At 39.1% G+C, this 288358-nt stretch overlaps 3 protein-coding genes, 1 long non-coding RNA gene and 1 pseudogene across 8 annotated transcripts; 3 read left to right on the top strand and 2 right to left on the bottom strand.

The window, feature by feature from the left end:
• Positions 1 to 15650: 15650 nt before the first annotated feature.
• MRPL42 (mitochondrial ribosomal protein L42) lies at positions 15651 to 49423 on the bottom strand. 4 transcript variants are annotated; one of them, XM_049626093.1, is made up of 6 exons: positions 49332 to 49414; positions 46128 to 46286; positions 41143 to 41206; positions 39399 to 39483; positions 33049 to 33212; positions 15651 to 16154 (listed from the first exon to the last, which is right to left on the bottom strand). In XM_049626093.1, the coding sequence occupies exons 2-6, from the start codon at positions 46195 to 46197 to the stop codon at positions 16109 to 16111; spliced, it is 429 nt and encodes a 142-aa protein (XP_049482050.1). In that variant the 5' UTR covers positions 46198 to 46286; positions 49332 to 49414; the 3' UTR covers positions 15651 to 16108. The 4 variants fall into 4 exon arrangements, with proteins under 4 accessions (XP_049482050.1, XP_049482049.1, XP_049482047.1 ...); XM_049626092.1 differs by lacking the exons at positions 15651 to 16154; positions 49332 to 49414 and adding exons at positions 29909 to 30172; positions 48928 to 49017; XM_049626090.1 differs by lacking the exon at positions 15651 to 16154 and adding an exon at positions 29910 to 30172 and having other exon boundaries at positions 49332 to 49423.
• LOC125919420 (peptidyl-prolyl cis-trans isomerase A-like) lies at positions 18364 to 20267 on the top strand (annotated as a pseudogene).
• A 17691-nt stretch (positions 49424 to 67114) lies between the features above and the next one.
• UBE2N (ubiquitin conjugating enzyme E2 N) lies at positions 67115 to 102374 on the top strand. The gene is made up of 4 exons (XM_049626088.1): positions 67115 to 67473; positions 100910 to 101156; positions 101350 to 101490; positions 102177 to 102374. Exons 1-4 carry the CDS (start codon positions 67444 to 67446, stop codon positions 102215 to 102217), a joined length of 459 nt encoding a protein of 152 aa, XP_049482045.1. The 5' UTR covers positions 67115 to 67443; the 3' UTR covers positions 102218 to 102374.
• Positions 102375 to 110049: 7675 nt separating this feature from the next.
• On the bottom strand, positions 110050 to 127251 carry NUDT4 (nudix hydrolase 4). 2 transcript variants are annotated; one of them, XM_049626086.1, is made up of 5 exons: positions 127016 to 127251; positions 116961 to 117071; positions 115676 to 115720; positions 113220 to 113307; positions 110050 to 112928 (listed from the first exon to the last, which is right to left on the bottom strand). In XM_049626086.1, exons 1-5 carry the CDS (start codon positions 127112 to 127114, stop codon positions 112726 to 112728), a joined length of 546 nt encoding a protein of 181 aa, XP_049482043.1. In that variant the 5' UTR covers positions 127115 to 127251; the 3' UTR covers positions 110050 to 112725. The 2 variants fall into 2 exon arrangements, with proteins under 2 accessions (XP_049482043.1, XP_049482044.1); XM_049626087.1 differs by having other exon boundaries at positions 113220 to 113304; positions 127016 to 127250.
• A 352-nt stretch (positions 127252 to 127603) lies between these two features.
• On the top strand, positions 127604 to 234786 carry LOC125919419 (uncharacterized). The gene is made up of 6 exons (XR_007456773.1): positions 127604 to 127951; positions 129662 to 129764; positions 142530 to 142672; positions 150588 to 150811; positions 231335 to 231423; positions 233608 to 234786. It is a non-coding gene; the product is annotated as an uncharacterized LOC125919419 (long non-coding RNA).
• The last annotated feature ends 53572 nt before the right edge of the window (positions 234787 to 288358 follow it).

Raw genomic sequence — 288358 nt, 5'->3', positions numbered from 1 at the left:
AAAGTATACTTTATTTCTATACCTATTGTCCAAGCAAGAAACTCTTGAATTATTCTTAATGACCTTCAGCTGGAGACAGCCAGGAACCCATCTCTAGTTGAATGAGGTGAGTTTATGGCTCATTTGCAGTAAAGAATGCACAGCATAGGGAACCATAGAACTCAGTATAAGAGCATCAAAAAAACCCATTATAGGATTTGCTATTTGAGTAATTTGAGAAAGAGTCTAAGGAAGCAGTGGTCCATTCTAGATTGGATGCTGTCAGAAAGGGGAAATTTTATGATAGTGATCTCAACACGTCTTCTGTACAGGAAGGAGAGCCCAGAGCAAGGACAATGCTATAATTGGTAAAAAGTACCAACACTCATTTCAGTCAAAAGAAGCGGGTGTTTGGAATTTTGTAGATGGCACAGTGACTGCTTTTGTCTACACTTAGACAAAAGCATGGAGTGGACCTGTTTTGTCTCATGTTATTATGGCCTCAAAATAATCTCATCGAATAGTATTCTGTGAAGTTCTTACGCCCGACAGGAAATAACATGGCTTACCTGTAAATGCCAGGCCAGCTTCTAAATGTCAGGAGCTGCCATTTCCCCTTCCTCACTCATTACTCTCTGTCATTTCCATATAAATTAGTTATCAAGTCCTATTAATTTTTATTACTCACATATCTCTGGGTTCTGTTCCCTTCTCTACATCTTCTTTGTTTCTTCTCTAACTAAGGCCATTGTCATTTGTCATCTGAGTTTCTATATCAGTCACTGAACAGTTCGTCCAACATTTCATCTCCCTCCTGTTCCAGTTCATCTGCTACCCTCCACCCTTTACCCACAATGATGTTTCTAAATATAGCACCCCTGCTTAAAATCTGCTGTTACGTTACCAGCCATGTTGCTAATATTTAAATGGAAAAATTAAAAATCAGTGAGGTTAGAAATGAAAATTAACTTTTTTCTTTCCTCCCTAAAAGGAATCAAAAAAGGCAGACCAGTGTATTTACACAAGGAATCAGCTGAATATGGAGACTATTTTGAAGTTCTGATTCCCTCTTAAGAAATTATGACTCATTGTGAATCAACAGAGTGACAGGACTGCTAAAAAAACTTACTGCATTATTGGCACCATTAGCAGAAGTATATTTATTGTCCAGAACAAGAAATTTATGATCCATTTAGTTCTGGGTAATACATCTTAAGAAAGACATTATTAAAAGAGTATGTCCAGAAAAGGGCAATCAGGACAAGGAGGTTCTGGAAACTGTCATATGGATAATCAGAAAAAGTGAGGCTTAAAGAAAACTAAAGAGGGATATGACAAGTGTTTTTGAATACCCAAAGATCTGTCATACATTAAAAGAGAGTAAATTTATGTTGTATAGTTCCAGGGGCAGGATCAAGTCTTAGGATTACAAATCATAGGAAGGTTGATTTCTACTCAGTCTAAGAAAACATTTTCTAATAATCAGAACAGTCCAATAATGAATTAGCTTCCTAGAAAGGTAATGAGCTCCTAGTTACTAGAAGGGTTCAAGCCAAAGCTGAATAATTGTCTGGAAAATATACTATAAAATAGGAGTTGTCAAATCTTCTGCTGAAGGGACAGTTCCTTAATCTCTTGTGGTCTAACACTTTTATAAATTACAATAAAATGAAATAAGTAGAAGTGAAAAAAATTAAAAGTCCAAGCTTTATTTTTTTTATTATCTGATTCAATGAACATTACATTTCAGCAACTAGAATTAGAACAAAGATAAAAGGGAAAAAGAGTGATTAATAAAAACTTGCTCATTGTTCCACTCTTACCACTGTTATTCAACATAGTGTTGGAAGTCCTAGCCTCAGCAATCAGACAACAAAAAGAAATAAAAGGCATCCAAACCAGCAAGGAGGAAGTCAAACTTTCACTCTTTACAGACGACATTATACTCTATGTGGAAAACCCAAAAGACTCCACCAAAAAACTGCTAGAACTGATACATGAATTCAGCAAAGTCTCAGGTTATAAAATCAATGTACAGAAATTGGTTGTATTTCTATACACCAATAATGAAGCAGCAGAAAGAGAAATCAAGGAATCGATCCCATTTACAATTGCACCAAAACCATAAAATACCTAAGAATAAACTTGACCAAAGAGGTGAAAAATCTATATGCTGAAAACTATAGAAAGCTTATGAGAGAAACTGAAGAAGACACACGTTAAAAAAGGAAAAATATTCCATGGTCATGGTTTGGAAAAAGAACTATGTTAAAATGTCGATACAGGGGCGCCTGGGTGGCGCAGTCGGTTAAGCGTCCGACTTCAGCCAGGTCACGATCTCGCGGTCCGTGAGTTCGAGCCCCGCGTCAGGCTCTGGGCTGATGGCTCGGAGCCTGGAGCCTGCTTCCGATTCTGTGTCTCCCTCTCTCTCTGCCCCTCCCCCGTTCATGCTCTGTCTCTCTCTGTCCCAAAAATAAATTAAAAACGTTGAAAAAAAAAATTAAAAAAAAAAAAATGTCGATACTACCCAAAGCAATCTACATATTCAATGCAATCTGTATCAAAATAACACCAGCATTCTTCACAGAACTAGAACAAACAATCCTAAAATTTGTATGGAACCAAGAAAGATCCCAAATAGCCAAAGCAATCCTGAAAAAGAAAACCAAAGCTGGAGGCATCACAATGCCAGGCTTCAAGCTGTACTACAAAGCTGTAATCATCAAGATGGTATGGTACTGGCACAAAAACAGACACTCAGATCAATGGAAGAGAATAGAGAACCCGGAAATGGACCCACAAACGTATGGCCAACTAATCTTTGACAAAGTAGGAAAGAATATCCAACGGAATAAAGACAGTCTCTTCAGTAGATGGTGCTGAGAAAACTGGACAGCAACATGCAGAAGAATGAACCTGGACCACTTTCTTACACCATACACAAAACTAAACTCAAAATGGATGAAAGACCTAAACATAAGACAGGAAGCCATCAAAATCGTAGAGGAGAAAACAGGTAACAACCTTTTTGACCTCAGCCACAGCAACTACTTACTTAACATGGCTCCAGAGGCGAGGGAAATAAAAGCATCAAGATAAAAATCTGCACAGCAAAGGAAACAATCAGCAAAACCAAAAGGCAACCAAGGGAATAGGAGAAGATGACATATCAGATAAAGGGTTAGTATCCAAAAATCTATAAAGAACTTATCAAACAACATCCAAAAAGCAAATAATCCACTGAAGAAATGGGCAAAATATATGAATACACACTTTTCCAAAGAAGACATTCAGATGGTAACAGACCCATGAAAAGATGCTCAACATCACCCATCATCAGGGAAATACAAATCAAAACCACAATGAGATACCACCTCACACCTGTCAGAATGGCTAAAATTAATGACTCAGGAAACAATAGATGTTGGTGAGGATACAGAGAAAGAGGAACCCTTTTGCACTGCTGGTGAGAATGCAAACTGCATTCCAGCCTCTCTGGAAAACAGTACGGAGGTTCCTCAAAAAATTAAAGATAAAAGTACCCAATTGCACTACTAGGTATTTATCCAAAGAATACAGGAGTGCTGATTCGAAGGGGCACATGTACCCTAATGTTTACAGCAACACTATTGACAATAGCAAAAGTATAGAAAGAGCCCAAATATTCATCAACTGACAAATGGATAAAGAAGATGTGGTATTTACACACAATGGAATATTATTTGATGATCAAAAAGAAAAAATCTTGCCATTTGCAGCAACGTGGATAGAACTAGAATGTATTATCTAAGCAAAATAAGTCAGTCAGAGAAAGGCATCATATGATTTCACTCATGTGGAATTTAAGAAACAAAACAGATGAACATAGGAGAAGAGAAGGAAAAGTAAAATAAAAACAGAGAGGGAAGCAAACCATTAGACACTTTTAATACAGAGAACTGAGGGTTGCTTATGGGGTGTTTGGTGGAGGGATGGGCTAAATGGGTGATGGGTATTAAGGAAGGCACTTGTTGGGATAAGCACTGGGTGTTATATGTAAGTAATCAATCACTAAATTCTATTCCTGAAATCATTATTACAATATATGTTAACCAACTTGGATTTAAATTTTAAATAAATAAATAAATAAATAAAAAGTGGTTCTCTATGAAGCAATCTTCCCCAACTAATCTCTTCTCCAGTGACTGTTTCTTTTCCTGAACCTGAATGATGGTATAAAATTTATCAATTTATTACTTAATGTCTTATATTGGTCTCCAATTGTTAGGCAGACAATACTGCCTTATTGTTTAGTTCTGCCCCCACCCAACCCTTAGCCACCTAGTGTGTGCGGAAGAGAGTGTTAAAATATATGAATTAAACTGATAAGGAAATTATTAGTTGTTGAGTGTATCAGTGAGTGATCATTCAAGTAGAGATGGTTTATAAGTAAAGGTTATTAATTTCTTTTAAACACTGGAAAAGAAAACTCTAATCAATTTCTTTTTAAAAATTTTTATTATAAATTTTTTTAATGTTTATTTTTGAGAGAGAGAGACAGAGTGCGAGTGGGAGAGGGGCAGAGAGAGAGAGAAGAGGAGACACAGAATCTGAAGCAGGTTCCAGGCTCTGAGCTGCCAACACAGAACCCAGTGTGGGACTTGAACCCATGAACCGTGAGATCACGACCTAAGCTGAAATCAGACGCTTAACCTGAGCCGAAGTCAGATGCTTAACCGACTGAGCCACCCTGGCCCCCTAATCAATTTCTGACTGAAGGCCAACCATGCCATGTACACTCATCTCTGTCCCATGGACGTAACGATTTAAACCTTAAAACAAATCAGTAATGGAATGGAATGGAATGGCCACACTATTTGGTGTTTCTCCCTTCAAAAAGTAGAGTCTATTTCCCCACTTCCTGAACTGGGATGGACTTGTGGAAGTCATGTACCAGTTTGGAGACTAGGCCTTAAGAGACCTTGTAGTTTTCACTCTATACCCTTGAAACCCTGAAGCCATGTGAACAGGCCAGGTCTGACTCACTGGATAGTGAGAAACACAAAGTTCCCCTTATGGCTTCAGCCAACAGCCACTCTATCACTGGACATATGGGTGACACCAGCTAAGACCAGCCAGCCTCATCAACCCAATTAATGGGTCGCATTAACAACCTCAGATGCATGGACAAACCCCGTCAGGATCAGGTGAGCCCAACCTAGACAAGATTTAGCCAGAACCGTAAACTATAGGGTTTTTTTTTTTAATTTCTTTAAAAAAAATTTTTTTAATGTTTACTTATTTGAGAGAGCGTGCTTGTGTGAGTGGAGGAAGGGCAGAGAGAGAGGAAGACAGAATCGGAAGCAGGCTCTACATTATCAGTGCAAAGCCCGACCTGAGCCGAAGTTGGACACTCAACCAACCAAGCTACCTAGGCGCGCCGGGTTGTTGTTTTAAGCTAATAAGTATTTGGGGAGATTTGTAACCTAACAATAGATAACTGATACTCAGGGATTCATCCAAAGTTCTCTTAATAGACCCTCAAGTAGTTTTAAACACTTATTAACAAGTTATTAAATCCTAAAAACAAAACAAACAAAACAAAAACACCTTAAAGTGAAGATTAAAGCTGACATGGGAGGGGGCACCTGGGTGGCTCAGTCAGTTGGGCGTCCGACTTCGGCTCAGGTCATGATCTTGTGGGCGCGATTTCGAGCCCTGCGTCAGGCTCTGTGCTGACCGCTCAGAGCCTGGAGCCTGTTTCGGATTCTGTGTCTCCCTCTCTCTAACCCTCCCCCCGTTCAATGCTCTGTTTCTCTCTGTCTGAAAAATAAATAAACATTAAAAAAAAAAAACTTAAAAAAAAAATAAAGCTGACATGTTAGGAATAATTTATTTCCTCACAGAAATATTAATCAGAAAATAAGGTAAAGTGTCTCTGAATGGATAACTAGAAAGAGTAAGAAAATGGTCGAATGTTTTAATTGTAAATACATGATTTCAGGGGCACATCCAGTGGAATGCTAGAGCTGGTTCATAGCAACCTGATATCCAATCATTAAATTTTCAGAAATTTTGTGAGCCAGTTGTTAAACTTTTGGTAGATTAAATCAGCCATGATGAGAATATGTGCACCATGGAAATTGGCAAACATCACCAGGCAGAGCCAGAGTTCACAGTATATGAATGAACACATCTGCTGTTGCAGACAAATTTCATCAGTATGTGTGTGCGTAAATACACATATAAAAATATCCTTAATATTTAAAGAAGACATTGGTTCGTTCTGCCATGCTGTGATCTTGGGCAAGTCAATTAGTCTTACTGAATCTCAGTTCCCCTATCTATAAAATCAAAGTATGTGCCTCAAAATCATCTTTAAGGTGATTTTCGGGTCTACTATTTCTATCTTCTATGATCCTACTGATGGTAGTTATACCTGGGTGGCAATGATGAAAAAGACCAACAGGATTAATTAAAATTGGCACACTGACCATGTTACCAACCACAATTTTTGCTCTAATTCAAGATAAATTAAAGAGGGCAATACACTAGTAATTCAATGTGCTTTGGACTATGGAGAAGGAAGAGGTGAATTCTGACTAGAGGGGATTAGGAAAGGTCTGGGCAAGATATTTTGTCAATCAGGAATAAGGTCTCATCTTTGAATATACAGTGGCTTGAACTCTACAAGGGCTTAATAAAATGTGCTGAAGTAATTATATACCTGGAGAGAAAATTGGAAAGAAAATACAATCTTGTTGAATTAAAGACTGACTCAGTATTCTACTTGTAATTTCCATATGTAATTGTGGAACTCTGCCTCAGCTTCTCCATCTAAAAATGTTTATAAGCAACATTATAAGAATTCAGGCAATCATAACTGTGAAGCATGTCAGGAATCCTACAGGAAGATGCTATATAAATATGAAGATGATGTGACTAAATCAAAGTAGATGCCTTTGTGCCAAACTAGAAAGCACATTACATACATATTCTACCTGGGCATTTCTTCCCAGCGTGTTAAAATATCTTTTCTTTCAGAAGGTTAAACAGCATATTAAAAACTAGTAGGGGGCTAATGGCCAAACTGTAATTGGGACAGTATTTGCAAATTATTTTGCTAAGAATATTAGCAAGTCATTTTGAACTTCTGAGAAAAAAAATCTAAGAAATCATTCCCTTTCCCTGTAAGCAATGAAGACATTTATTTATGCCTTCAGCAAATAAAGTAATTTGCTAACCTCTTGGGCTTATGTGCTGATACTTCAGCTGATTCCTTTCTGGAAATCATAAATACACAACTGAAAAATATTCCGTAAGTAAGGGTTTGCATACATTGCTAGAGCTTTCCAAAATGGAGGTACATGCTGTCTTGTTTTCTTCTGTTCTTAAAAATGCTTGGAATCTAACTAAGGTTGCTTTCTTAGAATATGTGGAAACCAAACTTCCTATCTTGCATTATCAACAGCACTCCAGTACTAATGTTATTATGTACTTAGCTGCAGGCAAGTAAGAACTAGGGCATTATGTGCTAGAGCCTTTAATGAACTGAAAAACAACAGATTCTATCCCCAGGAAAACACACAGATATATATTCTCAAAATTCTACACATAGATATCACCTATCCCCAAATCCTATTTGTAAAATTCTTAGGTTAAAGTGCTCTGCACTACAGCAAATCTTTTACAACATCATGTTTGTGGTTATATGAATGTACCAGGCCATATTAGGCACTAAGGACACAGTGGTAAACAAAGCCAGTCAGGGACCTTGCAAGTTACACAGCTGAGTTTAGTAGGAAAGATGGATATTTATCAAATAATCACACACACACACACACACACACACACACACACACAAATGCTTAATTAAAAACTTTGATCAAGTGCTACAGAGTAAGAATTACATCCAACTTCCTTCAGATACCATGTAAGCAAGAAGAGAATGGAGGGAAATATTTAAAGCATTGAGAGCAGAAAAACCCACCAACCTAGAATTCTGTACCCTGTAATACTATCCTTCAAAAGTGAAGGAGAAATAAAGACTTTGTCAAACAAACAAAAATGTAAAGAATCTGTTGCCAATAGACCTGTCTTGTAAAAACTATTAAAAGAAGTCCTTTAGAGAGAAGGAAAACAAGACAGGTCAGAAACTCAGATCTACATAAAGAGCAGTGGTGAAGGATAAGTGAAGACAAAACCCAAACTTTTTCTTACTCTTCACTGATCTAACATAACAGTTTGTTTAAAAAAAAAACAACAGTATATCTGATTATATGTATATACGCTTATGCATGAGAAATGAATGACCACAATGATACAAGAGACAGGAGGGAGGAATTAGAATTATCTCATTTTTATAAAATACTTGCACTGCCCATGAAGCAGTATAGTGTTGCCTGAAAGTGGACTCGGCTTATTTGCAAATGTATATATGCAACCACTCTAGGGCAACCACTAAAAAGGATTTTTAAAAAAGAAGTATATTACAACAGGGCCTGGCAAGTAGGAAGGCCTTAAGGGAAAAAAGGTGTAACAGATGTGCTAAGAAAGGAGAGAAAACAGAGTCACATAAATCAAAACCATAAAAGGCAGAAAAAGTAAAAAACAAAAATAGAATAGAAACAAAGAACAAGGGCAACAAATAGGAAACAGTAGCAAATATAGTAGAAAATAATCCAACTATATCAACAATCACTTTGAATGTCAATGGTCTACAGGCACCAATTAAAAGACAGAGATTGCCAGATTAGATAAAAAAACAAGACCTAACTCTATGTTGTCTGCAAGAAACCCACTTAAAACATAAAAACACATACAGATTTAAAATAAAGGAAGAAAGATATACTATAGTAACACTATTCAAAAAAAAAGGAGCAGCTATATTAATTTCAGACATAGCACACTTCAGAGCAAAGAATGCTATCAGGGAAAAGAAGGACATTACATAATGATAAAATGATCAATTCTCCAAGAAGACATACCAACTGTTAACGCATATGCACCTAACAACAGAATGCCAAAATATGTGAGGCAAAAACTGATGAGACTGCAAAGAGAAATAGATGAATCCATTATTATAATTGTAGACTTTAACCCCCTCTATCAGAAATGGACAGATCCGGCAGGCAGGAAATCAGTAAAGACATACCTGAACTCAACAACACCATCAATCAAATAGATAAAATGGACATCTATAGACTACTTCAACCAACAATAGCAGAATACATATTCTTCTCAAGTTCACATGAAACATTCACTAATATAGACCACAATCTGGGTCATATAACACAACTTAACAAATTTAAAATAGAAATCATACAATGTCTATAGCCAAAGTATGGAAAGAGCCCAAATGTCCATTGAGGGATGAATGGATAAAGAAGATGTTTATATTTACAATGGAGTATTACTCAGCAATCAAAAAGAATTAAACCCTGCCATTTGCAACAAACGGATAGAACTAGAGGGTATTATGCTAAGTGAAATAAGTCAGTAAAAGAAAAATATCATATGACTTCACTCATACGTGGAATTTAAGATACAAAACAGATGAACATAAGGGAAGGGAAGCAAAAATAATATAAAAACGGAGGGGGACAAAACATAAGAGACTCTTAAATATGGAGAACAAACTGAGGGCTGCTGGAGGGGCTGTGGGTGGGGGGATGGGCTAAATGGGCAAAGGCATTAAGGAGGACACTTGGTGCAATGAGCACTGGGTGTTATACATAGGAGATGAATCACTGGAATCTAAAAACATTATTGCACTATATGCTAACTAACTTGAGTATAAATTAAAAATTAATTAATTAACTAAAAAAAACAGAAATCATGCAATGTGTGCTCTCAGATTACAGTGGGATTAAACTTGAAATCATTAATGGGAAGCCAGCTGGACAATCCCAAAATACTTGAAGATTAAACAATACACTGCTACATAACACGTGGGTCAAAAAAGAAATATCAAGAGAAATTAAACAGTACTTTGCACTAAATGAAAATGAAACACAGCTTACCAAATTTGTGGGATGCAGTGTAAGCCACAAATGCTTAAAGGGAAATTTTAGCATTGAATATACATGTTAGAAAAAAAAAAGAAATATCTAAAACCAACCATCTAAGCTCCCACCTTAGGAAACTAGAAAAAGAAGAGCAAATTAAATCTAAAGTACGCAGAAGAAAGGAAATAATAAGAATTAGAGTGGAAATCAATAAAATTGAAAACAGGAAATCAATAGAAAAATTGATAAGATCAAAAGCTCATTCTTTATAAAGATAAAAAAAATTAATAAGCCACTAACCAGGCTAAGAAAAAAAGAAAAGGCACAAATTGCTAATATCAGAAATGAAACAAGGGACATTATTACAATTCCCACGGACAACTAACTCTATACCCTCAGATAACTTAGATAAAGTGCGCCAATTCTTTGAAAGACACAACCTGGCAAAATTCACACAAGAAACATACTACTTGAATAAGCCTGTATCTATTAAAGAAATTGCATCAATAATAACCTTCCAGAATATAAAGCACCAGGCCCAGATGGATTCACTATGAATTCTACCAAACATTTAAGAGAGAAATAATACCTATTCTCTACAATCTTTTTCAGAGAATAGAGCAGAGGGAATACTTCCTAACTCATTCTATGAGGCCAACATTACCCTGAGACCAAAACCAGACAAAGACATTACTAGAAAACCACTAGCTAGTATCTAAAATGAATATAGATGCAAAAATCCTCAACAAAATACTAGCAAATCAAATCTAAAAAAAAAAAAGGTGCAAAAGAGAATTATGCACCATGATCAAATGGAACTTATGCCAGGTGTATAAGGCTAGTTCAACTTTAAAAAATCAATTAATGCAATACACTAGTATTGAAAAAGAACCAAGTGAGAGGACTGACACTGTCTGATTTCAAGACTTACTACAAAGCTACAGTCAAGGGAGTGCAGTACTAGTGAATGAGCAGACAAAATATTTCAACAGAACAGAACGGGAGAGCCTTAAAACAGAACCACATAAATACAGTCGACTGATTGTTGACAAAGGAGTAAATGCAATACAATGAAGCAAAGAGTCTTTTCAACAAATGGAGCTGGAACAACTACAAATGCAAAAAATAATAATAATAATAATAATCTAGACAATGACTTTACATCCTTCATAAAAATTTACTTAAAATGGATCATACACACACACACACACACACACACACACACACACACACACACACACACACAAAGGGTCACAGACTTAAAGGTAAAATGCAAAACTATCAAACTCTTAGAAAATAACATGGGAGGAAGTTTAGATGATCTTGGGTTTGATGATAACTTTTCAGATACAACATCAAAGGCATGATCCATGAAAGAAAAAATTAATCAGCTAGAGTTCATGAAAATTAAAAATTTCTGCTCTGTGAAACGACAGTGTGAAGAGAATGAAAAGGCGAGCCACAGATTGGGAGAAAATATATGTAAGAGGCCTACCTGATAATAGATTAATATACAAAATATAAAAAGAACTCTTAAAACTCAACAATAACCCAATTAACCTGATTAAACAAATAACCCGATTAAAACAAATAACCTGACTAAAAAATGGGCCAAAGACCTTAACAGACACTTCAATAAAGAAGATACGCAGATGGCAAATAAGTATATGAAAAGATGCTCCACAGTCATGCATCAAAGAAATGCAAATTAAAACAATCAGATACAACTACACACCTCTAATATTAGAGTGGTCAAAATCCAAAAACACTCACATCACCAAATGCTGGTGAGGATGTGCAGCAACAGAAACTTATTCACTGTTGGTCTGAATGCAGAATGGTCCAGCCACTTTAGAAACAAGCGTGGCAGTTTCCTACAAAACTAAATTTACTCTTACCTTACAATCCAATAATCATGCTCCTTGGTATTTACTCAAAGGAGATGCAAACTTATGTCCACACTTGTGCACAGATGTTTATAGCAGCTTTATTTATCATTCCCAAATTTGGGAGTGACCAACATACCTTTCAGTAGGTGAGTGGATAAAGCATAGTATGTCCAGACAATGGACTGTTTTTCAGCGCTAAAAAGAGATTAGCTACCAAGCTATGAAAAGACATACTACTAAATGAAAGAAGCCAACCTGAAAATGCAACATTCTGTATGATTCTAACATATAACATTATGGAAAATGCAAAACTGTGGAGACAAGAAAGATCAGTGATTACCAGGGGTTAGGAAGGAAAAGAGGATAAATAGGCAGACACTAATTTTAGGGCAATAAAACTATGCTGTAGATAATATAATGGTAGAAATATGCCATTCTACATTTGTCAAAATCCACAGAAGGTACAATACCAAGAGTAAACCCTAATGTAAACTATGAACTCTGGGTGATGATGTGTCAATGTAGGTACATCAATTGTAACAAATGCATCATCCGGGTGGGTGATGGTGATAACAAGGGAAGCTATGCATGTGTGGGGACATGGAAAATACCTGTACCTCCCTTTCAATTTTGCTGTGAACCTAAAACTGTTCTAAAAAATGAAGTCTTTTTAAAAAAGGAAAAATATCCACTAGAATGTTAATAACAGCATTATTTATGTTTTATTTTATATTTGAGAGAGAGAGAGAGAATGCAAGCAGAGAAGGGGCAGAGAGAAAGAAACAGAATATGAAGCAGGCTCCAGGCTCTGAGCTGTCAGCACAGAGCCCAACGTGGGGCTCAAACTCATAAGCAGTGAGATCATAACCTGAGCCAAAGTCAGATGCTTAATCAACTGAGTCAACCAGGCACTCCAACAGCATTATTTATAATAGGGAACAAAGAGAAACAATGATTATGTCTAAAAGCAGTGAGGAAGTTAATTATGACATCCAGATTATAGAATAATATGCATTCATTAAATGAGAGTATTTAATGATATGGCAAAAAAATTCTATTAAATGAAAAAAGCAAGTTATAAAACAGCATGCATAATTAATACTGTTTTTACTCTTTGAAATATATTTATGCAGTGAAATAAGTGGGAAGAAGGGAAGCAAAACTTGAAGTGTTATCTTTACAAGGGACAATTATGGGTAATTTCTATTTTCTATTTATTTTTTAATTAAAAAATAATAATGCATTATGTTTATGGTTTATAAACATTATAAGGGTGCCTGGGTGGCTCAGTCAGTTAAGTGTCCAACTTCGGCTCAGGTCATGATCTCACAGTTCATAAATTCAAGCCCCGTGACAGGCTCTGTGCTGACAGCTGAGAGCCTGGGGCCTGCTTTGGATTCTGTGTCTCCCTCTCTCTCTGCCCTTCCCCCACTCATTCTCTCTCTCTCAAAAATGAACATTAAACATTTTTAAAAAGTTATAAACATCATTATAAAAATTAAGTGGCTCAGTAGATACTAGTTAAGTAGATACTATCATCCTTAAGAAGGGACCATTTTTTGCTGTTGGCCTAGCAAAAAGTATAATGCCTCTTCAAATGTATTAGGGGTTTGGTAAATCCTTGACGACTAGATCAACAGAATGAATAATGGCCTCAGAATATCTCAACACATAATTTCACTACTCCCATTTATTCTACTAGACATTCTTACCTAAAGAACATCCAAATAGTCTCTGGTAATTAAGCACATTGTTACTGCCTTTGGGTAAGCAGTGTTTGAATTGAACTCTAAGAGTGCCCTCTGGTGGCTCACTGACAATGCTTTTATATCAGCTTGAGGTGTCTTAATCCACCTCATCAATGGAAACATGGGAACCGGAAAATTTTTCACGACTGAATGAATTCCCTTTAATGGACCATCCCACCTTATGCAGTTTTTAAATTTCTAGAAAAAAGGAGACAAGTAAGTGGACCTTTGCTAAAATGTTTGTGATGGTGGATAAGTTACTACCCCTGGGGTAGAGAATGGAAGGAGCAGAGAGGAAGGAGGTGATGGTGGTGATGGAATATGTACTTACTTAGCAAACTAAATAACAGCAATCCATGAAAGCCAAAATTCTAGCATCTACAGTATTAACCTGTAGTTCCAGTACAATAAAATCAAAGTTAATTCTCCAAAGCATTGACATGTGGATGTGTGGTTTGGGCATCTTACAATCAAACAATCTCTATTTAGTACATCTTTGTACTTAGAAAAAAAGTTTTTAATTAATTTAATTGTTCTTTATTCTTCCTACTTTTATAATGTGGCATATTTCAATCTTTGTAAAAATTTGGATATAAATCAACCAGAAAAAAATCTAATCATTTTCAAAAATATGTCACTGAACATGGCTGGTAAATATTTAAAATTTCTGATTAGTAAGTTCTATCAACATGTTTTTCTTTGCTCTTTCCCCCACATTAATATATTAATGATAAAAGGAAGCCACTTAAAAACATTTCCTTTTGGTAACAGAGGGTGGCCATTATTACTTCCTTAATCCTTTCCTATTTATTATTCCTTACATTTTTACTGAATACTTGAAACTTCAGAGAGAGTTCCTCTATTAAAAGAACTAGATTAAAGAATAGACTTTTTATTTTATTTTTTAAAAGTTTTTATTTATTTTGAGAGAGAGAGAGCATGTGTGCACATGTCAGGGAGGGGCAGAGAGAGAGGGAGACAGAAAATCTCAAGCAGCTTCATGCTGTCAGTGCAGAGCCTGATGTGGGGTTCAAACTCATAAACTGAGATTTGGGATTATGACTTGAGCCAAAATGCAGAGTCAGACACTTAACCGACCAAGCCACCCAGGCATCCCAAAACAACAGACTTTAAATAAGTTTTCATTTCAATGAATTTCATTTCAATTTTACTTCAATGAAATCATTTTCCACATCAGATTTTAAAATATCACAAATATTTTACAAGTTTCAATAAAGCACCTTTCCACCTTCTTAAAAGATTCCTCACGTCCTAAACAGAAATCACAGGGGCAGCAATGCCATTAAGGAGCACATATAAGGTGGTAGTGACAACCAACAGCAAAATAATCAATTAACATTCTCATCACACTAGTGATATTAACATTTTAACCACAGAGTTGCATGTGTTCTGAAGCTAGCATAATTTCTAAAACAGCCAGAAAAAAAAAAAAATTAAAACAAATTCTATAATATCCTTTCTAGGAAAGTACATTCTTAGGTAAAAGAAAATAACCCTTTGTCACTGTAATGCACAGTAGAAAGGCTCTGGAACCAGACCATTTGGATCCTGGCTCTCCCACTCCACTTGCTAGGTAAGTGGAGTTCAAAGTCACTTGGCCTTACCTATAAAGTAGGAATGATGATCTTTCTTCAAAGGATTATTGTGAGAATTTAATAATAATGTATATATATGTAAAGGACCTAGCAAGCAGTAGAAACTAATTAAAATGTAACTACAGTTAACCCCTGAACAAATGGGTTAGGGGTACCAATCCCCATTGCAGTCAAAAATGCATGTCTAACTTTTGACTCCCCAAAACTTTAATTACTAATAGCCTATGATGACTGGTAGCCTCACCGATTAACATAATTGATTAACATGTATTTTGCATGTTATATGTATTTTATATTTTTATATTGTTACAATAATGCTGGGGAAAAGAAAATGTTACTAAGAAAATCTTAAGAGAAAATACATTTACAGTACTGTACTATATTTATCAAAAAAAATTCTGTGTATAAGCAGACCACTTCAAACTCAAGTGGTTCAAGGGTCAACTAGAATTTATTTCCTAGAAGCCACAAGAAAGAAAACATCATAACATTTATTTTCTGGGTGGACCCCATGAGTTTCTTTCCAAAGGCAATTAAAAAATCTCCCTGTGAAGGAGAACCATGCACATTTTTATGAATCATATTTATACTACTAACAATATTTGGCTGATAATGTAAAAATACTTAATCACAACTAGATACATAAAAATAAATGGTATACCTTAATATCTCAAAGGCAAGATAAGATGAAGTAGGTTTCTGCATATAAGAATGTCAAATCCACAATTACGTAAGATATATAAAGAAATTGACATTCTAAGACATTCTAAGACATAAAAAGACATTTTATTATTGTTTTGCTACATAACAGTGAATACACTCAATTGCATTTTCTCAAATGGCAAATAAGACACAAGATAACATCTCTTTGATTCCTGAAAACCTCAATATCATCTGTCTTTTGGAGGATCCAGTTTCCTACGACGTCTATGATACCTTGAAAAGAAGAAAATATTTAAGATATTATTTTAGTAAATGTTAACTGTTCCTGATAAAAATATAAAATTTCTATGATTAATTTGCTGTTCATTAGCACTCAATGAAATCAACAAAACCTAATACATATATACACATATACGCTGTTAGATATAGTTTATACATACTTAGCTAGATAAATATTTCTTAATAGGAAGCCACATTTCCCCACTGTGGGAATTGTTTTCTACTAATTAAGCATTTTGGAAAGGATTTTGCAGCTGTTGAGGTTAATTTCAATATGGTAACCTGGGTAATTAATCCTTAATTAAAAACGAATAATTGTCTTTATCGTAAAGAAACAGCACATCATGAACGTGCTGAGCATGCTCTATTAAAGTTTTATTCAAAAGGCAATGTCTTTCCCTACATGGAGCCCTCTTAAGCTACAAAATTATATTTTAATATACAATAGGATACAATCAGTAATATGTTTACAGAAAAATGTACAAGGTCACAAAAAAATGAAAGAAATGCAAATTCAAAGTGAGGAATCTTTTACTTGTTTTTGCAATCACAAATATTTTAAAAAATCATAATTCCCAACCCAAGCACAGGTGTGATGAAATAAGCACCATCAGACATGATTGGTTAAAGTATTAATTGGTAAAATACTCAGGAAAAGCAGTGTGGCAATATATGTATCAAAAAACTTTTTAAAATAGTCTTTACTTTTGATCTAGTAATTCCTCTTCTGGAAATCTATTCTAAAACACATAGAAAAATAGTTAAAATATTAACTATTTTAATACTAAACTATATTAAATATTTAAATATTAAATATTAATCAGGGAGGGGGAGATACAGGATGCACATTTACATATACAGTAGGATTAAGACCATATAAAAATAGGCAAACTAACAAAACTTATTAAAAGAGAAATATGAAATGCATGGTTACCAGTGATTGAGTCATTTTACCATGAAGAATTTTCCTTTTTGCTTCTTTGCATTTCCTTATTTTCTGTCTTAAGAGAATTTCTGCATAGAGTACATGTGTTTATGGTGATGAGTTCTCTTCAAAAATTCCCTTTAGGCCAGATTTTGGCAAGTTGGCCTGAGTTATTTACTTTTTTGCTAATGTGGAAACCCAATGTAAGGATTTCTATACCATAAATAGTAAGCCATGTATCTTGCGCTCTTTAGCTGTGATTAAGATATCAAAAGCATTCTTTTTGCTTATCTTATGGTTTCATATGGGCAAGTTTCCTATACGTTGTTTTTTTTATACTGATTTTTTGAAAATTGACAAAACACAGAAATTAAGTTGATAAAATGAAGTACATCTATCTACAATAACACAGAACATTAAGTTAGAGAATAATATACATATAGTGTAATATACATGTATTTTCTACATGTACTTATACTGGCACAGAAAAAAACTCACCATTTTCTTAAGGTCTCCAGTTATATGCCAGATAATCAAGGTTTTACTAGTGCCACCCTGAAAGGTGGGGTCTCTCAAAGCAACTAGTCACCAGAATAGGGGTTTGGGAAGTCACAATTTCTTAGGATGCATGAATTTCAATTTCTGCTACAATCACTAGCCAGAAGCAAGCACCTTGATTATAGGGTGCCCTTATAACTTACCATTCGGACCTGGACTCTTGAGAGAATTAAAAACCCACCCTATTAATAATTAACAAAACAATGAAACCAAGACTCTTCCTGGAAAACCAAGACATATTGTTACCCTTCTTCAACTACACAATGATTCAGTGACATCTGAAATACTTGTCCACAGTTCTTAATCGAGAGCAGAACTTTATCTCCTGGTTCAAACCACAGCTGGATGTTCAAATCTGTTTCCTACTGATGGTAGTAACTAATTTTTGTGGGCTCCATGGAAAAATATTAAAATAGTTATTTAAATAAAGTAGTACTGCTATTCATACATTTATAGGATTGCCCTATATTTTGAGAAATTTCAAATTATTTTCAAATCCTTACTTTCCCTCCAGCCTTTCAATCCTTCCATCCTTCTTTCTTTCAACATAACTTGACATCTAGTAGTGCTGTTAGCTTACTATCTGCTTTTTTAAGAGGTATTATGAGAATGAGTATCATTTATTCATTCATTTATTTTTAAATATGTGGACATCTACTATCTACACTACTTCTAGGTGCTCAGAATTCTGTAGTACACAAAACAAGACAAAATCTCCACCCTCATAAAGCTGACATTCCAGTGCAGGAGACAGGAAAACAAGTAAGTTAGCCAGGGAAGGTTTCAGAAAGAAAAAACCCAAAGTGAGAAAGCTAGCTTTGCTGATACCAGCAAGAGAATTCTACAGAGACTGAACAGCAAGTATAAGGGCTTTGAAGGAAAGGCATGTTCAAGGAACAGCAAAAAGGCCACGTGGCTGGAACAGAGTGAACAAGGAAGAGAACAAAAGAAAATGAGAATGGAGGTGTAATGGAGGATCAGATCACACACGTTCTTATACGTAATAGTTAAGGTCTTTAGCTTTTTTTCTGGGTAAGATGGGAAACTGTTGGAAGGTTTTCAACAGAAAAATTGTAAGAACTAAGTGAAATTTTAACAGGGTTACTCTGGCAATGTGCTAACAACAGACAGTAGGGAAGCAAAGCAGAAGCAGGGAGACTAGTTAAGAAGTGACTTCAAAAAACCAGGCAAAGGGTGGTCACATGGAGCAGGATGGTGGCAGAAGGAATGGTGATAAATGGTCAAATGTGGACACATTTTGGGAGACAGAGCTAACAGGATTTGCTGAGAGACCATACGCTGGGTGTGAGACAAAGAGAAGAATCAAGAATGGCACCAAGGTTTCTGGCCCAAGCAATGAGAAGAATGGAGCTAGCATTAACTGAGATAGGGAAGGCTGCAGGAGAAGCTGGTTTGTGGCGGACCATTAGAAGCTCAGTTAGAGACATATTAAGTTAGGGTTGCCTGTTAGACATGTGGATATACAGTTGGAGCTGGATATACAGTTCTGGAGATCAAGGAACAGGGCTTGGCCAGAGATTAAATGGGGAGCTATCAGGGATGCCTAGGTCACTCAGTCAGTTAAGGTCAGACTCTTGATTTCAGCTCAGGTCATGAGTCTCGGGTCTGAGTTTGTGACATTGAGCCCTTCATCAGGCTCTGCACTGACAGCATGGAGCCTGCTTGGGATTCTCTCTCTCCCTCTCTCTGCCCCTCCCCCACACAGGTGCTGGTGCTCTCTCTAGCTCTCTCTCAAAATAAATAAATAAAGTTAAAAAAAAAAAAAAGAATTGGGGCTTTGCAGATGCCACCACCCTGGAGCCACCCATGCTGCCCAGCCATGGTCAACCCCAGCATGTTCAACATCTCCATGGATGGTGAGCCCTTGGGCTCCATCTCCTTCAAGCTGTTTGCAGACAAAGTTCCAAAAATGGCAGAGAACTTCCATGCTCTAAGTATTGGGGAGAAAGGACTTGGTTATAAAGGTTCCTGCTTTCACAGGATTATTCCGGGATTTATGTGCCAGGGTGGTGACTTCACATGTCATGATGGCACTGGCAGCAGGTCCATCTATGGGGAGAAATTTGATGATGAGTTTCATCCTGAAGCACACAGGTCCTGGCATCTTGTCCATGGCAAATGCTGGACCCAACACAAACGGTTCCGAGTTTTTCACGTGCACTGCTAAGACTGAGTGGTTGGATGGCAAGCACGTGGTGTCTGGCAAGTTGAAGGAGGGCATGAATATTGTGGAAGCCATGAGGCATTTTGGGTCCAGAAATGGCAAGACCAGCAAGAAGATCACCACTGCTGACTGTGGACAAATCTAAAAAATTTGACTTGTGTTTTACCTTAACTACTAGACCATTCCTTCTGTAGCTTGGGAAAGCACCCCTCCACCTCCATCTGTCAAAATCTCCTATAATGTTTGTGTTCTTGCAGCAGTTTCACGGGTTCCGTGTTTTCCTTACTCCCCTCCAAGTCTAGCTGGATTCAGAGTGAAGATTATGATAATGAAATAAAAGTTAAACAACAACAACAACAAAAAAGAGAGTTGGGAGCCATCAGCATACAGAAGATATTTAAAGCCATGAGACTGGATAAAATCACTATCTTGGAAAATGGGACAGAAAAGAAGAGAGAACCAAGGACTGATCTTTGGGCACTCCAAAATTTATTGATAAAGGATATGAAAAGGAATCAGTAGGAGAAACTAGGCTAGTATATGAACTTTAGATATATATATAAATAGTTTCAATGAAGCTATTAAGGTTGAATTAATGAGAAAAATAACAGATAACCCAAATACAACTATTAGGGACTCTGTAACACTGCTAAAATGATGTGTTTTGGAAACAGTTATAACAGAAAGAATGTTCCATCACTTCTGATGTTTTTCATGCCAACTGAGGAAGACTGAAAGGGAAAACATCCTGTACACAAATGCTATATATACATAAGGGCACAGATGATATACTTGCTTCCTGAGTACTAGCAACCCTAAAGGCCAACAGGAGATACTGTAGGGGCTGCTGTGCAGGGCAAAGCCACTCAGAATCAGGTCCTCAACAACTATTTACGAAGGAGATATCTAATGCAAACTGCTGTTGAGAATACGGAAAAAAAATGGATTTGCATAATGGGTATCCTTCAAAGAACATGTTCAAAGCCCCATGACGTCAGGTGAATATGATGTAATAGCTAAGCTAGTTTAATTTGTTTTCATACCTGTAATATTATCAAACAGGAAGTAGCAGGAACCACATGGTTATCTATTAAAATCAACCTCGGCACAAATGAATATAAAAATAGTCATTCAGGCAAAGGCAAAACATAAGGAACTAAAAGTTCGATTTAACTGCACACCCAGTGTCCTGGGTTTCCTCATTATCTACCTCCCACACTAAAAATTTAAATAGTTCTGGCACCCAATCTCAGCATTAAGCTCAAACCTAGGAAGAATCTTTGAATTGCCTTCCCAAAGTAAGTAGGATCACCAGGATTAGGAAAAGGCAAAAAGCAATTCACAAATTTCACAGTAACAATATTAACTTTAGATTTCCAGATTTGAGATAATCTAATCACCAATGTTTTTGGCCACTGGGCTATTTCGGCATCGAATGCATACAGTCACACTACCTACACTTCCAACCCACCCACTTTGGGGGAGGCCATTAATTAAATGTATGTAGGTTCAGGAGTGAATGAAGTGAGGCAACACCCTGGGATCATAAAGCCACTGCTGACCTTGATTAAGAATTTGATAATAAGAAACAACTTACTCTACCTGTGACCCTATCAAATAAAATGAAAATTGAATAAACTCACATAACTTGATAGCTAAACTCTGGGAATAAAACTTCTAAGAATCACTGAGAAATTTACCAGTGGACCTTCCCCAAAACTATCATAAATAAAGTACCATTCAAAAAAAAACTGAACACCTTCAAGAAGCTGTGGACATAATTAGTAAGATATATTTCATCAGACAGCAACTGAGTACCCACACACTGTATTAAGAATTCTGTATTAGAGATCATGTGGAAAACTACAAAAGATGTATTCCTGATGAAGAGAAAATAGTCTAGAGCAGGAGATGTAGACAAAAAATTACTCATAAATACAAATATAACATTAACATATATCCAGCCATCTATGGTTATATACAGTTGTGCTAACAGGGAAACTATTAGCTGTGTGTGTGTGTGTGTGTGTGTGTGTATAACTATGTGCTATAGTCAAAATGACTATAATCAAGTTAAATTTCATGGAAAAAGTAAGCTAAGAGCAAATGGCAGAAAAATGAAAGTACCAAAAATCAAAGGAAACAGCATTTAAGATGGCTTGACTGAAATGAAAAGTCAGATTGGACAAAAAAGTAAAACCCAAAAGTAAAATTCTACTTCTAAGAAACCCACTTGAAATATAAAGACACAGAGGGGCGCCTGGGTGGCTCAGTCGGTTAAGCGTCCGACTTCGCTCAGGTCACGATCTCGCGGTCCACGAGTTCGAGCCCCGCGTCAGGCTCTGGGCTGATGGCTCAGAGCCTGGAGCCTGCTTCTGATTCTGTGTTCCCCTCTCTCTCTGCCCCTCCCCCGTTCATGCTGTGTCTCTCTCTGTCTCAAAAATAAATAAACGTTAAAAAAATAATAATAATAAAATAAAATAAAGACACAGATAGGTTAAAAGTAAAAGAAAAGAGGGGTGCCTGGGTGGCTCAGTCGGTTGAGCGTCCGACTTCAGCTCAGGTCACGATCTCGCGGTCCGTGAGTTTGAGCCCCGCATCAGGCTCTGGGCTGATGGCTCGGAGCCTGGAGCCTGCTTCCGATTCTGTGTCTCCCTCTCTCTCTGCCCCTCCCCCGTTCATGCTCTGTCTCTCTCTGTCTCAAAAATAAATAAACGTTAAAAAAAATTTTTTTTTTAAATAAAAATTTAAAAAAATTAAAAAAAAAAAAAAAGTAAAAGAAAAGAGGGGCACCTGGGTGGCTCAGTCAGTTAAGCATCCAACTCTTGGTTTTGGCTCAGGTCATAATCTCATGGTTCATAAGCTAGAGCCTCACATTGGACTCTGCTGACAGTGCAAAGCCTGCTTGAGATTCTCTCTCTCCCTCTCTCTCTGTCTCTCCTGCACTCACTCTCTCTCTCTCTCTCTCTCTCAAAATAAATAAATAAACTTAAAAAAAAAGTAAAGGAACATAAACAGATCATGTAAATGATAATCAAAATAAGTCTGGATAGGCTATATTAATACTAGACAAATTATCCTTCAGAATAAGAAATATTACCAGCAATAAATAAGAAGACTTCAGGGGTGCCTGGTTGGCTCAGTCAGTTAAGTGTCCGACTCTTGCTTTTAGCTCAGGTCATGATCTCACTGTTCATGGGTTCAAGCCCCACATAAGACTCAGCACTAATAGTACAGAGCCTGCTTGGGATTCTCTGTCTCCCTCTCTCTCTGCCCCTCCTCTGCTCTCCCTCTCTCTCTCTCAAAAATAAGTAAACATTACAAAAAAAAAAAAGACTTCATAAAGATAAAGGTGTCAATTCATCAAGAAGCTACAATAACAAATGTATATACAATTAATAACACAATTTCAAAATCTATGAAGACAAATAGAATCAGGAGAAGAAATAGAAGAATCCACAAATATAGCTGTAGATTTCCATATCATTCTAATAATAACTGATTAAATAGAAAATTAGTAAGGGTATAGAAAACTTGAACCACACTCCCAGCCAAGTAGACCTAACTGATATTTTTAGAATACTACCAGCGGCAATGGCAGAATATACACCTACTTTTCAAATGTATGTGAAACATTCACCAAGACAGACTATAATCTGGGCCATAAAACAAATCTTAATCAATTTAAAGACTGAAATCATATAAAGTATGTTTTGTGATCACAACAGAATTAAACTAGAAACCACTAACAGAAAAGTAACCCATGGTTCAAAGAAGAAATCATAAGAGAAATTAGAAAACATTTTGAACTAAATGAAAGTGAAAACATATCAAAATTTGTGGGATGCAGCTAACGCAGTGCTTAACAGGAAATTTATAGCATTAAAAGATTAAATTAAAAAAGAAGACAGGTGGGGCGCCTGGGTGGCTCAGTTGGTTAAGCGTCCAACTTCAGCTCAGGTCATGATCTCACGAGTCTGTGAGTTTGAGCCCCGCGTCAGGATCTGTGCGGACAGCTCAGAGCCTGGAGCCTGCTTTGGATTCTGTGTCTCCCTGTCTCTCTGCCCCTCCCCCATTCATGCTCTGTCTCTCTCTGTCTCAAAAATAAATAAACATTAAAAAAAATTATAAAAAAGACAGGTTTCTAAACAACAAGCCTTTAGAAACTAGAAAAGGAATTAATTACATCCAGGGTAAGCAGAAGGAAGGAAATAACAAGGGTCAAAAATAGAAAACAGAAAGACAACAGAATCAATTAAACCAAAAGCTGACTCTCAAAAACCTCAACAAAATAACAATACCAGGAATGAGAGAAGTGACATCACCACACTAGTGTAGCAGTGTGTATAATAAAGGAATATTATAAACTATGTGCAAATAAATTCAATAATTTAGGTGAAATGGGCAAATCCCTTGAAAGATACAAACTACCAAAGCTTACTCAAAAAGAGAGAAATTAAACAGCCCTATCTATCAAGCACAGTAATTGAATGCAGTGAGAAATCTTTTCACAAAGAAAATCCCATATCTAGATGATTTCACTAGTAAATTCTAACATTAAGAAATAATACCTATTCTGGGAATGCAAGCTGGTGCAGCCACTCTGGAAAACAGCATGTAGGTTCCTCAAAAAGCTAAAAATAGAACTACCCTATGACCCAGCAATTGCACTACTTGGTTATTTATCCATGGGATATAGGTGTGCTGTTTTGAAGGGACACATACACCCCAATGTTTATAGCAGCACTATCAATAGCCAAAGCATGGAAAGAGCCCAAATGTCCATTGATGGATGAATGAAGAAGATGTGGTGTATGTATACACGCGCGCGCGCGCGCACACACACACATACACACACACACACAATGGACTATTACTCAGCAATCAAAAAGAATGAAATCTTGCCATTTGCAACTATGTGGATGGCACTGAAGGGTATTATGCTAAGTGAAATTAGTCAGACAAAAATCGTATGACTTCACTCATATGAGGACTTTAAGAGACAAAACAGATGAACATAAGGGAAGGGAAACAAAAATAATATAAAAACAGGGAGGGGGACAAAACAGAAGAGACTCATAAATATGGAGAACAAACTGAGGGTTACTGGAGGGGATGTGGGAGGGGGGGATGGGCTGAATGGGTAAGGGGCATCAAGGAATCTACTCCTGAAATCATTGTTGCGCTATATGCTAATTTGGATGTAAATTTTAAAAAATAAAAAATAAAACAAGTTAAAAAAAAAGAAAAGAAATAATACCTATTCTAAGGTATTCTTCCCAAAAACTGAAGAGGAGGGAATACTACCAAACCCACTCTGTTGCAGGCATTACTCTGAAACCAAAACCCGACAAAGATATTATAAATCTATAGGCCAGTAACCCTAATAAACAAAGATGTAAAAAATCCACAACAAAATTTTAGCAAATCAAATCCAAACAATACATTAAAAAAAAAACAATGTATCATGGGGCGCCTAAGTGGCTCAGTCGATTAAGCGTCCAACTTCGGCTCAGGTCATGATCTCGCCGTTTGTGAGTTCGAGCCCAGCATTGAGCTCTGTGCTGACAGCGCAGAGCCTGAGCCTGCTTTGAGTTCTGGGTCTCCCTCTCTCTCTCTCTGCCTTTCCCCTGCTAATGCTCTGTGTCTGTCTGTCTTTCTCTCAAAAATAAACAAACAATATGGGGCGCCTGGGTGGCGCAGTCGGTTAAGCGTCCGACTTCAGCCAGGTCACGATCTCACGGTCCGTGAGTTCGAGCCCCGCGTCAGGCTCTGGGCTGATGGCTCGGAGCCTGGAGCCTGTTTCCGATTCTGTGTCTCCCTCTCTCTCTGCCCCTCCCCCGTTCATGCTCTGTCTCTCTCTGTCTCAAAAAAAAATAAAAATAAATAAAAATAAATAAAAAAAATAAACAAACAATAAATAGATAGATAGATAAAGTAACCATAACCAAGTGAAGTTTAGCCCAGGAATGAAAGATTGGTGCAACATTTAAAGTCATTCAATATAATTCATTATATGACTAAAAAAGAAAAACCAAATGATCATCTTAATAAGTACAGAAAACAGCATCTAACAAAATTCAACACCCATTCGCGATAGAATCTCTCTATATGAGGAAAAGAAGGATTTTTCTCAACCCGATAAAGGGCATCTATAAAGACCCATACTGAACATCACACTTAATGTTTAAAGGCTCAATGTTTTCCCTCACTAAAACTGGAAAAAAGGCAATGATGTCCATTCTCAACACTTCTATCGCAACATTGTATATAAGATCCTAAGCAGCACACTAAGGCAAGAAAAAGAAATAAAAAGCATAAAGATTGTAAAAGGAAAAGTAAAATTGTCTTTATTCAATGATACATGATCATCTAAATAGAAAATCCTAAGGAATATATTTAAAAAGCTACTAGAACTTCTCAAGATCACAAGAGACAACATCAGTAAACAAAAATCAACCACACTTCTACAACAAAACTGTATTACAAACAAAAAACCTTGGAAATTGAAATTAAAAACCCAATACTATTTATAATGGTATTAAAACTATGAAATATTTGAAATAAATTTAACAAAAATGTAGAATATTCATACACTGCAAATTATATAAAACACTATTAAGTGAAAAAATTGTAAAGACCTAAATAAATGGAGAAATACACTATTTTAACGGATAAAGAGATTCGATACCATTATGACAAGAATTCTCCTGAAATTGATCTAGAGACAGGATACAATCTCCTTCAAATCCCAGCAGGCTTTTTATCAAAACTGATAAGCTGATTCTAAAATTTATATGGAAATCTAAGAGACCTAAGATTGCTGAGACAACTTTAAAAAAAAGAACAAAATTAGAGGACTTTACCTGATTTCAAGACTTCCTTAAAGCTATTTAGCCAAAACAGAGTGGTATTGAAAAGACAAACAACAGACCAAAATAAGAGATGCCAAGACCCACATATATTGTCAACTGAGTTGCAACAAAGTTGCTAGGGCAATTCAGTGGTGAAAGACAGTATATTCAACTAATGGTGTTGGAGCAACACACACACACACACACACACACACACACGCCAAAAATATGAACCTCAAGTTATACCTCACACCATATATAAAAATTAACTGTAAATGGATAATACATCTAAATATTAGAGCTAATTATAAAACTTCTAGAAGAAAACACAGGAGAAAGTATTAGTGATCTTGGGTCAAGCAAAGATTTTTTAAATAGTATGTAAAAAGCCTGAATTAAATGGAAAAATTTGTAAACTGGATTTCATCACAATTTTAAAAACTTGATCTTCAAAAAACACTATTAAAGAAATAAAAAAGCAATCCACAGACAAAAATATTTGCAAGACATCTCACAAAGGACTTTGATCCACAAGTTTTATACCATAGTAAGACAATTAATCTGCTTTTTAAAAATAGCCAAAAGCTGTTTATAGATATTTCACCAAAAACAAACAAATAAACCCCCACCCCCCAAACAAACAAAAAAAAACCCTGCCAAATGTATATATGGCCCATAAACACATGAAAAGATGCTAAAAATCATTAGCAGTTAGGGAAACATAAATTTAAAACACAGTGAAATGTTACTACTTATCCAACAGAATGATTAAAGTTAAAAAGACTAGTAATACCAAGTGTTGGGGAGGATGTGGAACACTAGAACTGTCAGTGGGAATGAAAGATGGTTCAGCTACTTTGACAGTGTCTTATGAATTTAAACATGTCCTTATCCTATGACCAACTAATCCTAACCCTAGGTATTTACCCAAGAGAAATGAAAATATGTCAATACAATGACTTGTACTTGAACATTTATGCAGCTTTATTCAAAGCAGCCCCAATGGAAAGAATCCAAAATGTCCATTAACTGGTGAATAGATCAAAAAATTGTGGTTTATCCATACGAGAATGTTATTCAAAAATAAAAAGGGATAAACTATTGGTAACATAACAACAAAGATAAATCTCACAAGCATTATAATAAGTGAAAAAAGCCAGACTTTACAAAAGGCTCCAGACTGTATAATTCCATTTACATGAAATTCTAGAAAGGGCAAACATGAAATTCTACAAATTCAGGAAATTTTAAAAAGTGATAGGAAGGAGATCAGTGACTGCCAGGGTGGAGATTAAAGTGAAGACACTGACTGCAAAAGAGCATGAGAACTTTTTGGGGGTGATGTAACAGTCTTTATTATGCTCGTGGTAGTAATCATACAACTGTACATAAATTTGTCAAAACTCATCACAGTGTATACTTAAAACCAGTGAATTTTTCTGTATGTAAATTATACCTCAAAAGAGTTTATCTAAGATAAAGTGCTTTAAAAAGAGTTAAGAGGAAAACTATGAGTAGGAGACAATATTAATAGTTGTCATTACCATATTATCACTAAGCATATATTATATGCCAGGTGTTTAACTTATATGATCATATTTTATCTCAAAACCACCATGCAGTATTTACCCAAAGAATATAAAAAACACTAACTTGCAAAGATATATGTACCCCTATGTTTACTGTGACATTACTTACATATCCAAGTTATAGAAGCAACCCAAATATCTACGTATATACAGACGAGTAAAGATGTAGTATATATATTTTCTTTTTTTTTTTTTTTTGTAGTATATATATTTTCAATGGACTATTACTCAACCATAGCAACAACATGGATGGATCTACAGGATATACACTGCTAAGTGAAATAAATCAGAGAAAGAAATACCATATAATTTCACTCATTATGTGGAATTTAAGAAACAAAACCAACGTACAAAGAAAAAAGAGACGAACCAAAAAACAGACTCTTAAACAGAGAACTGATGGTTACCAGAGGGGAGGTGGAGTGCGGGGCAGGAGGGGGATGGCGGAACAGATGAAATAAAGGGGATTAAAAGTGTATTTATCATGATGAGCACTGAGTAATGTACAGAATTGTTGAATCACTATATTGTACACCTGAAACTAATATAACAATGCATTAATTATACTGGAATTAAATTAATTAACTTTTAAAAACCACCAGGCAAATTAGGCACTATTTCTATTTTCTTTAATAAATAACAAGATTAAATAAAGAGCTAGTAACTAGCAGAGGGAAGATGATTTGAGTAAGCCCAGGCCCCTTTAAAACAAAGCCATACACTCAGAAAAGAGTTTTACTTTACTAGAGTTTAAAAAGCACAATATTGAGTATGAGATAGGTCTATTCATATAAGAAGGGTTTAACAGTGCTTACCTATGGGACACAGGACATGAGTAAGTATAAAGAAAATTTCTACCTTATACTTTAAAATAATGCATTGTTTAAAAATACTTTAAACAAACATTTTATATCTGTTAATACACTTATTTAAAAAGATATTATATATCCCCAATTATTAAATTCATAACGGGTCCTAGTCTTTTGATTGCCATAACCTAAAAATTGTGAAATATTTAGTAAAATATCCTTCTATACATGCCTAATGTTTAAGAAGAGCTCAATGACATCTAGAAATCAACACTTGAAAAATGGCTTATGTTAATCCAAAATAAATATTTAGACAACAAATAAATACTTGTTGAATGATTAGTGATCACACCTCAGCTTATTTAAAATTCTGAAAGATGATGCATCACACAAGGACAATGCCTACAAGTAAAAATTTTCTTTATACACATAAGCTAGTATCTGAAGTTTTTCTGCTAAACTATTAGGAGAGGGGCACCTGGGTGGCTCAATTGGTTAAGTGTCTAATGTCAGCTCAGGTCATGATCTCACAGCTTGTGGGTTCGAGCTCCATGTCGGGCTCTGTGCTGACAGCTTGGAGCCTGGAGCCTGCTTTGGATTCTGTGTCTCCCTCTCTCTCTGCCCCTCCCCTACTCATGCTCTGTCTCTCTCAAGAATAAACATTAAAAAAAACAAAACAAAACTAAACTATCAGGAGAGATATTGGGATAATCAACTGCATCTAATTGAAGTCTGCTTACAACTGCAGAACCTAGTAATCCTGATGGGACATGACATACCAGGAGATCAAATTAATTAGCAGTCAAAAGCTAATTAGCAGTAATGATTAAAAAAGTAAATAAGATGAAATATAGGTGGGATACTAGACATAAAAGTATGAGTATAACATGCATGGTTTTAAGAGTCTGTACTGGTCTTCTTACCTTCAATTTTGTCCCCTTTAAGTCCCCTTTACAAGATTTTCATAACTACAGTAATTTGGTTATAAACAAAAGATGCCAAAAGATTACAGCAGTATGGAACATGCCGGGAGAAAACAGGTAGTGAAAGCCATTACAGAAGAATTTCAAGATAGGGCCTGAACTAAAATATCTGGATAATGAGACAAAATAAAAGAGAAACATGAGCGACATTATGAATCATGGAAAGAAATCTTAGAATACAGTAATGGCATACATATGGGGCTAAGAAATGGTTTGCTAATTTGTTTCCACATACCCTAAATTACAATTACAAAGACACGAAAAAACCCAGAGAGAGTGTATAAACAAAGTAGGTACTAAATAAGAAAAGAAAAACCAAAGAAGAGGATAAAAAACAGAAGTAGGTTGGGATGCCTGGGTGGCTGAGTTGGTTAAGTGTCTAACTCTTGATTTTAGCTCCGGTCATGCTATCACGGTTGTAGGATGGAGTCCCACATGGGCTTGGGATTCTCTTTCCCCCCTCCCTCGTGCCGTCTCTCTCTCTCTCAAAATAAATAAACTTTAATTTTTTTTTAAATTTATTTTATTTATTTTTGAGAGAGAGAAAGAGACAGAGCATGAGCCAGAGAGGGGCAGAGAGAGAAAGAGACAGAATCCAAAGCAGGCCCCAGGCTCTGAGCTGTCACCATACAGCCCAATGCAGGGCTCGAACTCACAAACCGTGAGACCATGACCTGGGCTGAAGTCAGACGCTTAACTGACTGAGCCACCCAGGCACCCCAAAACTTCAACAAAAAGAAAGAAAGAAAGAAAGAAAGAAAGAAAGAAAGAAAGAAAGAGAGAGAAAGAGAGAGAGAGAAAGAAGAGAAAGAAAGAAAGAAAGAAAGAGAAAGAGAGAGAGAGAAAGAAGAGAAAGAAAGAAAGAAAGAAAGAAAGAAAGAAAGAACGAACAGAAGCAGGAATTAAAAGACAGCATGGTGGCCAAAATATTGCAAATTTCTTCTTGAGAAATTGATACAGAAAGATCACTTTTATTATAGAATGATTATTAAAAGAGGAGCTCTTTTAAGACAGAAAAAGAAGAGCTGTGTTTTTGTTATAATGAATTTAAAACTTTGGACAAGATACTTAATTTGAAATTTCTAAGGACAAATACTGGGAATAAGATCAAGGAAATAAAAGAATGTATAATGGAGCAAGTTGCATGTCATCTGTATAATGAATATAATTAAAGCTCTTGCAATGATTTTCAGCAAGACATGGAGTATGAGACAAAGCCTCAAGGAATCTCTATTTTAACTAAGAAAATGGGAGGATCTTCTAAAGAGAAACTAAAAAAGTAAACCAAGCCCCAGATCCATACATTCATTTGCTTTCAGACTTGCTCCCTACCAAATGGATCGATCCACTGACCCTTCAGACTCAGTATGACCAACAATGGGTTCATCTTCCTCACTGTCAAACCTGTTTCCCCATGTGTATGAATGGCACCACCATCCACCCAAACACCTGTCTGTAACTTGAGAGGCCACCTGTCTCTTCCCATGCCTAATCAGTGACCTAGTGCTGCTAATTAAAATTCTTTTATTTTCCTCCTTCCTCCTTTTATTTCCTCCTTTTATTATAGTTCTTTCTTTTATGTTCCCCCTTTCTATTCCCATTGCTGGTCCTTTCATTTAGGCCTTCAACAAATTTCACCTAGACTATTATAATAGTTTCCAAACAGGCCCCCCTGACTCCAAACTTTCCATAGATCACCTTATCCCAATACAGAACCCACTTAATGAATTTTTTTTTAATGCTTATTTATTTTTGAGAGACAGAGCGCGAGGAGGGGAAGGGCAGAGAGAGAGGCAGACACAGAATCCAAAGCAGGCTCCAGGCTCCACGCTGGCAGCACACAGCCTGACACAGGGCTCTAACTCACAGACTGTGAGATCATGACCTGAGCCGAAGTCGAATGCTTCACTGACTGACACACAGGCGTCACCCCCTGCCTTGATTTTTTAATGCATAAACCTTTCTTCTTAAAATATGGCAATGAAAATAAAACCTAAACTCCTCAGCACAATACAAAATCCTTTATAAGACCCTTCCTACATTCCCTCATATTCTGGGTCCCCTCCATGCTGAACTACTTGCAATTTCCCCAGCATACTCTATGACATCCTGTTCTCTCTGCCTACAGAACCTTTTCAGAATTCCTCATGGCTAACTCCTAACCACTCTTCAAGGCTCAATCACTCGATTTTGTTAACCCTCTCTCCTTGACTATAAATAACTCGCAAACAAGGATTGTGTTTGTGATCTCCCAGCACTTACTTAGTAGAGCAGGTAGATGAATGTATATTCATTAATATACTTAATGAATATGAATATATATTATATATTCATTAATATACTTAGTTACTGGGTGATGGGTGACTGGTGACTGAGTAAGAACAAAATTTGCTCAAACATAAACGATTAAAAACAGTCACCTCTCAGTTTTGATAGGGAGTAAGACAGATATAAAAGAAAGAAGAATCAAAAGAAGAAAAAAAAACTAAAGCCAGAGTCAATTAGGAGGTTAAAAAAAAAATCTATGTAATAAAATATGAGTACTAGCAAACAGAGGGACAACTAGTTTCTAAAGGAACTGAGAACCATATACACTGCCCAATCATTTGCTGTACCCCAATTTTTTTAACGGTAACTCGTAATCTGTTAAATAAATGGATAAAGGCCCAAGGACAAAATTAATTATTTGGCAGGAGGATGAATAAAAACAACACAGCAAATGACTGTATCACAGAATAGAAAAAGTTTCAAGAATTCTTACAAAATTCACTGAAAGTTTGGTTAAATCCCCCCACTCAAATAAAAGAAAAAAGAAGTATTATTTCATTTATATGTATGTACATCTAAAACTACAATTTACTAGGTGATCATACTGGGTGTTAATTTCACCACACAGAATATAACCTCAGAAGTTCGTTAATGCAAGAAAAGTTATGTATTCTTTTAGCTGTCGAGTGGGAGTTAAGAAAAGAAAATAGAACTCACTGTCCACGAGGATACCAACGGTGCTTAGTAGTAAAGAACATTTTGCTAAGTTGTTCTATCATAGGTCCTTGCTCCAAGGGTTCCTTTTTTTCTTCTAATCTGGTTTTCAGCACTTGATCATGTGTTTCTTCATTATTACACACAGGATCTGGCCGTGGGATAGGCTACAAAACAATAAGTAACGAACAACATCAAAAGGTAGGAATGTTAGCCAGCAGTACATTGAGTTCACAATACAACAATACCCATATTCAGGAATCTATTACAGTACCTCAAGGTAGATAAGTTTTCAGAACAGAATTTTGCTTTAGTTGCATTATCCACTAAAGAATCAGAAATACTTTTCCTCTCCTATCAAGTTTTGGGTTTCTTTTCCAGTAATAAATTTCTTTATTTAATGTTATTTTCCCCCAGTAATAAAGTACTTATTATTTTAATTTCTATTCCTAAAACTATAAATTGTACCCATTATTTTTTAACTTAAAAGTTTACAGTCTCGGGCACCTGGGTGGCTTAGTCGGTTAAGCATCTGGCTTCAGCTCAGGTCATGATGTCACTGTATGTGAGTTTGAGCCCCACGTTGAGATCTGTGCTGACATCTCAGAGCCTGCTTCAGTTTCTATGTGTCTCTCACTCTGCCCCTCCCCTACTCATGCTCTGTCTCTCTCAAATATAAATAAACATTAAAAAAAAAGTTTATAGTCTCTAACCTTGCTTATCATTAAAGTGAAATACAATGAAAAACATTTAATAAAATTTTTTTAATGTTCATTTATTTTTGATAGAGATAGAGAGACAGAGTGCGAGCAGGGGAGGGTCAGAGAGAGAGGGAGACACAGAATCTGAAGCAGGCTCCAGGCTCTGAGCTATCGGCACAGAGCCTGACACAGGGCTCAAACTCATAAACTGCGAGATCATGACCTGAGCTGAAGTTGTACACTTAACTGACTGAGCCACCCAGGTGCCCCACGGTGAAAAACATTTCATTGAAATGGTATTTCTTATATCCAAAGGAAATTTTTAAAATTTCAATGTTTTCATTTACGTGACTGAAATGTCATCAAATGATGCTTTATGGTAACTTGAGAAATTTTTTGCCCAAAGACATCAATTACTAAAATCTCATCTCCTCTACAACACATTATGAGTGATATGACATATTCCCATCAGTAACACTAGCTCATTAAAGCCTTAAAGAATCACTGTCTTGGGGGCACCTGGATGACTCAGTCAGTTAAGTGTCCAACTCTTGACTTCAGCTCACATCATGATCTCACGGTCGTGAGATTGAGCCCTGAATCGCATCAGGCTCTGTGCTAGGTGTGCAGCCTGCTTGCGATTCTCTGTCCCTCTCCCTCTGCGCTCCCCAACCTGTAAGTGTACTCTCTCTCTCTCAAAAAAAAAAAAAGTCACTGTTTTGGAAAGTGAAGTCATGTATATTTTAAATATTAAATGACACTGTATGTAACAGAGGTGGGAACATTGCCTTGCTTTACAGATACCATATATATTACAATACAATGAAAATCTGAATTTACAACCAGAAAGGAAACAATTCAAACGTAAGAGTCCTCACATTCATACACTATTAATGTCAACTACAACATTCTACCATTGTATTAAATGTTACAGCATATACTTATATTTATTTGGTATATGCACATGACAAAATAAGACTTCTTTAAAAAGCAGTATGTATGGGCATGAAGGTGATACAATTGACTTAGTACTACAGAAATGCAAAGTAACAAAGATATCAGTGAGAAGTAGAATAGGAGCCAAAGTCAGAACTTTGTCAGAGTGCAGAATATATTCTACAAGGTATAACAAATATTATGAGTAAAGGAAAGTAGGTAAGAACATACAATAGGGATAAGCTTTAAAAATGGATCTTGAGAAACCAGATTATGAAAGGTCTTCAAATTAGATTTACCAGTAACAATTTGAGGTAAGCAGAAATAAGGAACCACTTACATAGTGTAGGAGAAAATTAGGAAGTAGAACAATAAAAGAAGTTAAGGACTTGAGCTTTGGTCTCTAATTCTGCCACTTACTAGCTCCTGACCTTGAACAAGTTACTTAAGGTCTTAATTTCTATTTATGTAAAACCAGAGAAATAATACCTACCCAATAAGGGCTTAATGAGGATTAAATGAAATAATCATATATAGTATGCTTAGCTGTCCCTCGTCCTCTTTTTTTTTTTTTTTTAATGTTTATTTATTTTTGAGAGTGAAAGAGAGAGAGAGCACACACATGAGCAGGGGAGGGGCAGAGAGAGAGGGGGACAGTGGATCCTAAGTGGGCTCTGCACTAACAGCAGAGAGCCCAAGGCAGGGCTCAAACTCATGAACCATGAGATCATGACCTGAGCCGAAGTCAGACGCTCAACCAACTGAGCCACGCAGACGGCCCTGTCCCTTGTACTCTTAAGAGTTCAATAATGGTAGGTAGCTACTAAGATTTAAGGCCTCAAACAGAAAACTTTAAATTTATAATTTAAAGAAAAAGCTCTCCTTAGACATTTAAAGTAATTTTAAAAGATCATCACTTGTATGTAAAGTAAAATATTAGCATCTTTGCAAGCTACTATCAGACCCTCAGGGATCTAGCAAACACAGGATTAGAGCCTATAATAATTTTCTTTTAGGTTACTATACTTGATGCTAAAGATTAAATGTTTTTAGTATTATCAAAAGTTAAGTTGTTTTCAAGTGTTAATGAATGTTCACGGTCTTTCTTCCTATTCCCAAGCAGGCTCAATTCTAACATATCACAAATTCTCTCTGCTCTGTATGATTAAAAACACTTCTTTACCAGGCACATAGATAAAAGACATTGGAATTAATGGATTCTTCGAGTCTACACCAAGAGCCTCTGGCTGACTCAGAATTGATTTTTAGGTAGTATCTGATCTCCTTAACCAAAGAAAGGATATGTGAATGTTTCAGTAAAAAAGAAAAACTAAAATAAAACTGAATGTCAACTTTGAAAACTATTCAGAACTATCATCCCGAATTTCCCTTGTTTCTCTTAAGGATTTTCAAAATTTGACTTTTGAAATTTGCCACTAAATCAGCCACTAAAAAGAACCGTCTAGTACTTACATTTTACTTTATTTTTCCAAGTCTTTATTTTTTTACCCCTGGAATTATATCTTTATTTTCCTAAACTTTAGAAATTTAGAAATCAATCCTAAATTCTAGAAAAACGTTTTAAGAATATTAGTACTTTTAATAAAGTATATACTCAGCAAAAGAAGAAAAAAGGATCTTTTTACTTAGATCTGTGGAAAACAATCAACATGTTTTGGATTCAAATAGATTACCAGAACACCAAAGATGCAAATCAACCTAACTTTCTTAAAGCCAGTCTCAGTAGGCATATCTACACATGACTAGGATCTTTGCATGCAGTATGCTTTCCAGGGCCTAAAGAACCAAAGGGCCTGCTGGAGTTGCAGCCCTACCTCCTTGAGAAAAGAAAAAAAATCAATACTAAAGTTGAAGTCATGTTTGAAGATATTTATTTACTATCATGTACTACCTGCATAAGATTTGTAAATCTAGATTCAAAAAGAACACACTGTATTCTAACAGTAACACGTTTTCAAGAATGTTTTCTTACTATGCAGCCCAATCTATAATTTATCACTTGAGAAACAAAAAAATTCCATGTTTCCCTTTATGAATGTCTCTTAGCCTTAAAACAGGAAACCCATAAGCATGAAGAGGGAGAAACAAATGTATTCATTTAATCAACAAATATTATACACCTACCAAATACAAGTGCTATTCCAGATGCTAAGGGTATAGCAGAGAACAAAACACACAGAGCCCTACCCTCATGGAGCTTACATTTTGGTGGTGGGAGACAGACAAACAAGAAAATATCTAGTGTGCCAAAAATGATAAAAGCTATTGAGAAAAGACAATAGGAGTCCAGGGGCAGGGGTACTACTTTAAATGCAAAAGTTACTCACTAGTTAACAAATAAGGAAAGGGAATAAACTATGAGGTTTCTGGCAGGGAAGCATTCCAGGTAGAGGAAGCAGGAACTACAATGGCCCAGAGGTAGGAGCCTAATATACTTGAATAACAGCAGGGGAGCAGTGTGGTTAGCAGTGAAGTGATTACATGTAAACTGATAGGAGTGATCTTCTAGATGAGAGAGGAATATTGAGGATGCAGGAGGGGAAACAACTGCTACCACACAGAGACTGCAACAGAAAAAAAGGAGGCGGGAGCTGGACATGTATGCAAGGAGTGACTGCAAGGATGGACCACAGAATCTACACCAGATAAGAGAAGTGAGGTTGTGTGAGGTGTGTGGCAGCTGTGATAAAGGGGTTCAATCAACGGATGTAGGTCTCAATGAGGGGATGAAGAATTCTTGGAGCTGGGAGCTGGGGGAATTCTTGAAATCTAAATTGGCAAGAAGGAGGAGGAGGCATTTGTGACTAGAACATCTCTAGAGTGCAGCCATGGGAGTGGGGCTGATGATGTTGGGAAAAAGACAAGACAGAGGCCAGGATATTAGATTATCTATATAGACACCGAAATAACAAAGAATTAGAACAGAAACAGTATTGGAGGGTGTCACAGTATATCTAAAATCTTCAAGGAAGAGTGAAGGGATGGGGGGAGGAGAAGTGAACTGAAAGACAGGAGATAACAGCAACAAAAAAAGGGAGTAGATGCTACAGTTTAATGACACAAACTACAAAGCTAGAAATTGTTAGAAAGGAGGGAAAATGGTCTGGATATGACAACAAGGAGCTACAGGGACTTCTACTTCCCCTGGAGGTCCAGTAGTAAAAGGGAATAGGGAAGAAAACATCAATCACTGGGGAAAAAAAAAAAAAAAAAACGGTTGGCAAAGCAATGACCCCAGGTACAGCCAGGTCTCTGGTAGAGCCAGAGGTGAAGGCAAAATTCTGGATGAAGTTAACATCATGAGAGATTTTAATGATGCTGTTAAGTTCTAAAAGTACAGTGCAAAGTTTTGAGAGTTAGGAAAGAAAGGAAAAGTGTCAGATTCAGGGATGTAAAAAGCTATATATGGATGAGAGTCTGAGGTTGAGAAATGACTTTGCAGTCATGGTCTTGGTAGAACTGCTAAAACAGAGATAAAGCACATAACCAGAAATATAATTCAAAATAACAATGAGGGCGGGCACAAAATAGCATGTGCTGGAGCGTTTACAAGATAAAAGTCAGTGACTTACACCTATTTTCTACACATTGCCCCAAGAAATGAAACAAAAGAGGTACTGGATTATCGCCTATGATACCTGGCTAGAATACAAAGCAGTATAAAGCAGGCAGACAAAATGGTGATGTTAAAAAGGGAATAAAAACTAGCAAAATAACAATCTATTTTGTCAAATCAACCAGTATTCTAGCCCTAATGATGATTTTTAAAAATAGGTACAACTAGATGCATCACATCATGATTTGAATTATCTAGTTATTTTCTCCTCAAAAAGTAAACCAAACATTATCAAATATGGTAAAAGAAGGCTGAGACATAGGAGAAAGCATTTCAAATAAAGATAAATTAACAAAAAGACTTGCGTCAAGCTAAAATAAATTGTATTGAGGGGCGCCAGGGTGGCTCAGTCAGTTAAACGTCCGACTTTAGCTCAAGTCATGACCTTGCTCTTGGGAAGTTGGAGCCTCGCATCTGGCTCTGTGCTAACAGCTCAGAGCCTGGAACTTGCTCCAAATTCTGTCTCTCTCTTTCTCTGCCCCTCCCCTGCTCACGCTCGATCTCTCTCTCTCAAAAAAATAAACACTAAAAACAATTTTTTTAAATAAATTGTATTGAAAACAAAAAACCTCCTCTACCTAGTGTGTGGCTTTTGAAGAAATATGGAAAAAAAACTAGTCCTTGAAATACATGTCCATGTTGTCCCATTAGAAAAAGCTAACTGGAAAAAAAAAAAAGGAAATTCACCAAACATTAAAAGGATTATCAGATCCTATTCAATATAAAAGGTATAAAACTTTTGCATTCTAAAATATAGTGCTTCATGACTTATGACAATACAAAGTAGTATGGGACAATGTATTTTGTAAATTTACACTATACAAAAATCTACCAGATTTTAGACCAGAAGATTGATGCCATGATTGCATTTAAATGGTTCACTTTGTGTATAGAAAAAAGCTTTTAAAGAAAGAAGATGGAAAAGAAATGAGAAAAATTGAAATGGTAAAATTAAAAAAACAAAAAGATCTACACCATATAAAGGAAATCAAACAGTTCTATTCTCTTTGGATACTGTAAGGAAGTGTGAATACTTCTAACAGCAAATTAAAAATTACAAGACATTTTCTCATACATACTTTTGTATGTTCATATGGAATGTCCACAGAAGGGTGGTAGCATACTATTGTCCTGCCATCAGATGTCAAAGCAAGCTCTACTTTGCTAAAAAAAAAAAAATGTTTTAGAAAGAGTTATACTGTATTCAAGGCAGAATGATTTTCTTAAAGATAAAAGTAATTAATCCTAAACCCCTGAAGAATGATGCTATGGCACCTGGTACCCAAATCATAGAGGACAACTTGACCATCCCACGAAATATGTCAGCTTAACTACCACAACAAACCCTTAATGCGTTACCCACTATCGTATCAAAATTATTCTTCAGATTATTTATTTGTAGACTATCCAAATCTTTGGAAGAGATTTTCATGTTTACTCATCACTATTATTAGAACTTTTTTCCCCTTATCTAAAAACTACCTTCAAAAAGCTGTAAGAAGTACATTACTTGGTTGAATTATTAAAGATCAACAAAGTAAATAATCTTCCAGGCAAAGGATCACCTGAATTTCCAATCATAAAGTCTATAGCTGAGCACTTTTTCTGGATTAGCATTTCTCTAAGTGCCTTTGGTGGAACAGTGCAACTCTAAGTAGCCTCCCATAAAGAGTTCTGAGGTCAAATAAATTTCATAATTACTGAATAGTATCACTTTCCTCCATTAATATTCCTAGAAAAACACATTTTGGGCAATACTCCTCCAAATATTTTTTCCAGGAGTGCTGTGGCTGGATCTCATTCAGGTACCAACTGACCACGCTGGTTTGTCAAAGACCACAGCAACTACTATTATACTTAGATCCATATACATTCTAAAGAGAACAACTTTCAGCTTTCATTAATCTTATATGTTTTCTACACATGTATAAATATAAGTTTCTAGGACTTCAATACCAAGCAGATTTGAACCAGAGTGGCAATTAGACACTACAACGTCTTTTAGCTAACACAGTATAGGGTATCAAGTTGTTTCACCACGATTTTAAGATGGAATAACGTAACACAGCTATAACGAACATTGCATCTACCCAATGATTTTTGATGAAGAATGGAGTTTTACATAATACAAAACACCTGTAAGACTGAATCTTTTCAGGTTCAGAAAGTATAACCTATTACCTACTCTAATCTCATCACTATCTTAGTACTTACTAAATATACACTTAAAACTAAAACTAGCGTCAAGAGGGCAGAAAATACATTTTTACCAAAATCTGCAATAAAAACATAGCTTAAGAAGATATGTTGCGGTTTCTGTACATCAGACTCTCCTACAGAGAAAAAAAGCCAACATCTTATTCACGTTATTCCTAGTTCTTAACATAGTGACAAGAATTAAATAAATACCAAATAAATTGTGACTGCATTAAATTATTTGTAATTTAGGATTATTCTTCATCAAACAAAAGATAAATAATTGCTTAAGCTAACAGCTATGAACCCCAAGAGAAAAAAACTATAAAAACTAATTAACTTTTCTATAAAGCTAAGGAAGGCTTTGGGATAAAAGACAGCATTTCTAACAACATGTCTTACAACAAATTAAGTATTCACTGAAACACAATGATAATGATTTCTATTTAAAATATTTATGAGCCCAGATACTGGGTAAATAAGACCACTGAAATAATTTTTAAATACAAAATTAAAGAAAGAATAATCAGAAAAGAAAGCAGAAAATACCAAAAGGAGAAATAAAATTAAATCATTTCAGATACAACAAACAGACTGTTATTTTTTCAATTGAATTTAAATACATACCAATTATAGTCATCTGGAAGAGGCGAATACGTAGATTTATGACAAACACAATATAAAGCTCCGTCTGCAAAAAAATGGATTTAGTTAATTTCAGCATACGTTCTCACATAAATGTAAAGCTAGTTTCACTCATTCAGCCAACACTTACTGCACTGACAGGAAACAGGGCTGTGCTAGAGACCAGGGATTCAGCAACAAGATCTAGTCCCTGCTTTCAAAAAGGGTACAAGTCTGGTGAGAGATAATTCCAATATAAACAAACAATTCCAATATAAACGATAAGCCTGTTAGAATGGGTAAGCACCACGAGAGGGGCACCCGGACAGGTTACAGAATAGGACTGTGCAGGTTTAAGAATGCCCTTCCAGTAGAGATGATGTCTACAGTGCTCTAAAGGATGGAGGAATAAGCAGGAGTTGGTAGGGGTTGAGTACAATGATCTTTGCAGAGAGTTATAAGTACTAAGGACAGAGGTAAGAAAGAACATGAAGTATTTAGGTAGTCTAAAAAACGTCTGTAAAAAAAATAAATAAATAAAAGCTTTTGTGAGACCAAGTGCACAGTTCACAAAGGGGGAGTGTTAGCGATGAAATATAAAATAAATTGTTCAAAATTAACTTTTCTTAATCAAAATGCTCACATTTCATAGAATATTTTCCCTTTTTTAGAAAACCTACAAATTCAAAAGCCATAACTACTTTAAGTTTGTTAAGTATGTTCAGAGAAATGATGTTTTTAAATATAAAGAAAAAATGTAAATGTAGCTCAGTAAACTTAAAAACAGTTCTGAACACAGTAGTCCTCCCTCCCGCCACCTCCACCTTATCCGTGTTTTTGCCTTCTGCAGCTTCAGTTACCCAAGGTCAACCTCGGTCCAGAAGCAGATGATCCTCCTTCTGACATAGTGTCAGGTCAACAGTAGCCTAAAGCTACAGGACAATGCTAATGTCATCCACCTTGCTTCATCTTAGCACATACACATTTTATCTCACATCCTCACAAAAAGAAAGGTGAGTACAATACAATAAGCTATTTTGAGAGATCACATTCACATAATTTTTATTACAGTATATTATTAAAATTATTCTATTATTAATTATGGTTGTTAACCTCTCTTACTGTGCCTAACTAGGAAGTTTAACTTTATCACAGGCACGTATGTATAGGCAAAAACGTAGTGTTCAGTACTATCCACAGTGTCAAGCAACCCTGGGACACTTGGAATGTATCTTTCGGGGATAAGGGTGAACTACTGTGTATCTTGGTTAAAGCCAAGATCAACTTCTTTCAACCCCGCCTCTGGATCTTCAGTATGGAGTGAAATCCCCACTTTGTTCAAATACCACTCATCCTTCAAAGTCAAATGATACTCTTTCATGAAATCTTTTTTCCTCTCCCTGCCCCACAACCCCCAACACAGAGAAAAGAGTGGTCTATTTTGCATGTCCCACAACCTACGTTTCATATGACATTATTATAACTTCTGTGAGGTCCTTCTTGTTTTTTTCTGCGTCAGTTATTTATATGTACAAAAGATGTGTAAAAAAGGTGTATTTTCCATCTTTGTATACTTCTTTCCCCGAAGACTGCATATACTTATAGATCTAAATATAAATTCTTACTCCAAAGCATAAAAAGTACCTTAGCAAAACTCTCTTTTATCATAAAAGACTGCTCAGCAAAATGTCAATGCCAAAATTCTATTGATGTAAAATAATAAAATACAAAGAATTAGAAATTTAACCTCACCTCTCAAAAGATATGATTTTCAATTATCTGTGCTAATATAGAGAAGCATTCAAAAAGACAAATCAGAGGACAACATAAAAACCACTTACACTATTTTCTTCTCTGACACTGTTGGGGGTCTTCCTAATCATATATGAATTAATTTTAAAAGAAGTCTGTATTCTCTGAATATAAACGAGCTAGGTGATATATACGTTCAGTGAAACAAATAGGGTTGGGTGGCAGAGGCAGGACAGACAGACTTAAGTGTTTTTAAAACAGGCAGGAAGGGACGAGGCGCCTGGGTGGCTCAGTCAGTTAAGCATCCGACTTCGGCTCAGGTCATGATCTCTCGGCTTGGGAGTTCGAGCCCCGCATTCAAGCCGGGCGTTGGAGCCCTGCGTTTGAGCCCCGCATCGGGCTCTGTGCTGACAGCCCGGAGCCCGGAACCTGCTTCCGATTCTGTCTCCTTCTCTGCCCCTCCCCTGCTCACACTCTCTCTCTCTCAAGAATAAACATTAAAAAATTAAAAAAAAAAAAAATAGGCAAAGGGGAAACTCAAGACAATGGTATTTCAGGTGAACAAGAAACTCTTGTTAAATTTCTACCCTACACTTGTGCAGACATTTGTTTGTGCCCTCATGACATACATTGCCTTCTACCTCATATTCCAGGTATTTCTTATTTTCATAGATGTCTATTTCACCTACAAGCATTAATAAGTTCCTTAAGGCCAGGAACCAAATTTTGATCATTACTCTGTCCCCTATAGAGACTACTAATAAAAAAGTGATCCCCAAACTGCCTCTCAATGTTAACTTCTTAATTAGTACATAATTTAAAAAACTAATTTGACACTTTGTCAAGAGAAAAACTCTAGATATGGTAAATATCAGAGGTTTTTAACATGTAACTAGAATTAATGCCAAAGTTAACATCAATCAACTCAATGCACTAAAAAGAATTTCAGAGAGTCAGCTCTCCATAACTTATAAGCTATTCTTGTTATGTATACATACGTTCAATTGCTTTCTGCTAAGATCTATAAGAACTAATAGTCTTGCCTAACTTTCAAATACTCAATATTTTAAGTTAGTACAGGAAAGAAGGTACAGGAGAAAGTGTATCAGGCTAAACAAGATGGGAAGACCTAAGTTTTGATTACGGCTCTCATCTATCAGATATACAAACTTGATTAGGTTTCAGAGAGGTCAGAGAACTCAACTTCCTTCACCTTTATTAAATACCTACCATTATTCAAAGTTGTAAAATTCAAAGTTGTAAAGATCAAATGACTTAGTACACTTAACAAAACTAAAATATTATACATTCCCATTTTGACTACATATTTTTAAAGGTTTTAAAAGTTCCTTCTGGCATATGGGGAGGCCTTTTTATTTCTATTCACTGAACTTTCTCTCTTAATCATGGTTTTGCTTTGCCTCTAATCTTAATGTTCTTCCTTTTCATATAAAATATCAATAATAGTAATACTTTACCTTCAATAATAGTAATAATAGAACTTGTGCAGAATAAGAGGCTTCAGAATGCAAGAAGTGAGGTATTCACTAAATACTAGGATGACTGAGTGAAATGGATTCATTTACTGGGGTAATGCAAATTAATTCTTAGTTAACTACACATTTTGACAACTCCAATCCATTCAAATCAGTTCAACCACTTATCATCTACCATGTATGAGAGGTACCGAGGAAACCAAAATAAATTAGATACTACAAATTTATAATCCAGTGGATAAAGTATATATGGAAAATTTTCACTTATCGAGGAGCATATTAACTGGTTTTCACACTAACCTCAGTGAGGGCTCTCTTTCAGCACATAGACCAGGGAAAAATGGATTAGGTCTGATTTCCCATCAGCCTTCAGGCTGGGTTCTAGTCAAGGCAAAGGGGAGGGTAAACAGCAGAGGTCTCTCCCAATTCTCAACAACTAAAATGCTCCTAAGTAATCAAGAGCAAACTATAGTTTTGTTTTGTTCTCATTCTGATTTTAGTTTATATCTAAAGTCTCTTAGCAATCTCCTCCTTCATTTACTTGGTTAATTATACTTTTACTCAGTTTTTACCCTAGTCTTCAACTCTTTCCCCCTAACTCAATAAACCACTGTTCAATTACAAATTGCAATCAATAGGAAACATGAAGGAAGAGATTAAGGTCAACCAGAGATGTGTAAAAAAAATTTGGCTAGCATAGCTAAAGATGAAAATGCAAACCTATTATAACACTATAACTATGTTTGTTCTAGAAATGGAAGAAGAGAGTTCACAGACAGAAGGAAGGGAGAGCGAAAGCAAGACCAGTTGGGAAATAAGATTTTAATAGTCTACTTATTTATATGGGTCAATATTTTGACTATCAAACATGTATTAATAGGCTCTGAAGAAAATATTAGACTACCCACATGTCTTTAGGAAAAAAAGGTACAAATTATATATTATATAAATTATAAAATTGTAAAAGTAAGCTCCATGCCCAACATGAGGCCTGAACTCATGACCTCAAGACTGAGAGTCACAAGTTCTACCCAATGAGTCAGAAAGGTGCCCCTATAAATTATAAATATTTTATGTATTATAATACATAAAACATTTTATATTATACATAAATATATTTTTTAAATGGCTTAGTACATAGAAAACACAAACTGAAATCCAAAATATTAGCAATGATTTTTATAAGATGGAATTGTAAATTTGCCCTTTATTTGTTAATTTTAAGAACTAGTAAAAAAGTAATGTGTGAAAACATAGTAAACGTAAGTGATTCAGACCAGAGAAAGTTCCTCTTTGTCAATCCCTCACTTGCCCTCAACTAAATCCCAGTAGTGGTCTACACAGATAATCTCTTTGGTCCACATCTTTTACTCTGTATTTATACATACACATACACACATATATGGTAGATCTTCTTTAAAATGCACAAATGGGATCATACAATAGATACCGTTCTGTGACCTACTTTTATCCCCTGCTATTTAGAGATCTTTTCATGTTGGTAACAGCTGTATGATATTCATAGTAAAGATATGCCATAATTTATCCATCCCCTTTTGATAGACATTTAGACTTTCTCCCCTTTTCCATTATTGCAAACATTCCTGCTATTAAGTGCATATACAATAAACATTTTTTTATTAATAACTAGACACTAAATTTTCTACAGTGAACAAGGATTTCTATAATATTTGAAAAATTTTAAAACTCTTTTTAAACATTAAAAAAAAAAAATCTCACTTTGAATCGGAAATAAATGTTTCCAGATAGTTCTGTTTGATATCACCCGTTTTACTGCTGCTAATACCATGGTGACTCAAGATGCTTATCCGGTGGTGTGAAAGATGACCTGGAGAAACTGCTTTTAAAATCTGCTTCCAGGCATACCTATTTTCATCCCTGCATAAGAGATAAAGAAAAATTAGTGCTACCTATGGTAAATTAAAGTGGTACAATATATTGAACACTATAAGAACAAGATAGGAACCACTACCTAGAACTACAGTCACAAGAGAAACTTTTAAACAACTTTAAATTTCCCTGTGATATAGGACAAAGATCAACACCAAAATATAAGACCTAAAGCCTTAGAACTATGTCCATTACTATTTTTCTTAAATGCAAACTTCTTGGAACTTACTATAGTTCTTTCCATTTAGTGAGCATTCAGCAAATGCATAACTCCTCTTAGAAACAGTCACTCACTGGCACAAAAACAGACACTCAGATCAATGGAACAGAATACAGAACCCAGAAATGGACCCAGAAACGTATGATCAACTAATCTTTGACAAAGCAGGAAAGAATATCCAATGGAATAAAGACAGTCTCTTCAGTAAATGGTGCTGGGAAAACTGGACGGTGACATGCAGAAAAATGAACCTGGACCACTTTCTTACACCATACACAAAAATAAACTCAAAATGGATGAGAGACCTCAATGTAAGACAGGAAGCCATCAAAATCCTCGAGGAGAAAGCAGGCAAAACCCTCTTTGACCTCGGCCGCAGCAACTTCTTACTCAACACATCTCTGGAGGCAAGGGAAACCAAAGCAAAAATGAACTATTGGGACCTCATCAAAATAAAAAGCTTCTGCACAGTGAAGGAAACAATCAACAAAACTAAAAGGCAACAGATGGAATGGGAAAAGATATATGCAAATGACGTATCAGATAAAGGGTTAGTATACAAAATCTATAGAGAACTTACCAAACTCAACACCCAAAAAACTAATAATCCAGTGAAGAAATGGGCAAAAGACATGAATAGACTCTTCTCCAAAGAAGACATCCAGATGGCCAACCGACACATGAAAAAATGCTCAACATCACTCATCATCAGGGAAATACAAATCAAAACCACAAGGAGATACCTCACACCTGTCAGAATGACTAAAATTAATCACTCAGGAAACAACAGATGTTGGTGAGGATGCGGAGAAAGAGGATCTCTTTTGCACTGCTGGTGGGGATGCAAACTGGTGCAGCCACTCTGGAAAACAGTACAGAGCTTCCTCAAAAAATTAAAAATAGAACTACACTATGACCCAGCAACTGCACTACTAGGTATTTATCCAAGGAATACAGGTGTGCTGTTTTGAAGGGGCACATGCACCCCCATGTTTATAGCAGCACTATCAACAATAGCCAAAGTATGGAAAGAGCCCAAATGTCCATCGATGGATGAATGGATAAAGAAGATGTGGTATATATATACAATGGAGTATTACTCGGCAGTCACAAAGAATGAAATCTTGCCATTTGCAACTACGTGGATGGAACTGGAGGGTATTATGCTAAGTGAAATTAGTCAGAGAAAGACAAAAATCATTATGACTTCACTCATATGAGGACTTGAAGAGACAAAACAGATGTACATAAGGGAAGGGAAGCAAAAATAATATAAAAACAGGGAGGGGGACAAGACATAAGAAACTCTTAAATATGGAGAACAAACAGAGGGTTACTGGAAGGGTTGTGCTCCCATCCCACCCAGGGGATGGGCTCAATGGGTAAGGGACATTAAGGAATCTACTCCTGAAGTCATTGGCGTACCATGTGCTAACTTGGATGTAAATTATAAAAAATAATAATAATAATAGAAAGTTTTGTCTCAAAAAAAAAAAGAAAAGAAAAGAAACAGTCACTCACACATGCTACACAGAGCGTCCTCCCTCATATTATTGTGTCTGTGTACAGCCTCTCAGGTGCCATACGCAAGATCTTACTACATCATTTGAAGTAGGATTGTTACTGATTAAATTTAAACAAGTCCTATCCTTGGCCTAGTAAATACTGATTTAGGGGAACACATATAAACTCTCTGAAGTCCCAAGTAAAATTTCACCCTCTTATACATGTACAAGGTTTTTAACTTAACAATGTGCTTTCACTGCCATTTTATTCTATTAATCACGACAGGTATCTTTATTTCCATTCATGAGGAAACTAAAGTACACAATTTAAATGATTTGCTTACAAGAACTTTATTATCAGTCACTTAGAAACTGGGAAACTTTGGACCCTTTGTTTCTTCGATGATAAAATGGGGAAAACCACCACAACCTCCATGGCTTTTGTAAGTAAATGACTTCTAACCATTGCTACATCCCTTGTTTTTAAATGGCCTCGATAACTGTTGGTTCCCTTCCCCCAACAGTGATAAAATGGAATGGGGACATAGGCCGCACAGTTTTATACGCTGGACTAACCTATGCAGGGCGATGCCTTGCACGGTTAGTACATGTGTCTACTTTCCCTGAGTTCATACACTGTGGTTTTTGCAGTTCACGTTTCTCTATACAATATATGTTCTATCACAAGTCTGTGAAGTAGGCATCTCCATTTTATACGCTGAGAACCGAGGCTCAGGGAGGTCAAACGATTTACTTGTCCACTTCTACCCCTGCTTTATAGGTGGCACGGATGGAAAGCAATGCCATGTTTTCTGACCACAAACCAAGGAACAAAATATCTGGAGGAACATCAGGTCCCCTCAATCCGGGACAAGCACCCCCAGCGGGAAGCCAGATTACTCACTCCAGGGCGAGAAATTCAGGTAGTCAATTCCTTGGCCCATACTTCAACCCCGAAACAAAAGCTGCGGAGAGCCTCGGAGGACGCGCGGTCTGAGAAACAGGCTACCAGGAGCACCGGGACTAGGACCCAGGGACAGATCCAAATGACTTGGACTGGAGGGGTCCCCGAGTGACCCACCCAGGCACGAGGAAAGCCCCACAAGCGCACGGCCATTATGCCAACCCTTCTGCAGGATGGACCGCGACTGGTGATACCAGCTTTATCCTACCGAGAACGACAGGTCGGGGACCTCAACATCTCCCCATAAAGCTTCTGAGCCTGTCTAGCTTCTAGGAACTCCCTGACCACAGGAGGAGAAGGCAGCAGTTACCTGACAGACGCTCACCGCGAGCCCGCCATCTTACCTCAATCCGGGTCTTAGGAGACACCGCTTCACGCACCTCCCTGGCCCGCGGGGCAGTATGGGAAATGTAGTCTCCGAGGGCCGAACGCGTTTCCACCGAACGGGCTCCCGGGCTTAGTTTTAGACGTTTGGCTAAACTTCAGCGGCGTTACGCCTCCAAAAAACAAAATTAGTGCCTTACGCACACATCCTTAGAAATAAACAAGCGCTACCTTTTTTTAAAGTTCATACAAATTAATAGATGAGCTCAAGATCGCTCCTAGGTGGATGAGTTAAGGTTTCCTGGAGAAGAGGTATTTCAGAGAAGCTCTGACGGCTGGTGGCTTGGATCTGGCGTTTGAAATGGGGAAGTGGGGAGGCCCTTCCACCCGAAACCCCAGCACTGTGTTCTGAGAATTGTGCTGAGTATTCATTACGGAAGAAGAAAATGTGCAGAATCCTGGACCTTGCCTTATATTTAGTGCAGAGAGAAGCCCCTGGGCCTTTGCACTTTATGCTCTCACTGCCACAGTAAGGCTTTTCTCTCACCACTTCTCATGACCACTGCCTTACTTTATACAGGTCCAGTTCACATGTCATCTCGGAGAGGACCTCATCATTAAAAGAGCCTCATCTACCCTTATCCCATTGCCCTCCTTTATTTTTCTTTATAACATTTATCATTATTTAACATTCTATTATCATTTTTTCCTTGTTTGTCTCTTATGCTAGAATGCAAGCTCCATGAAGGCAGGAACAAGTATCTATCGTGTTCTACACTGTATATAAACCCAACATCTAGAACTGCTCTCGGCCCCATTGTAGGTCTCCAACATTTGTTGAATAAATGAAACAAATAACACTGTGGGTATCCAAAACAGTAGATGACTGACTAATTCCTTTCCCAAATGATTTGCAAAATTTCGTATTTATGTACATTTTTCTGAAAAGAGTTCATAACTTCTATCATGTATTCAAGGGGGGCAATAAACTCAAAAAGGTAAGGGCCATAGTCCTGAGTGATTAATATTGAAAATAAGTGAATGTAAGTTCACAGTAAAGAAAAATAAATGTGAGCTGCTTTGGTATCTCCGTATTTTTCACAGAATGCCAAGCTCATTCTGCTACTAATCTTTGTTCCTGTAGAGCCCACACTGAGAACACGACTCTGTCCTTTCTAATCTCGCCCATCCTTCAAAGCTGCCCTGTAATGTGTTTCTGGACTCTGCTGTAGGAAGAGACAGAAAGGAGAACAGATTTGAATGAACAATCAACTGAACTTGTTAAACATTTGCTAAGCAAAGCAGAAGAGGGATGGATCAAAGGTGACCCCAGAGGACACATCTTGATGACAGTGAGTTGAGTGGGGACCACTGACTAACAAGAAGACTCACTTATTGGGGCCAGGAAAAATTGACAGCTGAGACCAGAAAAAGACACCAACCACGTGCATGGGAAAGAGAGTAGAGACAGTTCTAGAAGGGAACAACTTAAAACTCTAAAGGGTATAGAAATAGCTTGCATGCGCTGGAGTATGGTGTGGAGGAGAGTGGCGGGAGATGAGGTGAATAAGAGCCAAATCATGTTGGGCTTTGTAGGTGTTGGTAGTGATAACATGGGATTGGGATGGAGACCATATGCGCAGATGTTATTCTAAATGCAGTAGGGGGTCACTGAAGGGTTCTAATGCAAAAGAAGAGACATGATACAATATATGTTTAAAATTTTTTTTTATATTTACCTATTTTTGAGAGAGAGACAGAGCATGAGGGGGAGAGGGGCAGAGAGAGAGAGGGAGACACAGAATCCAAAGCAGGCTGCAGGCTCTAAGCTGTCAGCACAGAGCCCAATGTGGGGCTTGAACTCAAGAACCATGAGATCATGGCCTGAGCTGAAGTCAGACGCCTAACTGACTGAGCCACCCAGGTGCCCCTACAATATAAGTTTTTAAAAGATTACTCTGGCTGTGCTTGTGAGGAGCAATGGCGTGATGGAGGGTGGCAAAGATGAGATGGAGAGAAGGGCAAAGAGTCCAGATACATACTGGAAGTAGAAATGATGACCGAACCTGTTGATGGATTGATTAATGTGGGAATTGAGGGAGAGGAAAGACACCTCAGGAGATTCTTTGACCACTAGCCTGAAGGTGGTGTGGTTCGTGAGGTAGGGGAGACTCGAAGAGGAGCAGGTTTTGGAGTCTGATGAGGGTAGAAGTGAATAATTCCATTTGGGACTTGTTGGATTTGAGATATCTCTGAGATAGAAATAGAGATATAATAGAGACGTAAAATGAGGCAGGTGGTTGGACAGATGTGTCCGAAGAATAGAGGTTAGGCTACATGCAGATTTGAAGCCACGGGAATGTTGAGTGCATACAGGGAGAGAGTGTAGAAAAAAAAGAAAAAGGCCCTGGAACCTGGCCCAGGGAATTCCAACATTTAGAGGTCATGTGGAGGAGGACAGACAGCAAGGGCCTCTCAGAAGTGGCAAGGAGAGAGGCAGTATGAAAACCAAGAGACCGTGGTATGTGAGTAGTGAAGCAAGGCATGTCATGAAGTGTTTTCATTAACTTTAGAGTTTGGTGCCAGCAAATTTAAAACTATAATTCCCCAAAATACAAACTTGAAACACCAGCGAATAACTTACATCGGCCTACATAAAAGCAGTTTAAATTCATGCTAGTAAAATGATGAAACAGACAACATTGGACAACTTTGGAGTTGGCTACAAATGGCTTCAGCTGAAAGGGGATTGCCTTAATTTTCCTCTAACTTCATAAAATAAAGTCACTTTTTATATAAATCAGAGATCAAAGACTCCAAAGCAATCTAACTGCCAAACTATTAGGGACAATCTTTCTAAAACCTTTTATTTATTTTATTATATAAAATTGGCTACAGTTTTGAGCACTAAGTATGTGACAGACCTTATTCTTCAAGCACTTTACATATTTTTTTTCTTCTCTTCCTTCTGATAGTCCTAGGAGATGGGTATAATTATTATGACTGTTGTTGTTCAAAGGAAGTTGCAGAAACACAGAGAGTGAAATAACTTGTTCAAAGTCATGCAAGGTACAAATGGCAGAACTGTGATTTAAGCCGAGAACTACTGATACAGCACCCATGAGCTTGACCACTGTGTGAACTTGTGAAGTACTCATTTCCAAATAGAAAATGTACATTAAAAAAAATACTAATACAGAGGCACCTGGGTGCCTTAGTTGGTTAAATTTCCAACTTCAGCTCAGGGTATGATCTCCTGGTTTGTGGGTTTGAGCCCTGCTTCGGGCTCTGTGCTGACAGCTCAGAGCCTGGAGCCTGCTTCAGATTCTATGTCCCGCCCCCCTCTCTCTGGCCCTCCCCCACTTGCACTCTGTCTCTCTCTCAAAAATAAATAAATATTTTTTAAAAATGCTAATACAGACTTAAAAAACAAAACCCAAGAGATAATCACTGCTAACACCCTGGTGTATAATCTGTCACTTTTAATCGCTTCTTATATCTATGTTATAATAGCTAACATTTATTGGACACATTATGTGTACTGTTTTCAAATCCTATGTCTATAAATGGCAGAGCTGAGATATGAACCAGATAGCCTGGTTCTCCTTCAATCTCCCTCTCTTTTACACAAACACATTATGTTTAGGTTTTCTTTTATTCCTATTAATATCCATGTATAAATCCACATATACTTGCACATTTAGATTGTCTTTTTATAAAACCGTAGATATGTGCATAATAAACAAATAACTTAATGTATCATGAACATCTTTCCTATGAATCGCCTAAATAGTGTTTTTTTATTTTTTATTTTGTTTTATTTTTTATTTTATTTGTTTATTTTTTTAATTTATTTTATTTCTTTTCTTTTATTTTAGTGTTTATTTTTCATTTTATTTTATTTTAATTTTTTATTTTAATGTTTTATTTTGCTTATTTTTTATTTTAGTGTTTTATTTTATTTATTTTTATTTTTATTTTTATTTATTTTATTTTTAAACTTTTTTATTCTATTTATTTATTTTATTATTTATTTTATTTTTATTTTTTAATTTTATTTTAGTATTTCATTTTATTTATTTATTTTTGTTTATTTATTTTATTTCTTTTTATTTTTACTTTATTTCTAGTTTTTTATCTTATTCTTATTTTATTTTGTTTTTTATTATTTTATTTATTTTATTTTATTTTATTTTATCTTTTATTTTAGAGAGAGAGAAAGGAGAGAGCACTTATGTGTGTGCAAGAGATAGGGGAGGGGCAGAGGGAGAGAGAGAATCTCAAACAGATTCCATGCTCAGCAGGGTCCTGGAATCAGGACCTGAACCAAAATCGAGGGCCAGACACTCAGCCAATTGAGCCACCCAGGTGCCCAAAAATAGTGTCAATTTTATTAAAAAAAAAATTTTTTTTAATGTTTATTTATTTTTGAGAGAGACAAAGACAGAATGCGAGTGGGTTAGGGGCAGAGAGAGAGGGAGACACAGAAACTGAAACAGGCTCCAGCCTCTGAGCTGTCAACACAGAGCCCAATGGAGGGCTTGAACTCTCGAGTGAGATCATGACCTGAGCCGAAGTCAGCCGCTCAACTGACTGAGCCACCCAGGCGCCCCAAATAGTGTCAATTTTAAACTGCAAGCCTCCATCATTAGGACTTATTTACATTATTAAAAATCCTTGCAATATAGTTTTAATTTTAAAATGATTTCATTATTTAAAAAAAAATAATAATAAAATAAAATAAAATTATTTCATTATTAGGTGATTTCATGCAACTCCTAAATTTTAAATTTATTCTACTTCACTCATTCATTCAACACATATGTCCCAAGTGCCTATTAATGTACCAGACACCAAAGCAACAGTTTCTGTCTTCATGAAGTATACATCAAGTGGGGGTGACAAATATTAAATGTATAATTGTGTAATTATTCATTTTATTACTATTGTGCTGAGTGTCTCAGAGGAAAAGAATGCCATGGAGTATATAAGTGGTCTATGAGGTTGGGAAAGACACCCCTACAGATATGAATGTAAGTAGAAATCTGAAGGAAGGGTAGAGGCGAGGAAGATGAAGAGGGCAAAAAGAACAGCTTGTGTGAAAGTCCTAAAATAGGAAGCAGTATGGGTCTCTCAAGAACCAAAAATAAGCTCCATATGACTAGAATATAGAGTGCAACAAAAACAATGAAGCTGGTGACAAAGGCAGATCTGTTTTATATTTCTCAGAAATACTTCACACTCAACAGGTAACACTTAAAAGGAGTTTTCTAGATTTACAGACTACATCTGTTTGAACTGTACTTAACCAAAACATAAGACCCTGTTTTCCTAGTAAGCATTTGGTGTTCCTCTGAAGAAGTATTTGCTTTGCCTTCTTGATGATTCATTTAGTTTTTATTTTGTTTGTTTGTTTGTTTCTTTATTTTGATGTTTATTTAGTTTTTGAGAGAGAGTGCATGCAAGTGAGGGAGGGGCAGAGAGAGAGGAAAGAGAGAGAGAATCCCGGTGCAGAGCCCCACCCCATGAACTGTGAGATTATGACCTGAGCTGAAACCAAGAGTTGAACGCTCAACCAACTGAGCCACCCGAGTGCCCCTATTTTTTTTTTTAATCATTCATTTTTTTAAGAGAGAGAGAAAAAGGGAGAGAGAACGAGTCCATATCTAGCACAGAGCCAAACTCAGGGCTTAATCTCACAACTGGGAGACGATGACCTGAGCTGAAATCAAGAGCTGAATGCTTAACTGAGCCACCCACGAACCCCCGCTTTGCCTTCTTGAGAAAAAGTGTATACCTTTAATCACACTGATAAATGATCCCACCAGAAACTTTGAGAAATTTATAACAGAAATTGCTAGAGATTTTCTCCAATAGATATTTCTCCCTTTCTTCCATATTAATTGAACCCATAATCTTTGACTGGGTATATGCCTCCTCAGAATTCATTTATTTTTAATTTATTTTTTAGTGTTTATTTATTTTTGAGAGACAGCGAGAACCAGAGCATGTGCAGGGGAGGGACAGAAAGAGAGGGAGACTCAGAATCCAAAGCAGGCTCCAGACTCCAGGCTCTGAGCTGTCAGCATAGAGCCCAACATGTGGCTGAGCTCATGACCTGAGCCAAAGTTGGACGCTTAACCAACTGAGCCACCCAGGTGCCCCTGCCTACTCATAATTTAAAACTCCACATTTCCCAGCATATCTCGCAAACATAGGTATGGTTGTGTGACTAAAATCTGGCCAATGAGGTGTAAGCAGATGGGTCTTGTAGCAGCTTGGAGTCTCTTCCTTAAAGACATCTGATAGGTTCTCTCTGCCCCTTACTCCATCCTTTCTCCTGCAGTGTGGATGTTATGGTCACTATCTTAAAAGACTAAGAGAAGGGCCTTGACTTTGGAATGATGGAGCAGTCAGCTGGAAGGAGTCTGGGATTTTGATAATTTTGTGGACCAGATTTCCCAGTTCTTGTGCTTCCTACTTACAGGTTTTTATAAAAGAGGGAAGTAAACTTTTATCTCGTTTAAGCCAGTGTTACTTTAAGCCATTTTTACTATTAGTGGAACCAAATCCTCACTGAAATGACATAATGAAATAAATCATAGATGATTCGAGAAAAATATATACAAAAATTTGTACTGATTAAACAGTAAGGGCCTTCATGATACTAATACACACATCATAATACATAATACTAAATACAATATAGACCATGAGTTATAAACTGCTTTTCCTTCAAAAGCTCTTTTGCGAATGCTCCAAGTGATTTTTACATTCATGTCTTCTCTACCTATAAGATCTTGGGCTTCCTGCATATAGGCTCAACTTACTTCTCATCTGTGTATCTCATATGTATAGTTTAATGTTAAGGAAACAGTAGAGTGTGGAGATTAATAAGTGGATTCTGAGAATCTCTCTGCCTAAATTTGAATCTTGATTTTCTTATTTCCTAATTCTGTTATTTGGGAAAATTTATTTTCTTAATATTTTTGAGTCTTAGTTTATTTTCTATAACAGGGGGATAATAATGATCTACTTTATAGAATTGTTGAGCAGATTAAATAAAAGAAGGTAAGTAAAATGCTTAGCAAAGTACCTGGCATGTAATAAGCCCTCAATCAATGTGAGTAACATTTATACTTTGCAGGTGTTTAGTAAATATTTGTGAATACCTTGCCCAAGAAGATTACTTATTTCTTAGGCATTAAGATACAATCGTTCCCTTTTGACTGTCAGGAATAATCTGATGAATGTAATTAAAAACGAAAAAATATTTGGGTCTAAAATAAACAATAATAATTTCTAGCTTAAAAAAAATTTTTTTGATGTTTCTTTATTTTTGAGAGAGAGAGAGAGAGAGAGAGAGTGGAGGAAGGGCAGAGAGAGAGGGAGACACAGAATCCGAAGCAGGCTCCAGGCTCTGAGCTGTCAGCACAGAGCCCAACACGGGGTTCAAACTCATGAGCTGTGAGATCATGACCTGAGCTGAAGTCAGACGCTTAACCAACTGAGCCACCAAGGTGCCCCAATAATTTCTATCTTTAAGTTGGTATATCACTTGAGATCAGAGCAGAAAACAGATGACATAGTCAAAGTATGTCATTCCGGAAGGGTTTATTTACAGAAAGATTCTTTACAGAGGTGTGAGTGGAATCACAAGAAGTGATAGTAATAGTGTAACCCAGGTTTCGTAACACTGGCTATTCCTTCCATCCCAGAAGGGAGAGATTCCTATAGTTGGCTACCTTGAGAAGAGCAGTAATGTTCTGTCAAAGGGCATAGCCAGCCTAAGGTGATCTTGCCAGGACTAACCTAGGTTAATAATTACTCTCACCTGCCCATCCTTCTCCAAACCAAAGGGCAATGAACCCCCTCCATGCAGGGTAGTACATTCAGATCAACTTCCTTGGCAGAGAGCAGGGTGGACAAGGTAAAGGGTGCATCTAGAGGAGCACAAGGAAGATAACTGGCACCCTATCAGAAAGAGTGTCATCAGCATGCGTTTAGTGTTGTAAATGGAAAGCCAGAGATTGGTGCAGAATCCAATTGGATTTCACTTAAACGTAAGCATGTGACTCTCCCATATGGATAGAATGTGAAAGGAATTCTGAATAGTTTCAAGCAATGGGAGCTTTATTGAATGTATTGGTAAATCAAATAGTGAAACAACCTAGGTAAGAGATTAGGGACTCAAATCACACTAAGATTTAAGTATATGGATAACCTGAATTCAAGTGACGCGGGCAGTGAGACAACCCTATTGGTGGGCATGGACTTGGAATTTCTATTGACATAGCAACCATAAAATAGGACTCTGCTTCTCCCTCCAGGTCACTCAGAAGATGATCCTGGAAGACTGCCCTTCCAAACTTCACCCTCACAACCAATCTAGAAGGCACCCCAAATTGTTGGTATAGATAATCCCAGATTACCTGGAGGTCCCTTAATTGTTTCCTTGGATGTAAGTGACTTCAGTTCTTCAAAGATTTAGAACTAGGGGCGCCTGGGTGGCTCAGTCGGTTAAGCATCTGACTCTTGATTTCTCTCATGGTTGTGAGATCGAGCCCCGCATCAGCCTCTGTGTTGGGTGTGGAGGCTGCTTAAGGTTCTCTCTCTTCCTCTGCCCCCTCCTTGGCTCACACTTGTGCTCTCATGCTCTCTCTCTCTCTTTCTGTCTCTCTCTCTCTCTCAAAAAAAAAAAAAGATTTAGAATTAATTGTAGAAATGACTAAGTAAATCAAACCCATCTAACTTCTAGTTAGATTTGAAAATATAACATTTACAAACATGTGTATACCATGTTTATATTTAAATATTTAGAATATATAAGATATATTAGAATATATAAGAATATTTAGAATATATTATATAAGAATATATAATATATAGATATATATATAATTTAAATATATATTAGAATATATATTTAGAATATATAAGATAATTTGTATTAGATTTCATTTGTGGTCTGTTAGATTAGCTATTATAGTAGAATTAAATTAATCTAATTAAAAAATTTTTAAATGTTTATTTTTGAGAGAGAGAGAGACAAAGCATGAGCAGGGGAGGGGCAGAGAGAGAGGGAGACACAGAATCTGAAACAGGCCCTAGGCTCTGAGCTGAAGCACAGACCCCAACATGGGGCTCGAACCCACAGACCACAAGATCATGACCTGAGCCAAAGTCGGACGCTTTACCAACTGAGCCACCCAGGTGCCCCTGTGATTCTAATTTTTAAAAATATTTTGTTAGTCTTACAAATGGAATAATAAGATTTGTAGTTGAACTTGGAAGCTTACGGAAAAACTAGATTTTACTGTTACTTCAATAAATTGTTAATTAAAAACTAATCTGTGAATAATCTCCTTTTGCAGGATATGTTGCCTCAAAGACACAAAAATACTCATTTCAGCATAAAATGAGTTTTTACCCTCTTACCTCAAGAATCATACCCACACACTGATGAGAACAAGGGTGAAAGCCAGCCAATGCAGGAATGGCACCTGACTTAGCAAAGTTAAGACTACAGGTCGTACCAAGGCTCATATAGTTGGTGGCACCAAGCATTTAGGAAAAGGGAGGGAGGAGGAGACTGAAAACTGATGGAATGGTTGAAAGTCCATATAAAGTGCAGTCAGACCACCGACTCCCATGCCCGTCAGTCCACCCTAGTCAGAAATGGCAATCAGAATCCAAGAGGCTCTACACCCAAGAACAGCATACCTGGAGGAGGGCAAGGGAGAAGTGTCCAACAGAAAACTCACAAGGTGAGTCCTCTGGCTCCCTTCCTTGCCCAGCTCCAGAATGCCAGCACCCTCTGTGTTTTTGAGCCTGGTCTGAGGCCTTCCCTGTGAACAGATGAACCACCCTATGTCCTCCCAATGAATTCCTTTTCTGTTAGTCTGAGTCAGTTTCTATGCCTGCAACAAGGAACTTTGATTAAAATAACATTTCATTATCACCTCACGCCAGTCAGAGTGGCCAAAATGAACAAATCAGGAGACTATAGATGCTGGAGAGGATGAGGAGAAACGGGAACCCTCTTGCACTGTTGGTGGGAATGCAAATTGGTGCAGCCACTCTGGAAAGCAGTGTGGAGGTTCCTCAGAAAATTAAAAATAGACCTACCCTATGACCCAGCAATAGCACTGCTAGGAATTTACCCAAGGGATACAGGAGTACTGATGCATAGGGGCACTTGTACCCCAATGTTTATAGCAGCACTCTCAACAATAGCCAAATTATGGAAAGAGCCTAAATGTCCATCAACTGATGAATGGATAAAAAAATTGTGGTTTATATACACAATGGAGTACTACATGGCATTGAGAAAGAACGAAATATGGCCCTTTGTAGCAACGTGGATGGAACTGGAGAGTGTGATGCTAAGTGAAATAAGCCATACAGAGAAAGACAGATACCATATGTTTTCACTCTTATGTGGATCCTGAGAAACTTAACAGAAACCCATGGGGGAGGGGGAAGAAAAAAAAAAAAAAAGAGGTTAGAGTGGGAGAGAGCCAAAGCATAAGAAACTCTTAAAAACTGAGAACAAACTGAGGGTTGATGGGGGGGTGGGAGGGAGGGGAGGGTGGGTGATGGGTATTGAGGAGGGCACCTTTTGGGATGAGCACTGGGTGTTGTATGGAAACCAATTTGACAATAAATTTCATATATTGAAAAAAAATAAAATAAAATAACATTTCACACTTATCTTGTGTTAATTCCATTCATTTATGTCTGCATCCATTCTCCATGAGGGTAATTCCAAGTTTGATTTGGCTCATCATTTACCTGTGGAAACTAGTATTGTGCCTGGTACTTAGTAGGCACTCACTAAATGCTTATTAAATAATTGAGTGAATGAAGCCTTCCCTGTAGCTTATATATACTCTTCACTGTATCTTCTATCTCAATTATGGAAGTTATCACATCAAATATATTAATTTGTTTAAAGATATTTCCCATGTTAGAAATTAACTTCAAGACTGGAGGTCCTACTTGGTTCATTTTATTTTATTTTTTAAAGTATTTATTTATTTATTTGAGAGAGAGCCAGCAGGGGAGCAGCAGAGAAAGAGGGAGACAGAGATAATCCCAAGCAGACTCCACACTGTCAGTTTGGAGCCCGACTTGGAGCTGGAACTCACAAACTGTGAGATCATGTCCTGAGCAGAGACCAAGAGTCGGATGCTTAACCGACTGAGCCACCCAGGTGCCTCAATACCCAGTTCATTTTATTTTATTTTTTTTCGGTGTTTATTATTTTTGAGAGAGAGATAGAGCACAAGCAGGGGAGGGGCAGAGAGAGAAGGAGACACAGAATCTGAAGCAGGCTCCAGGCTTAGCTGTCAGCACAGAGCCCAATGCAGGGCTCGAACTCACAAACCGGGAGATCATGACCTGAGCCGAAGTCGGACGCTTTACTGACTGAGCTACCCAGGCACTCCTACCCAGTTCATTTTAAAAAACTGATTCCTAGGGAGGAGCTTGGACACAATAGGTAGAGAATGAAGGAAGGCAGGAAGGAGGGAATATGTGTCAAGTCATCGTGTTACTGTTGAACATAGCAAAGAAGAATATGGTGCTCCCTGACTTAACAAGGGTGCACAGTGTGGTGAGGGAGATAGGTAAACGGATTATCAGAGTGAGCATTTGGTAGAACATACTGTGCAAGATGTTTTGGAAAGGAAGGTAAGACCAGTTGGCAGATGGAGTGGGGAACCATGAGTGAAAAGGCACCCAGATGTGAAAATTACGGTGTTAGAGAGAGTGCCGGTATGATGGATCACAGGATAGCCAAAGCTGCGATGAAATTGTCCAGACTGTGGGCTGAGGTTGCCTCTGGGGAGTTGAGCCTGAAAGTGAGCAGTAGGTTAAGAAGATGTCAAGTAATTCTGTAAATTGAAGGTAAGAGGAATAAGTTTTGTGATTGGTTAACTTATTTTATTTAAAAAAATTTTTTTAAATGTTTATTTTATTTTTGAGAGAGAGAGAGACAGCGTGAGTGGGGGAGGAGCAGAGAGGGAGGGAGACACAGAATCCCAAGCAGGCTCCAGCTCTCAGCTGTCAGCAAGGAGCCGGAGAGATCATGACCTGAGCGGAAGTCAGAAGATTAACCAACTGAGCCACCCAGGCACCCCAATGTGATTGGTGAATAATGAGCTGAGTCTGCTCAGCCTTGTCTCTTTCTCTTCTCTCTTCTTTCTCTCCCTTCCTTTTTCCTCTTTTCCTTTCTCCTTCTCTCTTTCACTTCCTCCTTTCTCCCCCCCACCTTCTCCTCCTCCTCCTTCTCTTTCTTCTTCTTCAGTGGCCTGTCTTCTGCTGTCCAGAATTCCCAGTGCTGCTCTGTCTTGGGTTAAGGGGCACTGTAGTTGTCCGGCTGTGCTAAGTGTGAGTGGCTATGCCTGCAACTAGGGAACGGGTCGGGGGAATATTAGTAAACCCAAATTACTGCAGACTCAGAGCTGTGTTCTCCAATAAGCTTTATTAGTAATGAAAGCAATGGTCTGATCTCCATCTCTTTCAATTGGTTATGGTTTCAGGAGGGGAAAGGGGGTTTTATTTATTGGCCTCCTCAAAACCCAACAATCTGGAATTCTGAGCACTTGGGGCAACTTAAATACAAATAATCTGAAATATATAACATTTGGACCAGAAAATTAGAACAAACAGGAGGAAAGATACGGGTTTGGGGGTCAAAGAGGATCTAGAAAAACAGGAACAAGAACAGTATAAGTCAAGATTCCTGTTGCAACTGTTCTGTTTTCTTGAGTAGATCAGAAAATACAAGACAGTTTCTCTCAAGCTTTGGGCCCTTCAGTAGAGCCTGGGGAGTTTGTTAAAAACACAGACGCATGGGGCCCATGACTTGCACACAGAAGACCTTGGGTGGGGCCCTGCACCTGTGTGTTTAACCAGCCTCTGAGGTGTTTAACCCCCCAAAGTTTGGAAACCTCAGAGTTTAAGGATCCCCAGTCATTGTTATCAAGGGCAAAAACACTTTTCAAAACATTTCATATCATGCTGGAACCAGGTGGGCAGTTTCTGCAGAAAGCCAGCAACACAACAGAAGCGTATGAGAAAATCATAGGATTGAAGGAGAGGGGTGCTGGCTGGGGAAGAAGAAAGGTCAAGGCACACCAGAAGGAGAGAAATGCAGGAACAGTTTAGTTGGCAGGCTGAATATGCAATCACAGGCCAAGTTATGCAGTGACTTGAAGCCCAAGGTCATGGAATGCAAACAGTTCCTTGGGAACCTGAAAGGGTGGCACACATTTACAGGGAAAAGAGCCTTGCTTCCAGAGTTCCTGTTCCAGCCAGGCTTCTGGCCAAATGTCTTGAGTCACAATCCCCTGGGATCCTGTTTCTACTGGGAACTGGCCCAGAGAAAGGCCTACCCTCCTCATCTACCTTTATAGACACATGGTGGAGCCAACGATGGCTCTCTGTGGATGAGATAACATTCAAAAATGCTTTCTAAAGCATAAAGCAGTAAACAAAGGTAAACCTTATTACTCTGATTCCCCTGGGTCTTGTCTTTCCTGATGCCTTCCACCATGAGTGTTCTTAGGACACTCAGCTCCTTACAGGCTGGCATTGTGTCAGTTAACAGTTTGTAAGTGCTCAGCTATTTACATTGGCTCAGCTATTTACATTGAAGTCTTGAATATGAGGCAGCAGGCATTTTTTTCTTTTTTAAAATCAGTGTGCAGCCTTTTCTTCCTCCCCCCTCCCCCACTTCCTCCCTGAGTCACTGCTCATGAACTCTCTTCTCACAGATACTCCTGTCTTGACAGCCCACTAAATGGTTTTCTTATGCTGCAAGAAACAATTTGTTTCTTGCAGCATAAGGAACAAATATTTGCAAACAAATATTTCTGCTGGATGACTACCGCTCTTGAATTGAAACAGGGCCTCTATTAGAGGTGACTGATCTACCATATTCCAAACTCACCTTCTATTTTGTCTCTGTAAAGCACAAGATGGTTGTGGGGAAAAAAAAAAAAAACCCAACCAAACAAACAATCAAAAAAAACAACTGTTGCCCTTCAGGAAGTTGAAAAGTTTAGGGGTGAACATAAACATCCTGTGCTTTCTGTAAGCACTCACTTATTGATCATGAATCGATGTGACCTATTCTCAAAGGGGTGTTTATTTTCCCCCTCCAGTTATTGGTTCATTCCCTTGACAAATATTTCTTGAGAACTATCATGTAGTAGGCCCTGAGCTAGGCCCCAGGACTCCACTAGTGACCAAAATGGAAGAGATCCACAACACTGAAGAGCTCAGGTAAAAATGTCCCAAGATATTGCCTGCAAGGTAAATAGTACTTATGTATCTGGTATTATAGGACCAAAGTAGCAAACATGGAATATTTGGGGGTGAGGGTGGGAAAGGCACAGAATGCAATAAAATAGTTCTGGGAGTAAGAGTGCGTGGAATAGAACCCCTCTAATTCCTCCAGCGCGGCATTCTTGCTTGGTCCCTCCCTGTATCATAATGCAAAGGCACTTGTGGTTGGAGTCCTAGAGGGAACAGAGACTGGAAAACAAAACAAAATGAAACAAAACAAAACACAGTTGAGAGTGAGGCCTGACAAAAAGCCAAAGAAGATTAATTAGCTAAGAATTTTGCCTAGTGCTATTCAGCTTAGTGGAGCTATCTGGTCAATATAATTTATTCAGTACCATGGACCAGCATCCTTCCATGAGTTTTGAGTGTATAATATAATCCTTGATCAGCACTGAAAGAACTTTGAATATCTCTTAAGGCTGTTGAAATTTGTGAATTGGATTATTTAATGTTTTAAGTAGGTTTTACATTCACACAGTCCAAAATCTAAGAGGTACAAAAGTATAAGTGAAATGTCTCCCTTTTACTTCTGTTTTCTAATACCCAACACTCCTGTTCTGAAGGAATCGATTCAGTTTGGTCGATATCCTTGTTTTATCTATATTTTATGGATATAATAAGGAGGATTCTTGACTAGATTTCTAACTTGAGAATAGACCTAATCTTGGTCCTGTGGCAACCTGTCCTTCTAGACTGTATCCTGTTCTACAGGACTGACATGAATCAGAAGTTCAGATTTTATTTTTCAGATGAGTATAGGGTGAGCTGTTCTCAAGGGGGAAAAGAACGGGAAAAACAACTAGAAGAGGCATGAAAAAATATATTTTAGTATTAATACTCTTAAGAGTGTTTTATGCCATCAAACAGCTTCTGCCAAACAAAGTTATACTGTCAAGTTTTAAAAATCTTGTTTCCTAAGGAAAACTATACCTAGTTCTATTAAGATTATAAAAATAATAGGCCTTGTTAAGAGCTATGTAGTGTTCATTTAAACTTCACAACAGTCACACGTGGGTACATTTTATACATGAAGAAAATCAAAGCTAGACAAGCTAAGCAAATATTAAGTTTTCAAACCTAGATCAGGGCTCCAGAACTCTCACTCTTACTTTGCATGATACTCATTATCTATCCTAATAGAGAATAGCCAAAAAAGGCACATGGCAACATTTTGGGTTCATCCATTCTTGTTGATGTTTATTCAAAATCTTTTATTCTCAAATTTTAGGATCCATCAAAATCACTCATATTTAAATGCAGATTCCCAGGCCTCACCACTGACTTAGAGAATTAGAATCTCTGAGGGAAGGGCTCTGGACATGCTTATTCTAACCAGCACTTGGAATCACAGGCAGGTGACACTAAGGCAGGTGGCTGTAAGCATACTAACAAATGTACCTGTGATAGTTCGTGTTTTCCAAAGTTGGCCACAACCATATCTTCCATCACACACATACTGTGGTAGTTTCTAGAATCTCTCCACTCCCTTTTCAAGAGGTGGAGTCCATGCCACATACCTTGGAAACTGCGTGGGTTTTTGTGATTAGTCAACCAATAAATTATCATGGGAGATGCAATGTGACTCCCAGGGCTAGGTCAAAAAAGACGATTCAGCCTCTGTTTTTGCTAGCTAGAATAGTCGCCCATGGAATCTAGCCACCATGTACTGAGAAAGGCAAAGCTGCCCCGGGGAGAGGCCCACTTGGAGAGAAACTCATAGTCCGCATGAACTTGCCAGCAATGTGAGCCATCTTGGAAGTGGATCTGGGCCCATTCAGGCTGCCCAGGCTGACACAGCACAGCATGGGGCAGAGATGTGCCTTCCATGCCAAGCCCTGCCCGAATTGCAGATTCAAGAGCTAAGTAAATGATTGTTGTCGTTTTAAACAGTAAGGTTGAGCTGGTTTGTTAGGCAACAAGATAACTGGAAGAACACACTTCTAACCTAATAGTCATGCTGCTTTTCTTCCTATCAGGGTGAATTCTCCTGGGCCTTCTCTAAAATATTCTGAAAGTATCCTTGTCCGATGTCATTTACTATCCCAGATTCTTCTAATCACAGAACCACTCATTTCAGGCTTCTGGTTATGTGAAGTTCTCATTATTACCTCTGAGGCTTGGTTTCTCATCTAAAAAGCACGGGTAATAAGAGAACCTGCCTTATGAACTTTATAGTTAGATGAGGTAATCCATGTAATCATTTTGCATTGTGCCCCACACATGTTTTCTTATCATTTTTACTAGTTTTCTTGCACTCATAGTCTCCACTTCTTTAATGCTCTCTCTCTTTCTCTACATATAAATAGATGTAGATACAGACATAGATATACAATTATTTTCTTGTAGTCCAGTGCCATTTCACAGGCTATTTACTATGCCTGACATGCTCTTCCCTACCAGGTCGGTTAGACTCTCATTTATCCTTGAAGTACTTCACTTCTTCGGGAAACCTTTTCTGACTTGTCAATCAATTAATGCCCCCGTGGGCTCAAACAGCGCCTTGGAGGAACCTCTATTATACCCCTTAACACACTGGGTTGTAATTAATTGTTTACTTGTCTCTCTACTCTATTGGACTCTAAGTTACTTGCAGGCAGTTACGGTCTTTATATTCTCAACTCCCAACACAGCACCTGGCACTCTTTATTCACCGTCTACTGTCTGTGCTGTGCTAGGAAAAACTGTGGTTAAGCAGTTAAGGGGTCCATGTTTTGGGAGACACGCCTAGGATCAAAACAGCTCCACTTTCTCCTGCATAACCTTGGAAAAAGTTAACGTTTCTGAACCTCATTTGTAAAGTGGACATTGTAAAGTGGAGACAACATCTTAAGATTGCTGTGAAGATGAATTAAAATAAAACCCGTGAAAAAACTATAGCAAGCAAGCAATCACCAGGATGTCACAAAATGCTTCCCGAACAATCCCATTTTCAGGTACCGCCACTCTAATCTTCCTTTAGAGCCTTGCGCTCCATGGGTAATCCCTCTTTTAGGGATTACTCTGGGCTCCCTAATCCTGTCCTTGGTCATTCTTCCAGCTAGCAACTCTGCGTCTCAACCACGAGGTCCGGGCGTTCAGAAGCCACTTCCCTGCCCCCAACTCTCTCCAAACCCTTTCTTTCAGCTTTCTCTGGGTTTTAAGGGGACCGATTTATGTGAAATTTAAATATCAAAATTTAAATATCAAAATTCTCTGGCTAGGGTTTTCCCGGATAACTTCCGAAGCCCGCATTTACGAGTTTGGCTACTGAGTTCCCATCTTCCACCTCCCTTAAAGGAAGGGGTCCGCAGCTCAGCTTCACCGCAGTCGTTCACCGCAGCGCCAACTGCGGCCGCGCGCAATGCAGGAACGTTGAATGAACCAAAAAACTAGCGGCTGAATGAATGGGCTGCGTCCGCGCCTGGGCCTCTGTTACGTCGCCCACTGGTGCGGGCGGGGCGCCGGCCCCACAGTCCCACCACCGCGCGGCGAGCTCCGCCACGAGCGCCGGAGCTCCGCGCCGCCCGGCGCCGCCTCCCCCAACTCTCTGCCCCACCGGGACTCGTCACTTCCGCCATCCCCAGGCCCGGGTTGGGCGGGGAACGCGGGGGAGGGGGCCAGGTCCGAGGGAAGCCCGCCCGCGCGCGAGCAGGGACTACATTTCCCGAGGGGCCTCGGCGGCGGCGGCGGCGGCGGGCGCGGCAACGTCCCCCGGAAGTGGAGCCCTGGACTTCCACTCGTGCGTGAGGCGAGCGGAGCCAGAGTCGAGACCAGAGGCCGAACTCGGGATCTGACAAGATGGCCGGGCTGCCCCGCAGGATTATCAAGGTAACCGCCCAGGCCAACCCCCGGCTCTGTGCTCTGCTCTTGCCCGCTCGGCGGACCCGGCGGCGCGGCTCCTCGCTTCCTTCGGCCCGCGGCCGGCGCTGGGAGGCCCGAGGCCAGCGCGGAGAGGGTCTGGCCGCGGCGGCGAGGGAAGTCAGGCGCTGGGGAGGGGGCTCCGGGGAGACTTCCGGCCGCGGTGGGGCAGCCGGGCGGCGGAGACCGGGGGCTTCCAGGTGGCCGCCCCGCAGGCGGGGAAGGCCCGGCCTGCACATTGGCGGAGGGTGGGGCCGCTGGGTTGCGGGGCTCTGGTCTCGGATGCGGGCCGGTGCGGGCCTCTGCAGTCTCTCAGACCACCTGGGAGGAGGCCGCGGGCGCGCGGGAATCGCGGCGGGGCCCGGACTTCGGGCGGGAGCTGTGGCCCGACACAGCTCCTCAGCCCTGGAGCCTTCTTTTGGGCCGGGCGGGAGCGCGGGGGTGCGGAAGCCCCGGATTCAGAATGAATGAACCAGGAGAATGAGGCCGGGCGGGGCCCTATGCCCCGGGAGGCGGCTCCGGGAGGGCCGCGCGTCCTGCAGCAGTAGGCACATGTCCGCCGCTGGCTGCTGGGGTCCGGGGACGTGGGGCTCCGCGTCCCGCTGCCCTCGCTTTCGTGATCTCCTCCCTTTTAAATACGTTTCCGCCCGTTATCTCTGTGAAGTGATTTTACTCTGGTTGGCAAACTCTGAGAGCTGTTTTTGCTCAGAGGGAATAGTTTAACACAGCATTGGGGGAGGGGAGGGGCAGCGCAGGTATGGGAGACTGAAATCCTTTGCCTCTTGATTTTATGCACTTTTAATTTTAAACCATTCTTCGGCTCTTTATAAATACTACACTTTGACAAATGCATATGGAAGCATGGAAATCGACATACTTGTTTTGTAAATTCTTTACGTAATATCAGGTCCTCAGATGTGCAATATTTCTTGCAGTGCACAAAAACAAAACCTTGAACTTTCTTGTCATTTTTAATCAAAATTTTCGTTGTACCTCTATTGCTCAGAACCTCAGAACCTCTGTATGCGAGTTAAAGTGACTAACTTGCAGCATCGTTTCCTTGGCATAGCCTGGTTTGTTCTTCCAGAGTTTGCGGGGAGATTCATAGCAAGCCCAGGATCTTTTGAAGGATGATGTATTGTGTAGTGCTTCGTGCAATTGCACTTAAATATATCTGAGATGGCGAGGGTATCTCTAACCTAAAAGGTGCTTGATTTGGAGAAATAAGACGTTTTATGTGGTAGAAATTCTTAGAAATCAGGGAAGTAGCGTAGATTGTCATGGTATGCTGGAGTTTAATAAAGTGAACCTTCATAGTGAGAAATTTGTTGTATTATGGATTTGTCTCAGATTCTGCACAAGGCAGTTTAATTGCTGTGTGCACTGGATGGTTCTTAACGATGTAGTTTTGCTCATGTGGCCCCATCATGTTTATTGAGGCCCAGTTGAAAATGAGGGATAGAGGATCCCTCATTTAAATTTTTGTTTTCTGTATTTGGGTCATCAACTACATAATACGAATTGATATTCAAGATAATTCTCCAGAACACGTAATGAATTAAAGATTTAACATTTTTTTTTTCCAGTTTGCTTGACTCTGGACATATTCTGCAGTAATACAAAAGCCTTGGATGGAAAAATAAATTCTGTGAAACTTTGTTTAATGAAGTTACAGAAATGACTTATGACAGTGAATTGAGGTCCTCATAATTTAGTTCATTTGGCACACAATAATTTAGTTTACACTAGGTATTTTCATTTTACTACTTAACCAAGACAGTGATAACTCATGATCATGATTTTACAGTATCTTGTGGATAGCACATCTCTATTAAGGGGGCTTGATTTGAGTTTTATCTTGTAAAAGTTAAGTGGTTTAACTTCAGTGCCTTTTATAGCTTATCTTAAAAGAACTGTTTTCTCCAATCCCTTGGAAAGATTACAAGCCTGTAATGTTTTTCCTAGTGCCTGTTGTTGTTATGTATATTTTCCTTTACTCAGTAAAAGTGTTTTTAATGAATTTATTTTTTAATTTTCTAAAATTTACTCGCAAGTTAGTTAGCATATAGTGCAGTAATGATTTCAGGAGTAGAATCCAGTGATTCATCCCCTACATATAACAGCCAGTGCAAAAATGTTTGTTTTTTAATTAAAATTTTTTTATAAGTTTGCCTCCTCTTTGTCAACCACAATACAAGTTTCCATATAGAATGTGATGGTGGTGGTGGTGGTGGACAGCTAATAATAGGATGCTGTTTACCTCCAACTGGTCATTATCTACATTTGCAAAATTCTTTTATTTTTAAGTAATCTCTACACCCAGTGTGGGGCTTGAACCCACGACCCTGAGATCAAGAGTTGCATGCTCCACTGACTGAGCCAGCCAGGCACCCCTACATTTGCAAAATTCTTGAACCTTTTGATACTTGCAGATCTTGATCTTGTGAAGTAGACTACCTTTTATAGTCTAGAAATCATTCAAATGACTTTCCTGGGGCCTTAAAACTGGCAAGAGGCAGAACTTGGATTTTGACCTGGTGTGACCTTCCCTTGCCTCTTATTATAATGAAATTACATAATGTATGTAAACATACCTTGACAACTGAAAATAACTATACAAATATAAGGTGATTTTTTGAATTACTCTTCACACATTTACTGTCCCACTCAGATTCCCCTATACAATCCACTAGCAAATTCTCTAGGCACTTAACTTTCAAAGTATATTCTTTTTTTTTAAGTTTGTTTATTAAAAATTTTTTTCTTATGTTTATTTTATTTTTGAGAGAGAGAGTGACAGAGCGTGAGCAGGTGAGGGGCAGAGAGGGAAACACAGAATCTGAAGCAGGCTCCAGGCTCTGAGCTGTCAGCACAGAGCCCAGCGCCGGGCTTGGCTCAAACCAAGAGATCATGAACCACGAGATCATGACCTGAGCTGAAGTCAGGGGTTTAACCCACTGAGCCACCCAGGTGCCCCTAAATTTTATTTTGAGAGAGAGAATGTGCATGCACGCCCTGCGTGAACACACATGGGAAGGGCAGAGAGAGAATCCGAAGCAGGCTCTGCACTATCAGTGCAGAGCCAGATAATGGGGCTCAAACTCACAAATCGTAGATCAAGACCTGAGCTGAAATCAGGAGTCAGACGCTTAACCTGCTGATCCACCCAGACATATTTTATCAGACACATTTACTCATCTCTCTGAAATCACTTTTCAGTTCTATCATTTGCTGCCTAGTCTACTGTATTAGCCTCCTAAGCAGCTGCTAGTGTTACCTTTTAAAATACAGATCATGTCACTCCCCTTCTCAGAACTCTACAAAGGTTCGCCATCACATTTAGAATAAAATCTGGACTCCCCCCATCCCCACTTAGTTTCAAGGTCTGCCTTGCATCTTCCTACCTCGGAGGTCATCTCCTGTGTGTCTCTCCTTGGGTCACTCCACTGTAGCCACACTTGCTTTGCTGTACACTGAACAATAAGAGACTAAGTTTGTTCCAGTCACAGGGCTTTCCTTCTGTTTACTGCATTGCTTGTTTTGGCTTATTGTTCAGTTCTTGACTCACGTGTCACCTCAAAACACAGTTTTCCTCTCCCCCTCCTCTGTAGTTCCTCTTTATTCCCTTTATTTCCCTCTCTGTGTAGCAGTTATCACTATTTGAAGTTATATTTTATACCATTTATCTCTGCTCCTACTAAATCTCCATGAAGACAGGGATTCTTAGAATACTTGGGCATTGCTCTAATATCTAAAGGATGTGGTAGGCACTGAACCGTTGGTTGAATGAATGAATGTGCTTTAATTTCTGGAAGACGTTTTAGGAGAGTTAGGCTATATCATAACTTGACATTGTTATTGCTTAGTAGATTCTATCTAAACCAGTGTCTGAGCTAAAAGTCAATCTCTGAGCTAAAAGTTAATCTCTACTTCATTGAAAAGTAAGTCGATTTTTTATTCTGTCTAATAGGGAATACATACATAGAGCACAGCACTTGAAAGGTTCTAAAGGGTATATGGAGAAAATTAATACTCTCCTCTGTCCTTCAGCATTGAAGTTCTCCTGCCCAGACAACCATTATTTTTATTGTGTTCTTCCAGAAAGACAGAGAGACTTAGTATGTATATAGTAGGTTTGTTCCCCTCCTCCTGTTGCTAATACCTTACTTAGTCTTTTCCCTCCAAACCAATATATCTTTGAGGTGACCCATTTTTTTTTTAATGTTTATTTTTGAGACAGAGAGCGAGCAGGGGAGGGTCAGAGAGAGAGGGAGACACAGAATCCGAAACAGCCTCCACGCTCTGAGCGGTCAGCACAGAACCTGATGCCGTGCTCGAACCCACATACCATGAGATCGTGACCCGAGCTGAAGTCCGATGCCTAACCGACTGAGCCACCCAGGCACCCCCGGGTGACTCCTTTTTTAAAGGGGTTCTTTGTGGAACCGTATGGTTAGACCTTATTGCTGACTTTTAGATTGTCCTCCAAATTTGCATGCAAACAGTGCTGTAATAGTCTCATAGTTAGAGGTATTTTGTACACATGTGAGTTACAGTGAATCTTGGCAGTTTCATGTTTTGCTAGAATTTTTAGAATTTGCTTTTTTCTCTTTTCCTGGGCCAGAGCTTTTTTAGTCTCTCAAAGTGACTGAGCAATTAAAGCTTGAAATCACATTAAAAGACACCTAAAATAAAAGGTCCTCCCTAACCTACTCGTCATAAAGAATTACAGTTACTTGGGGGGCAGATAAATGAGATCTGTTGTTGTGGCCTTGGTCAAAAATTTATTTCAGATTTACATGTTACGTTAAGAGTGGTGTTCTTTTGGGGTGCCTGGGTGGCTCCGTTGGTTGAGTGTCTAACTTCTGCTCAGGTCGTGATCTTGTGGCTTGTGGGTTTGAGCCCTGTGTCGGGCACTGTGCTGACAGCTCAGAGCCTGGAGCCTGCTTCAGATTCTGTGTCTCTCTCTTTCTCTGCTCATCCTCCACTCATGCCCTGTCTTTGTCTCTCTCACTCTCAAAAATAAACAAAAAAATAAAAAAATAGAGTGATGTTCTTTTGTCTTCTCAAAATAAATCATGAAAACTAAAATATAGCCTTAAGAAACAGTAGTTAACTTACTCAAGGAGTTGACTTATTTGATTAAAACCTGGCAAACCAACCTGCTTAGATTAGATTTTTATTCTTCTGTTGGTGAGGTTTGGTTCCAGATTTTTAAAAACCTGATGTGATCTGACTCTGCATTTAGGCTTGAGTTGTGTATACTGTTTACTTTAATAATTTTGATTTTTAAAAATACAGATGTCACTTTTTCCCTATCACTGTTTATTTTCCTTATTTATTTTTTGAGAGAGGAGAGAGAGAGAGAGAATGGGACAGACAGAACACGTGCATGTGTGTGTGCGTGAGCAGGGGAGGGGCAGAGGAAGAAGGAGAGAGAGAATCTTAAGCAGGCTCCATGCTTAGCTCAGCCTGAGCTGAAATCAAGAGTATGGTGCTTAACCAACTGAGCCACCCAGGCCCCCCCTCCCCCAGCACTATTTAAAAGCCACTCATTTGATCATTGGATATCTATTCTAGTATATAAGGTAGTTTTTACTAAGAAAAATTATTTAGGAAACTGGCCCTTTTTTTAAGCCTTGAAAGTTCAGTAATGTTTTTTTCCCATTTAAAAAAAAGCCATGAAATCCTTACGTGATGAGGATGGACTTGTTATATGTAATTAAAACATCCTTAGGAAACTGATAAACTTTTATAGTAAATATTTGACCAGAAACAGTGTGATTCTTGGCTCTTTTGGTTGTTGTCCCAATTTAAGAATTTTCTGACCATCCTAGGAAAATAAGCCTTACTTTTGCGGGTGACTTCTGGGGATTCAGATTTTTTTTTTTTTAAAGTTCATTTATTTTTAGAGAGTGTGCACATTCTAGTGCTGGAGAGGGGCAGAGACAAAGAATCCCAAGCAGGCTCTGCCCCGTAGAGTATGCCAAAATCTAGTCAGGATGTTAAACCAGCTGAGCCACCTAGGTGCGTTGGGATTCAGATTCTTGACAAGCTTATTTGTAAATCATCTTGGTCTCCATGGATTCCAGGTTAAGAATCCCTGGACTACTTTTGGTAGTGATTAAACTTTCAGGTTATAAGGATATTGTTTAATATACTGCCTAATGTTTTGATTATGAAATGTGGGCATAATTGAAAGTAAATTAAAAATAGTTATTTATTTTTTAAGTTTATTTTGAGAGAGCATGAGCAGGGGAAGGACAGAGAGAGGGAGAATCTGAAGTGGGCTCTGTGCTGTCCGTGCAGAGCCCGATGCAGGCTCAAACCTATGAAACTGTAAGATCATGACCTGAGCCAAAATCCAGAGCCTAATGCTTAACTGACTGAGCCATCCAGGCGCCTCTCCTGTGTTATTTAAGCTTCTCTCTGTCAAGCACTTTCTTCAGTCCAGGTTGATCAGCTCTCCCACAATAGAAACTGAGTTTTGTCAGATTATCAAGCATTGCCTGAGTATCCACCATGCTGACTAATTATGGCATCAGAAATATGCATTTGGTTAGCAGAAGTTCATAATTTTTTCCACACTTGTGACCACTTCATAGGCATAGAGTTTTACACGTTAGAATGCCGATTGTTTTCATTCTCTGATGAGTCTGTAGGCAAAGAAGTTGGATAACTAGGATTCTGCTTACAAGTTGATATCTTTGCTTTTCCCCTCTATACCTTATAGGATGGTTTACTTGCGTGTAAGTGGTTTTAAGAAGAAAGTAAGTTGTGCTACAGATTCAGGTAGTATGGATTGTGAACATAACATTTAAATCTGTTATCATGAGTTACAGATACGTATGCACTAGAGAAATACAGAAACAAGGAGATGAGGATAGCATCCACCAGGGCTTTGGGCATTACAGTTGTAGTAATCACAGTTTTGATGCAGGTGCCTAATTACTATATAATTTCATTTTCCAAAAACAAAATAGATCTGAAAGGCGTATGTAGTAATTTTATATCAAGAATACTCCTGTATGAAAGATGAGTTGGACTTGTATTTTATTATATAGTTGAAATTTTCTTTGCAAATTTAGGGTATGAAGGACATCAGCATGAATATATAAATTAGGAGGTGGAATAATAGGGAATCAGTTAACTTCACCTGAAGTCTTAGCAATTTCTAAAAATGCTTCCTAAGTGACCTTTTTTTTTTTTTTTTTTTAATGTTAAATAGTTCTCTTTAATTTGTGGATTAGATATGATGTAAGATCACCATAGTCTGAGAACTGGTCCTAGCATCTCTGGTGGCAGAAACTATTATGTGATTGGATGAGCCCTCAGAGAATCAACAGAAAGACTTCTTTGTCTTTCAGAGCTGTACCACACTATTCAGGGTATTGTATATTTGCTAAAGTCCTGGTTGTAGCTATTCTAAAATCCCCTGAGGATCCTTAGAGATCAAAATTTTTATAATTCTGACTTGGCCTACAACTCAGATGTTTCTAAATTATTAGGATTCAGCTATAAAAGTCCTCCTATGTTATTTATTATAAATAAATAAGTGTAATCTCTGTGCCCAACTTCAGACTCGAACTCATGACCCCGAGATCAAGAGTCACATGCTCTATTGACTGAGCCAGCCTAGTGTCTCTAAAGTGCTTTTAGACATTGGTTTCAGAATCTAATGTTGACATATTTTGCTTTTTGGCTATTTCCTGTTGAGATTTTAAACTCTTAGTTTTCAGTATGTGTCTCTCAGTAATTTGGTCTGTTTTGGGCCAATCTGTTTTTTATTTTCAAAGTCTTTACAATCTAGTAACTGAAGGCATTGTACAATACCAGGAAAATACTAGAAGGAAGCATAACATGTTATTTTTATGTTTTGAGACTATGGGTGCCTTTATTTCTTCACAACTTTTAAAGATGTTTTCATTTATTCTAAGGAAAATGTCCCCATAAAGTCTGTGTTTTTATGACCCTTAAGGACATTACCATCCACTTCACCCCCTTAAAATAGGGCAGGGACAAAAGTGACTTTAGTAAGCTATTTAAGAGCCCAATACCGAGTTTCATTTTTCCATAACATTGCAATTTGTCTGCCTTTTTATTATCCTTTTTTAAAAATCCATTCTTAAGGCATGTTTCAGTTCAATTAAATGGGCATTTATTGAAATGCATAATGCATATTTAGCTCTAAGCTAGGTGAACAAGGAAGACATCCCTGTCTAAGAAACACGTCATGAAACAAGAAATTAGGTGAGGTGAGTTGTGAGAGAAGATATACATGAGATTTACCCTAGTCTGAGGGTCCAGGAAAGTAAGGATGAGAGAATGTTATTAAAGTTGAAGAGAAGGAGGGAGTGAGTTTGGGTAGATGGAATAGCAGGTAGGAAAGCTGGAAGGAGAAAGGGAGTGGGAGAAAGTGCACAAAAGTATAGCATATTCCAGAAATCCAGTATGTGTGATGGATAGGGTCTTATATATAATTATCAAGTTCCCACAAGAACTATTAGTGTCCAAATACTACGTGTAGAGAGTTGACATCAAGAACTGTTGGGCAAAGAAAGCATTGTTAAGTTTTGAATTGTTAAATTCAGACTTAGGGTATGAATCATTCACCAGAATGCCGTGTGGCAACTGTTCTTGAAGCGAGATTGGTCATACGGTTTTTATTATGTAAGGAAGACATCTTTTATTGAGCACTTACTATGTATGATGCATTGTTCTAAGCATGTTACATGCATTAATTTATTTAATTCCAACAGCAATCCTATGATATGGATGTTAGTATTAGTCCTGCATTACAGATATAGAAGCCTGCACAGAGGTGTTAAATGGTTGGTGGAGCTGTGATACGAACCTCTGCAGTCTAAATCTATAGACTGCAGGTGCTGTAGATGGAAGGCGCCAGAGCTTATCTGCCCCTCGATAATAACTGGCACTGTATGTATTTTTATATTTTATCATTTGGACAGATGAAGTGGAAAAACATGTTCATGTGCAGAGTGTAAGTGCTTAGCTTTCTTCTTTTTCATCAGAAGTCTCCTTATTGCAGTTTAATTAGAGGCTTTTGCACAAGTGAGTCCCTGTTTAGTAATAGTTTCACATAGGACAGAATGCCTCTGGTCTGGGGCGGTATATTCCTCTCCTGCCCTTCTGAATCCTTGCATTTGGGGAAGTTTGGGGTTCTGGTGAGAAGGAACTAAAGAGCAGCTATTCCCTTCTTTCTTGCTATTTCTTACTAGCAAAATACATTTGAGGTATCACTGCATCAGAGCATAGTGTCTCTAATGTTAATTTTAAACGATATTTTCACCCAGGGGCACCTGGGTGGCTTAGTTGGTTAAATATGCAACTCCTGATCTCAGCTCATCTCGGGGTCATGAGTTCAAGCTCTGCGTAGGGCTCCATGCTGGGAGTGGAGCCTACTTAAAAAAAAATTTTTTTTCACTCATTAAGCCTAAAAATAGATTAGAATTATTACACTCATTTATACATTAAATTGAATTTTGTGTTTTCAACCCACGGTGGATATTTGTGTCTGACTGTTTTCCTCACTCTCATTTGGAGAGAGTAGGGAAGAGTGCTGTTCCAGTAGAATTTTCCCTACACACCTGCATATACTAGAATTCTTGTTTTGGCTTTTTAGAAAAGTCATTTTTTACAGTTGGAGGCACAGTGATTTACAGCTGTAAACCTTGCAGTTTCTTGCCTTTACATTTTTTCAAATAAAGCACTCTGTCCACCCTGTCTTTATTGGTGCCCTTCAGGAAAGGGTTAAGCTGTGCTGCAAGCTCCATTCAGGTTCCTACCACTGATACATTGGAGATCAGTGAATACTTGGCCAAACCTCGCCTGTTTCCTGTCAGAATCTTCTCCCAGTTTCATTGGGAAGGCTGCTGGTGTATGGGTGTAGAAACTAGAAGATATTTTCTGTGAACACTTGTTTATGATCTGAGTTCATGGTTGTACATCAGAATTATCCGGGGCATTCATAAATTTGACATACACCAGCCTAGCATGGTTTGTTGTTGTTGTTGTTATGTTTTAAGATCTCCAGATGGTTTTTATGGGCATTTTGCAGGTACAATGGCCTTGTGTGTGCTCCACTTCAATGTAAAGATGGGTAGAATGTGGGGGATACAGGATATAAGTAAAGTCACATAGCCAGGACCTTCTCATTTGTAGAAAGCACGGCATCAATGGAAACGCCAAAGACATGACAGTTTGGGGGTGGGGAAACCTTCAAGACTGGTTTAGGGAAAGAGTTTTTAGAATGACATTTGAGTTCACATTTGAAGGCTGAGTAGAAAAGTGAGGTGGGTGTGTGTGTGTGTGTGGAGAGTAGAATGTCATTTCAGGTTAGGCATCTCAGAATCTCCAGGAAGATACTTGAGCAGTGCTAAAGCTGTAATGTGAGTCAGCACTTCTTTGCTTGGACCACAGACATTTTAAATGCAGTCTTAATTTGAAAAATTTTTTTCTCCAGAAGTCTAGTTTATGAATGTATTCATTATAAACATTCAATTAATAGACTAAGTATGTTCTATAATAAAATAATACAGAATTATTTCCTCCTCATTTTCTTTTGCTATTTTAGTCTTCAGTTCATAGGTTGAATGACTAAAATCTTACTGAATATGGAAGGAAAAACCTAAATGCTCCATTTATTTTTTTGAGATATAACTCGTGTTCCATAAAATTCATCCATTTGAAATGTACACTTCAGTGATTTTAATAATTGACAAAGTTGTGCAGCCATAACCACTAATTCCAGAACATTTTCATCACCCCGAAAAGAAACCCTACACCCATTAGCAGTTAATATTCACCCCTTCTCCTTCAACCTCCGAGAACTGTTTATCTACTTTCTGTCTCTCTGGTTTCATCTGTTTCTGGACATTTCATGTAAATGGAATCATAATACATGGCATTTTGTGTCTGGCTTCTTTCACTTAGCATGTTTTCAAAGTTCATATTGCAGTGTGTGTCAGTACTTCATTCCCTTTCAAAATTTTTAGCTGAAGTTTCCTAAGTTAATAACTTTTAAGAAATGACAGTGCTGAATGAAACAAAACAGTACTTTCAGCAGGTAGGTAATCTGTATTTATTCCCCCAAACTAGTCACATTTGAAACCTGCATTGCTTTAGAACATTTAAGAAATATTCTTGAGCCTTCTAAGCCATTATTGTTTTTTTAAATTGTCAAAGGTAGTAAATCTTTATCTTTAAAGATTAGATTTGATTGCTGGACATTGAGAAAATTAAGCCAATGCTGGTGAACAATGGTTAGGGATCAGCACTGACTTTTATTCTTACCTCAAGGATTAAGAAACTTGGTGACCTTGGCCAAGTCACTTACTTTCCCTGAGAAAACAAGCATGGGAGGGGCGGAGGGAGGGAGGGAGGGAGGGAGGGAGGGAGGGAGGGAGAGAGAGAGAGAGAGAGAGAGAGAGAGAATTTTAAGCAGGCTCCATGCCCAATGAGGGGATCGATCCCATAACCCTGGGATCATGAACTGAGCTGAAATCAAGACTTGGATGCTCAACTGACTAGTCACTCAGGCGCCCCTCAAAGTCCTGTTTTAAAACTTGGTGATTATTTGATCCCTTTGGGCAGAATTTAAAACAGTGAGAAAAGGCCATGATCGCATAGTCCTGGAACTGATTTTTCCCTTTTGGCTTTTAAATTGGAACTTGAAAAATCCCTACCCCCCCCCCTCCCCCCGCGCCCCATGTTAAAATGCTGAGTAGTAAGCAGTATTCTGAAGTATATGTATAGTTTTCTAGTATAACTAATATGCAGGCCTGTATCCTATCAACTTTGAAAGTTTTAAAGCCTCTTTAAATGTTTATGTTCTCTTGGGGTCTCCTTGGACCTTTTCTCATTATATATTCCTTTGAACACATTTATTTGCTTAACTTGGTTTCAGTCCACATCGATCAATTATTCCAAAATCTAGTGCAGAGTTTCAGGTCTTTCCAACTGCCTGCTTTTTATCTTCACTTAGATGTCTTGCAGACATTTTTTTTTCCTTTTTTTTTTTTTTAATTTTAGTTAAATAACGTACAGTGCAATATTCGTTTAAGGAGTATAATTCAATGATCACTTGCATTGAAGTGCTCATCACAGCAAGTGCCCTCCTTAATACCCATCACCCATCTAGCCCATCCCCCACCCACATCCCTCCATCAGCCTTCAGAGTTCTCTTATTATCTCTTGTGGTTTGTTTCCCTCTCTTTTTTCTTTTCTTCCTCCTTTCCATATGTTCATCTGTTCTTCTTAAATTTTACATATGAATGAAATCATTTGATATTTGTCTTTCTCTGACTTATTTTGCTTAGCATGATACATTCTAGCTCCATCCACATTGTTGCCAATGGCAAGATTTCATTCTTTTTGATGGCTGAGTAATATTCTGTATGTATATACCACATCTTTTTTTTTTAATGTTTATTCATTTTTTTGAAAGACAGACACAGAGCACAAGCAGGGGTGGGGCGGAGAGAGAGGGGGACACAGAATCCGAAGCAGGCTCCAGGCTCTGAGCTGTCAGCACACAGCCTGATGTGGGGCTCGAACTCACGAACTGCGAGATCATGACCTGAGCCGAAGTCGGACGCCTAACTGTTTGAGCTACCCAGGCGTCCCTATACCACATCTTCGTTATCCATTCATCAGTCAGTGGGCATTTGGGCTCTTCCATAGTTTGGCTATTGGCTGTTGTTGATAATGTTGCAGACATTTTAAAATCAACTTTTTTTTTTTTTTACAATGAAATGTATTCATATTGCTGTCTCCCCTCATGTGAGTCAGCATTTCTAGTGTTTCTTCTCTTTATTATGTCACCATTAACCCAGTTGCATGAGATTTACTCCTTCTCTTTCCTCCCCTTGTTTCTCTTCCACATGCAGATTGATTCAGCCTGACAAATGTATCTGGCATCTGTTAACCCATTCCTGTCTTCTCTCTTTCCAGTTGTCTTTGTTTGTGGGCCCTTATTCATCCTTTCCTGATTGTTTTTGCAATCTCAGAACTCCTCTCTCTGTCTTCACTCACTGCCAACCCTCTCTCCCCATTTTCCACACCATCATTCTAAAAACATTGATGTGATATGGCTCTCCACTGTATATAGGATGGAGTTCAAACTTTTCAACTTGGCATATATGACTTTTTGACCAGCTGGCCTTTTCATCTTATTTCATTGGCATCTCTTTCCTGTCTCCTCTTTCTTATACAACCTCCGATAGTGATGTTGTTTACCAGCCAAGATGATGTATTTTCTGGCTTCTGGATTATGCCATGTTTGCAAGGAAGCATCCCTCATCAAGTGTGACTGCCCAGCATTCTGTGTTGTTTGGGTTTGTTTCCTCTGCTCTCCTGGGAATGTTCTTAATAACAAGTAGATTGTGGTTTAGAACTAGAAATACTATTTTCTGTTATTTCTATAAGTTCCATGAAAAGAAAATCAGGGATCAAATTTAAGTTCTTTGCTTTGTTTTCTGGGATCCTGTTGAGGCACTCTGGGAAACCCATTGTTGGGTCCTGTTGTTGAGTCATTAATTACAGTGAAAAAATATGTTAAAAAAATTTTTTTTTTACAAATTGTATACACTGAAGGTGTACAGCATGGTGTTTTGATATGTGTATGTATACCTTTTGAAATGATTACTACAAACATGTAAACGTAGGTCTTCCCATAGCTATTTTTTTTTGTTGTGGTCAGAACACTTGAGGTCTATTCTCAGCAAATTCCAAGTGTGCAATACGGTACTATTGTTACATGTGATAAATTAGGTCTCCGGAATTTATTCATCTTATAACTGAAAATTTTTACTTTTTGTTTTTTTCTTATTTTGAAAAATTTTATTCTTTGATTCATACCGTCTTCCCTTTTCCTCCACCTTCTAGCCTCTGTGGTAACCTCTATTCTACTTAGGGTTTGTTTGTTTCTTTTCTTTCTCAAGATTCCACACATAAGTGAGATCATGCATATTTGTCTTTTGGCTTACTTAGCATAGTTTTATTGTTGCAAATGGCAGGATTTACTTATTTTTTTAAAGCTGATGAAAAAATATGTTAATTTGCTCTTTGTAACCATTGGAAAAATAAAATATTTGGCACTTCTTGGGTCAAAGTTTTAAGCACCATATATACTTATTAAAAAGCCTATATAGATCCTTGCTCTGATGGTTCACACACATACATACTAGCCTTTTTGTTTTCTGCTGTTTAATTGATAATAATTGATTAGTCATAACAGGACAATAAACAAAGGTGTTGGAGAATTCTGATGCTGGCCCCTCATTGTAGGGATTACCTTAGCAGGTTTTCCTGTGTTAGAATGCAGTGGGACCCTGACTGCCAAGAACCGAGTCCTACTAGTCAGTGAGCAGGCTTTCGTTCCCTGTGTCCTACAGGTATGTATTTTAAAAATGCAGCTCTTTTAGTCTACTGTCAGTGAAAAAAGAAAGTGAAACTAGCATATGTTCCACCTTATGAGTAATCAAGTTATAGCAATTTTAATATTCTTAGCGTGCACACACATACTTCTTTACTCCAAAGTAGTCCTTTATTTCTTGAGTTGAATCATCAGGCCAGTTATGGTTATGATTTATGTATGTTAATTTTTTAAACATTACAAGTATTATTATGCTGAGTATGTTTGTTCTTTGTACTGATTATAGTTAGTTTTCTCTGTTTATGGCACTGAAAATATTTAATTCTTTCTGCTTCGTATATGTGAGCCACTTCATTTTGCCAATAGCTGGCATATGTAGTCAGAATAATTTAATATTTGATTTTAGTAAAATGAAAGCAAATGTATGGCTGGAGCGGGGGGGGGGGGAGAAACAATAAATTTAAGAAAAAGGGGAAGAAAGAAGGTTATTTTTTTTCTAAGACCCCAAACAGGTTGTATTCCAAGTCCAAAGATTCACTTTAAAATTATAAAATTATGAGGTATCTTGGTGGGGTACCTTGGTATTTCAGTTGGTTAAGCATCTGATTCTTGATTTCTGCTCAGGTCATGATCTCACTAACCAAGAGACCTTACAGTGCAGAGCTTGCTTGGAATTCTCTCCTTTTCTCTGCCCCTGCCCCCAGATTCTCAAATAAATAAACATTTTAAAAAATTATAAAATTGTGCATGTTTCACATTATCATGCTGCCTCTTATATCGTAGAATCAATCCCACAACCTTGGTTGGAAAACAAGTATCTGGAAAAAATGTGATTAATTGCAAAGTACAGAAATGTTGCCCATTTCACTCAGTATTAAGAGTCTTGTTTTTATCTGTAATGAAAAAGCTTTATAATGGAACTGAGAAAGACTGAGAAGGGATATTTATTTATATCCTCTGGCAGGGAGATCCCAAGGATTATTCTCTTAATCTTGTTATCTGCAGTTTACCTTTTTCTGTAGATTCATTTGACTCCCATAGATGTGAAGGTGTTGCCTCAGAGTATTGCTGGACTCTAAATCTTCTGTCAGGGGTATTGGAGAAGTGTGGCTGGGGAGAAGTTGGTCGTATAGGGGTTGGGAATCTCAGAAATCTTGCCAGATTATGAAATTGGGTTGTTCACATTTGGGTATGGCTTGCGTTGAGCACGAATCATCAGATTGTTCTCTGAAGGGCATCTAGCTGTGGTCTGCTGCTTTAAAAAGTGAGGAATGGTGGATCTTAGTTGGTATAGTGTTGGTCTTGACCTCTGTGAAACCTATACATTGTTACCAGTAAACCACATTTTTAAAATGTTGAATTGCGGAGCGCCTGGGTGGCTCAGTCGGTTAAGTGGCCGACTTCGGTTCAGGTCACAATCTCGCGGTCCGTGAGTTCGAGCCCCGCGTCAGGCTCTGTGCTGACTGCTCAGAGCCTGGACCCTGTTTTGGATTCTGTGTCTCCCTCTCTCTCTGACCCTCCCCCGTTCATGCTCTGTCTCTCTCTGTCTCAAAAATAAATAAACGTTAAAAAAAAAATTTAAAAATGTTGAATTGCACTTGACACACAATGTACCATTAGTTTAAGGTGTTACCACATAGTGACTAGGACAAGTTTATACTTTATGCTGTGCTCACCACAAGTGTAACTAGAGTCTGTAACCATGGAAAGCTATTACATTACCATTGACTATATTCCCTGTGCTGTACCTTTTATTCCCATGACTTATTCCATTACTGGAAGCCTGTGTCTCTCACTCCCCTTCACCCATTTTGCTCAATCCCCACACCTTCCTCCCCTCTGGCAACCATCAGTTTATTCTCTGTATTTGTCTGTTTGTGCCTTTTGTTTGTTGTGTTTTTTTAATTCCAAATATGAGTGAAATTATGGTATTTGTATCTGATTTATTTCACTTACATTATACTCTCTAGGTCCATCCATGATTGTCTCAAATGGCAAGATCTCATTCCCTTTTTTTTATAGCTTAATAATATTCCACACACACACACACACACACACACACACACCACATGTTCTATATCCATTCATCTGTTGATGGACACTGGGGCTCCTTTCATACTTTGGCTATTGTATATAATGCTGCAATAAACAGGGATGCATATATTTTCAAATTAGTGTTTTTGAGTAAACCACCCTTTGAATACTGAATTTGATTATTTGATTCTAGTTGTTAGATATGGGCATTGTGGCTTCTACTCATATCCAGTGGAAGGGCTCCCAAACATGTAGGGGCCTGAAGTACTTGCATGGGCACCCTCTAGGATTGGCATTTCCTTAACTGGCATAACTGCCCTTCTACTTCCCAGCTGTCCTTTTATCCTTTGCAGAGTGGAGGGCAGGAGTGGGAGGTTGGGGTGGTACTAAGTGGTGTGCAGGCAGCTGGACTAATCCTTAGTCTGGCAGTTCTGTGAACATGTGGGAACTATCACAGATAAAATGTGTTACCAGGGGGCACCTGGGTGGTTCAGTTGGTTAAGTGTCAGACTTCAGCTCAGGTCATGATCTCATGGTTTGTGAGTTCAAGCCTGGAGTTGGGCTCTCTGCTGTTAGTGCAGAGCCTGCTTTGGATCCTCTCCCCCCTCTCCTTCTCTGTCCCTCCCCTGTGTGTGCATGTGTGCGCTCTATCAAAAATAATAATTAAAAAGTGTTACTTGACTGAAAGGGTGAAAAGAGAGCTTTAAGGTATTGTGGTAGAATAGGAAGCAGGTACCACTCACAAATCTGGGAAGAAAACAGAGAAAAGATTGAAATTATTAAAATTTAGAAACTTGGGTTGAGGGGCCCCAGCTGGGATGTAGACATCTGAAGGGAGATAGGACAATTACACTTAGGGTAAGGGGACCCCTGCTGCAACTCCCCTCCCCCAACATACACACCATTTGACAGTCAGGATTTTTAAAGAGCAACATATAGGGGTGCCTGGGTGGCTCAGTCGGTTAAGCGTCTGACTCTTGATTTAGGCTCAGGTCATGATCTCATTGTTCGTGAGGTTGAGCCCTGCATTGGGCACCACGCTAACAGCACAGAGCCCAGAGCCTGCCTGGGTTTTTTTTCTCTCCCTCTCTCTGCCTGTCCCTTGCACGTGCACACGTGCTCTCTCTCTCAAAATAAATAAATAACCTTAAAAAAGTAAGCAACATATACTATAGAGAAGTGCCTTTGTTCCAAATCAGTTGAATCTTTTCCCCTGTATTTTGGACCAACCTTCAAATCTCAGGAAAGACCAGAACTGCGTGTCTTCAAGCTAGGATGTTAAAGCAGGGTTAGAGAGAGAAAAATGCCAAAGCAAATGGTACTTCCGCAGTTTATCCTTGGTGACTCTGCATCAGCTCTAAGGACGCTTCGTGTATTATGAGAACAAATGAAGAAACATTTTGTATTTGTAGCTCTGATACACCTTATAGTTCTGACTCTGTCGTTCACCTAACATGAGTGTGTGGATGTGAGTGAAGCACTGCTGGATGCTGAGGATTCAAAGTTCTAACTGTTGAGTGTAAAGAGAGCCCTTGACCGGAAGTGGGCTTCTATCCATGTTCTGTCACTTGTGTACATTTCCAGAGGTGGTTCTGGGGCTTAAATGAAACAACATGTGTGAACAACCAGGTCAGTTTTAAGGATTAATTCTGGTGTCAATCCCTACACCTTGGAGTTCTAACTAAATTTATCTAGCTTTCTAATTCATTAGCTTCTGAAAAGCCAGTATCCTTCCTAAGGTTTGGCCATTTATCAAGTAGTTGAAGGTCTTGAGGTTTCATTTTGCCTGCTGTTAACTCAGACACACGGCTCAGCCCTTTCAACAGTTTCCATAAAAGAATCCACTGTGTGATTGCAAGCATTTTGCAAGTTGAGTGATTTTTTTTTTAATTTTTTTTTTTAACATTTATTTATTTTTGAGACAGAGAGAGACACAGCATGAACAGGGGAGGGGCAGAGAGAGAGGGAGACACAGAATCGGAAGCAGGCTCCAGGCTCTGAGCCATCAGCCCAGAGCCCGATGCGGGGCTCAAACTCACGGACCGCGAGATCGTGACCTGAGCTGAAGTCGGACGCTCAACCGACTGAGCCACCCAGGTGCCTCCTCAAGTTGAGTGATTTTTATTGGAGAGTTAGGAGTTTAAGCAGCCAATGGTCATAAGCCATGTCCTTGGCTCTTGGTGTTTTTCCTCTAGTTTCTTTCTTCCTGTGTTGCTCCACTGCTCAAATTCATAACTGCTTGTTCAGTGTAACTCCTGCCTCTAAGTCTCAACAAATAGGTGAATAAAGAGCCCTGTCTACCCAAATTAAGACCCAATTGCTGCCCTCAGTATGCTCAAGACACACACTACACTTTCTTTTTCCTTTTATATAAACTTTATTGAGGTAGAATTTACATACAAGTGATGCATCCATTTTAAGTGTACAAATTTAAGTTTTGACAACAGCTGTAAAACCAACATCTCGTTAAGATTTGGACTATTCCACCCCAGCACAACACTTAATTAAAAGATTATACTGTTTTGAAGTGTGGTTTCACTTTATATAGGGGGTGTCTTTCTTTGGTGTTACACATTACCTTTAACAACATCTTTTTCTCATAGGCTTTGGTGTGGTCATTTCTGGAGGTGTACTTTTGAACACATCCACAGGTTTCCTTATGATAAATTCCAAGATGTGAAATTTTAAAGATTGGGTTAGTTTGTAATCCATCCCACAAGTGATGTATGTGAGAGCCAGTTTTCTCCACAACACTAAATAACTTAAAAAGTTTGTCTATTCTGAGTTTTAAGGGTTTTCTTGATAATGAGACATTGCCACTTTCAGAATAGGGTTACTTAAAATGCTTATTCAATTTCCTTGGGTGATTTTATTTTAAAAACATTTTTTCTTGCTGTTTTTGGTAAGTAGCACTTGCATGTGTTACAAAATCAAAAGGATACTCACTGAAGTGTCCCCCACCTCTGTGTCTCAGTCATCTAATTACTTTCCTCAAAGAAACCACTATTGGACCACATAAATCAATTATTTTATAATTTTGTAAGCTTTTGTTATTTTTGTTTGAAATTTTGTTGTTGTTTAGGTGCAGTTTTACATGATATCATATTCACACTGCTAGCAAACCCTAAGTCCAGCATTCATATTGCATTATTGCAGAGACTAGCTGTCCACATGAAGTGGGTGAATCTGACCCAGTATTATACACAGACACTTTGTCATATAATATGTCTGCCTCGGTATGTGAATTTGTGGTTATTTCAGTTACATTAAAATCTGAGTTGTCTGGGTCATTTCCTTCTCTGGCTCAGTAGCACAGGACAAAATAATCATCTGAAATCACAGAAGAATAAAATATCTACTGAGTTATATACTCCAGCTGGATCTTTTGAGATTATTTAATTTTCAAACTAGATTGGTAATGTGTGAAACATTAAAATTTCTAACCTTGGTTTCTTGAGAAGTTTCATTTCAAATTGTTCCAAAAACCTTGAGGTAGAAAACTGAATCTTTAATACATCAGCCAGTATTGAGCAAATGATCATTATTAAACTTGACAAAAATGATTATTAGATCATCAAAGCTGCTAATGGGGCAAAGGAAACTTAAGCCCGATACTCTGGTGCTTAGTGTTTGGTCCTTTAAGTGCACAACTTGTAAGGAAGATATCAAGGCCATGTTTTTTTTTTTTTTTTTTTTTTTGTTTTTTGTTTTTAATGTTTATTTTTGAGAGGAAGAGCGTGAGCGGGAGAGGGGCAGAGAGTGAGGAGGACAGAGGATCTGAAGTGGGCTCTGCATTGACAGCAGCGAGTCTGATGTGGGGCTTGAACTTATGAACCGTGAGATCATGACCTGAGCTGAAGTCCGACGTTCAACCCACCGAGCCACCCAAGTGCTCCTCCAGGCCAAGGCTTTTAAGCAAAAGTATGAATTAGTTCATAAAGATTGGGTTTAAAGCCTTAAAAAGTCCTTTTTTCTGCATACTCCTGGCCATTTATGGCCACTGTCTGGCTCCTTAAAGCCTTGGGCCTACCATTTTTGGAAGTTCTTGAATCCCCCTTTACCTGTCAATATATGTATATTTTTCCTCTCTAGGGCTTACTTTAGTAGTAGATATGTTCATTCAGCCACTATGGAACGTGAGACACTATGTGGTGCTCATTATTAGGGCTGCAAATGCTACACCTTGGCCTTGACCTATAGGGACTAGTGTAGCTGGGGAGTCAGACGGGGGAAAGTGCATAAGGGATAGTTTTTGCAGAAAGTGCACTCCTACTGCCCAATAATACTCTTGCTTTTTTAATTAGCATCTAGTTAATTGCTTACCTCTTAAGTGACAGTTGATTTTCAAAATGGTAGAAATGCTTCTCTGTGGGCAAAATAATGGTTAGTGTCTTAAATGTCTTAGATCTATTTGCTAATTCTCCATAGCAGAAGGATTTTGGGTATGTGGAACTAGGTGTGTGGGATATATGTGGTAGGAGCACAGGATGGGGGGCTGGGCTTTCTGGGCTTGACTTACAGCTGTGCCAAGTACTAGCTTGTACAGCCTACTTGACTTCTACTTCTTTATCTCTTTAATACATTAGTCTAGCTTTAGGGTGGTTGAGAGGGTTAGAGTGCAGAGGAGAGCCTATCGTAATGCTGAGCATTATAGTGTTATCACTGCTTTCTGATTTGCAAAGATGCTGCTTCACTGTGAATTGGGAAAGAATGAGTATCTCCTCAGTGTGGGTAAACTTCATCATTTATGTATTAGTTCCATAAAATAGATGACCTTAAACATAATCCCCTGAAATGGGACAAATCTTTATAAAGCACAGTCAATGCCCATTTGTCAACAGTGGGTAGGGAAATGGTATATTTGAGGTAAATAATACATTGTGATTTTATTAGAATTGTTTTGATTTTAGTATAATCAATTTTCCCTGAGATAGATAACAATAAAGCTGATTTGTACAGCTGCTAAACTGAAGTTTTATTCTTTAATCCAAAGTATTTAGGATCTTGCCCTGCACAGCTTCAGGGGGTGCTATTCATACAGATTGTGATGTGAATGGTCCTCTCTTGGAGTTGTGCAGTGTGGCAGGCTTCTTAAGGGATGCTTGTTTTGGGGGGAGACAGAAATCCTAATATCTGATCGCTTCCTAATTTATCTCAGAATTAGTATGCAGTACGTGAAAAAAATAATTTTTTCTTCCTGTGGTTTGGATTTTGGACAAAATTATGTCAGCACAATTGAATTAAGAATGCAAATCTGGACCAACTATAACTTGTTTTTGTTTGCCTCATTGAAAATTCAAACTGCTTTTGCTTCTGTCCATCTTCTTGTCTGTTAATGTAAGTGTAGGACTTTTAGTGGAGACCTAAGGCATTTAGCAGTTAAGTTTTATTGTGATTACCACATTTGAAACCTGATGTAACTAGTGATCAGGGATTAGGTAAGTGATATATGGTAGCTGTACAAGTGTAGCCACTAGCTTGTAGGCTAGTAAAAGTGCCTATTTATGCCATACAGTTGGCAAAGATTATTGATTAATTTACCTGTAAAGCAACCAGGAGAACAGGATGCAGTGACACAGTAAACAAAAAAGTATAAAAATATTAAGCTGTTTTTAAGGGCTTTTATTTTTATCAGGATAAAATATAAACATACTAAAATGTTAATTAGATTTTGGCTATTAGGAGTGTAGCCTATTTAAGTTGATACTGTATTTTTCTTTAGTAAGCAGGTGAAAAATAATTAGGAAAAAAGCAGGTCTCATTAGCAACAAACTTCTTTATTTAGTTAGATATTGGGCATTGGTGTAGATGTTGGGGATACAGTCCATAATACCTCTTCCCTCAACAGGGAGGTCAAAATATTGAACAGTAATTGTAAGGTTAAAGAGTATTATAAAAGGGACCTTCTACTGGAAGGAGGTATATAGCAGTAAGATTTAACCCATTCCAGTAATAAAATTTCCAGTCAATTTTAGTGCTAGAGAGAACCTTTGAAATGTTCAAGGGACTACATTTATAGAAGGCTAGGGAGGTAAGTGTGTTTGTATGGTTGGGTAACAAATTGGTACAGTTAGAATTGGGATTTAATTTAGTAGGTGTCCTAACTCCCAAGTTTTTTCCCCAGTAGATGTACCAGACTGTCTAGTTGAAGTTGGCTCTCTTAATGTGAAATTAGCTCCCTCTTTAAAGGCTGTTATACTAGGTAGAAGTTCTTTGATAAAGAGATTAGCCGACTTGGGTGCTCTCCTTTGATCTCATTTAATCCCAAAGAGATATTTCACTTCTTAACCTCTTCATCCACACCCCACCCCCTAGTCTATTAATTCTTACCTTCTCTTCACTTTCTTCTCTGTCTAGCTTAGACTTTGTATTTTTAGCAAGCAGTGGAGGTCAACTTTGGCTAGGTTGAATGGAAATAGTATTTATTGAGTTATTAGGTACCTCACATGATCTTCAAAGGTGCCAACGAGGCATTCAGGATCCCGAGGCTCAGAATCCCATCATGGTGGAGACTTCACTGCCAGCATTGTATGCATCACACTCTGCAGTTTGATTGCAGATGCCAAGTACAGCATGCTACTCTAGAACCCCTTCCGTTGCTGTCTGAAGGTAACTACTCCACAGTGGATCTTTCTTGTGTATTTTAGCTTTGATACACAGGTTTTGACTGAGCCTAGGTCTTAGATGCTGGGCAGACAGCTAGGAAATCTTGTGAGACTAAAGCTGCTGTTGAGGGAGCTGGGAATCCATAAAGGCTAGGGGATTATTTATTTCACAACAAGGCTCTTTTGCTTGTCAGGTTGTTAAAAGGAATGATGAAGGTCCATTATGAACCTCATTTTGCCTCATGCTGCCAGGCATTCCTTCTACGTGACTATAGATAAGTTTTTCTATTTTCAAACTTCCACATTCTTAAGCTCCCAGTTTCAGCATTACACTTAGGAAGGGGAGGGAAGATATGAATGAATGGGGGGGATTTTACTATTGCTTAATAGATGAGTTTGTAGACAAATGGCTACAATTACACATAAAGGCCTTAAAATGAATTATCAACTTCAAGTAACCAGTTAAAAGTTTAAAAAGAAACCCACAATTGAGGTAATTTCTAACTTAAATGCTGAATTTTTTAAAAAGTACATGTTCACTGGTTTTTGCTAATACATCACTCATAATTTTAGTTTTCACTATATAGAAACAGGCATTTAAGAATTTTCCTATTTTCATTCAGGATGAATACAGAAGACCTTTCCTCCTCTGCCTACTAAGTTACATACGTCTTCCCCAAACCTAAAATATGCAAATATTTTAAAGATGCTTTTGATGGGTTTGTTAATGGTGCCTTAGGGACCTTGTTCAACAGCCCCAATCTCAGTGAAGTGTTACTAAGCCAGATCCTCTGTTCAGAGTTCTAAGACATCATTCCTAAGACACAGAATTCATTAAGACAGAAGGACAGTTACATTATTCAGATCATTAAAGACATATTTACAATTTTTGAGCTGGTGCTAAAGAAAGTCCAGGCAATGAAGTGTTTATATTATCCATCAAATCAGAAATCAAGAAAAAAATGGAGATGTTAACTTTCATGAGTCTAATTACAGTGCTGGGTATCCAAAGGACAGTTTTATCATTAAGAATTTCATGAGTGTTTTATGAAGGAGTAGTTGGCATGTCTTTAACTGTGATGCTGATATTTAGAAATCTTTCAAAAATAGAAAAAAAAGAAAGATGGAGATGTAAAGTTATCTTTCCAGAAATCAATCTTTCTTTCTTTCTTTCTTTCTTTCTTTCTTTCTTTCTTTCTTTCTTTCTGTATATTTATTTTTAATGTTTATTGTTGAGAGACAGAGAGAGAGAGACAGAGCATGAGCATGGGGGAGGGGGGGGAGCGGAGAGAGACAGAGACTGAGAATCTGAAGCAGGCTCCAAGCTGTCAGCACAGAGCCCAACGCGGGGCTTGAACCCACGAACCGTGAGATTGTGACCTGAGTTGAAGTTGGACACTTAACTGACTGAGCCACCCAGGCGCCCCCAGAAAACTTCTAAAATGTCTTTAGAAACCAGCAGGGACATAATGTGCTTCTAGTGTAGTGCTGTTTTTCGTGTTGTTAGTATTCTTAATCACATCTGTACCACCTTCTCTAAGACCTTGACATACCCTACTCTAAAATGCATCTTCCAAAAATTGACTAGGGGAGCCTGCGTGGCCCGGTTGGTTGAGCATCCAACTCTTGGCTTCAGCTCAGGACACAATCTTTTGGTTGTGGGTTCAAGCCTTGCATCAGGCTCCATGCTGTCATCGAGGAGCCTGCTTGGGATTCATTCTCATTCTGTCTCCCTCTCCCCTGCTTCTCCCTCTCCCTCTTCCCCTCCTCTACCTCTCCTCCTCCCCCTCCCCCTCCGTGGACCCCTCCCTTTCTCTCTGCCCCTCCCCCGCTCGTGTGCTCTCTCAAAATAAATAAACTTAAAAAAAATTGAAAATTGACTTTTATGTGTACTTCATACTCAACATGAAATAACTTCTTGAGGGGCAAGATCTTTGTTTTATTCTTCCTTTGAATTAGTTGATACCGTAATGTCATGTACAAAGTAAACAATAAACATTTGTTAGTAAATCCATATTTCAAAGTCATAACATTTCAGAGCATAGTGGTTTCATGTAATATAAGAGATAGGCAAAGTAGCTTATGTAATAGATAATTCCAGGTCAAAATGGCATACACCCAAATTTTCCATCAAAATAAAGCAGATTTATTCTATTTCATTTATGTTAATAAGACTATACTTCTTCAATTGCCAGTCCCAAAGGAAAAAAAAATGACATTATGGCTTAAATTAATTTACCTCTTTCATGAAGCATTTCTTCATGATTATGAACTACTGAAAATAGCCCTTGACTTCTGTGTTATTTACTATCCTGCCAAACATTTGACATTTACTGTATATTGTTAATTGTCTTTCTGTATACCATTGAGATTAAGCAGTCAGGCTCTGAAGCCAGACTGAGTAAACCCAGTAATCTGGATTTTAATCTTGGCTCTGCCACTTGCTAGCTTTGGTTATAATGTAAGTGGTCATTCTTAGTTTCTCATTTCCCTCATTTGTAAAATGGGTATGAAGATTAAATGTTAATAATACATGTAGAGCACTTAAGTCACTATTTGCCACAGTTCGTTTTTATTGTTACTTGATCTTTTATTGATTCTCTGCCTATCTGGGCATAGTGCTTGATAATTGCATAGAGTCCCTGCCCTTGGCGGAATTTACAGACTAGTGGGGGGAGGAAAAGAAACAGACTATAGTATAACCTGGTGTACTTATTAATGGGACAAAAGAACTGGGAGGTGCTGGACAAGGAATTCAGGCTAGTGGTTTTCCTTATTGTAGGCACACTCTGTTAGTAGGATTTTCAGATTTTTGTCTGTTGTCAATGACTGGAATAATTTTAAATGCCGTTCCTGGGGTGGAAGTTACCAACTAACACAGTAAGTATAGTAATTCTCAGCTCCATGTGGTACCTAATCATGCAAGTATGTATTCACTGAACAAGCATTTGCTTAGCACTTCATTCACCACCACCATTTGGTAGCTGGAGTTCCTATCTTCAGACAATTTAGGGCCTGACTAGTCAGCTAACAGTTATTGTCCTAGCTATAGTAAGAGGAATGGTATAAATGCCCAGGAAACTGAAGTACAGGGAAGAGGCTTCCAGACTAATTCAAACCAGAGAAACAAGTTGGTTGACTGTACTTAGTTTTTCAGAAATCCTTCTCTGGCTTCCAGAAATTTGATAAAGTCAAATTATTGATACAGTCTTCGGGAGAAAAAACTAGAGCTTCTAGCCCAGGTTGTTCCGTCCCATCTTTTGGTTATTACTCCAAGTTGAATACAGAGTACAGTTGACCCTTAACACAGGTTTGAACTGTGCTGGTCCACTGACACGTGAGTCCACTCATATGTGCATCTTTTTGTTTTGATAAATTCAGTACAGTACTGTAAATGTACTTTCTCTTCCTTATGATTTTCTTAACATTTTCTTTTCTCTAGCTTGATTTAATGTAAGAATGCGGTATATAATATGTAAAATTTGTGTTAATTTACTGTTACAGCTAAGGCTTCTGGTCAACAGCAGGCTGTTAGTAGTTAAGTTTTGGGGGAGTCACAAGTTAAATGTGGATTTTCAACCATGCTGGGGGCTGATGCCCCTAACTCCTATGTTGTTCACGGGTTAACTGCACTTTCTGCTACTTACCAGTCCAACTGGAAAAAAACTTTTCATTAAAGGGGTACCTTGGTCTGAACTCTAAGATGTAGTCCTTGATACCTAGAGCCTTTGAAACAGCTTCTTCCAGTTTTTCCTTCTTTTCAGAGAAGGAAATTGTGAGGTTGATGTGTGTGGGAGTAGAGGGAGAAAAAGAGGAAGGTGGAGGGTATGCCTTGAGAATCTTTATTCTCATCTGACTTCAGGATAAGCATTTTTTAAAAACTTAGTGAATTACAGGAAAATAATTTATGAGCCATTTGTGAAGGAAAAGGTGTTGGAATAGGTAAGTGAGGTCTTTCATCCACTAGGGGGTAGTGTGGACTGTAAAAATTAAAATTATTTCTCAGGGATTGACCCTTAATTTCCTCATGCGGTTACCTTGTTTGAATTAATTTTTATCCATCTAGGTTTTTTCGAAATTGCTGCAAATCATTATTTTCAAGCACAGTCTTGTGACTGTAACAAACTAACACCCACATTCCTGTTATTAGTGATTCCAATGGTCTGACATTACTTTTTGTGTAGAATTTTTGGAGGGGAAAAAGTGATGCTTTTCTCTACCAGATTTTACTCACTGTATGAAATAAAATTAGTTTAATAACCTGTAAGTAACATCATTCTAACAGGACTGTCTTGTGTTTTCAGTTTCCTGTTCAGTAGCCCCATGTGACTATTGAGCAGTTGAACTGTGGCTAGTTTGAATTGATATGTATTATAAATCTAAATTACTGGATTTTGAAGACATTGTATGAAAAAGATTGTAAAATATTAATAATTTATATATATATCTTAAAGTTTATTTATTTTGAGAGAGACAGAGAGTGCGTGCACGGTGGAAGGGCAGAGAGAGAGATGGAGACAGAATCCCAGGCAGGCTCTGCACCTTCAGTGCAAAGCCCAATGCGGGGGTCAAACCCATGAACCATGAGATTGTGACCTGAGCCAAAACCAAGAATCACGCTTAACTGACTGAGCCACCCAGGCGCCCCAATTATTTTTATGTTGATTATGTGTTGAAATGATGCTATTTGGATATATTGTTAACTACAATATTAATTTTACCTGTTTCTTTTTACTTTTTAAAGTGACTAGTGGAGAATCTAATTTAGTATTATATTTGCAGCTCATATTTCTGTTGGGCAGCACTGCTGTAGGGAAAACATTCATCGACCATTCTTTTCATGCTGTACATACCTCTAGCTGACTTTAGGATTTGTAGGGAAGTGTAGTAGGGAAATTGAGCACAACTTTGGCTCTGTTTCTAATCCCAGCCAGAATAAACACAGTCAATTCTACTATAAGGAGATAGTTTGCATTCCTAAAATTCATTGTGTTAACCAAAATTGTCAGTAAAAACCACCTGGCTCATGTATAAAATGTTAGGGGCATGACATTCAAAAATGTTGGTAACGTTTTTTTAAATGCCCACTTGTAGGGGGTGATGTTGTAAATACCCTTAAGTAGTTTACAATTATGTATATAATGATAAGTTGGCTTTTGCTTTTTCAGTAATCCCAAAAAAGGAGCCCTTGTTTGTTAATACTTTAGAATTGCTTAAAGATGTAGTTAACAGAGGTTGGAATAGACAGTAGGTATCACTGAGGCATCTGTCAGTTTTTCTAAGACTAATTGTGATAACAAAATTGATAATATTGTCCAGTATAGTCAGATGGTTCTTGGGTGAGATGATCTAAAATGTCTACAATTGGCATTATGAGTAATACATTGCATTTTGTGTTTCAGAGAATATTCTAAATAGGGGAAAACCTGAGTGCTGTAGATGTATGTTGGAAGTGTATAGAGAAAGTTAACTTTTCTCATATGCACATTACCACTCTTTTTCTAAGAACTCTGTTTATTATCTAGAATTTTACTGTACATTATTCAATCACTGCCTTAAAAAACATATAAGACCTTCCATTGCTATAGTGAGCACAAGCGTTACTGAACTTTAAAGGGGGGAAAATACCTAGTTCGTGGGATTTAGTTGACAGACTGTCAAGTGTTACAGTTTACTGTGGTGTATAATTCTGGGATTTGCTCTTCAAGTCCCAGTAGATCTATTGATGATCAGATCAATTTGATGTTACTTAATTCCTTCTTAAAGTATTTATTGCGTGAAAAAAATATTTACAGCATGAATTATTATACTCCCTCTGTAAAATGAGTTTCCTTGAGATTTAATCATACTGTCACTTAAATTCATACTCTACTTTTATGTACTTCCTTTTCTACTTTTTAGTAACTAATTCCCTAAATAGTCTAGGGTACTTTTTGTTCTGTATGACCTAAACTCAGTTGCTACCTGGGATTGGGTCCTAGGATTGCTTTTAAACAAGTAGGTCACAGTGCAACTAATGGTTATTCTATTTTCTTTAGAAACAAACTGTTATTTAATAAATCTTAAGATTTGTTATTGTGCTTTGCTCTTAACGTTCTTTTTGAGTTGGTTGTATAGGGCTATGGCCGCCTTATGGGATCTCATTTAAGTCTTTCTGCAGTATTACATTTTTTGATCTTCATAGCAACTCTGCATGAGAGGTAATCTTAATTATATAGATAAGGCAGTTGAGGCTCAGAGCAGTGTAAATTATTTGCTTAGAAATTGTAGGTAAGTAAGCAGTGTGGTAGGAATTTGAACCCATTACTTACAGACTTGAAGAAATCACAGTGTACTTCACTGTCTTTCTACCAAAAAAATAATATAAAACTAGGAGGTGTTTTATAGTTTACCATGTGTGAATAGTAAGTAATATGAACGATTTTATTTCTTACCCAATTTTGCCTTTTTTGGGGAAAACAACGGACTCCAACTTCTGTGGGTGAGACTTGTTCCATTTGGTTTGGATTTTATTTGTTTTTCCTCCTATAATTTATGCTGTGGGTTTGGGAAATCAGTGCCATATAATCAAATAATTATGCATCTGTTCATTATATCAAAATCTGTGAGAACTTGAGAGCATATAAAAACTATTTGAAAAAGTCTTCCACACCTAAAAGCTTATTCTAGATTGTGCCCTGATGAAGTCTTGTAATTGACCAGGCCATGTGATATGTTTACGTGTACATTCTTTAGAAAGCCTCTGATTTTGCGGAGGAACTGAAGATGAGGAAGGAATGCAGTCTCTGACAGTGTGTTCTAAGAGTGATTTTGAGGCTATTTTGGGATATGATCTTGGAGGCCCTTCGGGAGCTTTTTATAGTCTTGACTAGAGCTGCTACTACTTTGTGTAACCAGGGAGTGGGGTTTGGGGCTCTTGGACCCCAGCCTTTTCTTTTTTTACCAATCTCTCTCTTAATGGGCTTCTAAAAATACGAAGACCTGGGACAAAATGAAAGGAGGAGGGAGGTGAGGAGAGGCCAGAATTCAGGGAATTTTACCATCCGTTTTTTTTCTCATTCTTTTATTTACTCTTACTCTTCATCCTTAGTATCTTCACTTTTTTGCAAAAAATGAAGACCGGCCTCTTGTTCTGATTCCATGTTGGAGGACTTCCCACAGTGGGAGGCTTCATTATTGTATCTTGAGATGTTTTTAATGCTCTAAACATGTTTTACTTTGAACCTTAGTTTACAGCATTTCAGCTTCCCATTTGCCCTTGCATTGCCATGATTAAAACAAAGCAAAAAACAAAAAAACAAACCAAAAACCTAGTCTCTAATTAGAGACTAGGGTGTTTTTGGGTTAAGGCATTACTTTAAATGGCTATGAGTTTATTAACACAATTTGGGAAAGGGTTTAATTTTTTATCTGGATCTTATTATTTTAGTATATGAAAGGTAAATCTTTTTTAGTATGTGCACTGTAGGCTTAGAGTGAAATGGTATTAAGGTGTATGGGTTTTCTGAAGTGAAGGCAGCATAAATACAGTATTCTCATTTTTTATATCTAAAACTGTTGATATGGCAGTGTTCTGAAACTTCTGATTGCACATGCTTATTCAAAATGTTGAAAATATATTACTAATATATGAAATTGTACTCAGTATTGTCCATTTCCGTTATTGCATGTTAACATTTTTTGGCTGTTTGTAAGTTGTTTATAAATAGAAGTTAGATTATTTCTTCCTATGCCTGAATGGATCCTTTTGTTTTCCTCCTCTGATGTGCACATCCTGCTTTGAATAACCCTGCTTTAATGTTAAAGATGAAATTCTGATAGTTGATGTGCACATCCTGCTTTGAATAACCCTGCTTTAATGTTAAAGATGAAATTCTGATAGTTTATTCCTTGTTCTTTGTGACATCAAATAGATTCATAATTCAGCAAGTATTTATGGAACATCTGTGGTGTCAGGCACTGTTCCAGATGTTGAGGATATAGCAGTAAATAAAACAGGCACAAATCTCCTTTTATGGCACTTCCAGTCTGAACAAAATAAGTTAGATATGTAATATGTTAGTAGTGCTGTGGAGATAAAATAGGGGAACAGGGATAGAGGGAGGGTAGAGGTTAGGGTGGAATGGGGTTTTGCAGTTTCAGTTATGGAGGCTTCACTGAGAAAACACATTTGCATGAAGATCTTCGGAGCTGAGAGACAAACCACATAGAAATTTGGGGGAAAAGAGCAAGTGCAGAGCTGTTTGAGGGAGGAGTATGGCAGGTTGGAGAGCTACAAAGAAGCTAATCTGGGTGAAACAAAGTGCCAGGGTGGAAGCAGGTTGGGGGAAACATAGCTGAAGATGAGTTAAGAGTAGGCTGAGTGAGGGGATCGCGTAAAACCTCTTCTTGGGGGGCCATTATAAGGAATTTGAAAAGTCTGTGAAATACAGACCCAGGAGGGAGTGGGGAGCACGGTCAGAAGCAGGAAGTACAAAGTTAGGCTATTGCAGTATGCCAGGTGAGAGCTTGATGGTGGCTTGGATCAGAAGTGTAGCCGTGGGGTGGTAAGAAGTAGTCCAGCCATGGATATATTTTGATGTTTAAGCCAACAAAATCTGCCAATCAGGTTAGATGTGGTGGGTTATGAAGGACAATGTTTGATCCTGCTGGAAGGATGGATTTATAGTTAACTGATAAAAAGAAGGCATTGAGGGAGGAGCAGGTTGAGGGTGGGGAATGCTAAGTTTGGTGCTTATCAGATATTCAAGAAGAGCTGTTGAACAGGTCTTTAAGGATGGAGGAAGTGTGATCCAGGGGAGAGATCTGTGCCGGATATGAATTTGGCAAGGCATCATACAGAGTGTATTTAGTATTTAGATTCATTGGACTACATGGGGTCACTATGGAAGTGTGTAGTTGAGAAGCCCTAAGACAGGGCCCTGGGGCACTTCAGTGCTGGGGAGATAAGAACCAACATGGAGGTTGCTGCCAGACTAATAGGAAGACAGGAGAACATGGCTAATGGAAGCTGGGTGAGGAGCAAGGAACAAGGAGGAGGGCAGACCAGCTAGAAAAGATGTTCCATTTAGGTCAAGTAAGATGAAGATTAAGCATTGTCCATTTGATTTAACTGTGCGGGAATCACCGCTGACCTCAACAAGCAGGTTAGTGGCTAGACCCTGATTGGAGAGTTGTGTTCAAGATAGGAGGGGAGGAGAGAAATTGGAGACAAGCAAGCATAGATAACTTTCAACAAGCAGCTGAGCAGTGGGGCAGTAGCTGGTCTGGGGAGAGTGAGGTCAAGGTCATTTGCCCCTCTTATTGGGCGAAATTATAGCAAGTTTGTACAGTTTGGGAAAAATCCAATAAAGAAGGGAAGATGATTCAGGAGAGGAAAGAGATGCTAGAGCAATGTCCTTGAATAGGCAAGAAGGAGATAAGATCTAGTGCTTTCTTTAGAGGAGAGGTTAGTCTTAGCCAAGAGTGATGGCCATTTTATCGACAGTGACAAGAGGACAGGCAGAACACGTGGGCACGCAGTTGAAGGTGGGTATACAGATGCTACAGTGGGAACTTAAGGCGGTGTCTTTTTTTGTGAAATAGAAAGCAGAGTTCTCAGCCAAAAGTGAGGGTGAGAATGAAGATGCTGGAGGCTTGAAGAGAGAGAACGTTCGAGTACTTTAGGAGAGAGGGAGAAAGATGGAAAAGAGAACTAAAGATTGATTGTTGGGGGAGCAGCGTAAGGGTTCGTCGTCAGGGTTGTACATATTTCTCTAGCCCTGTTGAGGTGCCTAGGCACTTGTCCCTACTACATTCCCTTCTGTTTTTCAGGGGAAAGGTTTTTAGTGACTTTTAGCACTAATTTTACTTTTTATTTATTTATTAAAAAGATTTTATTTTTGAGTCATCGCCACACCCAGTGTGGGGCTTGAACTTACAACCTCGAGATCAAGAGTTTGCTTGTTCCATTGACTGAGCCAGCCAGGCGCCCCAAATTTTACTTTTTAAACAGCTTGGTTTTAGTGGAGTTTAAAGAGAGCAAGTTGCCTTTACTTATGTGATAATTCCAGTGTTATTTTCTTTTTTCTCCTCCCTCTCCCCTCTCCTCACTTCTCAACTTAATATAAAATCAGTTTCATTAGCCTAATTTTTATTATCAACATATTTTCAGATATTTGTAGCTACAGAGTATATGTGTCATCAGTATTCATTTGCTTTTGCATTCAGCTGATTGGGATGATTTAAATAGTCTTATAAAATGAATAAAAACCCACCAGGAGATTGGAGAGGTTCTGTTAAGTCCAGTTCCAAGAGGTGAACTTCTTAATTTTTAATTTGGTGTTCAGCAAAGTGACATTTGTTTGACGAATGCATTGTCTTTCTATTGTAGGAAACCCAGCGTTTGCTGGCGGAACCAGTTCCTGGCATTAAAGCAGAACCAGATGAGAGCAACGCCCGTTATTTTCATGTGGTCATTGCTGGCCCCCAGGATTCCCCCTTTGAGGGAGGGACTTTTAAACTTGAACTATTCCTTCCAGAAGAATACCCGATGGCAGCCCCTAAAGTACGTTTCATGACCAAAATTTATCATCCTAATGTAGACAAGTTGGGAAGAATATGTTTAGATATTTTGAAAGGTAAGTGTTACCTTTATTAATATATGCTATTAAGTAAGATTTCTCCTTTTTCTCTTAAGCATTCCATGTTGAGAATCTGAACATTGTAATCTTGCCTATTATATAAAGACCACAAAGGTCTGTGGGAATGAAATGCAGTAGTTCTGGGGCTGTTGTTTCATGCTTGATCATTCTGGGCCTGTTGCCTTCATAGATAAGTGGTCCCCAGCACTGCAGATCCGCACAGTTCTGCTATCGATCCAGGCATTGTTAAGTGCTCCCAATCCAGATGATCCATTAGCAAATGATGTAGCGGAGCAGTGGAAGACCAACGAAGCCCAAGCCATAGAAACAGGTATTTAATATCCATTCTCCTTCACACCACTTCCACTTTTTAAAACAAATACACACTACCTTTTAAAAAACTTCTTTTAGAGTCTTAGCAAAAAGAAAAAAAATACGTATCGAGAGGAGTAAGTCAGATCCCGCTTCTAGTATATGAGCACCTCTTAACGGATGTTTAAGCTCCAACTTACGGCCTGCTTCATGACCCCCAAATTAAAGACAGCCTGTAATTGGGGGAGCTCTTCAACTCTTGGATAACCTATACCTGGTGTATCAAATACCGTGTGTGCGCTATTTATCTAGCAGTACATAGAGAAAACGGAAAGCTTTTTATAACTCCTTGAGCTGCTTTTGTATTTCATCTGATTAATAAAACTATGTGTCACTTTCGAGCTAGGGAGTTTGAAATCAGTGAGCTTCTTCCTGCTACAGATTTTAACGAAATTAGTGGAGAGCATTATATATCTAGAAATGAAGGAGACAAAAGGAGACAAGTCTTTTCATCCTGTTGAATTCTGTAGAACTTCTGGATTCCATTGTAGTGTTTTGGTAATTAGACCTATATAGGCTTTCTGTCTGATCCAGATGACAGAAAGATGGCATGAATTTAACTTAATACTAAGTAATTTTTATAGAGTTTGGAAAGTAACATGGAGCTAAGTAAAATAATAATTGCATGTTTGTTTTTGTCTACAGCTAGAGCATGGACTAGGCTATATGCCATGAATAATATTTAAAATCGATCTGATCATCAAGTGTGCATCACTTCTCCTGTTCTGCCAAGACTTCTTCCTTTTTTGTTTGCATTTAATGGACACAGTCTTAGAAACATTACAGAATAAAAGCCCAGACATCTTCAGTCCTTTGGTGATTAAATGCACATTAGCAAATCTATGTCTTGTCCTGATTCACTGTTGTAAAGCATGAGCAGAGGCTAGAAGTACCATCTGGATTGTTGTGAAACGTTTAAAGGCAGTGGCCCCTCTCTGCTTTTATTCATTTCCCCAATGATGGTTAAAGTATAAAGCACTGTGAATGAAGGTAGTTGTCAGGGTTAGCTGCTTTTACCCAATGCAATTAGATCACCATAAAAAGGGGGAAAGGAGCCCATAAAATTAAAACTACCTCTCACCCCCTCAAAAAAAATAATAAAGAGAAAACACCCACACCCCTGCAGCTAACCCTGACAACTACCTTCATTCACAGTGCTTTTATTCATTTCCCCAATGATGGTTAAAGTATAAAGCACTGTGAATGAAGGTAGTTGTCAGGGTTAGCTGCAGGGGTGTGGGTGTTTTCTCTTTATTATTTTTTTTGAGGGGGTGAGAGGTAGTTTTAATTTTATGGGCTCCTTTCCCCCTTTTTATGGTGATCTAATTGCATTGGGTAAAAGCAGCTAACCAGTTCTTTAGAATATGCTCTCTAGCCAAGTCTAACTTTATTTAGACGCTGTAGATGGACAAGCTTGATTGTTTGAACCAAAATGGGAACATTAAACAGACATCACAGCCCTCACTAATAACATTGTGACTTTGCTGTCAAGTGTAGAATCCTTCCTTCAAAAAAAGCTTGTGACCATTTTGTATGGCTTGTCTGGAAACTTCTGTAAATCTTATGTTTTAGTAAAATATTTTTTGTTATTCTACTTTGCCTTTGTACAGTTTATTTTACTGTGTTTCATTTTCCCAATGTGACAATCGTATTTAAAAATTAAAACTGATGGAACATTCTGTTTTGGTCTTCACCATCTGACAAGTCGAATGACAAGAGGTGGATTTTGCCAGTTTCTTTTCACTAATACAAACTTGTGTTAAGATATCACTGAATGGAGTATTTATAAGCTGGCCCTGAGCATGCATAAAGCATTGGTATCTGATATTTTTTTTACCTCCTAGAAATTTGAAATAAATGTGTTTGTGTTGTCTGATTAGTTAGATGATCATTGGTGTCTTGCCATGATGTTTGAAAATTACTGTACAGGAGAGTCACAGCAAAGCAGCCGTTGTGACTGGCTTTGTGTAGGACTCACATGTGCCACATTGGTTTGTCTGGCATTTCGGTTATGACCTTTTTCTTAGTTTTTGTCTGAAAACTTCATGTGTAACCACTGGTGTATGATACTATTAGGAAACACCAATCTGATAATCATTTGGGATTTGCTGAGGCATTTATGAGTCTTCCTTGTAGACCTGACGAGCAGATCTCAAGCAACAGCTTGCATAAGTGTCATCCGAAAGGTTTCTTCCTTTGTGAGCATCAAATCCTCAGTTCATGATTCTTACTTTCATCCTTCAGTATTTGCTCTGGGAGCTATTGTTTGATATTAAGTAATTTTTTCTGCATTGACAGAGTTCCTCCCCTCAGAAGAACTGTTCTTTCCCACCCGTTTCCATATCTAATTTCTGATCCTTGTTATTTTTAAGTCATCAGTGTAGCCAGTCCTAAGTATGTAAATGTTAACCTGCGGGTTGGAACCTTTGTCTCTTGCAATTTAAGGTAATGGATATTGTAGCCCATCTGAACTTCCCCTACTCTTTATTCTCATAACTTCTGGAGTTTCTTCAGAATGTGGTGTATTTTATTGTGCTCCTATGTAAGATGAAGAATTATCTATTAAAATTACATTTTCAACATAACAAAAGATTTTGATGACTGGTAACTGGTATCCTTCCAAATAAAATGCATTGCTTGGAAACAAATGTTAGTTTAATTCAGAATAAAATTGTTCGTAACCTTAATGTTGTAAATTTAAATCTCTTAGGAGCAGTTATCATGTATAACAATTCTTGTGCTTGTACAGAGGGTGTCTTGCAACTAAGGAAACTGAGTCTCATTCTGGGGCCGAAACCAACACTCAGGCAGTTCAGTAGAGAGCAGCTTTATTTTAATGCGGGTGACCCTGCTCGTGATGATAGCTAGTATCACATAGTGATTTGTAGGTCATAAAATTACAAATTTAAAGCCATTGTACCATAAAAATATGTCTAGAATAGGACTCTGATGTCTGCTGAATTATAGAAGTACTGAAATGGAATAATTCTGTTTTTGTTTCTAACATATGAATTCCTGATTTCATGGCATCATGTTTTTCCCTTTGTAATTTTGCTAAGAGTCCCCATTGTTTTGATAAGACTTAAGCAGTGAGATGAAGGAGACAGTTTGTTGATTGAACTTGCTTAGGATTAAAAAGGCTCGGGAAGGCCAGGGTAGATTTCAAAAACCGGCACCTACATCTGGCTTTTGGGCCTGTTTTCCTTGGCCCACACAATGTGTTTGGTTAAAATATTTTGAATTCGGTGCTAACGTTTTTAAAAGTCAGGAGATGCACGTGAAAACCCAGAGTTTTGGTGACCTGAATGATCTGAACATCTGGCTACTGCAGACATGACCAGTCTTTGTGCACAGCACCGTCTGGGAGGAGCTGAGCAGCAGCCGCCCTAACAAAGAGCTTGTCGTTCTTTTCTCATCCAGTGACTCTCCAGTTGGTTAGAGTCCCCTTCCAGCCCGCTTGCCCCTTCATGTAGTCTTCTTCCTCTTCCCTTGTGAGCCTTTCATTTTGTGACTCCTAAGCTTAAGGAAACCGGTAATTTGACAGAAGCTTAATATGCATCCAACACTGTACTACTTGGGGATGATTAGGTGAATGAGATAGGCATGGGGCTTTCCCTTTTGGACCTTCTGATGGGCCAGGGGCACGGACAAACAGCAGTTCCAACTTTGCCTGGAGAAGGGAAAGGAAGTACTGGGGAAGGTCTGCTCTTCTGGATTCAAGCCAGATGAACACCTCCAGGCAGGAGGAACAGCATGTGCAAAGTCCCGGGGGAGAAGAAAAGAATCTGAATATGTAAGTGGCTTCTTAAAAATCGATTCTGCCTGTTAGGAGGAGCTTTTCTGAAATCCTGAGGCATTCATAAGAGCTTTTATGTTTTTTTATTTGATTTTTTGTTTTGTTGTACTGCTTTGTTGTTTCCACACTAGTTATTCTTGGTCCTGCCTGATAAGATCTTAGATCTGAAGTGTATAGAACTTAAACCCTGCTCTAGACCAAGAACATACTGCAATACAAAATTGCAGAAGCATTTTATTTTATTCCCTGCCCTGCCCCCTACAGAAGTAATTTAAAATAAGCTTAAATACAAGCCAGGATAGCTACACGTGCTGTATAGTTTAGCACTGTTCAAGGAGAATAGGGGAGGAAATCTGGTATTCTGCAAGACATCATAAACAATTTTAGCGAAATGGAACTATTGGTGTCCTAGGAATTGGCATTATTTTTCTATTTGATGATTCAGGAATCTCTTGGCTATGCTAGCCATACCGATTTTTGTTAGTTGCAGCAGCAAAGGTTTAGAAAAGTAGCCTTATCTCGCAAAGCTGGCCAAAAAACAATTGAAATGCCATGATTATAGGGCAGCTAATTCATCAGCCGATTTAAGGAAAATGTAATATTTCATTGGAATAATGTATTTTTGGGCTGGGGGTAATAACATTTAGCTATTTAAGCATGCTGCTTAGTTTAAGGAATTATATCGGGGGTTTATTTTTTAAATGATTTGATGATCACAAAAGCAAAACCTGTTGAATGTAATAACTTGAAAAAAATATAAAGAATAAAAACCTGTAACCTTCCACCCAGACTGATGACACTTTGTTTGATACTTTGGCCACACTCCCATGTGTTAATTTCATTTCTCATTGATGTTGGAAATTAGGAGGATTTGTTCCAAGGGTTAGCTTTGCTACAGCTTACTACAAATTGGGTAAATTTCCCCTGGCTGCAAAACTAGAAGTTGGGCTACAGTTTTCCTGGTAAGTGTAGAGCTCAGCGTGAAGAGTTCAGGTCTTCCTTCCCAGTTACAACTTTGGCCTCCTTCAGCTGGTCTTATTTCATCTGTGCCGTTTGGTGTGGTGTTTCAGTTGTCTGAATGTAGACTTGCTACACTGCCAAGCCTCTCCTGATTTGATGTAATTGTTTCAAGGGTCTGATATGTTGTAATAGACTAATTGCTTGAATATTTGAATATTTAGACCTTGCTTATTGTCTCTTGTAGCAGAGCAGCAACTGAAGTCTCATTTTCATTTGAAAGTTCATTTCATCGTGTTCATTAAGGAGCTTTTAACACTTTTCCCTTGCTAATCATTTGTATCTATGGGGTAAAACAGGTCTTAGAAATCAGAGATTGATAACCTCACCTCATCTTCCTGCCATGTAGAATAACTAGCAGGTTTCCTTTTTGCATACTCTGATCCATTCTTACCCGCCATATTCCATGAAATGGTTCATGATTGGGGCACCTGGGGAGCTCAGTCAATCAAACGTCCAACTCTTGATTTTGGTTCAGGTCATGGTTGCACGGATTCTGAGATTGAGCCCCACGTCAAGCTCTGCACTGACAGCCCAGAGCCTGCTTGGGATTTTCTCTCTCTCCCCCTTCCCTTTTTTGTGCCCCCATCCCCACCCCCATATGTAAACAAAGTATTCTGGCTTGAATTCAAGAGTAGACTACTCAAGACCTGAGAAAAGCAGTTTAGACATGGTAGATTGCTTGCACTAGATTTGAACTTGGTGCTGTTTTCCTTGTTTTGGCAGAAAGCATTAGGACGGTGAGTAACCAAGGGAATGAAGAAGGACCAAAGTCTCACAATCCGTTTTTTCCTTCTACAAGAAAATATTGGGGGCTTTGTGGCCATAGGTCTGTCCAACCAAATTACTCACCTCTGCCATTGTTGTGAGAAAGCATCCATAGAGCATTTTAAATGATTGGACATGCTATATGCTGTGATATAACGTCAATTTTCACATGTCACAAAATATTTCCAACTACTGAAATTGCGGGAAACAACAACAAAAAAAACCGAGTTTGCAAGCTGTACCAAAATAGGTGGGGGGCTAGGTTTGGCCTGTAGGCCGAGTTACTCCCGCCTCACACTAGGCAGTGACTGATTATTCACTGCTCTTGTATTAGAACCAAATGTTGTGTCTCTCCAACCCCCTCCTCCTCTAAAAAGTGATACATTACTGTTGTTCCAGTAACAAAGATGGTACAGGTTTCTTTTTTCCCCTTTTGCTGTTAATATGTACATATTTTGATAAAATTTATATACAGATTGAGCATTTATCAAACCTAGTTTTTTCATGCAAGATTATTGAACATTTTCACATTTAAAATTTCTTGGAATGCTAATTTTAAAATTAAAATCCTACTGGTTTTTAAATAAATCTGGGTTTTTAAAACAGTGACCTTTAGCAGGTAATGCTGCATAGTTGTGCTTTTTGAAATGTGTTCTTGAATGTTTACACTGTGGCATTGTATTTCCTTGGTATCCGTATAGTATCTGTTGATCCTAATTTAATCCCATTTGCACATTAAAATTTTTTTAATGGTTATTTTTGAGGGAGAGGGAGAATGAGTGGGGGAGGGGCATAGAGAGAGAGGGAGAGGGAGGGAGAGAGAGAGAGAAAGAGAAAGAATCCAAAGAAGGCTCCAAGCTCTGAGCTTGTCAGCCCAGAGTCCAACGTAGGGCTCGAACTCAGACCATGAGATCATGACCTGAGCTGAAGTTGGACATTTAACTGAACCACCTAGGAGCCCCCCCCCCATTTGCACATTTAAATTGATGTCAGTTTTACAAAGTCTGCAATATGCATCTTTAATCATATTTTGTGCATCTTGTCTATTTCTGTTGACTAGATTCCCAGAAGTGGAGCTGTTGGGTGAAAGGTTCATATGCATTTAAAATTTTGATAGGTACTACTCAGCTGTTCTCCAGAAGGCTATACAGATTACATGCGCAGATCCTTACCTGACCCGCATTGTCATTTATGTCTGCATAATATTTCATTACATAGACATATTACTTATTAGTTAACCATTGCCCCTTTAGGCATGAGTATGTTATTTCCATGTCTCACTTGAGTTGCCTAATCTTGGTACAGAAATCTTTGTCGGCATTCTTGGACAGAAGTTGGATTCCTAGTGTAATAATTTGATCAAGAGATATGTTTTTAAGGTTCTTGATACACATTAATGGTCGAAGTATTCTTTTCATTTTAATTCTTTCAAGGAATGAGTTTTATTAAAAATTGAGAAAAACAGGCACCTGGGTGACTCAGTTAAGTGCCTGACTCTTGATTTCAGCTCAGGTCATGGTCTCTGGATTCTGCTTGGGATTCTCTTCCTCCCTTCTCTGCCCTTTTCCCTGCTCTCCTCTCTCAAACATTAAGAAAATTTTTGAGAAAATCAGGTTTACAATACTGGCATTGGTGTTTTAATAACCAGGAAGTATCTCCAGGGGGTAGTTAGTATTCCATATACTGGTAAGAGTAGCTTTGGGGCTCATAATTAGTTGGACTCATAGCAAAGTAGAGAAATTAAGACTGGCATCTATCTGGCAAAAAGACAATTGAGCCTTTGAATAAATTTGGGTCTTTGTATAATGCAATGCTAATAATAAGACAGGCCTTAGGGGCCTTCTCACCTTACTGCTGTTTAGCCAATGGCACTAGTCAGGAAGGTATTAAAAGGGGGGAAGGTAGCACCAGGGAGATCATTTTCAACCAGTTTTTTTTTTTTTTTTTTTTTTTTTTTTAAATAGCGTGACATAAAATGTTGCTAAGTACTGGAGGGGGGGGTTGCATTATTAAATAAAACGTTGCTTAAGAAAGTAACACCTTGAAAGACGTTTTAGGAACTTATGTAAACACCTAGATAAGTCACTTATCTCTACTCCACCGGACTATAAGCTTCTTGAGGGCAAACTTACTCTGTGCTATATAAGCAACAATGCTGGGCATAAAGCAGATGCTGATTATTGCACAGCTTCTGATAAACACCAAGAACTTATGAAACAAAGTGTTAGCTGGAAACTTCATTTGAGACAGAATCCACTTAGGGCATTCCCGCTTTCAACCATTTTGAGGAGAGTAATAAACTCGACTAGGGTTTAGGGTTTGTCTACGAAGTTCAGCTTAGAGGTACCTGCAGAGAATTCTTGTATCCCAGTGTGAAGACAGTATTGGAAGATGCCAGGCTCCCGCCCCTCCCCCGCAATAGTCCTAGTCAAAAGCCAAATGAGGTTTGAATGGAACTTTTACATGAGGATTCTTAAGTTGGTCTTGGGCAAACAGTATTTTGGGGAAATACAATGGTGGACAAGGTGACTAGCCATTTACCCTTCTAAAACAGCTAAGTGATGGTAGTATATAAAGTTATCTGCAGCATGTTATAGCAGAGTACTTACGGAATAAAGTCTAGAAGAACTTGAAAATTATTAAGAAACAAAATCTACAGAGGAACAGAAATGGCAATAAATAAGACAACCATAGCATGGCACCACGAGAATGGTACCTAGTAAGACAAATATCCATTTGGGAGAGTAATGGCAGGTAACACCTGACTGGCAGGAAGTTCCTTTAAACCCAGTTAGGAAGTGGGAAGTGTATAAAGTATAAACTGAGAGATGACCTTTACGACCCATCAACGAGAGAACAGTAACATTTTTACAATGGAATGCCAAACAAGTTTTCCACTTGGACGATGTTCAGTTATGTTAAAAAAAAAAAAAAAGGTAATTTATTTCCATTTTTATTTGGTTTCCAAATATAAAAAAAGTCAAGATTCTTACACCAATTATCTCAAATGAGACCATGCAAGGCAATTTAGAGTGTATACAACAGTCATCTCCACCCCCCACCCCCACCCCTTCAGTTTTGCTACTTTATACAACTGTGATTGACAGAAAATTGAATGGCATGTGCCCGTTTGGAATATTTCACCTGTTTATTAAAAAAAAAAAAAAGCCACACACACAAAACTCCCCAACAATTATTCAGGATAGTTGCTACTTTGTGTCTGCAAGTCAACTTGTAACCTAGTTATTTTATTTAGGAGGCACATGGGACTGAAAAATTTAGCTGCCAATTTCATCCAACTACCCCACAGAAAGCACAAATGATTCCCAACAGTGTAAACTTTGGAGGGTTGAGATAGTAGACACTATTTGTTATGTGTAGTAGATTCAACTGTTGAGCCTGACAATGTTGGCTTTTTCTCTTCACAGAAATCTTAGGGCCTTTCCTCTAATTTTGCTAGACTGGGTTCCAGAAGAATAGTAAAGAATCCCTCATGTGAAATTCGAAGTGTAACAACTGTATTCTGTTGTGTCATACCTATTTTTGCTAGTTGCATAGACTAAAGACAGTTGGTTTGCTAAATGGCACTGAAGAAAATCCTGACCCGAGTGGCACTACTTAGTCCAAATGCTTTTGACCAAAGAAAATTATACAACAATATTTATAGGCTCACTTTTTAAGAGGTGGCGGACATTAATACTGTACATATTTTACATGTCAAATACATAGTCCAAGAGTTTATAAAATAAGTTCATGCATTATTACTTCTAAGAATATCATGTACAAGAAACCTCCCTCCCCCAGTACTTGTGACAGCATTTCAGGTGGACAGTTTTATATACAAAATCCAGTTTCTCTGCCGTGTTAAGGTATGTAATTTAAAGAAATTTCAGATTACTGAAAAAAAATCCTAGTCCATTGAAGAGTGATAGAAAGTGTCAATCTGTGGATTTAAAATGTTTCTTTTAAAAACACCCAGAATGGATAACCTCTGTACAAAGAAAAATATAAAAACTCTGGATGATCATGTTTGATCACACTACATAATTTCAAATGAAATGTCATTGGTTAAAAGTTTTTCTACTTTGCTCATTCCTCTGACAGCATTAATTTGTGAACTAGTGCTTATATTTCAGCTGCATTTATGGCACAAGATCTTTTTTAGAACAATGGCACTGATTTTTCTTAAGTGTAACAGCACTATTTAGCAGCAATTATAAAGGTTAACAATTTGTGGAACAAATGTACAACCATACTTACTTTCTACTCTATACTCACCAGTTACAATATTTACAAGGCTAACGTCTACATAGATCTTTCACTTGCCCCCCAACCCCATGTCTTATTCAAAGTTTGTTTTCCTCCCATCTCATTTGTGACTTGGTGGTCGGCAAGTACAGGAGTTTCAGACAGGGTAGGGTACCTTACGTGTTTTTCAATAGGATTCTTGGTGGTGAGTGAGTATAAAGACAAGTGTTAAGACGAAATTCTTAGCTCAGGTATGTTCCAGTGCCCCAAAAGTTACAGGATAAACAGTACTTATTGGCAATCTATAAAAGATGAGACATTCTGAGGTGTCCTAATATCTAAGTGTGTAACAGCTGAACAGTAAGAAGGCCATTTTACTCAATTGTGATGCAGTCACCACTGATCAGCATTTGAGGTTAGACTCTAATCCTGTGGTTAGTAGTACCAGCAAGTTTAACTGAAGAGGGGTCAGTAAGTTCAAAAACTGGAAATGTATCTTTAAAAGGAATTTACATCAAGGGTATTCTGGTTCTCAATCAAGTATTCTGTGTAAAGAGATTATAGATAAAAGGAATTGGCAACCTAGCATGCTAACTCAAGTTCCATGAACACAGTTTTTCATGATAAGATGTATTTACTGCGTGCATTTTTCTTACAACACCTCTCTAAAAACCACTCTATATAGTTAAACTTTGTGTTAAAGGACTATTGAGTTATTGGGCGGGGCGGGGGGAGGGGCAGGAATTGGCCATATTGGGTAGCTAGTGACATAATACCAGTTGTGAAAACAGACAAATGAGTTAAATTTCTGAAAATAGTAAATTAAGTCCTTTGTCAAAACCGTTATTGAACCATAAAGTCCAAGTCTGGAATTTATGAATTAAAACTGTGATCCTATGAAACAAGTTTACGGACCAGTAGATTCGTTTAATATCAAGAATTATTTTCATAAATCTCCACAACAGAATTTGTTGAATACCTTAATGCTGTGAATGAGAAAATAACTTAGAGGGAAAAATATACCCACAAGTAAGGTGATCTGGCAAAAACCACAGACTGACATCAAATGGACAAAAAAACTGAACAAAATGTTGTGAAAAAATGACAACTAAAATGGGGGGTGGGGTGGGGCCGGGGGCATAGTTAAGGCATCTAAAAAAAATTACACATGGCTTTGGCTTATTAAAATATTTTACACTTTTTTTTTTTTTTAAGAAGATTTGAAAACATCTGAAAAACATGCAAATTGTTTGAAAATCCTGCATGGCAAATTCAGACAGTTTGCAGGCGTCATTCAGATGTTTGCCAAGGAAAATACAGACCTCTCCCCGTGAGACTGCACATGGGAGGCCCTCCCCATTCTCTCTATCTTACACTGGATGGCAACCCAGAGGTCTGTGCAGCAGTCACAAACAAGGTGTTGTTATCTGGAAGGGAAGGGACCGTGGAATTTCCATTGGTTGGAGAACAACCCAGCTTTAGTTTTTCCAGATACTCTGCATGTACAGGCTTATGACACTGGAGAACTTTGATGGCATCTTCTACTTTGAACCATTCTCTCTTCCTTCCTAGAAAACAGTAGGACATTGGTCAGTATATAGTAAAGTCACTTAAAAAAACTAATAAGCCACATCCTTTGACAGTGCCCCTCACTCCTCCCCTACAAATAATAGCTTTATTGTTTTTTGGAATGGCTTAGACAATAAATAATATGTTGGGGGAAGAATTTTGATGTAATTCAAATGTGGACATACTGATCTTATTAAAAAAAGGTAACCCAAAATAATTTAAGACGAAAAGTCTACAAGCACATAGTAGCAGAATTAAGACTCTGGATGGCAAAAGGAAAGGGAACTTACCTATATTAACAGAATCTTCCCAATCTTCTAAGATTTCAGTGACAGTAAGAACATACACATACGTTCTGTGCTTTCGGTCTTGGTTCTGCTTGAATATAAAAAGAAAAGCATTTTAATCTACAGGAACTAGCCATTACACATTTCCGAGGAGAAGAATTCAGTTGTGGCATACTGCTGACTAGCACATAGTCAAGCATACACGGTTGTCTAACCCAGTACAGAAGGGAGTTTTCTGTAACACAAAACATTTAAAATGCTGAAATTAGCTCCCCACAGGAAACATTTAGCACCTTTGATTTCAACGTATGTGTTTTTTAAGAGACTAATTCAATTAAGTATTGGCAGTTTAAAAGCTGCCAGGTGAACTATGCACAACCAAGGTTGAGAATGGGCTAGTCATTTCTGGAATGTTTTAGTCCTATATGCTGAAACTCAATTTTTTACCCATATTAAAACTGCCACCTTGTGAAAACTAAACACGAGTTGGTCTTAAAATGAAGGGGCTCACTACTTTCATCTTGATTTAAGTTAGCCTCGTTTACTATAGTCTAGGACTTCAGATTGTTGTCTGAGTTTTTTAATTTCCTTTTTAAATGTTTATTTATTTTGAGGGGGGAGAGCCAGGAGGGGCAGAGACAGAGGGAGAGAGAATCCCAAGCAGGCTCCTGGCTGTCAGTGCAGAGGCTGACACGGGCTCCATTTTACAAGCTGCAAGATCATGACCTGAGCTCAAATCAAGAGTCAGACCTTAACCAACTGAACCACACAGGTACCCCCCCCCCCCTTTTTAAGGTAAACTTTCTACATCCTACGTGGGGCTTGAACTCATGGCCCTGAGATCAAGAGTCACGTGCTCTACTGACTGAGGCAGCCAGGTTGCCTGATAATTGCCCCGATTTTTTCCACCACAGACAACCTGAGTAATACACTCAATTCAAATAGCGTATTAGGTCTTTGGGAAGGAATAGGAACAGCAAAAAATGAGAGGCATCTCTCACATAAAACATTACTAGTCGGGGCGCCCGTGTGGCTCAGTCGGTTAAGCGTCCGACTTCGGCTCAGGTGGTGATCTCTTGGTCCGTGAATTTGAGCCCCGTGTCGGGCTCTGTGCTGACAGCTCAGAGCCTGGAGCCTGTTTCAGATTCTGTGTCTCCCTCTCTCTCTGACCCTCCCCCATTCATGCTCTGTTTCTCTCTCTCTGTCAAAAAAAAGAAAAACGTTAACAAAAAATTACTAGTCATTATTATTAAGAACCCATTGTCTTATCTCTGTATCTGGAAAATAAATACATTTATTATTCTATGTTCAAAAATTCATTGAAATCACCAGAGTGAATAGGCAGGACAATTCTAATTTTCCCTTATATCTTCTAAGGAGAAAGGTACGTTGGTTACTATTTTCTGTTCAGATTCTATGAAATGTAAATAGCACTTGTAAGGCAGTTAATACTATTATCTTTCTATGTTATATAAGCTTTATTTATAATGTGAGACGTTTTCTTCAAAAATCTTACCAGCATATTGACAATGTGCTATTTGTACCATGGCTATTCTGAATTACAGAAAATCTTCAATGTATTTTTCATTTCAACCAGGAGATGGTGCTGTTCAATTGGGTAAGGCAAGTGCTGAATTCTGGGAAAGTCTGAATATTAAGAACTTCACTACTAACATTGTATTCTGGGAGTCATCAATTCTACCAAGTGCTCCACAATCTGAATTTCTGAATTCTGTAAAAAGCCTTAAAAATCAAATTTATATGGTTCTACCAGAAGGACTGAACGAACCCTTAAATATTATCTTGAAAAAATATGTCACGATGTGTCAGGTATACAGGTATACCATATATCTATGTCTGACTCTTGGAAGAAAATACATTTGAGAATAGTTTGGGTCTCATGACCTGACTACATTTCTCCTTACCTTCCACAGAATACCTGCCAATTCCAAATTCCTTCCACAAATTCCATTCTGCCTTCAGTAATAATAGATTATACAGGAGAATTCTATGCTGTTAGCATCTATTCTTTGTATCTTGAGTTTTCTACCTTCATACAGTCCTCTAAGGATTAAGTCATTATTCGTGTATCGTCTACATGTTATGCACTAAAGGCACAGGGTACATTTCCAGACAGTATCCACAAGAGACCTAAGTCCTTCGGTGATACTGAGGACACTGTACCTCCTAAAAAGTTTATACCTAAACAATATACAGTGAACCGAGAGATCTTTCTCTATCAGCTCCACTGTATTGTCATATATAAAAGTAATTTAATGCTGCATAAAACTGATGGCACATCAAAGTTAGGTAACTTTTACTTCCCTTCCCCCTAATCCTTATAACTTACTTGCTTACTGATAAAAGGAATGTCTAACTTGGGCTGCTGCCAGATTATCTGGCCAGTTAGGAAAGAATCATTAATTCTGTTATCAGCAAGGATTACTTTTGTAACTCACCTCAAATATGCCCAGGAGTCTGCCTAATTTTCCTTTGACTCCAGCCTATTATAAAAAAGATGCAATGTAAAACTGTTAGCTTTCATAAGAAAGGTTACACGAACGTTATTTTCTAGCTATTTCAACTCAAGGATGTAAACACAATAGGCCCTTCCATACCAACCCTGCCTCTGTGAAGGTTTTTTGGCTATGCCAAGATTCATGACCTATGGTTTGCTATACAACATGGTTTAATTTATTCCACATACAAGTTCAGACTGATCAGATTTGTTGTCATTTATTTTGTAAGAAATGACAGGGATTGACCAAAAATTAGACTTTCTACCAATCTGGGACAAGCTTCACGAATGAAAACAGACTTTTTTTCTGAACCAACTGATCAATCCCCTTCTTACTTAAAGGACTGTCTTTCTTGCTTGCTTTTTTCACATGGCTTAGGAGGTACAATTCTTCCTATAGGTTACTCTCCTACTGCAGTCCTCATTACTTTACCGGGACTGGGACAGGTAACAGACTGACGGGAACTGCAGTGTGAGCCCATGCCGATCCTCACTGCATCAGTGCCCGCTGCCGCCTCTATCTAGGGACGCGCTCTTCCCTCAGAAAGCTGCTCATCCTTCGAGACCCATCTCTCTGAAACCTTTCCAGCTACACACCAAGACCCAATGGGAGCATTAGCATTTGCTTCCCATTTACACCCTCACTGCTGTTCAATAACTCTTATGGCACTTAATATGCTGTTTTGTCTCTGAGTAGAAAGCAAGTTCTATCATCAACTATAAGAAGACAAGCAGGCCGTGTATGCTTCTGTGCATGTGCGTGCGCACCACTTTTTACTGAACTTTATGACAAAACGAGTAGAATAAAAGCAATTTGCTTCTTACTCTTTTGAAAAAATTACAGCACATGATTAATGTCTCTGAGCATTCTTGCAGTGCATTGCAGTGTAATATTTATTAACCTTGCTCTGAGACAGGGCCATCCTGTTCTACACTGATCACTGATCAGGCTTACTGCCTGTTATACAATTGCATGTTACACAATTCTGGGGGACTTCTACATTCATTTTTAGCTCTCTTTTACCAGGCTTAACAAATACCTGCTTAACAAAATGCTAGCTATGGTCACCCGCTTAAAAATCTTCAGTCAGACAACAAAAAGAGCACTCATGTGACCTGCCTTGCCTTCTCAGTGCACGTAGCCAAAGTGCCACAGGGAACACACCGTAAAATCTCAAAATACGGTGTGTGTGAAAGGAGAGCAAATAAGCTACTACTCGTCTCACCTCTTCATAAACTTCCCTGACGGCAGCACCACCAGGTTCCTCCTCTGGCTCCATTCCTCCTCCCGGGACAATCCATTGGTCTGGGTACCGACTGCTGCTCACCAACAGCACCTGCAAGACCAACCGCGAGTGTAGGCCCCACAGCCTGCGAAGCACTACGGACGTAACATTCTCAACCCTTTACAAGGCTGGAAAGCCCTTCCTGATTAGCCCATTTGTAATTTCATTAAAATTATTAGGTGTACACATTATACCACAAGAAAGCGCAGTTGACAGCCTTTGTAAACACTCTTGGAATTCAGAATTCAACAATAATGTAATCACACCACGAAATCATTCTGAACCTAATGAAATCACTTCAACTACCAGATTCAATTAGTAAAATTCTCTAAATCATGGATACCAATGAAAGATAAAAGTGGATACTTGGGTTTACTAGCCCCAGAACTGCGTGCACTTAGGTTTGTGGTCGTATCTGCTATTCGTGAGTTACAGAATCTTATTCTTCTCCAAATTTAAGGATATGTGACCCTAGGCAGGTCACCCTGTTCTTACCTATAAAGAGTAAGGATACTTAAAAGATAACAGATACTGTGAAAAAGGAATAGGGGAATTCATTAAGTCAATGCCCGGTATATAGAGAGTTCTTGTTATTTTTACACTTATGATTAGGTGGGAAGAAGTACCCTTCATATTCCAAACTTCTATAAATGGGTAAGAGTCACTTCTTTTGATATCAGGCAGCTATAATTTATGATCTAGGAGAGACGGCAAGCTACAGTTGAGTGCATTGCTTGTTTTGTACAGTCTGTGAGCTAAAAATGGTTTTTATATTTTTAATTATATGAAATTCAAATTCCACTGTTCATAGATAAAATTTTATGAGAATCCAGCCACACTCATTCATTTTTCACATGTTGCCTATGGCTGCTTTGATGCTGTAACAGCAGAGTTAGGTAGCTGTGACAGAGACTGCATGGTCCACAAAGCCTAAAATACTATCTGGCCCTTTATAAGAAAAGTCTGCAGACCCCAATCGAGAATAGCATTAACCTTTAAATTTGCAAATGCTTTTTAAAAAACAAACATTACCACAGAGTATCCTAGAGGTTCACTACTTAAACAGTACCTGAAACAAGTATTATATACCCATCTTCTACATGAAAATTTGTGGGCTAGGTTAGGTTGAAATGCACCCAACTTAAAACAGCAACAAAGGCTTGGCTACTATGATAAATAAGCAAAGGATGTTTATATGAAGTAACAGGTGTCTTAACCAACTTGAACAAAAATGGTTACAAAATTCCCTTAGTATATTATCTCTAAGTAAACAAAGAACATTCTTTCCAGATAAATCAATCAATTCAGAGCAAAGTATGATCCCTGATGTGTACTGGTCTTCTGACACGCCACTGGTCCTATCTGCCCAGCTCCCACTCTCCTGCCGCAGGAACTGCTGGCACTTGAGAGTTCATAGCCAGCACAAGGATTCACCTCCCACCTGAGGAGGCTGCCAGAAACTCAGCCTTCCCCCAGGATGACAGTAACTCCCGGAGTTCAGCAACTCCCACCTTTCCCCCAGCCTTGAACACACTGAGTTCGAAGATAAGGGAACGTCTATTCAGGCACCTATCCCCTCAATCTGAAAACAAAGCAGCACACTTTTGCCTATGGACACACCATCATCGCAGAGCAGTGATCAATTAATGCTCAAGGGGTCTGAGTGTTGTTTCTCTCATCCTTTACCTGGACAGGACTCCATTGCTTCTGCCAGCTTCATTCCTTCAAATGAATAACTGGCAAAACAATGCAAATCCAGAGAAAGCACTGTAAATTAACAACAGCTGATAAAGCCTTAGCTAAAATATGAATGGCTGACTGTGAGGGTACCACCAAGTCCAAATATAGCAATTTTGGTCAAATGAAACATAAAACAGCTTTAAATTTAAAGTATTAGCAAACGGGGCTTACATATCAAAATTAGAAACTAAAGAGCCAGAATAAACAAATCTAGCAAGAATTAGAAAATACTGGTTTAAACTCAAAGATGGTTTGCAACTGTACAGATCATACCCAAGATGTATTTCATTCCTTGATGCACCCAATGATGGGCTGATAATCTACCATTCAGTACACCAGTTTCCTCCAAGCACCTATCCTTGTAGAATTACTGAGTGTTTATGAGACTTAAATACCTTATATCCTGGCCTAAGCACTCGATGTTGGCCATTACTAGCTCTTCTGCTTTCCTACTAATTGAATTGCATCAGCCTACCAAGAACTAGGCTTTTCCCTCAAATTTTGCCAGTTGCATTCGTTTTATAATTATTGAGAATTAGTGATGAAATGAGGGCAAAAAGGAATTATCAAAAAAGACTTTGCAAAGATTAAAGGTAGGTTATTAAAAACTGCTATCAAATTAAATATGGATGAGACTACTGTAAAAAGGAAATTTAAAAATCCAGAAAGAGCCTGCAAGTCTTCAAAGTTCAATTAAAATTCTTTAAACAAAGTGAGACTGCGAATCAGATTTCATCTTTTGTTTTACTCAAAAAGGAAGCTTACCAAATGTCTATGGTATTCCAAGGCTTTGGCCTATATATTGAGATTGGCAAGTGTAAGTTTTTAAGTTAAAATAAAAAATGCTTAAGGTATAAAAGCATATGTCTTGCATCAAGGGAAAAGTAAACTGTACTGTTTCTGACTGCAGAGTTGGAGGCTTCTTTTCCTGGTCACTAGGTGTGGGTTACGGACAATCTAGTTTTTATTGCCTGGGTGAAATTCTTATTATTTTTTTTTAAATATAATTTGTCAAGTTAGCTAACATACAGTTATATAGTGTGCTCTTGACTTCGAGAGTAGATTCCCATGATTCATTACTTACATACAACAACCGGTGCTCATCCCAACAAGTGCCCTCCTCAATGCCCCTCACCCATTCTCCCTCTCCTCATCCCCCCATCAACCCTGTTTGTTCTCTGTATTTAAGAGTTTCTTATGGTTTGACTCCCTCCGTTTGTAACTATTTTTTTTCCTTTCCTTTTCTTCCCTCTGTTAAGTTTCTCAAATTCCACATATGAGTGAGAACATGTATCTGTTTTTCTCTGACTTATTTCACTTAGCATAGGTCCATCCATGTTGTTGCAAATGGCAAGATTTCATTCTTTTTCATTGCCGAGTAGGTTGGATGAAATTCTTAACTACCCAATTCCAACTTCCTTGATTACCTTCATAATGGGACATGACACTGCAGGGGCTTGCTAACTGGAAAACTACATTCTTATTTATTTAGTAAACAAGGAATTTCAAAACCATCAATATTCATAAAGTTGGAGTCCTGAAAAAATGAAATTCAGTGTCATATATCTAGGTCAATGATAATTCCCATCTGTCCCAAGATAGTATTTAAGAGATAAATTATATAAGGTTAATAATGTTGAATACCCAATAGTATAGTCTGTGCCTGCTTTTCTGAACACTTATGCTCCTAATTGAAATCAAATCTTTAATCTGCAGCCTACAGGACATAATTCACATATGACTGAACTCGTCTTCCAAAAGTCAGTGACAGGAAATCCCTACATGCTTCCACAGTTCCCTTCATAAATTACTTTTTCTAAAGCCTCATGAAAACAGATCTGTATGGTTTTGGACAAACGATTTAGCAGAAACTGAGACCTTATCGTGCAAGAATCCCCTGAGATTCCAAAATGATTAAATTTGATCAAACCATTAACTTCAAATGTATCTTTCCAAAATAAATGAGTAATTAACACCTGTAGTATAGAATGATCAGCATCTAAACTACTAGTTTAAAACATTTGATAATGAGCCTTTGGTAATGAAACAGATTTGAAAACCAGTATGTTTCATTATGAATTTGCCTACTCATCTAGAGTACTTCATTCGAAGTTCAAGTGAGGTCAAGGCCACATTATGTTTGTTGTTTGTTTATGGAGTGGGGAGTGGTGGTGATTACCTAGCAGGGTAGAAGAAATGAATTTGAATAGCATAAGCAAAGACCATTAAAATCCCTACTACATGTTAGAAGAACTGTATCACAAATCATTATTATTCCATATCCTCGGGGAGGGGGGGGGAAGCCATCTAAACATTTCTACAACATCCCCAATCTACTAGATCTGTACTTTAGCATGCTTGGTAATGCTCTAAAAACATTATTTAGGTTATAAAATCTTAGTAAGGGATACACCAATAGCTGACAAATCCAGACTTGGTTGTTCATAGGTTTTAAATTCCTTTTCAACTACCTGTGTAGGTATATTACATTTTGTGTATCCAACAAGATGACAGTCTGCCACATTAGTGACAAGGTGATGGAGAGGAAAGCAGGCATTCAACTTTCCAGATAGGCCAGAGCTGAGTCCAAAGGAAAGATTTACAAAAAGGTTAGTCAATCCACCAGGCTGCAGAATTAGACTTGAATCAGAGTCAACCTCAAAGCCAGTGCTGTTGCCCACCTTCATATAAGCATTCCTGCTACTATACTATCTGACCTCAACCTTCCTTCCATGTGTATCCAACATTCAACATAAAACACCATTCACCTGTCATTGTTAAGAAGCCATTTCCTACACTTGTCTTTTTCTTCGATTCCTAATGTTTTAAGCATTTGTTATGTAAGTACTTCTCACTTTAAGTAGCAGTAGTGTAGTGATAATGGTCTACTTGGAACCAGCCCTGAGTCTTACTAGACAACAGTTTGTCTATGAATTGGAATAATCTACAGTATAGATTCAAAACCCTACTATCACCTAGTAAGTCCTCCTCACTGGAGGTGTGTAAGAGCTTGTAAACTAAAAAAATCCTGTTCAAGATTTGAGCACGGAGGTAAATTAAATTCTTAGCTCTATACACCAAGTGGCCCCCAAATGCCATTTGTGTTTCAGCTTTCACTCTTATAACTGTTCTTGGTCACAGCTTGCTTCTGGGAACAACTAGTCACCACAAATGACTATTTCTTCCCCAGAAAAAAAAAAAAAAAAAAAAAAAGGCTATCCGGAAAACCCCTCAAGTGATCCCTAAATTAGGAATGAAGAGTTTTAAACTGTAGCTATTTAGAAGCTGTATTGGGGTTTTTGTTCTTTCTTCACATGTTATCATGAACCAGGGTGCATGAATGGTTTAAAACTACTTTACCACAGTTAACTGTATTAGGGGCTCTTAATCAAAATTAGGCCAGCAAGCAGTATATTAGGAACACCCAGTATGCACACAGACATTTTAAAAGATCTTAAGTTATGGCAGTGGTTACTGTATCCATTAACCAGCTACCTACTGCTACTATTAAACAAGTTAATAGTCCTATTTTTTGGACTATTGAGGCACAGTTGTATAGGAGGGTCAGAAATAACAGCTCATTTTGGGAAAATGTGTTTAACTCAGATTATTGCTAGACAAGAAAAGATCAAAATTCCAAATTCGAGTACAGTTTCTCTTGAATGCGTATTGCTTTTATACCATCATAAAGTTGAAAAATCACAAGTTGAATCATTGTAAATCAGGGACCATCCTTATGGGATTGGTAGATAGAAGAATGCTAAATTGGACTGATCATGACATTTTCTTGTAGCACATCAATGTTTTGAAATGATGGGCTTAGCTTTTACACACTGGAGAAAGCCTTCGTGATATATACCAAGAGCCTAAAACAGATGCAAATTGTACAAAAATGCCTTCCCTTGAAGGAAGTGGCTGCTTAAGTGGCCCAAGAAGCCCTTTATGTCTAGGAGAGCTGCAGGCATAGATGATATTTCCCTCCGTTTAGAAAAGATTGCCTTCAGATAGTTATTTAATTTTCATTAGAAAGTGGTCTCCACTTGAAGCAAGTATCTTCAGAGCCTTAAATCTAAAAGGACTTCTGCAGAAGTATGAGCCCCAGAGTGTTTATCTAAAAAGGCAGACTGCCTGTTGACCCCAAGCATACAAATGTTAGTACATATACACATACGTACAAATACTGTACTAGCATTTCTTATTAAGATTGTTTTTATTAGAGCTCTGGTTTTAGAGTCCCACAGGTTTTAAGACCGCTTTTCCCAACCAAGTCTTAGTGCATGATTTTGTAGAATTCAGACATTTTAGTTAATACACATTTGGCATTTGGCAGGTGGTAGAATGCAGTCCCTGGCTCAAGGAGCTTAAAAGCTAATTAGGGCAGTAAGTCCAAGTGGAAGAGTAATAGGCAGTTCTTAAGACAGTTTTGTTAGTGTTTCTCACAACTGTGCCTGGATTCCACCCAGAATCAAAGTCACTTCTATTTCTCTTTTCAGCACTCTATCTTATATTGCTGCTAGATGATCCTCAAGCTTGAATACATTTAAAATGTAAATGTTCCTGTCTTGCCTAGCAACTCCTTAGCCTTATATATTAAGGTGCTCTTTTTCAACCATTATTTGTTCAATGCCATCCCAAGTTGCAGTTCAACTAGTCCACAGCCCCAAGTCTTGCTCTGTTTGTGATGCTTGGTCCTTCCTCTCTCACTCACTGAAATCCAGCTCCAGTGATCTTAACCCTGCTGTCAGTACCTGATGATACTCTTCCCCTACTTGATTTCCCTTTATGTCAGTTTCTGTCTGTCCAAACACTACAGAATGTTTCTCCTATGTTTACTCCTATGTTTCTTAGGAGCTGATACTTTTCATCTCTGCATCCCTGTTCAGTTATATGCAAATGTGTTGAACAGAATCCATTTCTGGCTACCTTTTGTGAATGTACTGTCCTCTTTCACTGTACAAACACAGTATCCCCAGCTACTCTATGGGATGCTTATTTGTGGGCTTGTGTGGAAGCCCAACCACCAAAACTAAGGGTGGTTCCCTACAGAACCAGAGACAGGATCAAATGAACAGGAGATTTAGAAATAAAGGACCTGGGCTCAAAAAGATCTGCCAGCTTCCATGATCTTGGGACAAGTTAACTCTGCTGCCTAATTTCTTACTATACAAATCCTAATGCTTATTTACCTCGCGGGGAAGATAAAATGGGCAAATAATAAAACCACTCCCAAGAGAACATAGACTGCTGTTTCTTCCCTAAAACAATCTGTTCTCAACTAAGGGTTACTGAGAAATCCTTCAGTACAAGGAGAGCCATCCTGGAGCACTGCATAACTTTTTGTGGTCAAACAGCAATTCTTATTTTATTTCAATTTATACTTTATAAACATTTCGTCCTTAAATAAAGCATACATTTAAATCTCCCAACAGGGATCTAGGTGTTATTAACCCAGGAGGGGGAAAAAGTCTCATCTATTAGCTAAAGAGGTGGATTCAGGCTGTTTTGTATCTTATCCTTGGAAGGCTACCAACGTAATTTCAAAAGAGTGAAATCAAATTCACAGCAAAATAGCAAGATGTTCAGGAAAGCTAACAGGTTCATCTTTGTCACTATTATATAATAGAAGGAGCCTCAACTATATACAACTACAAAAATGAAGATCCTAGACCACACATTAAAGTTGGCTGTGCATTTTACTTAGAGAATTCCAGAGCCTTCCCTCACAGCGTATTCTCTAACCAACTATCTTGGTTTCTCAACCTGCACGGTACCAGATTTATTTACATAACAGATTTCTCTAATAAATGCTCCAGAGCTTGCTCCTTACTTCATTTTATCTAATGGCACTAGTCTGTGGACTCAACTCGAGGCTAGGAATTTAGCATTTATTACAGTAGGAACAATTTCCAAGCACGAAATAACTCCTTTATCTGTTACAGGAATATCTGAAGTGTTCTTCAGGCTTTGCTTTACCATTCACACAATGCAGATCATTTCAATTTCCTATTTCCTATATCTTCCCCTGGGAACCGTTTTTAAAGCCTGAATTCCAAGTTCAGGTTATGGCAAGACTTCAAAGTCATCACTTCCAGAAAGGCTTCCAAGCTCAGCCTCACAAAATCTCTCATTCAGCAAATAGTGTGCACCCAATTGCCATGGAGCCCTGTGCCAAGAACCCAGCATCAGAAACAGGGACTGGATCCTGAATTCCGACTCTACCACTTCCTAATTATGTCATTTGGGCAAAGTACTTAGGCCCTGCAACCCTCTCCTCACCTACAGACCAGCACAAAGAGGATTAAATGCAGCAAACTTAAAAGGTCTTCAGGCAAGTCCCACACAGTAAAAACACTCAACTAAGAATGTGATTACACAATAGTGAGCAAATTAGACAAGATCCTTGACCTATCTTGATCACTCTGGGCAGCTATTATATGCTTCTATATTCAAAGTTTGTTTTTTCCTAACGGGGCCTCGATGCACTTAATGCTTATTGACTGTTACTCTGTAAATGTTAAAAACAAAACAAAACAACCCCACAAAAACCTATCTCCTTCTAGTTTCTAGCTCTCCTAAGCGGCCTCAGGTCATAGAGTAAGAACGACTACACCACTGAGTGTACACTATGTCATATTCATCCTAACTGCAGGGATTAGCAATAAGGAAGCCATTAAATTCCTGTCTCCAGTTTTAGCCTGGTACTTTATTGGACACAGTTGGTTATGGAAGCAGAATTCAGATTAATTTTTTCCAGGTCTAATCATTTTAGGAGTGGCAATGCTTTAAAAAATGAGAAAAAAAAATTTTTTTTAAGTTTATCCATTTATTTTTGAGAGAGAGGCAGGGGAGGGGCAGAGAGAGAGAGAGAGAGAGAGAGAGAGAGAGAGAGAATATATCCCAAGCAGGCTCCACACTGCCATCACGGACCCCAATGTGGGGCTTGAACCCATAAACTGTGGGATCATGACCTGAGCCGAAACCAAGAGTCTGACACTTAACTAAGCCACCCAGACACCCCTAAAATAAATTTAATGTTTATTTGGGGGGGGGGGAGGGGCAGAGCATGAGCAGGGGATGGGCAGAGAGAGGGGGAGACACAGAATCCGAAGCAGGCTCCAGGCTCTGAGCTGTCAGCACAGAGCCAAACGCGGGGCTCAAACCCACCAACCGTGAGTCGAAGTCAGATGCTTATCCGACTGAGAGGAGTGGCAATGCTTTATAAAATATTTTCTTGGCCACCTTGCTTTAAGTAAATTTAAAACAGTGAACCATTTTAAATTAAATGGAACTGAAACAAGGAAAAACTGTTCTCCAGGAAAACCTTGAGAGCCTCACTATCAACCCAATGAAGAAAGGTAAATTAAAGACTGGCTGCTTACTCTCAGAAAAAGAAAGGCTGCTCGTCTCCAGATGTCAAGCCAAATACAGCAAAGTTAAGAAGCCTAGATAAATATGCTGAGAGCTAGAGGTTACGGTCTGAAAATGGCAACTCTGCCTACCTCTAGTCCATCTTCTTCCTCAGGCATTATTCCACATTTTTCACTAGCCATCTTTCTACAGTCAGAAAACTTTAAAAAGAGGCCTTTAAATATATATGTGTGTGTGTGTGTATACATACATATATATATATATATATATATATATATATATATATAATAATAATTATGCCAAGTGCTTGCGAGTTAAAAGGTCCACTTAAGAGTGGGATTGAGAAAACTAGACCGAATGGGGTTTTATTTTAAAGCACGGGGATTGCCTGGCTATTCCACAAACATCCCTAGATTTAATCTGAAACCGCAAATTGCCGTAACATGGAAGGGAAATGTAACACAGGCAGAAGGGCTTGGGCTGCAACACTCACGCCATTTCTGCCGCCTCCGTTAGCACTCAAGGTTTATCTGGCTTTACTCAATTCGCTAGTTAAAATGGTGACTCCCGCCCGAAGCCACCTATACGGCCCGGGACCTCCCGCCGGCCAGGAGGCGTCTCGGCCTCAGGTCCTCACCATGGCCCGGCAGAACACTGGGCTGGGCGAGCCCCTTTGTCTCCTCTATCAACCCAGAGAAAGGAAGGAAGGAGGGAGGAAGGGCGGGAGGGAAAGGAGGGGGCTAATCCCTCCTAGCCTGGTGGCCAGACGAAGGGTCGGGCGAGCAAGGTGAAGGGCTAAGACCCCCACCCCGACCGGCCCTGGCCCCCAGCCCCCAGCCTGTCCCGGCGCCGCCGCGGGAGGCGCAGAGCGTGCTGGTCGCCCTCACCTCGTCCTCCTGCTCACTCCGGAAGCACAGGCACGCCGCCCGCTTCTTGAAGCCCTCGCGGTCATAGGTCCGCGTCTGGTTGGGCTTGAACTTCATCATAGAGGCGGGCTCTTGCTGCCGCTGCTGCTCCGGCCGCCGCCGCGGGGGCCCGGCTGCCGCCACCCCGCCGGGGAGTTGGGGCGCGGGCGAGTCGGGGCGCAGGGGCGCCGGGAGGCGAGGCGGCGGCGCGGGGAGTGACAGCGAGGCCGGTCGGTCCCGGAGCCGGCGGCCGCTTCGACGCGGAGGAGGGCGCAAGCGCCGGTCACTGCTGCCCGGGTGTCGGAGAGGAAGAGCCGCCTCTGCCCGAGCGTCCGCCGCTCTCCATGGAGCCCGCCGCCCGCTCGCCTCCGTTCCCTCCTCCTCCTGCTGCCGCCGCCGCCACCGCCGCCGCCGGGGGAAGAGCGAGGCTGGAAGCTCACGCCACAAGGAGGCAGTTGCGAGGACTCGCAGCAACCGGGCAGCAACGCCGCGGCAGCTTCGCACCGCCCCCACCGGCTCTGTATTTAAGTGAGCCCGCGCAGCCCCGCCCCTGCGCGTCCCGCCCCGCGCGCGCCACCGCGCCTGCGTGCCAGGACCTTTGCGGCGGGGGAGGGGCCTCGGCCGCGTGGCGTCCAGTGGTCCGCGGTACCTGCGGGCTGGGGCTGCCGCCTCCAAACGCGGGATGGAGGTGGCCGGCTAAAATGTCAGCTAAGAGGCAAAGACCCCTCCCTGCCTGTTTATAAACACCACCACTTTCCCATCTCCCATAAATGCCACCTCCAGGAGAGGAGGTCCAACTACGTACATCCTCACAAAGTTGCACCCGGGTCAGGAAATGCCTGGCTGCACCGCAGCGATTGCAGTCTCCGCAGCGACTGACGCCCAGAGTTCGCTCATGAAGTGCGGGGAGACACGAAGGTGAAGGCCCGGAAAGGGGAAGACGTTGGTTGAGCGGTTTTCGTTTGGAGGGGGTGGGGAGGTGTTGCTTTGGGGGTTTTGTTTGCTTTCCAGAGAAAAGAGGGCAGGCAAATTTCCTTTTTTTTTCCTTAAAAAAAACACTTTGGTTAGGGGGTCGTTTGTATTTTTTTTAAGTTTATTTATTTACCTAGAGAGCTGGAGAGGGGCAGAGAGATAGAGAGAGAGAGAGAGAGAGAGAGAGAGAGATAGAGAGAGAGAGAGAACCCCAAGCGGACTCTACGCTGCCTGCTGCTCTAATTCACCAACCGGAAGCTCATGACCTGAGCCGGAAGCTCAACCGACTGAACCGCGCAGATGTCCTCTGCCCCCCCCCCCCCCCCGTTTGTAGTCTCGCGAGAGTCCATTCAGTCTTAAATATTTCTTTGAAGCTGTGGATAACATCTTCCACTTTGTCCCACCCTCTGGAATGTATTCATTAATACTGGCAATGACTAATATTTATGAAGTGTTTTGCACGTGTATTTCATGCTCAGTGACAGGCAGCTAGGTACTGGGGCCACAACACTAAATATAATGGGATTTCTGCTGTCCAGGAGTTTAAAGTCTTCTGGGGACTTGGGACAAACAATCTTTCCATTTCAGAGTGTCATTCAAGGGTTAAGATAGGAACTGGGAGGCCCAGTGTTTAAGAAGCTAACCCAGTCCACCCTGACCCCTCCACAGAGCCCAGGCTACTTAGTTCCACACATACTTGACTGTTCCGTTTTCATTCCTAGAGGGCCTACTGTGTGCCAGGCATTGGCATCTAAAACCAGTCCCAGCCCTGTCAGGATCTTAAGCACCTGAGAGCAGACAGTCAAATATCAAACAATCACACAAGTACATGTAAAACTACAAATGTGATTAGGTTGAAGGTGGTAGAGGGTTTCAGAGGCAGATATGACCAGACCTGCAAGTCAGAAAAGGCTTCCTGAGGGCAGCAAGTCAGGAGCTCATGGCTGAAGGAGGAAGTGGAGCTAAGGCCACTAAGAGCCTGGTGAACTTCAAAGCTGAGGAAACTGGGACTTCTATAGAGTCCAGTGGGAGAAGGAACCAGGAGAGTTCATAGAAATGAGAGAAGGCCCATGTGGCTGCAGACGGGGTGGGGGTAGCTGGGTTCCACCTTTGGCCCAGAGGGTTGTGAGGCCTGACCATTCAGAACCTGGGGACCCTTGGTGAGTCCAGAGTAGGGCACTGGTCTTCCTGTTCTAGATTCTAACCTCCTTCAGGTTCGTGACTGCTGCATCTAACTTTATCACTTTCTTAACTCCAGAACCAAGCACAAGCAAGTTTGTACAGTAAGCTAATGTTGAATGAGTGATTTAAGAAATGAGATTTTTACCATGGCACACTTGGAAATCTTATCAAGTCTATGCAGAGACATTGTCCAAGCCTTACTTTCTTACAGAAGCCACTTGAAGTGTGTTTCCAGATTTATAAACAGGGACTGAACACATCTAGCTAGGGACTCCATTTTGGCCAATATGCAAATATTATTTTAGATAATTGGTTCTAAAAATTGATAAAGTGATTAATCTCACCATAGTCTTTCTGAATGATAGAGAAGATTAAGTTTCCCTTTGCTTAAAAATTCAAAGGTCTGGCTTCTAGTTTGTGTTCAGTGAATATTAGTTGATTGGATGTTGGTTTGCTCAAATCTTTCCCATTTAGTAATTACACGAGGTGAGGCATGAATCAGAATTAACTGAGGAGGAAGGAGGAGGATGCCTGGAACTGACTCACTGAAGGGAGGAAAAAACTGCACAGAAAACTGGTGAGCATGAACCTGGGACCACTCGTGTCAGGTCCCAGACCATTGCATTTGGTTGAAAAGATCTTGGGTTCAGGTCTTACTGCACCGATCACTATATGTCACTTTTCTCATCTGTCAAATAGGTATAGTATCGTTTATACCATTTCATAAAAGACCACAGTGGATCTGAGAGTGCATTAAAACTATAAAGCACTTAAACAAACATGGAATATTATTAACAAGGAAGTTTTCATTGGAGGTCTGCCCTCCTGCTCCTTTCCTGCTCTTTTCCTCAAGTAGTTAGAGGAGTAATGGAGAGGGCCGGGTGCTTGGGAAGGGCTGTGAATTTTCACACTGGGAGGGAAGGGTTTTATTTTAAAAGGAATTTTGCAACAAATGATTTGAATGGAAGAATTCTATCATATAAATAACCACCCCTTACTTTTTTGTTAGTTAATTTATTGAGTTAGTTTTTGTAATTATTTGAGAAACAGCTAAGAGAAAAGGAAATTTGTCTGACTAAAATGAAGGAATAGAGGAAGGCAGAATTACAATGCTGGATCTTCATTTCCGGTGTCAGTTCCTCAGTATTTCCTCAGTATTAGGGTGCAGCCTCCCCCCTCCCTAAAGCTCCCTGCTTAGTATTGTCTAACAGGTATTATGCATCTGAAATGCGCTTAGGCACTGTTCAGAGCTTAGATCATATCCAACCAGATCACAGTTGAGATAGACACATGGTGTTTTTCCTCTGCAGGGCCAGTAAGGACTGGGCTATACCAGCCTGTTTCCTTGGGGATCAGAGTCCAATTTCAGGTTAATCTGTTTAGTTCACTGAGCACAGTCTTGTCTTACCTAGAACTAATAGTACACGAGCTATTTCTTGTACTATTTTCAAATATTTGGAGCCATCAGAGAGGGGAACCAACTTTCCCTCTGCAGGGTATTTCTTTTCCCTCAGTCTTTTCATGGGAGGCAGTGGAATAGGGGTGTGGTTCAGGGAGCTTGCTGACTTCCCTTATAGCTGACTCACAGTATTATCATAAAGTAAGTTCTGTCTCTCAAGGTAAAACTGATCATGACAAATGATCCCTTCCTATGTCTTTCCAGTGATAATCATAGCTAGTCATTACCGAACATCACTCAGTGCTGGGTGCTTTTCATGATCACATTTGAATAATCCCAGCAGCAGCAGTATTTATTGTCCCCATTTTACAGGCAAAGAAACAGGGGCAGCCTTCTGTCTTTGTAGCCCGTATTCTTAACTCCTGCTTAACTCACTGTAAGCTTGTCTTGCCTCTTCTATTCCCTGGTATTTATTTTGTATTTGTTGTGTTCTGACACTGGGATTTTTTTTCCATTTTAAAATTAAAAAGGAGCTTTGTTTAAGGTGGGATGGTAACAGAAACTCTTACAGTGCAAAATGGAAGTCTTGATTACAATTTCATGTCATCTAAAATGATTTTCTTTCTTTTACGAAAGGCACAGATTAGAATGGAATAAGCAATAGTTGAAAATTCAAAAGGCTTAAATTAAATTAAACTAAAACTTTAGGATTAAAATCCTAAAAAGGTTGAATGCAACTAGCATTTGCAAAACTTTAAGAGACTGGTTTGGCTGTTTATAAGCTTCCCTTCACTGAAGTAAAGAAATGATTTTCAGACTTACAGCTCCTATTTCCTCAATTCCTATTTAACTGTACAGGCATCACCTGTATGTGCTGGTTTGGAGGGCTGATAAAAATGTTTCCCGGAAGCACAGCTCCCCTTTCTCCTTCTTTATCATTCAGGGAAAGGTATATGCCAAGTGTTTATCTCCTCTGCAAAGGCAATGACTTGACATTTTCACCACCTTCTTCAGGACAGCATTTTAAACTTCTGCCTCATTCAGAATTGCTTATTTTTGCTACATAAAAATACTGCATTTTTGTTTGAGGAAAAAGGCTAAAAAAAGAATGTTTGATATAAGAGACATGTTAATTATAACGTATGGACCTTGTTTTGACATAGATTAAAACAAACTAAAAATAAACGAGAAAAAAGACATTTTTAGGACAACTAGGGAATGTGGACAATGAACATTTTATGATATTAAGCAACTATTGTTATGGGGGGGTATGATGATGTTTAAAAAGGGAACTCCTTACCTCTTACAGGTATTCAGAACTGAAATGATATGCTTTCTGAGATTGCCTTCAAAATAATCTGGGCTGTTGGAACAGGGAAGATGGGTTGGGAGTGTGGAGGAAACTAGATAGGCCCTGAGCTGATTGTTGTTGAATTTGTAAGCCATTAGGAAAATGGAGGAGAGGAAGGAAAGAGAAAGGAGAAGAGAAATGTTTTATATTTCATGGGGTGTGGAAATAAATCTACGTTGTTAGAAAGAAGTTGTATACATTCACGATACAAATATTAGAGTCTAGAATGATTAGAATAACCAAAAGTGCAGTTTGCAGGGCGCCTGGGTGGCTCAGTCAGTTAAGTGTCTGACTTGGCTCAGGTCATGATCTCGCGGTTTGTGAGTTTGACCCCACATTGGGCTCTGTGCTGCCAGCTCAGAACCTGGAGCCTGCTTCGGATTCTGTGTCTCCCTCTCTGTCTGCCCCTCCCTCGCTCATGTTCTATCTCTCTCAAAAATAAATATTTTAAAAAAAATGGAGTTTGTAAAATATGCAATATGTTTATAAAATAAGAAGGTATGACAAAAATTACTCACTATGCAAAAAAATTTTAGCCAGTATTATTCCATGAATTGAAAAACTTATAATGGTCATTTCTATGTGAAAATTTAATGGTGACTGATTTGGTTATTAGCGTTCACCCTGACTTGTGAAGCAAGATTTCATTCTTATAACTAGATCACAAGTCCTAGGAGTGCAGAAACCCAGGTGATCCAGTGATACCTTTGTGTTACAAATGAGTTACAGGCTGTGAGGCAATCCATAGATGGACTTGTTGGCATAGTAACTATATCATGTATCATATTCCGCTATAGAAAATGCAGATAATCTGTCTCTCTCTCTCTGGCTATTTATGCTGATTTTTAAATCTGTCCTTGATTTTTGTTTATTGTTTTGGTTTGGGGACTTCAGCTTCTGAGGATTGAATTGATCATATTCCTCAGAGTAAATATATATACATTTTGCTCTTGTATATTATTGTAAATCATATATTGTTTTATGTAGATGTATTTTTAATTTATGCAAATCACATATCTTAGTTTTGTCACCCAGTGACTAAAATGTGTTTAGTTATTTCCTGTAGATTCTGTTTTCTAGCTAATGAGGTTGGCTTTCTCCTTCCTCAGTGAAGGATTCCCAAACAGAAGAGAAAAAGCAACACATGTCCAAATAAAGAGGGAGTATTACTTAACTTTCCCATTAAAATATTACAAGAATCATGCCTTCTTTGCAATAGCAGTAAAGCATTACTCAAAGTGCCACTTGTTTGGAGTTAGAGAAAGGACTTAAGGACTTGCATCAGCCTTTTGTTTTGTGTGTGTTGATGTGGCTTAGGAGGATTTTGACTTCTATGTTCAGAAGTCAAATGGGTAGGTACTCACTGCTAAGGTTCAGGTAACATAAGGACCAATTAGAAGTACATAAAGCAACACGGGTTTAAAAAAAAAAAAGCAACATGGGTAGATCTTAAGGACAGAATCCTTTTGAGAAACCTAAGAAGGAGAATAAGGTATATTATCATTTACATAAGTTACAAATAAATCTGTATGAAACAAGACATAGTTTGTAGTAGTAGGTAAGAACAAAGGATCTATACATTTACCCAGAAGTATAGCTGCTGTTTGTGAGGAGGGGATTTGGAGTGAGCTATGAGGACAAAGGGACATAAATAATTGGGGCCTCTCAAGGATCAATGATGAAACGTGGCTGTCTTAGTCTATTTGGGCGGCTGTAACAGAATACTATAAACCAGGTGGCATGTAAATTGCAGACATTTATTTCTCACAGTTCTGGAGACTGGAAAGTCCAAGATCAAGGTGCTGGCAGATTCAGTGTCTGGTGAGAACTCACTTCCTCATTCATAGATGTTTCCTGGTTCCTTGTGTCCTCACAAGGTGGAAAGGGCGGAGGAGCACCCCTTAGTCTCTTAAGGGCACTAATCCCATTAATGTGGGCTCTACCCTTGTGACTTAATCATCTCTTAAAGGCACACTTTTTTTTTAATGTTTTTTAAAAATTTATATTTATTTATTTTGAGAGAGAGACAGCATGAGTGGGGAGAGGCAGAGAGAGGGAGAGAGAGAATCCCAAGAAGTCTCCACATTGCCAGCACAGAGCCCAGTGCAAGGCTTAATCTCAAGAACTGTGAGATCATGACCTGAGCTGAAACCAAAGTCAGAGGCTTAACTGACTGAGCCACCCAGGTGCCCCTTAAAGGCACACTTTTTATTTTTATTTTTACTTTTATTTTTATTTTTATTTTTATTTATTTATTTATTTATTTATTTATTTATTTATTTAAATATATGAAATTTATTGTCAGATTGGTTTCCATACAACACCCAGTGCTCATCCCAAAAGATGCCCTCTTCAATACCCATCACCCACCCTCCCCACCCTCCCACCCCCCATCAGCCCTCAGTTTGTTCTCATTTTTAAAAAAAAAAATTTTTTTTTAATGTTTATTTATTTTTGAGACAGAGAGACAGAGCATGAACAGGGGAGGGTCAGAGAGAGAGGGAGACACAGAATCCGAAGCAGGCTCCAGGCTCTGAGCTGTCAGCACAGAGCCTGACGCAGGGCTTGAACTCACCAGCCGTGAGATCATTACCTGAGCCGAAGTTGGACGCTTAACCGACTGAGCCACCCAGGTGCCCCTGTTCTCATTTTTTTTTTTTTTTTAAATTTTATTTTTTCCAATGTTTTTTATTTATTTTTGGGACAGAGAGAGACAGAGCATGAACGGGGGAGGGTCAGAGAGAGAGGGAGACACAGAATCGGAAACAGGCTCCAGGCTCCGAGCCATCAGCCCAGAGCCTGACGCGAGGCTCGAACTCACGGACCGCGAGATCGTGACCTGGCTGAAGTCGGACGCTTAACCGACTGCGCCACCCAGGCGCCCCCTGTTCTCATTTTTTAAGAGTCTCTTATACTTTGGCTCTCTCCCACTCTAACCTCTTTTTTTTTTTTTTTTTTTCCTTCCCCTCCCCCACAGGTTTTTGTTAAGTTTCTCAGGATCCACATAAGTGTGAAAACATATGGTATCTGTCTTTCTCTGTATGGCTTATTTCACTTACCATAACACTCTCCAGTTCTGTCCACATTGCTACAAAGGGCCATATTTCATTCTTTCTCATAAAGGCACATTTTTTAATACTATCAACGTTGGGAGTTAGGATTTTAACATGAATTTTAGAGTGACACAAACATTCAGTCTATAGCAGGTAGCTACACAAAGGACTGTGGAATTTCTTTTCTTTTTTTTTCGCTTAAAAAATGTTTTTTAATATGAAATTTATTGTCAAATTGGTTTCCATACAACACCCAGTCCTCATCCCAACAGGTGCCCTCCTCAATGCCCATCACCCACTTTCCCTTCCCTCCCACCCCCCCATCAACCCTCACTTTATTCTCAGTTTTCAAGAGTCTCTTATGGTTTGCCTTCCTCCCTCTCTAACTTTTTTTTTCCCCTTCCCCTCCCCCATGGTCTTCTGTTAAGTTTCTCAGGATCCACATAAGAGTGAAAACATATGGTATCTGTCTTTGTATGACTTATTTCACTTAGGATAACACTTTCCAGTTCCATCCACGTTGCTACAAAAGGCCATATTTCATTCTTTCTCATTGCCAAGTAGTATTCCATTGTATACATAAACCACAACTTCTTTATCCATTCATCAGTTGATGAACATTTAGGCTCTTTCCATAATTTGGCTATTGTTGAGAGTGCTGCTATAAACATTGGGATACAAGTGCCCCTGTGCATCAGCACTCCTGTATCCCTTGGGTAAATTCCTAGCAGTGCTATTGCTGGGTCATAGGGTAGATCTATTTTTAATTTTTTGAGGAACCTCCACCCTATTTTCCAGAGTGGCTGCACCAGTTTGCATTCCCACCAACAGTGCAAGAGGGCTCCCGTTTCTCCACATCCTCTCCAGCACCTATAGTCTCCTGATTTGTTCTTTTTAGCCACCTGGCATCAGGTGATATCTCAGTGTGGTTTTGGTTTGTATTTCCCTGATGAGGAGGGACGTTGAGCATCTTTTCATGTGCATGTTGGCCATCTGGATGTCTTCTTTAGAGAAGTGTCTATTCATATTTTCTGCCCATTTCTTCACTGGATTATTTGTTTTTCGGGTGTGGAGTTTGGTGAGTTCTTTATAGATTTTGGATACTAGCCCTTTGTCTGATATGTCATTTGCAAATATCTTTTCCCATTCTGTAGGTTGCCTTTTAGTTTTGTTGATTGTTTTCTTTGCAGTGCAGAAGCTTTTTATCTGAGGTCCCAGTAGTTCATTTTTACTTTTAATTCCCTTGCCTTTGGGGATGTGTCAAGTAAGAAATTGCTGTGGCTGAGGTCAGAAAGGTTTTTTTCTGCTTTCTCCTCTAGGGTTTTGATGGTTTCCTGTCTCACATTCAGGTCCTTCATCCATTTTGAGTTTATTTTTGTGAATGGTGTAAGAAAGTGGTCTAGTTTCATTCTTCTGTATGTTGCTGTCCAGTTCTCCCAGCACCATTTGTTAAAGAGACTGTCTTTTTTCCATTGGGTATTCTTTCCTGCTTTTTGTCAAAGATTATTTGGCCGTACTTTTGTGGGTCCAATTCTGGAGTCTCTATCCTATTCCATTGGTCTGTGTGTCTGTTTTTGTGCCAATACCATGCTGTCTTGATGATTACAGCTTTGTAGTAGAGGCTAAAGTCTGGGATTGTGATGTCTCCCACTTTGGTGTCTTCTTCAATATCACTTTGGCTATTCGGGGTCTTCTGTGGTTCCATACAAATTTCTGGATTGCTTGTTCTAGCTTCAAGAAGAATGCTGGTGCAATTTTTATTGGGACTGCATTGAATGTGTAGATAGCTTTGGGTAGTATTGACATTTTAACAGTATTTATTCTTCCAATCCATGAGCACAGAATGTTTTTCCATTTCTTTGTATCTTCTTCAGTTTTCTTCATGAGCTTTCTATAGTTTTCAGCATACAGATCTTTTACGTCTTTGGTTAGGTTTATTCCTAGGTATTTTATGATTCTTGGTGCAGTTGTGAATGGGATCAGTTTCTCTATTTGTCTTTCTGTTGCTTCATTATTAGTGTATAAGAATGCAACTGGTTTCTGTACTTTAATTTTTTATCCTGTGACTTTGCTGAATTTGTGTATCAGTTCTAGCAGACTTTTGGTGGAGTCTGTCGGGTTTTCCATGTATAATATCATGTCATCTGCAAAAAGTGAAAGCTTAACCTCATCTTTGCTAATTTTGATGCCTTTGAACTTCCCTGATCTTGGGAAGGAAACAGGCATTGAAATCCAAGAGGCACAGGGAACTCCATTCAGACGTGACTCGTATCGATCTTCTGCACGACATATCACAGTGGAACTGGCAAAATACAAGGATAAAGAGAGAATTCTGAGAGCAGCTAGGGATAAACAGGCCCTAACATACAAAGGTAGACACATAAGGCTAGTAGCAGACCTATCTACTGAAAATTGGCAGGCCAGAAAAGAATGGTAGGAAATCTTCAATGTGATGAACAGAAAAAAATATGCAGCCAAGCAGCAAGTCTATCATTCAGAATAGAAGGAGAGATAAAGGTTTTCCCAAACAAACAAAAACTGAAGGAATTCATCACCATTAAACCAGCCCTACAAGAGATTCTAAGGGGGACTCAGTGAGTGAAATGTTGCAAGGACCACAAAGTACCAGAGACATCACTGTGGAATTTCTTTTTAGGTGGGACTTAGGGCTGGTGGTTCGGTTGGAAGAGGGGACTTTTTAGAAGCACAGTTTTTATAGCATTTAACATAATGCTGAGAATATATCAGTTGCACATATAAAAGAAAAAAAGCGTGGCTGCTTTAGTGAGCATTAATGGCAGCTCATGCTTTCCCCAAATATCCCTTTTGCTGCCTGAAGCTAAAATCACATTTGGCAGGGGTTTAGGCAAGTAGCAGGAAGGGTCAAGTGGGTTTCCACACGGGGTGGACAGCAGAGTCCTACAGTTTTGAACTGGAAGTGATCTTAGAGCTCATAGTCCAATCTCTTATTTTCCAACCATAACCTCTCTCTCTGGCTGTCACCTCTTTGGCTAACTCCTGCTTCAGGACTCAATTTAGAGAGGGATTAGGCATTACCTCCCTCCTCCTGCAAAGTCTGGTTGCCATCCTTCTTTAGGTCCCCTGTACTTCTTCCGTGGTCACACTCATCACTTGGAATTAAAATACTTATTTAATTTAATTTTATTTTACTTTGTTTTGTTTTATTTTACTTTAATTTTTAAAAATACAATTTATTGTCAGTTGGTTTCCATACAACATCCAGTGCTCATCCCAAAAAGTGCCCTCCTCCCTACTTTCTCCTCTCCCCCCCCCCCCCATCTACTTTGTTTTGTTTTATGTTATGTTATTTTTGTTATGTTATTTTTATGTTATGTTATGTTGTGTTGTGTTATGTTATGTTATGTTATGTTATGTTACTTATCTGTTGCTCCTAAGAGACTCCAAGGACAGGTCTTTGGTGTATCTAAAGCCAATTGTAGGGCCTGCACATAGTCATTCTCAGAAAGTATCAACTGAATAAAGGAATGTGCTTGAAAAACTCTGAGGCAAAATCATTGAGGTCTACGGAGAGTTTGCTAGGGTAGAGTAGACTAGATGACTGGACCAACAGTGACAGAGCAGAACTAACAAACCAGAAAACCTCATGATAATGATAACAATAATATAGAAAGAATAGAAATGATAGCATCTCCTGAGTGCTTCCTAGGTGACACCCTGTGTCATCATACTTTATAGGTATGAACTCATTTATTCTCCACCAATGTGCCCATTTTACAGATGAGAATATTGAGGCACAGATGAGTTATATAACTTGCCCAGTTCACAAGACTAGAAGGTGGCAGTGGAGCCAAATGTTCAACTCAGTCAATAGAATTTCAAAACTAATTATCATCACAATGACAAACATTGATGGCAGACCTAATAATCATAAGACACGATATCAATCTCTGATAGATCCTTGCCTTCAGCTAGAGTCCACACTGTGTATAAATGAAGAGACTGGCGGGTGAATCTGTAGTCAGAGTGCAGACATGTATAGGCCTAGGGCGTCTTAGGTAGTCTAGAAGTGTCTTACATCCCTAAAGATTGAACTAAATCTTTGAACACACAACAGGTCCTTCTATAAAAGGAGAACTTGAACTGGAAGGAGAACTTTAAGGAAAGGTGTCCTGGCAGTCTAACAAATATGAATAAAAAAAGACTGGAAATTTGTACATTAAAATATTGACAATTAGGTATCTTTAGTGCTAGGATTGTGAGTGACTTAAAACTCTTATTGATGCTCTTCCTCACTCTCCAATGTTTCTTCAATGTACATATATTACTTTGGTGATTTTTTAGAAGAAAAATCTTGGAAGTGATAAAGACAAGTGCTAGCTTTTCTCAAACTCCACCCAGAATTAATTCCATCTGTTTATGGTGACTGAAACAGAGGAGGGCTTTGAATTTTTGTGGCTGTTTAGAAACTTAGTTTATCAGGGTTAGAAAGAACCATAGAAGTTTATTAATTTAGTTCTGGATAGCTGTATTTATGTCCTTCTCCCTTCTATCTAAAAGTTGAAAGGAAGTTATTCATTGGTGGGCATAAAAATTGATCCTTTATTATACAGATTGCATTGTTTTTTTTTTAAATTTTTTTATTTTTTCTAAATTTTTTTTTTTTAACGTTTATTTATTTTTGAGACAGAGAGAGACAGAGCATGAACGGGGGAGGGGCAGAGAGAGAGGGAGACACAGAATCGGAAACAGGCTCCAGGCTCTGAGCCATTAGCCCAGAGCCTGACGCGGGGCTCGAACTCACGGACCGCGAGATTGTGACCTGAGCCGAAGTTGGATGCTTAACCGACTGAGCCACCCAGGCGCTCCCAGATTGCATTGTTTTATAGGTTATTATTATTATTATTTTTTTACACTGCAGGTTACTACCAACAGAAGCCCCTTGAAAGTGGCTTCTGTAGGATCATGAACCTCTTGAAATTGTATGCAAATCTTTGTGTGTGTATAAATGTACATTTTTTTTTTTTGGAGTGGATGAGTTCATAGTTTTCATACATTCTCAAGGAACCCCTCAAAAATATTAAGAACTGCTACATGAAATGGACCCACCTATAAATCCCAGACAAGGGCAATCGGCATCTGGATCTGCTGTTAGAAAGTTAGAGGCAAAGTTGGAATCAGGTGGCCTGGTCAATAATCCAGGTGCAGGGCTCAAGAATAAGATTATTACCAGTCATGAGCTGGTCATAAGGTTGTAAATCAGAATCCAGATGTAGGGGCGGAAACTGCCTGGAATTAGGAAAGAGGGAAAGAAAGAATACAACAAAAGTAGTTTTAGTAAATACCTGTTGCTTCGAAAGGAATTGATTTTAGACTTGGCTAAGACAAGAGGTTTCTCTGTAGCAGTGCTATATTCTGGTATGAGTTAAAGTGTCTGAGTTCCCAGATGACTCTATGATGTCTGCAACTCTCCCTCCTGGGGGGTCTCTCCATACCCTTAAATGCAATCTACTAGAGATTCGGGGATTGTGGACTCTATGCTATTACTTACTTACTCCTGTTTACTACATTTATAAAATTATGTCTAAGACCTTAAAATATACAGAGAGCAAGCACAAAAATAGTATTTTTCACAATAATAATAATATTTGCAACCATATCATATAAATGCAGATTATTATGGTGTCAAGATGTTCCAAAAAATAATATTAGCATTTAGTTTTATAGTTAGAGAATGAAAACAATTTATTTCAAAGATTGGATGGTTAATAGGACTGGTTCTCATGGAACATTGGGTGCATTTCTTTCTTTCAAAAAAAAGAAAATGATTTTAAGTTTATTTATTTATTTTGAGAGAGAGAGAGCAAGTTGGAGGAGGGGCAGAAAAAGAGGGAGAGAGAGAATCCCAAGCAGGCTCCATGCCATCAGTGCAGAGACTGATGCGGAGCTTGATCCCATTAACCATGAGATGATGACCTGAACCGAAATCAAGAGTTGAACACTCAACCGACTGAAGCATCCATGTGCCCTAAAAAAGATTTGATATTTAAGCAATCTCCATACCCAATGTGGGGCTTGAACTCACAACCCTGATATCAAGAGTTGCGAGCTCCACCAACTGAGCCAGCCAGACGCCCCATCTTTTAAAAAAAAATTTTTTTAATGTTTTTATTTTTGAGACAGAGAGAGACAGACCATGAGCAGGGGCAGGACAGAGAGAGAGGGAGACACAGAATGCAAAGCAGGCTCCAGGCTCTGAGCTGTCAGCCCAGAGCCCGACACGGAGCTCAAACTCACAGACCGTGAGATCATGATCTGAGCTGAAGTCGGACGCTTAACTGACTGAGCCACCCAGGCACCCCCAGATGCCCCATCTTTAAACCTAATACAAACATTGTGGCAGGCACTGTGGAGGATACAAAAGAAATACAAGACAGGCTTCTTAACCTTAAGATATTACAGGTTTTTCAGGAAACATGAACAATACAAGTCCAGTCTGGAGTAAAGAGTTAAATTCAATGTGGTCAAGTGCTAAATGTAACCAATTCAGAGGAGAGTTGAGGGGTCTTGGAAACTGCTCTTCAACAACAGACATGAACATGTGTATACATATGTACACACACACAGACCTCCTCATCCCTAATGAAAGAAGCTTGCAATATCACTTTTCCTTTCATTTTTAAAAAGAAAATCAATGATACATTAAAGTATGATATATAGAAAATATGTTCTATTTCAGTTGTGTGTTCTTCAAGACTCTTTTAACATTCCAGCTTTATAAAAAAGTCATTATTTTAAAAGGCAAGCAGCCTTACACATGCATATAGATGCATTTCCTATTGATGAATTTTTTAGGCTGAGCCTTTATAAAACTGGTTATTTAAAAAAAGAAAGAAAAAGAATGAGAAAGAAAGAAAAGAGAATAAAAGGAAAGAGGAAGAAAGGAAGGAAGAAAAGAACTGTTCTCCCTTATTTAACAGAACTTGGTACATTAAGATAAATATTCACTTATTTAATTTAAACCACATATAGTGTAGATTTTTCTGCTTTTAAGAGACACATTTGCATTTCCTAGTTTTGTCATTTTAAACCTCAAAATAGTTTTTGTTGTTGTTGTTGTTTTAGAGAGAGAAGGAGAGCACCAGTGGGGAGAGGGGCAGAGGGAGAGAGCAGGCTGTCACCGCAGAGCCCGATGCAGGGCTCAATCTTACAAACCGCGAGGCCATGACCTGAGCTGAAATCAAGGCTCAACTGACTAAGCCACCCAGGTGCCCCTCAACATAGTCTTTCAAGTATGTTACTTATGTAAAGATTTATCTTTATCCCTGTTAACTATTTGGAAAAATGAATGCTAAAATTATCTTTGGTTCCTACCTCTATGTGGCTTAATTAGGTAAAAATTTTTTTAAATCCAGATTTGAAGAAGCTTGGAGATATTTTAAAACAGAATACATCTATATATGCCTCAGGAAAAACTCAGGGTTTTTATGTCAGGTTTGAAATAAGAACAAAACTGCTTTGAGATACCTGATCACAGAAACACAAATCATGTCTCCACAGACTCTCCAACAATGCTCTCTGCCAAAGCCACTGTGACAGTATATTGTGTAGGAAAAGATACCCTGGGCCAGAAGACAACACATCTGGGTTCTGGTGGCAGCATCTTTACTCTCTTCATCTGTTTTCTTATTTCTGAAATAAAGGTAATAATACCTGCCCTGTCCATCTCTCAGGGTTTTGTGAAGACAGAGTGTGACAATAAATAATTGGAAACATTTTGGGCAAAGCATGTAGAGTGAATTCAAAATTTTAAGATAACTTTTTAAGAAAAAATTGATTTAAGTGAAAATTAAATAAAAATATAATGATACATAGCATTTCATTTTCCCTAGATTGACACAAAGGTCTGGGGAAATTGGGTTTTAGGAAGACTTTAAATTCTATTTCACTTTAAAAGCATTCCACAGTGGTGATTCCAGCGCCTTGTTGAATCTGTTTCTGGTAAAGTCTGGGGGGCATGGAAAAGGTGAATGATGTGGTGAAAAGACACGTAGGGTAGGTAGGGGATCACTGTTAACAAATGGCTGTTAAAATTTGTGTTAAAGAAAGTGTCCAAGATTTAAAAATTTTTTTCTTTTTAAGTTTATTTATTTATTTTGGTGGGGGAGAGGAAGAGAGAAGGGGAGAGAGAGAATCTCAAGCAGGCTCCGTGCTGTCAGCTTGGAGCCTAATGTAAGGCTTGATCCCATGAACCATGAGATCATAACCTGAGCTGACATCAAGAGTCAGAAACTTAACCCACTGAGCCACCCAGGTGCCCCAGTGTTCTTCCGAGATTTAAGGACTTGTGGCAAGCTTCTCAGAGTCTAGTCCCCATTAAAAGCCATAATGGGTGGAAAAGTCTGCTAAGAGTTAACAGTGTCCTGTTAAGAACTAGTGTTCTTTTTCCCAACTTCATGTCTTTATACCATCTTTCGTGTATTTGTGCTCCTTATCCAATACTACTCTCTTCCCCCAAAGCCTTCCTAGAACTGGTCCCACCTTCAAGTCAACAGAAGCTTATGAAATACTTTATTCTTGAGGAAATTTCAGAGTTACTTCCTGCTTTTGTTTAGAATTCAGTGATATTGTACCTGTTTTTGTTTTTTGGTTTTTTTTTTGGGGGGGGGGTTTTTTGTTTTGTTTTGTTTTGTTTTGTTTTGTTTTGACTAAAGGAAACCAGTGACTAAAATGCTTCCTGATCTGTTCCCCTCCTGCTGCCTCCACCTTGTTTGGAGAGTTCTCATTTATTCATTGCTGGTATTGACAGCTATTGAAAGGTTTAAATCCATATTATTAATCCAAAATAAATTTGATACAAGCTTATTGCCTAGTAGTAGAGACATGGTTATATAAACTACAATATATCCACTTCCAAGAGTACTGTGTAGCTATAAAAAACAATGCTTAAGTAGCTTCTAAAAACAAGGCAAGAGCTTGTTACAAAGTTAGTTTTTTAAGTGTTAAAAGTAAATCTAATAGAGTCCCAATTATATAAAGATCTTTGAATATAGGTGAATTTTTTTTCTTTACATTTAGCTGTATTTTTCCAATTTTCTATCATGAGCATGTTCATTTTTATATTAGAATGGAGTCTGTTTGTGGTTTTTTTTTTTCAGCCCAGTACTAAGTAAATTGTTTTCACATTGGTTAATAAGAATAAACACACTTAAAATCTCAACAATAATGATAAAAATATATATATTATTCTGGGAGAAACTGGTGTATAACAGGTGAGTTCACTACAGACCACTCAGTTTTAAGTCCAGCCTGAGCTCAGCCTGTTACTGTGTAAAGTAGGAAGTGGTGAGATTACTGGAGCTTTGCGGTTGACTTCATGTAACCTTGGCCACAACAGACATACATACCTCGTAAGTCCCCACCACTGCCCTCCCCTTCATCCTTCAAAATCTCGTCCCTTGCCAGCTTCCCATTTTATTTCCATACCTCCCCAATGGCTTAAATCAAGGGACAGGAAGGGAGGGGAAAATGGGGCAGGTCAAACTTAAAGGTATAGGAAAGATTCTTTTTTCCTTACTTCTATCTCTGCAGGCAGGGGAGATCCCTTTGGACAAGTTCTGAGAAACAGAACTATTTCATGTAACTGAGCACTCAACTACTTCAGCCAATGGAGCTTGTGACCCAATTGTGGGAGTGCAGTTGAGTTCCCTTTTATTTCTTAGAGTGACTTTTTAAAAGGCACTGGAGCATGTAGCAGTGTCTTTTTCCCTTTCTTTCTTTTTAACACTAAAAATTCATGGTAATGATCATTATTACCCCATTAACATTTTGTGAAATTGATTAAGACCTAAAGCAGCTTTTTTGGCATAAGAGTGTTGTAATATCATATTCAATAAAGGTTTAGCAGGCAGAGACTGCATAAAGACAGAGCATGGTACATATTTGGAGGTCCTGTAAAAATCTCCATTAGCTCTCCAAGGACACGCAAAAATATTTAAAAAAAAATTTTAATGTTTATTTATTTTTGAGAGAGAGACAGAGTGTGAGCAGGGGAGGGGCAGAGAGAGAGGGAGACACAGAACCTGAGCAGGCTCCAAGCTCCGAGCTGTCAGCACAGAGCCCTACACAGGGCTCGAACTCATGAACCATGAGATCGTGACTTGAGCTGAAGTCAGACGCTTAACTGACTGAGCCACCCAGGCGCCCCAAAAGTTTTTAAAAAAATGTATTCTGTGAGGGGCACCTGGGTGGCTCAGTCAGTTAAAGGTCTGACTCTTGATTTTAGCTCAGTTCATGATTTCACGGTTGCCAGATCAAGTCTTATGTCGGCCTCCTCGCTGAGAGTGGAGACTGCTTAAGATTCGCTCGCTCTCTGCCCCCCCCCCCACTCACGTTCTTGCTCGCTCTCCGTCTCTCTCACTACCCCTCTCAAACAAACAAACAAAACCAATAGCATAAAAATGTATTCTGTGGTGCAAACAATATTTTCTCAGTCCTTTTTAAAATGTTGGGGAGGAAATCTTGCTGTTCCTTTTGTAACATATAATTTGTGCAATTATAGGACAAGTCCCCTAAGTACTAACTAGCGCAGGGAAAAAAATAAATATTTACAAGCTGAGAAAGAAGAACTATAAGAGCTGTATGTCCAGGGTACAACTCTCCCCAGGGCTCCAGGAAGGCTGGTAGCAGAGGTCATGAAATGAGAGTTTTCAGTCAAAGCAGAGAAAGAAGAGGGGCCCAGGCTAAGGGAAGGTCAAGTTTAAAGGCACTGCTGTGTGAAAGAGAATCCTCAGGAAAAGGAAAGCTACTTGCTGAGAATAGTTGTAGATGAAGCCAAAGAAGCAAGCATCAGCCATATCACAGGCTGGGGAGTTTGGAGTCTACTGTAAGGACCGGGAGTATCAAAGTGATCTCAGTAAGAGTTTTACTAGGTTGGCACAGCTGTTTTAAAACCATTTCAGGTTGGGGCACCTGGGTGGCTCAGTTGGTTAAGCATCTGACTCTTGATTTTGGCTCAGGGTATGATCTTGTGGTTGTGAGATTGAGCTCCACGTTGGTTTCGCTTTGGGTGGGAAACTTGTTAACTCTCTCTCTCTCTCTCTCTCTCTCTCTCTCCCCCCCCCCTCCCCCTGTCTCTCCCTCTGTCTCTCTCTCTCCCTTTTTTCTCCCCCCCTCCTTCTCTCCCTTCTTCCCTTTCCCCGTGCCTGGGTGGCTCAGTCAGTTAAGCATTGGATTTTTGATTTTGGCTCAGGTTGTGATACCACTGTGGTGAGATTGAGCCCTGCTTTGGGCTCACTGTAGGGTGTGAAACCTGCTTGGGATTCTCTCTCTACCCCACTGTTGCTTGTGTTTGCATTCTCTCTCAAAATAAACAAATAAATAAATAAACTTTAAAAAAAAAGATTCTCCCTCTCTGACCCTCCCTTGCTCCCTTTCTCTCTCTCAAAAATAAAAATGAGTGCCTTTAAGTGGGACAGGTCTTTTCCAGGTCCATACTGCCTCCTACTTTGCTGTATTAAACCCCATGATTTCATGTATTTAAATACTTAGTAGTGAAGGCACTTGACACTGTCTCAAGAAACATCTGGGTAGGCAATGGAGAGTCATAGAAGGACTGGAATAAATCAATGACATGATCAGATTTGCAATTTAGGAAGGTATTCAGGCAGTAAATTGGAGAATAGGTTTTGTGACAGTTGGCATGAACTGGAGGGAAAGGCTGATCAGAAAGATATTTAGAAGGGTAAAATCTACAGGACCTGATAGTTAATTGTATGTGGCAGATGAAGACGGAGGAGGTTTAAATGGCTTCTAAGTTCTGGCCCTGGTAAAGGGGCAGATTGGAGTGTGATTCACTGAGATGGGAGCTTTGCAACCGAAGTAACAGGTGGGAGCAATGAAAGGACGTTCAGTTTGAGACCAGGTATGTCTGATGGTCCTGTGGGGCATTTTTGGCAAACTATTCAGCAGGCTAGAGATGCTGTGGGTACTTGGCTTTCCCCATGGTCTGGAACCAGGTTGGTTGTTGGGTTGTTGAGCTATTCTTAGCACCATTTGTTTTCCACCTTCTTTGGCTGTATCCCAAGGAAAAGCCTGATTTCTGTTTTCATTTGTTCCCATTTACCTAAATTCTCAGGTTGTATCCATCCTGCAGGGGTTTTAAGGAAGAGGAATGTAATTATGTTTCACCTTCTTGTGCCTGTTTCCTCTCTCTTCCACCCATCAGGGAACTGCCCCGTGGTTGTTTGTACTGTTATTGTTAGTAGGTAATTGTGCCTGCATGGTTAACCACCCAGCAGAGCATTTGTGGGCTGCATGTGAACATGAGCTACTACCATTAAGAGATGGCAGACGCCCAGCCTTTCCGGGGAGCACACCTGGCACAGAAGGCTTTCCTGTCCCATGAACACTGACTTATCTGTAATAGGCCTCCTGCAGGGGTGGGGCTCGGGCTGGGCTGCTTATGGGCTGGAACTAATGGCAAAATCATTCTTAGAAGCTTGGCAGGACACATGCAAAGGAACAAAGTGTTTGCATTGTCCTCAGTAATTTAAAGCTTTCTCCTCTGGACCTGAGAGGAATCTGGGTTCTAGAAATAAAATCTACCCAACTCATGCCTCCAAATGACTAAATTCTTGTGTAATGTTGGCATTTGAAGTTGTCTGCAGAATGAGGCAAATGACCAGTGGGTATGGCCAGGAAGTCCTGCGAAGGACCTTTACAAAGGGTGAGACTGCAGTGGTATCCCTCCATGGGAATGTAGACCACTCTGAACCCTGGTGTGGCTCCATGATGCTTTGGGTAATTCACATGCTACCTTGGGAAAGGGGGAGGGAATATCCAGATTAAAGGTAAGAGAGGTTCATTGAAACACAGTTGGATACATTTGTGTATTTATTTTAACTGTTATTATACTCATTGACAAGTTTTTTAAAAAAAAAGAATGTGAAAAGAAAATTCTGCAGTTTCACCACCCAAAGGGGTGCCTGGGTGGCTTAGTTGGTTAAGCATGCAACTCTTGATTTTGGCTCAGGTCGTGATTTTACAGTCATGAGATTGAGCCCTGCATCAGGCTCCATGCCCAGCTTGGATTCTCTCTTTCCCTCTGCCCCTCCCCACTCATGTGCATGTGTATATGCACTCTCTCTCTCAAAAATTAAATTAATAAATTAAAAAACCCCAAATCCTTTCCTGCAGGTACATGTACAAAACATTATTTTTATTAATGATAAATCATGTTGTACATTTAGGGGGTTGTTCCTTATAAATTAGTATATACTTTACATAGAATGGAATGTATAGATGTTAAGTGTACATTTTGATGATTTTTGGCAAATGTATACCCACTCTGTCCCTGACCTCTCCCTCAAGCCATATTCCAAGATTAGAACATTTCCATCACTCTAGAAATTTCCCTTACCTCTTTTCAAATCAGTCTCTACTCTCTTCATCTGCTCTCCACCCTCCCAGGCAACCTCTGTTCTGATGTCTGTTGCTACAGATGGTTTTGCCTGTTCTCAAACCTCATATAAATGGAAACATACAATTGCAAACAGTTTTGTACTGTTTTTTTTTTTAAACCTAGTAACACATGTGAATGATTTCCACCTCAGTAGTATTTATCCACAGCATCACTTTTAATGGAAAAATAATACTGCTTTTTATGAATGCAGTGTATCATATTTATTTATTTAACCAGTTCCTATCAGTGGACATTTTGATTTCTTTAATTTCCTCTTTTCCCCTCTTCCTTCCTTCCTTCCTTCCTTCCTTCCTTCCTTCCTTGTTATTATAAACATCCCTCATATCAATATCATTATAGGCAAGCCTTTGCATGTGAGGCAATGTGAGGTTACATTCCTGGAAGTGAAGTTGCTGTGTCAAATAAACGCGTCTTATTTAAAGAGATATTGTCAAGTGATCTCCCAAAAGACTGCCTTAGTTTATTTCTTAGTATTGTCAAAACATCATGTAAACTTGTTTTCTCAAACCCCCACCAGCTTTGAGAATTGGGGGGAAAATCTTTGATCTTATTCAGTTTCATAATGTAAACCTGATATTTCATGTGAATCTGTATTTCTTTTACTATTCTTAATGAGATTGAAGACTTTTTCTTCTGAGTAAATTTCATTTCCATTTGTCATTTTACAGTAGAAATAATTGGTCTTTTTTAAAAAAATTAATTTTCCAGGGGCTCCTGGGTGGCTCAGTTGGTTAAGTGTCCAAGTCTTGATTTTGGTTCAGGTCATGATCTTACAGTTAATGGGTTCAAGCACTGTGTTGGGTTCCACACTCACAGTGTGGAGCCTGCTTGGGATTCTCTCTCTCCCTTTCTCTCTCTCTCTCTCTCTCTCTCTCTCTCTCTCTCTCAAAATAAATAAATAAACTTATCCAAATGATCATTAGCTGATTATGGAAAAAAATAATCTTATTGAAGATGGAGGATAAAAGTAAACCAATGAACACAACCAGAAGCCAAATTTTCTGTCTGTTACTTTTAGCCAATGGTTGATATTAGCCTTATTCTATAATTGATTTTGCCTAATTTTTGCTTTTCGGGCAGTGTTTTTGTTTTCAGTTACTTTTAGAAAGGTTTTACTTCTGCTTGCAAAAAAATTAAATTTCAGTTTTGAATGACTAGTTTTTTAAATAAAATTAATCCACTAAGGATACCTTTAAACCAGGACATACCTTAGATATTTTAAGAATTATTAAGGGAGAGCGAAATAGCCAGTGTTTAGGAAGCCATTTGATTTTTTCCAAGTTATCCAGCAACAAAGTTAGTAAGTGAGGTTTGAAAACATTCCAACCTTTTGTGTCAAATCCCGGGTAGGTCTATACCATCTTTTTAGTATATCATAATTTTATTTCAAACTTTGATTATCAGCATCATCAGTAGGTATAGGCAAAGAGGTTCCTTTTTAAAATTTTTAAGAGAACCATTGGTGTTTTAGTGTAGCTCAATTGAACCTGGGATAGCTCAGTTCCTTAATCGTAGAATTGAGAGGATTGGTTAAATTTACCCCATAGGTCTCTTTGGGACCTAAAACTCTTAAGATAGAGAAATGTATCATTGTTATAGTAAATGTAAGTAAGATTTTTTATGATAATAGAGATTAATAAATACCATTTTGGTAACTTCTTATTTTGAGAATGTCCAAAGAGTCATTGAGAGATTCAATAAGCATGTAGGCAGTAGGGTAGAATGCAGATTCTGGAGTTGTAGGCAGTTTTGGGTCTGAAATCCAGCTCCATCACTTCCTATTTGTGTAGCCTTTAGCTAATTAACTTAATCTCTCAGTTTCTCAGTTTGCTCATTTGTAAATGGGCGTAACAATTGTCTATCTCAAATCATTGCCTGATACATAAGAAATATCCAGAATATGGTAGCTGCTGTTATTATTTTTATAATCATCATCATCATCATCATCAACACAATCAGGAATGTATAGAATCAGAGAAGCAGAAGCAGCTGTCACTTCATTATTCATCAATCCACTCTAATTTATATTTGAAACTTTTGATTGGTTATTTGTATTATCAAGTATACAATGCATCTGATCCCCTCATCCCATTTGGAAGGATATAATAGCTGAAAACCTTCTATGTGCCTCTCAGGTTCTCCTTTGTAACTAAACCGCTCTCTCAAATTGGTGGTAGTGAAGTCCATTCACTTTGTGAAGGTCCAGTGATCTGGAAGGAAGCCTGGAACTCCTTGTGGCCTGAATGTACTCATAACCTCTCCCCTTGTGAGTGCCTGCCACAGTGGCGACAGAGAAACCACCCTGCAGGTCACTAGAAGGTGTGCAATTGCTCCCCACTACAGACTCCTAGAGAGACAGGTATGAACCGTCGGTGGCCCTGAAACTCCCCTGCAGTGTTCTTCTACTAAATCCTCTCTGACTATATGTGACTTGACCTGGAAGGTCCCCTTTTGTTTTGAGGACCTTACTGACTGTCATTTCCAACCCTCCCTTCAGCTAACCTATGTCATAGCACCTGTGCCTTAATAACGAGTAATGCATGAGTCTGTCTCCCTTACTAGCCTAGATAAGAAGCTCAATAAATGTGTATGCAGTGGATAAAGGAATGCATGAACAAAACAGTTCCCATCCTTGATAGTGATGTTCAGGATTTGCCCAAGACCCAAGTTTTCAGACATCTCACAAATACTTTAACTCCTTCAAAATTTTGGAACCTGTCCTACTTCCCCCACCAGGAGGGCTCCCTCATGCCTACCTATCACTGTCATGCATTCTTCCTGAAGCTCTACATATGTTATCTAATCTTCACTACAACCCTGAAGGCTGGTTGAGGACACCTAAAACTCAGAGTTATAAAGCCACTAGCCCAAGACTCAATATGGGGAGCAAATGGTTTGGATTCCAGGTTTGTCTGACTCCAAAGCCCAGTGCTCTTTCCACCATACTACATTGTCTCCAGAAAGAGGACTGGCAGGTGGTGAGATCTGTCACCTGGTTGTCCCATCGTCTCAGGTGTGTGTGAGTAGAACTCCAAGGCTTTCACCAATAGGTATCACCGTTTTGAGGCATGAGAGCAGGTGGGTGGTAGAGTCTGTTTTGAATGTGGCAGAAGAGCTTGAAATGTCACCACCAGCTGTCATGGATGTTTAAATTTCTTCTGGCTCAAGGGATTGTTCCCCATTAAAGCAATTGAATCTATCTGGGAGGAAGAGGGCATCTGCAGTAAGTCATTTACATCTTGTATGTCTTATCAATTCAAGCCCAAATGACATATGTTTGGAAAGTGACATATATGTGACACATATGTCAGCCTAAAGAAAGAGGTAAACTGAGGCAAGCTCAAAGGACCAGAAATTGAGTTTATTTGGGAATAGTGGAGGAATTGCAATTTGGGAAATTCATGCTGTAGCGAGCTATAAGGGTTTGGGGTGGACTTGTGAACAAGGAATGCAAAGATGGGAAAGTCTAGCCAGAGTCCAGGTGGTAAGTTCATTGGCTGGAGGATGGGGAGAGATTCTTGCTGGATGTTCACTGATGAGGAGATAAGCCCCATCTTCTGTAAATCAGCTGTTTGTGGGAAATCAGTGTCTTAATTCTTAAGTTCTGTTCTTCTGAGGGCATGTGCACGAGATTCCTCATATAATATCCTCCAGTTCAATTTGAGGTTGCAGTCCTTTCCCATGGTGTAGTTATATATAGAGAGAAATGTATATTAATTAACATTAATAAACATATATTCTTTCACATAATGTGGTTCTAGAGAGATAATTGAACATATATTAATACCAATAAAAATATTTTTTTAATTAAGACAGCCTCTTGGTATCATTCTCCTGGATATGTGTTATGAGGAGATGTGTTAAATTAGTTTTTTTGTTTGTTTTTTGGAGCAAAATTTTAATTGTTCTTGAGTCATCTTATAAATATAAGAGATTGCTTTTGAAGGGAGTACGAAGAAGAATTTTGTGTATTTTAATTTTCTAGAAGATTAATCTGTTAAATGTATGTTTTGGTATTTTTATAAGGGCTGTATTTATATATTAGAGTAGCTTGTTTTTTTTTTTTTTAATTCTAAAGCAATATGTTAGAACTAAGTTAAAGCAATGAAATTTCATACTTTTCATTTTTGCTGCCTTAGAATGGTCACAGTAAACTCAATGAAATATTTCTAGAAAGATATAAATACCATATTGTGTCTTCGTATTGTCAAAGTTCCAAGGTTTCTTTTTTTGTGGGCTTTTTTTTTTGACACATCATGATAAAAGCAATATTAAGTTTGCATTTCTGGGAAGAGTTAGTTTCTTATTATAAAGGAGTTAATACCGGATTTAGTGTTATGAGGTCCCAAGAAACAGCATTTTTAAAATCAGAAATAGCCTGACAAGAGAACAATGTACATCATTAGATGCAATTGCTGCATAAGTGGTCTTTTTGTGTTAGAGAGTGCAGTTTATAGTAATTGAAAAAAATCCCATGTGCCATTTTCATTGTTTGCTCCATTTGTTTGCTTTCTATGTGATTGAATTTCACACAAAGGAGAGAATGAAAATAATTTTCAGGTGCATCATTGTATTTTCTATAGATTCTTTAATTTTAGAGCTTAGCTCTTGTTAAGTATTCTCCAGGGCGTGTGTATTTGTGTGTGTGTGTGTGTGTGTGTGTGTGTGTGTGCGCGTGCGTGTGTGTGTTATGCCATTCAAAGAAGGAGAGTGACATTTCTTTTGAAACCAACCTCTGATTTGGTTGAATGTTACATTTTTTAAAAAACAACAAAAATTGGCTTTCAATCACATTTTGAGTTTATTTCTAGACATTTGCCAAAGCAAGCTTTATTGAAATTAGGAGACAAAATTATATTTTACATTTGCTAGTGTTGTGTTTCCAAAGCCACAGAAACACAGATATATAACACTCTGCCACACAAATATTATTTTAAAAAAACCCAATATATGAGATGCAGTTCTCGATCACACCATATTTTCCACATCTTTTTGTCAGTGGGTGTTTATACTTGGGTGAAATAAATTTGGGGAAAAGGATATATGTCCTCATTTTGAAGCAGCAAATCTTTGCTACTGTTTCGTTTTATGAATGGTGCATGGAACTGGCTTGTGGGAGTAAATGGGGAAACTGTAAGACATAAATAGAGTAACATTCAAGGAAATAGGGGAAAGGCAATGAAAATGGCTTGCATGGATAAACTATAACTATAAACTCATGGATATGAGGAACAGAATGGTTTGCTTTTAAGTTTAATTTTTGTAACTTGCTGCTACTCAGCATTACTGTTAAATACTTAACAGTGCATACTTAACAAGGCATTTTCTGAACACAGATCTCTGAATCTCGTTATATTAGCTTTTAATTATTAAGAGGTGGTTCTGTGAGACTCAGAATCCTGTGAGCCATTGGGAAGAAGGAACTAGTGCAATTTTAGGAGTGAGGACAGTATTGATGGATCAGAAGGAAAGTAGCTCAAAATTTTGTATTCTTATAAGAAAACTGTCCCTAAGAGAGAACTCTCCTCCTTTCAATTTATCTCTCACAAGAGATAATGAGTAAATGGGGATTCAGTATCATCCAATCTAGGCTTTAAGATTCAGACTTTAAAAAAAACCTCATAGCTGTTTACTGAAATGATTTTGTTCTAGAATATTATAATCAGCAGTCTTAGTGTAAATGCTCATGTTGTGTATTTAGAGCATGTTGACTTTGGGATGCTCTGGGTGAGTTTCCACACCACATTTTATATTGTGTGAAAATTTTATTATTAAAATCTGTATTGGGGGCACCTGGATGGCTCAGTCAGTTAGGTGTCCAACTCTTGGTCTTGGCTCAGGTTATGCTCTTGGGGTTTGTGGGATTGAACCCCATGTCAGACTCTGTGCTGACAGCATGGAGTCTGCTTGGGATTCTCTCTCTGCCCCTCCCCCATGCACATGTGGTCCCTCTCTCTCTCAAAAGCAATAAATAAACTTAAAAAAATCTGTATTGACTCATTAGGATATGTAGAAAATATGACAGGCATAGTGGCACAACTGACTTTTTTGAAAACGAATAATCCAAGATCCTGGTGAATAATTTGTCGCCTCTATAAAATTTATAAAAATCTATGGCTCTAAGTAAGATACAGTCTTCAAACATGTATTCTTCTTTTTTTTTATTTTTTTATTTTTTTACTTTTGAGACAGAGAGAGACAGAGCATGAATGGGGGAGGGGCAGACAGAGAGGGAGACACAGAATCGGAAGCAGGCTCCAGGCTCTGAGCCATCAGCCCAGAGCCCGACGCGGAGCTCGAACTCACAGTCTGTGAGATCATGACCCGAGCTGAAGTCGGATGCTTAACCGACCGAGCCACCCAGGCGCCCCAAACATGTATTCTTCTAACAAGCAGAATGGTCAGTGTTGGGAGACATTTTCCACGGGCCTCTCACATTTCTGCCTATCTTGTGAGCAGATGCACTGACTGTATTCGTTCTAGACTATCCTTTCAAGGATGTTTGTATAGCGAATGGTCTTGGAAAATAGAGGTCCTGTCTCCTTCTGGAGAAAAGGAACAGGTTTATTTGCTGCCTATTATAAAAGATTCAGCGTTCCTTTCCTGTAATGCAAACCAGTGCATGTGCAGATGTTATCTGGGCCCTTTCATGTCACCTTGTGGGGATTGAGATTCTGAGAACCAGTGTAAGAGAGTGCTGATACTCTGGCTACTGGCATTGATGTGAGTAATAACATACTTTGTGTCTGACTCAGGAGTCTCATGTCTTTTACCAGCGTGCATAAAACTGTGGTAGGCTTACTGGTTAATTTACAAGTAAGATACAATCTCAGAGCCTTCATAGTCCTTGAGAGTTTTCAGTACCATAGTTCATAGACAAATTTCTTCTTTATGTGTGCCTGTAATTGTTAAGACCTTCCTAGATGTATAACTAATAAAAGAAATGATCTTCTAAGTAATACTAAATACTAGGGGCACCTGGGTGGCTTAGTCAGTTAAGTGTTCAACTCTTGATTTCAGCTCAGGTCATGATCTCATGGTTCGTGAGATTAAGCCCTAAGTCAGGCTCTGTGCCGACAGCATGGAATCTGCTTAGGACTCTCTCTGTCCCTCTCCCGCTTTCGGGCTCTCAGTCTCCCTCAAAATAAATAAATAAACTTAAAAAAAAAAAAGGAAGCTTTTAAAAAATACTAAATACTAAGTAATCTTCCAAAATAATTCTTAAGATTCTTAGTGTTGTCTTCATTTCCCACCATATGCCCCACCTAAATTGTTAACTAGAGCCAATTTTCAATTGAAAATATTTTTTAATGTTTATTTATTTTTGACAGACAGAGAGCATGAGCGGGGAAGGGTCAGAGAGAGAGGGAGACACAGAATCTGAAGCAGGCTCCAGGCTCTGAGCTGTCAGCACAGAGCCCGATGCGGAGCTCAAACTCACAGACTGCGAAATCATGACCTGAGCCAAAGTCGGACACTCAACCGACTGAGCCACCCAGGCACCCCAAGAGCCAATTTCCAATTTAAGGAAAGAAGAAATCAATTGAATCTTTACTGCTAAAAATTCCTTGGCTGACAGAACTTTAGATATCACTCATTTCAAAAAAAGAGATTAGAAAGCTAAAGCTGGAATCTACTAAGGTCAACAGAGTAAGTAGGGAACCTAGCCTGGGATGGAAGATTCCTTTTAGTTCAGGTCTAATCCAGGATACTTACTAATGATGATAGTCTGTGTTTTCTTTTCTTGTTAGATAGAAACACCGTATTTTCTCCTTAACATTTAAAAATGATAAAATACCAGATTAAAATAAAATCAAATCAAAAAGATAAAATAGGTCTGGAATGGTAATGTGACACCCTGGTTAAGAGTGAGACCTCTGGTGTCAGCTAGACTAGGTTTGTGTTTTGGTTCCATCTGTGTAACTTTAGAGCAAGGCTTTGATTTAGCTTCTCTATGTCAGTTTGTCACCTTCAAAAAGGAAGTTAGAGCGATACTCCCTTAGAGAATGGCTGTCACGATGAAATGAGGGAATGCAACACACAGTGCAAGGCACCTGGTGAATTCTCATCAAATGCTAGTGATTATAATTAGATATTTGTTCAATGTGTGCCTGACAATTAACAAATGACTTAGAAAACTGGTCAACAAATAATGCAATAGCATTCATTATTCATCCCAAACAAATGGTTTTTAAGATGGAGACAATTGCACATTGATCAATTTCTTTGCCATTAGTGCAGTTCACATGTTTTTTGTGTTCCTTTTTGGGTCTTGCTGGGAATTAATTCCAATCCTGGCTCCCCCATAAATGATGTGGCCCTTAGGGACTCAGGAATTTTATTTCCACTTCAGCAGCTTTATAGGCACTTCTCTATCAGAATAAAAGTAGGGATGTCAAGTTTCTTGGCCAAAAGCTTCACTTTTATTTTCTTTCAGAGCCATCTAAAAGAATGTTTCCTTTTCCTCTGTTATTTGCATCTTGTAAAGCCAGTAAGCTGACCTTAGGATCCTATTATCTTTTGTTCACATAATTCACAAAAGCTACTGTCAATAATTCTATGATTATTTTTTCCTAAAAATTAAAAACTTTTAACTATTAATGAGTAAAAAATAGAAATGTAAGAGTTCTAGAAAATATGACTGTCCATTTGTTCTCAAACAGTAAACAAATAGCATGTTCACTGCTCCATAGAGAAATGAGAAAATAATGTACAAAATCTTTGTTAAAGCTAAATATATTAATAAAAGTCATTTATTTTGATACTGTATTCTCCCTAAATTTTTAGTGTTATTAAGATATATTTTTTCTATGAAATATTGCTTATGTACTGGGTTTTTAAAAAATGTTTTTATTTTGGTAAAGTAAAAAAAAAGTCAAACTCATATTGCCTTAAATTCTTTTTTTTTTAAATTGGCTTTTGAAATCCCAATGTCTAAGAACCAGGAATAATTATGATAGTGAACACTTATGTAAGGCATATTATAAGTCAGTCTCTGTTTTAAGAGCTTTATACACATTAGTTTATTTAATTCCTTTTTTTAAATGTTTTATTTATTTTTGAGACAGAGAGAGACAGAGCATGAATGGGGGAGGGTCAGAGAGAGAGGGAGACACAGAATCCGAAGCAGGCTCCAGGCTCTGAGCTGTCAGCACAGAGCCCGACGCGGGGCTTGAACTCACGGACCGTGAGATCATGACCTGAGCCGAAGTCGGATGCTTAACCGACTGAGCCACTCAGGCATCCCTAAAGATTTATTTAGTTTATTTAATTCTTAACAGCAACTTTATGAGGTGAGAACTGATTATACCCAATTTATAGGTAAGGAAACAGAGACACAGAATGGTTAAATAACTTGCCCAAGGCCACACAGCTAACAAGTGGTGAAGCTAGGGTTAAAACCCAGGATCCCTAAGCTAATCTCTTCCTTTTATTCCTTTCACTGAGCTAGAAATCTCAACCCAGTATTTGAATATGTGGAGGGCATTTTGGCAATGTCTAGCAAAAAGTTCAAAAATACATCTGTGCTTTGACCCAGCATTTCTAGGAATTTTTTCTAAGGAAACAACGAATTATGCCAAAATATATGTACAAGGGTATTAATTACAGTGTTATTTTCATTGGGGAAAAATAGAACTAACCAAACTCCTCACATGTAGGGGATTATTTAAATAATACATAGGATAGCCATGCAAAGGAATACTAATAGTTTTTAATTGATTTAGGTGTTTAAAGTGTGTCTCACAAAATCCTGGGGTTCATCTGACCTGCATTAGGGCTCTGCAGATTTTTTATCTGAATTCCATAAATGTTGATGGAGATTGATATATGGTTGTCTCATCACTCCTGATTGAACTTTTTTGTGTTTGTAAAACATGTTCTCATAGATCTAACATGAGTAAATACTCTACATTTTTTTTCAGAGAGAGAGAGAAGGAGAGCACACACAAGCAGGGGAGAAGGGCGGGGAGAGAGAGACAAATTGAGAAAGAATCTTAAGCAGGCATCACGCTCAGTATGGAGCCAGACTGAGGGCTTGATCCCAGGAGCTGAAGTCAAGACACTCAATGGACTGAGCCATCCAGGTGTCCCAGTGCTCTACATTTGAATAGTAGGCCATCTCTATGGGTCCACTGATGTCTTTTTTATTTGTTTGTTTTTTAAATGAGGATGCTATGCAGACTAAGCCAATTTTCAACATCAGCTCTCTAGTCATGGTGTGATAACACGTGTTCCCATTAGGGTTTTCTGGCTGGCCAAACTTGTCAGCCTGTCTCCAATATTTTTCTTCTACTGAACACAATTGTACTTTGCTTTGCTAAACTAGCCTGTAATCAGCAGAATTCCTGAAAGATTCTTCCCATTATATTTTATCCAACTTTATGTAAAAAGCTTTTCTGGTCTAATCAACTGGAGTTCTTCCTTGAAACTACTGAAAGAGGTAAGTGAATCAGTGACTAGTATCGACAACACAAATAGCTTAAAAACTCTTAAAAATGTGACTGTATCATGGTGTAAGGTAAGTACAGTTGTTTTAACAGACTTGTGAATTTCCTTTAGCTCTTCACTGTGGGACGCTGGCAAGTGTTTTTATCTTTCTAAGCATTAGATTTTTTGTCAGTAAAATGGAAATTATCATCTTTGGGTTATGAGGGTTACATAAGATACATCTGAGCATTCAACAAATGTTGACATAAAAGGAGTATGGCTAGTTTAGATGTGGGAGTCAGGGAATGTTCCATCAATTTAATTTTTCCCCTGTTCCCATCACCCCAAATACTGGAGGTAATTTCAGACATCTTAAGTAATAAAAAGATAGGAATGAATATATTAGACTTTTAATTTTAAAATGTTTCCTACTTTTTACCCTCAGAAAATCTCTAACTTCCATCTATGTAGAATTTTACAACTTACATTAAAGATAATATTATATTCACCCTTTGCTGTGTAATCTTGCAGAGTTCTCTAGCCAAAAGCAATAAATTTCAATCTGCAAGATCAAAGACTATTCAAATACTGTGAATCTAAAATATTGCACTACATTTTAAACTTGTGGTCCATTTATACAAAGTCTCATTGCACCACTTCTTGGCCTTTTGGCTAAGATCAAGTGCAGTACACTCATTGCCATAGGAGGAGCATCTCAATTATTTTCTTGTGGTGGTGGTAGTTTTATGGAATTGTCTTTCCATTCTCCACCCCACCCCTCCACCCCCCATCTCATTTTCCTTGGCCTTCTCTGAGTTGAGTGGCCTTCTGATGGGCTTCCATAGTCTTTGAATTCCAGAAGTAATCTGGGGTGCATTTTTCTGTCAGTATGTATGGGTCTCCCCTAACAGATTATGAATTTGCACTGGGCAAGAGCTCTGAGTGTTCCTGGCAAACCCTCACTCTTGGCCCCTAATATGTACAGCTTTGCCACTGCTATTGGCCCTGGGGGCCTGTGCTAATCCCATCATGCCTCTCTCCCCTTAATGTCAGCCTTGGTCCCCCAGGTCATCTCTCATTCTTTGGACTCTGATCTCCACGTGGCCTCCTATGCCCCTTTTCTGATGCCATGTCTCACTGCTCCCCAACTTCTGAAACCCTTCCACAGTGACTTCATGGCATCCTCCCTCTACCTCACTTCTTGGATACTCTCTTCAGCTTCTTGCTACAGTGGTGACCTGGCTCTCTTGAGAACACTGGTTCCTTTCCTGATGGCTTTTTTTTCTCCCACACTCCTCATATCATGGGCCCACAAGCAGGGTCGGTGCTGCAGACTGAATGTTTTTGTCTCTCTCCAAATTCAAATGTTGAAACCTAGCCCCCAATGGGGTGTTCTTTGGAGGTGGGGCCCTTGGTAGGTGGTTAGGTCATAAGGGTGAAGCCCTTATGAATGAGATTAGTGCCCTTATTAAAGAGATTCTGGAGAGCTCCCTTGCCCCTTCTGCCTCATAAGGACAAAGAAGATAGCCATCCATGGACCAGGAAACTAGGTCTCACCAGACACAGAATCTGCTAGTGCCTTGATCTTGGATTTCCAATGAGAAATAAATGTTGTTTATAAGCCACCACGTCAATGGTAGTTTGTTACAGCAGAGTGAATGGACTAAGACAGGGGGTTATCCTTATTACTGCTTCCAGAACATTCCCCTTACCCCTCAGAGCTCCTAACCAATTCTGACTCTCAAGTCATCAGGCTATACCCTACCTGTAGTCTTCTATTACCTCCTTCTTCTAACACACACCCTCGTTCCTTAAAATTTTAGCTCCAGATCCCTCCATCCTGCACTACTTCTGCCATACTTCTTGATGATTGTTTTATCCTCATAAGTTATTTTTTCATTATCTTGGTTTTCTTTAGATTCCCCTTCTCCAATGACCTTGCCCCTACCCTACCTCATGTACTCACTCCCACAGTTAGTTCTTGGACTTAGTCATTACTAATGACTGTAACCTGTCCCTAATCTCAGTCTTAAGTGCTGGCTATTATTGTTACTATTATTACTTTTACAGAATTTGTTGAGTTAGATTGCTCACGAGTTGGCTCATCACAAGCAAATGAATTACAGCCCCATTTGCTCTTTTCAGGGGCTGTGGTATGGGTGACTTGAGAACAGGCAGAGGACCAAGAGGAGCTGAATAATGAAGGGATTAAGAGCTTTGAATTAAGCCAGGAAGAAAGAAGTAAAGTCTGGGGGACAGGAGTGTAATAGAACAATATTCTATTGTGGAAGAAAGGGATGGTAAACCCGCATGTCAGGAGGTGAGATATTGGCTAAGGAACAGTAAATAGATTATAAACTAGAGGTTTGCAGGGTCAGCAAGGGTAGAATAGAGAGAGGCAGCCCCAGGAATGCAGGGAGAAGAAAATGTTCCAGAGCACACAGTAGTGGCTGAATAAATATTTGTTGAATCAATGAATAAATTATATGCCTCCAGGCTTAGGGTTTTGTTGTTTTCTCAACCTGTTTTGGGTCCAGAAGTGCTAGGTATCACATTTTAGGCAGGTAAGGGAGTGGGGAAGTTCTATGCAGATAGATTAGAAAGGGCTTGCACTTTTTAAGGTTGTAAGCAGCTTTGTGTCAGCAATGTATAGTTTGGATCTCAGCACCTCCATCTTTGGGGATAGGTTGGGAGCAGATGGATAACATAATAATGTGGAAAGGTTCCAAAGTCCATTTAAAAAAATTTTTTTTTTAATTTATTTATTTTTGAGACACAGAGACAGAGCACAAGTGGAGGAGGGGCAGAGAGAGAAGGAGACACAGAATCCGAAGAGGCTCCAGGCTCTGAGCTGTCAGCACAGAGCCCAATGTGGGGCTCGAACACACAAACCATGAGATCATGACCTGAGCTTACGTTGGACGCCCAACCGGCTGAGCCACCCAGGTGCCCCCCAAAGTCCGTTCTTGAACTACTGTCCCCACTCAGTAGTCTTTATACTCTTTGAACCTGGGCTCCTACAATCTCTGAAACCAAAAATTCTTCTCTTAACACTCTGCTGTGACCTCCATTTCTAGTCATTTGAGACAAGGTCTAGTTTGAAATGAAGAGTTGGATGACTGGGGGTATTAGAGATTTGTCTCTTTTGTTGGGTAAAAAAAAAATATTGATTTATGATGGAACTCTTCTTTCTGTGTCAGACATTATAGACATTTTCCTCCTTTTCAGTATTCACCATCTTCCAAGGCAAATATTAATTACATTATTCTTACTGAGGTCTGAAGAGAGTCTACAACTTGGGCCAGGTGTGGAGTGAGAGGTGGAGAGAAGATTCAGACTCAAGGTATTCCCCTGTGCCACATGTTTGCTTATTTTCTTCTGGTGAAATATACCACTAGATGTAAACTTGCTGAAGTTAGGCATTGTTTTACTTTTTTCACCTTTGTGTCTTTCTCAGAGTTTAACATCATCCTGACACTAAAAATATTGAATAAAGAGCAGTTGGGTTGAATTAAATGTAGATGAACAAAGGCTGCTGACCACCAACCAATCTTCCCCCTCTGCCTGCTGACATTTCCACCCCAGCCATCACAAGACTGTCTTCATAATTTGCCTCTTCCACTTTCCCCTCCTAAGGAAATGCTTGTCGTTACGGGAATCTGCCTGGTCCAATGAACTGTAGGCATTTGACCCCTAAAGAAATTTGCAAGCATTCTTTTCCTAGTGGCTTCTGTGCTTACTGGGGGCTAATAGTTTCCCTTACTGTCTCTGCTTGCTCTTATTTCGTTCTTGTATCTGGAGGTGTAGCCAAGGATTCTTAAGAAAGGTATATATGGAATTTTTGTATTGACCCCCCAGGACAACACTATAGTAGCCTGGGTGTTTTCATATTATTCAAGTAAGTTTAATAAAAAATTTAAAAATATATAATAAACAATTGTCTTCATTATTTTTTAAGTTTATTTATTTATTTTGAGAGAGATAGTGCACAAACAGGGGAGGGGCAGAGAGAGAGAGAGGGAGAGAGAGAGAGAATCTCAAGCAGGCTCTGTGCTATCAGTGCAGAGCCCCACATGGGGCTCAGTTGCACGAACCATGAGGTCATGACCTGAGCCAAAAATCTTGAGTTGGACGCTTAACCGACTGAGCCACCCAGGTGCCCCCAAAGTTATTACAATTTTATTGACAATATTCCCTATGCTATACTTTTCATTCCCATGACTTACTTATTTTATAACTGGAAGTTTGTTCCTCTTAGTCCCCTTTACCTATTTCGCCTATTCCCCTACCCACCTCCCCTCTGGCAACCACTAGTTTGTTCTCTATATTTATGAGTTTGTTTCTATTTGTTTGTTCATTTGTTTTTCACATTCTACATATAAGTGAAATCTTATGGTATTTGTCTTTCTCTGACTTATTTCACTTAGCACAATACCATCTAGGTCTGTTCATATTGTCACAAATGGCAACAGTTCATCCTTTTTTATGGCTGTATAATATTCGTGTGTGTGTGTGTGTGTGTGTGTGTGTGTGTGTGTGTGTGTATGGTATCTTCTTTATTCATTCATCTATCAGTGGGTTACTTCCTTATCTAACTATTGTTAATAATGCTGCAATGAATGTAGGGGTGTATAAATCTTTTCAATTAGTGTTTTTGTTCTTTTTGGATAAACGTCCAGGAGTGCAATTACTAGATCATATGGTAGTTGTATTTTTAATTTTTTTGAGGAACCTCCATATTGTTTACCAGAGTGGATGCACCAGTTTACATTCTCACCAACAGTGCAGAAGCATTCCCTTTTATCCACATCCTCACCAACACTCGTTATTTCTCAAAAAACTTTTAAATCCACTCCCTGATGTTAGCTTTCTTTTGTTTACAAACTTGCCCAAACCATAGCATTAGTAAGTGGTAAGGTTGGGATTGGAAGCTTTTAAAATTTTTTTTAATTTTATTTTTTTAATTTACATCCAAATTAGTTAGCATATAGTGCAACAATGATTTCAAGAGTAGATTCCTTAATGCCCCTTACCCATTTAGCCCATCCCTGCTCCCACAACCCCTCCAGTAACCCTCTGTTTGTTCTCCATATTTAAGAGTCTCTTATGTTTTGTCCCCCTCCCTGTTTTTATATTATTTTTGCTTCCCTTATGTTCATGTGTTCTGTGTCTTAAAGTCCATATTAGTGAAGTCATATGATATTTGTCTTTCTCTGATTAATTTCACTTAGCATAATACCCTCTAGTTCCATCCATGTAGTTGCAAATGGGAAGATTTCATTATTTTTGATTGCCAAGTAATACTCTTGTGTGTGTGTGTGTGTGTGTGTGTGTGTGTGTGTGTGTACCACATCTTCTTTATCCATTCATCCATTGATGGACATTTGGGCTCTTTTCATACTTTGGCTATTGTGGATAGTGCTGCTATAAACATTGGGGTGCGTGTGTCCCTTCGAAACAGCACACCTGTATCCCGTGGATAAATACCTAGTAGTGCAGTTGCTGGGTCATAGGGTAGTTCTATTTTTAATTATTTGAGGAACCTCCATACGGTTTTCCAGAGTGGCTGCACCAGCTTGCATTCCCACCAGCAGTGCAAAAGAGATCCTCTTTCTCTGCATCCTCGCCAACATCTGTTGTTGCTTGAGTTGTTAATGTTAGCCATTCTGACAGGTCTAAGGTGGTATCTCCTTGTGGTTTTGATTTGTATTTCCCTGATGATGAGTGATGTTGAGCATTTTTTCATGTGTAGGTTGGCCATCTGGATGTCTTCTTTGGAGAAGTGTTTATTCATGTCTTTTGCCCATTTCTTCAGTGGATTATTTGTTTTTTTGGGTGTTGAGTTTGGTAAGTTCTTTATAGATTTTGGATATTAACCCTTTATCTGATATGTTGTTTGCAAATATCTTCTCCCATTCTGTCGGTTGCCTTTTAGTTTTGCTGATTGTTTCCTTCGCTGTGCAGAAGCTTTTTATTTTGATGAGGTCCCAATGGTTCATTTTTGCTTTATTTCCCTTGCCTCTGGAGACGTGTTGAGTAAGAAGTTGCTGTGGCCAAGATCAAAGAGGGTTTTGCCTGCTTTCTCCTCGAGGATTTTGATGGCTTCCTGTCTTACATTGAGGTCTCTCATCCATTTTGAGTTTATTTTTGTGTATGGTGTAAGAAAGTGGTCCAGGTTCATTTTTCTGCATGTTGCTGTCCAGTTTTCCCAGCACCATTTGCTGAAGAGACTGTCTCTATTCCATTGGATATTCTTTCCTGCTTTGTCAAAGATTAGTGGGCCATATGTTTGTGGGTCCATTTCTGGGTTCTCTATTCTGTTCCATTGATCTGAGTGTCTGTTTTTGTGCCAGGATTGGAAGCCTTTTAGAGTTTGGTTTGAATTGTTACTGTGTTGTTCTCAGGCTGGCCAGTTTCTTAGCTTCTATAATAAAAATAGATGGATAGGTATATAGATATCCCTGATTTTTGACTACCAGATTCTAGGCACTATTCTAAGGGCTTTTCTAATCTGTAAGTTAGGATGATAATAGCACCTACTTAGTTTATAAGCATTGTCTTGAAGATGACATGTGGGAATGTGTGTAATGTCTGCTGGACAAAGGCTGGATATTATAAGTGCTCCAAAATGTTAGTCATTCTGATTGTCATTAGTAATAATCTTGTCTGCCAAGAAATATGAACAGCCACAAAAAACGCTGCCGTTGCCACTTGCATGTAGATGGCACTGTTCTGGGGGCACCTGGTTGGCTCAGTCAGTGGAGCATGCAACTCTTGATCTCAGGGTTGTTAAGTTTGAGCCCCACATTGGGTGTAGAGATTACTTAAAAGTAAAATCTTTAAGAAAAAAATGGTACTGTTCTGAAAAATGTAAACATGTCACAAGTACTCTTTTTTCCCCCTAAAAATATTTAAATAATCTTTTAATTTTATTTTAGAATTATGTCAGATTTACAGAAAAGTTACAAGATGGTACAGAGAGTTCCTCTATATCCCTTACCTGCATCTCCCATCACTATGGTAACTTTATCACTGCTAAGAACCCAATACTGGTACATTGCTCTTAATTAAACCCCAGACTTTTTTTCGTATTTCTCTAATGTCTTTTCTCTGTTGCAGGATCCAATACCGGGTACCCCGTTGCATTTGGCAAATGCTCTCTTCTGCCCTAAGCAGTCACTTCTGTTAGCCTGAACTGTATGCTCTTCTCCAAAGAAATGTCACAGAGGAACACCTTGCATTCTTTAGTTCTGGCATTTGCGGCTTTCTGCCCTTCACTTTTCTAGCCAACTCCTTTCTTACGTTCTGACAGATCCATAGGACTGGCCTGAAACAGTACCCTTCCTGGTTGTAGGACTGAACTTAAATCCTCATTTTTCTCATCTGCAATAATAATTCCTACAGAACCTGGCACATGGTGACTCTTCCTCCAAAAATGTTAATTATAGCTTTTTAAAATCATTGTGCTTTCCTTTTCAGGTTGTAAACCAACCTAGCTCCTGATTCTGTTCATACTTTTTTAATTCTCTTCATGCTGTCTCAAATGTTACTCAGTTTCGTTGATGAGTTTGCTGACTCAGAGGCTGCTTAATTGCCTGAGAAATTTGAATGCTTCTTTTTAAGTGCTTTGCAACTTTCCTTTCCTTACAGAAAATTTTGGAAAGCAATAGGATAACAGGAGAGAATCTGAAATACCAGATTCTTAAGCTTCCTTCCAAATCCTCTCCCACCCTCTATTTTGGTCTTTTTTATTCCTAGAACTCCCACCATACTGTCTGCACATAGGGGAAGGCCCACCCCCCCATCTGCTGTGAGTTGGGAGGGAATAGACCTGGCAGCTGTGGTCTAGGATAAGCGAATTTGAGTATTTGAATCATTTTCTGTGGAATGTGCTTAGGTCACATGGTCTAATCAGAAAATTTCATGCAATCTGACATTTCCATCAGAGTTGCTTAGGAACCTAAGGAAAGCTCTGGCTCTGAATGGCAGGACAGTAATAAATTAGGCAGTCCCAGGTCCAGCCATCTGCTCTAAGTAAATTAAGAGCATAACCCATATGGGATTTATCTAAAATAGAGATTCTTATTTTTTTCCCTCTTCTCATTTTTATTCTCTTTATCTGGGCTCTGTAAGTCAGTTTAACTTTGCATAGAATACCCCAGCTGTCTCTGTCCTGTGCTGTATGCTGCCTTCCTCTTCCACCTCCCCTTTTAGGCAGCCAGCCTCAGTCTCCTGCCACCAGGAACAAGGTCCTCTTGAATGGCTGGTGATCTCGACATTCTGAGAACTGCCTGACTGGAGGCCAGAGTACTTCAGCTGTGCCTCTGTGGTGCTGCCCTCCACCCTTTCATCCTTCCTCATTTACCACCTTCCTCTTGTCCCTCCCCACCTCGGCCCCACTGATCTCTCCAAACAGTGTCCCCTCGTCTGGCCGGTCACCATCATTTTCATTTTCACTCTCTGTACACTGATCATTTTTATAAACTATCTCATCATGCTACTGTCTCGCTCAGAAACCTGCACCGCTTACAGGATGAGCCAAATGTTTCTACAGTAAATTCCTCATCAAGCTCCAACCTGCCTTTGAACCTCATCTTCTCTTAACTGGCTTTTACCCTCACTTCACAGTCTGTTCTTTCCACTTTTTCTAGAGCACACCTACTTTGTCCTGCCTCATTTATTTTAATGTTTTAAGATTACAACTTGCTTTAGATCTTTGCTTAACTGGTTGGTATTTCTAATTCAGTTGTAACTCCTAGAAAGCAGTCTTAGATGTTTTTGTTGTCCCCAACCCCATGCTTATCACAATTCTAGACACCTAGAAGTGTTTTGTAAATACTGAATTTTTTATTATTAATTCATTAATTAGTTAATGGACTGCTTTGTCCTGGTTGTGCTTCTAGTGGATGAGACATACAGTTAAGACAAATAAGATGTATAGTTGGTGAGATGGTGACAACTACTTTGAAAAGAATTAAGTAGAGGACGAAGGAGAGTGTAGATGTAAATAGAATAGTAAAGAAAGGCTCCCAGGGGAATAACAGTTGGGCCAAGACATCATAGTGGTGGATCTGAGTTCTGTAAGGCACACATTTAATCATTAAAAAATAAAATCCTGGGGCACCTGGGTGGCTCAGTCAGTTGAGCATCCGACTTCGGCTCAGGTCATGAGGTCTGTGAGTTCGAGCCCGCGTCGGGTTCTGTGCTGACAGCTCAGAGCCTGGAGCCTGCTTCAGATTCTGTGTCTCCCCCTCTCCCTGCACCTCCCCCACTCACGCTCTGTCTCTCTCTTTCCCTCAAAAATAAAATAAACATTAAAAAAAATTTTTTTAAATAAAATCCTTTCCAGGTCACAGCATAGTTGGAATGGCATATATCATGGTGTCACTAAAGACCCAGAATACAATTAAAATGATATTTTTAAGTACAAAGTTATGTTGTACTAAGGGAGGATAAAGCCACCCATTTCATTCCCCCCAGTGAAACTAGATACAATACAGGAAAAAGAAAGACAGAAGTGGCTTTGCGACGCAGAGTTTGTTCAGAATAGATACAGTGAACAAAGTAGGAAAATAGTAAAGACAACCCTTAAGTGAAAATTAAATGGTATGCAATACCGAATATTAGATTTGTCTCTTGAACCTTTGTGGAGGACCAGAGCAGCTGGGCTGGAGCTGAATCCAGTAGGGTCCAGCCCAGGATGGGCCTGGGGGGCTGGAAGAGGGAGGTTATCTGGGATGTGAGAGGATTTATGGGACCAAAGACCATCAGAGAGGGTTATTCCTTTAGCAGGCAGAAGCAGCTACTTGCAGACCGCCAGAGCACTTTCAGAGGTCCGGTTGCATTTTCATATAAAGCATCACTTCAATTTGGAATGCTCAACACTGACTGACAGCAGCAACCTTAAAAAATTGATTCTCTTTCACCTGTTAATTTCATAGCTAGGAATCTAGCCTAAGGAAGTCTTCAGAGATGCAAATGTAGGGTTATGTGCTGGATGTTCAGGTCAGCATTATCCACACAATAGTATTTGTGCATTCATAAAAAATGCTTTAAAAGTGGCATAGAAAAATACACCCACCATATTGAGCAAAATTTTATTTTATTTTTAAATGTATGTATGTATGTATTTGTATATATTTATTTTGAGAGAGAGGAGAGAGAGAATGTGTGCCCAAGTGGGGAAGGAAAAGAGAGAGAGGGAGAGAGAATCCCAGGAAGGCTCCACACTGTTAGTGAGGAGCTCGATACAGGGCTTGAACTCATGAACTGTGAGATCATGACCTGAACCAAAGTTGGATGCTTAACTGACTGAGCCACCCAGGCGCCCCACTGAGCAAAATTTTAAGAAGCAAAATTCCATACTGCATATAAGTATTGTTCTAAATGTGTAAAAATAAAATATTTATTTACCAAACATTTATTAGCACATAGATGTTTCAGACACTGTGGCAGGTGCTGAGAGATAAATTTCTATGTGTATATGTATGTATGTGTGTGTTCATAGAAAAAAGACTAGAAAGAAGTACTCCCAAATATTAACAAGTGTTCTAAGTAATTGTTTTACTGTAATTTTAACTTTATTCTCTGTATTTCCTCTAATTTCCAATGGTTAAGCTTCCGACTTCGGCTCAGGTCATGATCTCACAGTTCAAGAGTTTGAGCTCCTTCTTGGGCTTTGCACTGACAGCTCAGAGCCTGGAACCTGTTCCAGATTCAGTGTCTCCTTCTCTCTGCCCCTCCCCCACTTGTGCTCTCTCTGTCTCTCTCAAAAATAAATGACTATTAAAAAATTTTTTTCTTTTAAATCCTGGGGCACAATTAACTTTGTAAAGTTATGAAGTAATGAATAAAATTCATTAAGACGTGTTTTCCTCTTTTGAATTGTAAGGTATAAAGCAACATACCATAGGTAGCATTTCTCTGCAAGCAGTTCATTAAAGACCAGCAGAGCACTCCCTCTTCCCCCACTGAGTGACTAAATGTTTCTCCTTTCTGGAAGCAGCTAGCATAAACCAGTGGAGCAGGTTTGTGGCAGTGAGGCGCAGCGCAGGCAAGCAGATTTGAATCTGGGATTAGCACGCTTGCAATTGGACAAATGGGCCACTTGAGTGGCCTCACCTATGCCTGCCTGGGAAACAGTCTGTGGTTCTCAGTCATAGGAGGACACAGAATCTGACACCCTCCAGGGTGGAAACAAAGCAGTGCATGGGAGAAAAAAAGATGCTTTTGTGCCAAACGAGGTTTCTAGGCAACAACTCATTTATCTACTTCAATGTCCCTAATCATTCAGCATTGCTGACCTTTAGAACCTGTCTGATAAGCTCATCAGATTTCCGCAATGAAAGAGCTGACATATGCAGATAAGACAGATCAACATTTGGCTCCTGCCTTACTTTCCAGCCTCAGAGGCCATTCCTTTGTTTCTATCCGACCAAATGATTGTCTTGCTGTCCTTCAACTTTCCTATCTTCATGCTCTGCCCGTACTGGTCACTGTGCCTGGAATCCCTTGTCTGGACCTGACTGACAGTCTCTCCAAGGTTTAGTTCAAGTTTCAGTTCCCTTGGGACTCTTTTCTTGCACCACCATCCCTAACTCCCTCCCCTCCCCATCCATCCATCCATCCATCCATCCATCCATCCATCTGTCCATCCACCTAACAAGTATTCTTAAATGCCTACTATGAGCTAGCACTGAGACAGACATGGCCATTGTCATCATAACCTAAAAGGAAGACAGTTGAACAAATAATTATAGTTTTATTTTTCTCCATAATATTTATAATGACCTGAGATTCAATTATATATACATATATATTTATCATCTACCTCTGATAGGAAACTATAATAAACTCTAGGAGGACAGGAGCTTTATCTTGTTTGCCACTGTGCCTAAAAAAGTGCCTGTCGTTTTGTAGATACTTGATTAATATTTGATAAGTGACTAAGCTGGAATTATGTATGGTCCCATTTAAAACAAATAAGGATGTGAATTTCTGATGTGTTTAAAAAGACGCATTAACCGCCCCCCCCCCTTCAGGCATCTTTCAAATGATAAGTGATTAAATACTAAAACCCAATATGGTACAATGTGGAGACAATGATTTATGCCTCACTCCTGACTTCAGTTAGAATGTCTGAGGGATTCGGTCAAGATGACACCAAAGAATTTTGTAATAGAAACTTGAGTACTTTGCAGTTTTTGATTAATTTTGTGATTCTCCTGGCAATTTCAGGGAAAGGCTTGTTGGAGCCTGATCATGTGATAAAAATAGAGGACACAAAATAGAAGAGATTTGGTCAGCAAGGAATAGCCACGATAATAGTCAACTTGTGTGAAAAAGGAACATTCTATACAGTAGTGTCTGCCATGCATTATAATTCTGTTCAAAAACAAAAAACAAATGACCATTCTAATACTGCTCAATATCACTTCCCCTGGTGTACCCCTTCTGAACTGGAGGCCTGAGTTGGACCTTGGTGTGCTGGAGCTTGGTTTATTGGCAGGAAAGAGCAAGTGTCCCAGAGCGGGGAAGGGGGGAGGTGCGGCAGCATTGTGCTTCAAGGTGGGGTGAATTGTAATCCATGGAAACTGGGCCAGAGGCAGAGACAGAGGCTTGAGGGGAGGCCTAGAGCTGCTGTCCCAAGGCACCACAGACTGGATGGCTTAAACAACAGAAATGTAGTATCTCATGGTTCTAGAGTTTAGAAGTCTGAGATCAACATGTCATCAGGGGTAGTTCCACTTGAGGGATGTCACTGAGAATCAGTTCCATGCCTTTTTTAGCTTCTGGTACCCTCAGGTGTTCCTTGGCTTGTAGATGGCATCATCCTGGAGTCTTCATACTGACTTACCTCTGTGTCTATCTCTGTGTCCAAATTTGCCATTTTTATAAGGATACCAATGGATCAGGGCCCACTCTAATGACCTCATTTTGACTTGATTATCTGCAAGGATCTTATTTTCTTTCTTTCTTTCTTTTTTTTTTTTTTTTAAGTTTATTTATTTTGAGAGAGAGAGAGAAAGAAAGAAAGGCAGGGAGGAGCAGAGAGAGAGAGAATCCCAAGCAGGCTCCGTTCTGTCAGCACAGAACCTGATGTGGGGCTTGATCCTGAGAACCATTAGATCGTGACCTGAGCCGACACCAAGAGTCAGATGCTTAACTGACTGAGCCATCCAGGTTCCCAAAAGATCCTATTTTCTAAATAAGGTCACATTCATAGGAGTTGGGTATCTTTTGGGGGCACAGAATTCAAACCCACAACAGAGAGAGAATGAGAAAGGGAAAAGTGGAGGAGTGGAGGGTAGCCTGGAGAATTTCTAGAGTAGCTGGAATATGGCATAGCATTAGGCTTTTTATAAGCCCTAGGCAGCTTCAGCCAGCATTGGAGGAGAGAGGGGAGCTGCTTAGCTTGGACACATACCAACAATGAAACTGAAAAAATCCCCTTGAAGTGGCTGGAACTTCTTGGAAAGAAACATTACATAGCCACAATAGTGCTTTATGTCTGAAAAAAAAAAAAAAATTGGATGTCAGATCTGGGGCAAATCATCAGGGGTAATTTGGTGGCTTGGGAAGTATATTGATTCACAGTGGGTAACATACCACTTCTCTAGTACTGATTGTGTGACCTTGCTTCACCTCTCGGGTCCTCAGTTTCCTCATCTGTAAAATGAGGCCAGTGAGCTCAAGCTCACAGGGTATTTGTGATGATTACATGAGATTAGGTATGAAAAGCCAACTGCTCTCAGAAGGTACTTAACAAAATCAGTTCCCCATTTTCCCTTCCTGAAAAAATCCAGAGACAGCTTCTGTTTAAGAAACTAGTTTCTTGGGGTGCCTGGGGGGCTCAGTTGGTTAAACGTCTGATTTCAACTCAGGTCATGGTCTCTCGGTTAGTGAGTTCAAGCCCCGCGTTGGACTCTGTGCTGACAGCTCAGAGCCTGGAGTCTGCTTTGGATTCTGTGTCTTTCTGCCTCTCCCTTATGCTCTGTCACTCTCTCTCCCCAAAATAAAGAAACATTAAAAAAACAAAAACAGAAACAAAAAGAAACTAGTTTCTTGTTTTCACTATGTCAGAGTAAAAAACCTTTTAGAAAGATATGGTAATAGATATCTAAATACCTTCTAGTTGGTTACATTCACTGCCTTATTCGGGGCTTAGAGAAAGTGAGAAGCTTGAAATGTGGCTAGAACCATCCTACAGTACTCTAATCATTAGGCTAGGAGGCCCAGAGGATGGGATTACAGAGACCTTCCTGGTCCGTTTCTATTTTCAGATGAAGCCTTTGAATAATCCAACATGCAGTAGAAAAATCTCTGCCATGTCCATAGCCCAGGAATCAGTAAACTGAAAATCTCCGTCAAAGTTTATGATCATCAAGAATATGACTATAGGGTTGCCTGGGTGGCTCAGTTGGTTCAGCATCCGACTTCAGCTCAGGTCATGATCTCGTGGTCCATGAGTTCGAGCCCTGTGTCGGGCTCTGTGCTGATGGCTTAGAGCCTGGAGCCTGCTTTGGATTCTATGTCTCCCTTTCTCCCTGCCCCTCCCCCACTTGCACCCTGTCTGTCTGTCTCTCTCTCAAAAATAAATAAACATTAAAAAAAAATGCCTTCAAACCTTAAATATTTTTTTATGTAATTCACAATATAGAATGTACATTCATTTTTCTAGTTTTGTAGACCTCAAAACTAAGGATTTGTCTCAGTATGGGTCATCTGATTCAAGTTTTACTTCATCCTTTTTGCACAAACTGTTTCCATAAGGCATTATTTATATTTCCTAATTTTGAGGGTGGAATCTTAGTAGATTTTTCTCTCCCCAAACTTTTAGAGTTTACCAACTCACATCTAATCTGAGAATATTTTTAACGATGGATTTTATCACCTTTTCCCAATACATTCAACATAATTTTTATGAAAATAACTCATTTTGCATTCCTATTTTTATCAACAGTATTTAGTTAAAATACAAAATTATAATAGCAAATACATTGGACATAAACAGGAGCAAGAACAAGGTCAACTAAGTCTTGGAAAGCACACAGCTGAGCTCAAAGGAGTAGAAGCATTTAGACAAATGGAGGTCCTTCCAACTGTACTCCTTCAGTGGGTCTATGGTGAAACATCAGTGTATTTTAGAGAGGAAACTACAACCTGTTTTAATCTGATAAGTCGGTTAAGTAAAGATGGGTTGAAGTGTTTCACTGCATAAGGTGATAATGGGAACCATAGTGGTTCAACTGTTGACAGATTTCTACATCTCTCTGGTGAGGTTTTGCTGTAAATTAGGAGCACCACTACCATCACTCCAACAATGGATTACAGATGTTAGGATGATGGTAATCACTCTTCAGGATGCTATCATTATATATAATTGGGCATTACTTTTATATCTAAACATCTCTCATTTTATTCCTAATTCAACTTATGTGTTCAACAATCTTACATTTATGACGTGGTTTTTTCCTGTATGTTGGGACAAAGTATGGTCCTTGCTTAAGGTCTGCTCCTTGCTCTTGGGGAACTTATAGTCTAGTAGGGTAACCAGGTTAGTAAATGGGCAATTACCAAGCAGCTGGTTAGCACAAGGGATAAACAAGCCAAGAGGGCAACAACATCCCGCATTCCATACTGCAAGTCTTCTGTGCATTTTAGTGGAAGTCAGCAGAAGCGTGGGTTCGATGATTAACAAGCATCTGTAGGGCACTTGCAGAGTACCAATTGCTTCTTTAGGTAGCAGGGTTACAAAGATGAGTAATTTCCAATCCTATACTTGAGAAATCCATACAAGTAATTATGATAGAATGTAGTGAGTGCGGTCTCTTGGATGGGCACTGGGTCTTCAGTGAGCATCAGTGAGAGATGGTGGGGAAAGGGAAGCTTCCTGCAAGAGGTGAGGCTCTGCTAGGCTGGAAGTGCCCTGAGGGCAGGGCCTGAATTGTCTGGTGTTTTGCTTTTGCTGCCCCGCCCCTTCCCGGGACAGTGCCTTGTTCACATTGTGAGCCCAATCAGCTTTATAATGAGTGAATGAACTACAGGATGACAAGGAGTAACCAGGGGCCAGGCCCTGTATGAGATCCTGGGAATGCAAAGATGAGTGAGATTCAGCCTTTTCCCCGATGTAGGAGATTATAATAAAGTCTCATTTCTGGCTGAATCCTGATAACATGCTAGCCAGTGTAAATGAAACCATCTGCAAACATAGGCATGCCTTTCTAATAAATGGTGCTTCACACTGGACCATTTACTGGTTAGGGCAAATTCTTGTCAAACATACTCTCTTGAGCTTATTCCATGGAGGACAGTAGATGGTTAGGGAGCAGGAGATTGATCAAGGCCAGCTCCAGCCGTGGTATTAAAAAGACATCACTCGGACTGACTTGAATCATGGTTGTGTCAGGAAACCATCAGTGCTCAACCACAGAGTGTGGATAATACAGCTGGCCAGCAGGCCAATGGGGATAGCAAGCAGTTTCATCTGAGGATCGCACAAGTGCTTTTTCAAATATTAACTACCCTTTGGAACTTTTCTCTGCACTACCCCACCTCTAACCAGCAGAGACGTGGCAAGTAGTAACTCTCATAACAATATCAAATACTATCCAGGTTTGGAGTTGTTGGCTGGTGGTTTGCTCCAGGTAACCAGCAATTTCAAGCTGGTCTCTAGGAACAAAAGTTTGAATGAGGTCCCTCAACTGCCTCTGCTCTAAGTCTACTCAAACCCTAGATTCCTGAACCATCGAAGGCAGCTGACGTTGGTAGAGAAGATAGTAGAACAGGGGACACCAGGCAAGATAAGAGGCATGGATGTGAGATTGATGTCAATTTACTATGTCTAAGTGCTACAATCAGCAAGACAGGAAACCTCTCCAATATTATGAAAAGACAATCTGGGGTGGAGGGAGGTATGGACTTTGTCTCAGGGCATACAGCAAGTTAGGGGCAGAAGTGCTACTCTCTTTGAAATAAGCAAGTCAGATTGCATGTCTGTCCCAGAAAGAGAAAGGCCATTCCCTTTTCTAATTTGGACATCTTCACATCTTTGCTATTTCTTCTTAAGAATGTGCCTCGTTTTGGGGTGCCTGGTTGGCTCTGTCATTAAGCATCTGACTTTGGCCCACTTCATGATCTTATGGTTCATGGGTTCAAGCCCTGCATCGGGCTCTGTGCTGACAGCTCAGAGCCTGGAACCTGTTTCAGATTCTGTGTCTCCCTCTCTCTATGCCCCTCCCCTGCTTGTGCTCTTTTTTTCTCAAAAGTAAATAAAAAATAAAAAAAAAAAAAAGAAGAATGTGCCTTATTTTGGGGTGAATGGGTGGCTCAGTCAGTTGAGCATCTAACTTCAGCTCAGGTCCTTGCCTCGTGGTTCATGGGTTCGAGCCCCATGTGGGGCTCTATGCTGACAGCTCAGAGTCTGGAGCCTGCTCCAGATTCTGTGTCTCCCTTTCTCTCTGCCCCTCCCCCACTTGCACTGTGTCTCTCAAGAATAAATAAACATTAAAAATATTTAAAAAAGAAAAAAAGAATGTGCCTCATTTTTCCTCCCCAGATAACAACCCTTTCCAAATTCTCGTTGCCATATTTATTCTTGAGATTCCACACATCAGACCCAAGTGGAATTACAGTTCTAATATCCTATTCATGCTCCCTACATGCCCTCAACCCTGCCCAGCTGGAGGGTCACATTCCTTTTCAGAAATAGCATCAAAGAGTTGGGGGTAGAGAGCAGGAGTGTAACTAGAAGTTGGGGACCGCTAAGCAATGACTAATGCAACAGACAGGCTTCTCTTTGTCCATTGTTAACTGATAATGAATAGACCTCCAACCTCCTATTTCTTCTACCTCTGGAGAAAGAAGGAGGCAATGGGCAGAGAAAATTTCTTTCAGTTTGACTCTGCCTTTGAGTTATTGCCTTTTTTTCCTCCAGCTTTTTGAGGTATAAGTGACAAATTAAATATAAGATAAAGTGTTCATTGTGAAGATTTGACATATGTATGCCTTATGAAAGAATTCTTATTTTTTTAAGCTTAATTGTTTTTTTCAGTTTATATATTTATTTTGAGAGAGAGAGAGAGAACCAGCAGAGGAGGGGCAGAGAGAGAGGGGAACAGAGGATCCGAAGCAGGATCTGTGCTGACAGCCCCTCATGGGGCTCAAACTCACTAATGGCAAGATCATGTCCTGAGCTGAAGTTGGATGCTCAACTGGCTGAGCCATCTAGGCGCCCTGGGATTCCTCTTATTTAGTTAATTAACACATCTATAGCCTCACATATTTATCTTGTCTTTCTTTTTTATTCTTTATCTGTAGGAACGTTTTGGGTTATTGCCCTTTCCCCTTTCCTTCACAAGTCACCAAGACCAGTCAGGAATTTTTAGCAAGTTGGAACTGCTTACAGATCAGTTTTTGGCTCTGATGAGTGTTCTAAGAAATATTTTAACAATCTGTATTATAGGACCATATCCTCCAGTTCTGTATCTTAGACTACTTCTGTCTCAGGCACCACATAGCCATTTGCAATCGTGGGCATGTTGACTTTATGATACAGGTTTTAGTTTCCTCATCTGCAAGATGAAGGTGTTCTCTGGGTCATATACTTCTTGAAAGTATGTATTTTGTTGTATAGTGTTTTTGTTTTTTTGTTTGTTTTACAAAATTTGGATTCATGTCAGCCATTTAAAATTTGCCTAAGCAACCATAAAACGATCTGATTTTAAAAATGAGCAAAAGACTTGAATAGATGTTTCTCTAAAGAAGAAATCATTAGAGAAATGCAAATCAGACCCACTGCGAGATACCACCTCATACTCATTTAAGGTGGCTACTGTCTAAAGAAAAGAAAATAACAGGTGTTGATAAGGATGTAGAGAATTTGGAACCCTTGCACACTGTTGGTGGGAGTGTAAACTGGTGTAGCCACTATGGAAAACAGGATGGTATTCCTCAAAAAACCAAAACTAGAACTAGCATATGATCCAGTAATTCCATTTCTGGGTGTAAACCCAAAAGAATTAAAAGCAAAGTCTTGATGAGGTATTTGTACACCCATGCTCATGGCAATGGTATTCACTCTAGTGAAAAGGAGAAAGCAATCCAAGGGTCCACTGGTAGATGAATGGATAAAGAATTGTGGTATATACATACATGGAATATTATTCAACTTTTTAAAAAAGAAGGAAATTCTGACACACACTACACTATGGATGAGCCTAGAGGATATCACGTTAGGTGAAATAAACCAGTTACAAAATGAAAATATTGTATGATTCCACATATATGAGATTCCTAGAACTGTCAAATTCATAGATACAGAAAGTGGACTGGCGGATGCCAGGGGCTAAGGGAAGTGGGGGAATGGTGAATTGTTTCAGGAGTACAGAGTTTCAGCTTTACAAGATGAAAAAACTTTTGCACACTGGTTGCACAACACGAATGTACTACACACTTGAATATTTAAAAATGCTTAAGATAATACATTTTATAGTATGTGTATTTTACCATAATTAAAAAAAATTGAGAGATGACTCATGAAAATCTGAATAGTCATCTTTTTTTTGGGGAAAGAAATAACAGAAGATTAGGCACCTTGGGCCTTAGATACCAACTGGCAACAGCCAGCTTGAGCTGACATGGTGCTCTGCTCTTCAGATGCACCTCTTTGCTACTCTCCTTAGGCCCCCACATGCTGTCTTCTTTCAATTAAGTGATCTGGCCACTAGAGGCCTTTGGATTTGTCACCCGTGGACTAAACTATCTCTATGGTCCTTTCTAGCACTAATATGTATGATTCTAGAATCTTAGTCATTAGGAACACTCTGTAAGTAAACGCGGTAAGTGAAAATGCAGGCAAAGTGCCATTCAAGTTACCTTCTTGGCATCTCTTCTCTCAGGTCCTTGGGAAGGTTAACACCCATGCCCATAATGGGCAGTAAAAACATTTAGCTAGTAACATTTGTTTAGTTGCTCCTTGACCTTTGGGTAACCCCAGTCCCTGGTGGGGGTTTCTGCTCCAAGTCTAAGCCTCTAGTGTGACTCAGGGTGCTGTGGCTTGCTGATACCTTGATCCAGGGGAGACTGTTGTCACCAAGATAGACGAAATCCTTAAATATTACAAAATGGATGCCCCTAATGGCATGAGAAAATGATGAGAGAAATAACCTAGACAACTGGAATATTTGCTTCTAGAAAAAGAAGATGATTTAAAAATGTCTGAAGGAAGCAAAGAAAAAATAGATCTGTTCCTTAAACAGCCCTCCTAGTTCAATATCAGTATGCTGTGTATGTAGTGTGTGACACCATGATATGCAACTCTATTTTTGATCCTGGGAAAAAACAACTTTATTATTGGAAGTCTGGAGTAAAGTAATTTTGGAAGTTGCCCCCATCCCTTTATGTGGAGAAAAATAAGATCAGCTCAAATAAAATATCAGACGGTTCTACTTTAGGAAGATTATCCCTGCCTTGGTCCCTCACTTGTTCATTCACCCATTTATTCTACCAATATTTGTTCAGCATCTACTTGTGCCAGTCCCTGGCTAATAAGCAAGACAGTTAAGATTCCTGCCCTTGTGCAATTTTGATAGTGGGGAAAGACAGACAACTAAATAATAGCTTGCTGATGTCTGATCAATAATTTCCTAGAGGAAATTATTTGGTTTCCTTTTTCCACTCACTATGTACAAGGCACTTTGGTAGATGCTCTGGAGTCAGCTTAGTGGACAAGACAGGCATTGAACAAGAATGGTAACATAGAGTTTTGTATTTTTTATTAGTTTTGACTGCAAGGAATCTGGGAAGTTGCCACAGAAGTGGTATTAGTATCTAGTCTTAGAGGATGTCTATGTTCTTAGTAGGCAGAGGCTGAGAGATTTATTGCAGGCTGAAGGTGGAACAGAGCCAGAGGCAGGAAGTATGGAATGGTAAGAATGTTTGTGGAGAGCAAGACTTTCTGTGGAGCTGGTTGAGCTGTATTTCTTCCAGTAAGCCTGAATATTGTACTGAGATATAATTATAGAGAGAGTCATTCCTAGGGGTAGCCTCTCTTACTGCAGTGCCTGGAGACCTGCTGAGAAGAGGCTGCCACAGGCCTAAGATTCACGCTGAAAAAATTTTGTATTTTGTAAAGTGTATTTATGATTGGGGATGGGTAGTTGTCATGTGCGAGATGACAGAATTGAAACTTCTGCATAGTATTTGCACCATTTCATGGGCTACACTTAATATACTTGAAATTAAGCTTGTGGATTATATAGTAAGTGATTCCAGAAGTATCTGGTGACCTTAACCTAGTAATTTGGCAAGAATATAAAATGCATTTACTTTAAAAAAGATAAAGTGTGCTATGTACCATTTTGGGCAGCTAATAGAAGAAAGTTTTGTGACCACTTCAGGCATATACACTTTACATATATGTACAGTAATAATAATAGCTAACATTTGTGTAGTTCTTACTAGGTGCTAGGTATCCTTCTAAATAATTTGCATATATTAACTCAGATGACTATCCTGATAACTCTTTTGACGCTATTATTATCCCCATTTTACAGAGGAAGAATTACAGGGAGGTTGGATAACTTGCCCAAGGTAGCCCAGGCCTGGCTCCAGATTCTGTGCTGTATATAATGCCTCTGAAAAGTGAAAAAAGAACAAATTAAGAAAATGGTAAACGTTGTGATATTGGAGTGGGTTGTGTTGGATTTGTACATTTTCCAGTATTTATTGAGCACTTATTGCATTGTGTGAGACACTGGGAATGTGCTGGGACACAGAGAAGTACACAAAGCAGATGAAACCCTGCCTTCAGGATGCTTATGTCCCAATATGTCTACTCCTTTGATTCTAAAGACATTGATTCTCTGTTTGACTGTGTTCCAAGCTATGTGTTAAAGGACCAGTTTTCTTTTTTTAAAATTTCAACTTTTGAACAGACTTTAATGAAGTCCAAAAAAAAAGCAATGACTAGACAAAGGAAATTAAAAAACCCCAAAGGCATATAAAATGCAGCCCGTTTTTACAGTATTAGATCCCATAGATATAAATTTACTTTGTCAGTTTTCTATAAATGTCTAAGGCTTACTCTCAATCCTCTGCTTATCTTATTATGGATCATGATAGCTCACCAACTGGCAACAGGCTAAGGCCCACATTTGGGATAGCTGCCATATGCTCTATCTTTGACAACTATCTGGACAGTTGCTGCCCATAACACCATGTGATCTGAAAAATAAAGATGGATTGGCAATACAGTAGACTTTTTTCTGTAAAGGGCCAGATAGTAAATATTTTAGGCTCCATGGGCCAATCTCTGTCTCATTCACTCACCTCTACTATCTAGCTTTCCAGGAGTCATGGATGATATGTAAATACATGAGTGTGGCTATGTTCCAATAAAGCTTTATTTATAGTCAATGCTATATGGATTCTATATAATTTTTATGTACCACAAAATATTATTCTTTTTTTGATTATTCTATTTTTGATTATTCTTTTTTTGATTATTGTAAGTGTAAAAGACATTCTTAGCATGTGGGTCACACAAAAACAGTCAGCAGGCTGGACTTGGCCTATGGGTTATAGTTTTCTCATCCTTGCAATAAGCAATTCTGGACAACAGAAATATCCTAGAATATCTAATTTCCTTGATTTTGCTAAGGAATAAATGCAAGCTATTATATTGTTGTACTTTCTAATGACTATTCCTGGTAATATCTATCTGTAAACACAAAACACCTTAAAAAGCCAAAACTGCACATTGTAAATGATAATAAAAATTATGAGAAGATTAGAACCCTCATGGATTGCTAATGGGAATGTAAGATGATGCAGCCAATTTGGAATACAGTCTGGCAGTGCCTCACAAAGTTAAGCCCAGAGTTACCATATGATTAATAATTTCACTCATAGGTACATACATAAGAGAGTCAAATACTTGTATATGAAGGTTCAGAGCAGCATTATTCATAATAGCCCAAAAGTAGAAATTACCCAAATGCCATTAAATGATGAATAAACAAAATATGGTATATCCATATAATGGGATATTGTTTGGCCACAAAAAGGAATGGAGTAACAATACATACTTTAAGATGGATGAACCTTGAAAATATTAAGTGAAAGAAACCAGATACAAAAGGTCATGTATTGCATTGATTTCCATTTATACAAAATGTCCAGAAAAGGCAAATCCTTAGAGACAGAAAGTAGATACTGGTTGCGAGAGGCTAGGGGCATGGAGATGGGAACGGGGAGTGTATTTTTGAGATGATGAAAATGTTCTGGAATTTGATAGTAATGATGAGTACACCCTGTAAATACACTAAAACCCAATGAATTATATACTTTATAAATTTTATGTACATGAATTATATATAAAGCTAATTTTTAAAAATTAAACATGGAGGTATTATTTTTTTACTGAAAAAACTTCATTTTTTAATTTTTAAAATTTATATACAGTATTATATTAGTTTCAGATATATAATACAGTGGTTCAACAATTCTATACATTGCTCATCATAAGGTTGTTATTTTTCCAAAACTTAACAAAAAGAATCAAATTTTATCAACAACATTTGACCTGGAAAAAATTGACCTCAGTAAAAATAATAGCCATAGCAAAAACTTTATAAAAGGCTATAATTGATAACATTTTATTTAAACAAAACATTGATTGATAAATCTTTGTTGATGGGATGTGGTTCAACACATTTTTATCTACAATTGATAAAAATTGATTCAATGAAAATGACTTGAGCTGAACAAAATTAAAACAAAACAAAAAAACAAAAACAAAAAACCCTGGAAGTGGTTTGGCCCATCTCCATGGAGAATGGACTAAGAAATAAACTGGATTTAATGGCATTCACCCCCCAAATTATTTCTTAACCAAAATGAATAAATATTAGTACTACTCAATTATAATATTTGTATTACAAATGCAGAATCAAAGCATCCTGAGTCAAAATGGCAGACATGGGGCACGTGGGTGGCCCACACAGTTAAGTGTCTGTCTCTTGATATGATCTCATTGTCCCTTAGTTTGAGCACCCATGTTGGGCTGTGCATTAACAGTGTGGAGCCTGCTTGGGATTCTCTCTGTCCATCTCTCTTTGCCCCTCTGCTGCTCTCTCTCTCTCTCTCTCTCTCTCTCAAAACTAAATAAATATTTTAAAAAATGGCAGATAAAACACATCGTGCACTGGGATTCTAATATTGCTATAAAATTTGTTGTATTTGTTTGCTAGGGTTGCCATAGCAAAATACCACAGACTGGATGGCTTAAACAACAGATATTGCTTTTCTCACAGTTCCGGAGCCTGGAAGTCCAAGATCAAGGTATGGGCAGAATTGGCTTCTTCTGAGACCTCTCTCCTTAGGTTGCAGATAGCCGCCTTCTTCCTGTGTCCTCACATGGCGTTTCCTCTGTTCATATGCATTTATGTGTCCAAATTTCCTCTTCTTATAAGAACACCAGTCACATTGGATTAGGGCACACCCTAACAGCCTTATTTTAACTTAATCACTTCTTTAAAGGCCCTATCACCAAAAAAAGTCACATTCTGAGGTACTGGAGGTTAGGACTTCAACATATGAATTTGTGGGGCACACACTTCAGCTCATAACATTTATTTGGTAATAGTGCATATACGCACTTTATGACTTCAAAGACTCCTTGAGAGTTAAGAATTGGAAACCTCAGATGTCATCTTTCTATCAGAAAGAGGAATGGATGCAACATTACACAAAGCACATGTCTCTGACTTTCAGCTTTCTGTCCCAGGACAGAAGAAGAGTCTATATTCAAGAGGAAACAATATCCTTCAATATTTGTTGTCATAAATGACATCCTGTTCTGTAACTAAAGGAGTGCTCTTTGGGAATCATGAAAATCTTGTTTGCATAGTTTAGCAATGATGGAACATTACTTATGAAAAAATAATGAACAACAGACAACATCTTTATAACCCCAAAGCTGGACCACACCCATACATAGTTTTAAAAAGTGCTTCAGGATTAAGTTCACCTTAGATTAGCATCAAGATTCTCACCTGGGGTGCCTGGGTGGCTCAGTTGGTTAAGCGTCCAACTTTAGCTCAGGTCATGATCTCACAGTTTGTGGGTTTGAGCCCCACATCGGGCTCTGCCAGCTGACAGAGCCTGGAGATTTCTAAGGATTCTATGTCTCCCTCTCTCTCTCTGCCCCTCCATTCATGCTCTGTCATACTCTGTTTCAAAAATAAATAAAATATTAAAAAAATTAAAAAAAAAAGAGTCTCTCTTAGAGGCTTGTTCAGAGGTCATTAGTGCTTGGTTTTTGGAGCCTCTTTTCTTAGCTAGAGAAATTTAGGGGCTTCTTAAATTGCTGGGGAGAAGATGTCATGAGGGCACCAATTTTTGATGAGATCTTACAGATTCTTTTGACAGTGTCTTAAAAGTGTCCTGTTTAGAAGCAAATTATAAATGATTATTATTCATTCATTCACTTTTATATTCCTCCTTCCACCAAATGTTTATTAAGTGTCTACCATATGTCACGCATGTGCTAGGTGATTTAATAATGATCACATGGAGGCCACAGTTAGGAGACAGGCCATTAAACAAGTGATTACCATACAGTCTGATAAGGTCTGTAATAGAGAATGTCAGAGTGGATCATAGGAGCCTACAGGGAGAAGGGCACCCAAGTCAGGCAGAGTGGTCAGGAGAGCTTTCCGAAGAGGCATGAGGGCAAAGCTGAGACCTGAAAATAAATAGGATTCAGGAGAAGATGGATGGGGGTGGGGATGGGGGTGGGGGTGTCCTGGTGAAGGAAATACCACGTATATGGCTTGCAGGCAAGAGATGTTGATGGGACCAAAACACATTCACTTTGGCTGAAGTGTAGCATGCAGATAAGGAGGGAACATAGGGGAGGCTGCAAGAGTAGGTGGGGTGGGGATAATGGGTGGGGTGTGGGGGTGCAGGTCCTAAAGACCTCTTGAGATATGATAGAAAAAGGAGCATATTCCGAGAGCTCCTTATTTACTCTTGGTCTGCTTCTACGATTCTGAAGTTCTCCAAGGAGGCTGTATTGTGACTGTGGGCCTTAGAGCTTCTTAACCTCATTACCTAATCTCTGTGTTTCAGTGCCCTCCCTCATCTGTAAAATGCAGCTAAAATAGTACCTACCTCAGAGGGCTTTTGTGAGTATGAAATATGATTATGCATATAAACTGCTCTGGAGGAATGCCTACAACACAATACATCCTCACGAAAGTGTAGCTATTAACAAAATCCTTATTGTGAAGCCCATCTCACCAAATCCTAGGACCTCTTTGTTCTAGAATAAAATGACATTGTTTTTGGCTGTTGAAGATTTCTTGTCTTTCATACTTTGCATCCTGGGTTTCAAAATAATGGTAAGAATTTGTTCTAATTGCTTTATGACACATGCTTGGAATTATGGTCTCTTGACTGTTATTATGCCACAAATGCTCTGAGCCAAGAACCTAGGACATTTATGAGCAGGTGAGTCATGGAGTAGTTAGTATACAAGTCCAGACTACTGTAGGGAACTTCCTGTTGGTCAGTGGCTGTGAGAGCTGGGATTGTCTGGATAGAGTCATCCTCATGGCCAAATGTCCACTGCTCAAGAAAGCTGAAGGAAGCGAGGGCATCCTTTGTGCCTTGTTAATAAAGGGACAAAGGTTTCAAGTGAACCTTGGAATTTGTGGTTTCTTGGTGGGAAGTTGGGTTAATGACTTGTTTGTACTTTTTATTTCCTTTCATGGAAAGCTAACAATAATTCCCTGATCTGGTGATTGCTGTAAGAACTAGGCTTGTATAGTATTGTCCTAACAATATAAAAGCAGTTAATGAACTCACTTAGTCAATTACTTTCACAAGTATTTACTGATGCTGTAATAAGAATGGGATATAAATATTACTAGTACATGGTTCCTACCCATGAGGGGTGAGATGGTTGTGTTTACTGATAATTGAAGCAAAACAGTAAATGCTAACATAGTGTTCTGTTTGAGATGCTACAGGATCAGAGAAGGAAAAATTCTAATCTTGTTCATGGTTGTGATGGTTAATTTTATGTGTCCATTTGCCTCTGCCATGGTGCCCAGATACATGGTCAAATAGTATTCTGGGGGTTTCAGTGAGGGGATTTTAGATGAGATTAGCATTTAAATCATTAAATTAGTTGAGATTAGTGGACTTTTGAGTAAAGCAGATTGCTCTCCATAATGTGGGTGGGCCTCATCCGATCAGTTGAAGGCGTCAATAGAACAAAAGACTGGCTGACTTTTTCCAAGCAAAAAGGAATTTTGCAGCAGATGACCCTCATCCCAAATTGTAACATTGGCTCTTCCCAGGTCTCCAGCCTGACAGCCTTTTTTGGACTTGAACTATGGCACCTGCCCTTCCCTAGATCTGTAGCCTGCCAGCCAATCCTACATGTTTTGAGTTTGCCAGCTTCCACAATTGCATGAACCCATTCCATAAAATTAATCTCTTTACCCCTATATTCACATCCCATTGCTTCTGTTTCTCTGGAGAACCCTGAATAATACAAAGGGATCAGGGAAAGCTTCACAGAATGGGTGATATTTGAGCTAAGTCTTAAAGGATGAATCAGAGTCATCTATACAGGGTTGGGTGGGGGCATTCTAGGCAGAGAGACCTGTAAGCACAAAGGCATAGAGACTTCCAACAGCATGGGGCTTTGGGAAAACTGTAAACAGCTTGGTTTTCTTAAACTCAGGATGTTTGGGAGGCATGGAGGGAGATGGGAAGGGGAAAGAAGGCAAATCATGAAGGGTGTGTATATGTATAATGGTGAATATGTGAGCAGTCACTCAGAGGTGGTGGGGAGTGGAGAGGAATGTTTAGAAAGAGTTGGAAGCAGGTGGGGTTCAGGCAAGAGATGACAAAGGGCTGCATAAGGTAGTGGTGGTGAGGAAGGGGCAGGAAAATAGCTTTGAGAGTTGAGAGGGATATTTATGGGACCTCGTGGATTAGATACAAGGTGGGGGTAATGGCAGCAAGGGTGGAGTAAAGGATGGCACCTAGCTTCTGGCTTAGTCCTATTGGTTGGGTGGTGGCACTGTGACTCATCTATTATAGATTTTATGATGTTGGATTATCCTGGACAACTTCCAAAAGGGTTTAATTAACAAAGTGCTAAAACGGAACTAAGCCACAACAACAAGAATAGCAGGCTAGTGAGGTTCTGGAAAATGAGAGAATTAAAACATACATTATAGATCCACAGCTCTTATCAGCTTCACTCTACATTGAAGATAGTTAATTTCCCACTCAAGCTGAAGCCTGTGAATTCCAAGGGGGCAACCTGAGCCTAAAGTAATGAAGTGATGCCAGCTTGTCTATTCCATGTATGTAATTGTCCCCACTGCCTGTGTAACAAAGCATAGTATGAACTGACACCACGTCCTAGAAAAAAAATGTGGTTGTTCCTTTGGGATAACACGATAAGACTGATTTTCCTGTGTTGCCCTCCCTTCCCTGTTCATTCCACCTAATGTGTATGATTCTAACCCCAGCTAACTTCCTGCTTCAGGAACCTACCCCATATGATGTCAGCCTGCAATTAACTTGCTTGTCCCCATATTCCTTTGCAGCACTTTGGAGTTTATTATACATTGCCACAAACATCTCATTTATCTATTGTGTGAGTCCACAGCCCTCATCTTATTTACTGTCTGTGTTTTTCTTGAAGTTTCAAATTTCTAGTCCCTACCTTTGTATGCTGATTAATCTGCACTTTTTTTTTTCCTCCCAAGTTTTTATTTAAATTCACGTTAGTTAACATGTCGTGTAGTATTGGTTTCAGGAGTAGAATTTAGTGATTCATCACGTGCATACAACACCCAGTGCTCATCACAACAAGTGCCCTCCTTAATGTCCATCACCCATTTAGCCCATCCCATCCCCACGACCTCCCCTTCAGTAACCCTCAGTTTGTTCTCTATAGTTAAGAGTCTCTTACAGTTTGCCTCCCTCTCTGTTTTTATCTTATTTTATTTTTCCTTCCTTTCCCTTATGTTCACCTGTTTTGTCTCTTAAATTCCACTTATATTTCATATGAGTGAAATCATATAGTATTTGTCTTTCTCTGGCTGACTTATTTTGCTTAGCATAATACACTCTAGTTCCATCCATGTTGTTGCAAATGGCAAGATTTTATACTTTTTGACTGCTGAGTAATATCTCACCTCTTCTTTATCCATTGATCAATCAATAGACATATTTGGGCTTTTTCCAATTTGGCTATTGTTGATAGTGCTACTATAAACATTGGGGTGCATGTGTCCCTTTAAATCACTAATTTTGTGTCCTTTGGATAAAAACCTAGTAGTGCAATTGCTGGATCCTAAGGTAGTTCTATTTTTAACTCTTTGAGGAACCTCCATACTGTTTTCCAGAGTGATTGCACCAGTTTGCATTCCCTCCTGCATCCTGACAACAGCTGTTGTTTCCTGAGTTGTTAATTTTAGCCATTCTGACAGGAGTGGGGTGGTATCTCATTGTGTTTTTGATTTGTATTTCCCTGATGATGAGTGATGTTGAGCATTTTTTCACATATCTCTTAGCCATTTGTATGTCTTCTTTGAAGAAATGTTTGTTCGTGTCTTCTGCCCATTTCCTTTTTTTTTTTTTTTAATATTTATTATTTTGAGAGGTGGGAAGGGGCAGAGAGAGGGAGAGAGAGAATTCCTAGCAGGCTCTGTGCTATCAGCACTGAGCCCCATGTGGGACTTGATCCCATGACCCACGAGATCATGACCTGAGCCAAAATGAAGAGTCATACACTTAACCAACTGAGCCACCCAAGGTGCCCCTCTTCTGCCCATTTCTTAACTGGATTATTTATTTTTTTGGTGTTGAATTTGATAAGTTCTTTAGAGATTTTGGATACTAGCCCTTTATGTGATAGGTCATCTGCAAGTATCTTCTCCCATTCTGTAGGTTGCCTTTTAGTTTTGATTATTTCCTTCACTGTGCAGAAGCTTTTTACCTTGATGAAGTCCCAGTAGTTCATTTTTGCTTTTGTTTCCCTTGCCTCTGGAGACGTGTCTAGTAAGAAGGTGCTAGGGCCGAGATCAAGGAAGTTACTGCCTGTGTTCTCTTCTAGGATTTTGATGGTTTTCTGTCTCACATTTAGGTCATTCATCCGTTTTGAATTAATTTTTGTGAATGGTGTAAGAAAGTGGTCCAGTTTCATTCTTCTGCATGTCACTGTCCAGTTTTCCCAGCACCATTTTTTGAAGAGACTGTATTTTTCCCATTGGCTATTCTTTCTTACTTTGTTGAAGATGGGTTGATGAAATAATTGTGGGTCCATTTCTGGGTTCTCTATTCTGTTCCATTGATCTGTGTGTCTGTTTTTGTGCCAGTACCATACTGTCTCGATGACTACAGCTTTGTAATACAGCTTGAAATCCAGAATTGTGATGCCTCCTGTCTTGCTTTGCTTTTCAACATTACTTTGGCTATTTGGGGTCTTTTTTGCTTCCATACAAAGTTCAGAATTGTTTGTTCTTACTCTGTGAAAAATGCTGGTTTTATTTGATAGAGATTGCATTGAATGTGTATATTGCTTTGGGTGGTATTGACATTTTAACAATATTTGTTCTTCCAATATATGAGCATTGGTTAGTTGCACTTTTGCATAAGGCAATAGGAATTACCTGCCCTTATAACTGACATTTACCTATTCATTCATTCATTCATTCAACAAATGTTTATTTAGTATTTACTAAGAGCCAAGTAGGTGATCCTGCCCAAACTACATCCTGACTCCCTCTTCCCCTCACTCAGCTGCAATCATAGAGACTTATTCCCATCTCAAGGCCTTTCCACCTGTCTTCTGGCTGCCCGGAGTGCCCTCCTCTAGAACTTTCCAATACTCAGGTTTCCTTAATCTCACATCCTCAAAGGGACTAGCCTCCCATGCATCTGCTCTCAATCTCATTATCCTTTTCTTTGTGTAGAGCACATATTGTTATAAAAAATCAGCTTGTTTGTTTAGTTTATGGTCTATTTCTTCCTATTTGGATGTAAGCTACAGGAGGGCAGTATTGTTTTGTTCCCTGTGTAACCTGTGCACTTAGCATGGTGCCTAGCTCCTAGTAAGTGTTCTATAGGTACCTTTTGAATTAATGAATCAGCTGTGTTAGGCAACTAGGCACCTACCTGCTACTCTTCATGGAGAAGATGGGCTTTAAGTACATACTTGTAATGAATATACCTTACAAAACAGTGCCTATAGAAGTATGGTAACTTATAACAGGGGGAATTCATTGAGACCCTGGGTTCAGAGAAAGGCTCCTGAACGCGGTGAAGTTTAAGTGGAGTTGCAAAGGTCTTCACAACCTCTTTTACACACTACTCAGTATGTTCCAATTTTCTTGTGCTTTCTGCTACCCAGAAGCTCCTTCAGCTTTGACTCCTAGGACAAGACCTTTGATTATTGATGGGGTAAGTTCCATATAATGGACCCTTCTAGCTATTTTAAGACACTCAGTACTTTTTAATGTTTATTTTTTTTTGAGAGAGAGAGAGCCAGAGCATGAGTGGGGGAAGGGCAGAGAGAGAGGGAGACACCGAATCCAAAGCAGTCTCCAGGCTTTGAGCTGTCAACACAGAGCCCACGCAGGGCTCAAACTCGGGAACAGCGAGATCATGACCTGAACCGAAGTCAGACCCTTAACCGACTGAGCCACCCATTTCACTATAATGTTTATTAGTGGAATTCAGTGTTTCAGCTGTTTATTAATTCATTTAACTATCACAAGCATTAAGCTGATGCCACTACACACTTGACAGATCTTCCTTCATGTGTCTCCTCGTATACAGAGGCAGTTAATCTTCATGTTGTCTGCGATTGTTTATTCCACTACAACAGCACTGTTGTGTTAGGATTTAACTGAAGAGAGTTTTTCTCCCTTACATACCACAACATTGCCAGTGAAGGACTGTCTGGTACACATTTGTGGGTTGTTACTCTGATGATCTATTTTATTAAAGCATCCCTTTGGATATAATTACCTTGATTTTGCCCTTGATATCAAAAATGTCACTGCCACATGGTTGATAGAAAAATGTTTCATTGCTGGGAGCAGAGCCACATAAACACTCAATCACAGCTCTCCCTTTCTCTGTTTTATAACCCACCATAACCATAACTATCTCCCCATATATTTATTTCATTGCTGCAAAAATTGATGTTTGTTGATTCAGTGCCTAGTTAGGGCTCATTTCTAGTTGACTGAAAAGGTCTTTGTGTTTGGGGAATCAAGTTATAATTTTAGCCAGTTTCTCCATCACTTCAACAGAAAAATGGGTGCGTGACCAGAATGTACAATATGTAATTAGACTGGAAGATGGGACTCTGTTATTCCAAAGCTACAGTCAGGCACCAGAGGATGAGAATCGGAGGAGGAATGGCTATCTTCGGAGTCCTCTGTCTTCTAGCCTTCTTTCTCTGTTGTCTGTGTGACCTTGGACAAACCTCACCTCTCTATGCAGCCATATCTTCCTCTATGAAGCCACGAGGTTGGATTGGATTGTGTGTGGACTCCCTTCTGGGAGGCAGCCAGAAGATTTATTGACAAGGTGTGGAAATCTCTTGCTACGGAAAACAAACGTCTGTTTGGTAGAACTGCTGAGGGACTCAATGCAGGCGACTTTATGGCCTCTGGTTACCTCTTCTAGCTTTTAGCATCTTTGAAACCAGCTGGAGGGAAAGAGAGAGAGAATAGAAAATTGTGCTTACTGTGTAAACAGTTAATAATGCTATCAATTTCTACCTCATTGCCATATAATGGAGATAGGAATCTCATTATTCAGAGACATGCAAATGTAGCAATTCTAGTCTTTACATACAGCCTCTGAATCACCATGCTGCTCACACTATGTAATTGCTCTGTGAACTCAGGCACATAAAAAATGTCACCCTAATCACTGCCAGTCATGGCAATACTGAAGAAAGAGCCAGAATAATAGGTATTTGAAGAGGGACATGCTGAGGATTGCACTGTTGCAAGGCAAAAACAGGTTGCCAAACACAATGACCTCTGATTGGCTTTACAGAGCAACTAGCTGGAAACTGACACAGCTGTCCCCCAAATAGTGGCAAAGTTTGAAGGTGGCTCTGAGAGACTTATTTTAAAATTGAACTAGCAAGGTTAGAAATGAGGGCTGTCTGTGTCTTTGAAGAATGCTGTAAGATCTTGTCCTCAACTATATTACTTGCTTCCACTACACTAGCATCAGGGACTTTTGGGGCACCTGGGTCGCTCAGTCTGTTGAGTGTCCAACTCTTGGTTTTGGCTCAGGTCATGATCTCACTGTCATGGGATTGAGCTCCATGTCGGGGTCCACGCTGAGTGTGGAGTCTGCTTAAGATTCTCTCTCTCTCGGGGCACCTGGGTGGCTCAGTCGGTTAAGCATCTGACTTTGGCTCAGGTCATGATCTCATGGTCCGTGAGTCTGAGCCCTGCGTTGGACTCTGTGCTGACAACTCAGAGCCTGGAGTCTGCTTCGGATTTTGTGTCTCCCTCGTTCTCTGCCCCTCCCCTGCTCATACTCTCTCTCTCTCTCCCTCTAAATAAACAGTAAAAAAAAAAAAAAAAAAAAAGATTCTCTCTCTCTCTGTCCCTTTCCCCCACTGCATGCTCTCTCTCTAGAATAAAAAATAAACAAATTAAAAAGTAAAAAAAAAAAAAAAAAAAAAAAAGAAAGAGAGACTTTTAGGAGTTTCTTTGGTCTAGATATGTGCTGTCCAATATGGCAGCCACTAGCCACATGGCTATTGAGCACTTGAAATATAGCCAGTGCAACTGAGGCAAGCTGCAAATGTAAAATATATATTGGATTTCAAAAAATTATGGAAAAAAATGAATGTAAAATAGCTCCTTAATAATTTTATACTGGTTACATGCTAAAATAATAATACTTTGGGTATATTGAGTTAAACAAAATATATATTCAAATTATTTTCTCTTGTTTCTTTCTACTTTTTTAATGTGACTACTTAGAAAATATAAAGTTGTGTATGTGGATCACATTTTATTTCCCTTGGACAACACTAGCCTGGAGACATCAGATCCTTGTTTACTCTGGTTGCTAAGATTCTACCTTGTTTTTCTTGCTCTCTTGACAAATTCAAGTTCCTTTAAAGGGGATTCTTCACATTGATTCAAGGAGCCTGGTTCCTTGTTGCTGTTCGGGTGCAGGGTTCCTCATATCAACCTGCTCACCATTCTTCCTGGCACCTCTCTGCCTGGCACCCCTAACCATAACTCCCAGTATGAACAGCCTGGGTAAAATATGTCCCTGTTTTTGTAAAGAAGGTACCATTTCCAAGGACACCTGTCTCTGTTCTAGGTAGACTATGACTCATGGTGGTCATTGGAGTGTAAATCTGACACAGGTTTAACCTTTTGATGGGATTTGGGTTTTGTTTCAGAAAGACTATGGGGGCATAAAAACAGCAGCATATCACAAACAGTATGTGAATGTAGAGAGAAGTAGGGGTTGTAGTTTGATGTCAGAAAATGGACTCAACTCCCTGGTCAGCCACTAACTAGCTATGTTTGATTTGGACAGATCACTGTATTTGAGCCTCAGTTTCTCTTTCTGTCAGGTGCCTGCAAGGTGAACTCAACAATGCTTACTTCAGAGGGTTGTTGATATATCAAATGAGATAATGTATAAGAAAATACTTGTGAATGTGAAGCTCTGTTTATGGTGGCAAATTTATGGCCAGAGGGGGTAGATCCTGTGGGCAGATGGTTTTGTTTGGCTAGAAAAGTGTGTTTTATTTGTTTGTATCAGAATGTCTGCAAGAGGATAACTCTGTTTGTCACAGACTTTACTACTCTTGTTACCTTAATTCAGCTGATTGGTGTCACTTGCCTGGCTGCTGAAGACTGATGTGTTGGTATACCTTCTAAAATGGGAGAAGCAACACTTAGTAATACAACCATGCCTGATGCTAGCTGATATGGTTCCTGTCCCCAGGAGCTCAAGGGAAGCATGTAAGTTATACCATAACCAAGTCTATATGAACAAGTGTTTACCAAGCACCTGATGGCTGCTCCAAATTCCAGAGCTAAAAATTAAGAGGAACAAATCAACTGCGGATACAATAAAAGGATGGGAAACTAACGCAGCCCTGGGGAAGGATATTTAAGAGGGGGGTATAGGAGGAAGAAAAGTAACATTTTTAAGCCAAGACTGGGCTATCCTTAAAATTAGGCACTTGTCATACACTATCTCATCTATTCCTCAAAAAGCTCTCAGAACTGAATATTGTTATCTTCATTTTGTAGATAAGATCTGGTGGCTTATGGAACCCACCCAAGGTCACAGACAATGGACAGAGGTCCCTCTGAGTGGGCCCAAGGCCACCCAAGTGCTATTCCTTGGGATTAATGAAAGCGTGATTCATACCAATTGTTTTATTTCTGTTTGCTGCACCTCTCTCCTACTCCCTACCCACTGCTTTCCAGGGGAGTTGTGTTTTTTTTTAACCTAAAATTTATTATTTGTTAAAGTTACAATAACATACTTTTAAATGCATACGAAATCGCAGAATGAGTTTTTTCAACAAAGGTACCAGATATATTTAAGGATAAAGATATGCCTAATGACTTTTGTTCTGTTTTAAAGTCATCATGAGACCAGAAGTTGTACACCTAGGAAATGTACCAATGAAGCTCTCGTCTACTAGTGTATATATTTTAATTGGTGTCATGTGAGAATCTCTTCCATTTTGGTGTTTGGCTAGAATCCAAGGTTGTTTGGAAAATGGTACTTGGAGTTCCTAAGACATTGCTAACTTCTAAGAGGCGATGGAATACAAACGTCAAAGAGAGGGAAATGTCAGGTGCTAAATCCATCTTCCTGTGTTTGTTCACTTCCTAAGGAGACTGTGTCCTAGGTATCCAGGCTTATCTTTCCTTCAGCCTAAAGGGGATGTTTATGGCCTGTGGAAGTTTGTTGCTAGGACATCTGACCAACCTGCAGTGAACTCTGATCCCAGCAGTGACCAAGGTTGTTTGATTATAAAGGCTGGGGGACTCTGGTTCTTTTTTTTTTTTTTTTTTTCATTATTTTTCTAACGTTTATTATTTTTGAGAGAGAGAAAGAGAGAGAGAAAGAGAGAGAGATAGAGCATGTGGGGCAGGGACAGAGAGAGAGGGAGACACAGAACCCAAAGTAGGCTCCAGGCCCTGAGCTGTCAGCAGCACAGAGCCCATTGCAGGGCTCGAACTCACAAGCTACAACATCATGACCTAAGCTGAAGTCGGACACTTAACTGACTGAGCCACCCAGGTGTCCCCCCCACCCCCCGCCAAAGTTTTTAAAAAATGTTTATTTTTGAGAGAGAGAGAGAGACCAAGTGTGAGCAGAGGACGGGAGAGAGAGAGGGAGACAGAATCGGAAGCAGGCTCCAGGCTCTGAGCTGTCAGCAGCACAGAGCCCAACACAGGGCTAGAACCCAGCAAGGGTGACATCATGACCTGAGCTGAAGTCAGGCACTCAACCAACTGAGCCACCCAGGTGCCCCAGGGGGGCTCTGGTTCTTGACTGTAGTAGCCTTTAGCATTGATTCTTAGTGATAAACAACCCCCCCACCCTCCACCAGGTAAGTTGCTTTAACCCCTTTCCATTGCTCTCACAACCAAAAGGCCTTTGTCTTGCCCCTTTACCCTGGGCTGCCTTGGGATTGGCTCTTTAAGTGGGCAAAGGTCAGGGTCGGAGAGTTGCATGCCCGGAGCAGTGGCCTTGTTTGGGCTTACTGTGCACCAGGAGACAACAGCCTTTGTCAGCCTGTGTTTGACTTTCCTCTGCTACAATTGGGGGTAAAGGTCACTGTGGGCTCATTCTGAGCTCAGGCTCTGGAATTTGACACACCTAGGTTTGAATCCCTACCACGCCAAGTTCTGGGTGGGTCACCTGGCGCAAATTGACTTAACCCTTAGCCATCTAAGCTCTATTTCCTCATGTATAAAATTATGTAGTAAGAATAAGGCTGTTGTGAGATTTTATTAACAACAAGCACTTCTATTGCTTTTCCTAAGTGTTAGGCACTTAGGAAGTGTTTTGAGTGTTTTACATATATTAACTTAATGAGTCCTACAACAACACTATGAGGTAGGTACAATTAGCATCCCCATTTTACAGATGAGGAAACTGAGACATGGAGAGGTTAAGTCATTTTCCCAATGTTCCAAAGCTACTAAATGCAGACCTGAGATATTAAAGCAGTAGAAGTCGAGTCTTTTCCTAAGCACTAGGCTATGCATAAATATTAAACACATACAAATTTGGAACACAGTAGATGTTCAAGAAATTCTGTCTGTTAATCCTATTATTGTTATTTTTAACGGTCCTGGCTTTCATGGCTTCCATGATCCGCTTCTGAAGTGGAGTGAGACTTTGAGGCATTTTTGTGAGATTCTGACTTTTTTTTTTTTCCCTCATAATTCTGAGCTTGGATGAGAGTATTGTGCCTGAATTCAGTTCCTCTGTCTTTTAACTATAACTTAAACCTAAATATTTTCATCACATTTTGTAGTTTACATTTTACATTGTACTTAATGATGAACACTGGCATCTTCTCATAGGTTTCTTGTCAGCTAAAGTGAGTTAATATGGGTGAATATGGGTTAGACATGTGCTTGAAAGTATGTACTCTGTCAAAAAAGGATATAAAATGATATAAATATGATTTTGCCTGATCCTCCACTTTGATCTTTCCTTGTGGGGATGCATCTGTCCCCAGGTCACCTAGGACCAGTCCAGACAGCTTACAGTTGCTGGGTACCGTGTTGCCACCTGCCAGGTCAGGAGCTCCTTGGGGCCAGAGTCTGGCTTGATGCATCCCTAATAGTCAAGGCCCACCACACTGACTGGGGCACTGAAAGGAAGCAGGAACTTGGCAAGAAACTGAATTACCTTTCTTTGTGCCAAACTCCAATAGGGAACAGGCAAAAAGAAACAAGAGGAACATGTCCTCATTTCCCAAACTTGCTTTTCTGCCTTTTAGGTCCTTCATTTCAAAGATTATTTCATGACACAAGGAGTTAATAACACCTGAAGGGTGTTAATCTAACATTACCTCACTCAAATTGTCAAACATGGGAACTATGTCACATTACATAGAAAATAGGGTCAAGGGACTATAGGTACAATAAGGACAACATTGTCTCATTTGGTTTCTGTAACTGTGAAGATTCTTTGCACATATCTTTGTATGCATATATATATTTACATGTTATATATTATTTATTGAGATTTACCTATGTATCAGGCATTGTATGTATGCATGTATTTAAATTTGAGAGAGAGCACAAGTAGGGGAGAGAATGGGGGGGGCGGGGAGACAGAGAGAGGGAGAGAGAGAGAGAGAGAGAGGAGGGAACCTTAAGCAGGCTCCACACTGAATGTGGAGCCTGACTTGGGGCTCTATCCCATGACCCTGGGATCATGACCTGAGCCGAAATAGTCAACTGACTCCACCACTCAGGTGCCCTCAGGCATTGTTTTACAAGCTTTATGTGTATTAACTCATTTAATCCTCATGATAGCCCATGAGGGTAGATACTTTTATGATCCCTGTTTTAGGGATAAAGACACTTTGGCACAGAGAGATTGGGCAGGCTACCCAAGGACACAGCTGGTAAATGGTAGGATTTGAACCCAGGAGACGGGCTCTGATATCTTACACATCACACTTAACGGCTGATTCCTTATTTTGATGCAGTCTTTCACTTTCTAATCTATAATTAACATAGATTAATTAGATTAATTAATGTGTTAGTTGTTAAACAAACACATCACAGAGATTTCAGAAGGTCTTGCAACCCCTCTGAGAGAGCTCTCCTGAGTAGTCAGCAACTATTTCCCTTCTGTGAACTTCCTCTTTAATAGCAAAAAGCTGGGAGAAGTGTGACTTCCCCAGAGAAAGTGACACAATTGGCTACTTTAATTGAGTGGCCTTTACCAGAGGTAGCACACTTGCCTTCACCTGCTGCTCTCATATCTTCCACAACGACCCAGCCCGGGAACTGACATTTCCACTCTCCCTTTGTTTTAGCCAAGAGCTGTTATAACAAAATACCATAGACTGGGTGGCTTAAACAAAACATTTATTTCTCATGGTTCTGGAGTTTAGGAAGCTCCAGATCAGAGTGCCCGCAGATTCATTTCTTGACAAGGGCTCCCCTCTGGCTTGCAGACGTCTGCCTTCTCACAGATGTGCCCTCCTTCTGTGTCCTCCTATGTGCTCAAGAAGAGAGAGAGCTCCTCTTCTTATAAGCCCACTAATGACGTAATGATGGCCCACCCTCATGACTTCATCTACACCTGTATTCCCAAAGGCCTGCTCTTCAGATATCTTCATTTTGGTTAGGGCTTCAATATATGAAATTTGGGGGACCGTGGTCCCTAGTGCTATTGATACCAGTGCAAAGCGAGGCACTGAGTAAATAGATAGTAAGCACTTGTCGAAGTGGAAGGAGTTGAATGATGCCTGGTATCGTAAAGTCCTTGAAGATTTGGGCTTTCCTTTCCGCCCAGAAGAGGGACCGCAGAATATACTGAAACTGCCAAAGTGCCCAAGAGGAATAGGGGTGGGGTCAGAGTCACCTTTGCAGTGTCTGGTGAAGCCACTTCTCTTTAAGATAAATAGAGGAAAGAGATGGGTGTCAGGGTGATGAAGCCCCAGGTGTGCATCTTGTTGCCGCCATGGAAAGGCTCTTCAGCCTGGGCAGGTCAGGTAACCCCTGTCCTTGCTCTTCTGTAAAGTGGGATGATACCAGTCTCATGGATGTGCTGGGAGGGAGGGGTGGAACAGCATCTATAAATCACTAGTACAACTCCTAGCTCAGAGGGGGCACCAGAAAATGTTTCCTCTTATTAAATTAGCCCTTTATCTGTGCCAAATGAAGCTTTCGGTAGGATGCGGGCAGCCAAGAGAGCAGATATGGGAATGCCATGTGCACGTGAGTCACAGACGCATAGAATCTGAAGTTGGTAGATGACCTAAAAGGGATATGTCATGGGAACCAAATAAAAGTGTTTACCTTGGAGGCCACCCACAAAGCCTGGGGTTATCTATTAGCCGAACACAAAGAGCTCTTGGGTGTCTCTTGTGGGGAGGGAAGGAGAGAAATGAAGAAAACCCACTACAGGTGAACTGTGCCTGTAGCCCTTGTAGCTCTCAACACCCTCATCCCTCAGAAACTTTAAAAGAACTGGGAGTAGTGGGTAAAGGAAAACAGCTTATGGAAAAAGGCATACTAGACACACACAAGGAAGAAGGGGCTAATATGAAGCAAGTATTCGGAAGCAAGGGAAACTTGATTCGTTAAAATTGGAACAAAACTTAACCACCTACTTAGCACTGTGTGAGACAAGGAAGTTTCCAGACCTTCTGTGTCTCCTGGCTCCCATCCATCATTTACCTGGGCAGCCCAGGTGCCTTCCTCCACCACTAGCTTTGACACTGGGTTAGCTGCTCACTCTCTGCAAATCCCCATTCTCATCACAAAGCCCATGACCAAAGCCCAGATTATCAGGAACCAAAGGGCAATGAGAATTTAGAAAAGGCTGTTGAGGGGCGCCTGGGTGGCTCAGTCTGTTAAGCATCCGACTTTGGCTCAGGTCATGATATGGTGGTTTGTGAGTTCCAGCCCCTGTCAGTCTCTAAGCTAACAGTTCAGAGCGGGGAGCCTGCTTTGGATTCTGTGTCTCCCTCTCTCTCTGCCCCTCCCCACTCATGCTCTGTTTCTCTCTCTCTCAAAAGTAAATGAACATTTAAAAAAAATTTAGAAAAGGCTGTTGATTCCCCTTCTTCAAGAGTAGTGTTTAAGGACATAGGCTCCACAATCAGACTCATCTGGCTCCACTGCTTATTTGTTATGTGACTTTAGATATGTTTCTTAACCTCCTCGAGCCTCAGTTTCCTTATCTGTAAAGTGGGCATTAATAATAGTACCTACTTCTTGTGGTTGAGTGAATTAAATTACATAATACAAGCGAAACACAACAGCGACTGGAAAATAATGAACACGTAGCAGAGAATAGCCATTATCATTCTTAGTGGTGATATTTTTACATACTGGGTAAAATCCATTATCTGTTTCCTCCCTGATCCTGATGGTTGCGGGCTGGTGGAGAGAACAAGACCAACAGATGGCTCTGCCATTAATTAATGGTGCAACGTTGAGCAAGCCTGGAACCACGTTGAGCCAGAGTTGCCTCCTGTCTGAAATAAGGACAACGGTCAGGCTTCCACTTAGTAGACTACCAATGTCCTTGAAGTTGCACAAGAGATAATGCAAGGCTACATGGGGAGGGGAGATGTAAGATAATATCCATAATTACATGGCCGTCCTACAGTGGTTCTCTACATGTGGACCACAGCACCCCCTCTTAGAAATGCAAATTCTCAGGGTCACCTCAGGCCCTGTAGACCAGAAACTCTGGAGGTGGGGCAGGTGATCTGTATTTACCTGGCACTCCAGGTGGATTCTGCTGCACCCTTCAGTTTGGGAACCCCTGCATTATGGTTATCCAGAGAAGGGAAGGGATGAGATGCCCACAAAAAACTAACTTTTTACTGAGTAATTCTTAACTTTGAAAGATATTTGTAAATGATCTTTCCCATCTCCCTTCTTATGCAGAAGGGTATTCAAAAATATTTTTTATTTAGCCAATGTTATGGGCTAAACTGTGTTCCACCAGAATTCTTATGTTGAATGCCTAACCTTAGGATGTGACTGTATTTAAAGAGGTGATTAAGGTAAAATGAGGTCATGTGGGTGGGCCCTAATCCAATATGACTGGTGTCCTTGTAAGAAATTTAGATATAGAGAGGCATAGAAGGAAGACCATGTGAAGACACGGGGGAAGATGACCATCTATAAGTGACAGAGAGAGGCTTCCAAAGACTCCGGTCCTGCCTACACCTTGATCTTGGATGTCTAGCTTCCAGAATTGTGAGATAATACATTTCTGTTGTTTAAGCCACCCAGTCTGCATTATTATGGCAGTCCTAGCAAACTGATAAGGCCACGGTGGGGCCCTAAGCAAAGTAGAGAATGAGGTTTGCATAATCGGGGCTGGCAGCTACAGGCAAAAGGAAGTGAGTTTGGGTTTGGACTCCTTTGAGGCAGCAAGGGGAAAGCCATTCTGAGATGCCTCTTTTGATGAAAACAAAATAGGTGGGGTGATCGCTCACTTTAAAAAGAATTCTCCACTTTACAAGTGACTCACTTGTCATGAGAGATTAGAAGCAATGATAAAAACACTATGGATCAGTGTTTTTCAGATCAGAATGAAAGTCAGTGGAAAAGTATTATTTGTTCTACAAACACCGCATTCACATATAACCTTTTAGGAATGTGTTTACCTCAGGAAGGCAGACACCTGGGACTACAGGCAAGGGATCACATGGAGCCTCTGGAAGAAATTGGTTGGAAGGGCCAGAAGAGCCTGGCCGTTTCAGCCCACAGAGCAAGGGGCAAGAATATTTACACTTGCACCTAAGGAAAAAAGAAATGCAGGGCCCTGATGGTACCTTGATTATTTGCTGAATGGGTTGACTGCCCCTACCTTTGAGTTTCATCTGCATTTTATTTATTTGTTTTTAAAAAATTTCCCTGGAGATTTAGACTTAGAAGTGTGGCCAGATTAACTGGGGGCTGGATGGATAAGTGAGTCACAGAATTTGAGAAAACACCTCAAATAGTTTCTGCTGTCTAGCCCCCTTTCTAGGGTTTAACCATTGATGTCACAACAGAAAGACAGATAGATATACATACAGAACTTGCTTTCCCCAGGGCTTCCTCTGAAGCCATTATCCTGGGGTGGACATTAGACAGGTCAACATTTTATCTGTCTACTTTTGGAAACTGCTTATGAGAAGCAAGGCCTGCTCCTTTTTCCCCACCCTCACCCTCCAAATTTATACTGTGTGTTTTTTAAAACATCATTTAAAATGAATATGCCATAACTGAGTAGAAGGCTGACTTTCCTCGTTTTAAATGAAGAGACATATGTTTTTTGTTTTGTTTTGTTTTGTTTTTTAAGCATTCAGTATGAGATGCAGAAGTTCTTCCAGGTCCTAATCATTTCTTTCTCCCATTGGATAATCCTTCTGGGGAGTCTGTAGTATACAAAAAGCGTGAAGATTGCATGATCAAAACAACAATTTGACCTTTGAGCTCTGCGGAAAGGACATACCCAATAATAGACCATTTGTCTGTCATAAAGATTTCCATATAAGATTTTTCTTCCTCTGTTCATTCTGTCTGTTGGCATTCATATAAAAACTAATTGCAGGAGTCCCATGGAGTAAGTGTAGTAGGCTCTCTTATATGAAATGCAGTTCATTTTGCAGCCATTGGCATTTGTGAAGGTATTGTCAAATGCTGGGTAAGGGGCTGAGAAGAGTGGGTAACTTGCATGAGGTTCAATGCCGGGCTGTTTTCAATTTGGGGCAGAGGAAAACCTGGGATCAGTCTTGTGCTGAATATAAGATGCTGCATTGTCTTGTCAGTGTCATGAAATCTTACCTCTGGTAAAAAGTTCCATGGCCCATGATTTGTTTTCTTTCTTTTTTTACTAGTCTGCTCTTTGTTTAGGAAGTAGCCTTTACTTCCTGGGTCTACATAGACATTTTCCTGGTGAGAATGAAAGAATATGTAGTTCACACTTATGGTAGGCACTAGAGTGTGTCACTCTAGTGTGCTGCCCAGATGGCCCACGTCAGGACTGCAGCTGGAGTTGGGACTGGCTAACAGCTCACACCCATGCTCCCCCAACCCTGGTGAAGAGGAGCCATGTATTTCAAGATCATGACCTTTTCCTAGGAGCAGCTAGAATCCCATGACTGGCTGATGTGGGGGTAGAAAGTTTTAGCCTCATTGCCTTATTTTGGGACATTTCTGTAGAGCCGTAGAGCCGTCCCAGCTCCAGAGCTCCCCGTGAGATTAACTGAGGTCTTTGCTGTAATTGTATTGCAGCTTATTTTCTGCTTTTGCCTGAACTGGCAGCTTTTGTTTCCACACAGGTGTTGATGCCCAGATCCTTCCCCAATAAACCTCTTGCATGCAGTTCTCCATCTCTGATTCTGTTTCCCAGGGAGCTCAACCTGCCAGCAATAGTTTCCCTTAAATGGCTATTGTTTTATTTCTCGTATGGATAACTGTTAAGAGATAAATTCACATTTTAATTTCAGGAATTGATATGTAGTGTTTTTCAGAGACTTTATTTGTATGGACATTTTTTTTTTTTTTCTGTGTATGCAAAGGGCATGTAAGAATTGAAAACACTTTGAAATCCATTTGAACAAAATAGCAGTGAGGAAGCTCAGTTGGTTAGGCCTGAAGTTTTGGTCATCATGTTTGAATTGACTGCCAACCACAGAGTGTGGCCATATGGCAGAGGTGCAAGTCTAAGACCAGGGGTCCTGTTGAGAAAGATCAAAAGTTCACTCTCCTTATTGATTGGTCTGTTTTCCATGGTTTCCTGGCCTCAAGCTGTACTCTAACCTGGCCAGTCATAGTAAAACTGTTCTCTTGACCTGCCCTTGGAACAGGTGATAGGATGTGAATAACCACTGCAAATCTGTCACCGTGGCTGGAAAAACAATTCCCAGCACCTGCCCTCCCATGTATGGAAAGCAGAACATTTATCAAGATCAACCCAGGAGAAGCCAGTTTGGAATTTTTCCCCAAAAGATAAGAGAGTAGGTTTCCACAATTTGTTTTTTTCAAATTTAAAATAAACACAATTTTGACACAAAAATAAACCCCTAGATCAATGGAACAGAATAGAGAGCCCAGAAATAAACCCATGCTTATATGGTCAATTAATCTAGGACAAAAGAGGCAAGAATAAACAATGGGGAAAAGATAGTCTCTTATAAATGGTTTTTGGAAATTGGGCAGTCACCTGCAAAAGAATGAAACTGGACCACTTTCTAACACCATACACAAAAATAAACTAAAAATGGATTAAAGACCTAAATGTGAGAGCTGAAACCATAAAACATCCTAGAAGAGAATATAGGTGGTAATTTCTTTGACTTTGGCTGTAGCAGCATTTTTCTAGATATGTCTCTTAAGGTAAAGGAAACAAAAGCAAAAATAAACTACTGGGACTACATCAAAATAAAAAGCTTTTGAGGGGCTCCTGGGTGGCGCAGTCAGTTAAGCGTCTGACCTCGGCTCAGGTCATGATCTCACGGTTTGTGAATTCAAGCCCTGCATTGGGCTCTCTGCTGACAGCTCAGAGCCTGGAGCCTGCTTCAGATTCTGTCTCCCTCTCTCTCTTCCCCTCCCCTGCTCACTTGCTCATGCATGCTCCCTCTCTCTCTCTCTCAAAAATAAATAAACAGAAAAAAAAAAAAAAAGCTTTTGGAGTGCCTGGGTGGCTCAGTTGGTTAAGTGTCCAACTTCAGCTCAGGTCATGATCTTGCAGTCCATGAGTTCAAGCGCAAATCGTGCTGTGCACTGGTGGTGTGGAGCCTGCTTGGGATTCTCTTTCTTGCCCTCTCTCCCTCTGCCCCTTCCCCACTTGCATGCTCTCTCTCCCTCTCTCAAGATAAATAAATAAACCAAAAAAAAAAAAAAGCTTTGCACATCAAAGGAAACCATCAACAAAACAAAAAGCAACCTACTGAGTGGGAGGAGATATTTGCAAATAATAGATCAAAAAAGGGGTTAGTATCCAAAATATATAAAGAATTTCTACAACTCAACAACAACAAAACAATCTGATTAAAAAATGAGACATTTTTCCAAAGAAGACCTACAGGTGGCTAACAGACATGAAAAGTTGCTAAACATCACTCATCATCAGGGAAATGCAAATCAAAACCACAATGAGATATCACCTGACACATGTCAGAATGGCTAAAATAAAAAGGGTAAGAAATAACAAGTATTGGTGAAGATGTGGAAAAAAGGAAATCTCGTGCACTATTGGTGGTAATATAAATTGGTATAGCAATTAGAGGTTCCTCAAAAAATTAAAAAATAGAAATAATGTATGATCCAGTAGTTCCACTACTGGGTATTCCACTACTTGTGGAAAAAACCCACAAGACTAATTTGAAAAGACTATGTTTATTGCACTTTTATTTGTAAGTGCAAGATATGGAAACAGCCTAAGTATCCTCTGATAGACCAATGGATAAATAAGATATAGTACATATAAATGGAATATTACAGAGCCTTAAAAAAGGATGAGATCTTGCCATTTGCAACAGCATGGGTAAATCTAGAGGACATTAAAGGTAAGTGAAACAAGTCAGTCTGAGAGAGGCAAATACCATATTATTTCACGCATGTGGAACCTAAAAAACAAAATGAATGAATAAACAAGCAGAATCAGATCTATAAATACAGAGAATAAACTGATAGTTGTCACAGAGAAGGGGCTGAGGTTGTTTACCAACAAGGAGGACCAATGAGTAAGGCGGAAATAGAAAATAGCATTAAAAATGTCTTTGGCTTAAATATTTTGTTAGGTTTTGTGAGCTGATGATTGCAAAGTTATTGGGAACTTTGATGTTTTTGAAAATGAGTGGGCAGAGAGGGAGGAACAGTCAGAATTAGTGAAAATTCAATGTAAGTATTGGAAAGTAATGAGAATTTGTATAATTTCATTATTGTATGTATGTATGTTTTATATCTTTCTGCCTAACGTATGAACACTGACAAAGTTTGGGAGGATTATTTTCCTAAAGTAAAAATAATCCTATTAGAGGGGTGGAATTAGACTAATTAGAAAGAATTTTATGAGTATTTTAATAGTGTTTTAATAAATTACTGTTTAAAAATAAGTATCCACAGAAAAAATAAAATAGAAGTTACTAAAATCGAAATGGAAAATGATAGGACAGGGAGATGTTGACATTTGAAATAAACATGTTCCAGAGCAGCACTTAGCTGGAATTTAATTGATGACAAATTCTATTATTGTGCCTACTCTTGTGTCTAAGTTGGGTTTTAGTCTGGATTCAGATGCTTTCGGCATTTCTGATGAGCTGGTGGGCCTGGTAACCTGCAAGCATTTATTAGCATGAACTGATTTGCTTGGATTGAAAGGGTCTGCTCACAGGAGGAAGAAAGGAAAAAGGATGGCCTGGTGCCAGTGTCAGATAATGACCCCTGGCTAGGTCCTGGGGATTCCTGGAACATAAGGGGCTGTTTTATGAGGGGTGGGAAATGTGTATGTATGTATGTGTGTGGGTTGTGTTGGGAGCCAGCAACAATGGAGAGGAAGAGCACTGTGGGTGCCATGAGGCAGTTGTGGCTAGTGGACTGAATTGTGAACACATGTGAGCTGAAATACTCAAGGAAGATTTGACAGGAATTGGGAAGCCTACAAGAGCAGATACCAGTAAGAGCCAATGGAATTTGAACAACAGATGTTACAAGTTAACATTTACTGAGCATCTACTATGTGCAAATGCCATGCTAAATTCTACAGTCATTAGCTCCACTAATCCTCCAGCAACTCCTTAAGGAGGGTACTTTTACTCTTTTTTAACAAATGAGAAAATTGGAGCTTGAGGTTAAATAACTTGCTCAAAAATGGCTAAGCTACACATTGTTTATCAATTTTGGGAAATTCTATTGGCTGTATTTTCTTAATGGGAAGCACTTATAAGTAGGTAAAGTCTTGAGCTAAGAAGACAAATTTGGGTTTCTGTTATGTCTTTGCCAGTATCTGGTTGTGTGGCCTAGGATATGTTATAAAGCCTCTCTGAGCCTGATGGAGTTGTTGGAAGGGTTAGAGATAATAGACACAAAGAAAAATACTTGATGATGGTTGTTATCTATCATTCAGGACCAAAGCCTAGCTAATGACTATGAGTTCATTGATGAGTTAGCTGCTATATACTTTTCGGCCAAAAGAAAAAAAGTAAACTTTGACCACAGGCTGTGACACTTGGTAAATTAATTTCACAGACAAGTCTTTTTTTCAATATTCACTTATTATTAACTCAATGTGATAGTTAATTGTGTGTCAACTTGACTGGGTGACAGGGTGTCCAGATATTTGGTCAAACATTATTCTGGGTGTTCCTGTGCAAGTGTTTTGGGATTAGATTAACATTTAAATTGGTAGACCAGTAAGTTTGCCCTTCTTAATTTAGGTGGGCTTCATCCAGTCAGCTGAAGGCCTGAATAGAACAAAAAGGCTGACCTGAGTAAGAAAGAATTCTTTCTGCCTGGCTGCCTTTGGACTGGGACATTGGCTTTCTCCTGCCTTTAGACTTGAACTGAAACATCAACTCTTTCTGGGTTGATTCTGCTGGCCTTTGGACTGGCACTGGAACTTTACCATTGTCTTTTCTGGGTCTTTATCTTGTTGACTCACTCTGAAGATCTTGGGATTTATCAGTCTTCATGATTATCTGTGCCAATTCCTTATCAATCTCTCTCTAGATAGATATGTATATGTATACATGTGTGTATACACACACACACACACACACACACACACACACACACACACACATCCTAAGTTCTGTTATGTTTCTCTGCAGGACCCTGAGTATATATTCACTCAATAAATATTGATCTAGTGATGTCTGGATCCCAGGCAATTGACTCCAAGTCAGAGGTAGAGAGTGAATGAAGCAGTCTGGTATCTTGTCCTCATATAGTTTAAGTTTACAGCCTAGGCTAGTTGGAGAAGCCTTAGAGACCTTACATATTTAATTGCAAATAATGAACTAAAATTGCAGTAAGTGCCACAGAGAAAATATAGCAGGGTCTGTATGTGCACAAGGCAGGGCCCTCCCCCACTTTGGGCTTCCCTGAGGAAATAAAGCATGAACTGTATAAGCTGAGATGTGAGGGGTGAGTGGGCATGAATCTGGGAGCATGAAAGGGAGTGTGAGGGGAAGCATCCCGGGCAAAGGCAACAGCATGTGTTCATTCTTTTGAGCAGACAAGGTGCCTTATAAGTTTCAAAACTGAAAGAAGGCAGCTGCAGTGGAGCAAAGAGGTGCACATTAAATGAATGAATAACCCATTTATTCCCTCATCTTCTATTTTTTGGAAGAGATTGTGTAGAATTGGTGTTTATTTTTCTTTAAATTTTTTTTTTAACGTTTATTTATTTTTGAGACAGAGAGAGACAGAGCATGAACGGGGAGGGTCACAGAGAGAGGGAGACACAGAATCTGAAACAGGCTCCAGGCTCTGAGCTGTCAGCACAGAGCCCGACGCGGGGCTTGAACCCACGGACTGTGAGATCATGACCTGAGCCGAAGTTGGACACTTAACCGACTGAGCCACCCAGGCACCCCTATTTTTCTTTAAATATTGGATAAAATTCTCCAGTGAAAATTCTGAGCCTGGAGATTTCTTTTCAGCAGTTTTTTTTTTAAGTTTATCTATCTATCTATCTATCTATCTATCTATTTTGAGAGACACAGAGAGAACAAGAGTGGGGGAGGGACAGAGAGAGAGGGAGAGAGAGAATCCTAAACAGGCTTCACACTGCCAGCGCATGGGGCTCTACCTCATAAACCATAAGATCATGACCTGAGCTGTTATCAAGAGTTTAACTGCTAAACTGACTGAGCCACCCAGCTGTCCTTCTTTTCATTAGTTTTAAAGCTATAAATACAATTTCTTTAATAGTTACAGGGCTAATCAAATGATTGGTTTCATATGGACGAGTTGTGGTAGCGTGCGCTTTTTGTAGGATTGGTCCATCTTATCCAGGTCCTCAAATTTATGTGTGTAGAGTTGTTTGTACCATTCTGTCATTTTGATGTCTACAGTGCCTATAGCAATATCCCATTTTGTTCCTGATATTGGTAATTTGTGTTTTTTTCTCTTTCTGTTCTTTGTCAGCACTGCTAGAGGTTTGTCAGTTATTATTTACTTCTTTATGCTTTCTTTGTGTTTATTTTGCCCTTTTTAAAAAATGTTTATTTATTTTTGAGAGAGAGATAGCGTGAGTAGGAGAGAGGAAAGGGGGACGGGATCAAAAGTGGGCTCTGTGCAAAAGACAAGTATCATATGCCTTCACTCATGTGGAATTTAAGATACAAAACAGATGAACATGAGGGAAGGGAAGCAAAAATAATATAAAAACAGGGAGGGGGGACAAAATATAAGAGACTCTTAAATATAGAGAACAAACTGAGTGTTGCTGGAGGGGTTGTGGGCTAAATGGGCAATGGGCATTAAGGAGGACACTTGCTGGAATGAGCACTGGGTGTTATATGTAGGGAATGAATCACTGGATTTTACTCCTGAAATCATTACTGCACTATATGCTAACTAACTTGGATGTAAATTAAAAAAAAAAAAAAAAAAAAAAAAAAGAAAGTGGCTCTGTGCTGACAGCAGACAGCCCGATGCAGGGCTTGAACTCAGGAACCATGTGATCATGACCTGAGCCAAAGTTGGACGCTTAACTAACTGAGCCACTCAGGTGCCCCTGGGTTTATTTTTCTTTTTTAAAACATTTCTTTAAGTGGGAGCTTAGGTTATTGATTTGAGACTTTTCTTCTTTATTAATGTTAGCATAAGTGCTACAAATTTTCCCCCTTAAGACTGCATTAGCTGTGTCCCACAAATTTTGTTATATTGTATTTTCATTTTCATTGAGTTCAATGTATTTTTTTTTTTAATTTCCCTTGAGACTTCTTATGACCTATGGAGTATTTGGAAATGTGTTATTTAGTTGCCAAGTGTTTGGTTTCTAATTTGATTGCATGTGGCTAGAGAACATTCTGTATAATTTCAGTTCTTTCACATTTGTTGATCTAGGTTTTATGACTCAGGGTATGGTCCCTTTTAGTATATGTTCCATGCATGTATTTTGCTTTTGGTGGGTGGATTATTCTATAAATGTCAGTTGGATTCTTCTGGTTAATAGTGTAATTGAGTTCTATGTCGTTGATGATTTTGTGCCTCGTTGTTTCATTCGTTGTTCAGAGAAAGGGTGTTGAAGTCTAAAACTATAATTCTGGGTTTGCCTATTCTTTCATTTCTATCAGTTTTTGCTTTATATATTTTGTAACTCTCTTTGTTGTATACGCATTTAGGATAGTTATGTCTTCTTGGTGGATTGACCCTTTTATCATTATGTAATGTCTTTATCTCTGATAATTTTCTTTGCTGTGAAGTTTACTTTTTATGATACTAATATAGCCACTCCCACTTTCTTTTGATTAATGTTTGCATGATATGTCCCTATATTTTTACTTTCAAACTGCCTACATAATTATATGTGAAATGAGTTTCTTACAGATAGCATATAGTTGAGTCATGCATTTTAATCCACTCTGCCAATCTGTCTTTTAAATTTTTTTGTTTTTCAACGTTTTTTATTTATTTTTGGGACAGAGAGAGACAGAGCATGAATGGGGGAGGGTCAGAGAGAGAGGGAGACACAGAATCTGAAACAGGCTCCAGGCTCCGAGCCATCAGCCCAGAGCCTGACGTGGGGCTCGAACTCACGGACCTCGAGATCGTGACCTGGCTGAAGTTGGACGCTTAACCGACTGCGCCACCCAGGCGCCCCTGCCAATCTGTCTTTTAATTGATGTATTAGACCATTTATATTTATGTCATTATTGATGTGTTACAGCTTATGTCTGCTATTTTGGTATTTGTTTTCCGTTTGTTTTGTTTCCTCTCTGTTTTTTTGTTTGTTTGTTTCTCTGTTTTCTTTTTCCCATTCTCCTATGGGTAATTGAACATATTTTTGGAATTTTACTTTCTTACTGAGTATATTTGAGTATATCTCTCTGTATAGCTTTTTTAGTGGTTACTGTATTACATTATATATACATAACTTAGCACAGTCTACTGGTATAGACATTTTACCAGTTCAAGCACAGTGTAGAAATCTTAACCTCCCCTTCTCTCCTTTTATTCTACCTGTTTATAAGTGCCTTAGGTAATCTATCTGCATACATTTAGAACCACATCAGATGGTGTTATCATTTTAGCTTCAATTGTCAAACAATTTAGAAAACTCAAGAGGATTTATTCATTCATATTTTTACTGTTTTTGTTGTTCTTCTCCCTCCCTCCGTCCCTTTCTCCCTCCCTCCTTCTCTCTCTCTCTCTTCCTTCCTTCCTTCCTTCCTTCCTTCCTTCCTTCCTTCCAGATTACTTCTTTTATCATTTCCTTTCTGTTTAGAGAACTTCCTTTAGCTGTTCTTTTAGGGTATGTCTGATGGTGACAAATTTTCTTAGTTTTCCTTCATTTGAGAATGGATACATTTTTCCTGCATTCTTGAAGGATATTTTCACTGGATACAGAATTGTGGGCTGACAGAAAGATGTTGAGCTACTTCCTTGACTGCCATGATTTCTGATGAATAATCTGCTGTCATTATAATCACTTTTTCACATATAGGTAAAGTGTCATATATTTCTTTCTGCTTTCAAGATTTTTATTTTGTCTTTAGTTTTCAGAAGTTTGACTGTATGTCTTAGCAAGGTCCCTAGTGGTCTTTCTTCTTCCTACCTTTCAGAGTCTTAGGTTTGTCTTATATATAAGATCCAGAGTTTTTAGTTGTACTTAGCAGGAGGAATAGGGAAAAGCACATCTCCATCTTTCTGGAAGCACAGGTTCCAAATGTGTATCTAGATTATTTATTTAGTCTTTTATCCTGGCCAAGATATGGATATAAATGAAACTTTTGTCTTCAAAATTGAATCTAAATGGAGGACTGCTAGTTTGTGTTCTTTGAGATATTGTTAACCAATATTTTAGGGGAGTAAACTTCACACCCTGAATATTCCAGGGAAGTCTGAGTTTCAGGCAATTATTTTAAATTAAAAAAATCCATAAACTAAAAAATGTGATTTTTCATGTGAATAAACTAAAAATGTTAGAAAAACCCCTGTATCTGATCTTAAGTTTCTATTTTTATTTTGGAAAATGAGGTTGCTTTATCTGGTCATGAGATGCTAGTGAACCATAGGTAACTAGCATTTGTTTTGAGCCACTCTTTGGCTAAACATCTGGATGATTATTAGAGATCAGCGATAACAACGACAATGATAAAAGTGAGCGTTTACAGAATATTGTACTATGAGCCGGGCTCTGTGCTAAGTTTTTTGTTCACTGTCTCATGTTAAATTTTCTATAGGCCTATTCAGAAAATAGTAAAATGTATGTCAATAGAATCTTTAATAATATTGATTTTTTAGTTTAAAATTGATTTTTAGTTTAAAATCAATTGATTTTTAGTTTAAAATTACTTCTTTACTTTCTAGTTACTTTGCAAAAATAATACAATGATTTTTTAAAAATTCCTAAGCGGGTTCATGAAATTAAATACTACTATGAAGTGGGTTTAAGTACAAAAGATCAGGAACCAGTGTTCGACACCAAGGTATAATGCTGTCTCTTTTAGCTCTGATTTCTCTAAGTCATTTGCTCTTCTCCCTTTCTAGGACCATTGCCTATCAGCTAGTCTTTCCGTCTTATTTCTCGTTCTCCCTATATTAATTTTCCATACAGCATAGCACCTAGCTACAACTTAAATCTGAGTAAAGTTCTGTCCCGTTGGTGATTCTCCACTGCCTACAAGAGAAACCTAAGTTTTTAGCGTAGAATGAATATAAGGTCCTCTGTGATCTGTTTCTACCTATTTCTCCTTCATGCATTCAACAAATATTTACTGAGCACTTACTATATATTAGCCTAAGGTGTTGCCATCCCTGACCGACACTTTTGCTGAACACCATGCTTCTTGTAATTTCTTGAACTCATGCTGTTTCTTATCTCTCTGGGTTGGCTCACAAATTATTTTCCATTTGGAATGCCCTTTCCCAAAGTCACTGAGTATCTGAGCCAGGGTTGAGATTCATATTTCCTGGCTCTTCCCCCCCCCCCCCGCCCCCCCCCAGTTTTTTGTGTCTGCCATACCATAGTTCGGGACCAATAGCCTCTCAATAAACGTTCCCTGAAACAATGAATGCTATGGTAATAACCAGACCAATTCTTAGGGTATTTTTACCCTAAGAGTTCTTTTGGAAGTTATCATATATCACGTTCTCACGACTCTCTTACTCTTAGTGAGTTTCAGATTCTTTAATCTTAGAAGGCACTTTGGCATGGTCTTTATTGTACAATGTAGGAGGAGACGTGCTGTGTCTCATATTGATCTAATACATGGGTCCGGACAATGGGGCTAAGATATCTGATATATCCTCTGTCCTTCAACACACATTTGACTGAGGCTGGAGAAGCATAAAGATAAGCTTCTGGGTGGTCAGCTCCCTATTTTCTCTCTCTTGAGCCTGCCGTGGCCCCTCTAGCTTAGGCAATCATTCATATGTTTACTGATTCAATCAGCAAACCTTCATTCAGTGTCCATTTTGAATCAAGCATTCTCTAGAATTACCTCATGTGATGCTATAGTTCCCTGCTTTATAAACTCTTCTTTCTTCCCCAAGTGATTTCACCCATCAGGTGTGGGTTGTTTGCTTCTTTCTCCCGGGTCCTGTCCTTGTCTGACCATGAAGTTTGGCTACCTCTCGTTGTTTTATCTCTATTCTCCTGCCTTTCTAGCCTTCAGACTGATTTGCAGGTCTAAAAAGTCTTTTTTTAATTTCACTTCGTCTTATTGCTTCCACAGGTGAATATAGTAATATGAGAATTTCTATAAGAATATAGGAACTTTCACTCCAAAGGTGACTTTCTAGGACATGTCTACTGAGAACCCGGGCACAGACAGTGTGTGTTTGGGGGATGATGGTGGTATAGATATCAGAGTAGAAATTAGGGGTTTTGCTTAGAAGTTAATTTGACCAAATCTTAAGTTAGAACATGCTAGGATCACTGAGAGAAACAGGAGAGAAAACATGGCATAGAATACATTCCATAAGCATTTTTAAAATCCCATATAGATTAGTTTGGATATCAGACTAGGAAAACCGACCAACCAGGCCTGACTGGTTTTTTCTTTTAAGAAGAATATATTTTAAGATATATATATATATATATATATATATATAATATTTATATATTTTAAGAAATATATTTCTTTTAAGAAGAATATATCATTTGTGTCATCCAGCTGCCCTGCAAAGGCTTTGCTTAAGAAATACAATGTAAGAGGCAGTGGATTTCAATTTGCAGAGCATCATTGTTTTTTTTTTAGGAATAATTATTGTCTCTTGCCTCATTTTCAAAAGCTACCTGTGACAGCGACAGAGTGAAGTCAAAAGTATAAGAGGATTCATCATTTTAATTCTTTTGTTTCTGAAAATGATCATTTTACACATGGATTCTCCTTAGTTCATAGAGGAAAAAAGATTCTAAGAAAAGCTTTGAGCTGTTTTGGCTTTCCCCAAAAGGCTGTCTAGCTGGAGTGGAAAAATAATAGCACTGTACCTGGGCTGGTATTGACAGATACCCTATCTGTATCATTGCTCCATCTCCCTTCCTATCTTCCCCCCATTCTTCCCCCTCTTGCCATTCTCCTTTCCCTATTTTTATTCCTTCTCCAAGGCCCAGGTTTTGTCCTAAATGTCATGACACCACTCAAATGGGAGGCAGTAGTGACATGACTATAAACTCTCTTCTCAGGCTGTCCTAAGGTTGCTTAGCATCAGCCTGCATCCTCTCTGCCTCCCTGGCCCACCTCCCTGGCATCTTGGGGCCCTGTCCTTGTCTACTTGAGCTGGTCCAGCCTTTCTCAACTTCAGTCATTTCCAAATCCTCTTCACAACTTTGAGATAGCTAAGTAGTGCCCATACTGCCAATTCCTTCATGGTTTTAATTTGATTTACTTAAAACACTTAAACTTATCTTAGAAAGGAAATGTAATTCATCACCATAACTAGAAAACCACTATCACTGTTCTAAAGCCCAGTGTGATGGTATTAGGAGGTGGAGTCTTTGGGAAGTGGTTAGATCGTGAGGGTAGAGCTGTCATGAATGAGATTAACGCTAAAGAGAGCTCTCTTGTCCACTATCACCTTGTCGGGATATATGGAGAAGTTTGCAACATGAATGAGGGCCCTTGCTTGACCATGGGGACACCCTGATCTCAGACTTCCAGCCTCCAATACTGTGAGAAATAAATTTCTGTTGTTTATAAGTTACCCAGTCTCTGATACGTTGTTATAGTAGCCTGGACAGACCAAGATAGTAACCGTAAAAACAAATACAATAAAAGCAAAAAATAAGTGTCCAACTGTATGCATTTAAAAGAATTTATTAGACTACCTGTGTTTTAGTATTGCCTTTTGGAAAATTTCCTGTGAGGACCCACAGGTTTCCTCCTAGAACACTGAAGTGGGGGCTAAGGTGGCATTCTCTCACCACCTGCAAGGACCTTGGGCTCCATGTTCACTCTGTGAATGACTTTGGGCAAGTTACTGTCTCCTGGGAGATTTCTATGTTTCAGAGCTATAGAAACAATGGCCACCTCTTAGAATTTTTATTAGGATCAAATGAGAAACATCTGTAGGGCCTACCACATACCTAAGAACAGGAAGCATTTGTTGGGAAGGAAAGCTTTTCTTTCACCTTTTAAGATTCTTCTGGTTGGTCTAAGAATGAAATTGACAAGAGACAGATTAATAAGAGAAAATCAAATTTAATTACATACATATGGGGAATCCATATAAACATGAGATTCTAAAGAGAGGCAAAATGAGGTATTTATGTCATCCTGAACTAAAGGGAAGGGGGTGGGAGTCTGAGACTTAAATGGGAAGGACAGCAATTCATGGGAAGGTAAAAAAGACTAAATGTTTGGTAAACAAATGTTTGCTGGGCCATACAGAAGCAATGGAACAGAGAGGACTTTGATCAAATAGGCTTTGCTAGGTTCTCCCTGTCTACCCTACCTAGTTTGTATTATACTATAGTTATCTTTGGTAATAACTCTCTTCCTGAAGCAGATCCTCTAAATTCTTTTAGGCAGTTAGAGAAAGATCACAGTTTCTTCTTGCATCTTTTGGGCCTTGCTTGTTTTCAGCTCAAAATAATCCCCATGCCAAAGTAGCACATCTTGGGGTGATTTGTTCTAACCCCTACACATTCAAATAATGTTCATTGCTTTACCTACTCCTGTTACTGAGTCAATGAAACTTGAATGGTAGACCCTCCTGCCTTTGTATTTGGCAGTGTGCTAAACTGGGTGATTTGATCCTTAAAACAGCCATCCTCTCTCCTCATTTTATTGACTTTTCTAGAGTGACACAGTTACCAGTGGTAGAGCTAGGATTTAAATTCATGTATGTACGATTCCAAAATCTATGTTATTAATAATTAAGATGTACTGATTTCTAAAAAAATTAACCTTTTTGAGATATACTTTACATACAATAAAATTTAGCCATTAAAACACCTATTTTGATGAATTTTGACCAATTTGTATGCTTGTGTAATTACCAACACAATTTAGATTTCATCTCTAGAAGTTCCCTTGTGTGCATTTCTGGTCAGTTCCCTTTTGCTGAACCTCTGAATTTCTGTCCTCTGAATGGTCTGTTCCTTTTCATTGCTGAGTAGTCTGTCCACAGAATGGAATGAGTTTTTTCTTACCCCTTGCCTGTTAATGGACATTTACTTTTGCAGTATCTCAGTCCTGTCTGTTTCTCTTCATCTGTGCTAATCACTAAGGAACCAGCATCTCTTGCCTGGACTACCGTGATTGCCTCTTCAGCTGATGCCCCAGCCTCCTCCATAGCGTCTTCAACTGATTCTCCACTCTGTAGGAGAGTGATCTTTTGAGAGGCAAATCTGATCAAGAATCATCAACTGCCTCTAAAATTCTTCAACCCAGGATAAAGATCAAAATCTGTATTTTGGCTGGCAAGGTCCTGCATGGCCCAGCCCCTTCTTACCTGCCCCACTGTTCTTGTGACTACTTTGCCCAATGGCTCATTGCCCTCTGGGTACCTTTGACCTTCTTTAGATTCCTCTTTCGCCCACGCTGCTTGCTGCTCACAAAAGCCTCAAGGCTTCTGCAGTGCAGTTTCCTTCATCTGAAATTGTTTTTCTTTCTTCAACCCCTCCTGGCAGCTCTCTGATCCCCCCCATCAGTGCCTACTACTCTTCTTTCAACTTCCACTCAAATCTTGTTTCTTCAGGGAAAGCTTTTTAACCCTTCTGGTTGGGTCAACTCATTAGTTTTCTCAAAGAATTGTAATTCTTTTCTCCCTCCAGGATACTTTCTCAGTTTGTAGTTTTCCCTTCTCTGGTGGCATTGCAGCAAATGATTAGTATCTGTTTCACAGTGCTCAGAGATCTGGGCAGTCAGGGTCTCCTGCTGACTCACTGTACTGCTCAGTGCTTGGCACATAACAGACACCAAGTAAATAGAAGTTAAAGGAGTGAATGAAAGAACTGACCCTTAGATCTGCCAGTATCCTCCATGAACACTTGTACCTGCCACAGCGGGGTAAACTGTTGCTGACCTCTGGAAAGGAGGCATTAAGAAAGTCGTTACATTTGGGAAGGATTTATTTTGTGCTAGATCAGGTAATTATCTTACTATTGGTATTTGGGAGAAATGGAGATGTACCTACCGTTGTGCTTTGAGCTTTGGAAACGAGATTGTCTTCTAAGAAAGGTAAATTGTGAAACAAGTGTAAAAGGAGTCCGATTATAGAGGTGGATTACCTGAAAGGATGGAATAGTTTCCAGGCTCCATGGCCTTGACTGCAACAAGCTTGAAGTTATTCTCAGAGATGAAGAAAGAATGAGTTCTGAGGGGATTAATAGCCTCAGAGATTCGAAGATAAACTAAATTAAATTGTCTGTGAGGGGTTATCTGCAGAGCAAAGGATTGGACCTATCAAGCCCCAGTATGAACTCTTAAGTTCTGATTACCCTGGAGATGACTCGATGTACCTTCTTACTGGTTCTACATTCACCAAGTAGCCTTCTAATTATAATCCAGTTTCCCATGCAGATTGGTTCACAGGCAGTGAATACGGCCATCAACTAACCTAGTCTCAGATCTGTTTGATGTGTTATATGTCCTTGTAATTAATCATTTGGCATTCTGGTTTTGTACATGGGTTTTGGTGATGAGCTTGGTTAGGGGGAATTTGTCCAAAAGAGATGGCTGTGTTCTTCTTAGCGGCAAGCTCCTGAGGCTGCCTAGCCAGTAGACCAGGACCTGGAGACTGGAGAATTCACCCTGAAAGTGCCCTGCTGTTGGGGGGGGGGGGGGGGGTGTCAGTTTGGGTTGCCCATTTTACAGATCAGTACATTGATTCTTATTGGAAAGGTGCCTTAGTATAATAGTTATTGCAGAATGTAGGTCTCCATTCAATCTGCGTAATTTATTGATGTGCTTTGGATATAATCAGTAATGTAAGAGGAAGGTCAAATAATAATTGACAGCTAGTTAAACATTTTGTATTAGAAATCTACACTTGGAACTCTTTGTGTTCAGTTTAGGCAAAGCACCATTTTGAATAACAGAGAGTTGTTTTCACAGTGATCTCTGTTTATTATAGGATGAAAAATAGCTACCATGTATGAATATTTACAAAGGCCAAATATTATAGGTTCATTAGTTAGTGTTAATTACCATTTCTTTAGCAAATAGACTTTCTTTGTCTCAGTTTCCTAGATGTAAAATGGGAGTAACAATAGCAAACGTTGGTTGAGTGTCTGCCTTGTGTCAAACAAACACTGTTTTATGTGCTTAACTTTAGTATTAGCTCATTAATTCTCATAAGCAGTCTAGGAGATAGATGAGACTGCGTGATGATTCTGCAGAAGAGGAATTTGTCCAGGATTATGTAGCTAGTAAATGGGAGAGTTTTAAACACTTTACTATCTCATAGAATTAAATGAGCTAATACACATAAAACTTTGACCAGTGTCTGGCTCACTTTAAGGTTCAATAACTGTTAGCCGTTATTATTATCAATTTATTTTTATTGCCCAAGTTTCTGGGCTAGGAAAAATGGAACTGGGATTGAAACCTTCTGTATCAGAGTCCACGCCAGCCTTTTCCATTATTCTTTGTTGCTGTGCATGTTTCCCTAAGGAAAACCAAAGTCAAAAAACACTTCAGCTTGAATTACTCCATTTGAAACTGTCTGCATAACAAAAATCACATATTTTAAAACCTAACATATTTTTTTGATTCTGTCTTTCCCCTATTATTTTGACTCTTTCATCTTTATTCCCTGTGCACTCCCAAAATTGTTTCACTACCTTTAACCATATGAAAAGCCAACTGTCCATAGGGACTGAGTATTTTGAATCTTGTGACAAACTTGCCCCAATTTTTTTTTTTTTTTTTAAGCATCACGCTCATTGCAGAGCCCAACATGGGACTCAAACTCACAACCCTGAGATCAAGACCTGAGTTGAGATCAAGAGTTGGATGCTCAACTGACTGAGCCACCCAGGTACCCCAGTCTTGCCCAAATCTTAAGAAGATTTACACGTGGTACTTTTATTGCTAATATCTAAGAAAATGGAAAGGTTAAGTCTGTTAGGAAAGGCAAGATTTATAAGACTATTTACAGTGCTAGGTATCATATTCTAGTTGGAAGTCAGAAGGTTTTAAGATCAGGGGAGATGCTTTTGTTATTGTTTCCTTGCTCCATAAGCCAGAGAGAAATAAGATTTTTTCAGCTTGTAGTTGACAGCTAAGATGTTTGTATCTACAATAACAAGCCAGCCACAGAATTAAATCTTTTCCAAAGGAATTATCATCCTGAGCTCTTTAAAGTACAAACTATTTTTCATGGAAAATAGGATTAGGATTTAAAACCAGGTTGGAAACCAGTTTCCAATTTTGTTGACCGAATATGTGAAGGCTTCCTATGAATGATACAAAATGGTTTTCAGTATCATTGGAAGTATATTGGACTAAAAACCTGCTTTTCCAACAGTGATAATATTTCCTTTTTTCTTCATCAGTTAATCAGTTGGTCATCTGATTCGAAGCTCTTCAGCTTGTTTTAGTCTTGGTATCTCTGCAGTATTATTCTCTGTCATAGAAGTTTTAGGTTTTGCCAGGAAAAGTTTTAAGTGAATTACTTTGACATTAGTTTAATGAGGTATTTCTGTGGGATATTAATCTCACTATATACATGAGGGTTATGTGAGCTTTTTCTGGCATTTTGAATGGGTTCTTAGAGGTTTCTAACAGTTCAGAATTAAATAATGTTGGCTTTGGTTTAGACTTGGGTATTTAGAAATCCACTGTTAAAAACCACTAATGAGAGTGAAAAATTCAATAAAAAAGTCATATCCTAAAGACCATGGCTTGAAAGAGCAGACAGTGGTTGTAGACAGTAGAGCTCATTTCTCTCTTCCCTCTGCTAATTGCTTTCAATTTTTTATTTGAAATGCAATCAATGTGTCTGCTTCCCTTCTAAAGATGCTAACAATAATTCAGTGTGTAGAATAATGGACAATTTTGTTTTAACACTTAAAGTGAAGGAAACACCCCCTTTGCCCTTTGGCCAACAAATGCTCTGTGGCTTCTTTCATTTAGTCTCAGTAGATTATTCCAGTCCCTAGATTCCAAAGCAAACACAGATTTGAGAATGAGAGCCAGGCGGGACGAATCAGGCAATGATTTAAAATTTTCCATCCATGGGCTCTAGAGTGCTTTATAAAGGCTTCACTTATTTATTTTAAAATTTCACCGGAAGAACTGTTATCACAGATTCATGATAAAAGAATGGAAAGATCTATGATCTATGAATTGTGATTCATAGATGTGTGTGTGTGTGTGTGTGTGTGTGTGTGTGTGTGTATGCTGTTTACTGGAGAGGAAAGAGTGTGGGCCTAGGATCTGGGTTGAGTCCTGGTGACATCACTCATTAGCTGTGTGAACTTGGGCAAGAAACTTGACCTATCTGGACCTTGATTCTCATCTGTTAAATATTCACATTGCACATTTTTAAAAAGTGAGATTTAAACCAACTAATGAATATAAAAAGCCACAATGGTGCCAGGCACTCATATAAATTATATATTGGAATGGTGTTTGATTGTCCTGTAATACCTTTGTAGAATGAAACACGGTGTTATGTTAAGATGAGGGTAACACCTCTCCTGGAATCATAGACTGTTTAAAGTCTTATATTTCTAAAAAATGTCCCCAACAATGAATCCGTGATATGTAAAAGATCAATTATGCTTTGGTATTTCTGGCCAATGTAGAAGTGTAAATTTTTCAAATGACATACATTTTACATACAGAAAAATGTACAGATCTTAAATAAATAATTTGGTGGGTTTTGACAAATGTAACCATTGCCAAATCAAGATCTAGGACATTTTTCTCACCTGGAAAGTTTCTTTCTGTCCCTTTCCAGTCAATACCTGCTCTTTGCAGAGGTAATCATGCTTCTGATTTCTGTCACTACAAGAGTCAGATGCTTAACCAACTGAACCCCACCAGGCACCCCAAACATTCTATAGAATATACTCTTGTTTCATTTAAGATCATGACTTTGAGATGTGTCCATGTTGTTGGACAATTTATCAGTTTGTTCTTTTGTGTTGCTAAGTATTATCCCATTGTGTGAAGATATTATACTTTTTCCTTTCTCTTGCTGATGGACATTTGGGTCTGTCACTTCCAGTTTGGGTCTATTAAGAGTAGATCTGCTATAAACATTCTGGTACAAGTTGTTTTGTTATTTTCATTTCTCTTGGGTAAATACCAGTTTCCCACCAGCAACTTATGAGACTTGAGGTTGCTCCACATCTTCCTCCACACTTGTTATTGTCAGTCTTTCTAATTTTAGTCATTCTAGATACAGGAATTTAGATCAAATGCTTTATAGCAGTTATACTTAACCTGAATGTCTTGACACTGTATTGGGTCTGGATTGGTTTTGAAATATCATGATAAATGTGTTAAAAAGCAGTAATAGTAATAGTTTAGGCAATCAAGCTTATGAATAGTTTTGTTTATATTTTGAAGAGGATTCAAGGTCATCTCCAAAATAGCATACCTCTGAATTATGGGTATCATGATACATATTTTTTCTGAAAGCGATAAAAGAGATACAGTTAATGTTACAGAAATTACATGTGATAGACTCTTAACTATGCTTTAATCTATGGCAAGTGAAAGTTATAGGTGCATTCTTAAAACCTGCTGCAATTATGAATTACTGAAAGATAGGATGAGAAACTCAGGGACCAGCAAGTAAACCTAGTAAGACAACCTAGTAAGACAACCTAGTAAGACAGTGGGTGGTGTAAGTTAAGGTAGGTTATTTATCTGTCCTTTCATCCATCGATCTATTCATTCAAAAAATATTTACTGAGCACCTAACTTATTCCAGTAACTGGGCTAGGCTCTGTGAATACAAGAATGGCAAAAATGCAAAGAAATTTTCCTGTCTAGTGGGGTTAACGGACACATACATAGATGGGTTATACAAGAGTTGGTCATCACCTAAAACAAAGAGATCAAGATTACAAGTTTAGCATTATGATTTTTACACACATCACAAGAGAACCTAGGGACAAACCAGTGACACTACTTATTAATTTGTTCAACAACATTTGTTAAGCTCCCACTAGGTGTTAGGGACTTTGTTGGTCACTGAAGGACAAAATGAGAAAACAGTTCTGTCCAGTGGGTTTTAAATGTTAGCATACACAAGAAAAAAAAATGCTTTTTTTTTTCTTTTGTTTTTGAGAGAGAGCGCACGTGCAAGCTGGGGAGAGGCAGAGGAAGAGGGAGAGAGGGAATCTTATGCAGGCTTCACGTCCAGGGCAGAGCCTGATGTGGGGCTGGATCTCACCACCATGAGATCATGACCTGAGTCGAAATCAAGAGTCAGATGCTTAACCAACTGAACCCCACCAGGCACCCCAAGAGTGCTTGTTAAAATTTAGCATAGATTTCCTGAATTAGTGGATGAGGCATGTCAGGAATGTACTTAACAGGAACTCCAGAATATTTTGATGTCTTTGATATGTGAGCTACACTTTGAAAAATATCCTAGTCTATTAGTGAAGGAAGACATAAATACTTACTTATATGACCTCATGAATGAGCAATAATGAAAACATAGAGGAGGAAGGTAAATCCAGTCCCACCTGCAGGAAAAGGAAATCTCCTGTCATTATTGTATATGTCTATACGTGATTGAGCAACATTAGCAGTGTGTTCACATCATAATTGTCAACAGGTAATTCCTGCCCTGCTGAATTCAGACTCAAGATGGGAACATCAACTATTACCTGAATTTTTGGCCTTCCCTATAGATTTTGGACTGCCAGCCACCATAATTATGAGCCAATCCTTAAAATAAATCTCTCTCTATTTTTAAAAAATCAATCTAGTAACACTGACTCTGCTTCTCTCTGGCAATAGTTGATTAGGGCATTTGTGTTCCAGTTTCCTTACATGGTACAGGTACTCATATCTCTGATCTGCTTGACCTCTATAGGTATTTGGGTTACTGACCCTTAAAATACAGACATAAGATGAAGCCTTTTTGGTATTTAATGGGCCAGGTCAGAATAGCATGGGAAAGAATATGGTGCCTATCTTCTTCTTTTTTTTTTTTTTTTAACGTTTATTTTATTTTTGAGAGAGAGAGAGAGAGAGAGAGCCAGAAAGAGAGGGAGACAAAGGATACGAAGCAGATTCTGCACTGAGAGTAAGAGCCTGATGTGGGGCTCAAACTCATGAACTGTGAGATCATGATCTGAGCCGAAGTCAGACACTTAACTGACTGAGCCACCCAAGCGCCCCTGGTGCCTATCTTCTATTCCCTACCCTCACTCTGCCTCTAACTATTTAAAACTGAGAATGATATCAAGCCATACAAAAGTGTAGGTCAGTTCAATAAAATTCAGACTTTTTTTCCCCTCAGACTTTTTGAGAAATAGTGATTTCTTTCCAAAGTAATGTTTTCAATGCTACTGCTTTGCTGTTGTTGAACTATGGACTTGCTTAGTCTCAGGACACTAGGTTGCCTCCAACCTGCACCACTTCCCTTTACCCAGGTTTTCCTGTACTCTGTCTGCATCCCCAGTCTAGAATGTAACCCCAACCCTAGCCTGTGTGACTGTAAGCTTGGATAGTCCCTGTCTCTTTCGAGCCCTTGTCTTCTTAGGCCCTAGAACCTGTTCTCCTTGTCTCTGCAGCTCTAGAGGCCAAGCTATGGCTGCCAAAATAAGTACAGGTCCCTTGGGCAGAGGGGGCCAGGGCTAATGCTCACAACCTGACCTCGAGAGGTTTGCATGTGGAAGTTGGCAGTGACTCTGGTTAAGAGACTGTCCCAAGAAGGCTTTGAATTTGTGTCATGCCTAAGGCTAGAGCCTTTGTATGTATTATCTTACCAAATGTTCACTATTAATCCCATTCTCCAGATGAGGAAGTTGATGCTGATGATTTCTTGGTAAGTGGCAGAGTCTGGCTTTGAACCCAGGTCTGTGTGACTAGTTTTGGTGTTTTGTTTGGGGGATGGAACTTGAGCAGTTACTCTTGCCCTGTGGAGCCTGAGCAGACCACAGGGAAGACTGCAAGTTTAGTAAGTAGGCTATCCTTTCTCAACTTAGCATGATGATTTTAGGATCATGAGTCCTTTGGACTCTGATAAGGAAGAAGACATTTAAAGGCAACAGGTAAGACTTCTGGGCTCTTCTTTGCTTCTCAGTCCTCTGAATTACACTGTGAGAAATATTATCAGATTAAATCTTCTTTCTCTTTTGTTTTCAATCTGATTCTTGTGGCTAGAAGCAACAACACACAATTCTCTTGTTCTTGTTCCAACATGAAATGACATCCATAAAACTGTAGGCTACAGGAAAGCAGACCCCAAGACCAAATCTTATAGTTGTTAGCATGTAAGTCTGTTTGGACCCCTTTACTTTACCTGGAAGAATCCTGATGGATTTGATTTTCCAGTTGTGATCGTTACAGGGCCCTAAACGAAGACTTCCTGAGCAGGGGAGGTAAAACAAAAGAGGTATAGAAGTGGATTCGGGGTGGGGAGTGGGGGCCTCTCCTAGGCTCACATTGCAGAACCTCCTGTATATGGAGTTGTGGTTTTACCTGTGTGTGTTCTCTCTGGACCATAAACTTCTCAAAGTCAAGGACCACCATCTCTGGAATCTCTGTGTCCCCTTAGCCTAGCATAGTGCCTTGTACACTATAAGTGGCCATGGATGTCTGAGGGACAAGTGAATGCATGGATGGATGGATATGAAGCCGAAGAAAAGGTCTATAGGTCACAAATTATTGTGGGAGCATCTAGGGATGCAGTACTGGTGAGTAGGCTCTGAAGTCAGACTACTAGGGCTTCTATTCTGGCCCCACCTTTCCATACCAGATAACCTTGGACAAAGCACCCCACCTGTCTAGGCTCCCTTTTCTCATCTGTAAAATGCTAGTAAAATGGATTATGATGGTCTTTATCTTGTGAGATTGTTATGGGGTTTAATGAGTAATAGTATCCTAGGTTGGGCAGAGCATTACATCCTTATGATAGTCAATCTGGATTTTAAATAAAATGTGAAATGTATATTGAGATAGAGATCTTGGAAGGTTTTGATGGATGATATAGAAAAGTCTAGAAAAGTTCAAGACATGTGAGGATATTGGGTTTGGGAGAGAGGCTGAAATTAGGAAATAAATGGAATTCCAATGAGATTGTCAGAGGGAAAATGAGAGAATTGAGTGGTTAGGCAGCTTGTGTCCTGAGCATATGAAATTCCCCACAGTGACCAGTGGACTTTTCCTTCAGGTAGCTTAAGAGTTTTTGACTGGTATTATTTACCCCAGTTTTTGGTTCCTACGGAAAATAGATCTCCTCTTTAGTCTTCCAGGAAGTTGGTAATAGGTAAATTTTACGCTATTTTGAAATTTTAATCTATTCTGAATTTTGAATCATTTTTGTTTTCCATGAGCCTTCCTGTACTGCCATGAAATTTCCTGCACTGCCATGAAGCTTCCTAACTCTGCCTTCCACATATTACATGTTATATTCTATTACATGTTATTTATTAATATCATATACTCTCTTTAAATTTAATTTATTATTATTTTTTGATCATCTAATCCATTTGCCTAATTCAAGAATCAGCATGATGTGAAAGCCATGGCTTGCAAAATCTTGCTCTCTCTCCAGCTATTGACCTTGCCTCCTGTTCCCACTTAGGTAGCCACAGGCATTAGTTTCTCCAGCCAGTGTTTCTTAATGCAAATTAGGCAAATACAAATATTCTTTCTATTTTTCTCATTCTTATTCAAGCACCACAGTTTATTTTTCCAATTCTCTAGAGAAGGGCCCTTGAATTACTTCAGATCTCTTGCTGTTACAAAAATGCTTGTCTGTACTCCAGCTTTGTGTTTGCAGGTCTATCTGAGAGATATCCCACAGGAACCCACTGGAAGTACGCTTGCTAGACAGAGGGTAGATATTGCCTAAGGACCTTCTTATGGGTTATGTCATTTCTATGAGCAGGTATGAGCCTGCTTGTGTCCCCACAACTTCCCACCCAATATCTTGTCACACTGTTGTCTAAGAGGTGAAATATGTTTCTTCAGTATAGCTTTAACTTGCATGCCTCTTATTATGACTGTACTTAAGCATCTTTTCATGTGCCTGAGAACCACTTGTATTTCTTTTATTTTGTAAATCGTGTGTTTATGTCCTTTGCCTGTTTTCCTATTACTTAAGACTTTTTGTTGTTTGAGTTCTAGAATACCTTGGACATTCATTGATCAAATATTTACTGACCAACTGTTGTGCACTGACTCGATAGAGTTGAATAGGGCATTGCCTTCCAGAAGTTCACATTCTAATGGAGCAGCCATTGTATCTATAATTATCTATCTATCTATCTATCTATCTCTACACTATCTTTATTTATATTTATACCTATAGGTAGATATCTATGTGTCTATATCTATCTCCCTATCTATCTATATTTCTGTGTGTGTACACACACACACACACACACACACACACACACATAAAGAAAGAAATACAGTATAATGTCTAAACATTATACTGTAAGGGTGTGGAAGTTGTTTTGGGCCCAGTGAGGTGGGCTAATGCCCCCATCCAAGTTGGGATGGGCTGGAGTTCTAAGTATATTCTTTCTAGGCTGACAGTGGGGCAAAGAGCAATACAGGTTGAAGAAATCATGCGGCTCCTAGTTTCTTGTTCCTTTGTGCTGCTCTCTGGTCTTCATGCCCACACCCTCTTCAGCGCCAGTCACTTAGTGAGTGCTAACTACATGTTCCCTGAGTGCAGTAACTGAAGAGGAGTCTGACGTAAGAGCCCTACTGAGGTGTGAGAAGGCTGGGGCAGTGGCGTGGGGCAAGGTCATTGTCACGGGGCAGACAGTGTGGCAGCATTCTGTTCTTTCTCAATCCTTTCCCTTACTGGCAGGGAATGCCAGAACGCCAGACCCTTCTCCCTTTCAAGGAGCTGACCCATCAAATTTGCTATGGTTCTCTGTCCCCTTTTCACCCCTTCACTTCTGTTAAACCCCTCATTTCCCTACCTTCATCACCCACTCCTGTCTGTCTCCCTTTTGTGGCTGGCATCCTCACCCTGTTCCCCAGGCCACTATGCCAGATATAGTCTTTATATAATTTGTCTGAAAGTTGTCTTGCCTTTTTCTCCCCTCCCCACAATTCCTGTCGCCCTCCCCCTGTTTCTCTGTAAACTCACAAAGACTGATGCTATATTCATTTCCTAAGGCTGCCTTCGCAGAGTGTCCCAGACCTAGTGGCTTCAAACAGCAGAGATTTATTCTCACAGATCTGGGGACCAGATGTCCAAAATCAAGATGTTGGCCAGACCACATTCTCTCAGAGGCTCTAGGGGAGGGTCCTTCCTTGCTTCTGGTGGTTTCCAGCAATCCTTGAAGTTCCTGGGTTTGTGGTAGCATCTCTTAAATTTCTGCCTCCATCTTCACATGGCCTCTTCCCTGTATGAGTATCTGCATCCAAATGTCCCTTCCTTACAAGGACTCCAGCCACTGGATTAGGGCCTACCCCTAATCCAGTATGCCCTCATTTTCACTTGCTTACATCTGAAAAACCCTATTTACAAATAGTACTTTCCAGGTACTAGGAGTTAGGACTTTAACATAACATTTTTTGGAGGCACAATTCAATAGATAACAGATGCCCTAAAACTGAATATTGCTTGGCATTTATCAGTCTGCTCACAATCCCTGTGGAAAGCAGCTTTACAACATCTGGATAAGAACACATACTTCGGTGCGGATCTGAGTTTAAGTCCTGCCTCTGCCTCTTAGGATGTGACCTTGGACAACTGACTTGATCTCTCTGCACTTCGGTGTCCACATCTATAAGTGAGGAAAGTAGTCCTACCTACCCCATGGTTGCTACATATTAGGTACTTGGTACAGACCCAACACATAGGACATACTCCAGAAACAATAGGCCCTGGAGACTGTTCTCATTCCTCCTCCATTTGTACATGGTCATGTGGACTTAGAGCAGAGCTTGACACAAGACTTGCCAGTTCCAACTGAATGCTCCACGCACAGAGGCCTACCCATTGTTGGCACAGTAAGCCCTCTGGAGTATGAGATGTCAAGTCAACTCAAGATTTATCCATGAGACAAGTTGAGCTTTCCTTTCTCTGTGTACCTCATTGTCCTTGTCTGGTCTGTGTGCCAAGCTTCAAGTAGCATAGAGTAAATGTTAAAAAAACAAGCTTTTGGAAATGGGGTGGGGGCTGTGAGCTTAGGTCACCCCAGTGAGATGCTCTTTGCGCAAAGCTCCCCTTTCCCCTCCCTTTTTGTTTGTCCTGTAAGCAAGCAAATTCCCTAGCGGGTAGGGTAGAACTACCCTGCCTTGGCTTTCTGCTGATTTCATGCTCTTTGATGCTGGTGTGGCTCTGAAGGAGCTGCTGGTAAGGACAAACCACCATTTGTTTTGGGGGGGAAAATGAAAAGAAAGAAAAAAAAAGTCAAGTCTTTTATATCTGTGTCCCTCTAAATTGCCAAAGGTCTTATTGTGGAGAGAGGAAACAAGTAGGGTTTTATCTTTCTGTTCCTGCCAGGCAGCCACATGAGCATCAAAGCTGTCAGGGCCCTGGGGTGTGGGGTGTGGGGTGTGGGGGTAATGTGAGTCTATACAAACCCAGGCTGGGCTCCACCAAGGAATGACAGATGCTCCCAGGGAGCTGGGCTCATTTGATGGTGGCTCTCTGGGCAGGAAGAAGGAGGAGCTCCCAGTTGTAGCATGCAGAGGGGAGGCTCTAATGAATGTGAAGTCAATTGATGAAACCACTCTGTGTATGGGGAGCAAGGTGCTTTCCTCACATTGAAAATGCTGGCTGCCTATTGAAGAGGTAGGGTAATAATGCATGGCGCAATAATAGTAATAATCATAAACACCATCAATTTTTTCTGTGCAAATATAATGTGCCAGGACCTGTGATAAGTACTTTAAATGTGTAGTTTCACTTAGTCCTATCACAACCATATAACATAGTAATTGCTATCTATCCCCATTCTGTATTCCAGGAAACTGAGACATAAAGGGGTTAAATGACTTGCTTGAGGCCACACAGAGGCAGAATTTAAACCCAGGTCCACCTGACACCAAAGTTTGCTCTTAACCACTAGGCTCTATAGCTAAGACATTTTAAAGGATAAAAACAAACATCAGTAAGAAGTAGGAGAAATTAACCTTCATTTACTGACTAATAAACACAGAGGAGGTAAGTGGTATGGGAGAGAAAGTAGGTCTAGAGTTTGAATTGGTACAGATTTTGTCTTATGTGTGACTCTGGGTAGGTTACCTTGGATATTATCAAGAACCCAGGAATTGACCTTCTTTCTACTCTTCCATGTTTGGAGTGGCAAATTTTGTCTTTAGTCACAATAGCTGCTCTCATGAACACAAGATGGCTGCCATTGTTCCACGCATCACATGAAGACTAAAACAAAACAAAACAAAACAAAAAAAGGTGTGCTTTTTCCCCAGTTTGGGAGTTGCGTTATCCCCATATCTGCCCTTATTTTCATATGGCATCCATTTTATGTGCCTGTCTGTGTCTTTGTCCAAATTTCCCCTTTTTATAAGGGGACGCGGTTATATTGGTTTAAGGCCCACTTTAATAACCTCATCTTAACTCAGTCATTTGCAAAGACCCTATTTTCTTTCTTTCTTTTTGTTTTTCAGTAGGCTTTACACCCAATGCAGGACTTGAACTCATGACCTTGAGATCAAGACCTGAGCTGAGATCAAGAGTCAGACACTTACATGATTGAGCTACCCAGGTGCCCTGTAAAGACCTTATTTTCAAATAAGGTCACATTCACACATCCTGGGGGTGAGGACTTTAACATTTTTTTGAAGGGGGGGACATTATTCAACCTGTAACAACTGTTTCAAAGGAAAAACCAAAACACGGATTGATACAAGTAAAGGAATGTTGAGATGAATTGCAAATGGAGACGAAACTGTTCTGTCCAGTTTTAAGGACAGTTGGGGTGATTGTGGGCTGGTCAGTTAAATCACTACCAGACAGGATAAAAATTATACATCTATCCGTTACCTACAGCTTACAAAGCTTTACGAAATAATTCAAATACAATGCACAGAGCTAGAATCTCATAACCTGAAAGATTAGTCTGTAGAAGGGCGTGCATAGTTTTCCACTGAAACATATAACATTTTCCTATACTATTGTTAGTCCGTGTATTTTATTCTGTGGATGAAATGGTCTGAAAATCTGCTGTGCATTAAGTGATCCTGACATCTCATGTGCATGATTTACTTTCTTGGCAAACTTACACCCATCTCCCTTTTCTAGGTCTGTTTCCTGTAACACTGAGTGGGAGATTTGACCACGTTTCCTTAGTGGGCCTTTGGGATGCTTGAGGCCAGCACTACCCTCTCTGGAGATGTATAGAGCATGTTACAGATGCTCTCTGTTCTTTCCTTCTTAGTCACCTCGTGGAGGCAGGAAAGCAGGGCCCTCGGTAGATGTGTCGCTACAACTGCATAAGCTGCAAGATAGGACACATGGGCCAATTTCTGCATCGTATTTACGATCTGCGGTCCTCACACCTCAGCCTCCAAAATGTATAAGGGCATAGCTTGTTGCTGTTACTATCTCCGTCGGCTGGGCCTATTGAAATTCTTCCCCCAGCCACATGAGAGAAAAGAACACACAGAGACAGAAACAGGTATTCAAAATGTCTACACATTAAAAAATGAAACCCAAGCAAGAATTTCATAATAAAGTGTTTTTAAGGAATCACAGATACAGGGGCTCAAAAAGGAAATCTCTTTCTCCTTAATAAGAATAATGTTAGGAAAAATAAATTCAGGAATTCTCTCTCTGGTGATTCATATTCTCAGACGTTTTTTGGCATTCTCACTACATAGTCCCCCCCCCCCACTTTTTTTTTTTTTTTTTTTTTTTTTTTTTTTTTTTTTTTTTTTCAGAAAGAGAAAATATTACTGGAGAAAACCATGCCAAGCCTGAGAATGTTGAGTACCCGAGGCCAAGCTCAACAAGGCCAGGGAACTTTCCGGTGAGAAATGATCCTATCTGTAACAAGGCCAGTCTCACGGGCTGTAGCTCACAACTGGCAGGAAGGCAGTGAAGTGTCCTTTGGTCTGTATGTCCCGCTTTTTGATTTATTCCCACTTATTTAACCTCTTACCAGTTTCCTAAGCTTCACTTTGCCCAGAAGTTTCACGAGCAGATGTCCTGCCCAAGTCAAAAGTCTCAATTGTTTCAGTACCCTCAGCCTCTTCAGGCAGAACCCACACTGCAATGCCAATGGGGCCCTCACCATGTTTCTTTCTTGTGTCTTGGTGAACTTGTCTCATATGTCTGGAGAGAAAACACAAGGGGGATAGGGCCACTTTCCACTCTGTCTGTAAATCCCAGGCCGGCTTCTCTCAGGCTTCTCCTCCTCCTCCTCCTCCTCCTCCTCCTCCTCCTCCTCCTCCTTCTCCTCCTCCTCCTCCTTCTTCTTCTTCTTCTTCTTCTTCTTTTTTAATATTTATTTATTTTGAGAGAGAGAGAGAGGGAGAGCAAGAAGAGGAGGGGCAAAGAGAGAGGGGAACCGAGGATCTGAAGCAGGCTCTGAGCTGACAGCAGAAAGCCCAACGTGGGGCTCAAACTCACAAACTCAGATCATGACCTGAGCTGAAGTCTGATATTTAACTGACTGAGCTACCCAGGTGCCCTCTTTTTTTTTTTTTTTAATATTGATTTATTTCTCTTGAAAGAGAGAGAACGCAAGCATGAGTGGGGGAGGGGGAGAGAGAGAGAGAGACAGAGAGAGAGAGAGAGAGGGAGAGAGAGAGAGAAAGAGAGAATCCCAAGCAGGCTCTGTGCTATCAGTGCAGAGTCCAACTTGGATCTTGATCTCACAAACTGTGAGATCACTGTGATCATGGACACACAGTTGGTTAAGGGCTTAACCAACTGAGCCACCCAGGTGCCCCAGGCTTCTTAATTTCTTTTGAGACTTGGCAAGTGTGCTGCTTTGCCTAGTTAACTCATGCCTTGGAACCTATGGCACTTGTATCTCTTAGGAGCTGTACACTCTTTCTAGACTTTCCCAGTTCCCCTCACCTACCCCTTCTTCTCACATATCTTTAATTTACTAAGTGCTGACTCTATGACAGGCAATTCGCTAAGCACTTTGGTGCATTATTTTTATCCCACCTTCAAAGCAGCTCTGTGGGTTAGGTAAAATAATGACTCCAGGCTTACAGTTGAGAAAACAATGTAAGGGCAGTTAGAAAACCTGTGCATGATCACTGCTAAGTTAAAGAGTCAGCATTTGAACCCAGGCTTCACTGACTGAAAAGCCAGTATAATTGACTTCCCTGATCATGTGCCATAGGGCTGAAACTTCTTTTATGAGATTCTAGGAAAAGAACAGCCAAATCTGTATATTTTGTCACTTATGCAACTTTAAGGACACTTGAGTTGCTAGAAGTGATTTAGGGTGGAGGACTAGGGTTAGGAAAATTATGATGAGTTATTGACATTCTTATAATGTGATGCTTCCCTCTTTCTATTGGATTGTTTCCTTTCTGGGACTTCTCTCAAAGGCTGAGACTATCCTGGTGCCTTGTTAAACTCTCTGGAGGCAAAAGATTACATGATTTTCAGGGGGCCAGACTTTTAATGAATTCTAGCAGGGATGGCCTTGAGTTAAATTTAGAAAAATCTAAAGTTTTATATCTTGGATGCCATCTCCAATTTTTGTTATTCTTTTCCTCTTTAAAATAAACCCATTAACAAAAGTGCTTTGAGCAAACGTTAATCAGGCCTTTGGACCTTCCTCTGGGCCCATCTTTGTGTGTCCTTATAAAATCTAGTTTTAGTGAGAACCTTGATAAGTCAGTTTAATTAGAGCCACTCACTCTTGATATCTGATCATCTTCGCTATCTGATCAGGTTCTTCATCCCCCAGGTGATGTCTGATCATCCTGGCCTGTTGTCAGCAAGAATCCCATTAGGTGGGTTTAGCCAGAACCCCTCTTATACCTCAGTAAGTTTTCATCCACTACCCCCCACTCTGTCCTTGGCTTTAAATTCCCAGTTGTCCATGCTCTACTTGGAGTCAAGCCCAGTCTCTCTTCCCCACTGTAGAATTCCATTGTGGTATTCCCTGTATCTATCATGATGGTCCTGAATAAAGTCTGCCTTCCCTTCTTTAACAAGACTCATTGAGTATTTTTTTCTTTAACAGTTATGGTGCCGTGACTCAGATAGGATCAGATTCATCATCTGGGCCCCTGGGTGACCTTAAGGCCACTTAGGACCTTAAGAATGCAACGTTGAAGTCTTTATCTTCCCTTCTGCCTGATAGGCTGGGGATCCTATGGAGAGTCTGACTCTGGAACCGGTGCTACAGACAGACATTGTTAAAGCTGGTAAGGACAGATTTTGACTTGTAAGATTCTGAGTATACTCTACAAGCTGATTTAGAGTCCCAGACAAACAGATCCTGGGGTATAGTCCTACATTTCTCTATTTGTAAGAAGATGAGTTGGAGTCCCAGGCTTCCTTGAAAGGTACCTGCTGAGCTAGAAGTCTCTTCTTTCTGGATCTCTTTCCTGAGAGGGGATTATTTCCTACCTCTCTGGGCTGGAAGTCTTTCTTCTTGGCTCTCTGTGAGGCCTCTCTGTTGTCCTCATTGGATTCTGCTTCTCCCATGGGAACGTCTCAGTTGACTGAAACCCCCTTCTTGTACCTCTATTAATTATGAGCTCTGCCAACTCATCTGCTTCTTTTCTTGTTAGCATGATTTTGCTGAGGACAATGTAGAGCTCCACTGGCCTCTTTGGAAAACCTGAGATCTCCCCAGACTGGCTCCTCTAAGGCCTCTCCTTCTCCATTGTGTCTCTCCTCCTTCCTCCTCTTACCATCTTCAGTATTCCCTCCTATGCCTTGAACCCTTTTATATGTTCCCCCTCACACCCCTTCTTCCTTTATTCCTCTGTCCAACCTTGCCAGACTTTTCCCTTCTCACCTTATCCTCTCAGCTCCCTACAGCCACTTGAATTTTAGGCCATCTATCCTCCCTCGGGGGCTCTCAGGAGACTCTGGGACCTCTAAAAGCAACCACCTGAGACTGAAAAGAGAAAAAAAAAGCTGGAACCAGAGATAGCTGTTTTGTCCACTCATATGTACACTGGAGATATCCAGACAGCTGCTAGATGTCTCTGTAGTCACCAGCCTAAAATTTAGTTTACATTCAGGGCAAAAGAAGATGTTAAGTCTTCTCCACAAATATTGACATACAGGTAACCTTAACTTGTCCATTTGCTGGAAATACAATACAGATAAAAACATAAAGTGGAGATAAACCAGTGAGTTTGTATTACTATGTTTTATTAACTTTAAGACTAAAATTTTAGAATGAAAGCTAAAAAAAAATCTCTATTTGAATATATGTTTATGTACATGTGTATGTATGTCTGTATGTTATTTACAAGTGATATTTTTCTATCTCCAGCTGGTATTACTAAATTAATTTATAAAATCCCCCAGATGAGTTCTACTCAAATTGGTTTAGAGGCAAGTGGGTACTTACCTAAATTAATTGCCTTAAAACTCTCAGATATAAAGAAACTAACCAATGTGTGTGTGTGTGTGTGTGTGTGTGTTTTAGGTTCACATGATCAGGGATATTCTTTGGTAAATAAAGCTACTTAAAAAATGGTTGGTAAAATTAAATAGGTGTGCCCTCAGAATTCTGAAGATTAATTACAATGTGGATATACAATTTTTCCTACCTAGATTTACCAGTCAAACAAGCTTATATTATCTCTACTATATGTTTAAAATTATAAAACTATAAATTTACCCTAAGAATAAAATGTACAATAAAAATAAATTGCTTGGTGCATGTCAACATGGCAGTAAAAAAAAAAAAAAAAAAAAAAAAAGGAAAAAAGGGGGGAAGAACCAAATGTTTAACTTTTAGATTCTTTGCTTCTGTGATTTGTTTGAAAGTTGCCTGATTTTCCAACAAGAAAAATAACTTACAATGATGACTAGCTTTGTTTAATGTCTCATGAAATTTTCATGAGCAACTCAAGCATAATTATTATTGAAGAGTTCATGAATAAACTTGTATCCCACTTACATCGTTTTAATTCACCTGTTCTTATAATTATGCTTTATAATATGTCTACTTAAAAATAGATGCAAAAATCTAAGATGTTATATATGAACCTAATGGTAACCATAAATCAAAAACCACTAGTAGATATGCAAATAATAAAGAGAAAGGAATCCAAGTATATCACTAAAAAACCCAGCAAACCATGAAAGAGAGCAAGAGAAGAAAGGATCAGAGAAAAACTACAAAAACAGCCACAAGACGAGTAACAAATGATGATAAATTCATGTCTATCAATACTTAATTTGAATGTAAATAGACTAAACACTCAATCAAAAGACATAGGCAGACAGAGTAGATAAAAAAAAAACAACAAGATCCATTTATAAGTCACCTATAAGATACTCATTTTAGAAATAAAGACACCTGCAAATTGAAACTGAGGGGATGGAGAGCATTTATCATGCAAATGGATGTCAAAAGAAAGCCAGGGTATCAATATTTATATTGAACAAGATAGACTCTAAAACAAAGACTGTAGAAAGAGACAAAGAAGGACACTGTATAATAATAAAGGGGAGAATCCAAGAAGATATAACAATTATAAATATTTATGCACCCAACATGAAAATACCCAAGTATATAAAACAGTTAATAACAAACATAAAGAAATTAATTGATAGTAATAAAATAATCGTAGGAGACTTTAACACCCCACTTATGTTGATGGACAAATCACCCAAACAGAAAATTAATAAGAGGGGTGCCTGGGTGCCTCAGTCAGTTAAACGTCCAATTTCTGCTCAGGTCATGATCTCACGGTTCCTGAGTCCAAACCCTGCGTTGGGCCCTGTGCTGACAGTTCAGAGCTTGTTTCAGATTCTGAGTCTCCCTCTCTCTCTGCCCCTCCCCCACTTGTGCTCTGTCTCTCTCTCTCTCAAAAATAAATATTTTAAAAAATTAAAGAAAATCAACAAGAAAACAGTGTTTTTGAATGACACACCGAACCAGATAGATTTAACAAATATATTCAGAGCATTGTAACCTAAAACAGCAAACTGCATATTCTTTTCAAGTGCACATGAAACATTGACCAGAATAGATCACATATTAGGCCATAAAACAAGCCTCAACAAATTCAAAAAGATCAAAGTCGTGGCGTGCATCTTTTCTGCCCACAATGCTATGAAACTAGAAATCAACCACAAGGAAAAATCTGGAAAGACTACAAATACATGGAGATTAAATGACATGCTACTAAAAAATTAATGGGTCACCAAGAAATCAAAGAAGAAATAAAAAAGTACATGGAAATAAATGAAAATGAAAATGCAGTGGTCCAGAACCTTTAGGATGCAGCAAAAGCTGTTCTATGAGGGAAGTTTATAGCAATACAGACATACCTTAAGAAGCCAGAAAAATCTCAAATAAACCTTACACCTAAAGGAGCTAGAAAAAGAATAACAAACAAAACCCCAAACCAACAGAAAGAAGGAAATAATTAGAGCAGAAATAAAGATTAAAGCAGAGATAAATGATATAGAAACTAAAAAATCAGTAGAACAGATAAATGAAACCAGGAGCTGGTTCTTGAAAAGATCAACAAAGTTGATAAACCTCTAGCCAGACTCATCAGAGAGAGAGAGAGAGAGAGAGAGAGAGAGAGAGAGGACTCAAACAAAATCACAAATGAAAGAGGAAAAATAGCAACCAACACCACAGAAATACAAACAATTGTAAGAGAATATTATGAAAAACTATATGCCAACAAATTAGACAACCTAGACAAGATAGATACATTCCTAGTAACATATAACCTACCAAAACTGAAGCAAGAAGTAGAAAATCTGAGCAGACCAATTACTAGGAGAGATTGAATCAGTAATAAAAAAAATTCCCAACAGACAAAAGTCCAGGACCAGACGGCTTCATGGGCGAATTCTACCAAATATTTAAAGAAGAGTTAATACCTACTCTTCTCAAACTATTCCAAACAATAGAAGAAAGAAATTTCCAAATTCATTCTATGAGGCCAATATCACCCTGATACCAAAACCAGATAAAGACATCACACACACACACACACACACACACACACACACACACACACAAAGAGAACTACAGGACAATATCTCTGATGAACATAAATGCAGAAATCATCAACAAAATACTAGCAAACTGAATCCAACAATACATTAAAAAAATCATTTACCACACTCAAGTGGGATTTATTCCTGGGTTGCAAGGGTGGCTCATTATTTGCAAATCAATCGAGGTGATACATCACATTAATAGAATAAAGGATAAAAACCATATTATCATTTCAGTAGGTGCTGAAAAATTATTTGACAAAGTACAGCATCCATGTATGATAAAAACCCTCAACAAAGTAGGTTCAGAGGGAACATACCTCAACATAATAAAGGCCCTCCATGAAAAACCCACATTTAACATCATCTTCAATGGTGAGAAACTGAAAGCTTTTCCCCTAAGATCAGGAACAAGACAAAGATGTCCTCTTTTACTACTTTTACTCAACATAGTACTGGAAGTCCTAGCCACAGCAATCAGACAACTAAAAGAAATAAAAGGCATCCAAATTGGCAAGAAAGAAGTAGTAGTTTCGCTATTTGCGGATGACATGATACTATATATAGAAAACTTGAAAGACTCCAACAAACTACTAGAATGGATAAATGAATAAAGTTGCAGGATACAAAATCAATGTGCAGAAGTCTGTTGCATTTCTGTACACTAAACATGAAGCATCAGAAAGAGAAATTAAGAAAACGATCCCATTTATAATTGCACCAAAAATAATAAGACATCCTAACCAAAGAGGTGGAAGACCTGTACACTCAAAACTATAAAACACTGATGAGAGAAGTTGAATATGACACAAAGAAATGGAAAGACCTTCCATGCTCATGGATTGGGGGAACAAATATTGGTAGAATGTCTATACTACCCAAAACAATCTACAGATCTAATTCAATCCCTACCAAAATACCAACAGCATTTTTCACAGAATTAGAACAAACAATCCTAAAATTGTATGGACCCACAAAAGACCCCAAATAGCCAAAGCAATCTTGAAAAAGAATAAAACTGGAGGTATCACAGTCTGAGACTTCAAGTTATATTGCAAAGCTATAGTAATCAAAACAGTATGCTACTGACACAAACACAGACACATAGATCAATGGAATAGAAAACTCAGAAATAAGCCCACAATTATGTGGTCAGTTAATCTTTGACAAAGCAGAAAACAATATCCAATGGGAAAAAGACAGTCTCTTCTGCAAATGGTTTTGGGGAAACTGGTCAGCCACATGCAAAAAATGAAACTGGACTGTTATTTACACCATACACAAAAATAAACTCAAAATGGATTAAAGGCCTAAATGTGAGATCTGAAACCATAGAAATCCTAGAAGAGAGTACAGGTAGTAATGTCTCTGACATCAGCCATAGCAACATTTTTCTATATATGTCTTCTGAGGCAAGGGAAACAAAAGCAAAAATAAACTTTTGGGACTGTATCAAAATAAAAGTTTCTGCACAGCAAAAGAAACAATCAACAGAACTAAAAGGCAACCTACTGAATGGAGAAGATATATGCAAATGACATATCTAATAAAGGGTTAGTATCTAAAATGTATAAAGAAATTATACAACTCAACAACCCCAGAACAAATAATCCAATTAAAAAATGGGCAGAAGACATAAACAGACATTTCTCCAAAAAAGACATCCAGATGGCTAGCACATGAAAAGATGTTCAACATTACTCATCATCAGGGAAATGCAAATCAAACCCACAAAGAGATATCACCTCACACCTGTCAGAATGGCTAAAATAAGAAGGAAGTGTTGGTGAGGATGGAGAAAAAGGAACCCTCTTGCACTGTTGGTGGGAATGCAAACTGGTGTAGCCACTGTGGAAAACAGAATGGAGGTTCCTCAAAAATTTAGAAATAGAACTATCTTATGATCCAGTAATTGCACTACTGGGTATTCCCCCCCTCCCCCAATCACAAAAACATGAATTTAAAGGGATACATGCATCCCTATGTTTATAGCAACATTATTTACAATAACCATATTATGAAAGCAGCCCAAGTGTCCATTGATAGATGAATGGATAAAGAAGATGAGATGTGCATATATAATGGTATATTATTCCACAATAAAAAAGAATGAAATCTTGATATTTGCAATGACATAGATGGAGCTAGAGAGTATAATGCTAAGTGAAATAAGTCTGTCAGAGAAAAACAAATACCATATGATTTCACTCATATGTGGAATATAAGAAACAAAACAAACGAGTAAAGAAAAAAAAGTGAGAGAGACAAACCAAGAAACAGACTCTTAACTATAGAGAAAAAACTGGTGGTTATGGCAGGGAGAGGGGGAGGTTAAATAGGTGATGGGGATTAGGGAGTACACTTGTGATGAGCACCAGGTATGCAAGTGTTGAATCACTATATTGTACACCTGAAACTAATATAACCCTAATTTAATTCCTATACTGGAATTAAAAAAACATAGTTGTGGGGTGCCTGGGTGGCTCAGTTGTTTAAGCGGCCAACTTTGGCTCATCATGATCTCAGTCTCGGTGTCAGTTCAAACCTTGTGTTGGGCTCTGTGGTGACAGTTTAGAGCCTGGAGGCTGCTTCTGATTCTGTGTCTCCCTCTCTCTCTGCCCCTTCCCTGCTCATACTCTGTCTCTCTCTTTTCCTCCCCCCGCCCCACCAAAAAAAAAAAAAAATAGTTGCAAAAATCTTTTTGATAACTTGAAACCTTAACACTATACTAAGTTTAGTTAAATTATAGACATTCATTGAATATCTAGATCACTTCCAAGTAAGATACAATATTAAAACAGTTAATTGCCAAACCTAAGTTTATCTACTTTTGGCATCTTGTTTTTATGCAGAATACAAAAGCTAGATATATTTGAGTCTGTCAATAAACCTGAAAAATTGTACTGGGAGAAAGATACACCTCTAGAGAATTACGAAATAATTTATTCATAAATTTGCTACAGAATGATAGTATGTGGCAGACAGTTCACAACAGCCTGATTCCTGGTTTTCACTGAAAACTAGGGTTACTGATGGTTAAAAATTCTAATCCATACTGTGTAAATGAATCTACTAGAAATAATAAAAGTTAAGAAAAAAGAAACTCTGTGTGCAAAGAAAGATGTATTTTTGATAAGTGAAAATATGAAGTATGTGTTTTTGCTAAAGGAAAAAGAAATTTTGTTCTAAAGTAGAATGACTAATTGTTCCAGACTTAAAATAGGAAAGAGTAGGACAAAAACTGAATGAATATTAAAATAAATTTTTAAAGAAGGTTTATGGAAAAGGAATCTTGGAAAAAAGAATTTTTTTCTTGGGTGATCAGTACTTGCCAAGATTGGTTGGATTTATTTATATGTTTTTTTTTTTTTTAATTAGGCTTAACATTACTAACTAATCCAATAATACAAAATTAGAACTTGATTTTCTCTCTCTGTTAAAACAACAAAATTTTCTTAGATTACCAGTCTGCTCTTAATAAAACACTGTAAAAATTTTTTTTCCCTTACTTATTAAGTCCTCTGCCTGGGAAATCAGGATTTTGTGTCTTAAAATAATTTCCCGTGCTTCATGTTGTCTTTATCAGGTCTTTGGTTACTTAAGAAAGCCAAGTATTCTCAATATTAAAAGAGGTATGATTTTTTAATTTTTTTAATGTTTTATTTATTTCTGAGACAGAGACAGAGCATGAGTGGGGGAGGGGCAGAGAGAGAGGGAGACACAGAATCCGAAGCAGACTCCAGGCTCTGAGCTGTCAGCACAGAGCCCGACGTGGGGCTCGAACTCACAAGCCCTGAGATCATGACCTGAGCCAAAGTCTGTCGCTCAACTGACTGAGCCACCCAGGTGCCCCAGAAAGAGGTATGATTTTTTAAAATAACTATGTAACTTTCTGTATTTGCCTTTGAAATCTTTTAATTGTCACTTTGGTTGAATGAGTAAGTAAGTATTGTTTCAATGTGACTTGTGATCCTGAGTGGTCATGTGTTCAAACCTTTTGACATTTTTGACAATTTTCCAAAATCAAATGCTAAATGGAATCTTTGTTACTTCAAACTAACTTTGAGATTTCCTAGAGCACTCCTGGAAAGTCTCAAAGGATTTGTCTCTTACTTTGTAAAAGAGAGACGTTAAACTAATTAGGATTATTTGGTATGTTAAATTATGTGGGAAGCATTGTCAAATTGGAAGTGATTCCATGTGAATCTTCATAGGTTATATGTGTATGGATATATGTTACTAAATTGTGTGAAGGTCTTAGAAATTTGCAGTACTCTCATTGTCCAGTTATTATTTTAAAATGTTGTATGCCATAGAAATAACTGTTTTTCCTTATCAAATGAACTCTCATCAGAACTTTAACCATGGCTATTTTATGTCTTACTATTCATAGATAGTTACTGTCTTACTCTGATTCTTTGAAGGGATTTATAACTATAGATATGGTTATAGCTGTAGCTATTGACCTATTAACTGTATGTCAGAATGCTCCATGATGGCATCACTTGAATAGTTTTGAGACTATGCCATTGTACTGAGAATTTACTGATCTAATGAAAAAAAGCTGATGGATTCATAAAATGCTGACCTAAGATCACACAGAACAAGAATTAATTCATGGGATTATATCAACTCATGAGAATGATTATAAGTTTTCTATGAATTTTTGTTTGAAACATTCACTGCTGGCTCCTTAATATTTTCCAGATTTAGAAAAGCCTTTCCCCCTTTTTCTTTTAAAGTAAACTTGCAGAAGTTTGGTAAATTACACCTTTGTAAACAGAATTGAAACATTTATCTTTTCTTTGTACTTGATCCCTTCAGAATGTGGAAACTCTTAGCATTCTTATTTTCATGACAATATAGTTATTTGCATAAGTTTAATAAGAATCTGTTCTTGTAATAAGACACAATTAGAAACATTGGTTATATTAGCAAGGCTTTGACTGGAATGTTATATTTGAGAATGATGTGCATCAGATCAGGTATGACCCAACAGCTTTAAGGAAATAAGGTTGACTCTAAGGAGCCAATGCTTATAAGGCTCCCCCTTAGAAAATCTGGACTGTGTCTGGCTTACATCATTCCCCACCTTACAGATGAGTAAGGAAGGTCACTTCTTGGCAGATCCAGGAATCTTAGGATATTTGGGAGGTACTGAGAAGAGAGGAATGCCCCCAAATCAGTAGATATTGCAAGCAAAATATGGTAGTGAAGTCGTAGCTTGGCTTCCTAGCCTTGAGAGGCTTTTCAAAGTCCAATCTATAATTTCCAGTGAAAAGTTCCAGCAAAGCAAACCAAAAAGTGGGCTCTTGCTTCACTTGTGTAAATAATCAGGCCAAGATTACTTACACAGACCAGACTTACTTCACAAACAAATTAGTCTTGCTTTGATTACCTTTGAAATCAAGAAATGGGGTGATTATAGAAAGAATTTGTTTTTTATTTTGGTGGAGAACTATAGTGTACCCTTGTGGGCTCTGTCTTGCACGTTTTGCCAAATCTTACTAAGTCCTGAATTCTTTCATTTTGCTCCAATATCTGATTACAACTCTCCAAATTAGTTTCTAATTATTCTCCTTTCTGATTTGGAGTTAAGACTGCCCTTTTCTGGAATTAAAATAAAAACTAAAATGCAGGAGGAGGAGGAGGAGGGGGGCAGGGGGAGAAGAAAAAAGAACGCCATTTTCCAGAAGTCCTTCGAGCTAAAGCTGGATGACTTGATATAGACTTAAAAAAAAAATGGCCACAACAGATTATGTATGGGCAACCTTCATGCCTTCTGTTGTGTGGACCATTCACAAAGCAAAGTTCACTGGGACACCTGATGCCATCACCAAAGGCATTCAAACGGCAAATCAGGAATATTGATCAGATGGCCACTGCCATCCTTACTCTACCTTCTAGAGATGCTTCAAGCTCAAGCCTAAAATCTGAACTGATTGCCCTCTGGACTCAGAAACTGGGTTTCTAACAAACTTTGTTTTTCCTTTAGTTTCCTAGAAACTCCCCTCATTAAATGCCTGACTACTAGCACCACCCAGCAAAGTGTCATTATATTTATATATATCTATACCACCTATTCAAACCCCTGAACAAATCTCAAGGACTTGTGGCCATGACCTGTGCTATTGGAAGGAAAATTGATCAGATAAAATCATTCACTTGCTGTAATAGGGTTATTCTTCTGGGCATAAAAGAGCACTTTAAGGGGCAAACAATCTTAACCCAAAGCATGCCTGAATAATGGTGGGACTTAGACATCAGAGGCAGAGGTAGTTAGAGGTTGGTCCACCTTCCTGGTGACACTTAGGTCAGATCTCTTCTGTCTTCCCACCAAGATGGCTCCCTCTCAACCCAAACTCTTTGCATCTGCCGTTCCTTTGGCCAAGACTTTGCCTCTCACCCCTATTGCTTTGTCTAGCTAATGTTCAATCATCCTTTAGATCTCAGTGGAAGCATTGCTTTCTCAGGGAAGCTCTCGCTGACTTCTCTAAATCAGATTTTTCCTAACTTATCAAAGCACCGTGACCACTCCTTCTTAGCACTTGTCACAGCCTCAGTTTTTCATGTAGTTATGTGGTTATTTGATTGTTGACAGACTCCTCCACTAGATACCAAGTTTCAAGAGGATTTGAGTGATGCCTGTTCTTGGAAATTTGTATCTGTAGCACATGGCACCTTACCTGGTACGTGGTGGGCCCACCCTAAATAGTTGTTGAATGAACGGACTTGGGACTTTCAATGACTTTAGGCATTTCCCTTTCTACTGCCTCCACCCCCATCTCATACTAGAGGGGCCAAAGATATACATCATTATCCATCTATGGAAGCATATTAATGTAAAATAGTAGAGCAAAGCAAAAGACATTAAATAGCCTCTCCTTTCTTATTCTTTCAACGTATTCCTTTTTCAATGTTCTATATCAACACAGTTGATACATGTTCTGCATGCACATGTGTGTGTCTCCCTGACATGGAGCTTTTACTAAGCTTATCATAATATTCCTTGGCATTCACTTGGGAATAATGCAAGATAAGCATACTATGACCAACCTTGTAGGGCTGAGCTCGCTGTTTGAGGCCCACAGCATTAGGACAGAGGACTCCTCAGAAACTGATTAGCATGACTTGGACCACTGAATTCAGTAGGACTCCCTACCTACCCAAGTAAAGATTAGTTTGGACTGGTTCTGTTTTTGCATTGGAAAAAGAATTTTCCAGGCTTTGTAGATAAGATCTTGGTCATTGAAAAGGCTTTTTACCTTTTTTCTATGCCCTGAAGGCCATGATGGTCACATATGGTCATTGCTAGGTCCACCTCACCCTGGGAGGTCTTTCTAAAAGCTGAAAGACAACACTCTGGCCTCAGACCAAATGTGGCGTGGAAGTGGCCTGGCTTCTTGGCAGTTTCTCTGTCCCACTGACAGCAGCCCAGTTTGTAGAGGCATCTGGTATCAGGAATATCCTGAGCTCGGGTCCTGGGAAAATTTTTCTCTGTGGCTTTTGCAGAAAAAAAAAAAAAAAAAAAATTTAAGGACCCTGTGTGTGTTACATATTATATGTCAAATATTTTCAAAAACCTTAGAACTAACCAAAATAGATTTTATTCTAGAAATATTATCTGTCATTTATAATGGAGACTTTTTATAACTTTTAAGGTTGAGATTACATCACATTTTTTCTAACGGCAGTTATTTTGGAAGACTGGGGATGGGAAAGCAGATCATAATGTAAATTGTGTGGGTAGACACTTTCCATGTGGTTTAATATGAAGTTTTAGGAGTCAGGATCTGGGATCTTCAGTCCAAATAGATTTCATTCTTCATGCAAGGAGCGCGCAAAAGAAAAGAACAGTGATAATAATAGTGGTTAAGTGTGTCAACTCCGGTGTCGGTCAAAATCTCAGGTTGTTAGCTATGCGACTCCCACACAATTACCTCTCTGCAAGCTGGTAAGGGTAATTTCCACTTTGCAGAGTTGTAAGGGCTATTTGCTATAATATATGTAAAGTGCTTAACATGCATTAAGTGTCAGATAAATGATGAATTTTATTATAATCATTATTCCTGCCATATGTCCAAACCATACTTGACACTTCTGGGCAGTAACCTTAAGGTGGTGAGAGGAATCCGGATTGTGGTTTCTAGATGGCAAGAAGGGTGCAGCGATTCGAGAAGCAGAGGCAGAAGCCATTCTGGAGTAGGTGCCTCTGATCTCTATTACTAGCAATCCCATTCAGGAACCATTTGTAGTTTATAACAGACTTTATCCTCCCCCCGCCCCTCCTCAACATTTTATGTTTTTATACAAAAACATGTGGGGTAGATGATGTTAGCCTAGTTCTTAGATAAGTAAGTGACTAGCCCAGGGAAGTTAAGTGACTCACCTAAAGTTGCATGGCTAATAAGTGACCGAATTGCAAAACAGGACCTAAATTCGGGTCTTCTAATGCCTAATTCAGGGGTTCTTTCTATATACCAGAGCAGTAAAATTCAACCAATATTCCTATCAGAAGTTTAAAGCTTTTGATGCTAGCCTGTTACGATGCTAGTTTGTTAGCCTGGCATAGTAGTTTGAAACTTTTAGGTGATCTCCTTTACCTGTTCCCCATGACCACCCTGGAAGACATGTATTTCTTTAGATGAGAAGATATGGATGTTTAGGGGCTCACAGAGACTGTCCAGATTCACTGGGCCAAGTTGGGGGGTGGGGCTGGTGATGGTACAAACCAGGCCTGCCCCCATCAAGAGCCCCTCTATTGCCAGCACAGGAGCAAGCACGCACTAAACTCTCAGTGAGTGTGAGTTGAACAGTCATCACTAACAGTCCACAGTTACATGCGTTTTCTCATTTAACCCTCAAAACAACCCACCAGGATCTAGAGACTCACAAGCTGGGGAATGCTCTCTCTGAGTCTAATGTCCATGCTCAACACTGCACATACTCTTTTTTGATTAACGAGGTCAGGCTTGCTGATTCTTAATGTGGTGCCCTTTCTGGTACTAACTGGTTCCAGTGTAGGCCAATAAAAACCAAGATTCTAAATCAAACACAAAACAAACCAACCAACTGATAGATCCCTGGAAACAACCAAGAGGCAAGAACAGAGATAAATGAGATTTGGGTAGCTCTTGCACAGCCCTCCTCCTTGTAACTGTAGTCAGTATACAGCACATTCTCCCACAGCAGCCCCCACCCTCAGCCTGGAAACAAAAATAGAACACTCCACCACGGCCCACATTGGAATGTATGGCCTGAAGAAACTCAATGGTCTTAAATTCATTTGTGTTAAAGAAGGACAATGCTTTTTAAAGGTAGTATGCTTTTGATCCCTGACTGCAAATAAGCACCTTGGATCCAGCTTAACCTCTTCCTGTCTTATCTGTGGCTCCTTCCCTTTCCCCTCTGGTATAGCTATGGGCCACAAATTCTTTGTCTTGTGTCAAAGACCTTTCAAGCACTCATCCTGAACCATCAAAGATCCCTTAATTTCCTTTTATCCTCTATAAACACCAATTTATTGTTCTATCTCTTGTATAGCTTGATTCAGGGGAAAGCTGGGATCTTAAATATTTCAGAGAGTGATGGAAGCATTAGTACAGCCACTGAATTGACCCTTGGAGCAAAAGAGAAAAAAAAAAGTTTGGTTTCAGAATTATAAGAATTACTTCTTTTTTTTTTTTCTAATGTTTCCCTCCCTCAGACAACTGCCCCTCCCTCTGCCTGCATCTCACCAGCACCTGCCCTGGGCTCAGCAGGGTGGCGGGGGTGGGGGGGGGGCTCCCAACTTTTCCGTTCAGAAGGGAGGGTCTTAATTAAGAATTGTGAGAATTTTTTTCATTGTACCGTGTACCAACCAGCTGAGCGGCACATCAGCTGGGCGGTTCACAGCTGTGAACAACACAGACATATTTGCTGCCGGAGAGGAAGGAGCTGGAAGACAAGAAGTGTTATAGGCAGGAACAGAAAGAGCTGGCAGGCAAAAGTGACAAACCATTGACCTGAAATGCACTGAGAATCTTTGTATCTGAGAAGCAAACAGCAGGGTCGAAGATGGCCTAGGAGAGGACTTGTCTTCCTTTTGACCATGGACTGGAGCAAAGCTATTCTTTTCCTGCTCCATGAGTAGTTAAGGGGAAAAAGAACAACCACTGGCCTGGCTACTGACAAGCCAATGAAATATGCTGGGTTTAACCCGTGTTCTTTCTTAGCAAGGCAGTTAGTGGGTGCCTGCTGGTTCTCTTAACTTCTCAGAGCCTCTGAGCACTAGATAGCACAGTCCTTCCAGCCCTTGAAGATGATCTCAAGTTTCAGTGCTTTACAGAAGGTAGCATGGTGTAAAGCAGGGCTTCTCAAATCTTACTTAGCCTGCATCACAGTTGTCTGGGGGGCTTCCTAAACAGAGATTGTTGGGCCCCACAGCACAGTTTCAGATTCCGTGGGTCTGGGGTATGGCTCCAGAACTTACATTTCTGCAGATTCTCAGCTGATACTGATGCACTGGTCTGGGGACCATGCTTTAAGAATGGTTGGTCTAGAGAAAAAACAGGGACCTGTAGGCAGACAGGGATTCTGGTCCCAGTTCTGCCACTTTCTGTGTGCCTTTGAGTAGACACTTCTTTAGGCTTTGTCTCTTTTCATCTAGTAGGGCAAATAATGGAGGATAATGCTAGTGTGGTTAGATATATGGACTGTGTTCAACTCTGGACCTGCCACTGACCACTGGTGTGACCTTAGACAGACTGCTTCACCTTTGAATCCCTCAGTTTGTTCACCCTGAAAGTGAGGGTCATAGCTGTTGACCACCTAGAATTGCTGTGAGCTTTGTGAAAATAAGTCAAAAGAGTCACAGCAGTGACTAGCACATGGTAAATGTGATAAAAATATGCACTCTTGTCACTTTTTGTAGTTGTGTGACTTACAGGAGATGAAGAATATGAAGTGCCAAATGTCACGTCAGGCATATAGGAAATGCACAGTAAATGTCAATCGATTTCCTCTCCTCACTCCGAAACAGGGAAGTCAGAGCTGGAAGCGCTGACTGAAAGAATGTCCTCTAAGTGGAGATCTCAGTAGGAGGCGTGGCCAAAAAAAAAGACACCAGCATGAGGATTTTAGCTGTTAGCGAAGCAGAATGTGCCAGATGCCTCCTCATTTCAAGGTGTCTATGCCGATAGAGCCTTCCTTTGAGCAAAGATCAGCAGCTTGGGAGATGGAGCCAGTTGATGTCTGGCACTCGTAAGTGTGGGCAAGCCTCGAGGAACTCCCAGCAAGGTGGTGGATGGCTAGCATTCCATTTCCTTCTGAGGGCTGGGACCACCTAAGTGTGGCTCAGAACACAGAGACTTCAGGCTGGTGGTACTCAGCCTGATCCATTTACTTCTTTGTCTTCATTATACAGCTCAAGGCAACGCTGCAATCATTCTGGAGCGAACTGCCGAGCTCTAAGACGGTTGTAGCCTTTTATTTTACTTTCTGTCCATATTGTCTTGTAGTGGTCTGTGGATAAAGGGCAGGGTGAAAGGTTAGATAAAATTGTCCGCCAAACCTATTGTATCCAGTAAGAATGTAGTGAGCTGCTTTAGGATAAAACATTCAAATACGTTTTGGCTGCATATTAATAACTCCCTTTTGGATGTTTTTGATTCCAAATAGTATACTAAAGGCCTTGAGAAGTCCTGCAGTAAAAAAATAATGAGTTTCATTCTTAGCAGTTCTCAAATTGTTTGTCCATGGAAACGTTTTTCTTTTAAACAAGTAATATTTCTTAACATCTCTTAAAATGTACTGTGGCAAATTGTGGAATAGGGAGAAATTTAAGTGTCTAGATGTGAAACTATTTAAACATTGAGGGCTACTGATCCCTTGGGAAAATAGGTTAAAGGCCATATGTTAGTCTTCTACCCCTTTAGTTTATTGCTAGACCCATACTAAGCTCTTGTCAAGTGCTGGCTCTCCAAATATCACCGACGCAATCTGTTGATGTGACAAAGCTGTGTTTATTGTTTATTGTGGTAAGGCAGATGGCCACCTAGACAGAGTCTGGGCAATGTCTCCCAGGGGAAGGGGCAAGGTTAGATGTTATTGCAAATTGGATTTTTGGTTTAAAGTCATCTTCTAATGAGGGACCTTGATTGGGTAAGGATAATGGTACAATAGTTTAGGATTAGAAACAGCAAGACAAAGATTTTTGAGTTGAGGGATTTGAAGATCTTTAGGGTGTTAACTGTCTGTTGATGCTTCTTATTGAAGAAGTGAAGGGTCTTTTGGGGAAGTTCCTATAATGAACAGGCAAGTTATTTGCCTGGACAAAATCACCTGGATTAGAAAAGATATCATAATGAAGACAATGGAGTAGTAAAATCCTGTTAATGTATTGTAGAAAGTGTGTGTTTATGTGTGTGGTGTATTTGGGGGAGGAGGAGGGTTAGATAGTTCCAGTCCTCAGTCCTCAGTTTCTAAGCTGTGTACATGACATAGATGGTTTCCACTCTCACTCTTCATTCCTGAACTTATTACATTGATCTTGAATACTTACCTATTTTATTTTATATATTTCCTCCAGGCCAGACTGCAACAGGATATAAACCTGGGGATATTATTTGTGTGGGATTCTATAACTTCATAACTGTTGAGTTGCTATTGTGTGCCAAGATTCCCACCTTCTGCCTCCTCCCTCCCCAACACACTTTTGAATGTGTATTGTGTCAATGCACAGAGATGAACCTTAGATCACTCAGAGCTGAGAAACTTCTCTTCAGGATGGTCACATCTGGAGACATATTTGACAGGAATGGCATCCATTCCTTTGTTGGATTTCAGCATATTTTAGAGCAAGGATAGAGGACAACTTTGAAATGATGAGGTAGGCCTTTGTTAGTTTTCTGAGGATAGAACCTCCTAGAAGTGGTGAATTCTTGATAATGACCATGATGGAGGATGCATTGACATGGACTGCTTTCCATTTACTTAGGAAATTCACATGTCTTTAAGATATCTCTTATTTTACAAATAGAAAATAAGAGGTGTTATGATCTCTCAAGGTTTATATTACATTTTAAGAAAAAATGATGAATTTGCTCTCCACAGGGTCAGAGGGCAGACTAAGCATAGATTGAACTGATATCTTTAATAACAATGAAGTTATATTCTATGAATTAAATATGAGTTAAAAAAATTCAACCTCCAATTCAACCCCAAATCTCAATTTAATTTACAACTCAGGCAATATTTTGTAGGACATTATTTTACCTTTTCCATTGGTAAGCTGTTTTTATTTCCTGGTATTTGATATTATTTTGAAAAAAGGAATATTTGGGGCTAATGGCACAGTGGCTTTGAAAGCACAGGAATGTTGCTGCCTTACATGCTACTTAATCTCCTCTGTTAAAAGTTGATATAATTTGGGGCTTTTGGCTGGCTCAGTTGGTAGAGCATGTGACTCTTAATCTAGGGGTCTTGAGTTCAAGCCCCATATTGGGCCTGGAGCCTAGTTAAAATAAATAAAATAATAAAAAATTATTTTTAAAAAGTTGATATAATTCTACTGCATAAACAAAAAAGACATGTCTAAGGTCTTGGAAAGTAAAAATTTAGTATTAACTTTAATAGACAAATACTAGTTGAATAAACGTAGGCCTAGTTTAGATGGCAAGAACTACCTGAATTCATGAAAAACCTGAAATACAGATCATCTTATTTTTTTTAAAGGACATATAGTAAATGAAGATAGTTCAGTCCAATAATATATACTTATTAAAGTCCATACCAATTACAGCATTATGCTAGATCCTGGGAATCCGGTAACCCAGGGGCAGTATCAGTCCCTGGCCTTGAGGTCATTGTCTAGAAGGGAAAGCTGAGGTAAAAACATGTGAGTCAGAATATAGCAGGTGCTGTGGTAGAGAAGGCACAAAATGCTGGGAGTCAGTGAAAGGTTTCTACAGGAGATAATGTATTAGTTACGTATTGCTGTATAACAATTACGCCAAATGTAATACCTTTAAACAATAAAATTTTACCATCTCATATAGTTTCTGACAGTCGAGAAACCTGGAGAGGCTTAACTTATGGTTCTGGCTCAGCGTCTCTTGTGAAGTTGCCATCATGATGTTGGGCAGAGATGCTGTCATCTGAAGGCTTGACTGGGGAGAATCCATTTTCAAAATGGCTATTGGCAGGAGGCTTTAGTTCTCTGCCACAGGGGTGTCTTCACAGGGCTACTCATGACATTGTCTCTAACCTATCCCAGAGTGAGGGATCTAAGTGAGTGAAAGCCAAAAGCTACAATGTCTTTTATAACCTAGCCTCAGGAGTGACATTCTTCACTTCCTCCTTATTCTGTTGATCATACAGATCAACTCTGATATAATATGGGAGAAGACTATGCAAGGGTGTAAGGCAGGGACCATTGGGAGCCATCTTGGACACTGGCTACCATAGATATTACCTAACCCTAGTAGAAGTTCCCAAGAAATATACTTTAATAAACGGTGATTTTAAATAGATTTTAGTTAACTGGTAGCCTTAACTGGTATTCTTTAGCTGAAATATAAATGTCTGTACATAAAAGGAGAATAATAATGGTAGCCAATATTTATTGAACTCTTTCTGTGTGGCAAGCACTGTCAAAGTACTTTCCATGTATCATGAGAGAGAGTACAGCTTAGTGTTTAAGCATCTGGATTCTAGAGCTACATAGGATTTTTTAAAAAATATTGATTTGTTGTGCCAGATTACTTAACCCTTTTGTGCCTTGGTTTTCTTATCTATAAGTAAAAGGAATAGTATGTCCCTCATAGGATTGTCTTGAGGATAAAGTAAGCCAAGCCACCAGGGTCTCTCCTAATTGCTGCCACACTTATGTTCAGAAACAGATTTTTAAATTACTTTATTTCTTTATTCTTTACCCATGGGAGATGCAAGGGATAGGCATCACATTGGACTGACGCAGTGGGAAGCAAGGAAATCTGAGTTCAGAGTTGGATGTCCTCCACAAAACAGGCTGGTCAACTCCAATGATGCCAGTCAGCTAGGCTGGGTTTCAAGTTGTTAGTGCACTGATATGTTCACTCCTTCTGGAAAAATGAAAAAAACAATGTGGGTCACTCTCTGGACTACTGGGCAAGTATTTGCTCCCTAGGGGAGGCAGATCTGCTTACTGGCTTGGAATAACCCATGCTTTTTCTGTGGAACACCAAAGGCTGGCCAACAGGCCACCCCATGGTGTCCCTCTGACCTCATGCCCTATGACTGAGGACATTCTTTCTTCTTTGCCCTGGCACCCTTTGAAGTCCCACCTGCTATTCTCATCTGGTTTAATCTGGTTTAATCTGGCTCTTGTCATTTTTATCTCCTTAACATTGCTCAAAATGTCCCTGCAGGACCCTCCCTCCTCAACTATTTCTATCTTTAGAAAATAGAAACTTGGATACAAGAGCTGGCTTTTCCTCAGCTAGGTCATCTGCCTAAAGCCTTCCCAGGTTATTGTGGGCATATCATTGTATTCATATATCATTGCTCTGGACTGTGAAAACAGCTTTTCACCAACTAAATCACCAAAAGCCCCAGACAAGTTTATCTGAATTTGTAAAGGTCTCTGGGAGGGTTTTATTTCCTTTTCTTGTATACAGTTACTTAGAAATAAATGGTAGGGACTTACAATGGCAATGTGATAAAAACTATGTTCAGAATGGTGCCACCCCCTCCTATGGGAATAATACTGGTAAGTCCTTTTAAAATGTACAAGAGAAACACCAACTACTCACCAGGGCTTACTCTTTAAATAAGAACAGAGTAAGAACTTCGTTAGTTAAAGCAAACCCTCATTAGCTGAGAACCGTCTATTAGGTTCCTGTATTTACCTTTCCACGATGAAAGGCAAGACTTGCCATCACCAAGATAAAGGACTTGCCAGAAATTTGAGCAGTCTCCACCTTTTCCTGGACAGTTGTCACCTTGGCCTCAGTTCTTGCCTGGCTGGTGACACAGCATCTGTAGTCCTACTGTCCACAGCTGGGATAGGTGGGGATGGGGGTCCAGGAGGCACAAGCAACTCCTGTTCCACATCTGCTCAGCCCTCTCCTGTCCTTGTTGAAAACTTTTTTCAAACTCGGTGTCCTTAGAGAAATCTGTTTAAAATCAATCTCTGGCCAACCCCTTTCTGTGTCCTCACAGTCAACCATCCATCCAGTCTAGCCACTGCCTCTGGATATGTTTTTTCATAAACAAATGCAAACATGCATCTCTGCAAAGAGAATATAAAGACACGAGAGTGTAAGTCCATCTTATTGCCTTAGGAACCAAAGAAATTAAAGGAATGACCCCATTCCGAGACTTTACACTGTTGCAAGTTATGGGCATGCTCAGGATAGTAGCTTTGAAGTAGAGCAAATCAGTTCCAGATCTGCCCCTTAGTAGAAGTGCTATTCAGCTGCCTCGAGCCTCATTTTCTTTACAGCTAACATGCAAATAATGATAAGCAACTTAGAATTGTCGTGAAGATTTGGAGACCATATAAAGCATCTAGGAAGTGCCTGGCACATGTAAGCACTCAATATTCCACCTATTATCATAATTATTTAAAAAAATCCCTCTACACTCAAGGCTTCTGGAAAGGTTGGACTGCTGATACCTCACTATATCTTCATTGCCATAGCTAGTAATACAGCCCCATTTTATACATGATTATTATTAACTCACATTTTAGATGTGAAAACTGAGCCTAAAGAGTTCAAGTGATTCAACCAAAGTTGTGTTTTGTCAGAGTGGGCCTCAAATGGATTTCCTCAAATTCTGACTGAGCACAAATCTCAGGGTTCAACATTAAATGATAGTTATCTTTAGCAAGGCAGATGGGTGGGTAAAAACAACAACAATGAAACTATCACCAAATGTAGTGAGCACTATAAAGATATGTACAAATTGCTCTAATAAATCAGATCAAAGAACAGTTAATTCCAGGGTAAGGGATGGGTGGAAGTGAGGATGGGGTGAAGTTAGGGAGGCTCTGAAGTGTAATTGTTAACCCTTATCTAGTGGACTTCTGAAACAAGTGGTCATAAACTGGGCTGCTTGCAGGTACATTTTATTTGTCCATTATTATTATTATTATTATTATTATTATTATTTGAGAGAGAGGGCAAGAGTGAGAGTGAGCAGGGGAGGGGCAAAGGAAGAGGGAGAGAATCTTAGGCAGGCTCCATGCTCAGTGCAGAGCCAGATGCAGGGTTCAATCTCATGAATCGTGAGATCATGACCCAAGTAGAAATCAAGAATAGGAGGCTTAACTGACTGAGCTACCCAGGTGCTCCTTATTTGTACTTTAAAGTGCTTAAAATTATTTTGAATTGGTTGCAAACATTTAAAAACAGGACATTTCATGTAAAAATAGAAATTTTTGGCTTCTCTTAGAAAATCAGGTTTTAACATGATTGTTCATCATTCTACCTGGTGTCAGTTGGCTGTCCACTTCAGCCTGGGCTGACCTCCAACATTGTCCACACTGGGCTTCTTCTTGACCTTTGTCAAGGGTCAAGAAATGGAAAAGATAAGATTTTTCAGCAACCAAGCTTGAAAATTTGAAGTGCTAGCAGGGTAAGGAAAATCTTTGTTTACTTAAGTAGAATAAAATATTCAGGAAATCTACTATTTATTTATTTATGTTTTAAATCTTTAAAAAAATTAAAAAAAATGTTTTTTAAATGTTTATTTCTGACACAGAGAGAGACAGAGCATGAGCGGGGGAGGGGCAGAGAGAGAGGGAGGCACAGAATCCGAAGCAGGCTACAGGCTCTGAGCTGTCAGCACAGAGCCCGACGGGGGGCTTGAACCCACAGACCGCGAGATCATGACCTGAGACGAAGTCGGTCGCTCAGCCGACTGAGTCACCCAGGCGCCCCTAAAAAAATTTTTTTAAGTGTATTTATTTATTTCGAGTGGGGAGAGGGGAGGGAGAGAGAGACTCCCAAGCAGGCTCTTTGAGAGAGAGGGAGAGAGAGAGAATCCCAAGCATGCTCTGAGCTGTCATCATGGAGCCTGATGCAGAGGGCTTGATCTCACCAACCGCGATATCATGACCTGAGCTGCTATCAAGAGTCCAACCCTCAACCTACTGAGCCACCCAGGTGCCCTGAGAAATTTACTATTTATTGACTAAACGTATCCTTTACTACTTAGATTTCAAGTATATGTCTAAACGTAATGATCACAAAGGGACTAGAGAGTTGGAAATCCTGTGGAGACTGTGAAGGTGTTGAAGTGAATTCAGAAAGAAATATGCTTCAGAAAAGGGAAGTAGTAACGTAGGAACTCTAAGGGCTTGCATGCCACCATGTTTTGCTGATTTTGCTGATTACTATTAGATATATATTAATAAAGATTAACTGACTAATTTATAGTTTATTCTGTTTTTTCAAATTCCCATATCTGGACATATGATTTAATGCAGAGGCTTTCAAGCAATTTTGCCCAAGACCCACAGTATGGAATACTTTTTCATCACACATACACGCATGTACATTAATCTGTGGGTGGACACTTGGGTTGCTTCTACCTTTTGGCTATTGTGAAAAATGCCACTATGGATGTGGATGTACAAATATCTGTCCAAGTCTCTGCTTTCAGTTGTTTGGGTATATACCCAGAAGTGGAATTGCTAGATTACATGGTAAATCTATTTTTAATATTTTGAGGAAGACGATGATATTTATAAGGATGATTTTCAGATTACAGCTACTGTGAAATAATGGACTGCATTAGAATGTTCATCTGCATCTCCATTACTCTCCAGTATGCTGCCATTTTGCAAAAAATTCTCAAAGAAATTTTGTTATTGTGGTTCTGAGGAGCATAGGACTTTGTAGGGGCAGTGTCAGAGTAGCACCAACCTCTGGGGACAACCTGCCACTGAATGATGAATGAATAATACCCAATAAGAAAACTTCATATGGAGATCAAGAAATTGCCTCTGCTTTCTGTGTTAAAATATATGCTTATTAATCTAGTCTGTTTTGTGTCATGACTATACAAGCTTAAAAACTGATGCTCTTCTCCATGGGCTCTAAGCAGCCTCAAGTGAGATGGCAAGGAATGAAGAAAAGTCCTAAATTCCAGTCAAAGCCATCAATATTTACATGAAACAAAATAGAAACCCCAAATAAAACCAAGAACCCTAACTTCTGTTTCTAAGAGGTACGTATAAATGTAGGTTCATTGTAGGATAATAAAAAAAAATAGACATAAAAATATAGAAATGGAAACCATCTGTTCCCATCCACTTTTTGTTAAATTCTTCCAGATTATTTTTTTGGACATAAATGTATTTTGTGTACATTTTAATTTATCAAACAAGTCATGCTATAATTTATTATTTTGTGACTTTTCCCCCCAATTTGTATGTTATATACACATTTATATACCATATCTTTTCTCATGAAATAATATTTATGATAGAAAAACATCAGTTTTCGTAGAAAAAAACATTTGACAAAATACAGCATCCTTTCTTAGTAAAAACCCTCAAGACAGTAAAGATAGAAGGAACATACCTCAAGATCATAAAGGACATATATGAAAAATCATCCTCAATGAAAGAAAACAGAACTTTCCTCCTAAGGTTAGGAATACATCATGGATGTCCACTCTCACCACTGTTATTCAACATAGTGTTGGAAGCCCTAGACTCAGGAATCAAACAACAAAAAGAAATAAAAGGCATCCAAATTGGCAAGGAGGAAGTCAAACTGTCATTCTTCACAGATGACATGATACTCTATGTAGAAAACCGAAAAAGCCCCACTCAAAAATTGCTAGAACTGATACATGAATTCAGCAAAGTCTCAGGTCATAAAATCAGTGTACAGAAATTGGTTGTGTTTCTATACATCAATAATGAAGCAGCAGAAAAAGAAATCAAGGAATCAATCCCATTTGCAAATGCATCAAAAATTGTAAAATACCTAGGAATAAACCTAACCAAAGAGGTGAAAAATCTATATACTGAAAAGTATAGAAAGCTCATTATGAAAGAAATTGAAGAACACGAAAAAAATGGAAAAATATTCCATGTTCATGGATTGGAAGAATAAATATTGTTAAAATGTCAACACTACCCAAAGCAATTTACATGTTCAATGCAATCCATATCAAAATATCACCAGCATTCTTCACAGAGCTAGAAAAAACAATTCTAAAATTTGTATGGAACCAAAAAAGACCCCAAATAGCCAAAGTAATGTTGAAAAAGAAAACCAAAGCTGGAGGCATCACAACTCCAGGCTTCAAGCTGTATTACAAAGCTGTAATCATCAAGACAGTATGGTATTGGCACAAAAACAGACACATAGATCAATGGAACAGAATAGAGAACCCAGAAATGGACCCACAAATGTATGGCCAACTAATCTTCGACAAAGCAGGAAAGAATATCTGATGGAAAAAAGACAGTCTCTTCAGCAAATGGTATTGGGAAAGATGGACAGCGACATGCAGAAGAACAAACCTGGACCACTTTCTTACACCACACACAAAAATAAACTCAAAATGGATGAAAACCTAACATAAGGCAGGAAGCCATCAAAATCCTAGAGGAGAGAACAGGCAACAACCTTTTTGACCTTGGCTGCAGCAACTTCTTACTTGACATGTCTCCAGAGGTAAGGGAAACAAAAGCGAAAACGAACTATTGGGACTTGATCAAGATAAAAAGCTTCTGCATAGCAAAGGAAACAATCAACAAAAATAAAAGTCAGCCTATGGAATGGGAGAAGATATTTGCAAATGACATATCTGATAAAGGGTTAGTATCCAAAATCTAGAACTTTTCAAACTCAACACCCGAAAAACAAAAGAGATGGGCAGAAGACATGAATAAACATTTTTCCAAAGAAGACATCCAAATGTCCAAAGGACACATGAAAAGATGCTCAACATCACTCATCATCAAGGAAATACAAATCAGTATCAAAATGAGATACCGCCTCACACCTGTCAGAATGGCTAACAATAACAACTCAGGCAACAACAGATGTTTGTGAGGATGAGGAGAAACAGGAACCCTTTTGCACTGCTGGTGGGAATGCAAACTGGTGCAACCACTCTGGAAAATAGTATGGAGGTTCCTCAAATAATTAAAAATAGAACTACCCTGTGACCCAGAAATTGCACTACTAGGAATCTATCCAAAGGATACAGGAGTGCTGATCTGAGGGACACGTGTACCCCAATGTTTATAGCAGCACTATCAACAATAGCCAAAGTACGGAAAGAGCCCAAATGTCCTTCGACTGATGAATGGATAAAGAAGATGTGGTATATATATATACAATGGAATATTCTGTGGTGATCAAAAAGAGTGAAATCTTGCCATTTGCAACAACATGGATGGAACTAGAGTGTATATGCTATGCAAAATAGGTCAGTCAGAAAAAGACATATCATATGATTTCACTCATATGTGGAATTTAAGGAACAAAACAGAGGTACATAGGGGAAGGGAAACAAAAATAAGGTAAAAACAGAGAGGGAGACAAACCATAAGAGACTCTTAAATATAGAGAACAAACTGAGGGTTGCTGGTGGGTGTTGGGTGGGGTGATGGACATTAAAGAGGACCCTTGTTGGGATGAGCACTAGGTGTTATATGTAAGTGATGAATTACTAAATTCTATTCCTGAAATCATTATTATACGATACGGTAACTAATTTGGATTTAAATTTTAAAAATTGTTAAAAAAATTTAAAAAGTAAAATATCAGTTTTATGGATACCACTTTATTTGTTTAATGTTGTATTATGGGACTTTGTCTTTGCAATTTTATTTTGCGAATACAACAATGAATATTTTTTTCATAGGTTAATTTTTAAGTTCATCTTGATTTTTTAGGATGAATCTTAAAAATAATATGGCTTTTGCAAATGTATGCATCAATTCTTATTTTTTCATATTTGCATATTTTTAAAATATATTTGCATATTTTCAATATTTTTAAAAATGTTTTTATTATTTTTATTTTTGAGAGAGAGAGAGCAGAAACTGGGGAGGGGCAGAGAGAGAGGGAGACACAGAATCTGAAGCAGCCTCCAGGCTCTGAGCGGTCAGCATAGAGCCTGACATGGGTCTCAAACACATGAACTGCAAGATCATGACCTGAGCTGAAGTCTGATGCATAACCGACTGAGCCACCCAGGCACCCCTGCATATTTTCAATATTAAAAGTAATATAAATTTATTATTATTACAGGCTTGAATAGTACAAAATAGAATAGCAAGAAGAGTTAAAATTTCTCTTTTTCCTCAAGGTAATTGTGTTAACAATTTAGTGAACATTCTTTTAGACTTTCAGTGCATGTATGCAAACATACATATTTATATAAATGAGATCCGATGCTACATTTGAGTTTGGTAACCCAAACTTTTTAACTTAGAAAATAGTGGATTTTTTCCATGTCATTAAATATTCTTTTACAGTATTTTTTGATGGTTTCAAACTATTGCATTGTGGTGGCAAAACTTTTCCTTTACTGTCTTTGGTTCAGGGTTTGGTGTCTATGAATTAAACTGACAAGAGACAGATTAATAAGAGGAAAAAACAGATTTTTTAAATTTATCTATGTGCATGGGAATTCACAGAAAAATGTGAATCAAGGAAGTGGTTAGAATTTGGGGCTTATATACCATCATCATAGGGTCAGAAGAGGGGGAAAAGGGCATGTAGGGGAAAATAAAAGACTTTTAGGGAAGATAAATGGGCCCTTAGAAGAATAGATAGATGTAACAGCTTAGCAACAATGTCTATTTAGGTGATTTCTTATCCTGGTGCTGATCTCCAGTGATAGAAGGGCACTTAGGACAGCTTAATTCTTTGGGTGAGGCTCTGCTTTTAGGCAGATGGGGGGAAGTTCAGAAAAGAAAACTCTTCACAGTGGTATTTTCTGAATCCTTTCACCATATTTGTATTACCCAGGTCAATCCAAGTTTCTGCAGCCTCTGTGGAGGGGAACATGCCGGCTGACAGCCTCTACTAACAGGTTGGGGCTCCCTCCTGCTGCTCCTGCCCTCCCAGCCACCAGCTCATTGGAGCAAGACCAGGTACTGACCATGGGCAATTACTCTGTTTTGAGGGGGCATGGTGCAAAATCTTTGCTCATGCAGAGAAGCTGGATCAATCATGATCTCATTATTGGATTTGAGTTGAGGTATAAGTAGAATGTTCAACTGTTCACAGTGAATTCACGGCTTAAAGATGCATGAAGGAGAGCCATGAGGGAGAGTAATTGCCTTGAAAAGTCAAAAATAGGTCAGTTAACATTATTGGGAAGCAGGATGTGTAAGAAAGGCTATCAGGTTGATATAAATACGTAGAATAAAGAGTTATGTTTTAGGGTAAAGACCCGAGATGAAAATTTGAATCTTGATACCCCACTTTATGGTATGTGACTTGCATCAATTAACCTTCTGAGCCATAGTTTCCTTATCAGTAACATGAAGATAATAATATGTCTGTTATTGAGTTGTAGGAAGAATTTACTGAGATAATATAGGTAAAACATTAAATAAATGTAGTCATTATTATAGCTATATCTTCCCATATTTCCCTTATATTTGATATTCTTCCTGTGCTATATTTTTGCCTGTACTGTATTTTTGAATCTCTGGCATTTAATATATTAATTTATGAATATGTAATTAATGATTGCTATGTTATGTTCCAGGAAGTTTTCATAATGAAGTCTGGATTTTTTATTGACCAAAGTTCTAAAATAACCAAATAAATGTTTTATTCTACAACTTTCTTTCACTTTGAAGGGTAAAAGGAATATTCTACCAAGACTGATCATTTGATTTTGGGCTTATAAAAGTTGAACTCATTTAATTAAAAAGAATATTAGCAGTGAAATACCAGTTGACAACTGGGTAGACTACATGCATCCTCATAGGATTTGAATTTCTTACCTCATTTATTTATTTTTTCCTTAGAAAGGAAGTACCTAGAATTTTCTCTCTTGTGGGAATAGTATATAGAGGGGGTGGGTAGATTCAATTTTTAGAATATGTCAACTTTCTGCCTCTTCCCATCCCCACCCTACTAGATAATTAAGGACTACGTGGCATGTATAAATAGCCTCGGCTGAGAACATCCTCATATCTTTGCCCCTCTCATCACTGAGCAGGGCCCATAACTGATGTTGCAATTAGAGCGCTGATTTAGCTCTGAGAGACACATTGCAAATGATCCACTGAGGAGGATGGTATTTATATCACTACTGACTGATGAGGACTTTGTCAACTGTGCCTTTGGCAGATCATTCAATGGCACGCCCCTGGGTTAATCTACTTCTCATTATAACCGATGATCCATGGTGATGTATTTTCAGAACCACTCATCTTACACAGGGTGCCATGATGTGGAACAGACCTACATAAATACAGATAATTAGGGAAATACTCAGTCCAAAGTATAGAGATCAACAGAAGAGCTGTAGAGGTCAAGATATTTAGTGACTTACTGGGGCACATTTGGTATCATTTGTGCCAACAGGAATTTACACTTCTGGTTTTAGGGTTTAATTGTTTGTTTTGACATAAGAGAAAGGAAATCAAAGTAGATTGACTACTTAAGTTTGCCATAGAAAAGTCAGGCAATTTGAAGTTGTCTTTTTTCATTTCTTAGATGCTATGAGTGCTTCAGAATCATAACATATTCTCAGGTCAAATATTTAATACAGAATCAGAAATCCTAGGATTATATGATTAAGAGTTGAAAGCCTGTAGTTCCCTATCTATTATCTATCTACCTACCTACCTACCTACCTATCATCTGTCTGTCTTTCCTTTGTGTAAAATGAATAGTAGAAACACAAATATGGAGTTGGGCTCATAGTCTTCCTAACTCTTCCTTAATGGCTAGAAGGTGGGATGTTGCAGTGTGTTAGAAGAAAGCTTAACTTTTGCTCTCTTCTTTAATGTGGAGAATTTATATCTACAATGCTTTGTGAAGAACTTTGAAAACATAGCTTCATGTTCCAGCAATCCTCCTACAATCCTGCAATCCTCCTGCTCCATGCTGATCCTCCAGCAATCCCAAAGAGATTACCACCTCTAAACCTTTCCTACATAGAAACCTTTCTATCAAACGTACACTGGGAGTCCAAATGATATTGCAATATGGAAAGCCATTGCTCAGTACACACTGAGTCTCCCTAATGGGCACCAAGGAACTCTTCTCCTTTTTCCATGCTCTCCTCTCAGGACCAACCTCTTTCTCCTTTCTGATTTCTGGCTCAGGTGCTCAGCCAGTCAGATGGGTCCTATTGGAGCTGGAGAGAAGGGAAGTAGAGTGGTGGTGTCCTTACTCTAAAGAGTAAGGGCAAAATGAAAATGGTACCTCCTGATTCAATCTTAAAGTGAAATAGCTACCAAGTTAACTCTTCCCTTACTGGCTTTGGCCCACTTTTAGAAAATGTTTGTGTTATTTTGTGTCTTTCTTCCCTCTTACCAAAGACCCTCGGTATTGTTCTAACTTGTATGCAACAGAATGAACAGAGTGAAAATCTCTGGGTTACTATACAATCAAGCCTTCCCTGTCTTCTTCTATAAACATCTGCCTCCCCTGTGACTAGTGGCTATGGGCTAAGGACCATCTCAATTAACATCTCAAAAATATCAGATGTAGTCCCTTGAGAGGATAAAAAACTAAGCAGGAAGTCCATATGTGACTTAGACCTTGTATCTAGAATATATAAAGAACTCCCAAAACTCAAAAATAAAGGAAAAAAAACCCCCACAATTTAAAAAATGGACAAATGACTTGAAAAAAAACTTTAAAAATCTACAAATGCCCAATAAGCACATGAAAAGACGCTCAGCGTCATTGGAGAAATGCAAATTAAAACCATAGTGAGATGCTATCCACATAAAAGAGTGGCTGAAAATAAAAATTAAAATAAAGTAAAATAAAGTAAAATAAAATACAACAATTGCCATATGCTGATGAGGGTACAGAGCAATTGGAACTCTCATCCATTGTTGGTGGGAATGCAAATGTATAGCCACTTTAGAAAACAGTTTCACAGTTAATATACACTTATTGTATGACCCAGTAATCCTACTTTTAGGTACTTACCTAAGTGTATTGAAAACATGTTCATTCAAAAACCTACATGCAAATGTTTATAGCAACGTTATTCTTAAGCACCAAAAACTGTAAATAACCCTGATGTCCTTCATCTGGTTAATGGATAAACAAACTATAGTTCATCCAAACAATGAAACCACTGAGCAATAAAAAGGAACTAACTTCTGATACATGCAACAATATGGATGAATCTCCAATTGTTATTCTGAGTAAAAGAAATGAGATTCAAAAAGCTCAAAATCATACCATCTGATGCCATTTATATGACTTTCTGGAAAAGGCAGAAAACAGAAAATGGAGACAACAAAGGGACATAAGGGGGGACGTTTTGAGATCATTGCAATGCTGTATATCTTCATGGTGGTGGTTACACTATTGTACATATTTCCTAAAACTCATAGGACTGCACTGAGAAGGGCAAACTTTACCATATGTAAATTACACTTCAGTAATTTAAAAAAAGAAATAGCCATCGAGAAGATAGAAGACAAAGATAAAAGTGATCAATCATGGCAACTTACTTCTTTAAGAAAACTAAGAAAATTAGACAAACCCCTGGTGATATTACTCAGGGTTGCCAAAAGGACCAGGGAGAGAAGGCAGGACATGTGGAATAACAGGTCCATCCAAGGCAGCCTCTTTTGTCCCTTGAGGTTCAGGACTGTGGAGGAAAGGGACAATGAGTGAAGGCTGGGAAGATAACATCTATGAGGAAAAGTTGATAGTTTCCCTAGCAACAGGGGCTGTAAGGGTAACTTGAGAGCCATGAGTTTCCAAGCCTCCTTGACAGTTTGATTACAGTTTGATTCTGCTATTTAGAAGTGAATAGCTGTAATGATCTTTAGCATATTATAATGGAATTTTGTCTACAACATTATTTAAAAACTAACAATTTATTGTGCTTATGATATGCTAGACACTGTTCTATGTTCTTCATATTTATTAACCCATTTAAACATCTCATCAATCCTATGAAGGGAGGGATTATTATTGTCTCCATTTTACAGATATAGACATAGAGGAGCGAGAGAGGGAGTTGCATTTGCATCTCCTTGTTGAAACAAAATGATGTTTTTTTGCAGATTTGTCTTTCCAGTGTGTCCTTTTTCTTTTAATAGCATTCTTTCATTCATATTGTCTTTTATACTTGACAGAGTACTTTCAAAAGCCATATTTTATTTGCAACCAGAGGAATTTTGGTGTGAAGTAGTAGTTATTTGTATGTGTGGTTGAAGTGTAATGATGATAGTTTCTAGAAAGTTCTAGGAAGAGTTAAATGCTGCTCTTCTGAATTCTTTATCTTAGTTTTTATTTTCTATGCCCTTATAAAATTTCCCCTTTTCTTTTTTGATTCCTACTGATCCTTCAAGGCCCCACCTCCCCATTCAGTGATGTTTATGAAGTGCCTGCTATATGCTGGGCATCAGCTTTTCTTCCCTGACCCCTGAGGGAGTATGCCACCACCTTTCTTCACAATGAGAGTACAAAAATGAATGAACCCTGCCTTTGGGAAGGTCACTGTCTAGTTGGATAGTGGACAGATGCATGGCCCACTCTATATCACATATCACTGCAAAATGGAGGCAGTGAATGAGTCTAAGGATACACATGTTCTCCTGAAATAGGAAGAACAAGGAAGAATAGAGTAAAAGATGAGGTAGAAGAGAAAATGAAGAATATCCATTTGCCAAGAATAAGAAGATCAGGGGTAGAATTGGGAGCCTGAAGAAATAAGGGAGTTTTGGAACAGTTACCTTTGGGAATAGGAAAGGAGTCAGCTCACAATTAGTAACAGCAGTCATTCTGAGCCTAGTGCACCATAGAATCACCTGATTAACAAAAATACCAATGCTTGTTTCCTATCCTAGGGTTGCCAATTCAGTTGAGATTGTGGACGGGGTTCAGTCACTAATGGTTTAAGAAAGCTCCCAAGTGAGAAAGAGGATCTCTTTTGCGTTGCTGGTGGGAATGCAAACTGGTGCAGCCACTCTGGAAAACGGTATGGAGGTTCCTCAAATAATTAAAAAATTAAATAATAGAACTATCCTATGACCCAGCAGTTGCACTACTAGGTATTTATCCAAGGGATACAGGTATGCTGTTTTGAAGGGACACATGCACCCCAATGTTTATAGAAGCACTATTGACAATAGTCAAAGTATGGAAAGAGCCCAAATGTCCATCGTTGGATGAATGGATAAAGAAGATGTGGCATATATATATATATATATATATATATATATATATACACGTATATATATATCCCTCTTAAATATAGAGGACAAACAGAGTTGCTGGAGGGGTTGTGGGAGGGAGGGATGGGCTAAATGGGTAAGGGGCTTAAGGAATCGACTCCTGGAATCATTGTTACACCATGTGCTACACTTGGATGTAAATTATAAAAAATAAATAAATTATAGAAGGTAAAAAAAAAAGAAAAAAGAAAAATAAAACTCCCAAGTGATTCTAATGTGAACTGGGATTGAGAAACACTGCAAATATTGCTGAATAGTGCTGAGGGGCTCGTGCTTATCCTGTGTAAGTAAATTTCTCACTGTTAGTTACTCTCAGATTCATTTACTTGTTCATTAAAAAATGTTTGTTGAGCACCCATTATGTGTCAGGTACCTCACTGGACAGAGAAAAAGTCATCTAAGTGCTTTGATAACTATTTCCCTACCATTTTGGCACTCACATTGTGGATTAAATCTTCTTTAAAAAATGTAGTAGAAGATATTTGAACACTTACTATGTATTATTGAAACTTTACAATGCCTACATGTGGTAGGCCCTGTCCTTGTCATGCCCCACATTTTATAATGAGGGAAATGAGCCACAGAAAACTGAGGTAACTTGCCCAAGATCATACAGCCAGTAGCTGGCAGAACAGAGAGACTGTAAAGTGGTGTCCTTAACCACAAAGCAGTATTGCCTCTCTGCTGCCTCTATCTCCATGCTGAGCCTGAAGCCCTCAGAAATACTGAAAATACCATAAGCCAGTTATATTCAAAGTGATGGAAGGTATCTTGTCCTGAATGAATGCATTTCATTGACCAGCATGCAGTCAGTCACATGGCTACATCTTGTTGCTGACAAGGCTGAGAAATGCAGTCTGACTATGTGTACAAGAAGTAAACACAAAAGGACGAGTGAACAACTAGGCAGCCTTTGATACAGTCTCCTCTGATGAGACAGAAGTTATATATTTAAAGTAGTCAAATGTGTCATTTTTTAAATAAGTTGTACACTTGGTGACTTGTTTAAAAAATACTTCTCTATCATAAGGATATAAAGACATTATGCTGTATTCTTTCCTAAAGGATTTTACGTTTTAACTTACATACTTAAATCTATAATCCACCTGGCATCAATTTTGGTGTATGGTGTGAGGTAAGGATTACATTTCTTCTCTTTGTGTCTGGTGTTCTGGAATTTCATGATACTGTTTTTGGTCTAGCTTTTTTCTTTCATGCTAAATTCTCTCACTCTGAAAATTCATGTTCTTCAAGCTCTAGGAAAATTTCTTGAGTTCTTTTTTTTGATAATTTTATGTCATCTGCTGTTTTTCCCTCAAACCCCTATCAGATATGTGACCTGGATTGATCTTTTATATATTTTATCTTTTCTCTCATACTATACATCTTTATCTTTTGTTTTTACATTTTAGTGTGTGTGTGTGTGTATGCCTTTAATTATTATCATTAATTTAATACTAATTATCACTTTACATAGCATTTTCTCAGACTAGCATTGACAAAGACCATTAAAAAAAAAAAACAACTGATGTCACCATTTTGGCTGATGGTGGCAATAAGACTGCAAGCCCAGGTGTTCTGACACACATGATTCTCTGGAAACTTCATACCACAGCCTGGATATAAAACCTGGTCTGTGTAATTCCGAGGCCAATGTTCAAGTACTCATAAACTTTGCCAGGAATCTCTTCCATGCAGAGGGGAGAGAGAATATTCAGGAAGGGGCAGCATAAACTGAACCAAGGGGGCTGGCAAAGGTATGACACTGGAGGGAGCTTCACTGCTGCCATCAATCGCTCAATCTTTACTTCGCTCATTGGATATTTGCCAGCCTCATGTGCCATGGGATTTAAGATTACAGATGTCTTTAGTGGTCAGGAGACCTCCAGGGTAGCCCAGGGCAGGGGACATGGAACAAAAATGGGTTAGGAAAGTTAGAACCTATGCTGCCGCTGTTGGGGGGAGGGAGAGAGGATTGAGAACAGTTGGAAAATAAAGTAAAAAACATGTATTATATATAAAAGTTTTATTAAATTTTCAATTTTAGCAATTCTGTTTTTAATTTTACAAGAACTCTTTCTTGTTCTCTGTTATTTTTTTTCATAGCATTTTGATGCTGTTTTATAGATGCAATTATCTTCCTTAATCTTTCAGCAGATTATAGTTCTTTTCAGTTCCCTGTCTTTTCTTTATTTACCCGGAGATGCCATTATCTGTTTTTCTTGGCATCTCTCTATTGTTAAAGGTCTGTCTATTATTAGAATGGGGAATGCTTCTGACCTGGGTGGGGCTCACTGCCTGATGGTAGTTGTTTTAGGGTGATTGGCAGGGAGTTAGCTCAAATGCTGGGAAACTTCCAGATGCCATTCTATGGAGCCATTCAGTTTTTCCAGATAAGAAACTTCATAATTCCTGTCTGGAGGAAAAAGGGCCTGACTACCAGGAAACTAGTCAGGCATGTTTGGGTGCATAACAATTCATTGATTAAGTGTTTCAAATCAATCCCACCCTTTGCCATAATAATAGAAATGGTAAACACTCATCTATAGCTTACTCTGTGTCATGTACTAATCTAATTGCTTTACACTGTTCATTGCTGTAGTAATTGCTTTAATCATTTAAACCTCCTAACAAAGCTATGAGGTTACAGAAGAGGAAACTGAGGCACGGGGAATTTAAGTAACTTGCCTGAGATCACAGAACTACTAAGTTGTGAAGCCAGGATTTGGACTCAGGCTCTTTGACTGACCATAACGCCTATGCAATGCTGCCTCAGTAGAAAAATGGCATAGGCTAGTATTTGGACAATGTTAGTTCCACAAGACAGGGCGTTTGCCTATTTTATTCACCATTGCACATTCAAATGACAGATCAGGGCAATAAATATTCACGAAATGAGGAAAAATATAAACTTCATACAGAAAAGGCATTTACCTGTCCTGAGAGTGGGCTTACTTAAGGAAGGTGTAGTATGTGCCTGTACTGAGGCCCTCTCTTTTTCTTTTGAGTGCTAAAACTCACTTTTCCTTTTTTGTCAGGGAAAGGAAGTGGATCTGAGGTTGAAGGAGAGGTGGACCGGGGTACATTTCTCCAGTAGAACTTTGTCATCTCCTCCAGTGGTTGGTTATCTCATTCTTTATGCAGAGACAGCTGCTATTACTTGGGAAGGGAGCTTATTAAATTTTTCTCAATATTGTATGCTATGAATCCACATTCCCATCATTAGCTATCATCTGAAGTTCAAGGCAATCCCTAGCCCCCACCATTCCCATTAAAAGGAAAAAAAAACGACAAAAAACAACCAAGACCAAGGCTTGTTTTTTTATATTCTTCTGTCTGAAAGAAGACTTGTACCATTCTTTCCCTTACAGAATAGGTTTAATTTTACAGTGATTATTTAAAGCATGAATTTCCTGAAATGGAGTAACCTGAAAGCAATGGGCATACACAGGCTTCTTACATGCTTGAGTGAAAAAAAAAATCTGGGTCTTATTTCAATGATTTATTGCTGTTTTGACAATGTGCTGTCTTCCACTGAAATGTTTTTGTAAAAATGGGCCCATGCATAATCAGGACCTGAAGTTTTATTGCCAATGCTGCTAATATTTATGGTAGTCTGTGGAGTAGAAATGATTACTTTTATTTAGACTGCTTGTTTGCAATTCCAAACTTCTCAATGGCTTATGATTAAGGAAAATACTTTCTGTGGACTTTCCCTGTTTTAGAAGGATGGCTATCTTAGTCAGTTCTGTCTGCCATAACAGAATACCATAGACTGGGTGGCTTATAACAACAAATATGTATTTCTCACAGTTCTGGAGGCTGGGAGGTCCAAGATCATAGTGCTGGCAGATTAGGTTTCTGTTGAGAGCCCTCTTCTTGGTTCATAGACCACTGTCTTCTTGTTGTGTTTTCACATGGCAGGAGGGATAGGAGGGCTCACTAGGTCCCTTTTATACAGACACTAATCCCATTCGTGAGGGCTCCACCCTCATAAACTACTCATCTCCTGAAGCCCTCACCTCCTAATACTATTGCTTTGGAGATTAGGATTTCAACATAGGAACTTTGGAGGGATATAATCATTCAATCCATAACTGTGGCTCTTATATTAGTTTTTTTTTTTAAATATATTAAACAGAATAATTTATGGGAAGAAAGTATACTATCAAGGGAAAAATGAACAATTTCTTAAAAGAAATTAGCAGCTCTCAGGAATTGCTTGGTTATAAGTCACAGGAAACCATTCTATCTATGTTAACTAAAATAGGAACATTTATAGAAGATTATAGAAGCCTAGGACAGAGAATACAAAGAATTATTTGAACCAGGAGCTGGAAAGCCAGAGCCTGAGATCTCCCTCCCACCCTTCTTCCCTTCCTTCCTTCTTCCCTCCCTCCCATGCTCCCTCCCTGCCTTCCTGCCTGCCTGCTTTCTTGCCTTCTTCAGACCTCCCAAGTACCAAGCACTGTGGATACAGTGGAGAAATAGTTAGATGAGAGCTTAGAGGCACGGACAATATATGCTAAGGAGCATATATTCTTGTAGGAGGAGATAGACAATAAGCCAAAGTCAAACAATTACAGTAAAACCTTGGTTTGCGAGCATAATTCATTCCAGAAACATGCTTGTAATCCAGAGCACTTGTATATCAAAGCAAAGTTCCCCATAAGAAATAATGGAAACTCAGATGATTCATTTCACAACCAAAAATTATTCATATAAAAATGATTACAATACTGTAATATAATACAAAAAAATAAATAAAATACAAAATATAAAGAAAAATAAACAAATTAACTTGCACTTACCTTTGAAAACCTTCGTGGCTGGTGTAAGGGAGACAAGAGAGAGTAGGATTATTGTGTAGGACAACTTCACTGTCACTAACGAAATCACTGCTCTCTGTTGGCTCAATGGAATCTTTTTCTTTTCGTGCAACTTTAACAAGGAACCTATCTAATGACACTTGTTTTTGCCTCCTTTTTAGGATTTTGCAGAAATGTGATACTGCGTTGTCATGAAACAGATTCATTGCTCACACTGCTACAGCCTTATTCGGGTGGTGCTTTTCTACAAAATTTTGCACTGTTTCTCACATTTTACACATCCCCCTAAGCTCATTTGAAGTGAGGGATTCCTCTGCCTTTTTCTCTTCCTCCTCTGTAGACTAGATGCAGACATAGACTTCTTATAAAATCTTCCAATTTGAGCCACTCGCATACCTCTTTCTTACTTCCCAATGATTTCTTTCTTAACTTCCACCATAATCATCTCCTTCTTCTACCGCCTTTCTTTTCAGACTTTTTCTGCATGGGGGCCATTGTATACACTCGCATGGATGTTGACTATAGTATACCTGACAATAAGTGTAGTAAGCTGTTGTCATATACTGTATTTAATGTAACTGGCAATAAGGCAGCAGAGGAAAGGGTCCATATCTGCAGGCAGCCTGACCTAGAATGAAGCAAGGCATTCCTAAGTTTACTCTTGTATGGAAAAACAAAGGACTGTCCATAGGTGCTTTGAAGCGAGAAAAAATACACTAGTTTCAGTTGTGGGCCCCTTCCAACTTGGCTGAAAAATCACTGATATCTGCCAAACACCATGGCCTGAGATGGAGCATCGAAGCATAGGAGACAATCACCCACAATCCCACAGGGAGGGATGGGGGGGAAGAACCTTTGGCTTAGCTTGTGATCATGTGACATTTGTTGTCACGTACTACTTGTATTGCAAGACATCACTCATTATCAAGTTAAAATTTATTAGAAATGTTTGCTTGTCTTGCAGAACACTCACAGAACAAGTTACTAACAATCCAAGGTTTTACTGTAAAAGATTCTTATAATTCCAGTGACCATAAATTGCTTGCCCACATCTGAGATCCAACGGGGTACTATTAATAGTCGCAGTTGACAATAAGTGTAAACCTGTCCAAGGCACACCAGAAATGTCATGGGCAAAGGACTATGGAGAGAATTAGAAGAGGGTTATGTTGTAATGACTGCGTGGCTACTTGAGACTGGTGACAAGAGGAGTTCTATGTAAGCTGAGACCTGAATGACAAGAAGGAGCCAAGTGTAGGAAGATGACAGGGATGAGCCTTCTAGGCAGAGAGATCAACTAAGGGCTCTCAAGGAGGAACAGGCATGGAGCATTTGCAGAACACAAAGAAGGCCAGTGTGGTTAGCATGCAGTAGACGGAGAGAACCTGGCTGGAAAGGGGACCAGAGACATTGGCAGGGGTCATGTGAGGTCAAACCTTCTGGGCATTAGTAAAGAGTTTGGCTTTGTTTATACAAAGCATGATGGGAAGCCACTGAAAGGTTTTCAGCAAGGAAGTGACACAACCTGCTTTACCTTTGTAAAGAGCATCCTGTAATGTTATATAGTTAGAGTTTTTAAAAAATTGTTGGCACTTTTTATTGATCTTTCTTTAATGTAGTTATTTCTTTTCTTTATTTTTTTTAATTTTTTTAATTTTTATTTATTTTTTGGGGGGGGGAATTATTTTATTTATTTATTTATTTATTTAATATATGAAATTTACTGTCAATTTGGTTTCCATACAACACCCAGTGCTCATCCCAAAAGGTGCCCTCCTCAATACCCATCACCCACCCTCCCCTCCCTCCCACCCCCCATCAACCCTCAGTTTGTTCTCAGTTTTTAACAGTCTCTTATGCTTTGGCTCTCTCCCACTCTAACCTCTTTTTTTTTTTTTTTTCCTTCCCCTCCCCCATGGGTTTCTGTTACGTTTCTCAGGATCCACATAAGAGTGAAACCATATGGTATCTGTCTTTCTCTGTATGGCTTATTTCACTTAGCATCACACTCTCCAGTTCCATCCACGTTGCTACAAAAGGCCATATTTCATTTTTTCTCATTGCCACGTAGTATTCCATTGTGTATATAAACCACAATTTCTTTATCCATTCATCAGTTGATGGACATTTAGGCTCTTTCCATAATTTGGCTATTGTTGAGAGTGCCGCTATAAACATTGGGGTACAAGTGCCCCTATGCATCAGTACTCCTGTATCCCTTGGATAAATTCCTAGCAGTGCTATTGCTGGGTCATAGGGTAGGTCTATTTTTAATTTTCTGAGGAACCTCCACACTGCTTTCCAGAGTGGCTGCACCAATTTGCATTCCCACCAACAGTGCAAGAGGGTTCCCGTTTCTCCACATCCTCTCCAGCATCTATAGTCTCCTGATTTCTTCATTTTGGCTACTCTGACTGGCGTGAGGTGGTATCTGAGTGTGGTTTTGATTTGTATTTCCCTGATAAGGAGCGACGTTGAACATCTTTTCATGTGCCTGTTGGCCATCCGGATGTCTTCTTTAGAGAAGTGTCTATTCATGTTTTCTGCCCATTTCTTCACTGGGTTATTTGTTTTTCGGGTGTGGAGTTTGATGAGCTCTTTATAGATTTTGGATACTAGCCCTTTGTCCGATATGTCATTTGCAAATATCTTTTCCCATTCCGTTGGTTGCCTTTTAGTTTTGTTGGTTGTTTCCTTTGCTGTGCAGAAGCTTTTTATCTTCATAAGGTCCCAGTAATTCACTTTTGCTTTTAATTCCCTTGCCTTTGGGGATGTGCCGAGTAAGCGATTGCTACGGCTGAGGTCAGAGAGGTCTTTTCCTGCTTTCTCCTCTAAGGTTTTGATGGTTTCCTGTCTCACATTCAGGTCCTTTATCCATTTTGAGTTTATTTTTGTGAATGGTGTGAGAAAGTGGTCTAGTTTCAACCTTCTGCATGTTGCTGTCCAGTTCTCCCAGCACCATTTGTTAAAGAGATTGTCTTTTTTCCATTGGATGTTCTTTCCTGCTTTGTCAAAGATGAGTTGGCCATACGTTTGTGGGTCTAGTTCTGGGGTTTCTATTCTATTCCATTGGTCTATGTGTCTGTTTTTATGCCAATACCATGCTGTCTTGATGATGACAGCTTTGTAGTAGAGGCTAAAGTCTGGGATTGTGACGCCTCCTGCTTTGGTCTTCTTCTTCAAAATTACTTTGGCTATTCGGGGCCTTTTGTGGTTCGATATGAATTTTAGGATTGCTTGTTCTAGTTTCGAGAAGAATGCTGGTGCAATTTTGATTGGGATTGCATTGTATGTGTAGATAGCTTTGGGTAGTATTGACATTTTGACAATATTTATTCTTCCAATCCATGAGCAGGGAATGTCTTTCCATTTCTTTATATCTTCTTCAATTACCTGCATAAGCTTTCTATAGTTTTCAGCATACAGATCTTTTACATCTTTGGTTAGATTTATTCCTAGGTATTTTATGCTTCTTGGTGCAATTGTGAATGGGATCAGTTTCTTCATTTGTCTTTCTGTTTCTTCATTGTTAGTGTATAAGAATGCAACTGATTTCTGTACATTGATTTTGTATCCTGCAACTTTGCTGAATTCATGTATCAGTTCTAGCAGACTTTTGGTGGAGTCTGTCGGATTTTCCATGTATAATATCATGTCATCTGCAAAAAGCGAAAGCTTGACTTCATCTTTGCCAATTTTGATGCCTTTGATTTCCTTTTATTGTCTGATTGCTGATGCTAGAACTTCCAGCACTATGTTAAACAAGAGCGGTGAGAGTGGGCATCCCTGTCGTGTTCCTGATCTCAGGGAAAAAGCTCTCAGTTTTTCCCCGTTGAGGATGATGTTAGCTGTGGGCTTTTCATAAATGGCTTTTATGATCTTTAAGTATGTTCCTTCTATCCCGACTTTCTCGAGGGTTTTTATTAAGAAAGGGTGCTGGATTTTGTCAAAGGCCTTTTCTGCATCGATTGACAGGATCATATGGTTCTTCTCTTTTTTTTTTTGTTAATGTGATGTATCACGTTGATCGATTTGCGAATGTTGAACCAGCCCTGCATCCCAGGAATGAATCCCACTTGATCATGGTGAATAATTCTTTTTATATGCTGTTGAATTCGATTCGCTAGTATCTTATTGAGAATTTTTGCATCCATATTCATCAGGGATATTGGCCTGTAGTTCTCTTTTTTTACTGGGTCTCTGTCTGGTTTAGGAATCAAAGTAATACTGGCTTCATAGAATGAGTCTGGAAGTTTTCCTTCCCTTTCTATTTCTTGGAATAGCTTGAGAAGGATAGGTATTATCTCTGCTTTAAACGTCTGGTAGAACTCCCCTGGGAAGCCATCTGGTCCTGGACTCTTATTTGTTGGGAGATTTTTGATAACCGATTCAATTTCTTCGCTGGTTATGGGTCTGTTCAAGCTTTCTATTTCCTCCTGATTGAGTTTTGGAAGAGTGTGGGTGTTTAGGAATTTGTCCATTTCTTCCAGGTTGTCCAGTTTGTTGGCATATAATTTTTCATAGTATTCCCTGATAATTGTTTGTATCTCTGAGGGATTGGTTGTAATAATTCCATTTTCATTCATGATTTTATCTATTTGGGTCATCTCCCTTTTCTTTTTGAGAAGCCTGGCTAGAGGTTTGTCAATTTTGTTTATTTTTTCAAAAAACCAACTCTTGGTTTCGTTGATCTGCTCTACAGTTTTTTTAGATTCTATATTGTTTATTTCTGCTCTGATCTTTATTATTTCTCTTCTTCTGCTGGGTTTAGGCTGCCTTTGCTGGTCTGCTTCTATTTCCTTTAGGTGTGCTGTTAGATTTTGTATTTGGGATTTTTCTTGTTTCTTGAGATAGGCCTGGATTGCAATGTATTTTCCTCTCAGGACTGCCTTCGCTGCGTCCCAAAGCGTTTGGATTGTTGTATTTTCATTTTCGTTTGTTTCCATATATTTTTAAATTTCTTCTCTAATTGCCTGGTTGACCCACTCATTCGTTAGTAGGGTGTTCTTTAACCTCCATGCTTTTGGAGGTTTTCCAGACTTTTTCCTGTGGTTGATTTCAAGCTTCATAGCATTGTGGTCTGAAAGTATGCATGGTATAATTTCAATTCTTGTAAACTTATGAAGGGCTGTTTTGTGACCCAGTATATGATCTATCTTGGAGAATGTTCCATGTGCACTCGAGAAGAAAGTATATTCTGTTGCTTTGGGATGCAGAGTTCTAAATATATCTGTCAAGTCCATCTGATCCAATGTATCATTCAGGGCCCTTGTTTCTTTATTGACCGTGTGTCTAGATGATCTATCCATTTCTGTAAGTGGGGTGTTAAAGTCCCCTGCAATGACCACATTCTTATCAATAAGGTTGCTTATGTTTATGAGTAATTGTTTTATATATCTGGGGGCTCTGGTATTCGGCGCATAGACATTTATAATTGTTAGCTCTTCCTGATGGATAGACCCTGTAATAATTATATAATGCCCTTCTTCATCTCTTGTTACAGCCTTTAATTTAAAGTCTAGTTTGTCTGATATAAGTATGGCTACTCCAGCTTTCTTTTGGCTTCCAGGAGCATGATAAATAGTTCTCCATCCCCTCACTCTCAATCTAAAGGTGTCCTCAGATCTAAAATGAGTCTCTTGTAGACAGCAAATAGATGGGTCTTGTTTTTTTATCCATTCTGATACCCTATGTCTTTTGGTTGGCGCATTTAATCCATTTACATTCAGTGTTATTATAGAAAGATACGGGTTTAGAGTCATTGTGATGTCTGTATGTTTTATGCTTGTAGTGATGTCTCTGGTACTTTGTCTCACAGGATCCCCCTTAGGATCTCTTGTAGGGCTGGTTTAGTGGTGACAAATTCCTTCAGTTTTTGTTTGTTTGGGAAGACCTTTATCTCTCCTTCTATCCTAAATGACAGACTTGCTGGATAAAGGATTCTCGGCTGCATATTTTTTCTGTTTAGCACACTGAAGATATCGTGCCAATCCTTTCTGGCCTGCCAAGTTTCAAAAGAGAGATCAGTCACGAGTCTTATAGGTCTCCCTTTATATGTGAGGGCACGTTTATCCCTTGCTGCTTTCAGAATTTTCTCTTTATCCTTGTATTTTGCCAGTTTCACTATGATATGTCGTGCAGAAGATCGATTCAAGTTATGTCTGAAGGGAGTTCTCTGTGCCTCTTGGATTTCAATGCCTTTTTCCTTCCCCAGTTCAGGGAAGTTCTCAGCTATAATTTCTTCAAGTACCCCTTCAGCACCTTTCCCTCTCTCTTCCTCCTCTGGGATACCAATTATGTGTATATTATTTCTTTTTAGTGTATCACTTAGTTCTCTAATTTTCCCCTCATACTCCTGGATTTTTTTATCTCTCTTTCTCTCAGCTTCCTCTTTTTCCATAACTTTATCTTCTAGTTCACCTATTCTCTCCTCTGCCTCTTCAATCCGAGCTGTCGTGGTTTCCATTTTGTTTTGCATTTCGTTTAAAGCGCTTTTCAGCTCCTCGTGACTGTTCCTTAGTCCCTTGATCTCTGTGGCAAGAGATTCTCTGCTGTCCTGTATACTGTTTTCAAGCCCAGCGATTAATTTTATGACTATTATTCTAAATTCACTTTCTGTTATATTATTTAAATCCTTTTTGATCAGTTCATTAGCTGTTGTTATTTCCTGGAGATTTTCTGAGGGGAATTCTTCCGTTTGGTCATTTTGGATAGTCCCTGGAGTGGTGAGGACCTGCAGGGCACTTTCCCTGTGCTGTGGTGTATAACTGGAGTTGGTGGGCGGGGCCGCAGTCCGACCTGATGTCTGCCCCCAGCCCACCACTGGGGCCACAGTCAGACTGGTGTGTGCCTTCTCTTCCCCTCTCCCAGGGGCGAGATTCACTGTGGGGTGGCGTGGCCCGTCTGGGCTACTCGCACACTGCCAGGCTTGTGTTGCTGGGGATCTGGCGTATTAGCTGGGGTGGGTAGGCAAGGTGCACGGGGGCAGGAGGGGCAGGCTTAGCTCGCTTCTCCTTAGGTGATCCACTTCAGGAGGGGCCCTGTGGCAGCGGGAGGGAGTCAGATCCACTGCCGGAGGTTTGGCTCCGCAGAAGCACAGAGTTGGGTGTTTGCGCGGAGCGAGCAAGTTCCCTGGCAGGAACTGGTTCCCTTTGGGATTTTGGCTGGGGGATGGGTGGGGGAGATGGCTCTGGCGAGTGCCTTTGTTCCCTGCCAAGCTGAGCTCTGTCATCCGGGGGCTCAGCAGCTCTCCCTCCCTTTGTCCTCCAGCCCTTCCCACTTTCCGAGCAGAGCTGTTAACTTATGACCTCCCAGACGCTAAGTCGCGCTTGCTGTGGGAACACAGTCCGTCCAGCCCCTCTGCTTTTGCCAGCCAGACTCGGGGGCTCTGCTTGGCCGGCGAGCCGCCCCTCTGCCCCGGCTCCCTCCTGCCAGTCCGTGGAGCGCGCACCGCCTCGCCGCCCTTCCTACCCTCTTCCGTGGGCCTCTCGTCTGCGCTTGGCTCCGGAGACTCCGTTCTGCTAATCCTCTGGCGGTTTTCTGGGTTCTTTAGGCAGGTGTAGGTGGAATCTAAGTGATCAGCAGGACGCGCGGTGAGCCCAGCATCCTCCTATGCCGCCATCTTCCCTCCGACCCTCTTTATTTTTTTTAAAAGATATTTTAAGAATGTTTATTTTTGAGAGAGAACACACACACGCACACACACACACACACACACACACACACAAGTGGGGGAGGAGCAGAGAGAGAGAGGGAGACAGAGGATCTGAAGCTGACAGCATAGAGCCCCATGTGGGTCTCGAACTCACGAACCATGAGATCATGACCTGAACTGAAGTCGGTTGCTTAACCAACTGTGCCACCCAGGTGCCCCTGTAGTTATTTCTTTTAAGGTTCCTATTTTGAAGAGATGCAAACTTATGTAAAACCATATCATTGTATATCAAATGATATGACATCTGAGATTTTCCTTAAAATTAGAGATAGGGATGCCTGGGTGGCTCAGTTGGTTAAGCTGCTGGCTTTTCATTTCAGCTCAGGTCATGATCTTGCAGTTAGTTGTCAGTTCAAGCCCCACATTGGACTGCCCTGGCAGCATGAAGCCTGCTTGGGATTCTCTCTCTCCCTCTCTCTCTGCCCTTTCCCTGCTCTTTCTCTTTCAAAAATAAATAAACAAACATAAAAAAAAATTAGAGATGAAACAGGATTGGCCATGATTGGATGCTTGTTGAATTGGGGTTTGATTTACTATTATTTCTACTTTTGTATATGTTTGAAGTTTTTTTTTTTTTTTTAATAATGAAATGTAAAAAAGAAAAAAAAAAGGCCCACTCTGGCTGTGGCAGGTTGGCTGTAGTGTGGACACAGAGAAGTGAGTGGATTGGGGATACATTTTGTAGTTAGAGTCAACAGGACCTACTGGTAGGGGGTGGTGAGGAAATGAGAAGATCCAATGGTAACTCTTTGATTTTTAGCTTAGCGACTGGTTGGATTAAGATGCTATTGGCCAAAAAAATGAAGGCATAGGAGGAGCATGTTTGAGTGGGGAGGGGGGAAAAGTTCTCTTTTGAGCATGTAAAGCTTAACATTAGACATTCACATGGAAATGTCCAGTGGGCAAGTGTGGAATCACGCCAAAAGGACGGACATATTGTATAAGACAGTCTTATGAGCTACTTCAGCCACTCTCAGACTCACCTGACCCAAGAGCCTTTGCTTATTTGTTCTATCTCTGTTGCTGGTTCTGTGTGGGCTCCCACTGGCTTTTTGTAGGTGCCACCTGACAAAGTAAAAGCCCTGTTTCCCAGGGGATTCCCTATTGAAGCCAACCTGCTTAGTGCCTGTATAAAAGCAACTGGGAAGTGAGGAAGAATTAACGCCTCATGAAGTCAAGCTTTGGTCAAGGGGGAATGGGAGCCAGTGGATAAATTATTCCCTCTTTCTCTCTTTGGAGCCAGTCCTGAGATGCATTCACTCATGTGGCCTCTTGGAAGATGGTTCAGGAAGTTAGAGCAATCATTCATGCTTGATCCCAAGCAGAAGCCAGCTCTGTAATGTACCATTGTATTTGCTTTCCTTCCTTTCCTGCCTCACTCTCCTTTCCTTGACATTTGCAGAACAAAAGAAGGTAGATTCAGTAAAGCAGATGGAAACAGAGGCAGCAAAGTAGAAGGAAAGCTAGGAGAAAGGAGGGCCATGTAAATCTTGCAAAGGAGGTAACGCTCATCTTTGTTGAATGCTGCAGACAGCTCAAGAGAAAACTAGGAGGGTGATCCTTAGATTTGGCAAAATCAGAGGTCACTCATTAGTAAACCTGTTGAGACCTTTCTCAGCTTTCATGGGATGATTGAGAAGGAAACATGACTACAATGGACTGAAAAGAGAATAGAAGATTAAAAATTTTTCAAAAGTGTAGACAGTAAATAGAGACATCCTTTGCTTTGAAGGGGAACCGACGTGGTGGATGGAAAAGGATTGTGGAAGGGGAAGGATTTTCATTTTTTAAAGAAGGGCAATAATTACTGTAGGTTCATGGGAATAAGTGTGTGGGGGCAGCATAATTGTGAAAGTGAAGTCTGTGAGACCATCATAGGGAATGTATTTAAGGGCTCAAATGAGAAGTAGGCGGGCGTGGGAGGACTAATGTTTGAAGAGGGGAGAATGTGCATTTTGGGAATGGAGAGGCAAATAGGCCAGGGATGTGTGGTAGGATCACTTGGCAGTGTTAAGGGCAAATTGAGAGTTGTGGCTGGGACAAGTCCTTTTGGGTGGTGCCAGTCTCTTTCAGTGAGCCTGCTTTCTTGTTCCCACTCTTCCCTGCCAAGGTTGACTTTTCATTTCTTATCAGTTCTAGAACCTCAAGGGAAGGCACAGGAGTTCCTGAATTCTAGTCTCTGGGAATGTTCCCTAACAGGGACAACTGGTCCCATCAGCTATGGTAGGTAGGTTGGTCATGGATGAGGCACAGCTGTCAAAAGATGAGGACATAGTAAGGCAGGCACCCCAGGAGATAACTCCAACCTGGTCTTCTGGACTTCCTGACCAATAAAAGGGCTGGAGAATAGGTTGGATGCATTTGGCTGATTTTTTGTTTATTTGTTCGTTTGTTTCTTGGGAGATCCTTGTTATAGGTATAGCAATCGTAGTCAGACTGTATTCTGAGTTTTAGTTTGGGACATTTGCTCTCTATAGCTGCAGGGAAATATTTTCTTTTATTAGACCCAATCATCTCAAAGAATTTGTGTAGGAGGAATTACAAATAGAGATGAGAGACAGAGATAGAGAGAGAGAGAGAGAGAGCAAGAGAGAGTGAGAGTGTGTGTGTGTGTGTGTGTGTGTGTGTGTGTTCTTCCCATTAGTGGTATTTTGGCTCCTATTCCTTGCCAAATACAGGAGGACCAACCTTTTTTCTGTAGGGGAGGAGTCTTGTGTAGTGATTTGCTCACAGGAGCCAGTGGCCCATTTCAGGGAATGTCCTGGGGACATTCCTTTGGGGTTGCAGCATGGGGGTAGAGGAGTTTAGAGTTCGACGATTCAGCGTTTTGGCCTTTCCTATTACCTGCAAGTCTGTGTGCCATTGTGTTTTCAGGGTTGCCAGGTTATTCCTATAGCCAGGCAGAAAAATGCCTTGTTTGGGAGCTCCGGCCTATAGTCAGATATGCGTTAGGTCTCCACTCTACCATTTACATGCTTGGTGACCGTGGGACAGTCTTAAAATATACCTTCTTTATGTGGTTCTTGGGGAGAGGAAACATGTGAGGAGCCTTCAGCAAGAAGCCTAGCACAAAGTAGGCATGGCACAAATGATAATAGTTTAATTTCCAGGGACACCTGGGTGGCTCAGTCGGCTGAGCCTCTGACTCTTGATTTCAGCTCAAGTCATGATCCCAGGGTCATGGGAGGGGAGCCGAGCATGGAGCACGGAGCCTACTTAAGATTCTCTCTCTCTCCCTCCATCCCTTTCCCCTGTTCACATGCTCTCTCTCTCAAATAAAATTTTAAAAATTAAAAAAAAATAGTTTAATTTCTAGGAGGACCTATTGGCATAAAATTGTATTATTGGATGCTCAGTGCAGTGTATGATCTAGAGAAAGAAGACAAAGCTATTTGGTGAATGAGGTGAGACTGGTGAATAGAAGAGTACCAGGTAAGACACAGAATTATGGAACTTGAGTTTGTGAGGAAGATTTTGATTAACATCTCAAGTATGCTGCTTGGACCTTTGATGAAGTTGCATCTCTAGGCCTCAGTTTCCCATCTATATCATGGGAATAATAATGTCTGCCATTGGGTTTTTGTAAGATACAGATCAATAAAACACTAAGCATAAGGCCTGACATTTAGTAGCTATTCATTAAAGAGCTTTGATGATTAATAATAGTAGATGGTAATCATTACTCACACAATAGAGGCAGTGTAGCTGAGTGGGACAGAGTGGCCTCCTGCATTCCTGAAATTGCACCAAATTAGTAATTACCCACTTTGCTAGGGCAGAGGTTGACCCTGCACAAATCTCAATTCTGATTATTTCACAAAGGTTGTTAGATTTGACATGACAAGGGCTCCTTTCAAATATATAGAAGTTAATAATAATCTTGGACATGAATCTTGGATACCCATTCTTTCATTTTTCTTTGGACATCTCACCCTTCTGCTAAAAGCAGTATATATTAAATCTCTTTTTTTTTTTCTTACTCTTTTGAATCTGATCACTCAGGCCTTGATAAAATCCTTGTTCTGGAGTTTGTTCAAAGTTCATGGGAATAGCATCACAAAGTATTATTCTTGTCAAAATTGCTTAAGTGGAATTGAATCACAAGGAAACAATGAGATTAATTCAGAATATGGCACATTCTACAAAACATCTAACTACCCTGGACTCTGCAAAAAACTTGAAAAACAAAGTGAAACTAAAAGGTCAGGATTGGAAGTATGTAAAGTTAGATTAAAAGAGACTAATAAATATATAACCAGATGCAATGCCTGCACCTTGAATAAGTATAGAGAGCCCTCCACCTGAAAGAGAGAAGGAAAGGAATAAGGAAAGAAAGAAAGAAAGAAGGAAAGAAAGAAAGAAAGAAAGAAAGAAAGAAAAGAAAGAAAAAGAAAGAAAGGAAAGAAGAAGGAAAGGAAGGAAGAAAGAAAGAAAGAAAGAAAAGAAAAAAGAAAAAGGAAAGGAAAGAAGGAAGAAAGAAGGAAAAAAAGAAAAAGAAAGAAAAGGAAAGAAAAAGAAAGGAAAGAAAAAAAAAGAAAAAGAAAGAGGAAAGAAAGGAAGAAAGAAGGAAGGATAGAAAAGAAAAGAAAAGAAAAAGAAAGAGAAATAAAGAAAAGAAAGGAAAGAAAAAGAAAGACAAGAAAAGGAAAGAAAGAAAGAAACCCAACTATAAAACATATTATGGGACAACTGGAGAAATTTGACTATGGACTATATATTATAAAATATTATTCACTTTATGATAAGTTTCTTGGGTATGACAATGGTAGTGTGGCTATGTAGGAGAACATACTTGTTTTTTTCAGGTAATACACATGTAAATATTTAGGGGTAAAATATTATAGTTTCTGCAATTTCTTAAAAATTATTTAGTGTTTATTAATTTTAGAGAGACAGTGCAAACAGGGGAGGGGCAGAGAGAGAGGAGAGGACACATCAGCATGGAGCCCAGTGCAGAGCTTGAACCCACAAATTGTAGGATCACGACCTGAGCTGAGGTCGGATGCTCAACCGACTGAGCCACTCAGGCACCCAATTTCTGCAATTTCAAATGGTTCCACCAAATAGGATGTAAATGTGTACATCTATATCCATAGGTAGATGTATAAAGAGAAAGAAAATATTCTTTGGAACATGGAAAATACTAACTATTTAACCTATATGAAAGGTTCATAGGTATCCATGAACTGTTCCTTCAACTTTTCTAAAGGTTTGACAATTTTCAAAATAAAAAGTTGGGGGAGAAAAGTTTGTGGGAGAAAACCAGCTAGCCCATCTGCATAGTTACTTCCCGGGAATGTTCATTGAGGAGCCCTCTATCCAACCTCACAGACACTGGGGCTTTTATCCTTTCAGGGACTAAGGGCTCACATCATAGATTTGAGCCATTGGCCAATTCTCACCTGGGAAAGCCTCTGTTCTTTACAGTCCTGAAGCTGAAAATCTGGAGTAGGAGATGGATGTGGAGAGAAGGCTTGTTCAGAAAAGGAAGTAGTAAAACAAACATGCATTTGAGGGGGCAACCATTAAAAAGATCCTAGGAGGTAAAGTCCTTTCAGTTTTCAGCAGGCATATGGCCCGTTAAGCATCTGTGTAAATTTAGTAGGAATCTTGTCTGCCTAGATGATGAAGAATAAGAATTCCAGGGTAAAAATAATTCAGGAATTTATACCTGGAATTTCTGGGAGAAATTGATAGAACTAGGAGAAATAATTTCCTTTCAAGAATGGATTTATTAAGGACAGATGGGTCCTGGGGTCATTCTTCTTAGAGCTTAATTACCATGTTCTGAAGCAGTTTGAGATCTTAATGACTTGACTCCTTCCTATCCACTGGTGTCAAATTTAAAACCAACCACACAAAATGTTGGGGACAAAAAGTAGTCCAGTAAACAAACTTATTAATAGAAATGAAATTCCACAGGGAACACAGGCACACACAAGTCAGTGGGATATTAAATTCCTGTGATAAGTTAACATGGATTAAGCAAAACTTTTTATAGTGCAAGTTCTTAGTATCAAATTTTGAAGCACAGCAACATCTAATAATATAATTATAATATATTAACTATTTCTTTTTTTAATGTTTATTTACTTTTGAGAGAGAGAGTGAGCAGGGGAGGGGCAGAGAGATTGGGAGAGAAAGAATCCCAAGCAGGCTCTGTGCTGTCAGCACAAAGCCAGACGTGGAGCTTGAACCCATGAATCATGAGATCATGACATCAGCCGAAATCAAGAGTTGGTTGCTTAATTGACTGAGCCACCTAGGCACCCCTATATTAACTATTTCTAATAGGTTGCAAATAATGCTTAAGGGCTATATTGAAGGAAAACATTGATTCACTCAATAAATAATTATTGGACACACTTTCTGTTCTGCATTTGGGAATAAAGCCAGGGACATGTCTTCCTGGAGTCCACTCTCCACCAATGAGGTGGACTTAATATGTGGTGAGTTACAATAGTAACAAAGGCTACAAAAGAGTAGTTTGTAGATCTGTCATCTGGAATAGCTTAGATTTTATGAATGCTAATCATCACAAGAAAATTATCAAATGTAGAACTATTTTTTAATGTTAATTTATTTGAGAGAGAGAGAGAGTGTGTGTGTGTGAGAGGGGAGGAGCAGAGAGAGAGGGATAGACAGTATCTGAAGCAGGCTCCAGGCTCTGAGCTGTCAGCACAGAACCCAATGTGGGGCTCAAACTCATGAACTGCGAGATCATGACCCTAGCCGAAGTCGGTTGCTTAAGGGACTGAGCCACCCAGGTGCCCCTGTAGAACTATTTTTAATATATTTAAAGTTTTTCTGAAATTTTTTCATTGTAAAAAGACTTTAATTTTCTTTTCTTCTTCTTCTTTTCCTTCTTCTTCTTCTTCTTCTTCTTCTTCTTCTTCTTCTTCTTCTTTTTGAGAGAGAGAGGGCGCAAGTTAGTGAGGGGCAGAGAGGAAAAGAAGGAGAGAGAGAGAGAGAGAGAAAAGCAGGCTCACCCAAAGCCCAGCTCATGTTTACTCAAAGCAGGGCTTGAGCTCACCCAAAGCTGGGCTCAAGCTCACCCAGTGTAGGGCTCAAGCTCACCCGATGTGGGACTCGAACTCACAAACTGTGAGATCATGACCTGAGCCAAAGTCAGATGCTTAACGATTGAGCCACCCTGGTGCCCTGAGGCTTTAATTTTCTAAGACAACTTTAAATCCTAAAGGTTGGGATTTTTGTTCTCTTGTTTATGTCTCCCACCATCATGCTTGCAGATAGAGTGATTGACAGGGTCAATAGCTATGCATGTGACTGTCAGCAGGAAGGCTGCTGGGACAATGCTCACGGTCCTCCATGCCACCAGCACGGCAGCATATAGCCAGTGGTTAAAGGTACCAATACTAGTGTTAACTTCTTGAGTTCAAGTCCAGGTTCTGCCACTTGGTAGCTGGGTATGGGCAAATTACTCACTCAAGCTCAGTTTCCTCAGCTGAAAATGAAGATAGTCGTAGTACCACCCTCCCCAACTCTTTTTTTTTCTTTTAGCATCCTAAATAAGATAATGCAGATAAAGCACTTGGCAGAAAGTAAGTCTTCAATAGATTTTAAACATTTTTTTTATTTGAAAATCTAATTTTTTTTATTAAGCAATCCAGGAATCAGGGAGCATCCCATCTAGCAAAAAGAGGGGAGCTCCTTGGATTTTAACTATTATATGGTTGCTTTAATTTTTATGACTAGTCGATTGTCTGATCATCCCCACTCTGAACATGCTCACTGGCTTTTTGTTCTTATTTTTCAAGTTGAATGTAGTCAGGTCCCTGATTTCACACCAAATGCATTCACTTCTAGTCTTGTATGCACAGTAATCAAAGTGGGCTTTTACTGTCCTAGAGGTCAAAAACCATAAAATTTTATCTGTAGTATAAAAACCCAAAGCTGACATAGGAAAGGAAGTTGGAAAGTAGCAGAAATTAATACAAGAAGGTTCAGGCTTTTCAAAGGCAAATATGCAAAGCTGAGAATGATCTTTTCCCTGAATGAACATCTGGAATGACTGTATGTAGATTAGTACACTCATGATACCAGCAAGTGCCGGCTACTTCTGAGTCCATTGGAGCTTTTTTTCTAGCAACTTTGGAAAATCCACATCTTTATTACTTTTGTTTTTTTTAATGCTGGACAGTGTGACAGAGATGGCTGATTGTCTCAATATTCATTTCTCCCTTCTTTTTCGTTAGAGGACACTGATTGTTAGTTGGACTTTTGGCTACCCAGAATATGGACTACATTTCCCAAGCTCCCTTGCAGCTAGGCATGTGATCATGTGACTAAGTTCTAGCCAAAGGGCTGTGAAGAGATGTGTTCTTGCAAGGAAAGATGTGCTCTCCTTTCTTTTCCAACTGAGCCAGGATGTGGATGTTGTGGTGAGCTACCTGGACCATGCAGATGAGAATAACACCCTAAGAAAGGTGGAAGGAACTTGAGTTTGGACACTGTGGAGCAGCCACATTATATTAGAGAGAAATATAATTCTATTTTGTTTAAGTCATGACTACTCAGTCTCCATTAACTGCAGTTGTATCTAGATCATAAATAATACAGGCAGGAATGAATATGGAAGTAGAAGTGTCTCCTCAACACCTCCCCCTCACCATTGCTCTTTTTTTGCTGGCTTGAATCCTGGGAGGGAAATGCTGATGTGTGTGTGTGTGTGTGTGTGTGTGTGTGTGTGTGTGTATTGTTTTACTCTGTATGTAAGATTCATTCACTGAACATACACAGTATTTATATTGAGAGTTCCAGGCATTTTACTTTGAATGTGTGCATGTGCGTGCGTGCACACACACACACGCACACAAATATGTACACTTACATATCAATCACAATTATCATGTTTAATAAGCATACAGTCTAGACTGGAAAATCTATATAATATGAGAAGTAATATATTGCCAAATGAACAAGATAATGAGCTCAGAAAGTTTCAGAAAGCCTGGGCCATCATTTTTACTCTGAACCCAATGAATTACCAATGAAAGTAGAAAGCTAGTCTCCAGAAGGACAAGGGATGGGATTTGACTTCATTTAGCTTTCCCCATTGTTTACAGAACACCCTACTCATAGCTTTCCTTCAGTTCTGTGTCAGGTTGCCCCCTTTGTGGTCTTCTGGCTCTTTCTTGGCACCCTCCTCTTTCCCACCCACATGATGCCTGTTATCTCAGAAGCCTGGCCCTCCTTCATCCCTTTGTGTGAGACAAGCAGCTGGCATCACTGTCCCAGTTTCATAGATAGAGCAACGGTCATTTTTCTATTGTTACTAGACCAAAGTTAACTAGTGAGTCATTCTAAAGTCCTAGAACCGGATCCTAATTCTTGTTCCTGGAATCATTTGCCAAACCGAATTACACCGAAGGTTCAAGAGGATGCTGGCCTTTGAACAGCTCAGTGAGGAATGCATTTGCGTGTGACTTAGTTAAAAACAAGGATTAACTCTCTATTGAAAACTGCTGGCCTGAAAAAGAAAGGGGAGAAATGTATCAATGTAAAATCATCTTCATACCAAAAAGATGCTTAACTGCTCTGAAAATGCACTGCAAGCTCTTTGGTTCATGGCTTCCTAAGTACTAGGTTTTTAAACAGAATATGTCTTGTTTGCAGTTGAGGAGATCAATTTTCTTCCTCTTACAATAGTCACATATGTGAATTTAGATCTGGGAGGAAACAATTTATTTCCTTCTTTTCACAAGAGGATCTTTAAAGTATCTAACAACAACAACAACAACAACAACAACAGCAACAAGAATAAATTTAAAAGAAAGTATCTAACAGAAAAAATGAGCTTGCTCATGTATTAAAATTAGTACACAAG

Source organism: Panthera uncia, chromosome B4, assembly GCF_023721935.1.
Source record: "Panthera uncia isolate 11264 chromosome B4, Puncia_PCG_1.0, whole genome shotgun sequence".
Classification (NCBI taxonomy): domain Eukaryota; kingdom Metazoa; phylum Chordata; class Mammalia; order Carnivora; family Felidae; genus Panthera; species Panthera uncia.
This window is presented reverse-complemented; position numbering and strand designations above follow the sequence as displayed.

Coding starts and splice junctions, on each gene's coding strand:
- NUDT4 (XM_049626086.1), bottom strand. CDS start 127,114: ATGATGAAGTTCAAGCCCAACCAGACGCGGACCTATGACCGCGAGGGC. Junction 113,308..115,675: donor GACTCCTGGGCATATTTGAG/GTGAGTTACAAA, acceptor TTTATATTCAAG/CAGAACCAAGACCGAAAGCA. Junction 112,929..113,219: donor GGAAGATTCTGTTAATATAG/GTAAGTTCCCTT, acceptor ACTGTTTTCTAG/GAAGGAAGAGAGAATGGTTC.
- UBE2N (XM_049626088.1), top strand. CDS start 67,444: ATGGCCGGGCTGCCCCGCAGGATTATCAAG. Junction 67,474..100,909: donor TGCCCCGCAGGATTATCAAG/GTAACCGCCCAG, acceptor TTTCTATTGTAG/GAAACCCAGCGTTTGCTGGC. Junction 101,491..102,176: donor AGCCCAAGCCATAGAAACAG/GTATTTAATATC, acceptor TTTTGTCTACAG/CTAGAGCATGGACTAGGCTA.
- MRPL42 (XM_049626090.1), bottom strand. CDS start 46,197: ATGGTATTAGCAGCAGTAAAACGGGTGATATCAAACAGAACTATCTGG. Junction 41,207..46,127: donor ACATTTATTTCCGATTCAAA/GTGAGATTTTTT, acceptor ATTTTTTTGCAG/ACGGAGCTTTATATTGTGTT. Junction 33,213..39,398: donor TTCCATATGAACATACAAAA/GTATGTATGAGA, acceptor ATTGTTTTGTAG/CCTATCCCACGGCCAGATCC.